At 54.9% G+C, this 282,368-nt stretch overlaps 4 protein-coding genes, 1 long non-coding RNA gene and 2 pseudogenes across 6 annotated transcripts; 3 read left to right on the top strand and 4 right to left on the bottom strand.

Annotated features, from left to right (window-relative positions):
* Positions 1 to 43,516: 43,516 nt before the first annotated feature.
* Positions 43,517 to 64,069, bottom strand: RIOK1 (RIO kinase 1). The gene is made up of 17 exons (XM_004599187.2): positions 63,886 to 64,069; positions 61,854 to 62,028; positions 60,179 to 60,269; positions 58,731 to 58,800; positions 56,844 to 56,886; positions 54,733 to 54,825; positions 53,737 to 53,849; positions 53,573 to 53,653; positions 52,504 to 52,590; positions 51,025 to 51,162; positions 50,695 to 50,798; positions 50,420 to 50,526; positions 48,117 to 48,182; positions 47,353 to 47,472; positions 46,101 to 46,154; positions 45,535 to 45,687; positions 43,517 to 44,055 (listed from the first exon to the last, which is right to left on the bottom strand). The coding sequence occupies exons 1-17, from the start codon at positions 63,954 to 63,956 to the stop codon at positions 43,945 to 43,947; spliced, it is 1,677 nt and encodes a 558-aa protein (XP_004599244.2). The 5' UTR covers positions 63,957 to 64,069; the 3' UTR covers positions 43,517 to 43,944.
* CAGE1 (cancer antigen 1) lies at positions 63,955 to 102,798 on the top strand. Its single transcript, XM_058670494.1, has 13 exons — positions 63,955 to 64,426; positions 66,132 to 66,304; positions 67,656 to 67,749; positions 73,569 to 74,245; positions 78,568 to 79,599; positions 85,412 to 85,555; positions 89,112 to 89,222; positions 90,128 to 90,208; positions 90,389 to 90,496; positions 93,571 to 93,675; positions 94,890 to 94,960; positions 98,229 to 98,297; positions 102,561 to 102,798. The coding sequence occupies exons 1-13, from the start codon at positions 63,955 to 63,957 to the stop codon at positions 102,757 to 102,759; spliced, it is 3,336 nt and encodes a 1,111-aa protein (XP_058526477.1). The 3' UTR covers positions 102,760 to 102,798.
* Positions 102,799 to 110,827: 8,029 nt separating this feature from the next.
* On the top strand, positions 110,828 to 133,030 carry SSR1 (signal sequence receptor subunit 1). The gene is made up of 8 exons (XM_058668499.1): positions 110,828 to 111,010; positions 112,947 to 113,059; positions 116,451 to 116,538; positions 118,542 to 118,804; positions 121,150 to 121,226; positions 122,330 to 122,408; positions 123,590 to 123,683; positions 132,762 to 133,030. Exons 1-8 carry the CDS (start codon positions 110,935 to 110,937, stop codon positions 132,827 to 132,829), a joined length of 858 nt encoding a protein of 285 aa, XP_058524482.1. The 5' UTR covers positions 110,828 to 110,934; the 3' UTR covers positions 132,830 to 133,030.
* Positions 133,031 to 145,387: 12,357 nt separating this feature from the next.
* On the bottom strand, positions 145,388 to 155,793 carry LOC101529655 (biogenesis of lysosome-related organelles complex 1 subunit 6-like; annotated as a pseudogene).
* Positions 146,945 to 147,080, top strand: LOC118758303 (U1 spliceosomal RNA; annotated as a pseudogene).
* A 9,301-nt stretch (positions 155,794 to 165,094) lies between the features above and the next one.
* RREB1 (ras responsive element binding protein 1) lies at positions 165,095 to 212,640 on the bottom strand. 2 transcript variants are annotated; one of them, XM_058668488.1, is made up of 11 exons: positions 212,574 to 212,640; positions 211,920 to 212,132; positions 207,816 to 207,905; positions 206,935 to 207,098; positions 191,882 to 192,026; positions 191,340 to 191,476; positions 180,784 to 180,973; positions 177,094 to 179,971; positions 170,345 to 170,509; positions 166,159 to 166,887; positions 165,095 to 165,539 (listed from the first exon to the last, which is right to left on the bottom strand). In XM_058668488.1, exons 2-11 carry the CDS (start codon positions 212,088 to 212,090, stop codon positions 165,145 to 165,147), a joined length of 5,064 nt encoding a protein of 1,687 aa, XP_058524471.1. In that variant the 5' UTR covers positions 212,091 to 212,132; positions 212,574 to 212,640; the 3' UTR covers positions 165,095 to 165,144. The 2 variants fall into 2 exon arrangements, with proteins under 2 accessions (XP_058524471.1, XP_004599251.2); XM_004599194.2 differs by lacking the exon at positions 170,345 to 170,509.
* Positions 212,641 to 262,493, bottom strand: LOC131481131 (uncharacterized). The gene is made up of 3 exons (XR_009246048.1): positions 261,758 to 262,493; positions 214,919 to 215,020; positions 212,641 to 212,689 (listed from the first exon to the last, which is right to left on the bottom strand). It is a non-coding gene; the product is annotated as an uncharacterized LOC131481131 (long non-coding RNA).
* Positions 262,494 to 282,368: the final 19,875 nt, after the last annotated feature.

Raw genomic sequence — 282,368 nt, 5'->3', positions numbered from 1 at the left:
TGCAGGGGCCCGAGCACTCGGGCCGTCCTCCGCTGCCCTCCCAGGTGCTGGAGCAGCACAGTCAGGACTCCAGCCGGTACCCACGCGGGATGCAGCAGTGGGCAGTGCCCGCTCCCTCTCGGTGCCAGCTCCCTCTCGGCCAGCTCCTCCAACTGATCAACAGCAGCCTGTTGTGTCTGTGCAGAGCCTTCTGCTACCATATGCGTTCAACTTCGCAGGCTATTTGGTTGAGTAGAAGTAAAAAATTCTTCAAACGGAATCCTCTATTTTAGACATAGATCATGTTCTTGGCATTTTCTCAGCTGCCCACCCTCCAGCTTCTGTCAGGGTATTCACGAGGTGGCAGGTGATGACCCAAGCACTGGGGACCAGGCCACTCAGCGGGAGACCCAGCTGGAGCTCCTGGCTCCTGGCCTGGGCCTCACCCAGTCCTAGCTGTCAATGGCCAATCTCCCACTGCCTCTGAGTGTGTGTGTCGCTCTCACATAAACGAAAACAAATAAACTTAAGAAACTAGAATAACCATGCAATCGGGAAAAATTTCAGTTCTGGATATATGCCCAAAAGAGTTGAAAGCAGGGAATCCAACAGACAGTTCTACACACCTAATATTCATGAGGAGCTAAGAGCTGAAAACCACCAAGTGTCCACCAAGACATGCACAAACCAACCAAATGTGACGTGCGCTACTGCTCAGTGCCAGGATTGTCCTCACAAAGGCCATTCCACACTCAGAGATGGACTAACCCTGAGGACACGATGCTCAATAGAGCAAGTCGGTCACCAAAGGCCAAGTACTGATCTCTCCCTACAGATGTGAGCTGCCCACCGACTCCCAGACACAGCAAGGAGCTGGAGCATGATCGGGGGTAAGGAGAAGGAAAGGGGTGGTTTGTGTTGAATGGGGACAGAGTTTCAGTGTGCGAAGCTGACAAACTCTGACTGGCGGAGAATGATGGGATGGTCACTCAACGCTAAGGAGGACCCCAGCGCCATGAGGCTGGCAGTTAATGGATAACACGGCGTAGTTCATACCAAGAGTCCCTTTCACATTCCAACGTCCAGAGCCCAATTGGGGAGCCACACCTCCTTCCCAACCGAATCCACCTGTGAAGGTCAGGTCCGTATTTCCGGAATTTCTTGGAGCTGGGCACGCCTTGCGATGCTTCCTCCCAGGAGCTGCCCGTTTGCGCTCACCTCCTCAACGAGAATCTGGAAGAATCCTCCCATGTACACATGTTCTACTTCATACTTGATCTCAGCATCCCTCTGAAAGTCAAGGTCATCTCCCCCTGTCCACTGCTAGGTGCTGACCTGTGTCACAGGCCCCATGACCTCAGCCTGTCCTTGCCCCACCCCCAGGGAGGCAGGTGCGTGCATCCCTGCACAGCACAGCACAGCAGTGATGTGAGAAGCCCAGGCTCTCTGCAGCCTCGGTGGGAGGGCAGGGCCCTGGTGAGCAATGGGTCTGCCAGCCACTAAAGAGGCTTCCCATGACTCACCCAAGCCACTGTATCCCCTCACACCCCTGCCGCCACCGCTATCACCACGCCCTCCCTGCTTGCCGCCATAGGAGCCAGGAGCTCTGTGCACCTGGAGCCAGCAGAGGCTCCGCAGTCGGTCAGCCGACCACGACCACGCTTCCAGCCTGGCCAAGGCTTCCTCCCGGGGTGTCTCCCCACCAAGACTCAAGGAAGCGACCCAGGCTATTTCTTTGTTTAAGAACAATGTGACAGTGACAGTGGGGTGGTGGCCTGGTGAAACAACATCCAGGAAGGCAGGCACCTGCAGACTGCTTTTCAGCCCCTCCTCCCATCCTTCTTGTTAGGTTCTGTTCAATGAATGAGGGAGGCGGAACAACAATCCCGTCCCAGCCGCAGGCCACACACGGCAGCCTGGAGCTCCCCAGCGCCCAGGGAGCACACACTCGAGAGGCCGTTACGTTTTCTCTTTCTTGGCGCTGCCACAAGTGCCTTTCTGTTCTTTCTGTAACAACAATAACAATTTTATATATATAATAAATATTATACATAATATATATTATATATAAGATAAATTATATTTTATATAATATCTTATATATTATACTATATATAAGATATAGCATATATCTTTGAAAGACAGAATTACAGAGAAAGGGGAAGACAAGAAAAGACAGAGAGATCTTCCATCTGTTGGTTCACTTCCCAGATGGCTTCAAGGGCCAGGGCAGGTCCCAGCCAAAGCCAGCAGCCTGGGACCCCATCTGGGTCTCCCACATGGTTGCAAAGGGCCCAAGTACTTGGGTCTTCTACTTTGCCAGGACAGTAGAAGGAAGCTGGATGGAAAGTAGAGTAGCCAGGACGTGAACTGTGAATGCCCGAGGTGCAGGAGGCAGTGGACTCAGCGTGCTGCCCCACACACTGGTCCATGATGGCTCACTCTGGATCTCTGATAAGTCAGGCCGGCGTAAGTTGTCAAGGCAGTGGCTGCAGGCTGTGACTGGGTGTTCCATTGCTCAGACTTCCACGTATACAAAAATAACGGGGGGAGCCCATTAAGCTACTGACTGCTTAAGTATACCCTGGCCATGTCGAAGATTCTGGAATAAGCTTTCTGGGGCTGCCACTGGTCCCTGGACCACACTTTGAACAGCAAGCAGCTAGACTGAGAAAGCCACTACAGACGACACTCAACCTGAACAATGCCTGGGAGACCCACCCATCCCTTCCTGCAGCTCCAGCTTTGCCATGGCCGAGTTATTCCCAAGTCTTTAATTATTCTGAATCTTCCAAGACTAATTTGCAAGGCACGCTAATGTTAGGACACCACAGCATGCTATCTGGGGATGAGAAGTCATGTTGGCATAGATGCCCGTGCCAACTAGGGAGATGGAATCATCTCTGATCCTGCTCACCAGGGATAATAGACGAGCTCCTTTCAAGAACAGGCCCAGCCATAATTGTTTGTTAGGCAACATTCCAATGCGATAGCTGAAGAAAATTAACAGGAGGTCATCCGGGGGTGAAAAGAAGATGTACCTTTCAAACCAACCATCCGATGTGTGTCAAGTACACAGTCCAGGCACCTTAAGGGATTTTACAACCCCTTGACAGTTCTCAACGCCAGATGCCTATCTTTCACCCCATCATGTTCTCCCTGTGGCCTGCAGTTGTCATGGCAACACTGATAACCCCTGGAACCCAGAATCCTTGAGGCAGAATCACTTTTGAGATCTTCCAAACCATCATGCCATCAACCGAGGGATGGCTGGGGCCCCGGAGCATGCTTCATGAATCTTGAAGTGCTGTGTGAAGTTAGACACAAGGCGTGTGACCCACGGGGCGCAGCCCCTGGGGGTGCAGCTGGGAGCACCTTCCACCTGTGCGGAGACAGCACTGACAGCCCCCAGGGGCGCAAGGGACTGGGGGGACAGCAGGGGCTCTTCCTGGCCCTGACATCCTCTTCAGATACACACACACACACACACACACACACACACAACTCTTGCTGTCTCCCCAGAGCCATCTCCTTTTCAGTCAATCCAGAGCCATTTGCTGCATTCCGCAGGGTTGTAAACCCGGAGCGCTCCTTCCCTCCCCCTTCTGGGTGTGGCTGTCTACTCACCAGCAGTGAGAACAAAGGTCTCCCCCCACCTCCAGAGCGGTGGGGAGGGGCAGGGGTGCCAGCTGCAGCCGTCAGTGCTGGGAGAGCACAGTCCTGGAGTCCTCCCCACAGCCCAGGCACATGCGGGGCAGGGACACCTGGCTCTCTCTGCTCTCCAGTGGGAACTGGGGCCAGCGCAATGACATCAGGGTTCCCCTTAGTGGGAAAGGAGTGTGGCAAGTCGTCTGGCTTCGCTCCCCTTGGCTTGGCTGCCTTTGTTGGTATTGTGGCCAAGCAGACACTCAGCCACCTCTAGGGTGCAATTCAAGCTCACAAAGTGCACACACACTGTACAGTCACCAGGACTGTTTCACCTTCCCAAGTTGACACTTTGCACCCATTCAACGGTCGCTGCCCAGTCCCCCTGCCCACAGCCCCCGCCTGCCACCCCCATCCTACTTCCTGGTGCTGCGTATTGACTCATACAGTTTATCTGTCCTCCTGTGACTGGCCTGCCCCACTCAGCTTCATGTCTGCAAGGGTCATCCGCATTGCAACGCGTCGGAGCTTCCGTTCTGGGGCCGGCACTGGGCCGCAGAGATGAACTGCCCTCACCGCTCTAGCTTCAAGCTCTCGCTGCTCCACTCCTGCTAACATGCGTGGGAAAGAGGCAGCTGATGGCCCCGGTGCTATGACACCTGCCACCCACACGGGAGACCGGAGTGGAATCCTGGCCTACTGGCTCTGGCTGAGCTCGGCCTCAGCAACCACAGCCACTTGAGGAACGAACTAGCAGAGGAAGATCTCTCAGTCTCTCTGTTACTCTGCCTTTCAAATAAATCGGATTAATTTTTTTAAAAAATAATTTCTTTCCTTTTTAAAATCTTGTAGTAAAATTTGTTTCCTTTTTAAAAACAACACAGAACTATTTTAACCTTTTAAAACTTTCTTAAAGATTTATTTATTTATTTATTTATTTATTTATTTGCAAAAGTTACAGCGAAGGAAAGACAGAGATCCTCCGTCAGTCAGCTGATTCACTCCCCAGATGGCTACAATGGCTGCATCTGGGCCAGGCTGAAGCCAGGAGCCTGAAACTTCATCCAGACCTTCTTCCAGGGCGCCACACTCCCGGGCCGGTGGCAGGAAGCTGGATGGGAGGTGAGACAGCTGGAACTCCAAGCAGTGCTCACATGGGATGCCAGGGTCACAGGTGGAGGCTTTAACCTTGATGCCAGAACTCTCTTCTATAGCACGGAATCTTGGCTGTCCTGAGACAGCCGCCCCCTGCGCCCCGACCCCTGCCCAGCTCATGCCATCTGAGGCTGGATGGCGCCAACTCCATGGCGTGTACACAGTACATTGTTCTTCCCCAGTCCATCTCAGACACTCGGCTTGATGATGGTGACCGCATGAGCACCACCCCCCGTCTCTGAGTGTTCTGACGCTGCGGCAGCAGGCCCCCAAGGCTGGCTCCATTCGGCAGTCACAGAGCGCCCCAGCTGCTCCCAGGAACACCTCAGGCCACAGGCCCCATTTTCCTGCCTGGTCCTGGGGTGCAAGCCCAGTGCAGTGACTCTTGTCTCCTTGTTGCTGCTGTTGCCTGGGTCCTGTGCCCTCATTGGTTCTCCTCATGAAAGGAGCCTGGTGCCTGGAGCCCTGACCCTGCCCAGACTTTGTGCCTGCCTGTGGTCTCCTCACATGGCCCTGGCCTCTAAGGGATCTTTCCAGCAGGTTGGCATGGCATAGCTGACCATGGACTTGATACTGTGTCCTCCCCAGCACTGCCAAGCCAGAGTAGCCGTGCCTGCTCCCCTCATGTGCACAGTGGACATTCTAAAACGTAGCTATGTAGTCTTTGTCCTCATTCTGCCATGCCACCCCTCAAATCCTGAAATCTGCAAAACGCAAAGTGTCTTTGGGAGCCCGCACTCTGGCCCAGCAGGTGGCTAAACCTCCATTGACGACACTAGCCTCCCTTATAAACACTCATTCAAGTCCCAGCTGCTCTGCTTTCTGTCCAGCTTCCGGCTAACGCATCTAGAAAAAGTGCAAGATGGCCCAAGCGCTTGGGCCCAGGCACACTTGGAGAAGACCAAGGCAGAGGGAAGGTGACCCTAGTGCTCGGACCACACCTGGGAAGACCAGTATGGAACTCGCCAAGTTCCGGGCCTCTGCCTGGCCCGGACTGGACAATGTGAACGTTCAGCATGATCCAGTGGATGAAAAATCTTTCTCTCCTCTCTCTCCCTTTTCTTCCTTTCAAATAAACGCAGCACACACGTCTTTTAGAAAAGAAAGAAAGAGCGGCAGGATCTTTTTAAGTTAAGAGTGATTGGCAGCTCTCAGTAAGCTCAGATCAAAGTTGCTGAGGAGGGCTGGCCCTTCCTGCCCTGGGAGAGGAAAGGCTGGGCTGCTCTCCAGGGCCGCAACCTTAGTCACGCCTGGGTAATAAAGCCTCCATAAAAACCAGGGCAGGGTGCTGAGGTTGTTTTTGCTCTGTATGTCATCAGACAAAAGTAATTGTAGTCATTCCACAATTTTAAGATGTATTTATTTATTTGAAGGGCAGAGTTACAGTGAGAGAAGAACTGAGACAGACAGATCTTCCGCGCACTGGCTGACTCCGTAGACGGCCACGACAGCCAGCGCTGGGCCAGGCTGAAGCCAGGAGTCCTCAGGTTTGTTCAGGTCTCCCAAGTGGTGGCAGGGGCCCAAACGCTTGGTTCTATCCTTTGCTGATATTCCCACGCCATTAGCAGGGAGTTGGATACAAAGTGGAACAGCCAGGACACAAACTGGCACCCATATGGGATGCTGGCATCACAGGAGCTGGCTTTACCTGCTAGGCCATGATACCAGCTCCTCTTCCACAATTTTAATACCCCCTACCATATGCCAAGCATTGTATGGACACAAACAGGTGAGACCCCTGCTCTCTGGCTACATGATACCAAGAGAACCAGCTGGAGTCAGTGTTGAGCATAATGTTGAAGGCATGGCTTGGGATGTCTGCATCCTAGCGGGAGTGCCTGGGCTCAAGTGCAGCTGCACTCCTGGTTCTACATTCTCACTAATGCCCACCCTTAGGTCCCTGCCACCCAGCGGGAGCCAGGATGGAGTCCTCCTCACTGTGGCCTGATCTGGCCTCTGATCCTGCAGGTATTGGCTTATGGGGAGCGAACCAACAGGTGGGAGATATTCTCTCTCTCTCCTCTTTCAAATAAATGGAATACAATAAGTAAATAATTGGAGGTCATCAGACCAAGGGGGTCTCAATGCCCAGGATTCCTGTGTGAGCAAGCCAACCCCCCACTCAGCATGAGCAGCAGGACCAATCAGAAACCGCAGCTAAACCTGGAACCAAGGATTTCCTACTGAGTTCACGCTCACCCTAGAAAAGCCTTCTCAGGTCCCTTCTGTGTGAAGCCCTCATCGCTTGCCCAGTGATGCCCTGTGTTTGTAAAGGGCTACTGCTCAAATGAAATTTGTGTTTATTTTGATTGTTAGAATATGTATGTATCTGAGAGGCCAAGTGACAGACAGAAGTAGAGAGAATGAGAGCTCCCTATCCACTGGTTCACGCTCCTCAATGGCCACATTAGCCAGGACTGGCCCAGGGCGCCGCCAGAGCCTGGAGCTCCCTCCGGATCTGCCGTACGGAGACAGGAACCCGACCAGCTGAGCCATCCTCGCTGCTCCCCAGGCACCTTAGCAGGGAGCTGGACTAGAAGCAGAGCTGCGAGACTAGAATGGTACCCAGGAGGGATACAGGCATTCACGAGGAGGCTAGCCCACTGTGGCAGCATCCATACCCAGCAGGGATACAGGCATTCACGAGGAGGCTAGCCCACTGTGGCAGCATCCTGGCTCCTCACATGAGATTTTTTTTTTAATTTTTTTTATAATGACTTTTTATTGTTTTTATTAATTACATTGTATTATGTGACACAGTTTCATAGGTACTTGGGTTCTCCCCACCCCTCCCCAAACCCTCCCACCATGGTGGATTCCTCCACCTTGTTGCATAACCACAGTTCAAGTTCAGTTGAGATTCCCCCATGGCAAGCGTATACCAAACATAGAGTCCAGCATCTTATTGTCCAGTCAAGTTCAACGGCTTCTTAGGGAGACCCTCTCTGGTCTGAAGACAGAGCCAGCAGAGTATCATCCTGATCAACTAAAAGCTCCAACATACCATCAGCAAAAAATTTACATCGTTATGGAATTAATTGACATAGTAATGAGTAACCAATATGTTAAAAATAAATGCGAGTTCTTAACCACCTTCTGTGACCACCTCATTGACATTTCAATTTTAGTTTATACACAACATATAACATACATAACATGTTATACATAACATCATATCATCCTAAATTAAGGCAAACACTCACATGAGCTTTTTAACACCCTACATGCCTCAGTTTCCCTTTGAAGATTGGGATCACATGTAAATGAACGAAGCTGTGACCTGCAGTAGCATGAGACCCTGAAGGGTGCACCTAGCCATGTGGGAGCGTGGCCCCAGAAGGCTGGATCGGAGGAGGTGGGGGAGGCCCCTCCGAGGGCTCCAAAGGTTGAGTCCCAAGTGGAAAAACTACAGGCAGAGCCAGTGGTGTGGAACAGGAACTAAAATACGTACAGTTCAGTCTGGACAGAGCAAGTGCGGGCATTTGGCCTGCAGGTTAAGGACCCCATCCCATCCCAAGGCACAGGTTCAAGTCCCAGCTTTGCCAAGTATGCCTTGGGAGGGGAGGCCACCGGTGAGGTCTCCAGCCTCTGGGTGGCCTGGAGCCCATGGAGCAGACGCAGATAAATACACAGGCTCCTGGCCATCGCCCCAGCCCTCACTGCTGTGAATGTTTGGGGAGTGTGCCAGAAGCTCAAATAAACGAGCGAAAGAGAGAGAGTGAAGCTTGTCAGAGAGCCTCACAGGTCACGTCTGACCTCATCAGCACGAATCCCTGCCCTTTGAAGCTCCACATCGGAAGGCAGCTCTGGGGAAGAATGCGCTCAGGGACCCCCACCCACGCGTGACGTCTGCTGGCTCGCAGACCGCCTCCAAAGGCTTCCTGCTCTCTGATAACCCTGACCTGGCCATCCCAGTCGCGCACGTAGCTGCCTCCTGTATAAACAGGCACAGCACCAACCCAAATTCACTCCAAACCACCCATGCAACTAACAGGTCCAGTAGGAAAAAAAAAAAAGTTCAGAAAAACTGCTTCACCTCCCCAGCCCGCTTGAGTTCCACTGTCCCCCCTGCCCTGTGCTCCGTCCCTGGTTTCTAATGGAACCCAAGCCCCCCAGTCTGTTCTGCACTCCCACACAAGCTGTCTACTCGGGCTTTCGCCTCAGCAGGTTCAGTTTAATCCAGGCTGCAGCTGGCAGCACGCGAAGGATTTGGAGGCCAGCAAGAGAGCCAGCAGCCACTGGCTGATCCTGAGCCTTGGCACCCAGCAGGGCTCCTCATCAGCGACTTCCACGACACTGCCTGGCGGCCTTGTGCAGGGGTCTTCCGTCTCCACGTGGACCCCTGCAAACTCCTCCCATGACAGAGCCTCGGCTGAGCTGCCGTGCTGTTCCTGCTGCCCAGAAAGCCATTCAACAGGATCTCCAACAGCATCGAAAGGGCAAGTGCCCGGCTCAGAGGCCGGGACGCCCCAGGCCTGGATCCCGTTCCCAGCTGCAGGCCTCCTGCTTGCTGCTATCGCAGATTCTGATCGCTCAGGGAGTCGGCTCCCTGACACCCAGGTGGACTAACTTGGTGGGGTTCTTGCCTTTTGGCTGCAACCCTAACCCATCCCCAACCATCACAGACAACTGGGGAGTAAACCAGTGGATGGCGGCTCTGGCCCTCAAATATCATCATCAAGCCAGCTTTTAATTAAGAAGCAAATCGAGGCCAGCAGCGTGGCTTAGTAGGTTATAAGCCTCCACCTGCAGTCCTGGCATCCCATACGGGCACCTGCTCACATCAAGTCCACTCCACTTTCCAATGCAGCTTCCAGTTTATGGCCTGGGAAATCAGGGAAGATGGTGCGTGGGCCCCTGCACCCACATGGGAGACCCAGAAGAAGTTCCTGGCTTCGGACTGGGTTGCAGCTGTTGGGGAGTGAATCTGAATGAAGAGCCTCTTGGTGTCTCTCCTCTTGGTAACTCTTCCCAACAAAAGTAAACAAAGCTTAAACAAACAAACAAAAACAGTAAATCAACCAAAGGACTCAAAGTGAAGTCTCCGGGGTCTTTTACTCAGACATGTTCTGAGAGACAAGAAGCCAGGGTCACACTTGGCTGCACATGCAGAGGGAAAAAAGAGAAAGCGTGATGCTGCAATGAGATTCAGATCTTAAGAGAAAGGAAATCGTGATGTTGCCAGCGTGGATGGATGCTGAGGACAGGAAGCTCCAGACAAAAGCATCCGTCCAGAAGGGCCAGTCCCGTGCAGGTGAGTCCCCTGGAGCGGGGAAGGGGTGGAGAACTGTGGCTTCCGGGGCTGGGGGAGGGAGTGGCCAGGAATCCTTGTTTGCTGGGCCTAGAGTGTGTGTCTCAGAAGATGAGAAATTCCCGCAGCTGGAGGCCACATGATGGAGAGCACTGCTGGCTGCCACTGGACGGCCAGCAGCCACCGCCAGTGCCCGGGAAAGCCCAGCCCCCAGCTGCCCACTGGACACCTCAGAGCTACGGGAGCACTGCTGGCTGCCACTGGACGGCCAGCAGCCACCGCCAGTGCCCGGGAAAGCCCAGCCCCCAGCTGCCCACTGGACACCTCAGAGCTACAGGAGCACTGCTGGCTGCCACTGGACGGCCAGCAGCCACCGCCAGTGCCCGGGAAAGCCCAGCCCCCAGCTGCCCACTGGACACCTCAGAGCTACAGGAGCACTGCTGGCTGCCACTGGACGGCCAGCAGCCACCGCCAGTGCCCGGGAAAGCCCAGCCCCCAGCTGCCCACTGGACACCTCAGAGCTACGGGAGCACTGCTGGCTGCCACTGGACGGCCAGCAGCCACCGCCAGTGCCCGGGAAAGCCCAGCCCCCAGCTGCCCACTGGACACCTCAGAGCTACGGGAGCACTGCTGGCTGCCACTGGACGGCCAGCAGCCACCGCCAGTGCCCAGAAAAGCCCAGCCCCCAGCTGCCCACTGGACACCTCAGAGCTACGGGAGCACTGCTGGCTGCCACTGGACGGCCAGCAGCCACCGCCAGTGCCCGGGAAAGCCCAGCCCCCAGCTGCCCACTGGACACCTCAGAGCTACGGGAGCACTGCTGGCTGCCACTGGACGGCCAGCAGCCACCGCCAGTGCCCGGGAAAGCCCAGCCCCCAGCTGCCCACTGGACACCTCAGAGCTACAGGAGCACTGCCCACTGGTCAGGCAACTCCTTTTCTTAGCACTTTTGCTCTGCAGCCTCACAGCTGTCTTTCTTGTCTTTCTTCTATTTCTTTGAGGTCCCTGAGGACCCCTCAACAAGACCATGGAAAATGGAATTAGAAGATCCATTTATTTTGATGCAAAGAGATTTTTTTAAATCCATGCAGTTTTTTTTTTTTTACAATGAATTCTCCCAGGGGACATATATATATATATATATATATATATATATATTTGATTATTTATTTAATATACTTAAATTATTCAGATATATTTATTTAAACATTGTTCTCTAAAATATTTAATAGGAAATGTATGTTTAATGTATGATTATTTAATTAAACAATTAAATATATAATATTCATTTGAAAGATGAGAGAGAAGAACAGAGATCTTCCCACCATTGGTTCACTCCCCAAGTGGCCACTGCACCATGGCCAGGCAGGCCGAGGCCAGGTACCAGGAGCTCCAGGGGTCTCCCATGCAGACAGCGCAGGGACCCAGGTACCTGAGTCACCTTGGCCTGCCATTTCCAGGGTGCTCATGAACAGGAAGGTGCAGTCAGGAGCTGGGGCTCGAACCCAGGAACTCCAGGTGGGCCAGAGATGGCCCATGCAACATCTCAGCCACTGCAAATGCCCGGTCCAGGGTGTGTTCCTCCAAGGCCTGGAGAGCCACCCCTTTTCAGAGTGACCTCAGGAAGGAGGCACCTCTGTCGCCCAGTCCCCAGAGGGTAATAGAAACTCAGCGTCCCTAACTAGCAGCTGGCAGACACAGCTGGCCCCTTGGATGCTCCCTCTGCAATGCCGGACTCCACTCACCCCCAGGCGCTCACCCGCTCCTCCCCCACGTTGGGAATCTGTTGGCCTGTGACTGCGTCCTGCACAAGCCTACACTTTTTAAAACAAACATTGAGATGATTGTGCCTGTTACCACGTGAAGGCAGAATCAAGCGGTGCTGGGGGAGGGGGCCGTCGCTAAAAAGGCAGAGGCAGGAAAGTTCTCATGAAAAGACCTGCTAGTGGGGAGAAGAAATCAGGCACCCAGCGAAGATGTTGCAAGGGGCACTGATGTGGCGTGGGAAGGGAATCCGGGTGTTTGGGGGGCACAGGGGCAGGAGTCAGGGGAGCTGTCACCCAGAAGCGGATGGGAGGAGCACCCAGTGTGGGAAACATCACAAAGCCAGCACTCCCTCCGCTTACTCCTGACCTCCATCCCTTCCCTGCATAACGCCTGCGATGAGGAGGCCGCTAGCAGCCCGGAGAAGTCACCAGAGAGTTCCAGAAGAATCTGGGAGCCAGCTTTATACCTCCCTGTGGTTATCCAATCCTCTGAAACTTCCTTCTTTGTTTTATGGCCCTAAGATGTACTGTTTTGTTTTGTTGGGTTTTTTTTTAAAGATTTATTCATTTTATTACAGCCAGATATACGCAGAGGAGGAGAGACAGAGAGGAAGATCTTCCATCCAATGATTCACTCCCCAAGTGAGCCGCAACGGGCCGGTGCTGCGCCGATCCGAAGCCGGGAACCTGGAACCTCTTCCGGGTCTCCCACGCGGGTGCAGTGTCCCAATGCCTTGGGCCATCCTCGACTGCTTTCCCAGGCCACAAGCAGGGAGCTGGATGGGAAGTGGAGCTGCCGGGATTAGAACCGGCGCCCATACGGGATCCCGGGGCTTTCAAGGCGAGGACTTTAGCCGCTAGGCCACGCCGCCGGGCCCTGTTTTGTTTTGTTTTTAAGATTCATTTATTTGAAAGAGTGTCGGAGAGACAGAGACCTCGCATCCCCCGACTCACTCCCCAAATGCCCACGACAGCTGGTGCTGGGTCAGGTTAATACAGAAGCCTGAAATCCACCTGGGCTCCCACGCGGGACCCACGGAGCAGGGCAGCATCCACTCCCTCCAGATGCACTAGCAGGAAGCTGCACTGGACACAAACTGGGGCTCTGAGACTGGATGCAGGTGTTCAAGAACTCACCTGTGTCTGCTTCTTGATGGCATGGATCTGTCCTGGGGGCCGGGGCCGTGACAGAGCACGTCAAGCCTCTGCCTGAGGCGCCGACATCCCAGAGCGGGGCTGGTTTGAGTCCCGGCTGCCCCCTTTCCAGTCCAGCTTCCTGATGATGTGCCTGGGAAACAGCAGAGTTCCTGGGCCCGTGCTGTTTTGTGGAAGACCCAGAAGCTCCTGGTTTCCAGCCTCACATGGAGCCAGCTCGGCTGTTGTAGACATTTTGAGGTGACCCAAAGAATGAAAGACCACTCTCTCTGTCTTTTCCTCTGTAATTCTACCCTCCCAATAAATATTTTAACAAAAATATTTGTAAAAACGCAAATCTGGCCAGTGGAAGATGGTGGCATAGGGTGCAGACACATTTGGGATGACGGAGAATCATTAGACAGGGTAAAGCACAGAGAACAGATTACAGGAAAATATGGAGTTCAGGCAGTCAACAGGGGGTACCTGGAGACCCCCTGGACACAGGGAACAGATTACAGGAAAAGACAGGGGTTAGGCAGGCAACAGGGGATACCTGGAGACCCCCTGCACACAGGCAAGAGACAATGACAGCAGAGCAGTGTTACAGGGAACAGAAAACCCACCAGCCACCGGTGAGTAGCGACCTGGACTCCTGCAGCAACCAGAGATCCAGCGGCAGCCAGGTGGGAGCTTGGGTCTGCACCGAGAGCTTGGGAGGCAAAGGCAGGCTGAGACTGGCCAATCCTGCTGAATAGTTTGGCCCAGCAATGAACAAACAGGGAGCAGTGCACTCTGTGGGACAGACTGTGGCTGATCGGAGTTCCCTGCACAGGGGTCAAACGCCGGAGGGGTCACATTTCCAGCTAGTCACGCCAGGCTGATCCCACGGGGAGGACAGCGCCAGCTTAACGTCCTGCAGGATCTGTGTGCGCCTCACACCCGAAGGCCAACAGCCCCGGGTCTCTGGCAGTGCCCTGCTGGGCACCATCTTGTACGTTTAGACAAGATCAGCGCCTCCGATAAACCAGTTATCTGGAGCAGCTGGCGTCTTCTTAACCCAGGACACTGACTGAACATAAATGTTGGCTTGTAGACCTGTAGGTAATACATCTTAGAAAACCGCACTAAGGAGAAAATCCACCAAACAGGACTGCAATGTCAAAAGTTAAAAGAAGAGACAGAGGCACAATGAATGTTACTGAAGACTCCCCGAAAAGGAGCAAAAACCTCTACCACCCACAGAGCTAACTGAGGAAGACACTGAGACAATGGAGGACACAGAATTCAGAAAACTCATTATAAAGCTTCTGACCAACAATGAGAAGCACATATACAGGAGTTCAAAAAATTTAAGGAATATGTCACACAGGAAATGAATCAAATGAAAGCTGACATTTCAGAACTCAACTAATAACACCTGCTGGCATGCATGTGGGGAGAAAGGCACCCTCCTTCACTGCTGGTGGGAGTGCAGGCTAGTACAACCACTATCAAAATCAGTATGGACAGTGCTTAGAGAATTGCAAATAAACCTGCCATATGACCCAGCTATCCCGCTCCTAGGAATACATCCAAAGGAAATGAAATCTGCATATGAGAAGGGGATCTGTAATCCTATATTTAAAGCAGAACAGTCTACAATAGCAAAGACATGGATTCAATCCAGATGCCTGTCCAAAGAGAAGTGGTTAAAGAAACTGTGGTACATCTTTCCATGGAATATTACTCAACCATTAAAAAGAATGAAATTATGCCATTTGCAACTAGATGGTCCCAACTAGAGACCATCATGCTCAGTGAAGTAAGTCAATCCCCAAAGGACAAACACCACATGTTCTCTCTAATATAAGGAAACCATCATGCAAATTGGAACGTATAGTGATGGAGTAACGGAGACTACCATATCCTGATGTGAAGACACAAAGCAACACACATCCCTACTTCCAAACAAAAGATGGACTCCAATGAAACTGTTGGATATATCTAGACGATGGGATGATGGACTGACATTGTCTGTACCAGCGATGTAGGGGCATACTTACATAACAGACTGATGGAATTGTAACTCCTTATGAAGAACCATACTATTGTAACAACAGGGGGAAAGTCAGTCAGGGTGGGATTGGGGGAAAGAAATCCCAAACTCCACTGAAATATACCATAAAATTCAAAATTTTAAAAAATTTTTAAAAGAAAAATGCAAATCTGTCCCAGCTAAGGCTTGGTGAGAGCTAGGAAAAGAAACCGTGCCTTCCTGTGCATTGCAAGCAAAGGATGCTTGTGTGGTCAGAGTTGGGATGTCTCTGTTGGAGAGGAAAGGTGCTAGCAGGCGGAGCAGGACAGGCCTTGCTTTTACTCTGTGGGCTACGGGGCAGGGGGACCCTGTTGGCTGTTTTGTTTGTGTGAGAGATTGAAACAGCTCCCACCCATTGCTTCCCACCCAAATGCCCATAATAACCAGGTCAGACCCAGAGACAGCACGGGGTGCCAGGAACTCCATGCAGGTCTCACGTGGGAGTGTCAGCACCCAGCTACTGGAGTGGTCACTGCTCCCAGAGGCCGGAATTGGAGGCCAGGGCCGGGGCTTGAATCCATACCTCGGATACGGAATGGGGACAGCCTGACTGCTCTGTTCAAACCTGTTCTTCACTGCCAGTTGTTGTTTTAAGATTTGTTTTTGCTTTTACTGGAAAGGTAGATTTACAGAGAGGAGATGCTCCAACAAGTCGTTCCCTCCGTGAATGGCTGCAGTGGTCAGAGCTGTGCCAGTCTGGAGCCAGGAGCTTCTTCACAGGGTCCAAGGACTTGGGCCATCCTACACTCAAGCCATAAGTGGGGAGCTGGCTCAGAAGTGGAGCAGCAGGGACTCAGACCACAGGCAAGGCCCACCTGCTACGTCACAGTGCCAGCCCCCACCCTGCAGGTGTTTAAGGACTAGATGAGCTTGATCCAAGGAAACAACTCCAACAGCCTCCTACTGCAGACAACGCTGAGGCAGACGAGAAAGCGGGGGAACCAATGCCCGGGTCAGAACGAGCAAAGCAGCGGAGGGAGGAGAGCGGGAGGATGGGATGCGCCAGTCCCCAGCAAGCCACTGAGTGTGAGTGACAAAAGGAAGGGGACACACAGAGACATGGAGACAGTTTGCACCGGAAGATGAAGGCCTGTTGGGGGTGATGGACAATTGAGACGTGACCTGTCCGAGCCAGGGAAGCCAATAGGAGTTCTAGAACGTGAACCTGGTCCCAATCTGCATTTCATTCTTTAGCTAGGCATGGGGAAGTCTATGGGAAACTGCTGGGTTAATAACTCAGTGTGCTGCCTCTCCCTTCCCCCTCTACGAACACCAAATAGAGCCCCAAATCCAGATTGAGACCAAAACCGTAAAACAACAAAAAGAAATGACATCCTAACTACATTCGTAAGTTCCTGGATGGGAGTGTGTAGGGTTGTGATTAAACCAGGGTTTCTCAAGCTCTGATCTCCTGGCGATGACATTAAAAGGCAGATTTGGGTCGTGGCCAGCACTGACATGCAGCGGCTTCAGCCACCATTTGTGATAACAGAATCCCAAACCAGAGCAAAGGTTCGATTCCCGGCTTTTCCACTTCCAGTCAGCTCCCCTGCTAATGTGCTTGGGAGGTGACAGCAAATGCCCTAAGCCCTGGACCCCTGTCACCCATGTGGGAGATCTGGGTGGAGTTAAGACCCCTGGTTCAGTCTGATTCAGCCCTGATCTCGGGAGTGAACCAGTGGACAGACCTGCCCCACCACCCTGCCTGCCAATAAGTAAATAAATACACGTTTTTATAAATCCTTTCTTCCCTGTTCTCTTTGGACCTTGCTTATCTGCTGCCCCCTTCTGCAGTTGCACGAATCGGCCCGCCCTGACGGCGTCTCCCCGCCCCTCCACCCCCGCCACAACACTTCCTGTCTTATTGGGCATTTGTTCTAACCCCCCCCCCCCGCGTCAACCTCCCCCAATTCACCAAGACATGCAATCATCATTGCCAAATTAACTCATCTTGGGGAAAAAGAGAGAGAGACAGCCCGGCAGCCCCGTGCTTTACCTGAACAGTCATTTTTGCCATTAGCTCTCTGCCTGCAGGCCAGGAGCTTTGTTGAAACCAGACTTGCTTCCTGGTCTGGTTAAGCATGATGTTGGGGTATTTTTCAAGCCCAGACTGAGCCCCTTGGCTCTGTGACTCTCTTAACAGAGAGTAGGATTAGCAGCAGCCAGGCAATGTTCAGCCCCAGACAAAGCTTGGAGAAGCAAGAGGTCTGGCAAGTCTCACGCAAGTGGCGCATTCACACGCGCACACACACACCATCATCATCATCATTGTAACACTGAGAGTGCCCAGTCCTCCAGGTCTTCCCCTGCCACCGCCGGCCACATGCAGAATTCGAGCCAGGTGGGCAGTGCGGGTCTTACAGAGTGGGATCCCCAGGAGTGGACGCCAGGGCTTCTGCTTGAATCTGGTCCAGACGGAAAGGCTGTCCTGCTAGGGGCCTGGGTGAAGCTCCTTTGGATGTTCTGAGATTTCTGTAATTGTTTCACGGGTCGATTGTTCTCTCGCAGACACAAACATGTACCTTTCCCTTTGTGGCCGTGCCCTGGGAGCAGCAGCATCCGCCCCAAGTGGCTGCAGCCAGGCCTGTCTGGCCCCTGCCCAAGCCCCCTGAACCTTTCACCCTGCAGTCCCCACTTCCAAGCCATTCTGGGCTTCCCTGGTGCCAGCAGGACACGCCCCCTCCTCAGCCTGTTGTGTGGGCATCAGGATGTGCCACGATCGGCTCTCCACCACCTGCACCCCAGATCATGGACTGACTCACACTGCCCAACACCTGAGACAGCCAGCTCCTCTCTCTCTCTCTCTCTCTCTCTCCCTCTCTCTCTCTCTCCAGACTGCTCATCATTTCCTCATTCAACAAACACCAGAGTGTACAAAATTTTTTACTCTATATATACTTTTCTCATAATGTCTATTTTCTGAAGTTTTTTTGCATCAGAAACATTTCTGTTACCAAAATCATCTCTCCTTTTAGCTCCATTTTGACATAAACATTTTGCAGTGCTCTATTTTAAAAAGAGAAAGATTTACTTATTTTTATTGGCAGATTTATAGAGAGGAAAGACAAAGCTTTTCTTTTTTAAAATATTTGTTTGTTTTTATTGCAAAGTCAGATATACAGAGAGGAGGAGAGACAGAGAAGAAGATCTTTCATCCGAAGATTCATTCCCCAAGTGACTGCAACGGCTGGAGCTGAGCCAATCCGATGCCGGGAACCAGGAACCTCTTCCGGGTCTCCCACGCGGGTGCAGGGTCCCAAGGTTCTGGGCCGTCCTTCACTGCCTTCCCAGGCCACAAGCAGGGAGCTGGATGGGAAGTGGGGCAGCCGGGATTAGAACCGGCGTCCATATGGTATCCCGGAGTGTTCAAGGCGAGGACTTTAGCCACTAGGCCACCGCCCCAGACCCAAGAAAGCTTTTTCATCTACTGGTTCACTTCCCAAATGACCACAACTGCCAGAGCTGAACTGATCCAAAGCCAGGAGCTAGGAGCTTTTCCCGGATCTCCCACTCAGATACATGGTCCCAAGGCCTTGGGCCATCCTCGATTACTTTCCCAGGTCACAAGCAGGGAGCTTGACGGGAAGTAGAGCAGCAGGGACTCGAATGCCAGCCATATGGGATGCTGGCACTTGCAGGCAGAGCCACCACACTAGCCCTGGGGGACTCTTGTGTCCATGGTCTTCTCTCCAGGCCAAGAAGCAGGCCACATAGCGGCACAGCTCAGGACAGCAGACACGGCATCCGCCGCTTGTAACCCAGGATGCGTAGAGGAACTTTGCTTACTCAGAAGCCGGCACCAGCACCCAGCAGGAGCCCCAGTGCTCATGCCAACTCACTCTGCTGCATGTCACCCCAGAGCCTAAATCCCCTATGGACCCAGGCGACAGCTCCTGGGAACACAGGCACGATTCTGTCTGCATTCGGCCGTGGCATAGGGTCCCTTGTTTTACTGGGTTTTGTTTGTTTTCTTACTTTTGCTCATGTTGCGTCTTGTTCCCAAGCTGGGAGAGGGTTTGTGTACGGGGACACACGATTCTGCTGAATGAACCTGCTGTTAGAATGCCTCACGGTTATCTGTCTGCCATCCCCCTAAAAGTTACACACACCAGACTAATGATCGCTTCCTACTCCCCGGGAATGCGGGAGCGATGAATTCCTATGTTCCCATTAGACGACTCGAAAAAATTTTTAAAGCTTAAAAAAAAAAAACTTGCAAGAAAAAGGAGACACGTTGTGCTTAGTAATAGCCCCTTCCTTCAAGGCGCACCTGCCGTCTGCTTTGACTCCAGCGAGAAAGGCTCCTGCAGCCACACCCAGACCCCAGGCGCCTTCCTGCTGGGCTCTCTGGCAGAAAATGCCGCTGAGCACGGACAAAATCTGCAAGGAGGTTAAAAACAATTGAGGAGATGCACAGGTTGGCACCCCACCCCTTTTCCTCTGGGGTGTGGCCAGGGTGCAGAGCGCCCAAAGGGAGTGGGCTGGAACTGGGTTGACCCTTTTCTTCTGGGCTGCCCCACTTTTCCTCCTCCCACCTCCCCTCCTCCTCAGTTTTCCTTATTTCCCACATGGTGGCCACCCTCTCTGCCTTCAAGATTGACGGGGAATAAGCTTTTACTTGCTTGAACGAGAGGGAAAGAGACAGAAGACAGATCGCTTGGAGAAAGCGCTTCCATCTGCCTGGTTCACCCCAGATTCCTGCGACAGCCGGAGCTGGCTCAGGCCTTAGTCAATAAGTGCCTGGAAGTCTAAGTGTGACAGGAGCCTAAACACTGAGCCATTACCAGCTGCCACCAAGGCTACATCAGCAGGGAGCTAGAATCAGCAACAGAGCTGCTACTCGGAAGCAGCAGTGACGCCTCCGCCCACGTCCCAGGCAGGGGCAGCCTGGGCGGGCCTGTGCGTGGACACACACATGCCCACTAAACCCGAGTAGCAAAAACTGACACACAGCAGTCAGGGAATGGCAGTCAACTCAGGGGGTGTGCATTGTCAATCAACCAATAAGCCAATCAACTTGCACCTCAGGCCAATCAGCTAGCAAGCTGTTTACAGAAGTAGATAGCTGGGTTTAGCTGCACTTGAAAGCTGGTACCATGCCAGGGCACTGTCCCCTTCCTGTCCTCTTTTAAACCATGACATCTGCTCACTGTCTTGGGGTGCTGTCACCCAGCTGCACCCCACCACAAAACCTGTGTTTAAATAAATATACATAGATCTTTAATAAGGATAGTAATAAAAAGAGAAGAGAGTATGTTCATGGAAGAATGGGACTGTTTCTATAGAATAGCATCCAGAGAACCAAAACCAGTAAGGTGGGTCCGGGGGTGACTCAAATGCCCTGGCTCCTGTCCTCAGCCTGCCTGAGCCACGGCCGCTGTGGCCGCGCTAGGGGAGGACGAGCAGGCTGTTCCTTGGAAGCGCGGCTCCAGGCCAGCAGAAGCTCTACAGAAAAATGCCCTTGCTTCCTCTTGCAATGGAAGGCTGCAGCCAGCCCAACAGGGTGCTGGGATTCAGAAGGCTGGTTGGAGCCAGATCGGACAGGTCTCCGGCTCCTTTCAACCCGAAATGCCCTCCAGAAATTTCTGAGGCCACTGGAGTCCCCAAGATGCCAGTTCCAGGGTCGAGGGTCCTCGTCACATGCAGGCATCTTCGCCCCTAGACACCAGGACCTGCTTCCCCTCCATGCCAGTCAGAGATCGATTGAAGACAACGATGGGCAAGGCCTGCGGACACTTGAAACCCTCCAACAGTGTCCAGGACGCGCTCAGGGGGAGGGGAGAGACCTGGGTTGGGAAGGCGGCTCCCAGACCAGACCCCAAGCATCTTACAGCCACTCCTTCCTGCTTGGCCCTGGGTGACTGCAGAGCCAAGGGTGAGGGGCTGGCCTCCAAGGAAGGCCACAAGGCCCAGACAGCTTTGCTATGTTCCAGGCCTGGGTTAGCAATGGCCTCTCAGCTCCAGCTAGGGAACTGCACAAAGCAGAGCAGGTCTGGGTAGCCAGCTCCTTGTCTGTCTTGATGTCACGGGCAGAGCCGGACCTCTGCTGGACGGCATCTGTTTCTGTTTATTTGCTTTTCTCTTGCAGGTGAGAGCCATCCTCCTCAGTACAGGTGCCTCTCGCTGTTCATTTTTATTTGCATGTGATTTCATTTGCATGCTATTTCATTTCTCCATTCCACTGCTGGTCACACTGATGTTGCTTCCCATTGGGGGACACACGTGTTCCCATGTGTGGCTCCGGAGTGCCTGGCCACCAGCACCTCCAGGCTTTCCCACAATGACAGGGTGTTCACATGGGTGTTGTCCGGAATCCCACATAGTGCTGGTCCAAGTTCCAGCTGCTGTCCTTCAAATCTAGCTCCCTGGGTCCGGCGGCGTGGCCTAGCGGCTAAAGTCCTCGCCTTGAACACGCCAGGATCCCATATGGACGCCGGTTCTAATCCCGGCAGCTCCACTTCTCATCCAGCTCCCTGCTTGTGGCCTGGGAAAGCAGTCGAGGATGGCCCAAAGCCTTGGGACCCTGCACCCGTGAGGGAGACCCAGAAGAGGTTCCTGGTTACTGGCTTCAGATTGGCGCAGCACCGGCCGTTGCAGCCACCTGGGGAGTGAATCATCAGATGGAAGATCTTTCTCTCTGTCTCTCCTCCTCTCTGTATATCTGACTTTATAACAAAATAAATAAATCTTAAAAAAAAAAAAAAAAGAAAAGAAAAATCTAGCTCCCTGAATTGGGAAAAGGTGCTGCGTGAGCAGGGGCCACCAGCCATGGACAGTTAGCGGGTACTTGTCAATAGTCACATGTGGATCAGAGGCTACGGTGTGGGACAGCCCAGGTCAGTCACCAGCAGGACAACTGACCTTGATGATGCCACACTACAGAGCAAGGGCCTGTGTGCTCAAGTGGAGCAGAACCCTTCAGCATGGTGGCACAGCAAGGTTAGTCTCTGCCTACAACACCAGCATCCCACACGGGCACTGGCTTGTGCCCCAGCTGCTGTACTTCCCATCCAGCTCCCTGCTCGGCCTGAGAAAGCACGGGAGGATGGTTCAGGTCCTCTGGCCCCTGCACATGTGTGGGAGACCCACAAGAAGCTCCTGGCTCCTGACTTTGGGTCAGCTCAGCTCCAGCTAGCGCAGCCACTTGGGGAGTGAACCAGCAGGTGAAAGATCTTTCTGTCTCTCATTCTCTCTGTAAATTTTCCTTTCCAATAAAAATAAATATATCTTTTAAAAAAACAAACTTTGTAAAATTGCCAAATACTCAGTGGCAATGAACCTTCTCAGAAAAACAGACAATTCTTAAAAAGATTTATTTCATTTTCATTACAAAGTCAGATGTATAGAGAGGAGGAGAGAGACAGAGAGGAAGATCTTCCATCTGATGATTCGCTCCCCAGGTGGCTGCAACGGCTGGAGCTGAGCCGATGTGAAGCCAGGAGCCAGGAACTCGTCCAGGTCTCCCACATGGGTGCAGGGTCCCAAGGCATTGGGCCGTCCTCGACTGCCTTCCCAGGCCACAAGCAGGGAGCTGGATGGGAAGTGGGGCAGGCAGGATTAGAACCAGAGCCCATTTGGGATCCCGGAGTGTTCAAGGCGAGGACTTTAGTTGCAAGGCCATTTTGCTGGGCCCAGAAAAACCATACATTTTGAAACCTCACGAATTTCATGCTAATTTTAGTTTACCATCATCCTGCTTTAGTAATGTTAGATGATGACCACCAACCGCCCGCCCGCTGGTGGAATAATATTGGCAAGTTGTTCAGAGTTGTAATGGAAGCTTTATTGGAAAATTTGCTCCTGGGCCCCCGTCGCGCAGAGGGGAAGGAACGGGGGTGAAAGGGGCAGCTGAGATGCGTGTGGAGGAGTTCTATACCCCTTAGACATGTGGGCAGTCAAAGGGGCTGTCTGTGCCCCAGCTATGTAAGGAATGTCCATTCAGGTGTGCCATTGGTCAACTGGAATCCCGCCAGGTCGGTGACGTAACTGGCTCCTGTGGCCCCTCCTGTTCCAGGCTGAAGCCTGGGAGACATGCCGGGTCCAGAGCAGACCAGCCCCTGGTCTCCAGTGTCCTGGACAGCCATCAAGTAATATTTACTCATTTTCTTAACAAGTAAATAGTCAGCCATGCGTCATAGCTATTACTAGTAAGCAGTCTTAGTGATAATTAGCAACGAAAATCTCTGTAAGAGAACATCTCATTAGCCATCAGAATCAAAAAGTGGGGGCCAAGGCTCTGGCTCAACAAGCTAGTCCTTCACTTCAAGCGTCAGCATCACAAACAGGCACCAGTTCCTGCCCTGGCTTCTCCACTTCCCATCCAGCTCCCTGCCTGTGGCCTGGGAAAGCAACAGAGGACGGCCAAAGCTTTGGGACCCTGCACCCACTTAGGAAAGCCGGAAGAAGCTCCTGGCTCCTGGCTTCAGATCAGCTTAGCTCCAGCCAGTGTGGCCGTTTGGGAAGTGAAGAAATGGATGGAAGATCTTTCTGTGTCTCCTTCTTTCTGTAAATCTGCCTTTTCAACAATAAATAATCTTTTTTAAAAAATGGACTCAGGATTTGAACTAGGAAGAGGATTGACAAGTAATTTGAGAGTGGATGATCTAGTCCTGAATTCAAATTCTGACTGTTTATTGGTGGTGCAACCTGGAGTAAGTCACATAACTTCCAAGGCTCCATGTCGTCTTTGAATCAGCCAGTATTAGCAGGCGGTGTGCAGAGGTCAGGCACACCAAGGCGAAACAAGCTGGAGGTGAATCCTCCCTTCTCTCCTTTGCTGCCTTGTGACCGTGCACAGCCCTCAGGCCCTCGGGTGCTCCATTCAGGGTTCAGGACAATTTAGGGCGATGCTTAAGCACTCACTAAATGGTCACCATCAATACTCTGGTTTGGCCAGGCATCACTGCTCTCCAATAAACACAGTTCCATCAGACTTCACGTGACCTAGCCTGGGACACCATATTGGCTGTAACAAGGACATTCAGCATCTTTGCTATTGTGGGAGACAATAGCCAGTTGAATCTCCTCTGAAGGAGCCAGGAGCAATTGATAAGGAGATGAATGAGCAGGATCCATCCTGGTTCACAGGCTGAGATGAAGAACCTGCTAGAGGAGCTAGCTGCGTTTTGGGGACTGTACCTTGCTGATGACATGTAAATGGCTCAAGCCCCTCCTCCCTGGAGGCCTACCTTCCTTTAAAAGTCTGGTGCTGTTGGTAAACTTCAGCTATTGACCACCAGTCTGACCACCAGTCTGACTTTCTAATAAAAATAAAATAAATATTAAAAAAGAATCTATTTGGGGTTTTTAAATTTTTATTGGAAAGGCATTTATACAGAGACAGGAGAAACAGAGAGGAAGATCTTCTGTCCGATGGTTCACTCCCCAAGTGGCCGTGACGGCTGGAGCTGAGCCGATCTGAAGCCAGGAACCTCTTCCAGGTCTCCCACGCAGGTGCAGGGTCCCAATGCCTTGGGCCGTCCTCGACTGCTTTCCCAGGCCACAAGCAGGGAGCTGGATGGGAAGTGGAGCTGCTGGGATTAGAACCAGCGCCCATATGGGATCCCAGTGTCTTCAAAGCGAGGACTTTAACCGCTACACTATCGCGCCGGGCCCAAGATCTTGTATTTGTTAGTTCACTCCCCAAGTGCTCGCAGTAGGGTTGAGGGGGGCAAAAGCCAAGAGCCAAAACCACATCCAGATAAGAATCATGGAAGAGTTTGTGCCGGGCTCGTGGAGAGGACAACCCCTTGCACCCCCCACCTGCCCTGTAGCTAGCTATTCTAACCCTCTCCTCCGCATCCAAACTTAGTCTAGCGTCAATCCTCTCGCCTTCCCTCCAACCCCAACCCCGCTCCCCGTTCCGTATGTCACGCCACACATTGCCTGCGCCACAGTTTCGCCCTGAGGTTTGTATTCGGAACTGTTTCATCCATGTGTGTATGTTTGTGTCTGATTCCAACACATAGAATCATTGTGCATCCCCGAATAAATTAATTGGAAGAGTTGCAAGAATATTCAATTTTCAAAGAAAAATAGGGGCTGCCTGCACTGCCAGCATCCCATATGGGTGCTGGGTCCAGTCCCAGATGCTCCACTTCCCAATCCAGTTCCCTGCTGAGGGGACTAGGAAAACAGCAGAGAACGGCCCCAAATGCTTTGGATCCTCAGGCTTCAGCCAGTGCCAGCCTTGGCTGCTGTGGCCATCCAGGGAGTGAAATAGAGGGTGGAGGATCTCTCTCTGTAACTAAACAAATAAATCTTTTTGAAACAGAAGAGAAAAATAATAGTCAATGAGCTATGTGGCCATTGTTGAGTTTCAGCATTGTTCATTACCAGCTCACCCACCAGACACAAGGGGCAGAAGTCTCCTGGGAGACGCTGCACGGGGCAGACATTTGCCACCCTGGGTCGTCTGCCTTCTTTACAGGTGCCTGGTTTCCAGCCTGGGACCATTTTGGTTCGGATTCACGCTACTGTGTGCACTGGGAGCAGAGGGCAACAGCCTCAGAAGGGCCCCTGCCCACCTGGGCGCACGGACTGTTCCTGCTCCTGGCTTAGGGTGGGCCTCGCCTTGGCTGTTGGGAGCCCCTGCAGAGAGGATCAATAGAGGGGAGACTCCTGCTGGATCCACCTCTCTACATGGAAACAAGCAACAGAGTTAAACACATAGAATGCAGCGTGAAGGGCGTTTAAGTCAGAGCAAAGGAAGGAGTCAGCGCCCTGCATGAGTCCTTCTGCGGTTCAGTATTTTCTATCTCCAAAACAAAAGTCAGGGGTCCAGTGCAGAAGCCTAGTGGCTAAAGTCCTCACCTTGAATGCACCAGGATCCAATATGGGTGCCAGTTCTAATCCTGGTAGTTCCACTTCCCATCCAGCTCCCTGCTTGTGGCCTGGGAAAGCCGTGGAGAATGGCCCAAAGCTTTGGGACCCTGCACCCATGTGGGAGACCTGGAGGAAGTTCCTGGCTCCTGGCTTTGGATCAGCACAGCAGAATAGGGTAAGGACACGTTTAAACGGACAGAGAAACATTTAATCAGGATGAAGCAGAGAGGACACATTTCAGGAAATACGGGAGGACAGAACAACAGCAGAGGGGTATCTGGGGACTGACAGACACAGGAAAGCAGCGGACACAACAGTGTGGTGTTGCAGTGACTGACACCCCAGCAGCATTCAGCTAACGGCGATCTGAACTCCACCAGCAGCCGGAACTCCACCAGCAACCAGGCGGGAAGGGACTTTCACTGGGAGCTCGGGAGGTGAACCCAGACAAAGACCTGTCCGTCCTGCTGGTCCGTTTGGTTTGACCAGGAGCAAAGACAGAGCAGCAGATCTCAGACGGGCAGTATGAGAACAGGGTGGATTTCACAGCCCAGTCAGCCCCCTAGAGCTGAATTGGGTGCCATTTTGCTTAAGGAGGCAAAGGCAAGGGAAAGGACTGAGCATACAATGAGCTGGGAGTGAACTCATTTCTGACTCAGTGAGCTGCAGCAACGTGGCATTCTACGGATTCCACCCAAGATAGATCCTGGTAGCCCTCAGACCCGATGGCCAGCAGATCAAGAACTCTAGCAGGGGCTTGTCAGGCCTCATTTTGTACATGGTAGCAAAAGCTTTAGGACTGCAGGGGACAACAGTGAACTGCGCATGTGCTGAGCTTGCGAAAACTCACTGAGTTCCGTGGATTGCACTGGTCCAGCAGGAAATACTGACTGTGGCATCGTACGGGTCAAAATAGGTCCGTGTGGCACCCAGACCTAACGTCCAACAGGTTCCGGCAAGATCAGCACCACCAACAACCTAGCTATATAGGACACCTGGTGTCTCCCTAATCCTGGGACCTGCTCCAACCGGAAGTTGCAGAAAGGTTGTAGAGACAACAGTGCAGCCGCAGCACGGTATCACAGGAGGTGGAGATTGGTGAGACAGGATTTGGGGCTACGGAGTTCTTTGTGGAAATCTAACATAAGAACCCAGACCTGGAACTCACTGGAGGGAGTGGCACAAGTGACTGCAAGCAAAGAGTTGTGTACCAACTGCAGTAAGTAAAAATGAACTCTAGCCTGTGTGTGACACAGCTTAGAAACCTGCCCCAAGGAGAAGACTGCTAACAAGAAGTACAATGACCAAGAGCAAGAGAAGAGACAAAGCCACAATGAATATTACCGAAAACTCCCCTGCAAAGGAGCAAAACCCTATGCCAACCTCAGAGTTAACTGAGGAAGACATCGAGAAAATGGGGGACACAGAATTCAGAAAACTCATTATAAAGCTTCTGATCAAAAATGAGAAGCACATACAAGACTTCAAAGAATTTAAGGAATATTTTACACAAGCAATAGCAGCAATAAAGCAAATCAAGGCTGATATATCAGAAATTAAGAACACAGTAGAGCAAATTAAAAGTACAGTGGAGAGTTTCCAAAATAGAATGAAGCAAGCAGAAGAAAGAATCTCAGAATTGGAAGGTATTTCCTGTCATCGGGGGAAGCAAACAGAAGGTTGGAAGCAGAGCTAGATCAGGCCAAAAAAAAAAATATTCAAGAATTGAAAGACACTCTTAAGAGGCCAAATATAAGAGTTATGGGAGTCCCAGAAGGTACAGAAAGAGAAACTGGGTTTACAAATATATTTAATGAAATAATAAAAGAAAACTTCCCTAATCTGGAGAAAGAATTGTGAAACAAGATCCAGGAGGGGCACAGAACTCCCAACAGGCTTGATCAAAAGTGATCTTCACCAAGACACATGATCGCCAAGCTCTCTTCAATTGAACATAAAGATCCTTAAATGAGCACGTGAAAAAATCTATTGACATATAAAGGAATGCCAATTAAGCTCACAGGAGATCTCTCACAGGAAACTCTATAGGCAAGAAGAGAATGAAGCAACATATTTCAGATTCTAAAAGAAAAAAAAATTGTCGGCCTAGGATAACATATCCAGCAAAGCTTTCTTTTGTCTTTGAAAATGAAATAAAATTCTTCCACAGTAAAGAAAAGCTAAAAGAATTTGCCTCTTCCAAACCTGCCCCACAAATGATACTTCAAGATGTTCTCTTGACAGAGAAGAGGAATAGCACCAAACAAAACCCAAAGGCAAATGGGAAGAACATCCCAGTAAAATGACAACAGAAGACTAAACCAATGAACAACCCATTCCTAAAATGACAGGACCAGAGTACCATCCATACATATTAACCCTGAATGTAAATGGCTTAAGCTCAATCAAACGTCATAGATTAGTAGACTGGATTAAAAAACAAAACCCATCTATTTATTGTCTAGAAGAGACACACTTCACCAACAAAAATCAGCAGAAACTGTATCGCATGGGTTTTGTTGTTTTCTGTTAATTTCCTCTCTTCAAAACACTTTCTTCTGATTAAATCATTCAATGACTCATAGATCATAAAGTAGCATCATTTTCTTCAAGAAGGTTCTTGATTTTCATTTCTTCAGCTACACGTTAGTCATTCAGTAGTATGTTATTTAACTTCATGGTGTTAATTTCTTTTTTCTTCCTGATGTTGATTTTGTTTTGTGACTTTTCATTTAAGGAGATGTATAGTAGCTGCGTAATGGAGATCGTCATATCTAGTAACATGTTATTTAACTTCATGGCATTGTAAATTTCTATTTTTCTTTCTATTGTTGATTTTGTATATGACTTTTCATTTGAGGGGATGTACGGTAGCTGTGAAATGGAGACTAACATATCCAGATGTGAGGATACAATGTAGTATGCATTTCTACTTCCAGACAAAGATGGACTTACAATGAAACTGCTTACTATATCTTGACAATAGGATGCTGGACTCTTCCATTGTCCATGCCCACAATGATGGACATATGACTGTGTATGAAGAACTATACTATAGTAATGATATAGAGAAACTAGGTAGGGGGGGAATTGGGGAGGGATAATGGAAATACCAGGAGCCTATGGAACTGTATCATAAAATGATAATAATAATAAAATGCAAAATGTGAGGGAAAAAAAGAAGAAAATTCAGAAGATGGATGGAACAGTGACAGGCTCTGACAGGTCTGTGGTTGGTCAGGCAGCAAATCCTCAAGCATCCTGGCTGTCCTTGCAGGACACTGACAGCGTGGCCTCCAAAACCCCTTGTCCCAAGGAGGCACTTGGGAGCAGGAGAGTGCTGGGGTCAAGCAGCCCAGGAAGCCCACCCCCACCTGCCAGTGCAAGGGGCAGCTCTGTGGGCATCCCTCCTCGGGCAAGAGGCAGCTCTATGGGTGCCCCTCTCCCCCAGGACAAGGAGCAGCTCTGTGGGCACCCCTCCTCGGGCAAGGGGCAGCTCTGTGGGCACCCCTCCTCAGGCAAGGGGCAGCTCTGTGGGCACCCCTCCTTCAGCAAGGGGCAGCTCTGTGGGTACCTCTCCACCTGCAGGTCTGCAGGTCCTGTCTGGTGAATGCCCACAGGCACTGGCCACCCACTTTCCTGAAGGCCTCCTGGGGTGCCGATGGGCCCCATACCTGGGTTCACAAGCCTGGGTGGCCTCTGGAAGCTGCTAACATTTACAGACGTGTCGTCTTGTGTCAGATGCCCCGCCTTCGGGAGACCGCAGTTCCAGCCAGCAGCACATGCACCCGCCTCCGCCTCACCTGCAAGCACTCTCCAAAACCCAAATGTGCCACTCAGACTCTCCCACCCTGGAGAAGGCTCCTGTGCCTGGGCCATGGCAGCCTACTGAGGCTGGGCAGCCCCTGCCTGGGCTTGGCCATAGAGCCAAGTGAAGCTCTAAACCCCAACCCTGGGTGGTCCTCTGTCCTCTGGCCCCGCCCCAGTAGGAGCCCTGAAGGGATGTTGTTCCCTCCCAGGACTGACTGGAGCAAGCCCAGGTGTCACAGAGACAGTCTTATCTCTGGGGATCTGTCACTCCAGAAAAAGGTGACCCCAGAAGACACGCACACATCCATCCCCAGCCCCGCTCCAGGTCCTCCTCAGGACCCAGCAAGGTCCAAGACATTTTACAGAAACGTCTGGATCCAGTCAAGTCCAGAATCACTTGTTGGGTTTTCCTGTAGTTCAATACACTTTGGTCCCTGGTGAAACCAGGCAGGACACAGCAGACATCAAACACACAGCTGGCCCTCTGCACCAACACTTCTGCGTCTGGGACGCCAACCAACTGCAGATCAGAAATACGGGGCGGAGGGGAAGCCAGAAAGCTTCAAACAACAGAACCAGAATTGGCTGTCACCACCCAGTGAGTGCAGGGCCTGCTGCCACTCGCAGTCCTTGTCACTCCTGGCACTGTTGTCTGGCCACACGCTGCCCCCACCGGTGCTAGTCACATTCTGTAGTGCCCACATGTTTCAGGTGTTCAAGGATGTAGACTTGCCTTGAGGTGTGCAGGCTGATGAGCAGGCCCTCTGTGGAGTGTGCCATCCACACGGGGCTGGGAACTCAACCCTGCCCCAGGGATGACTGCATAGGCTCAAACCCCGGACAGCACTGGGCCTTCAGGGTAACTAGCACGCTGGGGTCTCCGCTGACGTCCCTCACGGGCTCCACCTTCTGGAAGCACAGCCGCCTGTGCCTCCTAGTGGCTGCTAGGTGTGGGCCACAGCTCCACCCAAGCCTAGGGCAGTGCGCTCAGGCACCAGGCCCCAAGCAGGGAGTGGCTTCCTAGCAATGACAAGCTCCTGAGAGCAAGCCAGCTCCTGCCTCGGTCTTAAGCAAAGGGCTGGGTGGCCCCAAAAGAAAACTGTGAAGTCAATGAGTTTGGCTCCTGGACTCCCCCACCCGCTGCGCTTCCCACCACACCCGACAGGCACCCACTGCCCTCCGCTGAGCCCCTGACAACAGAGGGTGAATTTACCCCCCACCAAAGCCCTCACCGGCTCTCCAGGGCACAGCACTGGTGGTGAAGGTCACTCCCACGGTGACCCTCTTCGTAAATGTGCACTAAGACCACTTTGCCCCGAAGGTTAGGGTACTGCCAGGGACACCAGCAGCCCATGTGGTATGCCTGGGGTGACACTCCTGATCCCAGCTGCCTGCTAACGCACACTGAGCAGACTCACACACTTGGGCTTCTGCCAGCGAGGTGGGAGACTCAGTTGCTGTTCTAGATTCTGGGCTTGAGTCTGCCCAGGCCTGCCTGTTCCAAGCGTTAGGGGGAGTGAAGCAGCAAGGTGACCGGTCTGTCTTGTCTTTCTCTTTTAAAAGCTCTTTGCTGGGCTGGTGACTTGACGTCCTAGGCTAAGCCTCCGCCTGCGGTGCCAGCATCCCATATGAGTACTGGTTAAGTCCCAGCTGCCAGCTGCCTCAAGTCCACCCAGCCCCCTTATGGCCTGGGAAGGCAGTGGATGAGGGCTCAAGTCCTGGACCCCTGCACGCATGTGGAAGACCTGGAAGAAGCTCCTGATGGGCTCAGCTCTGGTCATTGTTGCCATCTTGGGCGTGAAGCAGCAAGTACAAGCTCGCTGTCTCTCCCTCTCAACCTCTGTAACCGTTTCACATAAATGGCACTGTGGGAAAGTAGGTTGGGCCGTCACCTGTGGCACTAACATCCCATGTCAGACACCAATTTCAATCCCAGCTGCTCTAATATTTAAACCTGAAACACAGATGGACTTTTATCAACTTCATGTGTGCCAAGACCTGTGCTGTATCCCACTTAGGCTGAATTGCAGTGCAACAGATGACAGTGTCTTCCAGCTGACAGAAGTCCCAGGACCCCAGGCTCCCAGTGACACCCTGCACATCATGACGGCGACCCCGACAGTCCCGAGGACCCGGGGCACATCGTGACAGTGATCCCAACAGTCCTGAGGGAGGACGCAGGACACATCGTGACGGTGACCCCGACAGTCCCGAGAACCCGGGGCACATCTTGACAGTGACCCCAACAGTCCCGAGGACCTGGGGCACATCGTGACAGTGACCCCAACAGTCCCAAGGACCCGGGGCACATCGTGACAGTGAGCCCGACAGTCCTGAGGACCTGGGGCACAGCTTCCCACACATCGTGACCACTGAATGGCCATGAAGAAGCTTCCAGAAAGTCTTAGTGTTAGTTACAAATGAAGTTTTCTTAGAACACTGGGATTGAGAGCCAGGGCATGCCTGCAGGTGCTGAGGGGAGCAGGGCTGTCCTCCGTGAGCAGGGTGCCTGAGGAGTGCGTCAGGTCACACTGGGAAGCTCAGCACTTCTTGTCTCCAGGGGAAGGCCCTTCCTCCCCTTTTACCATCCTGCATTGTCATGTACACCACTGTGTTTCAACCAACTGGAGCGCCAGCCCTCCCCTTCTGCTCTTCGGGAATATTATTCCTGAGTCTTGAATTTTGGAAACTGCGTGGAGGAGATTGGCTTAGAGAGAGCAGGGAGGGGGGAGGAGGGTGGTTCGTGCCTTCTCTAAGTAAGCTGCATCATCCAACTGTCTCCAGAATTCAGCATCTTCCAGCAGCCACACTGCAAGGGCACAGCACTCCCCTGTGGCTGCAGCCCACGTGTGGTGCACTGCCTCTCCACGTTACAGGTGAGCGAAACAGACACGCACAGTGGGTCCCTGCCAGTTAGCACGCCAGAACCCCCCTCCATACCAGGCCCATGTGTGATTTCAAAGTAAAGCACTTTTGATGAATTTCCAGATGTTATTTAATTCCTCTCCTCTGCCAGGAGGACCAAGCATGTGCCAGCTGTCTTCAGGGTCCGTGCAGTGTAGGGATAAACTTGGACACGCCCGCCCCTGCAGTGGGCAGCCCTGGCACTCCCACCTCTCTCAGCTCCGTCTAGAGGAGCACCAAGTATTGCAAGGCAAGGAGTGGATCTCCAGCCAGTCACCCAAAGAGGGATTCCTGGGAAAGTCGGCCATTTCGCATTCTCTACAAAGACCTGTTAGCAGCTGCAATTTCCACCTGGTCTCTGTTCAGAGGAACTTCTGCCATAAGCAAAGTGGCTCAGGTGGTCCTCGGCAGCAGTCAAGGACAGGATCTTGGCCCTGACACCTGCAGAGGCAGCGGGAAGCAGTCTGTTTACATCTCACGGAGAAGGAAAGGCTCCCGTCGGTGCTTCCGCCTGAGAATTTGCTTCCCAAGCAAGCAGAGATCTTGTTTTTCTTCTTATCCAGTTGAACACTGGAGAAGAGCTGGTAAGACTTGCAAAGACGAGGCTGCGACCGGGGGGGTGGGGTGTCATCAAGGGGTTCATTGTTTTTTGGCTGATAGTGAACAGCGTACAAGATCAAGCTGTAAACAAGAACACACTGGTCCCATCAGCCAGAGGAGGGGGTGACTGGCAGCAAGCTCTGCCCAGATCTGAGGGAGGTTACGGGGAGAGTGGGCGGGACTGGAGGACGTAAACATTCCCACTAAGTTGTCATCAGTGTTAATATGAGGAATGCACTAAGCCTCATCTTTGCTTAGGAGATACAACGCCCATCTGGTTTTTTTTTTTTTTTTATTGATTACATTGCATTATATGACACAGTTTCATAGGCTCTGGGGTTTCCCCAACCCCTACCATAACCTCCCCCCATGATGGATTCCTCCACCTTGTTGCAGTATCACAGCTCAAATCCAGTCATGATTCTTCCATTGCAAGCATGTACCATGCATAGAGTCCAGCATCTTATTGTCCAGATAAATTCAACAGTTTCTTGGGGAGACCATCTCTGGTCTGAAGGTAGAGCTGGCAGAATATCATCCCTATCGATTAAGAGCCCCAACATAACATCAACAGCAACTTACAACATTATGGAATTGACATGGTATTGAGTAACCAATATGTTAAAAAAAAAAGCAAGTTCTTAACCACATCTTACGACTCCTTCATTGACATTTCAATTTTAGTTTATATACAGAACCAGCTACTATACACCTTAAAATGGCTATAGGGTACTATTCAGCTGTCTCACGTCTATTTTCATTTTAGTATTTAGCAGTTTATAGTCACAACGCCCGTCTGAATGTTGGCCGAGCATTCCCCATGTTACAGGCACCATCGAGATGCTGGCAGACCAGATGGAGCAAAGAGCCATGCCCTGCGGAAGCTTGCACCAGCTCAGACACCTGACACACAGATGCGGGCGGTCTACTGCGTGAGCCCGTCTGCTAGGACAGATACAGCAAAGTGATGTGGACACCTGTGAAATGCAGTCCTGAAGCACTCAGTATGCACTGAGTTGTTATCTTAAAAAGAACGTCTAAGGCAGGGAGCCGGGGAGGGACACCCAGATCTTGCAGTCTCTGGTTCGCTGCTGCCCCCTGACTCATTTCTCTGAAGCATTGTGAGAACTTTGCAGCTGTTTTACCTAAGGAATTTGGAGGCAGTGAAAATGCTTACGTAAAGCAATCCCACGCTTCAAGACATTGTACTCCAAGGAACAATTTTTTTTAAATGTAACAATAATGTCACAATGACAGCCAATAAAATAAGAAAATTCCTTACTATTTATGCCTGTTTTAAAACTATCATTTTATTTTGATAATCTTTACATAGTTGATTAGGGCAGAAAGGGTCAAGGGTCAGGAAAGTGGGTAAGACCATTGTTTCTGAATCATTATTATTTTTTTTGTAGATCTGGGGTAAGGGGAAAGACAAAGGGAGAAGCCCCACCCAGCCTCCCACCCACCCCAGGGTCCCCGACGTGGGGCATGCTCCAAGGGCACTGCTCAAGCAGTTTTGAGAGTTCAGCAGTTCTGAATTGCTGCCAGTCTCGCCATTCCAAACATGATGAGATCTCTCCAGAATCCACTGGCTGACATAGTCCACCTCAGAGTCTCCGTTTGCCCAGATCTTCACTGCCAACACATGGCTGGGGCAGATGATCGGTTCTGTCCTCTGTCCTGTTGTGGTACCAGGTGTCCTCTGCAGGCTCCAATGGACTGCCATATCCTCTATGTGCACTTGGATTTGCTGTCCACTGCTCTGAGCCTCAGGAGGCTCGGCTTTGACACTTGCACTCCATGGTCAGACCGTGGAACCTGCACTTCTCTTCAAGGTTCTGAGAGCAGCAGTTCAATTGGAGGGATCCCCAAAGAAACATCATCTGAAGTGATCCCAGACCCGATTCATGTGTGTGTTTGCCAGTACAGGGTCTGGCACAGTCCATTGTCCCAATCAGCTCATGCACATGCCGGTGGTTGCAATTGCTGGGTCAGTTCTGCTTACAGCCCTGTCTTCCAAGCGAACCAATGGATGTTGCAGTCCAGCCTGATTCTGCCCAGCACACACTCAGCCTTCACACAAACCAGTGGGAGCTGCAGCCTAGTTGGGGTGACTCCCCATAACCCCCACCAGACCGGCCCCCTGCCCTGGTTCCCATGCTTGCCAGTATGTACAGCAGATTGGTCCAGTCTGTCCCACATCCCATTCAGCTCTCATACACGTTAATGGGCATCGAAGCCTAGTTCAACCCAACCAGCCCCACTATCCAGCCCACACACATGCTGGCGGGTGCTGTTCTGTCCAGCCACCCCTGCCCCTGTTCTGGTTTTCATGCTCTCCAGTGGGAGTGGTAACCCAAGAGGGAGGTGCCCACTATTTCCCTACTGGACCACTCCCACTTCCGGATCATGCACTTTTCAGGGAGTTCTGTGGTTTAACTTGACAGAATCAGCCCCCAGTGCCAGCCACTGCCAGTTGATGCTGCAGCTAAGCCCAACCAACCCTCACCCACTCTGATTTATGCTTGCACCAGTAGGAACAGTCAGCCCAGGCTGGTTTTTCCCTGATCTAGCGCACATGAGGCCCACAGGTGTTGTAGCCCTGGCTGGTCTGGTCTAGCCCTGACTGGTCCAACTCACGCTCTCTAGTGGGAGTGGTGAACCAGTAGGGGAGCCCTCCACATTCCCCCTACCAGCTTTACCCCTTCCCCCTGCCCCAGGTCTTGTGTGTGCTGGTTGGGTGCCGTGGTCCGATCTGGCATGGCCTGCCTCACTTCAGTTTTTGCCAGTGGGTGCCATAGCCTGGCCCGGTCCAGCCCACCCCCAATTCCAGCTGATGCTGGTGAGGGCACTCAGGCCAAGCCGTGATGTGTACTGGTATGTGTTGCAACCGGACCTGGCCCAACCCTACTCAATTCTGGTGCTCGGATTCACCAGCAGGTGATGTGAACTGGCCCTGCCTGGTTCATCCCCAACCTATGCCAAATGTATGCCGCTAGGTATTGTGCCCTGGCCTGGTCTGGGCTGTTTCCTATCATGGTTCTTGTGCTCACCTGCATGCACTGTGTCCTGACAGAGGATTTTCCCAGGCTCTTCCATCAGAACCATTCCCAATGCCAGATATTGCTCACATGGGTGGGTCCATGGGCCAGCCCTACTCAGTCCACTTCCTGATCTAGTAGGAACAATGGCCTTCAACCCATTCCGGTTATTATTGTTGGGTATTACAGCCCAGTTTAGCCTGGTCCACACACAGACACAGCTCATACCCAGCTCGTCAGGGGCAAAAACCTAGCCTAGCCCATCCTACACCTACCCTGGTCCTCATGAGCACCAGTAGGTGCTAGGATCTAGTCCAGTCCAGCGCAACCAGCCCCAGCCCACACTTGTGCTAAGGTATGCTGCAGCCATATCCAGACCAGAACACGGCTCCCATTCCAGTCCCGTGCTTACCAGTGGGAACCACAACCCAGCCAGGGCATCCCCTTAGCTCCCCAACCAGGCTTGTTATCAGCTTAGATCCTGCACGTGGCAGTGGTTGCTCTGACCCAGCTTGGCCTAGTGCCTCACCTGTCATGACCTTTGCCTTTGGATGCTGTAGCCTGGCCTGACCAAGTCTAAACTGAGTCCCACCACTCGCTGGTGGGTGCTGGAACCTGGCCCTGCTCTGTCTGCTCCCCTCCCCGGCTCATCCAATCTGGTGTATGTGACAACCTAGCTGAGCCTGACCTGTGCTCCACCCTGGTTTTTGCTCTTGCCAGTAAGGCAAGGTTGGCTCAGCTCTGACCAGCCGTCCCCCTCCAAAGCCAACCCACACATTAGCCAACAGTTGGAGTTACCTTGCTCAGGCTGTGCAATACCCAGGCCTGAAACATGCGCTCACCATCGGGAGCTGTGACCCTCAATAGGTTCTCCAAGTTCTCAGGTTCCTCTACTCGATCCAGTCCCCAACCCAGAGCTCACATGCTCCAGCAGGTGCTAGGTCCCTGCCTGGCATAGCCTGCCACTCCATCTTCACCTTTGCATGAGCTGGAGGATGTTGTGGCCCGGCCCACCTCACACCCTGTGGTAGGATGCACTTGAGGGTGCTGCAGTCTGGACCTGCCCAGTCTGTTTCTAGCCCCAAGACCCACTGAGTGTCAGTGGGTTCCACAGTCATTCCTAGCTCAGCCCATCACCACCTCAACTCTAATGTGACTCACCCCGCTCACTCAGTCAGGTACTGGTACCTAGCCCTGCCAGACAGGCCCCCATCCATAGCTTTGGTATGGACTGGTGTGTGGCAATCAGTGATGCTCTATGCTAACAGCCCATCTCAGGATTCCTAACTTGGCTGGTGAATCAGTCTGGCCCAAATAGATCTTATGGACTCTCCCCTCCAAACCATTATGTCTCAGTCCCCACATTTGCCAGCAAGTTCTGTGACCCTGTCATTGGGAGTCACACGGGATTCATCCCTCAGCTGCTCTCACATTGGCCTTATCCATGGATGTCCCTAGACAGCAATTACATACCCTAAAAACTCTAGAGCTCACTGCCAGGTGGCCAGCAGGCAGAGCCTGGCGCCCAATGGGCACACTGGCTGCCCAAAAGCTCAGGACTTGTTCACCACACAGCAGAATAGTCATGGCCTTGGTCCCAAGCATGGGGCTCAGCCTGGCTCGGGCACCCCCCACAGCCACCACGCTGCAGAGGGCTCCTTTTGCCCCAGTCCCACAGCTGATCACTGCCCAGCTCTTCCTGCCACAGGTGGAGGCAGGGTAGGGCCAGAGACCTGATTCCATTCCCAAGATTCCCTCATGGAGTACTCGCCATGGGGAGAGAAATCTCTCAGACCTCCCAAAAGATCAGGACTTGCCCATCGCGTGACCATGGCCTTAGTCCCAGGTATGGGGTCTGACCTGGCTCGGGACCCCCTCCCCTGCAGATGCCACACTGCGGGGGGCTCCTTTGTTCTCATTTTTCTCATTCGGGAAAAAAAAAAAACCTTTCAGCAGTTGATCCATCAGGGCCCAGGCTATGCTCCCAGCCAGCTGTTTTCCCAGTGCCCTCTGCAGATGCCCAGGCTCTGCGCCCACACCCAGTGCCCTCTGCAGATGCCCAGGCTCTGCTACCACACCCCAGTGCCCTCTGCAGGTATCCAGGCTCTGCTCCCACACCCAGTGCCCTCTGCAGGTGCCCAGGCTCTGCTCCCAAGCCCCAGTGCCCTCTGCAGGTGCCCAGGCTCTGCTCCCATGCCCTGGTGCCCTCTGCAGGCACTTCTGGGCACCTCACTTCACTTTTCCCAGCAGGCTATCAGGGCTCTGGTTCTATCTTTACAGACTAACGGGCTCAGGAGAACCAGGCCTGGTTCAGCCGCTGCCAATCCCCCACGAGCTCCCCAGCAACCTCTGCCACAAGGCCACAAAGGAGGTGCTGCTGTTGGCTGGCATCCCCTGCCCTCCCCCATTCTCCTCTCCTCCTGGTGGCTGTGGGAGCCAGGCATAGATCTCTCCAACCTTGTGATACAGCGTCAGAGGGCTTATCTCCCTGCTTCCCTAGTTTCCAAATACTCCCACAGTACTGTTTGGGAGTAATAGTTAAATGCCAGCATAATACAGCTCAACCTTGACTTCTGAGGGGTCCCTCTCCTCTCTTCACCTAAACTCTAGCTTTTCGGAGTTCTCCCTCAACACACTCGTGGCCCCGTGGTGCTGAGACAGCACTCCCTCTCCATGTTGCAGGGTTGGCACTCCCTTCCTTTCCTGACTCCCTTCTCAAATTCTTGAGTTTGAAGCTTGACACTCAAACTATGCGACCTTGCAGCCTTCAGAGCTCGCGTCAGCCACCCGCACCTTCTCCACCTCACAGGGCAGCCTCCGCACCGCACTGTGGCATGCTGACTTCAGGGTGTGGGCCCTGGAAGACCTCCCACAACGGCTCCCAACGGGAACTGAAGAGGTTACACCATCACCCAGATAAGCCTTCCGAACAAGCCTGCACAGCAGCACACTGTCTCTGTGTCTGGAGTTGGATGTGGCAGGAGCGAAGGGCTTCTGTGGCTGTAGCCGCCGCCCGGCAGAGGCGACACTAGAAATGCCGAGTCAAACTTTTGAGGCTCCGGGAAAAGCTGGCAACCGAACCCTTCACTGCCAAAAGCGGCTGTTTAAAACCTTCTCTCCGCTGCTCCTGTACCCATTTGTCTAAGCTTTCCTACCTGCTTCTTCCGCCACCCTTCTTCCCACAGTTCTTCCTGTACTCTCTGCTTCATTCCCCAGTCTCCTCGTCGCCCCCCAGTCTCCTCGTCGCCCCCGTCTTTCTTCGTCACCCCCAGTCTCGTCGCCCCTCCAGTCTCCTCGTCGCCCCCAGTCCTTCTTCGTCACCCCCAGTCTCGTCGCCGCCCCCAGTCTTTCTTCGTCGCCCCCCGTCTCGTCGCCCCCCGTCTTTCTTCGTCACCCCCAGTCTCGTCGCCCCTCCAGTCTCCTCGTCGCCCCCAGTCCTTCTTCGTCACCCCCAGTCTCGTCGCCGCCCCCAGTCTTTCTTCGTCGCCCCCCGTCTCCTCGTCGCCCCCCGTCTTTCTTCGTCACCCCCAGTCTCGTCGCCCCTCCAGTCTCCTCGTCGCCCCCAGTCCTTCTTCGTCACCCCCAGTCTCGTCGCCGCCCCCAGTCTTTCTTCGTCGCCCCCCGTCTCGTCGCCCCCCGTCTTTCTTCGTCACCCCCAGTCTCGTCGCCCCTCCAGTCTCCTCGTCGCCCCCAGTCCTTCTTCGTCACCCCCAGTCTCGTCGCCGCCCCCAGTCTTTCTTCGTCGCCCCCCGTCTCCTCGTCGCCCCCCGTCTCCTCGTCGCCCCCCGTCTTTCTTCGTCACCCCCAGTCTCGTCGCCCCTCCAGTCTCCTCGTCGCCCCCAGTCCTTCTTCGTCACCCCCAGTCTTTCTTCGTCGCCCCCGTCTGCTCGTCGCCCCCCGTCTCCTCGTCGCCCCCCGTCTTTCTTCGTCACCCCCAGTCTCGTCGCCCCCCAGTCTCCTCGTCGCCCCCAGTCCTTCTTCGTCACCCCCAGTCTCGTCGCCGCCCCCAGTCTTTCTTCGTCGCCCCCCGTCTCCTCGTCGCCCCCCGTCTTTCTTCGTCACCCCCAGTCTCGTCGCCCCTCCAGTCTCCTCGTCGCCCCCAGTCCTTCTTCGTCACCCCCAGTCTTTCTTCGTCGCCCCCGTCTGCTCGTCGCCCCCCGTCTCCTCGTCGCCCCCCGTCTTTCTTCGTCACCCCCAGTCTCGTCGCCCCCCGTCTCCTCGTCGCCCCCCGTCTTTCTTCGTCACCCCCAGTCTCGTCGCCCCTCCAGTCTCCTCGTCGACCCCAGTCCTGTCGCCCCCCCCAGTCTCGTCGCCGCCCCCAGTCTCGTCGTCGCCCCGTCTTTCTTCGTCACCCCCAGTCTCGTTGCCCCCCAGTCTCCTCGTCGCCCCCCGTCTTTCTTCGTCGCCCCGTCTTTCTTCGTCGCCGTCCTCTGTCCGTCTGTCTTCATCCAGCTTTTACCGGCTACCTTTATATCGCTCTCCACCAATCACTTCTCCCCGTGGGTCCACTTGGCGCTATCTGATAGGCCAGCAACCGCAGCGAGGGAACTAGCCTATCCTGTTGACCTGCTGGCGAGACCAGCTCCGCCTCCTGGCCCTGGGCCAGCCGCCATCTTGCGACGGGCCGCTGTCCATTCCCACACGTGGCAGCACACTGACCCCTCAAGCTGGCCAGGGCCCCCGCTTGCGGTGCGAAAAGCGAGAAAGCCCAAGCCAGTTCCCACCAGTGCAGTCAAGGTTCCCCGAATTCAAGGCCAGGGGCTTTCACACCACCTCAGCGGCCAGACACTCGGTTTCCTTAAAAACACTCAGACCCCCAAAGTGACAGGAAGACCCGGTACACTGCAGGGACGCATGCCAACCCAACCAGGGACAGCGCAATGAAGGTGCTCCCCGTGGCCGCAAGGATTGAACACCTCGTCAGAGGTCACTTCCGCTGCTCCTTCTATCTCTACCACACACAGCAACTTCAGAAAGTCAATTAATACCCACAGCAAGTGAGGTTTGGCCCGACTAGGTTGACAGACAAGTAAAAATTTAAAAACGTGGTCAGCTTTGGGAAATTAAAGCCATTTTTTAAGACACATCCGCTGGGGACTGGTCTTTCACATGCCTTTTTACGAGCATCAGAATGGGATAAGGCTCAAGGTGGGGAAACGCCACCTCAACACAGACCAACAGCAGCCACGCTCGGCGCCCAGCGCAGCTCTCAGGAGCTCCCGCGGCCCTGCCGACCCAGCAGCCACAGCCCCCAGCTCTTCACTCGAGACCACACGCCAGTGGCACAGCCTCCAGGCTCGGCTGGGCTGGGCTTCACACTAGGAAAGCAACGGCGGCAGCCAGCGGGAGGGCAACTGCGCTCCAGGGAAATCATTCCAGGATCCCCAAGCAGCTCTCAAAAACATCTGCACAATGAGTATTTGTAATGTGTATCTGGAGAAATGGAGAAAAAAAAAAAAAAAAAGATAGTAAACCCAAATACATCAGTGGACAAAATGACATCTCCAGCTTGGGCCCAGAAACCCAAACCTCATCTTTCCAAATGAGGAAGCGTTGTGGACTAAGGAGCTGATTAGCGCTCGTTGGGCTGGGCAGGAACGGAAACTAGGCTTGTGGCTAAAAACACCTGGACTGGTGGGACTCATCTGTCTCCAACATCCGGGCTAAACCAGGACTTGGGGGAAGAGCATATAAGGAGAGAAGGAGCAATGAAGAGACTTCCCGGAGACTTCTACCATCATGTCTCCTGTGGGTGCTTCATGCCCAGACCCTCTCCCTGTCCGCGTGACTGGCTCTGCTGGCTGGAGCAATCCATAACCTGTGTATAGCAGCACCTGCCAAGCAATCCAACCCAATAGGCAGCCTTGTCGGTACTCGGCCTCAGCCAGGCTCCACCAAGCCCCTGGACGAGAAGAAACATACAAGAGTCACCTGGCATTGCGGCCCAGAAGGAGCTCACAATGCCCACAGGTTCGGGGCCGTCGGCACAAAGCTTCTCAAGGGACAAGTCCCTGACTGCCCCAGGTCCACTTGTTCTGGAAGCCACTTCCTCCCACGCTCAACCCCGTCAGTAATACTCTGGGCCCAGAGCCAATTCCAAACTTAGCAACGGCACTGGATTTAGAAAGCCCCCGGGATCTGGGCCACTTAGTAGGAGCACTGCCCGTGCCAGGGCACCCAAGGAACTGCAGACCTGGAAGACAAATTCTCTAACGGATAAAGGATCCCCAAGCCTGACTGGGTCTAGTTTGCTAATTACACACGATGTCATCTGAGACACTAGTTTGTGCCTCACTGAAATTACACTTTCTACTCGTACGCTTACCATTTTAAGAGCTCAACTGATTCCCCTGGCAACCTAACATCACACAAGACTGAACAAGATTCAGTTGGAGTCGAACACCGCGGAGCTGTGTTCCTGAGCCCTGTGGCTAACACAACCACTTCCACCAAAGCATGTGGCTAAAGACATAAACACACACATCTCCTTCAGGTCTGTGCCCCGCTGCAATGCCAGCTTGCGCCAGCTCTCACCCCGTGCTGCCCACACTGCTGCCCGGCAGTGTGTGCCAACTCCACTCACCTCAGAGAAGCCAGAGCCCAGGAGACTCCTCTCTTCACCCACTTTCCTGGCACATCCGACCACTCCTCTCCTGCAGCTGCACTGCCACCAGACACAGGCATCGGCACGTCTCCCTCAGGGCAGGACCCTGAGCGTGGGCAGTCGGCCTGAGGCTCCCAGCCTTCCTCGAAGCCCTCTCTCACCCACAGTGCCCTAGCCTGGTCTCAGGCCCATCGGCCACTGCTGCCCACTCACGTTCAAGCCCTGTCACTCCAGGTGGTCTCTTTTGTCTTCATACAATTTATCACCCATGGCACAGTTTCTTGTTTAACATCTTATTAAAACACAGACTACCTACAGGTAACAATGCTTGTATTTTGTTTACTGTGGCATACACTTAAAATATCCAAATCTTGATGCATAACTAATTATCTTACGTATCTGAATGTGAATCAGCTTATTAGAAACTTGGAAAATTCCTTCTTCACCACAGAGGGTAAGAATGAATGTGACACAAACTGCTAAGTTAGGAGGCCTGGACCCCCAGATGTTAAGAGTCCTAAGTCCATGCTGATGCCACTGGAACCTCAGCTTCCTGCTAGTGTGGGTCTTGGGCAGCAGCAGTGACGGTGCAAGGGACAGGGCTCCAGCCATCCACGTGGACACGCACGCTGCAGCCCAGGCTGGTCAGCTGGTCAGCCTGGTCAGCCCAGGCTGACATTTTATGGGTACAGAAGAGTTCTATCTCTGCCTCCTGGAAAAATCTTTAAAAAGATAAAAAAAAATGTGCAATATGAGTCCATCACAAAAGACCACCTGTAAACCCAAGGGAGGTTCAATGAAGGAGCACACCAATGGCCGGCTGGACGCCCCCTAAAAGCAGAACTCCTGGCTCTGCCCATTACACAGAAAGCCAAGACCAGCTCCCAGGGTTGACTGGACCCACATACTCATAAAGGTTAGGATGCTACCACAATCCAACATTTAGCATGCTCCCAGAGATGATTCTGCAGAATAAAAACCATAAAAATAAGCACGTTAGTAGCTGAAGGAACTCCTTCGTCAACACCAAGTGACCGTGGACACAGTGCTCAGGACGCAATGGCTGGAGCACGGTCAGCAAGCCGCCTGCCACAGGCAGCTGCGTGTCCGGAGGCGGACGGGGGGACGGACAGCGCTTGCACACAGGCTGCAGGCTATCTGCCCTTCTTGGTTTTGGCCATCTTCTCCTTCCTCCTCTTTACATGTTTCGGAATTTTGTTTTTCCTTTTCTCTCTCTGGGCTTCCTTGACCACCTTTTTTCTTTCCTGTAATGAAGAAAGCAGACTTCATCATTCAGAACACGTATCGTGCCATTACTGCTAATAACATTATGTGCATGTTAAAAATGAAGACAACACTAAAAAGGAAAATGCCTGGGGCCTGGTGCATACCTGAGGTGCTGCGGCTTAGTTCACCTGCTGGTGAATGCAGAGGACAGGGGCAGGGCATCTCAGACTGGGCCACAGCACCCCTTGGCATACGTAAGACCCGAGGCTGGGTCTAGAGCCTGGCTTACCGGCCCTAGCTCTCCCCAGCAAGCGCCACAGCCTAGCCTAGCCTGGCCCATGCCACCCCAGCCCAGCATAGCCCAGCCAGGCCCACCCCCAGTCTGGCCTAACCCACCCCCAGCCTGGCCTAGCCCAGCCTGGCCCGGCCCGGCCCAGCCCACCCCCAGCCCGGCCCACCCACTCCCAGCCCTCAAGTGAACCCAGTCTGGTCTGTACTCTGTCCTGGCTCTCTCATGCCAGTGTGTGTGTGCAATGACCCTGCTCTGCTCCCCCGACTCAGCTTACACATGTGCCAACGGGTACTACTGCCCAGTCTGGTCTAGCCTGCTCCCAGCCCTGGGTCTCACACCCACCAGCAAGAGGTGTCCCTAGCAGAGGAATTCCCCTCCCAGGTTCACTGTCAGCCCTGGATCACATGTGTGCCACCGAATGCCGCTGCCCGGACTCACATGGTCAGCCCCAAGTCCTAGCGCTCCCTGGCGGGTACCGTAGCTGGACTGCACCCATTCTGGCTTTCAGCATTGTGTGCTATGGCCTAGCTTAGTGCGGCCCACCCTCCCAAGACCCAGCTCTTATGTGAACAAGTGGCGGCCACGCCTAGCCTGGTCTATTCCACACTCACCACTCTGGCTCTTGTGAGCACCAGTGTGCAACTGTCAAGGTTTACAGACTGAACCAAGATGGAGAAACACCAGCTGAGAGGCATCACTTTGTCTGAGCGGCAGTGTCTCCTATTTGCAGTTGTGGGGCCCATGATGGTAGAGTGCGTTAAACCAAGGCTTGTGGCACCAGTCTGAGTCCCAGCTACTCCACTCTTAAGCCCGCTCCCTGAAATGCCCTGGGAAAAGCAGTGCAAGAGGTACAATACTGCAGCGACAAGGAAGACCTCGACGAAGCCTGGTCCAGCCTTGATCATGTGGCAATCTGGCTGGCGAACCAGCAGACGCAAGATCTGTTTCTCCAACTTTGCCTTATAAATAAAATCTAAAAAAAGGGTTGTATCACGGACTATGGGAACACCGCATTGGGCCACAGTTTCTCCACGTTTTTCAGAATTTCATCATATGTCAACGCTAATCTTTGGTACGACATGTGACTGATGACCATTCTGAATCAATGTAGTAATTTATTATGCCCAAAGCCCATTCTTGAGGTAATACTTATCTACCACATTACCAGCTGTCACGATCCAGAGCCCCGAGTGAATCGGAGCAAAAGGCCCCGTCTCCACCCTACCTTCTTATCCATCTGCGGGTCCGCGGTGGGTTTCCTGCAGTGGGCGTGGTCTCCCTGCTCCTCGGAGTCCGTGTCGGAGCTCCCAGAGCTGCCGGCATCTTCCGAGTCCGAGCAAGCCTTTTCTGGAGCTTGGTTCTCAAGGAGTGCTGGCACCTGGAAACGATCAGCGGTTACATGCACTGATGCCAATGCTCAGATCTCAGCCCTGCAGATCTGCGTTGAAACGTGACAGCTTCAGTAACAGTAAGGTTCCCTTTTCATAATAAACAGATCTTTACAGAAGGATACTGAAAAAAGAGCGAAGCCTTTACCCACTGCCTGAATCAGAACAGCTTAGTCTCTGCACCTTACACACGTAAGGGACCACGGCACTGGGCTCACACCACTGCTTGCCCACAGTCCCAGCTGGCGGGAGATGGAGGCCACAGCGCCCTGGGACCCACACGGCCATCACCAAGAACACCACCAGGGCCGCCAGCACATAGAACACTTTTTGGGGACAGAAGAAGAAGAAAACACACCCACAGCTCTCAGGTGTTCTGCAAACAGGGCCACGGGTGCCGTACCTCCTGAACGCCCGAGAGATCCTTCTTCAGTCCAGTGACAGTCTGGTATAGAATCTTGAATCCAGAGGGAAGAAAAAAACAAGGGTCAACATAAAGCCAGACAATGGCAAACACACCGCACAACCAGGCAGAGGCGCTAGACCCCACCTTCCACGCCGCAGAGGGGGGCTAGACCCCACCTTCCACGCCACAGAGGGGGGCTAGACCCCACCATCCACGCCACAGAGGGGGGCTAGACCCCACCTTCCACGCCACAGAGGGGGGCTAGACCCCACCTTCCACGCCACAGAGGGGGGGCTAGACCCCACCTTCCACGCCACAGAGGGGGGCTAGACCCCACCTTCCACGCCACAGAGGGGGGCTAGACCCCACCTTCCACGCCACAGAGGGGGGCTAGACCCCACCTTCCACGCCACAGAGGGGGGCTAGACCCCACCTTCCACGCCACAGAGGGGGGCTAGACCCCACCTTCCACGCCACAGAGGGGGGGCTAGACCCCACCTTCCACGCCACAGAGGGGGGCTAGACCCCACCTTCCACGCCACAGAGGGGCTAGACCCCATCTTCCACACCGCAGAGGGGGGCTAGACCCCACCTTGCACATTGCAGGGGGGATAGACCCCACCTTCCACGCCACAGAGGGGGGCTAGACCCCACCTTCCACGCCACAGAGGGGCTAGACCCCATCTTCCACACCGCAGAGGGGGGCTAGACCCCACCTTGCACATCGCAGGGGGGATAGACCCCACCTTCCACGCCACGGGGGGGTTACATCCCACCTTCCATGCCGCAGAGGGGGGGCTACATCCCACCTTCCACGCTGCAGAGGGGGGGCTACAGCCCACCTCGGGAATGGGCACAGCCATGCCAAGATGGCCGGCACCCTCAGGCAGGCCAAGCCCACAGGCCCACTGACTTGGACACTTTTACTAGTAAGGCGTTTTAAATTTCACCAATAAAAATGTGGAGAAATACTTACCTCTCATTACATAAGGATCTGTGTAACTGCTTCCTGCCTTTGAGCACAATTTCCTGACACACGCATGTTAATGAAATAAACGTGTGTGTGGGTGACGACTCGAGCAGACACCGCTCTCCCGTGCTCTCTAACAACAGTCTGCTGTGCAGCGCCCCTACAAACACCAAGTCCTTCCCATCCTCAGTGCATGGAGACCCACTCGTGTCAAGGAACAGCCCGCAGCCCAGAGGCACACAGACGTGGGCAGTGCCCACGACACCCACAGCTCCTCACATTATCTTGCTGAGCATTCAAGGCCATGTCCTCTTCCTTCAATTTCATCATTACATCCACATCCCTTTCATAGTTTTTCACTTCGTTCAAGGTTCTAGGAATATATGCTCTCTTAAACACCTGCAAGGAAGCAGAGCCTGTTAGAGCCACCCTACGCACGTCTCCCGCTCCCCCCAGTGAGCGCCAGCCCAGTGAGCCAGGAGACGCCCCCGCCTCCACGTGTTGCCCAACAAGCTATGTGCACACTGCTCCCGTGTTTGGCGTGCTCAGTACCCCTAACAACCAAACACTAAGTGACTGATCCGATTTACAAAGGGAGACACAGAGGATCCCAGATTCTCCTTAGAATAACGCCCCCCTTCCATGTTTGCATTCATGAAAGCTTTTGCACAGGAATGAAGCGGACGGATCATCAGCAAGCCTGGCTCTGCCCAGAGGTGGTGGGAACGCCAGCCACCCAGCCTCTTGGCTGAAACAGGCCACCCCGTATCCATCAGTTAAGCACTGCCCTATGCAGGCTAAAAACGGGCCTTGCCTCTGATGTCTGGCCCCCAACAGGCTTTTCCCAAGTAGTCTCCATCCAGGACAAGGGCCAACAGGTTGTTCAATGCAACAATACAATGGAACGTAAAATATACAACTTACATAACGGATTCAGTCTCAAGGAAAATCAACAAAAACTCTTTAAGATCAAGCCTTTGGCAATGTTTGAAAAAAATCTGGTGAAAACTGTCATGAGGTTGAGAAGAAATTCTAAAGCTCACCTCTTCATCCACGTGGTCCTGGTTAGACCGCTCCTCCTTGGTCCTCTGAGATGCCACCTCCATGGCCTTTCAGAGAAAACAACAGATTCCACTCATGCACCCCGTCCTGGCCATGCCTACCCCACCTGGGTACACCTCGCCAGCCTGGTTAGCTACTCTCCCCTCCTGTCCCCTCCTTCACAGTAATTCTACTCTAATTTTAAGAGTGAATTGAAGGAAAACACAAGTTCAGGGACTCGAAGACGGAGTCCTGACTTCCGAGCAAGGCCGTGCGACACAGGTTAGGTGCCTCCATGGAAAGCTCTCCAATCAACAGCCGCTGCAACCAGGGTGACCATGAGCCACCCTGTCTGGCAAAACTGGCAACTCAACATCTAAGGACAGTAATGAGTTTGTTGTTTTAAGCTGATACACTAAAGGAACTGACACAATGGCTCAATTGGTTAATCCTCCCCTTGCAAGTGCTGGGATCCCATATGGGCACTGGTTCATGTCCCAGCTGCTCCACTTCCCACCCAAGTCACTGTTATGGGAAAGCAGCGGAGGTTGGCCCAAAGCCTTGGGACCCTGCACCTGCGTGGGAGACACAGCAGAAGCTCCTGGCTCCTGACTGGCTCAGCTCCAGCCATCACAGTCACTTGGGGAGTAAATCAGCGGACAGAAGATTTTTCTGTCTCTCCTCTCTGTATATCTGGATTTCCAATCAAGTAGATCTTTAAAAATAGCAACAGTAATTCAGCACAGTACGTCTGCTACTGTAGTCATGTAACATGGAACTGTATCTGCGAAAGGAATGACTTCTGCCGAAGGCTTCCTGAACTTAGCTTCAGGTTCACCAGGGAGCAGACAGCAGAGTCCCTGGGAGCTGAGCCCGACTTCCTGTTTCTGACCCAGTTTCTTGCTCAGCTAATGGGTACCACGGGAGGTGCCAGGCAACGCCGTGTTTGTGCTCCTGTCACTTATGTGGGGCACTCAAAATTGCATGTCAGTTTCCTGGCTCTGGGTTGGCCCAGTCCTGTGGGCATTTGGGGAGCAGGCCAGCAATCAAGGTCTCTCCGTGTCTCGCTTTCTGTCTTTCAAACAGAATGAAATCCATCAGCTGCAGCAGACATGCAAAGGTAGAAATGAAAGGCGTTCCAGGGAAAGGGGAGAGAGAAGGTCAGGAACCAGCCTCAAGACCTGGAGGGCCACGCGTGTCAAAGGGCAGAGGAGTGGGGGTTCCTACGTGGGAGAGCAGGACGGAGCTCCCAGTCACTCCACCTGACAATCGAACTTTTAAAGAACAAAAATAAATGTATATGAAAGTATGCAAGAGTAAAATGAAAAAACTGGAATGTGAGAAATCATCTCTCAGACGAGTTAACAGGCAGAATGCACAAAATCTATAAGGCAACAGTAAACATGGAACCACATCGCACACGCAGACACTCAGCAGGGACACAGAGCCAGGCTGCTCCTGCTCCCGGACAGACAGGCTGCTCCTGCTCCCAGCCACCTGCTCCCGGGCATCAGAAGGGGAGTCCTTGGGCACTGTCGCCAGGAACCTGACACAGTACCACTGCTACGGCGGAGCACAATGGGCCCTCGAAAACACAAATGAGAACTGCCGCCAGATCCTGCAATTTTATTCCTGGATATAGATTCAAACCAACTGAAAGCAGGGTCTCAAGGAGACATTTCTGCACCCATGTTCACAGTGGCACCTTCACACTAACCTGTGCTCGTCTGCGATGGAGCAGGATTAAGCCTTACAGAGCAAGGACATGCCTCTATGTGTTCCAATGAGATGAGTCTTCAAGGAGTCATGCCATGTGAACTAAGCCAGTCACCAAAAGACCAGCGCTGTGCGACCCCGCCCGAGAGCTCCACGGCATGCTACTTCTGCCAGGTGGGCCCACTGGGCAGAGGTCCAGTCTGGGAACATGAAATCATTTCAGAGCAGGGGACTTCACAGCAAGGTGAAGGTACTTCATGTTCCCGAACTGGACACTTCACATTCCAGGACGCAGAAAGGCCCCTGAGACACAAGGAAAATGAAATAATGACCAGAAAAACTGCGGACAAATTTCTTCCTAACCTTTGACCAACAGTACCAGTCTACACAACCCTTCCAAGCACTTCAAGTCAAGAGGCTCGGCTTTTACCACGGGCTATTTTGCCCGAGCTTTGGCTGTCCATCTGTGAAATCAGAAGGAACAGGCCTTGGGAGGCTGCCAGGAAGGACACACTGCACAAGCAGGTGCCTCGCAGGAGCCACGCCCACACCTGCCATCTGCTGCCTTACCCTCCTCGGCCGGCCTCACCTTTGCGAGGTAGGCGTCCATGTTGTCATGCGTAATGGACGGGTCTGTGACAAACTCGAAGAGCTCCCGCACGGTCATGACAGCGACGCTGTGCTTCAGGAAGAAATCTGGCAGGAGGAAACGCTGCTAACAGCTCTGAGATGGCTCTGACTACCACCACTTCCCACACAGCTCCAAAAGGGGCTTCAGCATCACTGCCATGGCAACCGAGCACCAAGGTGTCCCCCAGCAGCTCGGCACACACGCAGCTGTGCGAGCTCCCGCACTCTGCTCACCGTTGACATTGGCGCAGTCTTTTCTCAGGAACTCCAAGGCATGCGGGTGGTCGTGCTCCACGGACTGAGACACATCAATGAGGTACACACCCCCAGCATGGTACCTGTGGGCAGGGACGGAGGCCATGGACGCTACGGCAGTGCGAGGCCACCCAATGACTCCAACACCAGGTGGTCAACCCTGCGACGAGGGCACTCGAGGCAAAGGGTACATTTTCCAACGTCATCATGCAGAAGCTAACAACCTTCACTCTTGGGGCGACTGACTGCACTGCGGCTTTACTTATGAACGACTCGGGTGGCCCGAGGCCACGGCGCAGGCGTACTCACAGCATGTTGAATTCACTGAGATCGGCGTGCACGAGCCTGGCGTCCTGATACATCCTCCGCATGTACTCAATGACCTGCAGGTACAGCTCGCGGGCCTTGGACTCGGAGAGCTGCACGTTCTTCAAGAGCGGGGCCGGCCTGGACAAAGGGAGAAGGAGCTCAGCCAAAACGACCAGGAACAAGCTTCTTGCTTTACAGTACCCTGTTAAGAAGCACCTGCCCTGTTCCACACCTCGTCATACGGGGCACTCTCTCAGAACAGACACGCCATTCCACCAAGGTCACTACACACAGCACTTGAGCAGTGTTCAAAAAACAGAGCCAGGGCCCGGCAGCATGGCCTAGCGGCTAAAGTCCTCGCCTTGAATGCCCCGGGATCCCATGTGGGCGCCAGTTCTAATCCCGGCAGCTCCACTTCCCATCCAGCTCCCTGCTTGTGGTCTGGGAAAGCAGTCGAGGACGACCAATGCATTGGGACCCTGCACCCGCATGGGACACCCAGAGGAGGTTCCTGGTTCCCGGCTTCGGATCGGCGCACACCGGCCGTTGCGGCTCACTTGGGGAGTGAATCATCGGACGGAAGATCTTCCTCTCTGTCTCTCCTCCTCTATGTATATCTGACTTTGAAATAAAAATAAATCTTTAAAAAAAAAAAAAACAGAGCCAACTTCTGCTCCCTAATGCAGTGCAAACGGGAGAGGAGCTAGACCTCAAACAAGAGGCTGGCAGGGCCCGGGCACATGGCACCAGTGCCGCCAGGCAAAACCCACCTAGAGGGGCTTGGCGTGTGGGATTGCAGGGTGTCTGGGGGATGGCACAGGTGGGGGTATGCAGAGACCTGAGGGCCCACATCCAGGAGAGTGCATGTCACAACTGGGCTTACTCAGTGGCTAACACGGAGCGGTGGACAGCAGGCCCAAGTGCACGTGGAGGATATGGCAAGCCACTGGGGCCTGCAGAGGGCGTCGGTACCACAGCAAAGGAAGGAGATCAGAACAAATTGGACCACCACACCAACTGAGCAATCACAGCAAACGTCTGGGTGAATGGAGACTCTAAGGTCGATTATGTCACCCAAGGACCGCGGAAGGATCTCCTCATTCTCAGGCCGACAAGATGAACGGCATTTCGTAAGCAGAACCCTAGGGACGTGCTCCACATCGGGGACCCTGGGATGGCAGCCCTGGGTATGGGTGGCGGGGAGGCTGGGTGCAGCTTCGCCCTTGTCTCCCTGCTCTGCCCAGGTACGTGAAGAAAAAGAACAACTGGGAACAATGACCTCACCCGCTCTCCCACTCACCCCTACTCCTTCCCATCCTGATCAACTGTATTACAAATATATACAAATAAAAAAAACAATAGAAAAGGAAGACTGCCTGAAACCCATGACGAGAACATGGCTCCTGAGCATGACCGCCTCTGGACACGGTATCCCTGCCGTGTGGGCATGCAGCCATTAGAGCATCCATATATACTCACATGTCACCTTTACCAATGAAACCCATGACGAGAACATGGCTCCTGAGCATGACTGGCTCTGGACACGGTATCCCTGCTGTGTTGAGCCTGTGGAATTACAACAGACGAAGGGACCACTCAACAACCGAAAAGGCACCCAGGCGGTCACAGCAGCTACAGTTCACCTGCCATCAGGAAGTCACACCACGGCCTCGCAACTCTCACCAGATTTCACAAACTCAGGGACACCAACAATCGTAAATAGCAATTCCATGCACCATCAGGAATAAAAAACACCAGCAATTTCTATTTCTTAGTTTGAAACACCCGAGTCAATCCCAGTGATTTCAAACATTAGGTATGCATATAAATTATCGAGTTAATCAGCTTAAAAATACCGAATGAAAAAGCTGGTACACAAGCTCTAAGATGTCAGACTTTGACAAAGGTAGTACTTGCTTATGGTCCAACGGACAGCGCACATAACAAGAGTTTGGAAATTTGGCCTTTAGGGAACAGATCTTTACCTAATAAAAAGATGCCAGTGCAACAAAGATTGTACTAATGACCTAAACTGGTCCGAAATAAGCAACTCTAACAGACTGCAGCATTAATTAAAAAGTGACATTCTCACCACGTGATCATACCACCCCCTGCTTACAAGTTAGTAACGGTTCCTCCCTGCCCTGCATTCTGAATGTCTTCAAGTGCACCAGAAGACTCTGAATAACCCAGCCTCGCGGAGTAAGTCACAGAGCACACTGCAGTGGCTTCAGAGAACACAGAACGCAGGACCAGGAGTTTCTGTTCAATTTGTTTCTTTCCTCTACTTATCCCGGCAAATCTAACAGATTCCACGGCCCTGGAGGGCCGGGCACTGGACAGAGGCGTGCCGGCTCGGTGGCACGGAGGGCCGTGCACTGGGCACAGGCGTGCCGGCTCGGTGGCACGGAGGGCCGGGCACTGGACAGAAGCGTGCAGGCTCGGTGGCACGGAGGGCCGTGCACTGGGCACAGGCGTGCCGGCTCGGTGGCACGGAGAGTCAAGCTGTGTGCAGGGCACAGCATACACTCCTCCCTCCCCGACTCACCTGATTAAGTTCCTCATTTCTTTTTCTGCCCACGTTTTCACCATTTTTCGAGGATTTCCTTTACAATAGCCATGGCGAAATCTTGAACAAGACAAATACTGATTTCAATCACTCCGTGCCTGTTTAAATGTTCTGGGAACTAGAATCAGAACACCTCGGCTCACCTGAACTCCCCACTGACATACTTGTCCCGGTCCTTGAACACCAGAATGGAGGTCTTGTAGATTTTGATGGCTCTGCTCTCTCCTTCTGCTGTGCTGGCATGGTACACATTAGCCTAGGTCATGCCAAAAGCAAAGAAAATGAAGTCTGTGTTGACAACTACTGACAGTTTCATTTTAAAATCTTTTTTATTTCAACCTCAGAAGTGAACTGTCTTCTGCAGATGTGGATTAAAACATACAGTGTATCAAAACGCACAGTAACTACACTGTGAAAGCGCAGTAGCAGTCTCAACAACCTGTGACGGCGGGCCCAGACGTCACCACACACACGCCTGGGACGGCGGGCCCAGACGTCACCACACACGCCTGGGACGGCGGGCCCAGACGTCACCACACACACGCCTGGGACGGCGGGCCCAGACGTCACCACACACGCCTGGGAAGGTGAGCCCAGTCGACATCAGCACCACACTGCAGCCACCTTGGCCTGTGCGGTGCCCCCAAGCAGCGGGTCGTGTGCAGGATCATCATCTCCTCATACAGCTCCCACCGCCGGGCAACAGACAGGGACGTGCATAGGAGCCAACCTGGCTCTCACACCGCGACAAGGTTTAAAGACGTCCTCATACATAACACTTCCCACACAATCAGCTGTTGAATTAAATACCACTCCGTGTTTATCCTTCTCCAAAACCGTATATGAGGAGGAAAAACGTGCTTCACGGACTTGCAGAAATCAGCCCAGGCACCTCTGCTTCTGTTTCTAAATGAGGACTCAGACCCCTGAGGCTTACTGCTGGGCACTGTGCAGTGACTGCCTGAGCGGGGACAGTCACTTCCACGCCTGGGACGACTCTGCAAAGCCCCTCCCTGAGCGTGCAGACGTGTGGCTTTGTGCCCCTCCTCAAGGCACAGCTTAGCCACCAACTGCCTTCGTCTCACGCGGATCTGAAATATGGAAACCAACAAGAAATGACTCATGCAGAGGAAGCTCACCTCTTTCCCCGTGCTAATACAGCCGTTGATCTCTGAAATGACTCCTCTAGTCAACATCTTAAACAAGATCATCCTCGTTCTGGGATCCAAAACCTAACAAGAAGTGCAAGAAACATGAAATTCAAAAGGATGTCACCAAATCCTTCTCACCGGTCACAGTAATCTGAGGCACCTCGAGCATGTCCTCCTGCGTGATTAAGTAAAACCATTAATGTTTTCTGCTTTTTAGGATATTTATTTTACTTGAAAGAGTGACAGAGGGAGGAAAACACAAGTCCACCGGCTCCCTCCCCAGACAGGCAAAGAGGCCAGGGCTGGGCCAGGCTGAAGCCAGGAGCCAGACTCCACCTGGTCTCCCACACGGGCAGTCGGTGCTGGGACTGGAAGCCAGTACCCCATCATGGGATGGCAGGGCCGCAAGCAGAGCTTAGCCCATGGCACTACAATGCCGACCCCCAGTACCCCACCATGGGATTGCAGGGTTGCAAGCAGAGCTTAGCCCATGGCACTACAATGCCGACCCCCACACAAGAGGCTTCAGACTAGGGTCAGCATCCTGTGCTTCATGGCCAAGTCCAGGCCAAGCTATCTTCCCGACCACCTGCAGTGCACAGTGCACTCCCACCCATGAGTGCACAGGACACCAGCACTTGCTGTCACCTGACCACACCCATCAGCTCTAAGGTCTGTCCTTCATGAGGTAGGGAGGTTGCCCAGAGATCCCAGGTCCGAGATAACCACGCCAGGCAAGCGGGGCAGCACCTGCAGCCATGGCGTCACTGCTGGGACACCCACAGGATTCTGTTTTCTGCTGACGGGCACTCTGGCAGGCCCTGCCATCCATGTGGGCAGCCCCAGGACCCTGACTACAGCTGGTCCAGCCCTGGCTGTTGTGGGAAGTCAGACAGTGAACCTGTCTATTTTCAAACAGAAATGAAAAATAAGGCTTTGGAAAAAGGCGAGTGAATACCTTGGAATTTCTATTCCTTCCTTATAGCACAGGTAGTAAAGGAAGGAAACTGCCTGGACGAGACTGTTACGGAAACGTTGGTAGTTAAGACTGACACGCGGCGTGGGAAGGAGCAGCACCTCCAGCAGCTCAAGCCCAAACAGGAGAGAAATGACAACCATGACAGACACGGGTGTTTTTAACAGCACAGCTTAAGAGCTGGGTCTGTGGCTCCGCACTGCAGACACGCGTGCCGTCCGGGACTGTGCTCCGACCGCTCCTCGATTCTGCGCACTCACAGAGGACGACAGGCAGGACGGCTGGGGCTCCTGCTCCAGGGCCTCCGATGCTAACACGGAGCCAGCAGGCAGCAGTGACGGCTCAGGTAACGGCTTCCACCACCTGTGTGAAAGACCAGCCTGGACCCTGGCCAATCAGCAGAATCAATTTAAAGAAGACTCGAGGACTCACAGTTCCTGCCTTGGCTATTTTACGATTACTGAAATCAAGGCTGTCTCTTCTAAGCTAGACCATATTTTGTTTCCAGTCACAGAAACTGAGATAGAAGGTACAGATTGCAGACCTCCCCGACTGACTGCGGAGTCTTTCACTGCACCGACCGGAGATGCAGGTTTGTGGGCAGGCGGTGCCCGACAGGTGCTCACCAGCCCGAGCCCACCCATGTCTGAACGGGGCCGGGGCAGGGAGGGGACAGTGGGAACAGTGGCAGCAGCGCTCACAGCACACCACCCTTCCCAGGGCCGTCGGACCCTCAGTGACATCCCTCGAACCAGGGACATCTAGCAGCCAACCCCCAGACGGCAACACAAAGGAAAGGATTTCCAGCTGGGAATGTGACGGCACTCTCTCTCTCACGTTCAAACGCCCACAACTGCCTATGGTAAAAAGGTGTCCAAATCACCGCAGACCCTGTTCTGGGGTCCTCTCGGTCTCCCCAAGAAGAGGAAAGCCAGATGGCCTCCCAGGGCCAGAGCCAGCGCCACAGCAACGCCCGACAGTCTGTCCGTCTCCAGGTCACAAACCAAAAAAAGCAGCAATTTTGTTTACAGAATGTGGGCAGTAGGCAAGAAGAAGCAGAACATGCCCAGGCAGGGTGAAGCAAGGCTGCTTATCAACAGGCAGGACGCAGTCTCCACTGTACCTGCTCCACGGTCGCTCTGTCAGCCTTGTCTTTGATGCGGTACCTAGGCGGGAAAGGAAAAAACCAAAGCAGTTAACACAGGTTCTGAGACGATAAAGCGCTGTCTTCAGTGATGGATGTCATGACTGCAGATTCTTCACTCTGAGGCTTCCTGCGTCTCCCCTGAAGATGTAACTCCTGCTCAAGGGCAAATGGAGTATCTACGCAATTAGGAAAAAATGCCCCATATTTCAGAAACACGCAAAACAAAAGCTGGAAAACAGTGAACCACACAATAACGAGCAAGATTGCACAGCACCCAGCATCCAGAACCCAGCACGGCACCCAGCACAGCACCCAGCATCTAGCACCCAGCATCCAGCACCCAGCACGGCACCCAGCATCCAGCACCCAGCACAGCACCCAGCATCCAGCACCTAGCACAGCACCCAGCACGGCACCCAGCATCCAGCACAGCACCCAGCATGGCACCCAGCATCCAGCACAGCACCCAGCACGGCACCCAGCATGGCACCCAGCACCCAGCACGGCACCCAGCATCCAGCACCCAGCACAGCACCCAGCACGGCACCCAGCACAGCACCCAGAATCCAGCACCCAGCATCCAGCACAGCAACCAGCATCCAGCACCCAGCACGGCAACCAGCATCCAGCATCCAGCATCCAGCACCCAGCACAGCACCCAGCATCCAGCACGGCACCCAGAACAGCACTCAGCACCCAGCACGGCACCCAGCACAGCACCCAGCACAGCACACAGCACAGCTCAGAGCCGATCCGTCAGCAGGCTCTCACCACAGCACCCAGCACAGCACCCAGCACAGCACGCAGCACGGCATCCAGCCGACCCGTCAGCAGGCTCTCTCACCACAGCACCCAGCACAGCTCAGAGCCGACCCGTCAGCAGGCTCTCACACCACAGCACCCAGCACAGCTCAGAGCCGACCCGTTAGCAGGCTCTCACCACAGCCAGCTGCAGCTGCTGACACACACTCCAGGCTCAACCCAGCACACTGGTCCAAACCAATGAGGATTAAAACATGAAAACTCAAAAGGCACAACAGAGAAATAAACAAGATCATTCCTCAAAAACTTTGCGGGGCCCGCACCGTGGCCTAGCAGATAAAGTCCTTGCCTTGAATGTGCCGGGATCTCATATGGGCGCCGGTTCGAATCCCGGCAGCTGTGCTTCCCATCCAGCTCCCTGCCTGTGGCCTGGGAAAGCAGTTGAGGACGGCCCAGTGCCTTGAGACCCTGCACCCGTGTGGGAGACCTGCAAAGAAGTTCCTGGCTCCTGGCTTTGGATCGGCGCAGCACCGGCCATTGCGGTTACTTGGGGAATGAATCAACAGAGGGAAAATTTTCCTCTCTGTCTCTCTTCCTCTCTCTCTATATATCTGACTTTGCAATAAAACTAAACAAATCTTAAAAACAAACAAACAAACAAAAAACTAAAAAACTCTGCCAAAGCAGTGAGTCCGGATAACTTGGATTGTAAGCTCAGTTTTAAACTGCTAACTATATTATCTGTCATCTTCTACACTACATGAGTAATAAAGTTATTGACATAAGTTAGAGATCTTGAACAACTTTTCTTCAGATTTTAGAAAACACTTCACAGAAGGTAATAACTTTCAGAAGTCCACAGTAAGTTTTCAGTGTAACCTGGAATCCACAGTGATCCTCAGGACAGCGTATCTGCAAATTCACAAGGTGACTGCCCCAGCATGCACTTCTTACAGGCATTCAAAAGCAAGAGGATGTGAACTGCACGAGGCACGCTCCGGCCCCGTGAGCCTGAGCGACGCTGGGACAAGCAGACGGACGTGAACTGCACGAGGCACGCTCCGGCCCCATGACCCTGAGTGACGCTGGGACACTACTTACATGTCCGCTTCCTTCTGTCTTGACTTCTCAGTGACCCTGTTGATCACAGAGTCTGTGACGTGCAGTCGATCTGAAAACACAAACAACCCACAAGGTAAACAACACCTAACAAAACAGGGTCTTTCTGCAGACACAGCTCCCCCTCTGCCCAGCCTTCAAGATAAGCACCAAGCCCGTTTCCTTCCCCACAGGGGTTGTTGCTACCGTTACAATGCTGGAACATCTTAGCCACAGAATGCAGGCTACAGAAATCCCTCATTTACTGAGCCATAAAATGATGAAATCTTGTTATCAGCAGCACCATGGACAGAGCTGGGTCATGACGCGAAGCCAACTGGCCAAGCACAGAAGGACAAACATCAACCAGACTGTGACAGCTCAGTGGCTGAAAACTGAGCTGCACCCTGCATGCACTGGAATCCCATATGGATGCCAGGTCACGTCCAGGCTGCTCCACTTCCCATCCAGCTCCCTGCCTCTGGCCTGGAAAGGCAGCAGAGGACCTGCACGGGAGACCCAGGAGAAGCTCCTGGCTCCTGGGTTGGCTCAGCTCCGGCCGTTGTGGCCACTTGGGGAGGCAGTGAGGCAGCAGACAGAAGATCTTCCTCTCTGTGTCTCCTTCTCTCTATACAGCTGCCTTTCCAATAAAAATAAATCTTAAAAAAAAAATCTGACTTGCGTAGAATCTTAAAACTGACCTCACAAAACTTAAATATACAATGGTTGTTATTAATACCAGAGAGGGAGGCAGGGAGGAAGGGCTGGAGGTGCCCTGAAGGTGGGAGAGGTAACAGTGATGTTTGTTCTCAGGGCACGGCTTACTGCCTCAAAGAACAAGTATCCTAATACTACACAACGCATGCACGCAACGAAAGAGGACTAATGTTCAACATATTAACATGACTGCATGTTAACATTCTGAATAACTAACTGAGTAACTGCCTGGATTCCACACTTAATGCTACTTCAACCTGCAGGCCCAGGCAGCAGGAGGGACACGGAGAGCACTACCCCTCATTAAGGACCCCTCCTGGCCGCTCGCTGTGCAGGCTCACGGTGACCGGCCACTTTCAGATGAAGAGCAACCTGCATTCACCAGCTCTCTGAATGACCGACACCTCAGAAAGGCTCCAGTAAAATAAAACGCTAGTACTTCACATCCTGACCCAAGGCGACCCTACTGCAAACTCTAACAGCCACAGAGAGGACCAGAACGGATCTGGGTAACTTCACGCTCCTACAACAGGTGCAAAACACAGCACTAAAATACCAGTGACATTTGTCTTTCCCTCGACCACGTTTTCAAATCACTCATTTCTTCAAGACTTGTTATGAGACTGTAATAAACTTTCAACATATCCATTTCTTGCTCAAATGAAACTGTGTAACACTACCTGCTTTCCAGAGAATTTCCATAACCTACAGATGAAGCGTGTTTTATAACTCACCTAGATTAATTTTATTCTCAAATTTCCGTAAGACTTTGTCAGCTGGAGTAGACATTTTGGCTGAAGCGCAACTGGAGGTCTGTCGATTTGCCTAGAAGGAAGTCCTGGAGTGTCAGGCGCTCGGCATTACGGATTTGTCAACACGTTTTTACGGCACAAGGAAGGTGTCTGTGATGGTCAGGACCCTCCCTGTGACCTGCTTTCCCACTCTGCTGCAACTCATTCCCCCTTGCTGCAAGTAGGACCCTGCGTTTCTCTAATTTAGCCAGTTTATAGAGTCAAAACCTAAGCAAAACATTACACTGATTCTAAGAACTTCATTTTGGGCCCAGGAGCTCAGAAAAGGTAAAGATCAAATAGGAGGCTTAGCATTCAGGCTGGCACAAAGAAATTTTTTAGGAAAAAGTTCAGTTTCTATAAGAAACATTGGTGGCACAAATCGCAAGTGAGACTTTTATCACTAAAGTGCAATACCCAAAGATGGCTAACCGAGAGGCACGCAGGCTTCAACATTCCCCCGTCTTATAAGTGATGACACCCCGAAAACACACTGCTCTAATTCTTATCAACAAAACAATGCAAGAGTTACCAAAATAAGACCACGAGGAGTGTAAATTTCTTTGGTTATTTTAAAAAAAGCATGTATTCTGGCTCCTGAAGTGGCTGTCTGAACAGTCCGGTGCTTCCCTCCACAGCCTGCAGTAAGCTCGCGGCACCTGCTAACCCACAGCTCCGCACGCCCCTGGCTAGGGAGGACCTCAGGGTCAGAGACAGCCTCTAGGAGTGTGGGGGGAGCAGGGAGGCATAGCCCGCAATGCCAGCAACCCCTAGGGGAGTCAGCTCCCAGCTAATAGCCTGGAAGAAGCAGTGGAAGATGGCCCCAGGACCTGTGCCCAGCACCCACATGGGAGGGCACCAACAGCTCCAGGCTCCCGCCACTGGCCTGCCCTAGCCCTGGCCGCTGTGGCCATGCGGGAAGCGAACCAGCAGAGCAGGCCCAGGAGGGCTGAAGCACCCGCCTTCCTGCCACCCAGATGGGAGACCGGATCAGCCTGGGCCACGCCTGGCCTTTCCAAACACATGGGAAGTGAACTAGGAGCTCAAAGATGTGTGAGGGCGTGTGTGTCCTTCAAACAGAATGCCTTTCATAAATTTTTTCTTTCTGATTTAAAAGTAGGTTGTACATGGTCTGTTAACTTGTGTCTGCACATGGCAGACGACGGCAGATTATGAACACATTTACAACACACTTTGCGGCTGCGTCACTGTCTTGTGGTCAAGTTGTCAGCACGGCTCCTCCGCCGTGCCCAGCCCAGGAGACCACCCTAAAAGCTGGAGTACGGCACACTCCTGCAGGACCTGCTGGTCAGTGTCTGATTTCTCCAAGCTTTTATCACACTGCAGCTTGTCTTAGAAACTGACCAGCTCTCGCAATCTGCCAGCGATACAGCGCCTGCTTTTCCTAACAGAGCTCGTTTTTAAGGACACCTGAAGCAACGTTCTACATTCACTGCTTATGGATAAATTCCCTCTCACGAAGTTTTCAGATATTTGGAAAGGATGGATGGGGAATGAAAATCAATAAATGCTGGTGCTACAGAAAAACCTAAGCTTTCTATTACCCAGTTCTAGAACTGAAAGCGGATAGAGGCAGCCGGAACCACTGCCAAGATACCTGTGGGTTACGCCCTGCGCAGGCCCTGGACAGCCTGCCCGCTCCCTCATCCCAGTCCCAGGCCACATCCTCCTCCTCTTCCGTCTCACAGTCGCTCCTCTCCTCCGCGCTGTCTTCATAGTCTTCCAACAGAATACCACCATTCCCTTCAACTGTCCTCAAGTCCAGGACTGCACTAGAAACAAAGTTTGGGCACGGTTACACATGCCTATGTGGCTCAGGTATGCTAGCACAGAAACATATCAAAGTTTCCCTTACAACCCCCTCCCTATAAGCTCAAACAGCCTTCCTACCACTGTCCCCCATCATAGCTCTGTTCACTCTCCAGCCCGCTCCTAGCAGGGAGGAGCATACATGAGCATGCAGGGAGGAGTGAACCCAGGAGTGCAGGAGGAGTAAACCCGGGCGTGCAGGGAGGAGCGTACATGGGCGTGCAGGAGGAGTAAACCCAGGTGTGTGGGAGGAGCGTACATGGGCATGCAAGGAGGAGCGTACATGGGCGTGCAGGATGAGCGTACCCGGGTGTGCAGGAGTGTACATGGGTGTGCATAAGTGAACCCGGGCGTGCAGGAGCGTACATGGGAGTGCAGTAGTGTACATGAGCATGCAGGGAGGAGCGTACATGGGCGTGCAGGAGCAGTGTACCCAGGCGTGCAGGAGCAGTGTACCCAGGCGTGCAGGAGGAGTGCACCCAGGTTTCCTCACTGCTGCCTGCATAGCTCTGGGTTGTGCGACAGCTTTGGCTTCAGGAGACAAAGCTTGGGAGCGAGTTAAGGCAGCCTTGCCTTGAACTTCTAAGGGGGGGGGATGCTGCGGGTGGGCCAGGACCCCCTGGCCTCCCTGAGAAGCCACTAGGGCTCAATGCAGCACAGTACCAGCACCACGCCCACAGAAGGCAGTCGTGGGTTACTGCATCTGGCTAGCTCCAGAAGCCCGCACTGTGCATTTTGGGTTCCACAGGCCACTTCGCTGACAAGCCCCACTTTTACAGAGCAGTAAGCACATCAAACACCACCCCAGGTCAGTCCTCCAGCTTCCCTCAGAGACAGCAGGCACAGGGCGGGCACTGCGGCCAGCTGGCTAAAAGCTGTCGCTGGCTTCTGCTGTCCACCACCACGACTACACTCCATAAACCACATGGCGTCCTCTTGCTCAAATTCGCCCTGCAGCTTCCCTGGGGCCTAGGAGAGGTGCCTGTCCGCTCCCATCCTTCCCAACTCTGCTGCGGGGGCACTGGCACGGGAGCTCCCAGCTCCGCCCGGGGTCCTGGCACTTGGCCACTGTGACTACATCTGCCCGTCCCTTTGCTATACTCAAGGCTGGCGCCGCCTTCTTGCTTCATCCTTCCAGGATCACCCAGCTGTCTACACAAATCAGGAAAACCTGCCAAGCCAAAAACTAGGCATGAATTATTTTGTTTATTTTGTGGAGGCCAGCGCGATGGCTCAACTGGCTAATCCTTCCCCTTCAAGCACCGGAATCCCAAACGGGCACCATTCTTGTCCCAGTTACTCCTCTTTCCGCCTAGCTCCCTGCTTGTGGCCTGGGAAAGCAGTAGAGGCTGGCTCAAGTGCTTGGGACCCTGCACCCACGAAGGAGACTCAGAAGAAACTCCTGGCTCCGGGCTCCTGGTTTGGGTTCAGCAGCGGCCACTGCGGCCATTTAGCGGAGCGAGCCAGCAGATGGAACAGCTTTCTCTCTCCTTCTCTCAGTAAACTTGTCTTTACAGTAAAAACCTTCAATATAGGATTTCTCGCACCAAAATAAACCTTTAAGTTCCACTTTGCCACTTAATTTCCCTCCGTATTTCCACTGAAGTCCTTCTGTTTGACGGCGTGCCCTCTCTCCCACCGCGGGCACCAGGCCTGGCACCCTGACCCAGCCGGGGAGTTCCGCGAGCACCAGCCGAGGGCTCGGGCGCAGCAGCCGTTCCGGGGCGGCGAGGGCCGAGGCTGCAGGCGTCCCCCGAGCGGCACCTAGGGCACACACGAGCCGCGGAGGGCTCGAGCCGGGGCTCTCCACGGCCGCCTACCTGTCCGACGGCTCCGCGTCGTCGAACTGCCCGGGCACCACGCGGCTCATCAGCACCCGCCGGTAATCCATGGCCGGCGACGCCGCCAACACGCCTTCACGGGCGGCCGAGCCAAAGGCCTCCCCTCGGACCCCGCGGCCCGTGCTCCTGGAACCCCGCGCAGCACGGTGCGCCTGGAACCCCGCGCGGCACGGTGCGCTCGGACCCCGCGCTCCCCGCGGCCCGTGCGCCTGGAACCCCGCGCAGCACGGTGCGCCTGGAACCCCGCGCGGCACGGTGCGCTCGGACCCCGCGCTCCCCGCGGCCCGTGCGCCTGGAACCCCGCAAGCCCCGCGTCCTCGCGGCCGCCTCGGACCCCGCGTTCCCGGCCGCAGTTCTCCGGCCCGAAACCCCAGCGGGACCCCGGAAAGCCCGCCCCTTCCGCCGGCGCTCGCCACGGCCCGCCGCGCACCCGGAGGCCCGCCCTCCCGGACGGTGTGCAGGAGGGACAAACTCCGGCGGCCGAGCCTGCGCGCTCCTTCCGTTGGACGCGCGGCTGCCGGTGCGCGGGCGGTTGGGCCCCGGGCTGGCGTGGGGCTGGTTCTCTCCTCACCTCTCTGCCTCGGGGTCGGGGCGCCGGTGTGGGGTCTCCGGCGCGCGCCCCGAGCCCCGGGCGGGTTGATGGAAGGCGCCGTTGGAGGAGGGTGGAAGGCGTTCTTTGCCCACACCTTCCCTGTGGAGGAGCGAAGCGCCGAGTCGGAGTGGGGATCCTGGCAGAGAGAGCACTGCGCCCTCGAAAGTTGGTGCTTCAAAAAAAAAGTTTGTCGCAGCACCAAAGAAAATGTTCAAGAACAAAACTTTGGCGTTTTAGTTACTTAACTGCCGGGACACCTTCATTGGACACCTGCGTCAGCCAGCTTTAAATGTAATATCCAAGCACTTCAATGACTTAAAAAACAAAGCTACCAGAAACCTGGTAAGGACGTTAATGAAGGCTGGAAGCGGCGTGGAAGGAAACGTGGGTCGCTGAGATGCGGCGGAGTGGGGGCCGCGGACGGCTGCATCATTAGTGGGGTTGAAAGTGGGGTTCAGTGTGCCCTGGGCCTCTGGGGGCGCCTTTGGTCACCAACGGGCCTGCGGGTGATGGCAAGGCTGCTGGCGGACAGGTTTTACAGAGATGTGGGCAAACGGGAGCTGCAGACACCCTGGGCGCTGTGGGCAGGAGGGAGCTGCAGACACGCTGGGTGCTGTGGGCAGACTGGAGCTGCAGACACCCTGGGTGCTGTGGGCAGGGGTGCGTTGCAGACACCCTGGGTGCTGTGGGCAGGAGGGAGCTGCAGACACCCTGGGCGCTGTGGGCAGGGGGGCGTTGCAGACACCCTGGGCGCTGTGGGCAGGAGGGAGCTGCAGACACGCTGGGCGCTGTGGGCAGACTGGAGCTGCAGACACTCTGGGTGCTGTGGGCAGACTGGAGCTGCAGACACCCTGGGCGCTGTGGGCAGACGGGAGCTGCAGACACCCTGGGCGCTGTGGGCAGACAGGAGCAATCTGCAGCAATCACACACAGGGAGAGGTGGGCAGGAAACCTTTGAGCGAGGAACACCTGTCCCAACAGGGGACTGAGGTGGCAAGGAGGATGTGAACCCCAGAGCAGGGCAATTGTGGGTGGATAGGAGGGCGCCGGGCCTGGACGGCCTGGCAGAGGTGGACTCCTCTCCCAACAGCCCCGATAGGGACCCATGCGGTGATTGGGAAATGGACAGGACTGATGGCTGATGGAGGGGGAGGCAGACGAATGCCGAAACACCCCCAGAGTTTCAAAGTCAGGTGCCTGAAAGAACGGGTGGGCACGGAAAGGGACTTGATCAGAAAGACGCTGGTCAGGAAGTAGAGTGTTTGGTGGAAGCCGGTAGGCCTCTGCTAATCGTGTGACCAGAGACTGCATCACCCCCAAGTGCCCAGCTTTTCAGGTGGCTATTGGATGGTAACCACATGGAGAACTTCGTTTCTGTCCAAGCTGATGTTTGGTCCCAAACCCAAGTTAGCATGGCATAATCAGACTGAAATGTGGCATTTTGCTAACAACCTAATAAGTGACATTTTAGACTTTAGGGCCGGTGAACTTTGCCCTGGTGAGCGGAGGGAAGAGCAGGGATCTCTTTGTTTGCGTCTGGTAATTGCCATAGAATCTTGCTGTTTTAAAGAGGTCTTTCCATCATTGAGCAGTGAGGGACAAGCTCGGCCAGCAGTTTTGTTATCACCTTCAGATCCCCCGCCTCTGGAAGCAGACACCTCTGATGGAAAGTTAGCAAGCATGTCGGAATCGGATGTCCTCGGCATCGGAGATGCTCCCCAGCGCCTGACGGGCTCGGAGGAGCTGACGCCCTCGGGTTCTCCCATGTGTGTCCAGTCCGTCAGCAGCGTATCCGATTTGCCGCAGGTGCGCCTCCCATTCGAACTGCGATCGTCTTCCATCTGAAGGTGCCCCAGGGACCCGAGGCGTAGAATTCCCACAAGACACATGGGATGGGGAGGCTGGCGTGGGTCCTGGGCCTGGTTTGCCCAGTTCCCGCACTGGACCAAGAAAGGTAGAATTGTGTAGTGTTCTGGCTGCTCCATTCCCTAACCTCCTCGTGAGTGCCATGGTGCGGCCAGAGCAGGACCACAGAAGCTCAGCCCGAGGCGGCAGATGCACTCGAGGGGCCTGACCTCTGGCTTGGTGCACCTGCCGCTGGGCTGGCCTGCACGTGATGATCACCTGTGGCTCACAGCATCTGGCGTGCAAGTGACTCCCCTCTCATGAAGTATCCTAGTGTCTTTTCTCACAAAAGAAGAGCTTGTCACGTCCCATAAATGGGGACATTGTTCTCAGTGTTTGATGGCTAATAACAAGGGATTAAGGAGATGATCGGACTTTATCAAGTCACCGTATTATGAAATTGCATTTTTGTAGGTGAAAATCAGCAACTATTTACCAATTCATGGGATTTATCCTATCAACTAGCAAAGCCATTCTAAAGGGCTGCTTAGTGATAGGAAATAGAGTTAAAACATGTTTTTTTTTTAAAGATTTATTTTTACTTTTATTGGAAAGGCAGATATACAGAAAGGAGGAGAGAAAGAGAGAAAGATCTTCCATCTGATGGTTCACTCCCAAGCGGCCGCAATGGCTGAAGCTGAGCCAATCCGAAGCCAGGAGTCAGGAGCTCTTCCAGGTCTCCCACGTGGGTGAAGGGTCCTAAAGCTTTGGGCCGTCCTCAACTGCTTTCCCAGGCCACAAGCAGGGAGCTGGATGAGAAGCGGGGCTGACAGGATTGGAGCCAGTGCCCATATGGAATCCCGGTGCATGCAAGGCGAGGACTTTAACCACTATGCTAACACGCCGGGCCCTAAAATATGTTTTTTAAAAGTGATTGTTTTCATCCACTTGAGGGGCAGCTGACCAACCTTGCTTCCATGTCCTGGGTACTCCTGAAATGCCTGGCCGAGACGAGAACCTGGAGCTCCCCTGGGGTCCTGGTGTGCGTGTGGGTCATCTGCTGCCTCCTGGGTGTGTCACCAGGACCTGCACCAGAAGCTGAGCAGCCAGAGCTCCAACTGGCACTCCCCTGTGGGTGGAGATAGTGATTTGCTTGTTGTAAATGTGACTCAGCACTGTTTTACTAAACGCCAGTGGTGAGACACTGGAGAGCACATTCCGGCTCTGCAACAGTGGGTGTGCCTGTGCTTGGGAGAGGTACTTACGGTGTCGTCCTTAATTATTGATATTATTGCCTTTTTTATCCATACAGAATGAAGGAATCTCCATACATGGAGAAAGGGAAAATGAGTCTAAATTCCCATTGCATGAAGCTTTTTATAGCACCGTGCGTGACCTGCTGCATGGTAAGTGTTTGCCAGGATTTTCTCGTGTGTTCTGGGAGGCTAACGATGAGAGTGATGGCTCGGCACCACCGAGCACTTCATGCTCCACAGCACCTTAAATTCACGGACAAGCTTCTGCAACAGCGTTTTAAAACACATACTAGAGCTATTTTAAAGAAGTATGTCTTTATCTTTATGGGAGAAGGAGAGGCAGAGAGAAACACTTTGCATCTACTGGGTCACTCCCCAAGTGGCCACAGTGGCCAGAGCTGGACTGATCTGAAGCCAGGAGCTTTGTCCAGGTCTCCCACGAGGGTGCAGGGTCCCAAGGCGCTGGGCCGTCCTCGATTGCTTTGCCAGGCCACAGGCAGGGAGCTGGATGGGAAGTGGGGCTGCTGGGACACGAACTGGCACCCACATGGGATGCTGGTGCTTGCAGATGCAAGATTAGCCTGTTGAACCATTGTGCCAGGCGCTCGCAGGGCTGTTTGAACAAGGAGGCTGAGAATCACTTGCCGAAGGTCAAGGCTTTAGGCAAATGAGTTCTGTGTCACACAGCAGAATTTTATGCAATTTAGGTCTCTCAAAAGACATGTATTGATATAATCAAAAATATTTCATTCTAATCTTGATAGCTGAAAGTTCTTTAGGAGTTAATTCTATGAAGCAATTTAATCAAGTTGAGGACCAAGGAAGGGGTGATGCAAATTTCAATTTCTTTCATTTCTTTTGCACCCCCCTGTGTCCGTGGGCTAAGGGAACTGCACCCCCGTGTGTCCGTGGGCCAAACTGCACCCCCGTGTGTCCATGGGCCAAACTGCAACCCCTGTGTCCGTGGGCCGAGGGAACTGCACCCCCGTGTGTCCGTGGGCCAAACTGCAACCCCTGTGTCCGTGGGCCAAACTGCAACCCCTGTGTCCGTGGGCCGAGGGAACTGCACCCCCGTGTGTCCGTGGGCCGAACTGCAACCCCTGTGTCCGTGGGCTGAGGGAACTGCTTGCTGTTGAACTACACTGGTGCCTGGGTGTGGAAATGGCCACTTGATGTCACCTTGGAGACCCCGATGTGGGGAAGAATGTTGTAAGGGTGCTACTTGAATGGTCTTGATAGTTACGAAATGTCAACAGCTTCATTGCACCAAGGTTGAGAAAAGCTAGGATCTGTCGGCTGACCAAGTCTACTTGAGTGTGTCCACAGGCCTAGGCATTTGCTGCAAAGCCTGGAGAGTGGTTCGATCTCTCTGCTTTCCATCTTTTGCTGAGGTACTCGCTGTCCACTGTTGGCTTACATGAGCCCACACACATGCCCACAGGTGCCGCAGTCCTGCCTGGCCTGGCCTGACTACCCAAGTCAGCTCCCAGCCTCACCAGTGGGAGCAGTGGCCTGGCAGAGAGCCTCCAGACCCCCCAGACCCCCACATCCTGCATCTGAACTGCACCCTGGCCCAGCCTGGCCCACACCATGTGCCCACAGGAACTGCACCCTGGCCCAGCCTGGCCCACACCATGTGCCCCAGGAACTGCACCCTGGCCCAGCCTGGCCCACACCATGTGCCCACAGGAACTGCACCCTGGCCCAGCCTGGCCCACACCATGTGCCCACAGGAACTGCACCCTGGCCCAGCCTGGCCCACACCATGTGCCCCAGGAACTGCACCCTGGCCCAGCCTGGCCCACACCATGTGCCCCAGGAACTGCACCCTGGCCCAGCCTGGCCCACACCATGTGCCCACAGGAACTGCACCCTGGCCCAGCCTGGCCCACACCATGTGCCCACAGGAACTGCACCCTGGCCCAGCCTGGCCCACACCATGTGCCCCAGGAACTGCACCCTGGCCCAGCCTGGCCCTCTCCCAGACCCAGCTCTTGTGTCAGGTGAGTTTCATGGTCTTTCTTGGCTCGGCCCATCACCAGCCACAGCTCTTGTGCTGCAGTCCCACAAGGGAGAACCCAAGGATCTCCCATAGAATCCTTCTTCAGTGCAGGTTCTCTCTCATGCCAGTGGGTGGTACAGCCCAGCCTCATGGGGCCCACCCTGTACCCCAACACTCACAGGTAAGTGCTGCAGCAAATTCCTGCCAGGCGTGCCCCACAACCCCAGCTTTCATGTGCAGTAGCAGGTGGCAGGCGATGCTACTTAGCCCTGCCCACACATGGTGGGTTCCATGGCCTGACCCAGTCATGCCCTCTAGTGGCACCTGGATTTGGGCTCCCTGCTACAAGGCTTACAGTGTGCCCCCGCAGACAGGGATCACAACTCAGGCAGGCAGTTACACTCTGGCCCTCCTGCGACAGCTCTGGGTTGATCCTGGCTCCTGGCCTTGAGCCAGCCCAGCTCTAGCCGCTGTGGGCACTTGGAGAAGGAACAAGTGGATGGGGACTCTTTTTTTATTCTCTTCATTTTTTATTGGAAAAGCAGACTTACAGAGAGAAGGAGAGACAGAGAGAAATAACTTCTGTCCACTGGCTCGCTCCCCAAGTGGCCACAATGATGAGCTGAGCCAATCCAAAGCCAAGAGCTTCTTCCAGGTCTCCCCCATGGGTGCAGGATTCCACGGCTTTCGGTCTCCTCTGCTGCTTTCTCAGGGCACAAGCAGGGAGCTGGATTGGAAGTGGAGCAGCCGGGATTAGAACCAGCGCCCATATGAGATCCTGGCAGATGCAAGGTGAGGATTTAGCCACCAGGCTACCGTGCAGGGCCTCAAGGACTCAGTTCTCAGTTTTCTGTCTCCTTTGTCTCTCTCTTTCCCTCTGTTTCTCTCTTTCCCTTTCCCCCCTTCTCAGATAAATAGAACCTTTAAAAAGGATAAATCTGAAGAGCTGTGTAAGATTTCTATGGAAGAGAACTTTTAATATTTTCCTAGAGGATGCCAGTTCCCCACTAGTGTGTGAATGAGTGCTGCTTTGTTTATCCTGAGTTGATCCCAGCGCTGTCTTAGAAATGAGCACATTGAGAAAGCCCCAGATGTGTGGGGAGAATGGATGGTGTAGCCGGTCCTGCCCGAGGGGTTGCTGGGTTACACAGCTGCGGTGATGGCCCCAGCGCGTCGCAGGCGGAAGGGTGACAGAATGCCAGCTCCGTGGCTGCTGAACGCAGGAGACAAGGAAACCTTCCCTGCACCAAATGCAGAGGGGAATTCCATGTGGGTTAAGGCCACCGTGTGGATCAAAGATGTCACTTCTAAGTGTACAAAATGTCTTTATTAACAAGAAAGGGCAAGACTTCTTAGCACATGAAGAAGTACAAACCATGACCAACACGTATGGCAACATTAAACGCTACACAAATAGGCCAGTGCAGTGGCTCATCAGGCTTCTCCTCCGTCTGCAAGCACCTGTAGCCATCCCAGGAGTGTCAGTTTGTGTCCTAGCTGCTCCATTTCTGATTCAGTTCCCTGCTTATGGCATGGAAAAGCTGGTGGTGGGGGGAGTGTCCCAAAGCCTTGGGACCCTGCACCCACGGGGGAGACCTGGAAGAGGCTCCTGGCTCCTGGCTTCGGATTGGCACAGCCCCAGCTTTGTGGACACCTGGAGAGTGTACCAGGAGCTAGAAGACCTCTTATTCTTCCCTTTCCTCGCTCTGTAAAATCTGCCTTCCTAATAAAATGAATCTTAGAAAATGCATGTGAGGCTAACTATTTACTGGTGTAACAGCAAATTGTGGGAAGGAAATCACTGGATAAATGAAAGGGTGTTTGTTAGTCAGCTTACAGAAGGGGCCGTTGGGACCCGACGCCGTGGCCTAGCCGCTAAAGTCCTCTCCTTGAACGCGCTGGGATCCCATATGGACGCCGGTTCTAACCCCGGCTGCTCCACTTCCCATCCAGCTCCCTGCCTGTGGCCTGGGAAAGCAGTCGAGGACGGCCCAAAGCCTTGGGATCCTGCACCCATGTGGGAGACCTGGAGGAAGTTCCTGGCTCCTGGCTTTGGATCGGCACAGCACCGGCCATTGCGCTCACTTGGGGAGTGAATCATCGGATGGAAGATCTTCCTCTCTGTCTCTCCTCTCTATATATCTGACTTTGTAATAAAATAAATAAATCTTTAAAAAAAAGGGGGGGCGTTTCGTGCATGTCAGTGTGACTTGTTTTAGAGGGAGGCAGAGCAAAGGAGCTGGCTAGCCACTGGCTGAAGTGTGTTATATTGATATAGTCACAATTTTGTGTTCTAGTAAGTTGAAGATATTATCCAACAGTTCCATTTTTGGGTGTATATACTCATAGAGAAGACAAATACTCTTTTAAAAAATACTTATTTTTATTTAAACGGTGGATTTTACAGAGAGAAGACAGACATATCTTCATCTGCTTGTTCACCACCCAAGTGGCAGCAATGACCAGAGCTGAGTTGATCTGAAGCCAGGAGCCAAGAGCTCGTCCCAGTCTCCCAAGCAGGTGCAGGGGCCCAAAGACCTGAGCCATCCTCCACTGCTTTCCCAGGCCACAAGCAAGGAGCTGGATGGGAAGCAACACAGCCAGAACAAGAACTGGCCTATGGGACGGGCCCTACACCCACGTGGGGGCTCCTGGCTCCTGGCTTCAGCCTGCAGGGTGGCCTAAGTGCTGGGCCCTGCACCCACGTGGGGGCTCCTGGCTTCGTCCTGGCTACTGCTGGGCCCTGCAGCCTCAGGGGAGCTCCTGGCTCTTGTGGCAATTTAGGGGGGTGTGGTGAGCAGGTGGAGGTTCTCTTTTTCTTCCTCTCTGTGCTTGTAACTCTGACTTTCAAAGAAGTAAATCTTTAAAAAGTGATTTACTTGGAAGGTAGTTACACAGAGAAAGAGGAAGCTGAGTCACGGGTCCATTCCCCGAATGGCCACAGTGGCCGGAGTGAGCCAAGCTGATGTTAGGAGCCTGGAGCTCCGTTGGGTCTCCACGTGGGTTTTGGGACTCAGGTGCTTGTCCGGCCATCCTCTGCCTCCCCAGGTACACTAATGGGGCACTGGGGCAGAAGTGGAACACCCCTATGGGATGCCAGCAACGCGGGCTGGGGCTTAACCAGTCGCTCTGCGAGATTCGAGAGAAACAACCGCACTAGACACCCGTGAGGTCCCACAGACTTCCAGCTCAGGTAGCTCACTGTTTTAGTAATATTTACTGTTTTCTAGGAGGTTTGATTTGCGAGTCTCCCCCCCGAGACAAGAAGAAATAGAGCAGAAATGAAATGACTATTAGACTAATTTGACCCACTTTTTCCTGATTCTTCCCACCCTGGTCAACCCTGTAATCATCATCAAATAATTAATTTAATTAAAAAAGAAAGGGTGCATTCACGAGGCTGTAACACAGAGGCATCTCTGGGCGGGGGAGGGGATGGGTCATTCTATTAAGGTTCAGTTGGTTTTCATCTCGTGAATTTTTGGATAGTTTGTCCTATTGAGACAGTGCAGGGGAGCATCTAAAAGCAGTGTTTCAGACGTGGAGTTGTGCTGTAATTCAGCCACCTTAGTTAGTGACTGACCATTTTCATCAATGGTCAATAGATGATTGCATTCATAGTTCCCTTGCCTGTAAAATAGGGGGAATAACAGGACCAATCCCTTAGAATTATGAGCGTGAACAGCTTTTGTGTCCTGTTTTTGTAGTAATGAACACATCTAAAAAGCACAGTCCGAGGAGGGAAGTGGATCTGTCGTACTGCTGTTTCTCCTGAGCCGTGCGCACTGAGCCCTGTGGTAGTCTGTGGAGGACTTCCTTTCCTCCTGACCCGCTTTGCTGCATTTGCCAGCTGCGGAGCCATGCTGAAATTCATACAGCAAATAAGCATGGAATAATCCTTGCTTCTTAGAAGGCAGAGTTGATTTTGTAACTGTAACTAAACTCATTTCTCCTTTCTCATTTTAAGGCAGTTACCTTGGAGGCTGCTCCCAGAATGTGCAAATTCATCCCGTGCACACCAGCCATCTTCCCCTGGGGCCCCTCTGTGAGGCTCACTGGGCAGAGGTGTTTCGTGATAAAACAATAGCGCCTCAGCATCTGACAGAAGGCTTCTATGAGGTAGAGACGCCAGAGCCACAAAACCTGGGGTGTAGTTATGTAGAAGACATTTACATAAAGCAGGATGCATTGGAGCAAGAAGACCCCGAAGAAACTAGCATTTCAACAAAGAATGATGCATTTCTTAATGAATGTGCCAGACAATCTCCCAGCAGCCCAGCTCTCGTCTGCTGCGATGAAGAATCATGGAGCTTCACAGAACAGTCCCTGGCGGGTTGTGCTGCCAGGGAGTCGGCCCTCCGTCCGGCCCTGGGACAGTCTGTGCCGGGCTGTGCTGCCAGGGAGTCGGCCCTCCGTCCGGCCCTGGGACAGTCCGTGCCGGGCTGTGCTGCCAGGGAGTCGGCCCTCCGTCCGGCCCCGGGACAGTCCGTGCCGGGCTGTGCTGCCAGGGAGTCGGCCCTCCATCCAGTGCGACCACAGAGCTGCTTCTATGAGGATGGTGGTTATTGCGATGTTGAAGTCGCAGCTTATGGCACAGATCATTTTGGTCTGCATGATCTGAGAGTTAATGACAAAACGGAGGAGGTAAGACGGCTGATGGTCACTGATTTATGGGCTAAGAAAGGGTGTGTGGGTTTTTAGACAAATATCGTACATGGAAATGATCTGAGTCTTCAACATAGCGCTACATTCCAGTCAACACTTTGCTTCTTTGGCAAAAGTTTATCCTGAGATCTTAATTCAGAAATTGATTTTCCTGATTAAATCAAGTCCATATCTAGGGATTGGCTCAACCAAATAGCCACTTCTTTGTGAGGATGGGGACTCTGTCTTATTCCTCCTTGTGCCCCACACCATCTACATGGTGCCCTGAATTTAGCAGACTTTTGTGTTTGTTGATTCAACTGGTACTACTGGAGTTTATAGAAAAGGACGGCCAAGAAGAGGAAGGAGTGCTGATTACCCTGTAAGACAAGGAGACTGTAGGGTGCGCGAGAGCACGCCGAGCAGTCTAGGATGTACTGAGGGGCCTTCGCTGGCCAGCTTGGCGATGACAGTGCCCACTGTCTCAGCCCACTCTGAATCGAGACCCTGAGAGGAACAAATGGCCATCACCATCAAGTTCATCCAATAAACTGAACACCCACGTGCCAGCTTCCCCAACAACGTAAATGAATCCTAAGAGACATGCAGCCGACAACGGGACACACTTAGAAAGCTGCAAACATTCACCTTTTCCTGGCTTCCCTGCCCACGGATTCTTGAAAGTACACACATTAGAAATTCAAGAAATCTTGGCATTTGCCTCGTCACTGACTCAGCCAAGTGCACAGAGGGTGAGGAACACAGCCACACAGGGGCCATGCTCAGGCTCCCTGTCCTAGGAATCTGTGGGAAACCAGAGAGCTCGCGGGTACTGGGGGGCCAAGAGCCAGGGTGGAAGAACGGCGGAAGTGCGTGACCAGGCAAGAGCCCCTCCCTGTCGTGGGCCTTGAGAGGGGAGTGGTTACACAAAAGCGCAGCACCCCCTCTCAGGTGCCAGGGGGTGATGGGCGAGCATCCACTGAACCACAGATGGGCACAAAGCATTACAAAGATGGGGATGCGTGGCTTCCACGCTCATGACCCTGAACTAGTGCCTAAGACCATAACCAGAGGATGTTGACAAGCAAAGGATATTAGTTTTTTCTGCCACTGTAGAAACCATGCTGTTTTTTGATGTAACAATTCTGGGCACATGTGCTGAAACCCTAAGATCAGAGAGGGTATTAGCAGAGTGAAGTCCAGGTACTCTGAACCAAAACATCCAAGTTCCTTCTCAGTGTGTATTTGGTGAGAACAGTTCTGTTCATCTATCGGGCTTCACAGATGTTATGGAAGATACGGTTAAAGGATGTGTTTATCTTGCTGTAAAGATGTTTCAAATCCATGCATAAGAGGATATTCAGAAAGTTTAGACACCTTGCGTCTGGAAGCAGATGGCAGCTTAAAAAGAGAACTTTAAGGCTGCAGGTGCAGGCCGTGCTTGGGCGGACTGGAGCGCCTCAGACCACATCCTGCCTCTGCTCCCGAGCCAGCTTCCCGCTCATGTGCACCCTGGGAGACAACACATGGTGGCCCAAGGCTGTGGCTTCCTGACCCCAGATGGGACGCTCAGATGGCACTGCTGGCTCCCGACCCAGCGTCAGCATTGTGGTCATTTGGGCAGTGAACCAATGAATGGAAACTCTCTCTGCTTCCCTCTTTGAAATAAGAAAAAAGAAATAAATTACATTTAATAAAAGACAAAGAACTTTATTTCCCCATGCTGATGGGTGGAAAACAGCGTTTTAAAAAGTCAGTTTAGGGCTGGGCATTGCTTGAGACGCCTGGCCCCCAATATCGAGAGCGTCTGCTTTCCGTCCTAGCTTCTGGAAGGCAGCAGACCCGTGGCCCAGCTACCTGGCAGGCCTGAACGGGTCCCGGACTCCCCAGCCCTAGCGTTTGTGGATATTTGAGAAGTAAACGCAGATGGGGGAATCTTCTTTGTGACTGTCTGGGCCTCTAATCTGCTGAGTCAGGGTTTTCCAGGACTGCTCCATTCCGGCTGGAGTCAGTTTTTCAGCAGTGCTCCAAGCATCTTAGTAGGCAGGAGACCCTGTGCTCTGAGCTGGTTCTTGAGCAGATGAAAACATGGCTCTGAGAGTCGGGAAAGTGTCCAGTCGAGGAGAGACGTTACCCAGTCACACTGTGATGGCTCAGTGGCTCCATCCTCACCTTCCAAATGCCAGCATCCCACATGGGCACTGGTTGTGTCCTAGCTACCCCATTTCCCATCCAGCCCCATGCTTGTGCCCTGGGAAGGCAGCAGAGGATGGTCCAAAGTCTTGGAACTCTGCACTCACAGGGGCAACCCGGAAAAGGCTCCTGGCTCCTGGCTTTGGATCAGCTCAGCTCTGGCTGTTGTGACCATTTGGAAAGTGAACCAGTGGTTGGAAGATCTTTCTCTCTCCTTCTCTCCTTAAATATGATCTGCCTTTCCAATAAAAATAAATAATAAAACCTTTAAAACATGTGAATCTAAAGATGCAGCAGTGTTGTCAATAGAAATAGAGTGGGCATCCGTGGTGAGGATACTGCCCCAGCTGGGGCCCCTGGGGAAGGCTTCCCTGGAGAAGGCTTCCCTGGAGAAAGGGCCATTGAGTTGAGCTCTACAGGATGAGCAAGAGTTTAGGCAGCTATGGGGGAAGAGCATTCCATGTAGCACAAACATCTGGCAAACCTGCAACTGCAGGGAGCCTGGAAGCTACGAGGAGCTGCACCCACGCAGGTGTAGGGTCCCAGGGCTGTGGGCTGTCCTCTGCAGGGAGCTGGATGGGAAGTGGAGCAGCCGGGACATGAACTGGCATCCAGGTGGGATCCCAGTGCTTGGAGGTAGAGGATTAGCCTGTTAAGCTATCACACTGGCACCTAAGTGAGGAAATTTTTAAAAAGTCCTAATGCAGATAACATCTTGAAGTCCGTGAGAGTGATTGGTGCGTTTGTTTTAATTCATTTAAAGTCAAATAAAACTTCATCTATGTCCAGAAAAGATCTGCCCAGCCTCAGTGGTTGCAGCCATTTGGCAAGAGAAACAGCAAAAAGAAGGTTTCTGTCTCCTTATAAAATAAGTGAATTAAAAAAAAAGCTTTGCATGATAAATGATGACACTAAGTAAAGTTGAAATTTTCAGGTTTTTTCTCCTTAAGATTTATTTATTTATTTGAAAGCAGAGTTACACAGACAGAAGGAGAGACAGAAAAATCTCCTGTCTACTGGATCAGTCTTTAATGACCACAGTGGCTGGCCTTGCTGAAACCAGAAGCACAACACTCCATCCGGGTCTCCCGCGTGGGTGCAGGACCCGGTGCTCGGCCGTCCTCTGCCGCTTTCTCGGTGAATGGGCGGAGATCCGGCTCAGAAACAGAGAAGCCAGGACTTGAACCAGCACTCAGACACAAGATGCTGGCGTTGCAAGTGGCTTAACCCACTGTGTCACAGGATCAGCACCTAACTTTTCTTTCTTTAAAAGGTTTTATTTATGGGGCCCTCTCTATTTCTATTAATGGACCTAGTGGCTAAAGTCCTCACCTTGTACATGCCAGGATCCCATATGGGTGCCAGTTCGTATCCTGGCCTGCTTGTGGCCTGGGAAAGCAGTTGAGGACAGCCCAGGCCTTGGGACCCTGCACTCGCCTGGGAGACCCAGAAGAGGCTCCTGGTTCCTGGCTTTGCATCAGCTCAGTTCCAGCTATTGTGGCCACTTGGGGAGTGAATCAGTGGATGGAAGATCGTTCTCTCAGTCTCTGTAAATCTGCCTTTCCAATAAAAATAAAATAATTTTTTTAAAGAAAAGGTTTTATTTACTTATTTGAAAGGGAGCGTTAGCAAGAGGGAGAATCAGAGAATTGCCATCCATGGGTGTGCTGCCCTAGTGAAACAACAGCTGGGGCCAGGCCAGCCTGGAGCCAGGAGCCAGGAGCTCCACCTGGCCTTTGCAGGCAGCAGCAGGGCCCGAGCGCTTGGAGCATCTTCTGTTCCTTTCACAGGAGCATGAGCAGGGAGCTGCACGGGAAGTGAAGCAGCCAGGACTTGAACCTGCTCCGTATAGGATGCTGGCACTGCAGATGGCGGCTCAGCTGCACTGTAGCACTGGCCGCAGCTCCTTTCTTTCGTCACAGTGCACGCGATACAGTTCCTAACGTGCACTTGTGCTTTGCTGTGTACGCACTGAACAATTTCCAGGTATTACGTTTTCAGTTATTCCTCTTAAAGTAGTTATTGTGCTAGCTGGCAGCTGAGGAATTAGAGAGCCAGGACTGAAGGCCAGCTCAGCGTGATTACAAAGTCCGCAATCCTGTTGTATGTTTGTTTACTGTGACTTACAGGCTGAAGTTGCTTCAAAAGAAACGCAAAATCCTGAAGAGACACCCCAGACTCCGGCCCAGCCCCAGGAGAAGGCCACAGCGGAGGGCCTGGGGGGTGCACAGGCTGTGCCAGCCTGGCCCCTCGCGGGCATCTCCTGGAGTGGCGAGGACCGCAGGACGCCTGACACGGAGCAGAGCTCGGAGAGCCTGCAGCCCGCGGAGGAGGACATGGCGTTAAACGAAGTGTTAAAGAAGCTGAAACACACCAACAGAAGACAGCAGGTGCGCATCCAAGACCTGCAGTGCAGCAATCTGTATTTGGAGAAGAAGGTGAGAGAGCTGCAGGTGGAGATTGCTAAGCAGCAAGGGTTCGTGGACATCATCAACAAGCTAAAGGAGAACATCGAAGAATTAATCGAAGACAAATACAACCTAATCCTGGAGAAGAATGAGGCTAACAGGACACTGCAGAATCTGCAGGAGGTTTTAGCCAACACCCAGAGACATCTGCAGGAATCCAGGAAAGAGAGGGAAGTACTACGGCTCGAAGTCAAAAAGCTCAAGGTCAGTTATATCCGTCTACAGGAAAGGCACCTCACTGAAATGCAAGCAAAACACATCTCCGTAAACCAGGGCACACAGACAGACCAAGAGGAAGGAGCCCAGAAGCCGCCGCATCCCAGAGGAACGCCGGAGAAGGTTGGCTCCTCTGACCTGGACTTGTTGAAAAGGGAAAAAGAGACTCCAGAACGAGAGTTCTTCTATTTACAGGAGGAATTCCAGAAACATGAGGAGAAAAACCTGGAAGAGAGACAGAAATTGAAATCTAGACTTGAGAAATTGCTGACCCACGTTAAAAATGTGCAGTTGGTGTGTGGAAGTGAGAGGACTAAGAATCCAGCGCTCCAGCAGCAGGTGGAGGAAGTGCAAAGAGAAGATGCCGAAGCTGAGCAGCCAGTGGCAAGCAGCCAGGAGCAGAACCGCATCCCTGCGCTGCACATGGCTCAGCTGAAGGAGCAGCTGGAGGACGTGATGGAGGCGGACACCACCAAGGTATTGATGGGGAGTCTGTCGTGTAGGATACTTAACTGTAATTGTTCGCAGTAAGAGCTACTAATTGAAAAAGGAAGCAGACACAGAAGGGACGTGCAGCACTTGTCCGGAGGTGTATTGGTCAGGGGGCAACGGCAACCACCTGTGCTTCTTAGGTAATTAGCCTAGGTACTTCCAAGGCTACCTTTGAGAAAGGATTTTCTTTTTTCGTCTTTTTTTGGGGGGGGTTCAAAAAATTTAATTATTGTTATTATTTTTTATCTTTTTAAAAAATACCATTTGCATAGTCGGGAGAGATGCCTGCCCATGTTGGCCTCTGATTAGGATGGGGAAATTCAGGTACTGAGGAAGGTGGGTGTGTCCACAGAAGGGGAGGGGAAGGTGGGTGTGTCCACAGGGGAGGGGAAGATGGGTGTGTCCACAGGGGGAGGGGAAGGTAGGTGTGTCCACAGGGGGAGGGGAAGGTGGGTGTGTCCACAGAAGGGGAGGGGAAGGTGGGTGTGTCCACGGGGGAGGGGAAGGTGGGTGTGTCCACAGGGGGGAGGGGAAGTGGGTGTGTCCACAGGGGGGAGGGGAAGGTGGGTGTGTCCATGGGGGAGGGGAAGGTGGAGGTGTCCACGGGGGAGGGGAAGGTGGGAGTGTCCACAGGGGGAGGGGAAGGTGGGTGTGTCCACGGGGGAGGGGAAGGTGGGTGTGTCCACAGGGGAGGGGAAGTGGGTGTGTCCACAGGGGGAAGGGGAAGGTGGGTGTGTCCACGGGGGAGGGGAAGGTGGAGGTGCCCACGGGGGAGGGGAAGGTGGATGTGCCCACAGGGGGAGGGGAAGGTGGGTGTGTCCACGGGGGGAGGGGAAGGTGGGTGTGTCCACAGGGGAGGGGAAGGTGGGTGTGTCCACAGAAGGGGAGGGGAAGGTGGGTGTGTCCATGGGGGAGGGGAAGGTGGATGTGCCCACAGGGGAGGGGAAGATGGGTGTGTCCACAGGGGGAGGGGAAGGTGGGTGTGTCCACGGGGGAGGGGAAGGTGGGTGTGTCCACAGGGGGAGGGGAAGGTGGGTGTGTCCACGGGGGAGGGGAAGGTGGGTGTGTCCACAGAAGGGGAGGGGAAGGTGGGTGTGTCCACAGAAGGGGAGGGGAAGGTAGGTGTGCCCACGGGGGAGGGGAAGGTAGGTGTGCCCACGGGGGAGGGGAAGGTGGGTGTGTCCACGGGGGAGGGGAAGGTGGATGTGCCCACAGGGGGAGGGGAAGGTGGATGTGCCCACGGGGGAGGGGAAGGTGGAGGTGCCCACGGGGGAGGGGAAGGTGGAGGTGTCCACGGGGGAGGGGAAGGTGGAGGTGTCCATGGGGGAGGGGAAGGTGGGTGTGCCCACGGGGGAGGGGAAGGTGGGTGTGTCCACGGGGGAGGGGAAGGTGGGTGTGTCCACGGGGGAGGGGAAGGTGGGTGTGTCCACGGGGAGGGGAAGGTGGGTGTGTCCACAGGGGGAGGGGAAGGTGGGTGTGTCCACGGGGGAGGGGAAGGTGGGTGTGTCCACAGAAGGGGAGGGGAAGGTGGGTGTGTCCACAGAAGGGGAGGGGAAGGTGGGTGTGTCCACGGGGGAGGGGAAGGTGGGTGTGTCCACAGGGGAGGGAAAGGTGGGTGTGTCCACAGGGGAGGGGAAGGTGGGTGTGTCCATGGGGGAGGGGAAGGTGGAGGTGTCCATGGGGGAGGGGAAGGTGGAGGTGTCCACACAAGGGGAGGGGAAGGTGGGTGTGTCCACAGGGGAGGGGAAGGGACCTCTCCTTGCTGTCAAAGTGCATCAGCACTTGCGAATGGGTGACAGTCGTTGATGACACCTCCAAGACTCCAGTGCAGGGAAGAGTGTTCTGAGGATGCTACCCGAGTGATCTAGATCCAAGATGTTGTCAGCTTCATTGCACCAGAGCCGAGAAAATCTTTCCAACATCTACTGACCAAGTCCACCTTAGTGCATCCAGCAGGCCCAGGAACATGCTTGGACAGCAGAGTTGTCCAGTCTGTTCTGCTTTCCATCCTCTGATGAGACAGGTGACATTCTTTGCTGTCCTAAATGAGCTGGCTGTCATGTCCCCCATGTGTACCTGGACATGCTGTCCACCACACAGACCTCAACAGCTGTCACGTGGCCCAGTCCTGATTTATGCACTCCAAGGTCAGACCACACATCCTGTGCTTTTTCCCTATGACCAGGGTTTGAGTTCAGTGGTCTGGTTGGGGAGTGCCCCAGGAAACCTCACCAGGGATGACCTCAGGTTTAACTCTTATGTGTTCCAGCCAGGATAGGGTCAGATTGTCGCCTGCACCAGCCAGTGCACTTAGCAGTGGACGCAGCTGCCTGGTCAGCTCTACCCTAGCCCTAACCAACAGGTGCAACAGGCCTGGCATTTACACATGTCCATAGGTGCCACAGCCTAGTCAGTGCATCTTGGGGGTCTTCTGTCCAGCAGGTCCCAAGACCACCGAGAGGTAATGCTACATTGTTCTTCTGCCACAGAAACACTGGAGATAAACTGGTGGTGAAGGATGTCCATTTATTTTAAAGAAGTCACAAGCTTATATAGGATAGGAAGAGGGGGCGGGCAGAAGGGCGGTCCCAGCAGTACTTCTATCCAACAGCATTGTGACTGGCTAACAGATCCGTCTATCTCTCTGGACCCTCCAATGAAGTTAAAGGTCAGGAAGCACAGGGAGCTGTGTCTCAGGGCAAACCCTGTTCCCTGCTGAAAAGCAGGATGCATGTAACATTTGCCTTCCTAGAGTTGTTTACAAAGGAAGTCCTAGCACAGTTCATTAAAGAAGAGTCTGGGGTGCAGCCCATCGCTCTTGCTGCATGCCCAGTGTTGGGGTCATGTTGGGGTCTTTGATAGTTGAGACTCTTGTCGGAGGTTCTCCCAGGGACACAGTGTGCTGTGTGCCAACGGCCTCCCCTGTGGGCTAGGTGGGCAGAGATCCAGGGGCAATCTCCCACATGGGCAATCCCCACCAGGCCAGTGTGTGCTGCAGCCTAGTCTGTCCATCCCAATTCCTCGCCGGTGCTGCAGCTTGGTTCAGCCCGACCCGCGTCCAGATCTAGCCCACACATATGCCAACGAGTGCCTGGTCCTCCCCCAGCCCTGGCTCTCAGGCTCACCAGTGGGAGCTGCAGCCCAGCAGGGAATTATACACATTTCCTCCACCAGGCCTATTCCCAGCTTCGAATCTTTCACCCACCAGGTATACTGCAGTCCAACCTGACATGACTTCTACCAAGTCCTGGCACTTGAAAGCAGTTGCTTCAAACTAACCCAACCTACCCTGCCTTTGGACCAGCCTGTCCTTAGACCAGCCCACACCTGGACCAGCCTGCCCCTGGACCAGCCTGCCCCTAGACCAGCTTACCCCTGGACCAGCCTGCCCCTAGACCAGCCTGCCCCTAGACCAGCCCACCCCTGGACCAGCCTGCCCCTAGACCAGCCCACCCCTGGACCAGCCCGCCCCTGGACCAGCCTGCCCCTGGACCAGCCCGCCCCTGGACCAGCCTGCCCCTAGACCAGCTTACACCTGGATCAGCCCACACCTAGACTAGCTTGCCCCTGGACCAGCCCAACCTGTACCAGCTTGCCCCTAGATCAGCTTACCCCTGGACCAGCCTGCCTTTGGACCAGCCTGCGCCTAGACCAGCCCACCCCTGGACCAGCCTGCACCTAGACTAGCTTGCCCCTGGACCAGCCTGCCCCTAGACCAGCTTACCCCTGGATCAGTCTGCACCTAGACTAGCTTGCCCCTGGACCAGCCCACACCTGGACCAGCTTGCCCCTAGATCATCTTACCCCTGGACCAGCCTGCCCCTCGACCTGCTTACCCCTGGACCAGCCCATCTCTGGACTAACCTGTCCCCAGTTCCGACTCTCAAGCTCAACAGTGGAAGCAGCAGCCCGGCAAGGGGTCCCCAAAGCTCCTCTGCCAGACCCCTTTGAGCCTTGGATCTTATGCATGCCAGTGTATGCTGTGGTCCAGTGTGAGACAGCTAGCCCCAAGTCTCAGCATTCTGCAGCATGTGCTATAGCCTTGCTCAGCCCATCCTGAGCCAGTGGGTGGGGGTAGTTGGAGGGAGTTCCTTTCAGCCCAGCTCAGGTGTTCCACATGGGTGGGTGCCTTGCCCTCAGTTTCCCCTTCTAAACCGTTCTGTCTCAACAGGCTAGCTTACTGCAAGTGTAGTGGCCCTGTCCGTGGAAGACCCCGGAGTCCTTGCTCTACTGTCACACATGCCTCAGCCACTCCCACTCCAACATGTCCCCAGACCCCTTTTCCTGGGCCATCTGCAGCCCTCCACCCTCGCCTGGGAGCGGGGCAGGGGCTTGTCCTGGCCTAGCATCTACGCCTTCCCCATTTAACTTTAAAAAGGGGGGCAGTGTGATAGCGTAGGCCTAGGGTCCTCGCCTTGCCTACTCCAGGATCCCATATGGGCACCGGTTCATGTCCCAGCTGCTCCACTTGCCCTTCCAGCTCCCTGCCTGTGGCCTGGGAAAGCAGCAGAGGACAGCCCAAAGCCTTGGGACCCTGTACCAACATGGGAAAGCTGGAAGAAGCTCCTGGCTCCTAACTATGTATCGGCTCAGTTTTGACCATTGTGATTACTTGGGGAGTGAACCAGCAGACAGAAGATCTCTGTCTCTGTCTCTCTTCCTCTCTGTATATCTTGCTTTCCAATAAAAATAAATTAAAAAAAAAACAACAAATAAACAACTCTGCTGCTTAGTGGCATAATTAGCACAGAGTGGGCAGCCTGCCAGCCTGGGCTGCTTTTCTGCTGGCAGTGGGCACTCACTGAGGCTCCTGGTCCAGAGACCTTAACCTGAACAACTCCTGGCTAAAACAAAGACCTCAGTTGACTTACTTATGTATTTCTTATCAGAAAAGCAGATTTGTAGAGAGAAGGAAACACAGAGAGAAAGATCTTCTATCCACTGTTTCACTCCCCAAGTGGCTACAATGTTGGAGCTGAGCTGATGATCTGAAGCCAGGAACCCGGAGCCTCTTCTGGGTCTCCCACACTGGTGCCCATTGCAGATACCGGCACGTGCGAGGGGAGGATTTTAAACATTAGGCTACCATGGTGGGCCTAGCACCAGGATTTTTTGTGGGTGTCACTTCATATCCTGGCTGCTCCGCTTCCCATCCAGCTCCCTGCTTGTGACCTGGGAAAGCAGCAAATGATAGCCCAAGACCTTGGAACCTTGTACTCATGTGGGAGACCCTGAAGCTTCTGACTTCTGGCTTCAAATCAACTCAGCTCGGGACATTGCAGCCACTTGGGGAGTGAATCAATGGATGGAAGATCTTCCTTTCTGTCTTTCCTTCTCCCTGTAAATCTGCCTTTCCAATAAAAATACATAGGATTTTTTTTTTAATGGGTACAGTGGCGAAACCTGGGCAGACCAAAGCTAAGAGCGTGGAACCCCATTCCAGTCCCCTAAGTACCTGTTACTTTTCCCAACTTTCTCAACCAGTGTAGCTACAGAATGCTGTTACCACAACTGGCAGTTTCACCCGGTATGCCACATCAGCCCCAGGAAAATCTAACTTTTGTAATGAAAAAGTACGTTGAAAAATAAGTATTATTAAGTGAATTAGTAAACAAATGTTTGTAAGTATGGTGATTTTAATGCAGTAAATGTTGATAGAACCTTCTTGAAAGGCTCTTGAGTGGGAGAGGACAACAGGAAGCTATGTGGATCCCTGAGCGTAAGGAAGATCTGTCCCCGGCTCTCCTAGGAGGACACGTAGGTGTGCTTTGTTGTGACAAGTCTGAATTGTGTGTAGGATGCAGGAGTGATGTGTTCTCACGTGATCCTGCCTCACTCATCTGCCCAGGAGAGCCTGGATGCTCCAGACGCCAAGAGGACTCAGCTGGTCCCCCAAATCCACAGCCTGCTGGCTCTCATGTTGGGCCTTCTCACGTGTCAGGTAAGCCGGCTGTTTGTTTGAATGTCTTAAGTGGACGGGGAGGAAGTACCGGGTGTGGAATCAAGCCTGAGACACAGAAAAAGATCTGAAGAGAAGAACAAAGCGGACCACCAAACAGACCCCTAAAGCAAGCAGCTCTTCCCCCCTTCTCCCCCCCACTGCATCTTGTGCCTCGACACCTGATCCCTCCAAGTCTATGATAACATAGTAGGATCAGACAGCGAGACAGAATATGAAGATGTCACGTAATCCTTTCCCGTAGCACGCCTCGGTTATCCGCGTTAAAGCAGTGCAGGTGCTTTGGGGCAGCCCCATGAGGAGTGACGTTCAGATCAGATCTGCTTCAGCTTCCTGGCTGTGTTGCCAAGTGGCTTACGCTCTCTGGTCCCACAAGGGGGAAGTGGCGGCTGCCTGGGAAGGTCAGTGGAGCATGAGAAAGGGCACACAGCTGATAGGTCCGAGAGCCACACTGAGCAAGCAAAGGCTGCTGTGAGTCGGCGGAGTTGTTCTCTCGTTTGAGCCAAATTTTCTTGAGCACTAGCATTTAAAAAATAAAAAATTATTTTTTTGTGGGCAAGACAGTTTCATATTGTTTCCTTCATAAATCTGAGGTAAAAGGGGATTTTAAGGGAGAAGCCCCACCCGCCCCAGGTCCCTGATGTGGGGCACGCTCCGAGGCTCTTGCTCAGTTGGTTTTGATAGTTCAGCAGTTATGAATTGCAGTCAGTCTCACCACTCCAGGCACGATGAGAGGTCGTTAAAGAATCCACTGATTGACATTGTCCATCATAGAGTCTCCATTTGCCCAGTATTTCGCTGCCAACATATGGCTGAGGTGGTTGATTGACTTGTTCTGTCCTCTGTCTTTTCATGGTTAGGGTTCTGAGTCTGGCAGTTTGGTTGGGGAGCTCCCCAAAGAAACTTTGTCTGAGGTGTTCCCAGACCAGATTCTTGTATGTTCTAGCAAGCACAGGGCCCGGCACAGTCTATCACCCCGATCAGCTGGTGGTTGCAATTGCTGGGTTGGTTCTGTTTCCAGTCCTGTCTTCCACTGGAACCAATGGGTGTTGCAGTCCAGCCTGATTCTGCCCAGCACATACTCAGCCCTCACATAAACCAGTGGGAGCTGCAGCCTAGTCGGAGCGACCCATAATAACCCCCACCAGGCCTGCCCCCGTCCTGGTTTGCCAGTATGTGCAGCAGACCAGTCCAGTCTGTCCCACATCCCATTTGGCTCTTGTACATGTCAGTGGGTATTGAAGCTTAGTTCCATCTAACCAGCTCAGCTATGCAGCCCTCTCGGATGTTGTTGGGTGTCTCTGTCCAGCCGCCCCAGCCCGTCCTGGCCCTAGCACTTGCCCTGAAAGTTTCGTTTTAGAAAGTTTGAACGCAGGGCCGTATGGATGCTGACGGTCATTGTGTTCAGTGTCTGCCTCTTGCATTGTGGTGTCTGGCGAGTCGTGGCCGCTGTGCTTCTGTGGCAACGGTGTTCCTGTGTTACTCTGCAGTTACTGTGGCAATGGGGACTGAGCTTGACAGACCTGGGTGCGGTCCTGGTTTAGCCCAGCCTTGGCTACTGCAGGTGTTGGAGGAGTGAACTAACAGATGGACGATCTCTTTGTCTACTCTCTGCCTTTCAAATTCAATAAAAATAAATGCCTATTTAAAATCTGAATCTAAATGTGGAACAGGTTCTTCCTGACTGTTGCCATTTCCCTCGGCTGCTATCTTCAGCCGTTTGCTTTCTCGGCGTGTTGGCTTGGGTTTCAGGTATCTGCTCAGGCCTCCTTGCTGGCTGCGGCTTCCCTGTGAGACCTCTCAGATCATCACAGCCCATCACAGCACATGTTTCTTTGCTTATTCTGTATCTCCAAGCCTCACCGGAAATCTGACCCTCCCACATCCGAGACATGGTATAATTATATTCCAATACCTAATACAGGACTAAGGTCACAATAGGTAAGTATTGGGCTCGGCGCAGTAGCCTAGTGGCTAAAGTCTTCACCTTGTACATGCCAGGATCCCATATGGGCATGGGTTCATGTCCCTGCTGCTCCACTTCCCATCCAGCTCCCTGCTTGTGGCCTGGGAAAGCAGTGGAGGACGGCCCAAGTCCTTGGGACCCTGTACCTGTGTGGGAGACCCGGTGGAGGCTCGTGGCTCCAGGCTCCTGGTTTCGGATCGGCTCAGCTCTGGCTATTGTGGCTGCCTGGGGATTGAATCAGCAGATGGAAGATCTTTCTTTGTCTCTCTTTCTCTCTGTAAGTTTGTCTTTCCAATAAAAAAATGAATCTTTAAAAAAAATAAGACCCCATAAAAACAATAGGCAAATATTTGCTGGCTTGCTGAGCTGTCTTTAGGGGCACTGAAGTTTACAATGCCTGATTTTAGTGTATTACATCATGCAATCCTTAGACCATTCTTTAGATTCAGATTTTAAAAAATATTTCTTTTTATTGGAAAGGCAGATATACAGAGAGAAGAAAAGAAAGAAGGATCTTCCATCCACTGTTTAACCAAAGCCAGGAGCCAGGAGCTTCTTCTGGGTCTCCTATACAGGTACAGGGTCGCAGGCTTTGGGCCATCCTCTGCTGCTTTGCCAGGCCACAAGCAGGGAGCCAGATGGGAAGTGGAGCAGCTGGGACACGAATCAGTGCCCACATGGGATCCTGGCATGTGCAGGACAAGAATTTAGCCACTGAGCCATCACACCTGGTCCAGTTTTTGCTTTTGTTTGTTTGAGCATGGGAACCAAATCAAAGCCCACGGGGCAGGTGTGTGTGACCTAGCAGTTAGGCTGCTAGTCGGGGTGTCCTCATCCTGTGGGACACCTGTGTTCACATTCTGGGTCTCTTCCTGCTTCTGGCTCCCTGGTGCTTCACGCTCTGGGGTGCAGCAGCTGGTTGGGTCCCTGTCGCCCACATGGGAGACCTGGACTGGGTTCTCAGCTCTCAGCTGCTGCCCAGCCCCAGTCGTCACAGGGCTTGAGGAATGAACCATTGCGTGGGAGCTGCTTTGTTCCCCCCTCTCTCTCTCTTTGCTTTTCAGTATTTGAGTATCCTGTCTAAAATCTCACATGGTTAAGTGACGGAACCAAGATACGAGACCATGCTCTCTTGACCCCTAAATATACTGATACAAGTACCTCTGTTCTGGGTAGCTTTGAAACACCTGCAATTTGGTGTTGTTGGGATGTCTCCTTGTTTCATAGTCAGATAAAGCAATTTGTTTAACATTTGAATTTGTGCACTGGCTGGGCTAAGGTGTGGAGGGTATAAATATGTGAACGTGTAAGCCTGTATAGATCTTGCAGTTGCAGGTCACCTTGCCAGCAACTGCACTGTTAGGGCACCTGTGAGCCAACAGGAGCCCTTCCCTCATGGCCCTCGATTTGATGTCCTGGGAAGAACAGCTCGAGAGAGAGCCTGCCGTGGCCTCGGCCGCTCGGGTTTGGCCATGCGTTTTGCAGTGGAGGGTTATTTCACTTGCAGTTTCTCCCCCCCGCTTTAACATCGTGACAGTCTTTCAATCCGGTTTTCCAAACTACTTCCCTCAGGACTTCGTCAGTCCCCACGCTGACCGTTTGAGAGAGCGCGCGAGAGTGAGCGATGTGATGCTGCAGATACTGAGGAGCTTCCATCTTAAAAACAAAAGCTTGGATCAAGAGGTGCTGTACTCGTTCTTAATTCTAAAAATTCTGTACGTTATATGAAGAAATTTTTTTTAAAAAAAGAGCAACTCCTGAAAATCGGATTTTTTGTGAGAGTCAGATTTGCTTTATTGTGTTGCCCCTCGCTGAGCAGTCTGAGGGGTCACTTCAGTGGACACAGCTCAGGGAGAGGCCCACGGGCACAGTCCTGAAGGACACAGACTCGGCCCCAGGAGCCTGAGGGGTCACTTCAGTGGACACAGTGCAGGGAGAGGCCCACGGGCACAGTCCTGAAGGACAGAGACTCGGCCCCGGGAGCCTGAGGGGTCACTTCAGTGGACACAGCTCAGGGAGAGGCCCACGGGCACAGTCCTGAAGGACAGAGACTCGGCCCCAGGAGCCTGAGGGGTCACTTCAGTGGACACAGCTCAGGGAGAGGCCCACGGGCACAGTCCTGAAGGACAGAGACTCGGCCCCAGGAGCCTAGGGGTCACTGTGGCATTCTCTGCCAGGGAAAGTCATCCAGTGCTGAGTGTGCCTGGGAGTTTTCTTGGAGCTAATCACATTGGTCCCTCTGTGAGCATTGTACCAGACACTCCAGACCCCCAAAGGATGGGAGGTGCTTTGCATAAGCCATACACTTTGGGCCAGTGGGTAGGCCCAGTGAGCCATGGCGCTCAGGGAGTAGTGGAAGCCTGCCCACAATTGTAGTGTGCAGGTGTAGGTCCAAGGGCAGCCTTGGCGGGCCTGTCCGAGCCTGGGAGTGCCAGGTCTGCTGTGTGAATCCTCTTACCAAGCAGTGTATCTGCGGGAAACTCTGTGTCATTTGACAAGTCACGTGCTCAGTCGTTCAGTTTCATCATGAACTGGAGTGTAGCTTTTGTTTCTCCTCTGAAATGCAAAATGTTTTTTTTTTCCCGTAGCTACTGAAACATAAAGACAAAATCACCACCTTGAGAGAGATCATTGCTAACGAGAAGGCATTTCAAGATCATGCCTTTGAGGTGAGTTTCACATACAAATACAGTTTCAATTATTTATGTTCTTTTGGAAAATGTGTTGACATCCTGGCTCAAAGTTTCACTTCTGTGGTCCTGGCCATTACTCGTTGTTTGATTTTTAAAGCACTAATGTATTTACTCTGAGAAGTTGCAAGGAGTGAGCTCCGGTGTGTGCTATGTCAGGTCACGGACCTGGATCCCAGTGGGGCCGAGCGTGTCAGAGACCTGCCTGTCTTCCTGGGGACCACGCGGGAGAAGCACCACAGCCTCAACAAGGAGCTTGATTTCTTGGTAAGAAAGGCCTTCGTTAGCCTTTGCATCATTTTTATACACAGCCCTGTGTTGTGAGCAAGTGTAAGAAATAATTAACCTTCCAAAAATTGGCTTGTTTAAATAGTCCCACACGGCCATGGTATCAGAACGTCTCTCCCTCACTTTTGAGATCTTAAATATTGTCCATATGGTTCCTGCACTCGGATTTGTTTCAGACTGCACATGACAAGGTACGTCCTGTTTTCTGTAACAGCTGAGCACACTTACGTGGGCATGCATGCTTTCCTGGCAGTTGGTGTGACAGCCTCAACGAAGGTGACTTTGGAGCGGTCCAAAGACAAATTGGGAGGATGGGAGTATGTTCTGGTGTCTGCATAGTTACAGGTTCACAGTCCAGTTGGATCTCAGCGTGATGAGAAATATGTATTCACATTCTATTCTGAATTTATTATACACCTATTCATTCTTAAGGGGAAAGAAAAAAACTATGGATCAAAGATTTTCTCTTTTCCAATTCCTTAATTTTTTTCATTCAGTAAGTGATTATTGACTTCCCACAAGAGGTTAAGCAGTGCTACCGCCGTAAAGGTGGAAAGCCAAATTGAATTGAAGTCCTGCTTCTAAGAATTCTAGGAGAGAAAATGTTAAGTTTTGTTTTTAAGGAATAAGGTGAAGGTTTTAGAAGGGACATGCAGTGCTTGCAGCTAACAGAGGAGATGTTTACCAAAGTCTGGGGTTCCAGAGGAAAAAGAGGGGCCAGCATTGTGGGGAAGAAGCAGAGGTTTCTTGCGGGTCTCCCACATGGGTGCAGGAGCCCAAGCTCTAGGGCCATCCTCTCCTGCTTCCCCAGGCACATCAGCAGGGAGCTGGATGGGAAATGCAGCAGCCAGGCATATGGGATGCCAACACCGCAGTCAGAGGCTTAGCCTACAACTCAGCCCCAGCCCCAGCCCCAAAATGAATCTTAGAAATAAGTAAGAGGAGAAAGAGACGAGTCCCAAGTGTGTGAATAAGGGAGGACTTTGTGAAGGAGATGGATGTCGGAGACGAAGCGTTTGAGCAGAGAGCGTTCAGTCATCAGCACCTGCTGGGCTGCAGGCCCCAGTGATGGAATCACAGTGACAACAGTGAGAGCTGGGGTGAGAACCGTGAGGCAGAGGACAGCGTCAGATGAACCATGCGGTCTTCAGGAGGCACTTGGGCTCTGATGTGCCATCTGCATCTCAGAAAAAGCAAACAACTTATGAGGGAGGGTGCCTCCCTGCAGGATGGGAGCTGTTCGAGGCAGAAGATGGTGTGCATTTTCATCCAGTGGATAAAACAGGTCATCTCAACTAGCACTGTAATGGTTAGGAAACCTTTAGGTGCAAGACTGACAGGGACCTTGCGATAAGTGAGTCTCAGCCCCACGACAGGTGAGCCATGAGTCGGGGCAGGGGGAGCCTGCTGCCCCATGGGCCAAGCCAGTGGTGGACAGGAAGTGCTCACCCAGATGACACAGAGACGCACTGAGCGACAGTCTGGCGACAAATCCAGAAGGTGGGGAGTTGCGGTCATTGGAGTCAGCAGAAAGAAGGAGGGCAGGGGAAAGGCACTCACACATTCGACGATGACAGACTCAATGATGGAGCAAATGCAGTGTGTGAAACGCAGCAGGGCAGCTCTGGGAGGTGGAACTCGGCCTGGGTGTCAAATAGTAGTAAATCCTTCATTTCAGTGGGTACAGGATGGGCACCCACAGCAGCGGAAAGGCCAGCTTGGTATGCCTATGCCCCACAGTGCCAGGTGCCTGGGTGAGTCCTGCTCTCTGGCAGTGTGTGGCAGGTAGCAGCCAACAGCTGCCCAGATGGGAGACCCAAATGAAGTTCCTGGCTCCTGGATTTGGTTCAAGTCCCAGCTACGCTACTTCCAGTCCAGCTCCCTGTTAATGGCCTGAAAAAAGCAGTGAAAGATGGCCCAAGTGCTCGGGCCCGTGCACCCACGTGAAAGACCTAGAATGAGCTTCTGGCTTCATTCTGGCCACCCCTGGCTGTTGTAGCCCTTTGGGAGTGAATCAGTAGATAGATTCATTCTCTCTCTCCTTCTTCTTCTCTCTGTAACAATGCCTTTCAAATGAATAAAACAAATCTTTAAAAAATTGTTTTTCAGCCATGGTACTAGTGTTGTGGCACAGTGGCTACAAGTACAGGCCCTGGTTCAAGTTCTGGGTGCTACATTGCTAATCCAGCTCCCTGCTAATACAGCAGTAGAAGGTCAAGTAGTTGGGCTTCTGCCACTCATGTGGGAGACCCAAATAAAGTTCCTGGCTTTGACTTGGCCAAGCCCTGGCCATTGTAGCCATTTGGGATGTGGGCAAGCATGTGGAATCTCTCTCTCTCTTTCTCTCTACTCAATAAATGTCACCAAGAAGAGACAGAGAAATAGATCTTCCATCCACTAATTCGTACCCCAAATGGTCACACTGCTAGAGTTGAGCTGATCCACAGCCAGGAGCTTCTTCCGGGTCTCCCACATGACTTCAGAGGCCTAAGGACCTGGTTTACACACTGCTGCTTTCTCAGGCCATAAACAGGGAGTTGGATCAGAAGTGGAACTGCTGGGACAATAAACAGGGGTCCATATGGAATTCCTGTGCCGCAGATGGGGGCTTAACTTGCTAAGTGACCACACTGGCCCCAAATAAATAAAGCTTTAATAAAGGGGAAAAAAGGAAGAAAACTTGCAGGCATTTGCAGAAGGGAGACTGTTTGCCAAAAGGAATCATCAAGCTGAACAGGAGTGCTGTTTCATGGAGGATCACCTATGCCCTAGTGTGCGTTCCGCGTGGGAGGGAGGGAGTGGGGCTAGGGGCTGCTGAACATGTGTGTGCACTGACAGGTGTCCAGTTATTTGCAAAGCTGCTTCAAAACCCACCATAACGGTTCTTCATCTGTTGGAAGTGCAGTCTAACCAGGATCCGGCTCATACCATCTCAGGCTTTGTGTGTCTGACAACCCAGGTTAAAGGAATGTTAGCGTGGAATCAAGCTGACTGTTCTTTGTTCTTAGCAACCGGCAGTTTGGGGTTGGTATCTGTACTGTGTTTCTCCATAGATCACAAGATTAGGAAACCTTCTGGAGTCGAAAGAAGACCACTGCAGCAGACTCATGGAAGAAAATGACAAGTATCAAAGATATTTAGGCAACTTAATAAATAAGGTACAAACTTCCTTACCGAGTTATCTGCCTTTGAAGAACTATGCCGGGCATTACAATAAGAGAATTTTGAAATCAAAAAGATTCGGAGGGATGCCGAGGCGCTTTCCGTTGGCCTCGTGGTCACATGCGGACGGCCTCTGGGAGCCTGTTAGCCGGGCACGGGCAGGAACACGGTGTGTGCCCATCTCCCCACTCTGCTCCAGGCGATGCCGCTTTGCCATCAGAGTCATCACAAGCCTCGCCAAGCTGGTGCTTGGTTTTACAATTTGAAAGTTTTTGAAAAAATTATTTTCATCTAATTTAAATGAGAGAGACAGAAAGAAAAAGAGATCTTACATTCCCTGATTCACTCCCCAAATGCCTGCAGCAGCCAGCACTGAGCCAGACTGAAACCAAGGGCCAGGAACTCCATCTGGGTCTCCTACATGGTCGCAGAAACCCAATACTTGGACAACCTTTACGTCCTAAGATATGTGATAGCAGAAGTACCAGTGGAAGCAGAGTAGCTTTGATCTAAACAAGGGGTTCTGATAAAGGATGAGGCTATCCCAAGTGGGATTTAACTGCTGCGTCAAAGGCCCACCCCTAGATTATCTGTGTAAAATCTCACTGATGTAGTGGTCAACGCCGTGGCATAGTGGGCTAAGCTTACACCTGTAATGCCAGCATTCCATATGGGCACCTGTTCATGTCCCAGCTACTCCACTTCCAATCTAGCTTCCTACTTAGGACCTGAGAAAGCAGAGATGGATGGCTCAAGTCCATGGGCTCTGCACCCAGTTGGAAAACCTGGAGGAGGGTCCTGGCTCCTGGATTGATTCAGCTCTGGCCATGGCAACCATTTGAGGCGTGAGCCAGTGTATGGATGATTTCTGTGTCTCTGTCTCCTTCTCTCTGTAGTTCTTCATCTCCAAAGCAGCTTCCCTGACCACAACCACACAGAGTGCGTGCTGGTGGCCACACACCGCCTGTGTGGGAGACAACTGGCTGGCGGCCGGCTCACCATGGGCGTCTCCTCGGGCGCCTCTGCTTGTCTGCATGCTGAACAGGCATGCGTGCTGTTGCTCCATTGTTTCTCCTCCTCCTGTAAAACTTACACTGATGGTAGCCAAATAACAGAACTTGTACTTACAGTTCTTGTGAAAGCAAAACCTAGAGCTAAGTCACCGTCTGGAGTTCACCCCAGGAGAGTTGCCTGGACTGCTTATTTTCAGGTCACGTCGTACGAAGAGATCATCCAGTGTGCGGACCAGCGGCTGCAGAGCTCTCGCTCCCAGATCGCACTGTAAGAGAGCTCGCTGCGGAATCTCGGGGCCATTTTACCTCCTGGCTTCTAAGTTCATTTTATCAGACTCCTGCAAAAAGGGAGAATGTGCAGTTTTATAAATTGAGGGCATTCTTCATGAAGGCAGTTGTGTGTGGGCTGCTTAAAGAGTCAAAGAGCGGATTTTCCACTTCCTTTCTTAGAGCACCCTCTGATATTTAAGGAATGGTGAAGGAATTAAAAGCATCTAAAATGTTTAGAGAACATGGACATAGCAGCTAGGTTTTGTTCACAAAGTACAGAAATGCACAAATAACGACACATGCTTTGGGCAGGTGGGAGCACCCTGCGAGGTGCCCTTGCCCCCGCTCAGTGCCGCTCCGCTTCCCGTCCCACTTCCTGCTACCAGTGGCCACCAGGCTGGGGTTCCTGCCCCCGCTCTGGCCTGACACTGCTGGCTCCTGTGCCAGAGACCTGGGCTCAGACCAAACCAGCTGCAGCCATTGCAGCTGTCCGGGATGGAAACAGGCAAGTGGAGAGACTGGCGCTCTGGCTCCCACTCTGTGTCTACCTTTTCACATTAATAAGTCAATAGTATTTATTTATTGTTCTCCAGATGTATTCACAGGTTATTTTTCTATTCACATGCTTTGGATTTTGCTTTTTAATTTTAAAATACTTAAAATTGCAAAATACAATATATGTAAAACTGTGTCCATATTTGTGAGGTAGAATGGGATGTTTCAACACAGGTATACATTAGATAATGTCCAGTGAGGGTCAATATATCTAGAATGGGATGTTTCAACACAGGTATACATTAGATAATGTCCAGTGAGGGTCAATATATCTAGAATGGGATGTTTCAACACAGGCATACATTAGATAATGTCCAGTGAGGGTCAATATATCTAGAATGGGATGTTTCAACACAGGTATACATTAGAGAATGTCCAGTGAGGGTCAGTATATCTAGAATGGGATGTTTCAACACAGGTATACATTAGAGAATGTCCAGTGAGGGTCAATATATCTAGAATGGGATGTTTCAACACAGGTATACATTAGATAATGTCCAGTGAGGGTCAATATATCTAGAATGGGATGTTTCAACACAGGCATACATTAGAGAATGTCCAGTGAGGGTCAATATATCTAGAATGGGATGTTTCAACACAGGTATACATTAGAGAATGTCCAATGAGGGTCAATATATCTAGAATGGGATGTTTCAACACAGGTATACATTAGAGAATGTCCAGTGAGGGTCAATATATCTAGAATGGGATGTTTCAACACAGGCATACATTAGAGAATGTCCAGTGAGGGTCAGTATATCTAGAATGGGATGTTTCAACACAGGCATACATTAGATAATGTCCAGTGAGGGTCAATATATCTAGAATGGGATGTTTCAACACAGGCATACATTAGAGAATGTCCAGTGAGGGTCAATATATCTAGAATGGGATGTTTCACAATCCTATCCTCTGGGCTTTTTTGTTTTGTTTTGTTTTTAAGGGAACACACAGTATTTCTGCGAGTGTCACATAGAGAATCTTTAATTACTGGTTCACTTTCTAAATGCCAGGAATAGCCAAGCAGAGGCAGTCCAAAGTTGGGAGGCCAGAACTCCCACCTGGATGGCAGGGAGTCACACTCCCTTCCGGGGTGTGCGCCCGCAGGAAGGCAGGGTCAGAAGCATGCCAGGCGTGGTGCCAGGCGCAGTGCCAGGGCTTGGGATGAGGGTACCCCGAGCAGCGTCTTCACTGTGGCCTCAAACACCTGCCCCTCGTCATATTTACATGCTGGAGAGCCATCCGTACCGTGTCACCCAGAGCTTCTGACTGTTTTCTAACTGTAGTTAGTACCCATTAGTTAGCCTTCCATCCCAAGCTCTGGTAACCACTGTTATTTCTTTTAATTTCATGAGATCTCCTTTGTTTTAGACTCCACATGAAGTGAAATCAGGCAGTATTGACTTTTCTGTGCTTGGCTGATTTCAGTTACCATAGTGATAGCCCATTGCATCTATGCTGTTGTGAGTGGCAACACTTCATCTTCTGTGTGTGTGTGCCACAGCAACATTACATTTTTGTGCCCGAATAATATTGCATTATGATACAAACTATGTCTGTTTTCCCTTTCCTTCCTTTCCCCTCCCTTCTTTTCTCCCTTTCTGTCTGTCTTTTTCAGATATATTTACTTATTTTGAAAGAGTTACGGAGCGAGGGGAAGAGACAGACAGATCTTCCATCCGCTGATTCACTATAAATGGCTGCAAAAGTCAGTCCTGGGCCAAGCCAATTTATAAACCACCAGAGAATAGCATTGGTCGTTTATGTATTTACTACTGCCTATTTCTTTTTTTAAAAAAGATTTATTCGTTTTATTACAGCCAAATATACACAGAGGAGGAGAGACAGAGAGGAAGATCTTCTGTCCAATGATTCACTCCCCAAGTGAGCCGCAACGGGCCGATGCTGGGCCGATGCTGCGCCGATCCAAAGCCGGGAACCAGGAACCTCTTCCGGGTCTCCCACGTAGGTGCAGGGTCCCAATGCATTGGGCCGTCCTCGACTGCTTTCCCAGGCCACAAGCAGGGGGCTGGATGGGAAGTGGAGCTGCCGGGATTAGAACCGGTGCCCATATGGGATCCCGGGGCTTTCAAGGCGAGGACTTTAGCCGCTAGGCCACTCCACCAGGCCCACTACTGCCTATTTCTTTACCGCTAGAACAGCCTGTACAGAGAGTAAAATAGATAAAAACTTTGAGCAGCTCCAAAGAATTGAGCAGTGCCAGTGTAATAAACTGGCGTGTGCTGTGTAGAGTCCTAGACCACCATTTGCGCTTAAGCTGCTCAAATTTTCCAATGAACCTAGCAAAACTATTAGTGTAGAAAACTCCTGGGCCTGGCGGTGTGGCCTAGCGGCTAAAGTCCTCACCTTGAACGCCCCGGGATCCCATATGGGTGCTGGTTCTAATCCCAGCGGCTCCACTTCCCATCCAGCTCCCTGCCTGTGGCCTGGGAAAGCAGTCGAGGACGGCCCAAGGCTTTGGCACCCTGCACCCACATGGCTGACCCGGAAGAGGTTCCTGGTTCCTGGCTTGGGATCTGCACAGCACCGGCCATTGCGCTCACTTGGGGAGTGAATCATCGGACAGAGGATCTTCCTCTCTGTATAGCTTCCTCTCTGTCTCTCTGTATATCTGACTTTGCAATAAAAATAAATCTTACAAAAAAGAAAACTCCAGTCTAGTCATAAAATTCAACTCTTTCTTCCTTTAGCTTGGAAGAGAGAAATAAACATTTGGAAGATTTAGTGAGAAGACCCAGAGAAAGTGCCAGAAAACCAAGGTACGTTTTCTCTTCTTTTAAAAAGCAATGAGGTCTTCAAAGTATATGATATTTGTAAATAATGAATTTCCTCCTCATCTCAATTCACGATAAAAGGTTAAGTTCTATGAACGTGCTTGTTTTTGGGCTGACGTCAGGCAGGTGTGAGGTAAGTCTTGGAGCGGAGCCCTGCACTCGCAGTGGCCTCTGCAGGAGATGCCGCAGAGATCCTGAGCCGAGGCTGCTGCTCGATCTCATGTCTTACACCAGCAACACGAGCCTCCGAGTCCGGTGCCACAGGCTCTGTGCACAAGCCCTCTGCGGTGGGTGAACACAACAGGGTGATAAAATGCCTTTCTTTCTGATGCTGTTCCCTAGGGACCAATAGCCCAGTTCACGAAGAGAAGTATGTTTCCCGTGTACAGAATCACTTCAGACAATGCGTGCCCTGCCTTCTGGTCCTTGGCTGGCCTTAAAGCCCAGCAAGAGTGGAGAGGAGAGAAGTGGGGAGATCCTTTGTGGTGTCCCCCAGGGGATTCTGGTTCCTTGATGTAAAGCCTCACAGAGACTTTGAAGAACGTTCCCTAAAGGTGGGCAGGGTGGACATTTGGGACAGCCCATGTTGGAGTCCCAGCTTAGCTTCTGTGGCGCCAGATCCCTGCCCCAAGCTAGTGGGCCCAGATGGAGCAGATGGGTCCTGGCCTCAGCCCGGCCCAAACTGGGCTGTTGCTGGCATTTGCGAAAGGAACCAGTGAATGGGAAAATGAGGCTCCCTCTGCCCTTCAGATGCATTCAAATAGAGGGGTAGCAGCACTACCCTAACCTAAGAGAGCAACGCAGGCTGTGGTGGCAAGAGGCAGGGTCTTGGAGGTGTGGCTTTGCTTTCCAGGCTGGTCAGAGGATGGATGTGACAGTTACTTAGGAACCATGCATCCGGGGCTCTGCCCAAGGCTGAAGGATCCTAACATACAGGAGGAGAACACCGGATGGGTCAAGGGGCATCACGTGGCCACCTTGTGGAGAATTATAGCAGATTATCCGAGGGGAGAGCCAGACAGAGGTCCCTTGCACAGGCAGCTCCGAAGAGAGGGAATCCACGTAGCCGCGTGCCCAATGGGAGCCTGAAGCTGACCCCAGGGCAGGGCGTCCCCTGGGAGGACGGGGTGAGAAACCTGTCTTGTTGAGTTCAGTGAGAGGTGTTACTTCCTTGTTTATTGGTTTCCATTGATGTTTGGTGTGTCACAAATATTCAACTGATGCTCATTTAAACTGAGTCTGGATCGTCTATGCTTGTGGAAAGAAACTGTTGGATGTTTTTGTCAAACACTTGCATATAAATTCGCACGTGTTTCAGCCTTCTGCACGTCTCGGACAGGGCCTGTGTGTGGCCTTGGACTGGCCTTGAAGGCCTTGCGACGGACCAGAGAGGCTGTCAAGGCCCGTTTCCCAGGAGCAAACGCGGGACCTACAAGAGCCTTCAGCCCCCGGCTCGGCAGCCTCCAGTTGCCTGGCTGAGCCCAGACCACCTCTGGGTGTTCCCGAAATCGTGTTCCCAATGTCATTGCGAGTGGGACTGGTGGGAATCGTCTCAGGTGTCGCTTCTGCCTCTAGTCCGTCGCTTTCCAGGAAATTAATTATGTTTTCAAGTCGCAGTCACAACCTCACCCTGAAAAAGTTTGGGCAGAGGCCTGGCAATGGCTCAAATGGCTAATCCTTCCCTTGCAAGCACCAGAATCCCATATAGACATAGGGATGCTGGTTCATGTCCCGACTGCTCCACTTCCTGTCCGTCTCCATGCTTGTGGCCTGGAGAGCAGCTGAGGACAGCCCAAAGCCTTGGGACCCTGTCCCCACATGGCAGGCCTGGAGGGGCTTTAGATGGCTTTAGATCTGCTCAGCTCCAACAACGGGGGCCATTTGGGAAGAGAAAAAAGAGATGGAAGATGTTTATGTTAATCTGAGTTTCCAAGAGAAATAGAGAAGTATTTCCCAGACAGCCTGTGAGGGTGTCATATGGGATGGGGCGTGGCTCACTATGTTTATGTAAATGCAGTGAGAATGACCCAGATGTTATGGAAAACCCTTAATTCTGTAGGTCCTTGTAATTCTCTTAAACAGCTATTTCTCTTCGAGAGCAAAGGGGAAACATGCTAAAGACTGTTCACTGTGTTCATTAATTTAGTCCTTCTCTTCCTTTTCCATTATTTTCAATAGAAGATAGGAAATGTGCAGCACACCAAGATTTAAAAACATCATCTGAAGTCTGGGACGGTGCTAGGCCATCTTTTTTTTTTAATTTTTGTTAATTTGAGAAACAGGCATGCCTACACAGAGAGAGAGAGAGAGAGAGAAAGAGAGAGAGAGAGAGAGAAAGCATTGGCCTACAAGTGTGCATCTTCCGGTTCACTCCCCGGATACCCACAGCACCCATGACTAGAGGTGAGGTTAGGGGCCAACAACTCCATCCTGATGGCTCACATGGGCGCGGGGACTCATTCTGTTGAGCCACACTGCTGCCACCCAGGTCTCAGTTGGCAGAGATCTGGAATCCGGGGCTGGAGTCAGGGGTCAAGGCCAGCACGCCGATCGGGGATGCCGCTGGTTTACATGCCGTCCTGACTGCTGGGCCTAATGCCTGTGCCTGGAAGGCCATCTTGTTGTTGTTGTTTACTTAAGATTTATTCATTTTATTACAGCCAGATATACACAGAGGAGGAGAGACAGAGAGGAAGATCTTCCGTCCAATGATTCACTCCCCAAGTGAGCCGCAACGGGCCGATGCGCGCCGATCCGAAGCCGGGAACCTGGAACCTCCTCCGGGTCTCCCACGTGAGTGCAGGGTCCCAAAGCTTTGGGCCGTCCTCGACTGCTTTCCCAGGCCACAAGCAGGGAGCTGGATGGGAAGTGGAGCTGCTGGGATTAGAACCGGCGCCCATATGGGATCCCGGGGCGTTCAAGGCGAGGACTTTAGCCACTAGGCCACGCCACCGGGCCCTTAAGATTTATTTATTTGAAAGGCAGTGATACAGAGAGAGAGAAGGAGAGGAGGCAGAGAGGGGGAGGGGGGAGAGACAGAGAGGGGGAGAGGGGGAAGGAGGGAGAGAGAGACAGAGAGGGGGAGAGAGCCAGAGGGAGAGAGAGGGAAGGAGGGAGAGACAGAGAGCGGGAGGGAGAGAGAGAACTTCTGCCTGCTTACTCTCAAACAGCCACACTGGCCAAGCCTGGGCCAGGCTGAAGCCAGGAGACTGGAGCTTCCTGAGACTCCTGTGTGGACACAGGGCCCGTGTACTTGGGTCATCTTGCTGATCTCATGGGCACATTGCAGGGAGTGGGCTGGAAATGAAGCAGCTGGAACTTGTGCTCCAATGGGATGCTGGCACTACTCCACAGCAATGGCGCCCCAACCGGAAGGTCGTTCCTGTGTAATGTAACAGTACCGCAAGGTGAATTGTAAGTTCCTGAAGTTCCATGTCGGTAATGTGCGGCTTCCCCTCGCTCTGTTCTCAGGTGGGGTTTCTCTGCCCCTCTCATAGCTTGTCCTGTGGCGGGAAGTCTTTCCCTCTGAACCTTTGCTTGTATTGCTTCCCCTGACTCGCTTCCCACTGCCACTGCCTCACACCAAGCCCCATAACTTCCATCTGCCCTGTCATGGTCACCTCCAACCTCCACAGGGAGACCGGTGATTTTCTAACAGCCAGGTAGGAGTTCTGTCACACACACACACACACACACCCCCGCCCAAATGGTCCCTCATCAGGTTCAAGAGAATGTGGCCCGAGACGTCCTCTGTCTTGTACCCCAGCTCTTTAAGCTGGCCCGAGATGTCCTCTGTCTTGTACCCCAGCTCTTTAAGCTGGCTCGAGACGTCCTCTGTGCTCCAGCTGTTGCCTTCATTTCCTGTCACACAAGTACAGAGAGAAAGATCTTCCATCTGCTGGTCCACTCCCTAAGTGGCTGCAGTGGCTGGAGCTGAGCCCATCTGAGAGTTTCCTCCAGGTCTCCCATGCGGGTGTAGGGTCCCCTCTGCATCTCCCAGGGCGTGTCCACTGCTTTCCCAAGGCACAAGCAGGGAGCTGGATGGGAAGTGGAGCAGCCGGGACATGAACCAGTGCCCATATGGGATGCTAGTGCTTGCAGGTGCTGGATTAGCCAACTGAGCCACCATGCCAGGCCCTCAGTTGCAGTTTCCTAAACACACTTTTTAATTTCTGCACCTTTTTGTTACCAGTTGAACAGCTTTTCTTACCTACTCGTATAATCCTCAGCTCCTTTTTTCCCACTCAGAACCACGTGCCGGCATCGGCGCCGTCACTCTCCTGTCCCCCATTGCTCCCTCCATGGAGGGTACACTGTCCCCTTGGACAGCACAGCACCTGTGGCCCGTCCCGACTGTTCTCTGCTGCAAGTCTTGGACTTGACTTTGAATGTAGGAACGTCTCATTTTCATCTTGGTATCCCTAAGCTCTTGTGTCATGAAAGATAGCACAAGGAGTCTTCGAGATACTCATGGAAAATGCATGATGAAAAACCTTTGTATCTATATTAGTTTCCTGCCACTGTAATGTAAATATCTAAAACAGGCTGCTATTTTAGTTCCCATTTTGGAGGTTCGTGGTTCAAGGTCAGGAGGCCCCACTGGCCTGGTGTCAGTGAAGCCAGAGAATGGCACTTGCCGAGTGCACAGGGGAACAAGTCCCTGAGAGTCCAGGGGGCAGAGAGCACAGCCAGGCCCAGCTCAGCCTTTCCACCTCTGCCGAACACGTCTCCTGGCACCTGGGCACCTTCCACTGTGCCCACCTGGACACTATCACCAGTTGCTTGCTATGCCCTCAGTGGAATGTCACCACCTGTGAGGCAGGTCTTCATTCACATTCTTGCTTTATATTTTTCTATAATCTGACAGCTGGCAAGCAGATCCAGGAAGATGAAAATCTTCCAGCTTCGCTCCTCTTAGTGTTCCTTGGTAAGAGAAAGATTGAAACACAGACTTAGGGGGTGGCATTGTGGCACGGAGGGTTACACTGCCATCTGAGACATGCATTTCCAGCTTAAGTGTTGGTTTGAATGCCAGCTGTTCTGCTTCTAACCCAGCCCCTTGCTAATGCCCCTGGGAAGGCAACAGATTGTGGCCCACATGCCCTGCTGCCCACCCTGCTAACGCCCCCAGGGAGGCAGCAGATCATGGCCCACACGTCTGGGTCCTGCCGCCCACCCTGCTAACGCCCCTGGGGAGGCAGCAGGTCGTGGCCCACGTGCCTGGCTCCTGCCTGCACCTTCCAGACCTAACAGCTGTGGTCATTTGGAGAGTGAATCGGAGGAGAGGAACATCTCTCTTTTCCTCTATTTCTTCCTCTTTCAAATCAATAAACAAAAGCCCTACAAATGCCTAAGACCCAGTGTGAGCGTTATCCATGCGGCCCATCTACCTTTGTACATTCTTGTTACTCTTTTCACCATATGTGATCAAGGGTTGGCTCTGAAGGAGTTTCCGTGAATGAATGCTCATCTTCCCCACAGACTTAAAAACATTTTTCCTTTGCTTTATAGGTGTTAAATGGTTTTAAGGAAATATAAGTTTTTTGGATTTTACACTTGATCTTAGGCAACAGGCCGAGAAATGATGTTATTTGGATTTTTAAAAGACTGAAAATTAAACATTAATCATTCTTTTAAATACTTGTTATTTTTACTGGGTGAATTAACAGAGGGAGATACATATACACAAGGAGAGAGAAAGAGAGAGACTGTGCATGACCTTGTCTTGTCTGCTCTTCAGGTACCCACGGCAGCTTGGGCTGGCTCGGGTTGGCTTGGGCTGGCTGAGGCTGGCTTGGGCTGGCTCGGACTGGCTCGGCCTGGCTCGGCCTGGCTCGGACTGACTCTGGCTGGCTCGGGCTGGCTTGGGCTGGCTTGGGCTGGCTCGGACTGGCTCAGGCCGGAGCCCGGGGACTGGCGCTCAGGCAGGTTTCCCATCTGTGTGATGGGGCCGAAGCACGTGCACAGTCTGCTGCTGCTTCCACAGGTACAGCAAAAGGAAGCTAGATGGGAAATGGAGGAGCTGGGACTTGAACTTGGTAACTCAGCCTCTGTGCCACAAGGCCTGCTCCAGGAGGAGGCATATTACTAAGTATACTACCTAGATCAGTCCATACTAATGACGTGTTAAAACCATGGGAACAGGTTTTACATGCCAGAGAACTGCAACTACCTTGGATCTGTATTGTGAACAATCTGACATAAGCGTATCCTACCCTAACTGGCAAAGTGCTTTGTTCCCGCTTACTCTGGAATTCTCTCTCTCTGAATTGTATTTGGAAGACAGAATGATGACACAGAGAAAGGGAGATACAAGGCGAGGTCTTCTGTGTACTAGTTCACCCCCAGAATGTCCACAGCAGCCAGGGCAGGGCAGGCAAAAGCCGGAAACCAGGAGCAGAATCCAGGTATCCTACATGGGTGGCAGAAACCCAGACACGGGGGCTGCACTCTGCAGATTCCCAGACACACCAGCAGGAAGCGGGATGCGAGTGCAGGATAGCCAGGACTCCAACACGGCGGTCCCATGTGGGGTGCCAGTGTCCCAGGGAGGCGCTTAACCCACAACGCCTGCACCTGACTCACGGTTTCAGTGATGCGCTTCGACTTTTTGTTTCCCCTGCAGGACATCCTTTTTCTTTCCAGGCAGGCAGGCTCTTCCTCACACCATCAAAAGACACTGAAGTCCTCTGGAACACAAACACAGGTGGAAGCGGAGGCCTGGCCCCTCAGGTGCAAACCCTGGTCACGGCCGCTGTGACAGTGCTGAGTCAAAGCAGCGCGAGTTGTGACATGCAGCAGAAAGACAAATGACCCTTGCGCCGAATCCCACAGCCAGGCGGGTGTAACTGCTACCAGGTGGAAGGAAGACACTGTTTTACCTTACCAAAGTTAATTTGTACTCAAAGTAGTTAGCACAAGAACAAAATCTTCTTAGGCTCTATGTCTGGCACCAAAGGAAATGCTAAATACAAGGAAAGCTGTGGTTGCTGTTGAGGAATTCTGTAAGAAGAGGCTCGTCTGAATTTTGAAATAAATTGTGTTAATTTCTCAAAGAATTAGAGCATAACTTACCTCAACTTTTGAGAGACAAGCAGTGGGTTACTGCTACGCCAGGGTTTCAAATAAAGCACGGAGTGCTTCGAAAGTGACTCAGCTTCTCAGAGATCCTTATTCTCTAAGTCTCATGAGTCACAGGGAGGAAGGCAGTTTGGAGACAAGGGTGAATGCTGCAGTATGTGCAGGCGGCGGGCAGCGGGGCACGGGTTGTCCAAGCAGCACTGTGGGGACGGGGCACGGGTTGTCCAAGCAGCACTGTGGGGACGGGGCACGGGTTGTCCAAGCAGCACTGTGGGGACGGGGCACGGGTTGTCCAAGCAGCACTGTGGGGACGGGGCACGGGTTGTCCAAGCAGCACTGTGGGGACGGGGCACGGGTTGTCCAAGCAGCACTGTGGGGACGGGGCACGGGTTGTCCAAGCAGCACTGTGGGGAACGGGCACAGGCTGTCTGCAGGCAGCACTGCGGGGACGGGCACAGGCTGCAGGCAGCACTGTGGGAACGGGTACAGGCTGTCTGCAGCCAGCACTGCGGGGACGGGCACAGGCTGCAGCCAGCACTGCGGGAACAGGTACAGGCTGTCTGCAGGCAGCACTGCGGGGACGGGCACAGGCTGCAGGCAGCACTGCGGGGACGGGCACAGGCTGCAGGCAGCACTGTGGGAACAGGTACAGGCTGTCTGCAGGCAGCACTGCGGGGACGGGCACAGGCTGCAGCCAGCACTGCGGGAACAGGTACAGGCTGTCTGCAGGCAGCACTGCGGGGACGGGCACAGGCTGCAGGCAGCACTGCGGGGACGGGCACAGGCTGCAGGCAGCACTGCGGGAACAGGTACAGGCTGTCTGCAGGCAGCACTGCGGGGACAGGCACAGGCTGTAGGCAGCACTGCGGGGACGGGCACAGGCTGCAGGCAGCACTGTGGGAACAGGTACAGGCTGTCTGCAGCCAGCACTGTGTGGAGTGATGAACACGTCTCATGAGACGTTTGTGATCTTTCACCCACAGGCTGTCTGAGAACAAACGTGCCTCCCTCAGCACGACACTCAAGGACGCCGAATCTGCCCCAGTCTTTCTTGCAATAAACAGTAATGACTTTCACTAAGCCACGTGACAGGTTCTGTGTCAGATGCCACAGACCCGGAGAAAAATTAGGTGAAGAACATGGGTAGACATTACCTCCTGAGGGAGGTAGTTACCCAGGCTGTGCTAAGGCCATGCGTGGCCGTCCCCACCCACACGGACTCTGTGACAGTTTCCTCCCCTCTGCTGGCAGTGTGTCCCCCAGACAAAAGGGCAGGGAGAGCCTATGATGCTTGGGGAGACCCCAAACCATTCCTTCCCCAAACCACAGGCAGTGCCTAGAACACAGCCGTTCCAAACGGTCCAGGCCTGCTAAGAGATGGGAACCTGAGCCTGATGCGAATCTAAAGACTTGCACACAGAGCACTGATGTGGTCAGATGGGCATGTTTGAAAGACCATCCTAACAGTGACAAATGTGGCAGGCTGGCAGCGGGGGCAGCGGGGGTGCCGTGACACGTGGCAGGCTGGCGGTGGGCAGCAGGGATGCCGTGAAACATGCCAGGCTGGTGGAGGGCAGCAGGGGTGCCGTGAAACACATGCCAGGCTGGTGGAGGGCAGTGGGGGTGCCGTGACACACACGCCAGCCTGGTGGAGGGCAGCAGGGGTGCCGTGAAACACATGCCAGGCTGGCGGTGGGCAGCAGGGGTGCATGACACACATGGCAGCCTGGCGGTGGGCAGCAGGGGTGCTATGACACACATGGCAGGCTGGCGGTGGGCAGCAGGGGTGCTATGACACACATGGCAGGCTGGCGGTGGGCAGCAGGGGTGCTATGACACACATGGCAGGCTGGCGGAGGGCAGCAGGGGTGCTGTGACACACATGGCAGGCTGGCGGTGGGCAGCAGGGGTGCTGTGACACACATGGCAGGCTGGCGGTGGGCAGCAGGGGTGCTGTGACACACATGGCAGGCTGGCGGTGGGCAGCAGGGGTGCTGTGACACACATGGCAGGCTGGCGGTGGGCAGCAGGGGTGCTGTGACACACATGGCAGGCTGGCGGTGGGCAGCAGGGGTGCTGTGACACACATGGCAGGCTGGCGGTGGGCAGCAGGGGTGCTGTGACACACATGGCAGGCTGGCGGTGGGCAGCAGGGGTGCTGTTCTAGCAATGTGGGCATGCACCACATTGCATGCATCTTTCAAAGCAGAGCTGAAATGTCACCCGAACTGATGTTTGTTTGATCGGACTTTGTCAGGGCTCTGCCTGCAGCCTTCCCTCAGTTATAGTGTGGGCAAGACTGTGGAGCAGCAGAAAGAACACTTGGGGTCAAAATATGTAGGCTGGAGTTATTTTTCAGAAACTGGGTTCATAGTTAACTCTGTGCTTTTCAGGCACAGTAGCAGGGAGCGGGATCGGAAGCGGAGCAGCTGGGACAGGAAGCATGGCCCACGTGGGATGCTGATGCTGCAGGCAGCAGCTTTGCCAGCTATGCCACGGTGCCAAACCCCGGATCCCGACTTCTGTGACAAGTGACCTCCATAATACTTGTGCTGAGTGCTCATCTGCCTTGCCTCTGGGAACATTTTCTCTGAATAGTTTGCATGGCCTGCATGGGTTACTCCCGATTCTTCCCCGTTGTAACACGCACGCTCCTTTTCTCTGCTGCCGACGGGGGGCCACAGCCTCAATTCTTGTCTTCTGCTTCCCACTGCCATCAGCCCAGTTCCAGGGCAACCCCTGGACACCTGACCCCAACAGCAGGGTTGCCCACTAATCTCAGGACGTCCAGCTCTTTCCGTAACGCTTTGGTAAAGGGAGTGACCTTGAGGCCCCCTCACAAAACGGAAGCAGCTGTCAGAAAGCCTGTGGCAGACCTGCACCCAGGGCTGTGGGGAGAAGGCAGCCAGGCTGAGAAAGGGCAACCCAGAAAGTGCAGCTGTGGTCGGCTTAAGGACGCAGGCATTCACCTAGGAGGACAGGAGCCAGTACGGAACCATTCAGTTCTGCCCAGACAGAATATACCCAGAGGCCAGAGACAGAGCTAAGCAGAGGAAGGAGCTGAGAGGCACCACGGCAGCATGGAGGTGTATTGCTGTGTCCACGGGAGCCGGGAGGACAGCAGCGGACACTCCGCTGGAGAGCACAGTGGCCAGTTTGGAAGCCCAAGTCTTTGAGCAGAGGACAGGGTCCACGTGGTAAGTGGTGGAGGCCTCAGCGAGGCCACACGCCATGTGTCACTGTAGCTGGAGGACAGAGCCAGCGTCAGGGCAGGCAAGCAGTGGGTTTGTAGGAAGATCTTCCATCCTCTGGTTCACTCCCCAAGTGGCCACAATGACCAGAGCCGAGCCGCGAGGCCGGCCTGGAGGAAGGAGCGGGCAGCTGGGCGTCTTTATGGTCAGGGTGGGGGGTGACTCGCATGCGGTCAGCCAGCACCCCGGGGGCTGGGGAGAGAAGAGGAGCCCACACACCAGCCATGCAGACAAAGCCCAGAGCAGGCCCTGGTGCAGGGGCCGGCGGGGTCTGCGCAGACAGCTGCCACACCTTCATACCCACCCTTTCACTTGCTCATGCCCTGGCATGAACGCGCCTGCTGTGTGCATGCGCCTGCACTGGGGCTCCAGTGTTATAGGCTGTCGCCAAGCGGGGGCAGAGGTGCCGGGCAGCAGCCCTGGGAAGCTTCCCTGCCATGCCAAGTGGAGCTGCAGGGCCAGCAGCCTCTGCCTGCGGCGCTGGCATCCCCGATGGCCCAGGTCTGAGTCTCGCCTGCTCCACGTACAGTCCGGCTCCCTGCTAACACACCTGGGGTGACCAAGACACGACCCAAACACTTGGGCCCCTGCAGCTACGTCGGACGCGGATGGAGTTCCTGGCTCCTGGCTTTAGACCAGCCTGGCCACAGCCACTGGGGCCATCTGGGGAGTGAACCAGCAGACGGAACATTTCTTATCTGTGTAACTGCCTTTTATGTAGAATAAAAAAAAATGTTTTTTAGTCATTGGAAAGATACACAGAGAGGAGGAGAGAGAGAAGATCCTGTCCGCTGATCCATTCCCCAAGTGGCCACAATGGTTGGAGCTGAGCCGATCCAAAGTCAGGAGCCCAGAGGTTCTTCTGGGTCTCCCACGCAGGTGGATGCAGGGTCCCAAGGCTTTGGACCATCCTCGACTACCTTCCCAGGCCACAAGCAGGGAGCTGGAAGGAGAGTGGGGCTTCCAGGATAAACTGGCGCCCATATGGGATCCCAGTGCATGCAAGGTGAGGACTTTAGCTGCTAGGCTACCATGCTGGGCCCAGCATTTAAGTTTTTGCTTGCAAATAATAATAAGCATTTTTTGGGGGGTTTCTACTGAGTGTTTTCTGATCTCATTAGGTCTACAAACTAGAGTGCAAACTTATGGCGAAAATAATGTGACAGCAGCATGTCTTCTTGGATTTAACGACTACTTTCTGAGCTCCTGCTGGCAGTCAGGAGTGTGACCTCAAAGGCCTGAACCTCCCTGGAGCAGACGGAGGCAAACCAGTCCCCAAGCAATTCAGACAGGAGGCTGTGTTTGTGAGGAGGCAGCCCCCCCCCGCCCATTGGAGAGAGCCAGGGTTCACCTGCCCCAGCTTCCGGGAAGGTGCTGACAATGGCCGCCACCCACGTGGGACACCTGCAGAGTTCCCGGCTCCCGGCTCCTGCTGCAGGTGGTCTGGGCATCTGGGAATTCTTAACCTGTCATCTTCTCTTTGGAGCTCTCAGCCTCGCGGCCAATGAATACAACAAAAACATGCATTACATGCCAGGAGCCCAGGTCCACTTTGAATCTCGTAAACCGGAAAAGCCTTCCCATCTGTGTGAGGCTCCAGCCCCTCAGAGCAGGGTCGGCAGCCCTGGGGGCGACAGCACGGTGGTGGTGTGTACTGGACAAGCCCCCGGGGAGGCCTCCCTGCTGCCGCAGCACTGGCCGCCCTCCCCTGCCTGGTGACGACTGGGCATGGCCAGCAGCCAGCACAGCTCACGCAGAGCGTGGGTCTGCAGCCGGACTGCCCCTTGCTGGCCTTCACAAGTCCCAGGCAAGTTACCCGATGACGTGTGCTTCCTTGCGGCAAGTCATATCCCAGGTTGCAAAGACGAACTCACAGGCAAGGGGCCTTGACGGACAGGAGCACGCACAAGAGCTGTAGCTCACGGTCAGGGTCGGGCCACGCTGATGGACATTAGGGTCAGGGTTAGGATAAGGGTCATGGTCAGGGTCGGGCCACGCCGATCCGCCGGAAGCGCCGCCGGAACCCCGCTCTGCGCCTGCCCCGCCTATGCCCGGCGGACGGCTCTCGCGAGAACTCCGCTCACATGACCACGTGACTCCCGGCAGCCCCGCCGCTGCGCCCGGATCCGCCACGTCGACGTCGCGGGTGCGTGCGTGCGTGCTGCGTGCTGCGTGCACCGTGCTCCGTGCCGCGGCCCTCCCCGTCCGGAGCCCGGATGAGCCGTAACGCCATTACGGCGGGATCCGCTTAGCGTGTTCTCAAAGCTGGCCTGGGCACCGGACGGGCCGCCATGCGACTGCTCCGCCGCCTGCTGCTGCTGCTGCTGCTGCTCGTCCCCGCCGTGCTGCAGCGGGGTGGCCCGCCAGGTGAGGCTCGGCCGCCGGCCGCCGTCGGGTCCGGGCTGGAGCCGGCGGGGTGCCCGGCCTGCCCTGCCGGACCCTCCTGCCCTGCTGGCCCTCCTGCCCTCCTGGCCCTCCTGCCCTCCTGGCCCTGCCGGACCCTCCTGCCCTGCTGGCCCTGCCGGACCCTCGTCCCCTCCTGCCCTGCTGGCCCTCCTGCCCTCCTGGCCCTCGTGCCCTCCTGGCCCTGCCGGACCCTCCTGCACTCCTGGCCCTGCCAGACCCTCGTCCCCTCCTGGCCCTGCCGGACCCTCCTGCCCTGCTGGCCCTGCCGGACCCTCGTCCCCTCCTGCCCTGCCGGACCCTCCTGCCCTGCTGGCCCTGCCGGACCCTCGTCCCCTCCTGCCCTGCCGCCCCTCGTCCCCTCCTGCCCTGCCAGACCCTCGTCCCTTCCTGCCCTCCTGGCCCTGCCGGACCCTGCCGCCCCTCGTCCCCTCCTGTCCTCCTGCCCTCCTGTCCTCCTGTCCTCCTGTCCTGCCGGACCCTGCTGCCCCTCGTCCCCTCCTGCCCTGCCAGACGCTGCTGCCCCTCGTCCACTCCTGGTCCTGCTGCCCCTCCTGCCCTTCTCCCCTCCGGCCCGCACTCCCGCTGACGTGTCCCTGCCGCGGCCCCATTCATTCGCGCGCCCGGTTCCCGCTCCCCGGTGCTGACCTCCAGAACCCTTCCCCTGTCCCCCGTGGGTTCCCAGGGCGCACCCGTGGACACTCGCCTCACGCGTCTGACTTGCAAAGCTGGCTAGCCTGCGTTTCTCTACCAGTAATGGGCACATCTAGGAGTGCGAAGTGCAGTCAGTCTGATGCATAGAAAACCCACGTGGCAGAATGATCCAAAACCATCTGTGAACTCATTCGCCAAGTTTTAAAGACAGTCTGTTTTTCAAGGAGCCTTTTGAAAAAAATTTGGTTTAGTCGCGCTAGGCTGAACCCTCAAAGTCTTATTGCTTGAAGGGTCCACTCAGTTTATAAACAGAATTAAGTATTTTGTAATTTTTTTTTAATGAGGAATGATTGTTTCTTTGAATCAAATTTTGTCAGATTTTGTTTTGAGTTGAAAGCCACCATACTTTTCTGGCACAGAATTGTTCCCTGGTTAGCACCAAGACAGGGAAATGTTTTACTGCCTGACAGATGAACCAGCCGAGGAGGTGGGTGGTCCTCAGGTGCACATGGGCCTGGAAGCCCTTTGCGGAGTGCAGAACCCCACACAGCCCTGTCACGCCAGGGGAAGCTGCTGGCGGAGGTCCTAGCAGCCGGAGGAAACCAAGCCGGAAAGCCGCACGGTGCCAGGCGGTGCCCCGCGTGCCCCTGCACACCATTGCCACATCATCATTCTCTCTAGGAAGTGCTGGCGGGCCACCAAAGCTGAAGTGCTTGTAGGGTCTGGCTTGAGGTAGGCTCTGTGTAACCAGAGTGACTTATGTCCCTCGAAGAGTTATACATTCAAACATGTTTAAAGCCACCTACAAAGAGTTGAATGATTTTTCTACAAGTAATTCTGGTGGTTAGTGGTACAGCTCTACCGTGGATGTGGGCGTTGCCTAGAGGCGCATGCTGTGGGCAACCATGATGCCACATCTGCCCTGTACCTGGGCATTGCTGTGGGCTCCTAGGCTTAGCTTGTAATTTTATGTTGGTTTATGTGGTTGCGGGCACTGATTGCATTTAGGAGTTCGTTTTTAATTTCCTTAACAGAATTGCTTGAAGTTCCTTGTTTGGGCTTCCGGGCAGCTCTGTTTGCTGCATCTCCGGGTGGAATCGAGCAGTAGTTGCTGAAGCTGTTAGCAGAGTGATACAGTCTGCTTGGGTGCGATTTGGCGTTGTCTCGTGGAAGATGGGCTGCTCTGGGGAAAGTGCTTTGCCTGCATCTCACAGGGCATCAGTGTGTGTTGTACACCGTCTTTCAGGTTCCTTAGCCAAGGCTCAAGACCTGACGGAGGATGAGGAAACAGTGGAAGACTCGGTCATTGAAGATGAAGATGATGAGGCCGAAGTAGAGGAAGATGACCCCACAGATTTGGTTAGTGCCTTGTGGTGATGGGAGTGCCACGCGTCCACAGTTTATTACTGTTACTGTTGTCGTTGTTTTTGTAACTGAGAAGCAAAAATTGGGAGGCGCTGCCACCTGCTAGTTTTCCCCAGACACTTGGAGTCCTGTGTGCTGGCCAGGAGCTGGGAGCCCAATCCAGTCTCCTGCATGGGTGCCAGAAATCCAGCTGTGTGAGCCATCCACTGCCTGCCTCGCGGGGCCTGCGTTAGCCGGAAGGGGGTTAAGGACCTGAGCAGAGTGGCGTGCAGATGTCTCAACTGTCAGGACAAATGCCTACCCCAGGATTTATTACTGTCATAGGAAAAGTTGAAGTTCAAGTTCTCACGTGAAGAAGTGTGGTCCTGGAGCCACTGCTTTGGCCTACAAGGCTGATACCCCACCTGCATGCACCAGGATCCCACATGGGCCCCAGTTCGTACCCCAGTGCTCCACTGCCCGTCCAGCTCCCTGCCTGTGGCCTGGGAAAGCAGCAGAGGACAGCCGAAGTGCTTAGGCTCCTGTACCCACGTGGGAGACCCAGAAGAAGCTCCTGGCTCCTGACTTTGGATCGGCTTGGCTCTGGCCACTGCAGCCACTTGGGAAGTGAATCAGTGGGTTGAAGACCTTTTTTTCTGTCTTTCTGTAAATCTGCCTTTCCAATAAAAATATTTTTGTATTTGGAAGGCAGATTGATTTTACAAAGAAACAAGGAGATACAGAGGTCTTCCGTCTGCTGCTTTAGTCTCCAGGTGGCTGCAGTGGCCAGAGCTGAGCCACTTGGAAGCCCGGAGCCAGAAGTCTTTTCCAGGGTGCAGGGTCCCACGGCTTTGGGCCATCCTCCGCTGCCTTCCCAGGCCACAGGCAGGAAGCTGGACGGGAAGTGGAGCAGCCGGGACATGAACATGGTCCTGTCTGAGTTGGCAGTGCTGTATGACCAGCCCCTAACTTTTGGCTTTTCTGTCCCATTGTTCTTTTCCTCTCCAAAGCTGTGGGTTGGGGTAGAACTTTGCCATCTTTTCCTGAAAATATTATTCCTTCTTACACAGAAACAATGCATTTTTAAAATTCCCATTTCATTTGAAAGGCCAGAGAGATAAGAAATGGCAGGAGAGAACTCTGCCCTTGCTTCGCCACCCCCGGACACTTGCAGCAGCTGGGCTGGGCGCTCGCTCTGGCCCTCCCGTGTGGGTGGCGGGGACCCACCTGCTGGAGTTGTTACTGGCCTCTGCCACACTGCTGTTGGACGTGTGCCCGATGTGTGCCCCGTGCTTCTGTCTCTGCGATAGAAGTGATGGCGGCAGTGGGCACAGCTGGCCGGCCGTTTGGGCAGAGCCCAGTCCTGCTTCCTGCTAACGCACTGGGAAGGTGGCAGGTGGGGCTGCAGTGCTCGGGCCTCTGCCTCCAGGTGCTGATGGCATCAGCCTGGCCCAGCTCTAACCAGTGAGTCAGAATGTGGAAGATTTCCAGTTGTCACTTTGCTTTTCAAATAAATATTTTTTCATTTTAAAAAAGGACTATACTCAAAGTAGCTGCTGCATAGTTTCCAGTCTTTCTTGGCCTTCATATTTGGCAAGCTTTACCTTTCTGTAAGGGTGTATTTGCTTACTGAAGGCAGTGAGAGAGAGGGCCAGGCTGGGTTATCCCGGGGTGTGCGTGAGTGGGAGCTCAGGGCGAGGACCAGGCTCGGTTCTGTTACATGCACCACAGCAGACATTTTGGTCACTGGTATGATAATACAGCCCCGTGTCCAAATGTCCTGACCCGTATGGGATCGCACTATGTGGGTACCCTGGGGGGCCTCAGATTATATTTGTCCAAAATGAAATTCGTCGCATGTTTTCACAGGGCTCCAGAGCACTTGCCTTGTTAGTAATTCCAGGGTTTTTTGGTTTTGATTCCAGAACCCATTAATCACATCTTAGGTGTGAATTCCCTTATCTGTTTTTTCGGTTATATCCTTTCTTCATATTCCTGTAGCTTATAGTTCTGTAGCCTCCGCGACTCTGGCCTCTTCCTACTAATGAGTCTGTCTAAAAGTATAAACTAAATGAGACTGTGGAAGAGTCACTGAGCATGTTTTTTTTTTTCTAAAGATTTATTTTTATTGCAAAGTCAGATATAGAGAAAGAGGAGGAGAGACAGAGAGGAAGATCTTCCATCCGATGATTCACTCCCCAAGTGAGCCGCAACGGCCGGTGCGCACCGATCCCAAGCCGGGAACCAGGAACCTCTTCCGGGTCTCCCACGCGGGTGCAGGGTCCCAAAGCTTTGGGCCGTCCTCCACTGCTTTCCCAGGCCACAAACAGGGAGCTGGATGGGAAGTGGGGCAGGCAGGATTAGAACTGGCGCCCATATGGGATCCTGGCGCGTTCAAGGCGAGGACTTTAGCCGCTAGGCCACACCACCGGGCCCAAGCATGTTTTTTGAGTGAGTGCATTCTCTCAAGTGCGTCAGGAAGTGGAGGCATCTTGGTCTCTGCCGTGGCTTAAGACTCTGCCAGTGCTAGCATCCCTTGTCCGTCTGCTGGTTCTAGTCCAGTCCAGCTCCTGCTAACATCTGGAAAAGCAGCGGCGGATGGCCCAAGTACTGAGGTCCTGCCGCCTGCGCGGAGACCGCGGTGGCGTCCCTGAGCCAGCGCTGGCTCTTGGGACCTTTGGAGGAGCCAAGCACTTGCTTATGCAGTGATGGGACGAGCAGCAGGAACTCCATCTACTGGTTTACCCCCCATGTGGCTGCAGTAGCCAGGCTGGCTCAGGTCCGGGCTGGAAGCCTGGGCCCCAATTCGGGCTTCCCACGTGGTAGCAGGAGCCAGTTATTGGCCCAGAACCCACTGCCCCCCAGGGTGCAGAGCCGCGAGCCTTAGCCCAGCACTCTGGGTGGGATTGGGTGTTCATGGTTGTAGTCCGGCCTACATACCTAGCAGCCACCTCATGCTCGAGGGCTTTTATTCCAGCTTCAAAGCGTCAATGAAATCCGTGCCACTAATCCCAGCAAAGCCATGGGAAAGGAATAATCCTCTCAGTGTCTACTAAAATACTTACTTTAGATTTTATTTAGGAAACAGGAAGAACTCCTCGCCTCTGATTGGTTCCTCAAGTGCCAGTATGGCTGGGGCTGGGAGAGCCAGAACTGAAACGTGACAGGAGCTAGATTATCCCGGGGTGTGCGTGAGTGGGAGCTCAGGGCGAGGGCCAGGCTGGGTTATCCCGGGGTGTGCGTGAGTGGGAGCTCAGGGCGAGGACCAGGCTCGGTTCTGTTACATGCACCACAGCAGACATTTTGGTCACTGGTATGATAATACAGCTCGAAGTATATATATATTTTTAAATTTTTTTGTGTTTTTTTCTCTGTAATAATCCCTTTGCTGTGTTGTTTTTGTCAGACAGAAGATAAGGAAGAAGAGGATGTACCGGGTGAGCCTGAGGCTTCACCAAGTGCAGACACAACCATCTTGTTCGTGAAAGGAGAAGGTAACCCAGGGGTGTCGTCAGAAAGCTGCTCCTCGGAGCCAGGAATTGATCATGCTGCCATCCTGCCCACCTGTCCTTGATGATGGTACCATCCTGCCCACCTGTCCTTGATGATGGTACCATCCTGCCCACCTGTCCTTGGTGATGGTACCATCCTGCCCACCTGTCCTGGATCATGGTACCATCCTGCCCACCTGACCTTACACAGCAGATACTGTACAAACGGCATTTTTAAAATATCTTGATACATCTGATGCTCATGTCTGTAAGGGAGTGTTGCCGGCATTTCAGAACTACTCAGTTTAGCTAGAAATTGTGCTTTTTCATTTTTATTCTGTTTTTGATGTTCTTTGCATTGTTGGGATGCATGTTCATGTGGGCCTCCAGTTTGGGTGGGGGGAATCAAGGTGCGGAGGAAGGTGGCTGGGATAAATGGCTTCAGTCCTGTGGGGTTTTTCCTCTGTGACTGCAGAGGGCAAAAGGCGGGGGACCCGCTCCTTGGTCTCAGACCACATCAACACCTGGGGATGGGGGACAGTTATTTCGAGACCCTGTGTGGAAAAACTGTTCTGAGAGGGTTACTTGAGTGGTTTTGGTCGTTCTGAGAGATTGTCGCCTTTGTCACTCCAGGTTGAGAAAACTTTCCAAGGTCTGTTGGCTTAGCGCATCCACAGACCCAGGAACATGCTGCAAGGCTTGCAAGGAGAATTGTACAACTTGTTCTGCTTCCATCTTGTGATGAGGCACTTGAATTCCTTGCTGGCCTAGATGTGCTGGCTGTCATGTTTCCCATGTGCATCCGGGCATGCTGCCCGCTGCACTGCACAGATCAGCAACTGAGGAGGCCCATGCCAGCTCCCTGCACTCCAAGGTCGGACCACAAATCCCTTCGGCTGGGATTTGAGGCAGTGAACTAGTCGGGCAACTCCAAGAGATCTCCCTGGAGCGACCTCGGACTTGACTGTTGGGTGTGCCAGTTAGTGCAGGGTCAGGTTCACTCTGTCACCTGTACCAATAGATGCCTGATGAGTTCTGCCACAGCCCCATCTGTCACACGAGCTGAGGGATGCTGTGGCCGATCCCAGCCCATCCCACCACAGGTCTGGTGCTTACACTTACCAGCAAGTGGCCGACCCGGTTGGGGCGGCCCTCAGCAGCCCCGTCAGATTTGCCCCAGCCCTGGTTTTTGCCCTTGCCAGCCTGAGCTGCAGCCCAGCCAGGCCTAGCCCTCTTCCCAGTCGGCTCTTGTGCAAACCTCTGGGTGCTGTGGCTTGGCTCAGCCCAGCTTCCGGTCCTGACCCACATAGCCTAGCCAAGGACTAGCCCTCTTCCCAGTCGGCTCTTGTGCCAACTTCTGGGTGCTGTGGCTTGGCTCAGCCCAACCCAGCCTCCAGACCTGACCACACGTGTGCTGATGGGTGCTGTTGCTCTGAGCCTGGCCTGCCCCTAGCCCTGGTCCTCGTGCTCAACAGGGGAGCTTGCACCTTGTCTTGGCACTTGCCAGTAGGTACTACAGCCTGACCTGGCTGGCCTGCACTCACTTTGGCTCTGTGGTGTGCCAGCCTAGCAGGGGAGTCCCTCAGCTTCCTCTACCTACTCCAAGCCCTGGGTCTTACACACGCCAACAGATACTGCAGCCCAGACTGGCATGGCTCACCCCCAGGCTTGGCATTCACCAGGATTGCTGTAGTTGGCTCTGTCCATTCAGCCCCTAGTCCCAACTGGTGGGTGCAGCCGTCTAGCCTGGCCTTGTTAACTCCACTGTCATGCATTTCATTCGAGTTCACCCCCCTCAGTTTTAAATGCTGCTATATGGATGATGGGGGTGGGGGGTTCCCATCAAATACTTGCTAGGTAGTGGGTGACTAGGGTGCTTTTCCAGAAAGCGTTCTGAAACCAAGTCCATATGCACAGGAAAGGTTCCAGAATCCATTAGTCATGTCTGCTTGTCACTTTGTACTCTAGTGGTGGCCTGATTTTCCTATCTCCATTTTGTTTTTCAGATTTTCCAGCAAATAACATTGTGAAGTTCCTGGTGGGCTTCACCAACAAGGGCACAGAAGATTTTATTGTGGAGTCCCTGGATGCCTCCTTCCGGTACCCTCAGGACTACCAATTTTATATACAAAATTTCACAGCTCTGCCTCTGAACACGATAGTGCCACCGCAGAGACAAGCGACTTTTGAGTACTCCTTCATCCCTGCAGAGCCCATGGGTGGCCGACCCTTCGGGCTGGTCATCAACCTGAACTACAAGGATTTCAATGTAAGGCCTCCACACTCACTGTGGTTTATAGGGTTAGGTGGGTGGAGGCAGGGTGGGTGAACTGGTTCAAGTGCCTATTTTGTGCTTGAAGTCTCAGTAAGCAGGAGCAGTGAGGCAGAAATGAAGTCCAGTGGAGTGCTGGATGGAAACGGGCAGTGGCCTGTGAGGCGCTGCAGGCTGGTGAGGGGGCTTCAGAGGGAGGGAGTGCAGTCCACGTGGTGGAGCTGCTGAGGCTGGTGGGTGCGAAGCCGGCCAGGGGCCTCCTGCCGCCTGCGCTGTGCCCACTCGAGAGAGTTCTGACACAGGGTAGGACCAGATCCTTTCAGATAGCTTCAGTGGCAAGGGAGCCCAAGGCCGCCCCCGGGCAGAGCAGGGGAGCCCAACACTGCCCCCGGGCGGAGCCAAGCTGCGGCTCCTGGACCTGCTCTAGACCAGCCCTGGCCACTGTGGGCATTTGAAGAGTGAATCAGCATATGCAAGTTTTCCTTCTCTGTGTCACTCTCAAATGACAAGATAAATATTTTAAAAATCAGCTCAGGAGGCACAAGCTGGGAGGTGAAGGCCTGAGCGCGCCTGTAAAGTGGGTTAGATGGCGGCTACAACAGGATGGCGGGCGCCTGCAGACCCGCTCCTGGCTGCACAGTTCTCGTGTGCCTGTCAGTCACTGGCTGGTTACATACAAACTAAAAACTAACCAGCATCAGAGCTCATGAAATAAAACCAAACTATAAACCTTGCTGCTTTTATTGGAAAATCAGATATACAGAGAGGAAGGTCTTCCGTCCGCTGATTCATTCCCCAAGTGGCCACAGTGACTGGAGCTGAGCTGATCCGAAGCCAGGAGCCTGGAGCCTCTTCCAGGTCTCCCATGTGGGTGCAGGACTCCAAGGCTTTAGGCCGTCCTCGACTGCCTTCCCAGGCCCCAAGCAGGGAGCTGGATGGGGAGCAGGGCCGCCCGGGCATACAAAGCAAGGACCTTAGCCACTAGACTACCATGCTGGGCCCACTAAAATTTAATTTAATGAACAGGCATGTATGGTATACTTCGAAAAGATTACGGGAAAATAGAACTAAAAGATAATTTTAGGGGCTTAGCATTTAGCACAACAGCCTAGTGGATAAATCCTTGCCTTGAACGTGTTGGGATCCCATATGGGCATTGGTTCTAATCCCTGCGGCCCTGTCCCCCATCCAGCTCCCTGCTTGTGGCCTGAGAAAGCAGTGGAGGACGGCCCAAAGCCTTGGGACCCTGCACCCACGTGGGAGACCCGGAAGAAGCTCCCTGCTCATGGCGTGGGAAAAGCAGAAGATACTCTTGCGGTGCTTGAGCCCGGCTGCCCACACGGGAGACTAGGACAGAGCTCTGTGCTCCGGGCTTGCTCTGGCCCAGCCTTGGCCGTGGTCGCCTTTTAGGGGAACAAAGCAGTAGATGGAAATAGCTCTGCTTTCCCGCTCTAATTTCACTTTGCAGATTGAAAAAAGAAAGGCTTTTGTGTTAAGAAATTTTGAAAGATAATGTATATAAGGGTGGTTCAAAAAGTTTATGAAAAATGTGTCTGATGAACAAACTGTGCAGGAACTTCGCCAGTTTTTGTACCAAGGCAAACTTATCCTTTAATTCTGTTTTTCTGAAAAATATTTGAATGTGCTTCTGTGTAGTTTCAGTTCCATTCTGAATTTGGCTTTCATCGCTGTATTAGGAATCCTGGAATTGCAGCAGAAGAATTCAGGTTGAAGGGACTTAAAGTGAAACTCAGTAATTACAGTTGAGTTGTGTAGTGGCAGAAGGCCCGGCCTTCGTGTGCAGCACCGGGTACTGAGTGGCTGGGCACCCCCCGGGGGTTCTGGTGTGCTGGAAATTAAAAGCCAAGTTGAAGGGACAGAGTCGTTTGAAGATGACAATAGAAAAAAAAATAGTTTGATACTAAAAATATCAAATGATAGTTGGTTCTGATAATCAGCTGCCCGTTTACCACACTGACATTGATTTCCACCCCACTGTCACTTTGGAACGTGGCGTGTTACTGTGCGTCTCGGTGTTCTCTGACTTTGCGGGAAGCGGAGTCACTGGGGGAGACGGGTGAACCGTGTTTCCTTCCCCGTTCATCTTGCTTTGGCTCTGCTGTCCTGTCTTCACCCTCCCCTGCAGGGAAAGTGGGGTAACTCGGGCCAAGTTGGAGACAGTTGCTTTAGGTCCCTAAAGGAGAGGCTCACCTGTGGCCGGTGCAGGAAACGGAAAGCTGCACTGCTTCCGCTGTGCCAACAGCTGTCCTTCTTCTGGGAAGTCTTGCAAGCTTTCGTTCTGAATGCATTTCAGATTTCTTTATCTTTTCTTTTTGAAACAGGGCAATGTATTTCAAGATGCTGTCTTCAATCAAACAGTTACCGTTATTGAAAGAGAGGATGGATTAGATGGAGAGACGTAAGTGAAGCCACTGTGCTTAGGTCTTGATGCTGTAAGGTGGGGCCAGAGGCCTCGCTGCTGTCTCAGTGACAAGGGCAGGGATTACAAATGATCTGTGCTTTACACGAGTCTTGCAACTGAGTACCAAACCAGGAAGTGTGACTGAATCTGGCAGAAGATCTTTGTAATGGTTCTAGCTCTCCCTCTTCCTTCTGCCCCACACTTTAGCCAGCTTGGGTTTCCTGCCTCTGAAGTGCCATTGCAGCGTGTTTGTCTTGATGGTCAGCGCCTTGCTGTCGCTGCTGCCTGTGGCACCTGGTTGAAGTCCCGGCTGCTCCGCTTGGGGTCCATCTCCCTGCTGAAGCGCAGGGCAGGGCAGTGGCAGATGGCCCAGGCGCTCGGGCTCCTGTGTCCAGACGGGGTGGAGCTCCTGGCTCTTGGTTTTGGCGTGGTCAGCAGTGATCTTGGGGGGTGAGCTAGTGTCTCTCTCTAATTCTGCTTTTTAATAATACATTTTAAAAAAGATTTAACAGATAAAAGCACTGTAGTTATTTTAAACTGTGATCTTTGAATATATAGCATAAATTTTAATTTACTTTTTAAGATTTATTTATTTTTATTGTAAAGTCAGATATACAGAGAGGAGTAGAGACAGAGGAAGATCTTCCGTCTCATGATTCACTCCTCAAGTGGCCACAACAGCCGGAGCTGTGCCAATCCAAAGCCAGGAGCCAGGAGCTCTTCCGGGTCTCCCATGCGGTTCAGGGTCCCAAGGCTTTAGGCCGTCCTCGACTGCATTCCCAGGCCACAAGCAGGGAGCTGGATGGGAAGCAGGGCCACGGGGATTAGAACCAATGCCCATATGGGATCCTGGTCCGTTCAAGGCAAGGACTTTAGCCACTAGACCACGGCGCCGGGCCCAATTTTATTCATTTAAGATTACAGAATTGCTTGTTTTATTGTCTTCAGTGTTCTTAAATACAAATTATAGGAAAATGATAAAACTTACTGCTTGGGTCATAATTTGGAAAGTTCATATATGAAGTTTGATGTGTTAGAGTGATGTGCTGATTTCCGTGGCATTTCTTGGGAGTGAACGCCATCTGCGTGTGTCTCTGCAGAGTCTTCATGTACATGTTCCTCGCCGGCCTCGGGCTCCTGGTGCTTGTTGGTCTTCACCAGCTGCTGGAGTCCAGAAAGGTAATGCGGCTGAGCGCATCCCAGCAGCACTTGCAGAGGCGACGCGGTGCTTGGGGAAGCAGTCTCCTTCATGGCTTCTCCCTTGGGCTTGCCTGCCCCGGGCGCTGTGCTACTTCACATAGCCGCTGTGTGATGTGACCTGATTCAGCTTGTCATACACACAGAGGCGGGGTCTTTTGACGACACCAGGCGTGATGAGCATCTGGCCAGGTGCTTCTAGGGCAGCCAGGAGAAGGGCTTTACATTTGATAACTTTATAGCAAGCTGATTTTTTTAAGCTGATGATTTGGTATGGCTCCAGAATAATAGTATAAGAAGAGCTGGCCAGGGCAGCGTTCCGCACCGCTGGCTGCACCTTTGAGTCACGTTACTGTAGTTACACTGCAGTTGCTAACCCTCAGACTCAAAGATTTCAGTCCGTTTCTTTCATTTTATTTTATGGATGCTATCTGTCAGACATGATTTGCCCCAGTACTGAACTTAAAGCAATAATTTGTATTGGACAAATTCAGAGGTTTTTTTCATTTGAAAAATACAAAGGGTTTGTCTGTGTTCTGACGGCTTGTTTGATGACTAGGGTGAGAGTCCAATCCCTTTCCCTGGACTTTTCCCTGCCACCTCCCTGCCCTCTTGCCACTACCCAGCGAAGGCACCACTACCCAGCCAAGGCGCCACTACCCAGCCAAGGTGCCACTACCCAGCCAAGGCGCCACTACCCAGCCAAGGTGCCACTACCCAGCAAAGGCGCCGCTACCCAGCCAAGGCGCCACTACCCAGCAAAGGCGCCGCTACCCAGCCAAGGCGCCGCTACCCAGCGAAGACACCACTATCCAGCGAAGGCGCTGCTGCGGCTCCTCATTGGGGGAGAACGTGTCATTGTTACCAGTTTACATGCTGAGTAGAACTACATTGGTTCTTAAGTGCGTGAAGCTTAGTAATTCTGGGTTCAGAATCTAGTCAGTCGGCTGCATACCACACGTCACTGTTTCTTGCATGGATTCTTAGATGTTTGTTGCTTTCAGAATTTTAGAGCAGAAGTGAAGAATGGGATTGTGTCAGGTTTTCTTTCTGGCGGTTTTGCTTCACTGTGGACGGAAGGGTGTTCAGCTGGCTTGCTAGCTGGCTTGACAGTAAACGAGACACGGAGGCTTTGCTTGACATATGCTTTTGTCCTCCCTTAGCGTAAGAGGCCGATACAGAAAGTGGAAATGGGCACCTCAAGTCAGAACGATGTGGACATGAGTTGGATTCCGCAGGAAACCTTGAATCAGATCAGTAAGTACTGGAGGTTCTCTGAGGTGCAAAGGGAGTGAGTGTCTTAAGATTTAGCAGACAATGCTTGGTCAGTGCGGAATCCCCTATGACAGCTAGTAATGGGACAGAGTCCTTTGGAGTGTGGGGCTTGCTTCGACAGTGCCCCCCGCGCTGCAGTTTGGCTATTGCCGTGTGACTTCTCCATGTCCCTAACTTGTTTCCGTCTCTTCTCTCCTGTTCCTTCAGTGCAGAGTAGACGAGGTGAGGCACTTCGTGTGTTTGTGGGGTCTGCCAGCTTTCGGGGTGCTTGCAGAGCTGGGAGGACTCGTGTTCATGGGGTCTGTCAGCTTTCGGGGTGCTTGCAGAGCTGGGAGGACTCGTGTTCGTGGGGTCTGCCAGCTTTCGGGGGGCTTGCAGAGCTGGGAGGACTTGTGTTCGTGGGGTCTGCCAGCTTTCGGGGTGCTTGCAGAGCCGGGAGGACTTGTGTTTGTGGGGTCTGTCAGCTTTTGGGGTGCTTGCAGAGCTGGGAGGACTTGTGTTTGTGGGGTCTGCCAGCTTTCAGGGTGCTTGCAGAGCTGGGAGGACTTGTGTTCGTGGGGTCTGTCAGCTTTCGGGGTGCTTGCAGAGCTGGGAGGACTCGTGTTTGTGGGGTCTGCCAGCTTTCAGGGTGCTTGCAGAGCTGGGAGGACTTGTGTTCGTGGGATTTGTCAGCTTTCAGGGTGCTTGCAGAGCTGGGAGGACTTGTGTTCGTGGGATTTGTCAGCTTTCAGGGTGCTTGCAGAGCTGGGAGGACTTGTGTTCGTGGGGTCTGTCAGCTTTCAGGGTGCTTGCAGAGCTGGGAGGACTCGTGTTTGTGGGGTCTGCCAGCTTTCAGGGTGCTTGCAGAGCTGGGAGGACTTGGCAGGGTTAACAAGTAGAACAGATTTCCACCACTTGGTTTACTGTGAAAACTGAAAACTGCCCAGTTGAAGTTGAAGTAATCAACCTGCAGGAGTATTTCAGTTTTAGTACAGAGAGGATTATTGAGCTATTAATCTTACAGAGGAATGTAGAAGTTTTGTTCCAATTGATGAAGGACTTTGACAAGCAACTGTAATGAAAGCAACACAGCGTCACTATGAAACATTGACTAACGCAGAGGTGAAGCGCCGGCTCACGTCCTGGCTGCACTAACACTGTTTTCCATAACGACTTGATGTGGGTTTGTGTATTGTTCATATGGGATCAGCACGGATGGCGTCTGCTACCTACATCTACAGCTGGCGTTGTGCCTTGGAAATCTGTTCATGCTACTGACATGGTGTTGACTAGTAACCAGACAGCATTCTGAATAAATGTGCTAGGATAGATTAAACCTAGTCTGAGGATGTTTCTTTACAGTATTTTCCTCTGAGATTTAATGCAGTGAGAATTCCTTTACATGCATACACACGCACGTGCACATTTACGTTTGTGGGGTGATTTCTTTAAAGTGGGGTAGTTCGGTCTAAGGTGTGTGGAGTGTTTATGGGACGCTCCACTTCCCGCCATGTGAGCGTGGTATTCTCTCTGCTCCAGCCATCAGGTGTTTGTATCTGTCATGGCTACACAGACTGTCTCAGTATTTTTTATTTCAATACTTCAAGAATGAGGTTCTTTTTTTAAAAAAAAAGATTTATTTTATTTTATTACACAGTCAGATATACAGAGAGGAGGAGAGACAGAGAGGAAGATGCTCCATCCGATGATTCATTCCCCAAGTGACTGCAACGGCCGGTGCTGCGCTGATCCAAAGCCAGGAGCCAGGAACCTCTAGGTCTCCCATGCAGGTGCAGGGTCCCAAGGCTTTAGGCCTTCCTCGACTGCTTTCCCAGACCACAAGCGGGGAGCTGGATGGGAAGTGGAGCTGCCGGGATTAGAACCGGTGCCCATATGGGATCCCGGTGCGTTCAAGGCGAGGACTTTAACCACTAGGCCACTGCACCAGGCCCAGTTCCTTTTTTTTCTTTCAATTTGTATTTTAATTTTTGAATGTTATTGTACAATTCTGTATAATCTGTGATTCCCCTCCCCCCAGAATCCACCCCCACCTGACTGATTTTTCCCATATTGTCACAACAGTACATTTCTTCATAAGGAGTTAGAACTCCATCAGTCTGCTGTTCAAGTGTGCCCAGACGTTGCAGGTACAGACAGTGTCGGACAGTGCATCGTTCCATTGTCTAGATTGTTTGAAAGTAGGGATGTGTGTTGCTTTGTGTCTTCACATCAGGATATGGTAGTCTCCATTACTCCATCACTATACGTTCCAATTTGCATGATGGTTTCCTTATATTAGAGAGAACATGTGGTGTTTGTCCTTTGGGGATTGACTTATTTCACTGAGCATGATGGTCTCTAGTTGGGACCATCTAGTTGCAAATGATATAATTTCATTCTTTTAATGGCTGAGTAATATTCCATGGAGTAGATATACCACAGTTTCTTTAACCACCTCTCTTATAACAGGCATCTGGATTGTAACCATGTCTTTGCTATTGTAGATTGTGCTGCTGTAAACATAGGATTACAGATCCCCTTCTCATATGCAGATTTCATTTCCTTTGGATGTTTTCCTAGGAGCGGGATAGCTGGGTCATGTGGCAGGTTTATTTGCAATTCTCTAAGCACTCTCCATACTGATTTTGATAGTGGTTGTACTAGCCTGCATTCCCACCAGCAGTGAAGGAGGGTAGCTTTCTCCCCACATCCACGCCAGCAGGTGTTGTTAGTCGAGTCTTGAATGTAGGCCAGTCTCACTGGAGTTAGGTGGTATCTCAACATGGTTTTCATTTGTATCTCTGATGGCTAGGGAGCCTGAGCATCTTTTCATATGTCTGTTAGCCGTTTGAATCTGTTCTTTTAAAAAATGTCTCTTCATTTCTTTTGCCCATTTTTTCACAGGGTTGGTTGGTCGTTTTTTGCTGTCCCTGGGTTTCTGAAGCTGTTTGTAAATCCTGGATGTTAGTCCCCTATCACTTGTGTAGTGTCCAAAATTTTTCTCCCATTCTGTTGGTTGTTTCTTCACTTTGTTAATTGTTTCCTTTGCTGTACTGAAGCTTTAGTTTGATGTAGTCCCATTTGTTCATTTTGGTTTTGATTGCCTTTGCTTTGGGCATCTCTTCTAAGACGTCCTTCCCTGTTCCTATTTCTTGGAGAGTGCTTCCTGTGTTTTCCTTTAATAGTTTGAAGGTGTCTAGGTGTAGATTTAGGTCCTTGAATCGTTTAGAGCTGAGTTTTGTATAATGTGACAGGTGTGGGTCTTCTTAATTCTGCAAGCTGCTATCCAGTTGTCCCAACAGCATTTGTTGAAGAGACCAGGCTTTTTGCCTGGATTGTTTTCTTGTCAAAGATTAGTTAACTATACATGTGTGGGTTCCCTTCTGGTGTTTCTATTCTGTTCCACTGATCATCTTTTTCTCTGTTTCTGTACCAGTACCAAACTGTTTTGATGACCGCTGCTCTGTAGTATGTCTTGAGGTCTGGTTTTTATTCTTCAGGATAGCTTTGGCTATTCATAGTCTGGTGTTTCCAGATGAACTTTTGTATTATCTTTTCTGTTTCTGAGAAGAATGTGTTGCGATTTTGATTGGGATTGCGTTGAATCTGTATATTGCTTTTGGTGATATGGTCATTTTGATGATGTTGATCTTTCCAACCCAGGAACATGGTAAATTTCTCCATTTTTCAAGGTCTTCCTCTATTTCCTTTTTAAAATGTTTTATAGTTTTTATAGTTTTATAGTTTTCATCATAGAGGTCTTCTACATATTTAGTTAGCTTAATTCCTATGGATTTAAGATATTTTAAATTTCTTTCTCAGCCATGGAATTATTTATGTACACTATTTCCATTGACTTGCGTTCATTAGTTTTGTATCCTTCTACCCTGCCAAAGTCTCTTACAAGTTCCAGCAGTGTCTTGACTGAGTTTTTGGTTCTGCTCTGTAGAGAATCATGTCATATGAAAATAGGGATAATTTCAGTTTCCAGTATGGATTCCTTTGTTTGCTTTTTCTTGCCGAATAGCTCTGGCAAGGACTTCCAGTACCGTGTTGAAGTGTACTCGTGACAGTGGACATCCCTGTCTAGTTTCAGATTTTAGTGGGAAGGCTTCCAGTCTTTCCCCATTTAGAAAAATGCTGGCATTGGTTTTTTTGTAAATTGCTTCGATTGTGTTGTAGAATGTTCCTTCTATGCCTATCTTGCTTAGGGTTTTCAACATGAAGTGGTGTTGGATTTTATCAAATGCCTTCTCTGCATCTATTGAGAGGATCATATGGTTTTTATTTTTCAAATTGTTGATGTGATGTATCACATTTATTGATTTGTAAATGTTCAACCATCCCTGCATACCATGGATGAATCCCACCTGGTCCAGGGAATGATCTGCCTGGTGTGCTGTTGGATCCTGTCGGCTAGTATTTTGTTGAGGGTCTTTGCATCTGTGTTCATCAGGGATATTGATCTGTAGTTCTCTTTTTCTGTTGTTTCTCTATCTGGCTTTGGTATTAATGTGATAATGGCTTCATAAAGTTTGGAAGGATTGCCTCTCTGTGTTGTTTGGAAAAGCTTGTGGAGGATTGGAGTCAGTTCCGCTTGGAACGTTGGGTGGAATTCAGCAGTGGAGCCTCTGGTCCAGGACTTTCTTGGTTGGGAGGGCTTTAATTACTGTTTCAGTTTCAGTCCATGTTATAGGTCTATTTAGATTGCTAATTACTTCTTGATTCAATTTTGGTGGATTGTATCTGTTCAAAAATCTATCCCTCTCTTCTAGGTCTTCTGACTTGTACGCATGTAATAATGCTGTGTATATTTGAGGTATCTGTCGTTATGTTTCCTTTCTCATATCTGATGCTATTGATGTGTATTTTCTCCCTCCTTTTTTTGATTAGTTGGGCTAGTGGGGAGTCTTTTGTTTATTTTCCTTCACCTCCTGAGCTCACCATGTGAACCCAAGCTCCCACCTGGCTGTCACAAGGGCTGATCTGTGGCCGCCACTGGAGTCCAGATCACAGCTCAGCGGTGGCTGGTGGGTTTTCTGTTCCCTGTAATACCACTCCACCGTTGTCGCCTCTTCCCTGTGTCCACTGGGTCTCCAGGTAACCCGCTGTTACTGCCTGACCCCTGCCTTTTCTGTAACCTGCTCTCTGCTTTGCCCTAGTGATACTCTGTCATCTCAAACATGCCTGCACTCTATCAGTTTTTTCTTTTGTAAGATTTACTTATTTTTACTTGAAAGATTTACAGAGACAGGAAAGCAGAGACAGAGAGAGGTCTTACATCTGCTGTTTCAGCAAGAGCTAGGGCTGAAGCCAGGAGCCCAGAGCTTTTGCCAGGTCTCCCACATGGGTGCAGGGGCCCAAGGCCTTTGGCCATCCTCTGCCGGCTCCGCGGCCTTTTGGCAGGGAGTCAGCTCAAAAGTAGAGCTGCTGCGATCCAGGGTTGTGCCTATGGGGTGCTGGCCCCACAGGCTGAGACTTACCTGAGCCCGCAACTCTGGTCCCAAAGTTCAAATAATGCGTGTAAAATGGAGCCAGCATTGTGGTACCACGGGTTAAACTGCCACCTGCAATGCTGGCATCCCATGCAGGCTGCGGTTCGAGTCCCAGCTGCTCTGCTTTTAATCCAGCTCCCTGTTCAGTGTGCCTGGGGAAGCCGTGCACCATGAGGGAGTCCTGGACGGAGGGCCTGCCTTGGCCTGGCCACTATGGCCATTTTGGAAGAAAACCAACCGATGGGGCTCGGCGGCGTGGCCTAGCGGCTAAAGTCCTCGCCTTGAACGCCCCGGGATCCCATATGGGCGCCGGTTCTAATCCCGGCAGCTCCACTTCCCGTCCAGCTCCCTGCTTGTGGCCTGGGAAAGCGGTCGAGGAAGGCCCGATGCATTGGGACCCTGCACCCGCGTGGGAGACCCGGAGGAGGTTCCTGGTTCCCGGCTTTGGATCGGCGCAGCATCGGCCCGTTGTGGCTCACTTGGGGAATGAATCATTGGACGGAAGATCTTCCTCTCTGTCTCTCCTCCTCTGTGTATATCTGGCTGTAATAAAAATGAATAAATCTTTAAAAAAAAAAAAAAAGAAAACCAACCAATGGAATCTCCCTCCGTCTTTGTCTACCCTTCCTCCCCCTGCCCGCCTACTTCTGCCTACTTCTGCCCATCATCTCCCCAGCCTTTCAGATGAGATCAGTGTTACGGACATAGAAATAGAAAGTAGTGAGAGCATAGGGGCATCCTCCCTGTCCCAGGAGGAAATACGCACGGGGGGTTTATCTGAGCACATCCTAAAAGGCTCGATGAGAACGAGTCCTCAGCGTTGCTGTGCCCTGCTCAACCCACTGTTGTCTTACTACAGCACCACCCCGTGTGCTGGGGGTGTCCCCCTGTTGTCTTACTATAACACCACCACGTGTTCTGGGGGTGTCCCCCTGTTGTCTTACTACAGCACCACCCCGTGTGCTGGGGGTGTCCCCCTGTTGTCTTACTATAACACCACCACGTGTTCTGGGGGTGTCCCCCTGTTGTCTTACTATAACACCACCACGTGTGCTGGGGGTGTCCCCCTGTTGTCTTACTATAACACCACCACGTGTGCTGGGGGTGTCCCCCTGTTGTCTTACTATAACACCACCATGTGTTCTGGGGGTGTCCCCACTGGTGACTTAACTACTGTGCCAGATAGTCACCTTTCACTTTGTGTTTGGCTAAAGTTTGCATGAACTGGCGTGAGATCTGCAGCTGCGATTAGAGTGACGTTCTTTTACAGGTGCTGTGTGGCACGACAGGCACATGCAGAGGTACTTCCAGGCCATGCAGAGGGGCTGGCGTTAGGGCCCAGTGACTTAAGGCACCTTGTGGGGAGCAGCCGACCCGACACGGATGAGGGGCTTCAAGATGGCGGCTGGCCGAGGGCCAGGAGGCGGGACTTGTCCCTCCAGGAGGCAGGCAGGAAGTCACAAGGACAGGCCAGTTCTGCCTATCAGCCCCGTGGACCACGGGCAGAAATGATTGGTGGAAAAACGATATAAAAGTAGCCGGTAAAAGCTGGACTCCAGCAGACTGGAACTGATGGACTAAGACGGGGGACAGGGCACGACTGAAACGGATGGACAATAGAAGACTGGTGGGCGACGAGGAGACTGGGGAATGAAGCAGAGTACAGGAAGAAATGTGGGAAGAAGGGTGGCGGAAAACGGGAGGAAATGTGGCGGAAGAAGCGGGTGGGAAAGCTTAGACCAATGGGGACAGGCGCAGCGGAGAGAAGGTTTTAAACACAGCCACTTTGGGCAGTTTTTCCCGGACCTCCAAGAATATGACTCGGCGTTTTTCGTGTCGCCAGCACTTGAATCCCGCTCCTCCCTGCTAGTGTGCCTGGGCAGGAGGGTGGGGTGCAGTGGAGGATGGTTCAGAGTTTGGGGTTGGACCCCGGATGGGAGCCCTGGCTGCTGCGTGGCCCAGCTCCTGCTGCTGCTGCAGCCATTTGGGGAGTGAGCCAGCACTGGGGAGGCAGCCTCTCTCCCCACCTTTGTCTCTTTCTCTCTGCCTTTGAAAGAAACCTTTTCTAAAGTGTATGGCAAGATAGATAGAATAGTAATATGTGTTTTCTATGATTTTTTTAAAGAATGAAGTCTGATTCGTTGGTTTATTTCCCAGATGGTTGCAACAGCCAGGTCTGGGCTGAACCTGGGAACTCCAGCCTGGAGTGCCGTTCTCTGCTGCCTTCCAGGAAGGTTAGCTGGAAGTTGGATCAGAGTGGAGCAGCCAGGGCTGCAACTGCCACTTGGACATGGAATGTTGGCTTCCCACATGGTGTCTTAGCATGTTATACCGCAACACTAGCCCGACAGTTTGCTGTGATATACAGAGTTTTAAGTCATTTAAATGCATAATACAAGTATTTTTGTATCTGCCCATTAATTCAACATGTTTAAGGAATTATGTGTGTTTTTCCTCTACAGATTATATTTCATTCATACCATTTCTTCCTCCCCCTTTTTTTTAAGGATTCATTCATTTTTATTGAAAAGGCGGATAGATTTGTAGAGAGAAAAATAATCTGTTTGCTTGTTCACTCCTCACAAAATGACCGTAACAACCATAGCTGAGCCCATCCGAAGCCAGGAGCCAGGACCTTCTTCCAGGTCTCCCACGCGGGTGCAGGTTCCTAAGGCTTTGGGCTCTCCATGACTGCTTTCCCAGGCCACAGGCAGGAAGCTGGATGGGAAGTGGGGCCACCAAGATATGAACCAGTGCCCATATGGAATCCCGGCACAGGCAAGGCAAGGACTTTAGCCACTAGGCTACCACACTGGGCCCATCATTTTTTTTTTTTAAGGAGAACACTTCTTTTAATCTTTTAATCTTCAAACACTCATATAAAGTACTTGCTAAAACTTTTGAAATACATTGGATAACCTAACAATTTTCAGGGAGAAAAGATCTTTTAGGCTGATTTTTCTTATTTCATGGAAATGATTTATTATAAATTACTTCATAGCTGCTTTGCTATTGTGTCAAGTGTCTCAAGATAAGAGAGGAAGACAGTAGGCAAAGATAGTTCCAGCCTGTGGCTTTCGAGAGCCTGAGGAGTTGAGAACAGTTGCTTGTGTATTGCTGAATAGAGTCTACCGTGGGCGGTGAGCGGTGAGGAGCATGCCTGTGTGCGTGCGGTGGTGTAGTGTTAATCCCCGATGGCCTTCGCAGCTGCTCCTTCCAGGTAGAGGTAGGAGCTTGCCTGAAGTGATGCAAACTGCATGACTGCATCGTGAACACGAAATATCATTGTTTCGTCTTTAAAAGCAGCACTGTCACACCCTTTAAGGCATTTCTGGAAATGTCTGTTGGTGCATGTTGAGATGTGCTCAGCTGTCAAGTCTCGAGCAGCGTGGTAACCGGCCCCGAGTCCCCTTGGAGCCGGCCTCTTGAAGGGCTGTGCTGCAGGTGGTGGAGCCTGTAGCTCCCAGCCACTGTCCCTGCGTGTGAGTGTGTGCTCCCGGGAGAGGTGACGCTGAAGGAAGGTGCTCCCAAGTGCTCGGAGCACCCGCGTGCCACCAGCCAGCTCACCTGCTGTTCTCTCTTGCAGATAAGGCTTCGCCGAGAAGGCTGCCCAGGAAGCGGCTACAGAAGAGGTCTGCGGGCTCTGACGAGTGACACCCTGGTGCAGCTCCGTCAGCGCTTGCCCTGCCGCGCATGGCTCGGTGCGGACGCCGTGTCCCCGCAGAAGGCGCCTGCTCCTTACGCGTGGCCTGGGCAGGCAGTCTGGCGTTAATGCACTGCATTCATTTTTCTAAAGTAACAAATCTGGTTTTTTAAAAACCATTAAAATCTGTGTGTGCGTGTGCGTGTATGTGAGCAGTTGGTCTTAGCAGAATCATTGTGGAATGCCTGAAACATGCCTTCAGAATGCTAGGATGCACCTAACACTTCCTTTTTGACATTGTATGGTTTTTTCCCCTGCCAAACCTTTGGGAATAATATGCCCAATATGCTTATACTTGTCCTGCCTCGAGCTGTTTTCAAGGCAGTAATTTATTTCTTGCTTGGACTGGCTCCCGTGCCGGTCCTTGTCCGCATGGGACCCTGCGCTCTGAAGGCTTGAGCAGGCCCCGCTGCTCTGAGCAGGCGTTTCTGAAGGCATGAGCAGGCCCCGCTGCTCTGAGCAGGCGTTTCTGAAGGCTTGAGCAGGCCCCGCTGCTCTGAGCAGGCGTTTCTGAAGGCTTGAGCAGGCCCCGCTGCTCTGAGCAGGCGTTTCTGAAGGCATGAGCAGGCCCCGCTGCTCTGAGCAGGCGTTTCTGAAGGCATGAGCAGGCCCCGCTGCTCTGAGCAGGCGTTTCTGAAGGCTTGAGCAGGCCCCGCTGCTCTGAGCAGGCGTTTCTGAAGGCATGAGCAGGCCCCGCTGCTCTGAGCAGGCGTTTCTGAAGGCATGAGCAGGCCCCGCTGCTCTGAGCAGGCGTTTCTGAAGGCTTGAGCAGGCCCCGCTGCTCTGAGCAGGCGTTTCTGAAGGCTTGAGCAGGCCCCGCTGCTCTGAGCAGGCGTTTCTGAAGGCATGAGCAGGCCCCGCTGCTCTGAGCAGGCGTTTCTGAAGGCATGAGCAGGCCCCGCTGCTCTGAGCAGGCGTTTCTGAAGGCTTGAGCAGGCCCCGCTGCTCTGAGCAGGCGTTTCTGAAGGCATGAGCAGGCCCCGCTGCTCTGAGCAGGCGTTTGGCATTTTGCTGCTGCGTACGATAACGCACACCTTCCACAAACCTTCCGTAATGGATTCAAGGAATTCGGGGTTCTGTTCTACCAACAAAATTGTGTGAAACATAGAAATTGTGCCCACTTCAGTGTATAAAATCTAGTCACTTTTTTAACAAAGAAAACATGCATGCGGACTAATGGAGCTTGTTCTCATCGCTGTTCCTGACCGAGCGGTGCCTGGAGTGATGCAGACCTATGTGCTTGGCAGAGAAAGGAAAAGCTGCTCTGTGTTCCGTCCTGATGGAAGCCTGCCTTGGGAAAGGGAGCTGGGCTTACACACCCCGCGGAACAGCCGCTGCAGAAGCGAGTGTGTGCTCCTGGGACGTGGGCCGCTTCTGACCCCCAAAGGCCAGTCAAGGCAGATGTTCTGAAAGCAGTTGGCATTTGCTTTTTATTGAATCCGTGTAGGGGAAGAGATGTCGGCATCACTTTTTTCTTTGTTAAACTGAAAACCTCCCAAATTGTATGCTGTTCATTAGGACTTAGCACCTCTGAGAGTTATACTCACTCTAGGTGGAAAATTAAGTTTGGTGCTGTTGTCAAATTGGATTAAGGATAAAGTAAGAAAACAAAAGAGAGCGGTCACATTTTAAGCCACGTGCTCACACGTGTGTTTTATGAGGAAGTGGTCAGTGACATGTTAGTGGCTGTCACATCTCTGACCCCTGCGTCTTCCTGCTCTGCAGTATGCCCCCTCTCACACCAACCAAGCGAAAGACAAACGGAAAATGTTCGCAGGCTGTGCTAGTAACGGCCAGAGGCCAGGTCGGTGACGGGGACAGTCCCGTGTCATGGTCCATCGCTTGGCGAGCAGGAGCCGAGATGTGTTCCCTCCGTTGGCGCTGCTGCCCCGTGAATTTTCTATTTCTGTATAATACAAAGTATTTGGATTTTTAATCGGACTGCATGAGTAGTAGTTTATTTTTAAAGGCTCTGTGAGCTGTGAGTAACTGCGTGGGTTTTTGCTTCTGTCTTTAGTGTAACATAGACATTTCCAAGCGTATTCCAGACGTCTTTATGAACACGAACGTTTGCAGAACTGCTAGTGTCTGATCAGGGAGGCCTCCAGAGTGTGTGCCCCCGCTGGCTTCTGCAGACAGCTGCACACCGCACTCTGTGTCCACCCTTCCCAGACGAGCCCTCCGCTGGGGAGCCTGGAGCCCCACCTCAGAGACGTAGCGCTATGGCTTCTCATGCTTGATTTTTTAGTGTAGATTGGGGACAGTTGAGAACTCTGACCTCAGTTGCCACGGCCTCCCTTGGGGCGTAAGTGCTTAGCATAGACTAACTCCATCATGAATGGAATTGAATTCCACACATGGTTTGTTTAAGCACACTTAATAAGTAGCTTAATTTTTAAAATGTAAATATTTGGATGAAGTTTTTCTTTGTTTTGATATTAATTTGCTACACCAACCATGGCTTCATGAAACTTGGTTTCAGAATCTGCAGTGAGCTGAAGGGTCTTGTGTGTGAACCGTCACAGACCTGTGAGAAGACTGTTCCTGCGGCATGATGTGGCAGGTTCTGTACTGCGTCCCTCTGCTTGTCGCCCTTCCCAAAGCCACGTCTGGGCGGGAACGGAGGCTGGGGCTGCAGAGTTAGAGGGAGGTGGGAACTGGAAGGAAAAAAATGTCATTATAGTCACTTCCGACGGTGTGGCCGGGATAGAAGGGAGGGTGTGGCACCTACTGCCTCAGAGACGTCGGGCGCGGCTGCTCGGCTACCATCGGCTGTACCTGAGAGCTAGACGGTGGGGTGTGCAGAAGGCCAGGGGCTGCATTCCCCGGCTGGGGTGTGCCGGACACGTGGCCGTGGCGTCAGGGGAAGGGCTGGGTTACTGTCGCATCCTTCCTCACCGAGACTTGATAGGTTATGTCCTTGGTGTTTCTTTTCAGGTTTTATTTTTGTTCCAAAACTAGATGTTAGCCTGAATTTAAAACCTTCCCAGGTACGCTTGAGGCGGAAAGGAGAAATTTGCAGGTTACCATTTTCTGAAATAAAATCCTGTCCACAGTTCGGTGTGAGTGGCTGTTTGGGTTCACTGTTAGCACCTCCTCCTCAGAACGTGGGAACAAAGCAGAGCATTTGCAGAAGGAACTCCCCGAGCCCAAGTTCCTGGAGGACGGGCCGTCCCGGGTGTCCTCGGGGATTCCTCCTGCTTGGTTTGCCTGGACGCCTGGGGCTGCTTCCCCACGGAGGCTGCTGTTTGCCTTTCAGCCTCCGCGGTTTCTTGGGAGCCTGCTGCCTAGCTGGGCTGGCACTTGGCTCCCGCCCTCAGGAAGCAGGGGAGGACCCCCCTTATTGAACCTTTGGAAGGCTCGGTCCCTTGGTTTCCAGACTTGAGCGGTCAGCAGTCCGTGCCCTGAGGACTGGATGTGCCGTGTGGCATGCCAGGCTGCAGCACCTACTGCCTGCAGCGGGGGTGTGGGGCATGCAGCTCCAGGCCTGAGCTGCTGCGAGCTGGTCTTGTCGCTGTTTGAGGAGTTACCAGGGATTTGACATTTCATGTTCTGCTAGGTGATGTCGTTGCATCATCTTACTGTGAGCAGTGAGACAGCACGTTCTCTGAGGATGGTTCTGAGGGTGGTGAAAGGTCCATCTGCCTCCAAGAGGCGGAAGAGCCAGGGAATGCTGGGAGCTACTGCGCAGGTCAAGGTTCACGTCTGCTGCTTTCCTGTGAATTACCAGTGTATGGGGAAAGCACTTGAGGGAGAGAACTCAGGTTAGGTCTACAGATCATTCCACGGCGACTTGGATGTCTCCCGTGTGGTCCTCTCCTGAGCCTCCTGCAGGCCCTTGGGTGGCCCTCCATTGGGTGAGCCCGTCCCTGTGCTGGGCCCTGGGTGGCCCTCCATTGGGTGAGCCTGTCCCTGTGCTGGGCCCTGGGTGGCCCTCCATCAGTGGGTGAGCCTGTCCCCGTGCTGGGCCCTGGGTGGCCCTCCATCAGTGGGTGAGCCTGTCCCTGTGCTGGGCCCTGGGTGGCCCTCCATCGGTGGGTGAGCCTGTCCCTGTGCTGGGCCCTGGGTGGCCCTCCATCGGTGGGTGAGCCTGTCCCTGTGCTGGGCTCTGAGCTCAGCTTGTCTCACTGCCAGCTTCCGGTTCCCAGTTACTGCACACAAATCTGGTAGTAAATGTTGAAAGAATTTCTGGTCTCTTTTGTCTGCCCTTTCCCATGTGATCAGAATGGTCATGGATAACCCTGGCAGTTCTGTGGCATTCCAGAAGGGTGGGTGGGTGCTCTGCTGGCCTGCGAGTGTCTGCCGTGGCTGCTGACCATGGCCGCTCATGGCTCCCAGTGGGTTCTTGTGTCGGTTGAGAGATCTTAGGAGTGCCGTCCTGAGTCGTCTGAGTGTGCTGCTGGGGCCTCTGACTCGGCCCCTTTCCAGTGGCCCTCCTGTTAAAGCTGGTGGTTCACTTAGCAGGGGCTGCGGGGGCGGTTGATATGGGACTTCCTGGGTTCAAATCTAGCACCTCTGGTATTTGGAGATGAGTTATGTAAGGGTACTTTAAATAGTTGGAAACGGGAATCAGAAAAAAAAGTTTATTTTGGTGCAAAACAAGTTTTTTAAAGATTTATTTATTTATTGGAAAGTTAGATTTACAGAGAGAAAGATCTCCCATCTGCTGGTTCCCCAGGTGGCTGCAACAGCCAGAGCTGAGCCAGTCTGAAGCCAGGATCCCAGAGCCTCTTCTGGGTCTCCCACATGGGTGCAGGGTCCCAAGGCTTTGGACCATCCTTGACTGCTTTCCCAGGCCACAAGCAGAGGCTGGATGGGAAGTGGAGCAGCCGGGACACAAACTTACGGGATCCGGTGCTTATAAGGTGAGAGCTTTAGCCACTAGGCGTCTGCACGGGGCCTGTGCAGAGTCATTTGAAATCCGTGCCTCGGTGGCTCTGTGGGAAGTGGGAACTGCACTGACCTTGAATTTTTTGTTTTGCACCAAAATAACCTTTTGAATTCCACGTTCCCTGAACTTCTTGAAATGCAGGTTGGTAATGCCTCAGTTTTTTGAGCCTGCCTCCTGGGCTGGTTAGGAGGTCGCCTGCGCACAGCTTTGAGTGGTGCTCAACTGGGCTGCCAAGTGCTGTGGTGAGCTGGAATTCCTAACATGTAGAGGAGGAGCATGGAGCCCTGACTGGGTTTCTACTAATAGACTGGCCAAGAAGGGTTCTTTTTAAGCTCAAGGCCGAGTTACAAGACCTGTGAGACAGCTGACTGGATTTCCTGGTGAAGCTGAGTGGCGAGGCTGGCTTAGGGGATTCTGTAATGCGTGTGTTAGAGCCCGCGTGTCCAGTTCTTTCCGGACGGTTGAAAAGCTTGCGTGTTTTCCAGTGGAGCTCTTGGTTTTCACAGCATTTCTTTTATATATAAAAGATGTTTGTTTGTATGGAAGGTATACAGTAAGAGGGAGAACGTATCTTCCATTTCTCTGGTTTATTCCCCACGTGGCTGCAGCTGCCAACACCGGGCCAGGCCGAAGCCAGAAGCTTCATCCAAGTCTCCCAAGAGGGTGACAGGCTCAGACGCTTGAGCCACCTTCTGCTGTCCCCGGGGCCTTATCAGGACCTGCATAGAAGAGCGGCTGGACCTCGTGGAGGATGGCTTCACCTGCTGGAGTGTGGCGCCGGCTCCGGCTCGCAGCAGAATCTGTCGGCCCGAACACCCTCCCCTCCGCGCCCCAGAGCAAGTCAGAGCTGCTTCAGAGGCCGCAGTGGTCTCTCCTGGTCTGCTGCCGTCTCCAGCTTGGTTGGAATAAGGTGCGTGGATCTTCAACAGGCGCTGAGCGTGTGTACCTGTGTGCTGACTGCAACACTTGTGATTCGCTCGCTGTGTTTCTGCTTCCCAGCCCAGCGCCAGGCTGCATGTGTAAATGGCCTGGCCAAGCTCGCCCAGAGGACCCGTTGTCATCATCCACAGACAATGTGTCGTACCCTGGTGACCGCTCCCAAGCAGTTGGTTAGAGGTGGGTGCGTCTGATCCCTCAGCCTGCTCACCATTGTCACAGCCGACACAAAGTGGCCGCACCACGTGAGCCGCGAGCAGGGACGCTTGGGCTGCAGGTTAGCTGGTGACGGGCAGCACAGGGCATCGTTCCCTGACCACGGGCTTAGTGGACAGCCATCCTAGAAGTCTGCCTAGCTGAAGAGCCCCTGAGAGTTGCTGTGACCTGCCCACAGCTGACAGGCTGCCCCCAGATGAGCAGTGGAGGGCTAGACTTGTCCTGGTGCACTTGCTGTCACTGCCGGCTGCAGGCCACGTGGAGCTGCCGCCTGGGCAGTGCTGACTGTCGCCACGAGGACTTTGCCCACTGTCCTCTGTGCTGCGTCCTTGGCGCCCTCCTTCACCGTCGCCCTGGTCCTCAGCCTGCTGGGTGATGGCTGGGCCACCATGCTGGCGTCTCCACATCAGCCTGCCCTTGGGCCTACTCCTTTAGGGTCTTTTACGCCTCATTTGCCACAGGCTTCTTGGGTCTCGGGGTCCCAGCCTCCAAGCGTGGCTAGCCTATTGCCACTGCCCCTGGGTCACTGACATTTGTACGACCTGCCTGCATCCAGCAGTGGTCCTGGAATTGTTTGTTACCTAAAGGTGTTGATGACTTCAGGCAACATTCTCACCCTGGCTGGCCTTGGCTCACTTTGGCCTGAAGTCCACCCTGCAGCCCTAACCTGTCACCCTGCTGGGATCCATCAGTAGTACCCATCTCCTGTTAGTGTGGAGTTCGGTGTTTTGCACATGAGCATTTAATAAGTAGTTATTCATTTTAGCTCAGCGTTCTGCCCACTTCAGAATCTGACAACGGAACTTTGAAGAAATGTGGATTTTTCTCATTTGGGCAAAATACCTCTGAGAGTATTTTTGTATTTCTGAATTTACTGCAGAAGATCTTGGGCTCGCTATTTGAGTTGTCCAGTGCTTACACGATTATAGAGCGTCCCTGGCAGTGTAGTTTGTTCAGGTTCACTCAGGCTAAAACAGCTGCACGGTGAGCTCTCGTCTAATGGCTCCATCAGCATGTTTTGCCTCGCTCTGGGGACCGTTCAGTGGCGGTGGGGTTAGTCGCGGAGAGCTCGCAGTCGTAGGCCGCTTGCGCAAGTGTTCCTGCTCTGGGTCTCTGCAAATGGCACAGTTAAAGTTGGAGAAGCCCCAAGATGCGTGATGCTCCTTCCCCCGCTGCTGGACCTGGCCTGCGGTCCTGTCTGTGCCCGGGCTGTGCCTCGCAGGGGTGTGCGTGCACAGGAAGTGCTCCTGGCACAGCAGCGCATGCAGCTGCTTGGTCTGCCAGGTGACAAGTGCGAAGGGAATCTCACACAGTAAGAAAATGCAAGAAGAAAGCTCTTGATTATCCCTAAAGTTGGAGGAAAATGGTGCACACGTTTGCATGGGGCGTAGGTGGTCAGGTTGTGTTTCCTTGGCTGGGCACCCAGCGGGTCAGCGGGTCCCATGTGCCCGGCTCTTCAAGGTTGGATCCCGAGCCGTGGAGCTAACTGCTGTGAGGGGCAGTGCACACTGCAGAGTCCGCCTTTGCAAGTCCAGATCTGCCCTGAGAGAAGGCTTTGAAGAAGAAACGGGGATTACGACAGTAAGAACGCGCACTTGTCAAGTCTTCTCTGTATCACTGCGGTCGCTCAGGGTTCAGTTCAGGTCCACCTGAACCCTAAAACACCAAAATGCTAATGCAGAGTTGTGCTAAGAGAATGGTTGTTTTTTTTCTTTTTAGAATGTTTGTAATGTGCTTATATTTTACCCTGGAAGCAATAAATGCACATGTTCGGTTTATGGAGCCTCCTTGGGTGTGACGGTGTTGGAAGCAGCGCTTCTGCAGCACCCTGGCAAGAGCCGTCCCCCTGCTGTGGTGCTCCCCGGAGTTGGGCACTGTGCCCACAGCTGCTCCTGCCTTCTGCCGACCCTCAGCTCTAAGCCTGCCAATTCCTGGGGCTTCCACGGGCCTTGGAACTCCCCACCGCCACCTCCACCCCCGCCTTGTACATTGCAGCTTCCTCTGGCCAGGTTTGCTGTGGAGGGCCTTGGCAGCAGTCGCTCGGCCTGAGACTCCGCACTGCCAGCCCACTCGGGGGCATCGCACACCCGGCCTGTGGTCCTTGTCCTTACCACCTCATCCTGCCTTTTATGACCTGGCACCAAGAACCATGCAAGTGGCCAGATTGCCAAGCCCTGAGCAGTGTCTGCCACATGGTTGATATTTAACGTGAGTGATCTAACCCTCATGGCTACACAGCGGGGGTGGGGGGTTTCGGCCTTGTTCTTGAGTTAGATGTAGCACACAAATAGCAAGTGGGGGCTGTGAACTGTGGGCAGGTGTGTCCCGAGCACTGAAGTCCCAGGGGCGCAGGCCTGGAGGCAGGCTGCCCTGGTGCGCCTTGGAGCAGTGAGTGTGCTCTGTGTTGCAACAGCCTGGAAGTGTTTGCCAAAAGAGAAAGTGGAGAAGCTGGCAGCCAAGGACTCGGCTGAAACTCGGCTGTGGAACTGTGGTGTGGCTCTAGAAAAAGGTCCCAGTTGGAAGAGGTAGCTCAGGGGCTTGTTCACACGACAAGCCGTTCCTGGAAGAACCGAGGTGTAAGAACAGGCTCATGCAGTCACACCTGCCCACACAGGGCCACCAGGAGGCAAGGTGGCACAGAGCTGCCCGGGCAGCTCTCTTGGCGTAGGCCAGCAAGGTGGGAGAGTGTAGCGTGCCCGGGAAGCTCTTACAAGGCTATCACTGCATCTCTTTCTTTTCTTGAAATTCAGAGGTCTTTTTTATTAAATGCATAAAAAGTAGTTCACATTTTACAAGTTCAAAATCAGATATGAGTAGATAACTGATATATTAATAAACTGTATCCACTCAAAAACTCATGGATACTATCTATATTACATTCAGCGTCTGTTCACATGATACTTAATGCAAAGACAATACAGAATGGACTCCCACCATTTCAGTTCAGTCCTTGCTGATACAGATTGAAGACAGGCGATCTTTTCAACCAGGAGACAGGCCTCCCATGCAAACATACAGAAAGACTGTTAACGGATTCTAGTTCGGCCTCAAGCTATGTTTCTGTGTTTCTGAAGCTGAAGTTTTATATTCTAATTACCAAGATGACAGCACCTCTGATTTACAACTGATTTTATTTATTTATTTTTTTTGTTTGCTTATATTTATTTATTACTGTGTCATCAATCCCTCTTGGCCATATTTCTAGAATTTAACCCAACAAACATCGCCTTTAACAAGGTATTTGAACACTTCGATGAGCCATTTCTTCAGTCTCCATGATTCTCATTTTCCTCTCAGTGAAACAGAGATAAAGGGGTCTTTGGAAGAGTGAGCAGCAGATGACTGAGACACATGAGGGACTTGGATCAGTTCCCGCCAGTACACAACTGTCAGCACTCCTCGGAATACCTCGATCTCGTGGTGGGTGCTCTGGAACACCCGTTTAACACAAACCCTCCACCTTCGTGTGTCTATGCACTTGGCACACTGGCCAGTCTCACTTTTTCACAAATCTGTAAGCTCTTTTTCTGCCGGGCTTTCTTCCACCGAGGCTTCAGCCGAGTTTCAGCCGAGTCCTTGGCTGCCAGCTTCTCCACTTTCTCTTTTGGCAAACACTTCCAGGCTGTTGCAACACAGAGCACACTCACTGATTTTACAACTGATTTTAAAATAGTGGATGCTGACTTACATTCATTTTGACATCTTAAAAAGTCTTGAAAACTAAAATAATACATACAATCCTGCAAATAGATGTGCTTTGCCTTTCATTCGGTAAACATGATTTATTTTAACACAGGTTATAAAAGTTCAATTAATTAACCAGACTTCTATATTTATTTCTTGCCTGGTAAAGTTCAGTCCTAAATCTGAGAGTACTTCAAAAGCAGCTGTTCGCATGATTAATCCCAAGAGCAACCGGGGAGCTTCTAAACTCTCCCTGCTTACACATGTGAACCATGAGAGCCAGTAGACCCCAGCGGAGCCTCAGGGTGACCTGGGAAGCTCTTGGATCGCTAAGGGCTCCCCACCAGAACTGAGGGCCAAGAACCCGGGGGCTCCACACCAGAACTGAGGTTGGTTTTTGGAAGTTCCAGGTGAGAGTGCCATGCAGCCCGGTGTAGGAAACACTGCCTTAAACTGCCTTGCCGGTGTTTCTCATTTTGAACAAACGTCAGGATCATGGCGGGGCGCAGGCGTAAAAGACAGACACTGGTTTGCTTTGGCAGATTGAGCAAAGTGTCCAGGAACCATCAAGTCACACAAACCCTACAGTTGTTCCAAGCCCACTCTGAGAAACAATGCAGAGCCTGGGAGATACATTAGGAAAGAGTACGTTCAGAAATCTGGACATTGTGCTAACTCCAGGCAGTTTCAGCAAGTGTGGGAGGACAACACAGCTGCTTTTGTCATTTATTTCTGTTCCTAAATAGAAGGTCAAAGTTAAGTGACTTGTGATATCAACTCATTCATTAAAAGTGAAAAGCTCTTTCAAAGAAATTATTTCTCCCTTTAAACAAATCCATTCTTGGCACTCCGTTTAAATCTCATGTTTCTCCGTCGTTCGCCTGACATATCTGATCAGAGGTAGTTACTCCACCTCACCAAAAGTGTGACCTGAGTTACCAAAGACACACATTCTAATCATGTACTTTGAGACCAGAATTTTAAATAACATGAAAACCATGGCTAATACTCTTAAGTTTTAAACAATGAAACATGATATTTCTCTCAAATTTCAAAATATGATAGCCAGGAAATATTCTAGAAAACACTAAGGTATGATCCTACTGCTTCTGTGAAGCTACTTACTGATCTTCCACTGTTATCTATAAAGTGGCAGCTGGGACACGAGATTTAACCTTAAGAATTTTTGGGACCCGGCGGTATAGCCTAGTGTCTGAAGTCCTCACCTTCAACACACTGGGATCCCATATGGGTGCCAGTTCTAATCCCGGCAGCTCCACTTCCCATCCAGCTCCCTGCTTGTGGCCTGGGAAAGCAGTTGAGGACGGCCCAAAACCTTGGGACCCTGCACCTGTGTGAGAGACCCAGAAGAAGTTCCTGGTTCCCGGCTTGGGATTGGCGCAGCACCAACCATTGCGTTCACTTGGGAAGTGAACCATCGGACGGAAGATCTTCCTCTCTGTCTCTCCTCCTCTCTGTACATCTGACTTTGTAATAAAAATAAATTTTTTTTAAAAAAAAAAAAGGAATTTTTGAAAAACAAGAAACTAGGGCCCAGCACAGAAGCCTAGCAGCTGAAGCCCTGGTCTTGAATGTGCGCTGGGATCCCATATGGGCACCGGTTCTAATCCCGGTGGCGGCTCCACTTCCCATCCAGCTCCCTGCTTGTGGCCTGCAAAAGCAGCCGAGGATGGCCCAAAGCCCTGGGACCCCGCACCCGTGAAGGAGCCCCGGAAGCGGCTCCCGGCTCCTGGCTTTGCAGCACTTGGGGACTGAATCATCAGATGAGAGACCCTCCTCTCTGTCTCTCCTCCCTGTATATCCGACTTTCCAATCAAAATAAATAAATCTTAAAAAAAAAAAAAACCTGTCTAAGTCTGCGATGACTGTTACTAACATTGCGGACACGTAAGCACAGGTGAGTGTGTCATAGTCCCACCGTCTCCGCCAAGCTTTAGGAGCAGATGTAACCTACTTTGAACACGAAAGCTGCCAAGCGTCCGCACTACCAAGCATGGACTGTGATCAGTAGGCTCCGTTCAGCACCTGGCCACTCACCTTTCCCAGCTGAGCGGCTGTCATTTCCTGAACATGCACTTTGTGTTACTCTATCCACATAAGCTTCCCCACCTCTTTTCCAAGCGCATGTGCAACTGAACAATGGATATGTCTTCTTAAAGAAGCAATACAAATGCAACTGCCAAAAAACAGTGTACTGCAAGAAAGGCGAGTCATTTCAAACAATAAGGACACTTAAATCTCTGCACTCCAAAATAAGGCAAAAAGGGCTCGGCAGCGTGGCCTAGTGGCTAAGGTCCTCGCCTTGATCCCATGTGGCCGCTGGTTCTAATCCCGGCAGCTCCACTTCCTCTCTGTCTCTCCTCCTCTCAGTATATCTGACTTTGTAATGAAAATAAAATAAATCTTTAAAAAAAAATAAGGCAAAAATAAAAGAAATCTGCGCTCAAAAAGCGGAAAAAAATCATGCTATTTTTTAAAATGAATACTAATTTTTAACGATTTAGAACGATTCAGAGAATTTTTAAATTAGGTAAACATAAGTTGAAAAAAACAGTACATGTTAATATCCAAATCAAACCAAGTGGCGTTCCATCCGCTGTTCCAGAAGGCTGGCTGGACGGCTGAAAGGGCCGTGGGGGACAGCAGTCCTGGCGGAAGGGTTTCGGACCACGACCGTGGTATGAGGCACTCCCTCGTCACCCCGGCCGTCGGACACCCCGAGAGCACAGGACAGCGCCTGGCAGACACACGGACACAGCTTTCATGTCCTTTTAGCTGGTTTGGCAGCTAACTGCGTTTCTCTTCCGGATTCCTTCTCCCGCCGCCGCTTCCTTTCCAACTCTGCCTATTCTGTAGTTTTAACTTCGACGTCTTCTCACGAAGCGTCAACATCTCTTTCCTTACGTCCACCAACTTGGCATGGCAACGTGTGGCCTCAGTGAACGAAGCATTCGTGTCCAACAGAGAATGGCCTTCTTTAAATTTTGAAATCTCTTGTTCCAGGGTGTCTAATAAGACAGCTTGGTTTTGTGTGAGTTCCTGGAGGGCTTGTTTTGATCTCTGCAGGTCTAGCACGTAGTGGGAAAGCAGTCCTGCGGCCAGCTCTGTCTCCTTCACTCAAGCCCTCTAGGAACCCTCCATCTGGAGAAGCGTCACTCAAACCCGGCATCAATTCCCTGGCCTCCAGGCTGCCGGGCGGCCCTGTCAGGCCCCAGGCCTGGGGATGCTCATGTCTCTCCCTCTGGGAACAGGCCGGCAGCAGTCCTGAGGGATTCAGACGCGAGCAGGGAACCCAGCGCCTTCAGCTCCCGACCCGAACATCACTGCATTTCTTGTAGGGGAAGAAGCGTGCTGGGAAGGCTCAGTGTTAAGTAGTCCTCTGCAAGAACTCTCCAAGTGGGAGGACAGTGCCCTTCGTGGTCCCTTTGCAGGTGTGTGTTTGGTGCCCTCTGGTGGCAGCGCCGCGACTGAACAAGCCATTCGCTGGGCAGAAAGCCGGAAAGCCAAGGCGCCTGGAAGGTGGCGATGAGTTCAGAGATGTGGAGGAAATGATCTTAGTGATTGGAATGGTTGGTGTCAAAGGGCGGGAAGCTCCGTTGAAGATTTATTTAAAAGGCAGAGTTACACAGAGCTTGTCTGCTGCTCACTCCCCAGAAGGCCACAAGCGACAGGGCTGGATCCACCTGGCCTTGCAATGGGTGGCGCTGGCCTCAGCTCTCGAGCATCGAGCCATCGTGTGTTGTCCTTCTAGGCCCATCGGCAGGGAGCAGCCATCATTGGAACTGGTGCTGTGTGTATGGCAAGCCGGCATTGCAGGCGGCAGCTCAACGTGCAGCTCCTTAACCACACTGCTGGCCACCAGCTCATCCACAGCTCTGTGTGCTCCTGGAGGGACACATCAGTCAAGTGTGCAGTTGTTGGACATAATATGATTGTCAATGACACCACCACCACCATTTTTTAAAAGATTTTATTTATTTTTATTGGAAAGCCAGATATACAGAGAGGAGGAAAGACAGAGAGGAAGATCTTCCGTCCAATGATTCACTCCGCAAGTGAGCGCAATGGCTGGACCTGAGCCAATGCAAAGCCAGGAGCTTCTTCCAGGTCTCCCACGCGGGTGCAGGGTCCCAAGGCTTTGGGCCGTCCTCAACTGCTCTCCCAGGTCACAAGCAGGGAGCTGGATGGGAAGCAGGGCTGCCGGGATTAGAACCAGCAACCACATGGGATCCCACCACATGCAAGGCGAGGACTTCAACCACTATGCCATCACGCCGGGGCCTCACCACCATTTTTTAAGCATTTTTTAAAGAGACAGGAAGGTACCTGGCAGGGGAGATACCCAGGGCGAGGCTCGTCCGTTGCACTTGGGATGTGCTGACCCCTGCGATGTCTCCAAACGTGGGACAACTGCATAACTTGTGGCAGTGGGGGGCTACGTTCACACTCCTCTGAAACAACAACAAACCAACAGGGAGAAAGAACTTGCATCCTCGGCTTCATTGCTGTAGTGGCTGCAGCTGCCAGGGTTGGCTGAGCCAGGAGCCAGGACAAATGTGTGTGGTTGTTCCACACGGTGACAGGAGCCGGGCACTCGGGCCCTCTGGCTGGCTCTGCCCTCTGTGATTAGTCCTGGACTCTGGTACTAAGCTAAGAGCCGAGGACCCTTCGGCGGTCACCTCGCTGCTCCCAGCCTCTCCCTCCATCCCTAAAGTGGAACTGATGGCAACCGGAGCATCTCCCGAGCCCAGCGACGTGCGACAGCCCTTGCTGAATGCCCAGGGTCCTTTGGCTTCGAAGGTGCTGATCCTTGGCCCCATCTGTGCACAAAACGTTCTAATCCAGGCAGCCCCGCTTCCCATCCAGCTCCTGCCTGTGGCCTGGGAGAGCAGAGGATGGCCCGAAGCCCTGGGAGCTGCGCCCACAGGGAGACCTGGAAGAAGCTTCTAGCTCCGGCCGTTGGGGGCCATGTGGGGAGTGAGCCAGAGGATCACTTCTCTGTAAATCTGCCTTTCAAACCAAAACGGAAGGAAGGAAGAAATATAGAAGACAGACACCGGTTCTGGGCACAGAGCCGAGCCCAAGCCTGGCCCCTCGCCGCCCGTGCGGGTCACTGCCCATGCCACAGCAGTGTTCAGCTCTCAGCCAGGCAACAGCAGCCCTTGTCCCTGTTTCAAAGGGGTGCTCTCAGCTCCCCTACTTGGTGAGCTCAAGTGCACCAGTGGCCCGCTGTGGGACTCCTGCGCCACGCTCCCCCGCTGAGCAGCGCATGCCACGGCCGGCCAGTCCTCGAGGCCAGCCCTTCGGCCCGGTTCTGCTCGGCTGAACCTGTTAGGCAAACAGACCTGCGTGTCTGCAGAGACTGTCACTCCTTCCTTGGTCAGAGCCATCTGTCATCAAGCTGAGGTGAAGGGCGACGGCCATGTCAACCTACAGAGTAACCCGTGCCTTCCCGGGGCCGCCTGTCACCTTGGCACAGTCTTACACTGAACGCATTCAAGGGCCCGAGTGAGGAGAGGGACTGTTCTTCCCGGCTGCATTCCTCCAGCAGCTGCCTCCTGGCCAAGCGGACTGCAGATTCAAGGGGGACGGGGTGCCAGGCCTGGTTCTGGCTCTCACTCCTCGGCCCCGCCCCACCTCCCAGTCCCCCCAGTCACTGCACACCATCCCCCGGATGGGCTGGGGCACCACCGGCCCGAGCCGCTGTGCCCTGCTTGCACACACGTGGCAGAAGGCACGCACCACAGCAGTGGCAAGCTCGTGCCCAGAGAAGTCGTCGGCACGACCCCTCGTGTGTGGGACTCCTGACACTCCAGTGGTTGGGGGGGGGGGAAGCCGTAATCTCTGTTGAGTGTGCATCCTTTAAGATTTATTTAGTTTTACTTGAAAGGCAGATTCAGAGAGGGAGAAAACTTCGATGCACTGATGAACTGAGCTGATCTGAAGCCAGGAGCTTCCCCTGGGTCCCCCAAGTGCATGAGAGACTCAAAGACTTGGCCCTTCTTCATTGCTTCCCGAGCGTGCTGGATCGGAAATGGAGCAGCCGGGACATGCGCTGGCACCCATAAAGCACGCTGGTGCTTGCAGGTGGAGGACTAGCCTGTTGAGCCACGGCACCACCCGGGACTGCCCTGAGTCATCACAGGTCCAGACCCCCACTCACAGGGGAGGGGAGGGAGTTGAGGTGTCGGGGAAGCAGCTGGCTGCAGGTAACCCAGCCAATGAGAGTACCAGCTGGACACAGGCAGCCGTGCCCCGGGAGTCGCCCTGTGCTGGCCAGCCTGGTCCCGGAGCGTCTCCAGGGAGCAGCTGCCCCCGGCAGCCCTAACCTTAGAATCTGTCCCGATGGCACCCCGGTGCAGGCCCCCTCTGACTGCTAAAGCCAGCGGCTGCCACGTGGCTGCTGCCTCGCTGCTGTGGCCACTGTAAAATGGCAGCCAGGTCATGTCACAAACCCTGCTGCGGCCTCCGCCTGCCCTGGAACCCTCGCCTAACGTGGCACTCCTTTGCACTTGGGCTGCCACTCGGCTGCTTGCTACTGCACAGCCCAGGCCTTGGTGCCCTCTCCCCGTGCAGGACGCACGCACCCTGGCGCTGGCCCTCCACCCAGCTTAGGAGATAGCCCTTGAAGCTGACAGAATGTCAGACTTGGCAGGGAAGTCGCAATGGAGTGTAGGCAAGTGCCCTGGCCGGCTCGCTGACCTGGGCTACCTGACAAGCTCGTGTGCGCGTGCGCCCTCTTCTGGGCTGTTTCAGAGACTGCAGACTTTGTCACTAGGCACTGCAGGTCCTGCTACGAACCAAATCCCAGCCGTCGGCGTTAGGAAATGGAGCACTGCAGGTCAGACCTGCTCATTGTCTCCAAAATGGCTTTTCCCACCTTCCTTTCCTCTGGAATATTCACTCTGTCTCTCACCGCACTGGTATTTTTGTCTTTAAAGATTTATTCTGGGCCCAGCATGGTAGACTAGCAGCTCAAGTCCTCACCTTGCATGCACTGGGATCCCATATGGGCGCCGGTTCTAATCCCGGCTGCTCCACTTCCCATCCAGCTCCCTGCTTGTGGCCTGGGAAGGTAGTCGAGGATGGTCCAAAGCCTTGGGACCCTGCATCCACCTGCGTGGGAGACCCAGAAGAACCTCTGGGCTCCTGACTTTGAATCGGCTCAGCTCCGGCCATTGTGGCCACTTGGGGAATGGATCAGCGGACAGAAGATCTTCTCTGTCTCTCCTCCTCTCTGTGTATCTTTCCAATGATTAAAAAACATTTTTTTTATTCTACATAAAAGGCAGTTACACAGATAAGAAATGTTCTGTCTGCTGGTTCACTCCCCAGATGGCCCCAGTGGCTGTGGCCAGGCTGGTCTAAAGCCAGGAGCCAGGAACTCCATCCGCGTCCGACGTAGCTGCAGTGGCCCAAGTGTTTGGGTCGTGTCTTGGTCACCCCAGGTGTGTTAGCAGGGAGCCGGACTGTATGTGGAGCAGGCGAGACTCAGACCTGGGCCATCGGGGATGCCAGCGCCGCAGGCAGAGGCTGCTGGCCCTGCAGCTCCACTTGGCATGGCAGGGAAGCTTCCCAGGGCTGCTGCCTGGCGTCTCTGCCCCCGCTTGGCGACAGCCTATAACACTGGAGCCCCAGTGCAGGCGCATGCACACAGCAGGCGCGTTCATGCCAGGGCATGAGCAAGTGAAAGGGTGGCTGTGAAGGTGTGGCAGCTGTCTGCGCAGACCCCGCCGGCCCCTGCACCAGGGCCTGCTCTGGGCTTTGTCTGCATGGCTGGTGTGTGGGCTCCTCTTCTCTCCCCAGCCCTGGGGTGCTGGCTGACCGCATGCAAGTCACGCTCCTTCCTCCAGGCCGGCCTCGTGGCATGCAAGTGAGGCCAGGGTCTCAGCCGAGCCGGAGGGTGCCCCTGTGCCCCTGCCCCCTACTGTGGGGAGCCTGCCCCTGTGCCCTCTGTCCCCTACTGTGGGGAGCCTGCCCCTGTGCCCCTGTCCCCTACTGTGGGGAGCCTGCCCCTGTGCCCTGTCCCCTACTGTGGGGAGCCTGCCCCTGTGCCCTGTCCCCTACTGTGGGGAGCCTGCCCCTGTGCCCTGCCCCCTACTGCGGGGAGCCTGCCCCTGTGCCCTCTGTCCCCTACTGTGGGGAGCCTGCCCCTGTGCCCTCTGTCCCCTACTGTGGGGAGCCTGCCCCTGTGCCCTGTCCCCTACTGTGGGGAGCCTGCCCCTGTGCCCCTGTCCCCTACTGTGGGGAGCCTGCCCCTGTGCCCCTGTCCCCTACTGTGGGGAGCCTGCCCCTGTGCCCTGTCCCCTACTGTGGGGAGCCTGCCCCTGTGCCCTGCCCCCTACTGCGGGGAGCCTGCCCCTGTGCCCTCTGTCCCCTACTGTGGGGAGCCTGCCCCTGTGCCCTCTGTCCCCTACTGTGGGGAGCCTGCCCCTGTGCCCTGTCCCCTACTGTGGGGAGCCTGCCCCTGTGCCCCTGTACCCTACTGTGGGGAGCCTGCCCCTGTGCCCCTGTCCCCTACTGTGGGGAGCCTGCCCCTGTGCCCTCTGTCCCCTACTGTGGGGAGCCTGCCCCTGTGCCCTCTGTCCCCTACTGTGGGGAGCCTGTCCCTGTGCCCTGTCCCCTACTGTGAGGAACCTGTTCCTGTGCCCCTGTCCCCTACTGTGAGGAACCTGTTCCTGTGTGTGTCCCCAGCCTTCCGAGTGAGGGGCTGAGCCCGTGTCCCAACCCTGCGCACTGGGGCTGAGCCCGCGTCCCCACCGATGCACTTGGGGCCTGGGGGCCTGGCGCCCCTCTCAGGAAGTGCCTGTCTTCCTTTGCTCTTTCAGACAGAGGCGGAGAGAGACGCCCTGCCAGCCACCTCAGACCCCCGCAGCGGCCGGGGTGTGACGACAGCACCAGGTGCCAGGAGCCGATGGCAGGGGGTGGGAGGACATGGCGTGGACAAGGATGGCAATAAATGCCCTGGAAATGGCCCAGGTGCCTTCCTGCCTTCCTAACCCAGACGGAGGGGAGGCCGGTCCTCCAGCGGCGGGCCGGGTGTGGGCCACTGCAGCAGGAAGTGCGAGTCAGGCTGGGAACGGTCTGTCTTTCTGAAAACAGACTCTGTATCTGGAAGGTAGAACAGAGGCCGCCCTCCCATCAGCTGGCTCACTCCCCACAGGGTCACACCTGCTCCTGAGTGGGTGACAGCGAGCCAGACCCTCAGCCCCCGTGCTGTGGCCCGGCGGGCCTGGCAGTTAGCAGGAGCGAGACCAGCAGGCAGAGCCGGGCCTTGGCATGCCGCTCACCCTGTGGTGGGCACGCACCGCACCCTGGCTTGGACATTCCCGGGGTGGGTTGTAGGAGTGGAGACGCCCCCCAGCCCCAGCAGAGCCCAGGCCTCATGGAGAGCACTGCTGAGACCCCCTGAGCAGCAGGGTGCTGGACCCTGGGGTGCCAGGCCGCTCCAGGGGACCCCACAGGGCGGCCAGGAGGAAGCCCTGCCTCCTGTCCCCCCTGCCCCCCAGCATCCTCTCCATGGGGGACGGTGTAGCAAGGGCTGGATGTGTATTCTCAAGAAAGGGTGGGAGGCACAACTCTCAAAGGCAACTTTCGAAGATTTGTATGTTTACAAAAATTACTTATTTGAAGGGCAAAGTTAACAGGGAGAAAGAGCTTCCAGCTGTCGGTTCACAGCCCAGATGGCTGCAGTGGCCAGGGCTGGCTGAAGCCGGGAGCCTGGCGCTCCTTCCAGATCGCCCACCTGGGTGGCAGGCAGCAAAGCCCTGGAGCTTCTTCCTCTGGGTGGCAGGTCCGTCGCTGCGGCGCGTGCTCGTGCGGGATTCCAAGGCCAGGTGCCCCCTTAGCCCACTGCTGCACAGTATTGGGCGCAGCGTCTGGCTCTTTTTGTTTCCAGATTTACTTTTTACAGAGAGGGGTCCTCCACCTGCTGGTTCACTCCCCAAGTAGCAGGTAGCAAGTGGAGCTGAGCCAATCAGCAGCCAGGAGCTTCTTCCGGGTCTCCCGCACGTGTGCAGGGGCCCAAGCACATGGGCCGTCTTTTTTCCCAGGTGCATCAGAGGGACTCTTAAGTGGAGCCGAAATGGATGTCATGGTCACAGCCAGAGGCTTAGCCTGTTATGCCACAATGCCTGCCCCAGCGTTTGACTCTGGACGGAATAAGCAAAACTACTCCCTGTTCAGAGCAATAAGGGAGTGGGTGGGGCCCCAAGAACTGGCTCCCATCCCATAACCTGGCAGACTGAAGCTGTCCAGCCAGGCCCCTCACGAGGGTGGAGGGGCAGCCGATCTGCACGCGCCTCCCACCCCATCCTCCTCAGCACCCACTCTCAGGCTGGGACAGCTCGTTCAGTGAGCGGAGTACCCTGGCCGGCGGCAGGCCTTGGAGCCCGCAGGCAGCCCACTGAGGGGCCAGCTTGCTGCTGCAGCAGAGCCTGGGAGGCCGGGAGGTCCTGCCTGTCCTCCCGGGACACACGCATCGCGCTCCTGGCTCCTGGCTCCTGGCTTCAGCCCCACTGGTTGTTGTAGACCCTGGGGAGTGAGCCAGTGGATGGAGACCTCCCCCTCACCCACACCAATGCAAGACGAAGCCACCTTAGCCAAGCACTCAAGCCCCAAGGTGGTTTCATGCTAAGCCGGGGGGAGTTCCCGACTTTCCAAACAAAACAAAACATTTCTTGTTCCTCCAAACTCCACAAAGACATTTTTGTAACAAAATGTGCAGAAAAGGCGGTGTAGCTAACAAGCCCTTTACACGCCCAATGTGCCATCGTAGGTGCCCGACAGATTTGTTGATTGGAGTTGCAAGTCACCAGTCGCAGCCCTGGGACCCTGTTCCTGGCATTCTGTGACACCATAAACGCTGGCCCCGTGCTGTCAGTGACGGCCCACAGCCACACCCCGTGTCTGGCACAGGGCCTGGGTATGTGGCCCTCAGCTCCGTGCAGCCCAGGAGACCCCAGGAGGAAGGCAGCCTGCTTGTCAGCACAGACAGAACGCTCATGGGGCCAGCACGTGGCAGAGCAGCATCAAGTCCCAGCTGCTCCGCTTCCCGTCCAGCTCCCCGCTGACTCTCCTGGGAAGGCGGCAGATGGCCAAGGGCCTGGGCCCCTGCGCCCACGTGGGAGACCCAGAGGACGCTCCTGGCTCCTGGCTCAGCCCTCACCTGGCGACTTGGCGAACCAGGTGGGAAGTCTCTCTCCCTCTTTCTCTCATTTTGCCTCTCAAACACATAAAGTCTTACAAACACCAAACCAGTCAGGGTATGAGTCTGCCAGGGCAGCCACAGTCCTGCAACAGAGACCCTGAGCGCCCCGAGGCTCAGGGTGCCCGCAGGCCGGGGCGGTCCTGGGCCTCAGTGCATAGCTGGCGGATGCTGCCTTCTGCCCTCGCCTGGTGGGCTCTGCCCTCTGGGGGGGTGTGCCTTCCCTGAACTCATCTCTGAACATGTCTGTCGGACCCAGTGAGGGCCTCCCCTGAAGATCTCATTTTCCTCTTTTAAAGATGTTGTTTTTATTGGAAAGGCAGATCTACAGCGTGAAGGAGAGAGAGCTTTTCCATCCGCTGGTTCACTCCCCATGTGGCAGCAACAGCCAGAGCTGATCCGAAGCCAAGAGCTTCTTCCGGGTCTCCCATGTGGGGGCAGGGCCCCAAGGTTTTGGGCTATCCTCTGCTGATGGGAAGTGGGGCAGCCAGGAAACAACCCAGCACCCGTACAGGATCCTGACACTTGGAAAATAAGGATTTAGCCACTGAGCCATCGTGCCGGGCCCAAGAATCCAATTCATCCACCCTGCATCAGCGGAGCGCTTCTTGCGAGGGCAGACCCCTGGTGTGGCCCAAGAAGCGCCCCCCATGCCAGGTGGGAATGCGCTCCCGTAGGGCGGCTATTCCAGGAATCACCAGCAGAGGGCCCTCTGCTCCCCTCCGCATCGCCCACTGCCCAGCCGCCCTTTGGCACAGGAGACATGCGCCCGGTGTCGGCCGTGCTGCTGAGAGAGTGCTTGTGTGGACACGGTCCAAGAGGCCAGGCCAGCTCTGGACCCTGGCATCAGCTCTGGTCACCCCCTCGGAATGGCCCCGCTGTCACTGCCCAGCCCTGGGAAGGAAAGCCTGAACACATCGTGGTCCGGAGGGCCTGCTGAGGGGGCGTGGCCGACGTGTCCTGTCTGTCCAATGGGCACTCTGAATAATGATCTGAACTGTACAAAAACAGTGACCTTGAACCCTGGGAGCTCTTGGGCCCCTGATCTCGTAGCCATACCCCAAGCCCCACTCCAGGCACCCTTAGGTGCTGTCGGGAGCTTTCCAGATGCCCAGCGGGTGGAGCACCCTGGCCGGGCCATAGTACGACACACAGGGGTGACCTGCTGCTGTGGTCCCAGCGTGCGCCGGATAGAGCCCCGAGTGTCCCCTCTGCGGGGCCCAGCCCTGCCCGCTGCCTGCATTTGAGGCCAGCGACCTCAGCGTGTGCCGGATGGAGCCCCGAGTGTCCCCTCTGCGGGGCCCAGCCCTGCCCGTGGACTGCATTTGAGGCCAGCGCATCCAAGATCTGCTACTTTCTCTTTCGCTATATGCCTTTAAAGTAAACAAATGAATAGACACAACCTTTTAAAATATGCTTTTTTAAAGATTTTTTTTTTGGAAGGCAGAGTTCGAGATAGAGAAGGAAAGACAAGGGGGCGCTCTTCCATCTGCTGGGTCACTCCCCAAGTGGCCGCAGTGGCCACAGCCAGACCGAGAGGGAAGCTTCCTGCAGGCCTCCCACGCGGATGCAGGGTCCCAAGGCTGGGGGCCCTTGTCCCCTGCTTTTGCAGGCCACTAAACAAGAAGCACCAGCCTGGAGGTACCAGTACTGCTCCTGTGACCCCTGCCATGAGCTTGGTGTGTTTGGCCCTTGCAGGCACCTGTGCCTCTGTTGTTGCTTGCTGCCAGACCAGCCCTGCCACCCGCCTGCTCCCCTGAGACCTGGAGCCCTTCTGGGCTGCTTTGCCGCATCCCTGCTCTGCTGGGGCTCCAGGCTCGGAGGAGACCCACCGCTTGGAGCCGGGCCACCGTCCTGATGATGCCCCTGCCTCCCTCCTCTGGGAGCTTGGTGTCTGGTGCTCCTTCCTCCCGCACCTTGGCAATGACCTTCCGCTGGCCTGCAGTGCCCTCTGCCACCATCTCGACCCAGGCCTCCCCTGTGCCGCCATGCGCCTGGCTTTCCCTCCAATCTCCTCTGGCCCCCGGCCCCTGCAGGGTGTGTGTGTGTGTGTGTGTGTGTGTCTGCTCTGGCCCCCGGCCCCTGCAGGGTGTGTGTGTGTGTGTGTGTGTGTGTGTGTGTATGTCTGCTCTGGCCCCCGGCCCCTGTAGTGTGTGTGTGTGTGTGTGTGTGTGTGTCTGCTCTGGCCCCTGGCCCCTGTAGTGTGTGTGTGTGTGTGTGTGTGTGTGTGTGTGTGTGTGTCTGCTCTGGCCCCCGGCCCCTGCAGCGTGTGTGTGTGTGTGTGTGTGTGTGTGTGTGTGTCTGCTCTGGCCCCTGCAGGTTGCGTGTGGCCTCAGCACTTCGCCAGCTTCTGCTGCAGGTGCGTTAGCAAGTGAGCAGCCGGGACGTGAAGCAGCACTCCTGTGCGATGCTTGGCACACTGTGCCCCAGCGCCAGCCCTGGAGCCTCTCTGAGGGTGGAGCTAGCTCAAGGGGAGCAGAGGGGGAGCCGGGCCAACCCCGGAAGTTGCCGGCGTGTCTGCATCAGGCTCTGCACGTAGAGCTGTTTGGGCTCCTGCTGTGTAGGGCGACCCAGGCTCGTGTTTGTAGGTGGTCTGAGTTGAATATTTTTTTTTTAAACAGAGTATTTCAACAGCATAGTTACACACAGAGACCTTTCATTGGCTGGTTCACTCCCCAGAATGGCTGGCATCAGCTGGAGCTGGGCCAAGCCGTAACCTGAAGCCGGGAGCTCCTTCCGGGTCTCCAACATGGCTGGCAGGGGCCCTAGGACTTGGACCATCTGCTGCCGCCTTCCAGGCACCTTAGCAGGGAGCTGGATCCAGATGCAGCAGCCATGGTTTGAGCCAAGGCACATACAAGATGTTGGCATAGCTGGCGTTAGCTAACTTGCCATGCCCCTTCCCAGCACAGTGGGATCTAAGCCCCTGACGTGCAGATCAAAATGTAACTTGGTGGGCTCCCACTGTCTCACAGTGCCGCTGAGGAGGTAGGGAGGCAGGCCAGGCCTCCACCTCTGAGCCTGCTGCAGCCCTCCGGGAACTTCCACACCTTAGCTTGCTCAAGTCTTCCAAGCTCCCAGCACTCCCCGACTCACTCCCTCCTCTGTGAGGGACCGCAGCTGGGACATGCCGCCGCCACTCTGCTCTGCCCCGGGACCTGGTGCCCTTTGGGGCTCTGCCTGCCCAGGCCGCTGGCCGCTCAGGTTCTCCCAGGCGTGCTTCCGTGACCCCAGCCTGAGCCGTGCTCCGTCCTCTTTGCTGCGGGCCTGGAGGGGCAGAGTGAGTTGCCTGAATGCCCGTGGAGAAGCACGGGGCTGAGGTGACTGGCTGCTTGGCAAATATTTGCAGGGGCACACAAAGGAACGGACACGCCTGGCCGCGGGCCTCCCACTCGCAGCTCCACCCCCTCAGCTGGCCTGGCCTCCTCTAAGAGCTCATTTCTCACCTGCTGGCCTCCACTGCCCTGCAGCAAGGTCACTGCCAAGCTCTCCTGCTGGAAGCCCATCTGCAAACGCTGGTCTTGCTCCCCTGCCCTCGCCGTAGCAGGGACAGGAGTGCCTGGCTGGGTTCCCATTTCACCTCCCCCCACAACCGCCATCTCCCCTGCTGAGCCAGTCCAGTGGGACCTAAACCCTGACAATCAGGATGTGCTGTAACGCAGAGGGAGGGGAGAGAGACAGGTGGAAATGATCCAGAACAATCTTTTTTGAATTTATTTTTTCTTTTTAAACGTTTATTTATTTTTATTGGGTTTAGTCACTGAGCCATCACACCAGCCCTGATCCAAGGATGCAGTGAGGTGGACTGTGGGAGCTCTTGCTGGAGCGGCTCCTGCGGGGTCTGCGTGTCCAGAGCTGGCTGAGGGGGTGGCAGAGGAGCTCGGCAGCTGAGCGACAGGTGCTTGGGCCCTTGCACCCACGTGGGAGACCCGCTTCCGCTGCAGCATTCCTGACCCTTGTGGCCACTTAGGGAGGAGACCAGCAGGTGGAGAACCTCTCAGGCCCTGTCGCAACTCTGAATTTCAAGTTATGAACAGCAGCAGAGGGGTGGCAGAGCAGGTACACGGATCCGCATGGGTATGAGCTCCCAGGAGCCTTCAGAGGGCACGGCGAGGGCCTTGGCAGGGGCAGGGCCACCCCACACCAGCCCCTGGAAGAGCTTTCTCTCTCATCTCTCCAACCCTAACTCTGTCTTTCAAATACAAATGGATAAATCTTAAGAAAGAAAGGTAAAAGCAAGAGAGGCTGAGATCTCCTGGGTCACTCCCTAAATGGCCACGACAGGTTGAAGACAGGAGCGAGAACTGCCCCTTTCTCTCACGCGTGGGTGGCAGGCTCCAAGTTCCGTGGCCATCTGGTATTGCTTCTCCCAGGCCATGAGCAGGGAGCCGGCGTGGGATGGAGGAGACAGGACTTGAACTGGCAGCCCTGTGGGATGCCCGTGTCCCAGCGCCAGCCCCTAAACCCTATTCCTTTATGAATTCCCCAGTGTCCTGCAAGCCTCTTGCCTCCTGCCCTCACCGCCTGTGCCCTTGGTCTCTGCGGCAGCATTTGCTCTGGTGGGCACTGACCTCCAACAAGAGCCGTCAACAGGTGGCGGTGTGATGCACCCAGTGGCTCTGTCTGCAGGTGCCGGCATCCGGTGTAGATGTTGGCGCACATCCTGGCTGCTCTACTTCCCATAGCCCCATGCTATTTCCCGAAAAAGCCATGGAGGATGGTCCAGGTACTTGGGATTTTGTAGCTGTGTGGGAGACCTGGAGGAAGCTCCTGACTTCAGATCGGCCACTGTGGTCATTTGGGGGAAATGAGCCAGTGGATGAAGATCTTTCTCTCTCTTTCTGTAAATCTGCCTTTCCAATAAAAGCACTTTTTAAAAAGAAAAAGCCGAGTGGTGAGCTGGCTGGGCAGGCCAAATCAACATTGAATCCTAGCTCCCAGAACTTGGGGAGGACGTGGACCAAAGCCTACAAGAGGACACCGCTGTGGGCCAAAGTCCTGCCAGGAAGCATTGCAGGGCTGGCCGCGTGCAGTGCAGCCAACAGGGAGTGTGGCTGAGCAACCCGTGACTGCAGCTTCTCCAGGGCGCAGCTCTGAGCAGGCCCGGAGAGGGAGCTGGGAGCCCTGGGCCAGCCTCTCCGTGCCTGGGGAGCCACGCCTCCCCGTGCCAGGGGGGCCACGCCTCTCCATGCCAGGGGAGCCATACCTCTTCATGCCCGGGGGCAGCGTCGCCTCTCCAAGGCCGGGGAGCCACGCCTCTCCTTGCCTGGGGAGCCACGCCTCTCCACACCCAGGGAGCCACGCCTCTCCGTGCCCGGGGGCATCCTCACCTCTCCGTGCCCGGGGAGCCATGCATCCACTTCGGGGAAGGCACATCTCCGTGGTTCTTTGCTGTCTGCCCCACAGCAGTACCAGGTGTCTCACTTCTCCATTTGGCTGTGGCTTCCTTCTCCTGGAGTAAAACGGGGAATAAGTGACCGCTGCTTCCTTATTTAGGACGCTGCTTTGGCAGGCCAGACTTGGAGGGAACCGCCTCGTTGTTGGTCAAGTGCAGCCTTCAATTATAAGTTTAAAATAAACCCAGTCCTCGTCCCCGGGCGTCGCTGGCGGCGGAGAGGGGAGGCCCGGGGCACTCCCAGCTTGGGCACAGTGTCTAGCAGGGGCAGCCGGCCTAGGGTGGCACCCAGCTCAGGTCCAGCAGCCTCGGCGCCTGGGGGTGCAGCCCCAATGTGGGGACATGGGAGAAGGCTTGCTGTTTTTGGAGAGGCCGACATCGAATCTCCTGTCTGCTCAGTCACTTCCCCCCAATGCCCCACCCCGACCTTGCTGGCAGAGCTGAGCTGATCCGAAGTCAGGAGCTCCGGCTCTCTTCTGGGTCTCCCACGTGGGTGCAGCATCCCAAGGTTTTGGGCCGTCCTCAACTGCTTTCCCAGGCCACAAGTGGGGAGCTGGAGGCAGCCCCGCACCCGGCAGAGGTCACGTTGTCGGCTCAGCCCCGCCCTGGACCCTGTGGGAGCGACACGCTGAGCTGTGCCCCGCCCCCTGCCCTACACCCGACAGAGGGGGCGGCACAAGGCTGGCAGGGCCCTCTCCGGCGGGGGGAGGGTATTATCAAGGCTACCACAGGCTCCCTGGGGCCGGTGGTCTCCCACAAGCCCCGCCTCTGGCGAGTGCCACCAGATACCAGGGTAGGACCAAGGGTGCCCTCCCACCCCACAGGGCATTTAGCACAGCTGTGTGCAGCAGCAGCTCCACTCCTTGCCCTTCGCTGGCCCAGGCCTTCAGGCAGGGTCTCTGTGGTTTAGCACACCAGGGCTGCCTCGGCCTGCAGAGACAAGAGTGGAATGGGCTTAGCAGCAGCTGGGGAGGGGGCCTGCAAGTGCGTGTCCATCTGGGAAAGAGAATTCTGGAGCGGGGACGTGGAGGCAGGGTTAGAGCGTGCCTCAGGGGCTGGCACTGTGGCATAGCTACTCAAGCGGCACCTACAGCATGGCATCTCAAATGGGCATTGCATGTCCCTGCTGGTGTGCCTGCGGGGTTAGCAGGAGACGGCCTGTGAAGGACATCGGAGGCCAAGGATGGAGCTCCTGCCTCCTGGCTTTGACCTGGGCCATGAGGCAATCCAGGTTATGAACCCGCGGATGGAAGAGCTTTTCCTACTTGTAACTCTGCCTTTTAAATCTTTTCTTTTTAAAAAAGACTTATAAGTATTACACACACATAAGCATATGTCATCTTAACTTCAGCTTGGTGGCAAGACCTTAACAATTCTTTAAAACTATTTCTGGGCTCCAGTGCTGTGGCCTAGCAGCTAAAGTCCTTGCTGTGTACGTTCTGGGACCCCATATGGACGCCGGTTCGAATCCCGGCAGCTCTGCTTCCCATCCAGCTCCCTGCGTATGGCCTGGGAGAGTAGTCGAGGACGGCACAAAGCCTTGGGACCCTGCACTCATGTGGGAGATCCAGAAGAGGCTCCAGGCTTGTGGCTTCAGATCAGTTCAGCTCTGGCTGTTATAGCCACCTGGGGAGTGAATCAGCAGATGGAAGATCTTCCTCTCTGTCTCTCCTCCTCTCTGTGAATCTTTTTTTTTCCTTTTTTTTTTTTTTTAAGATTTATTTATTTTCACTACAAAGCCAGATATACAGAGAGGAGGAGAGACAGAGAGGAAGATCTTCCGTCCAATGATTCACTCCCCAAGTGAGCGCAACGGCTGGTGCGCGCCGATCCAATGCCAGGAGCCTGCAACTTCCAGGTCTCCCACGCGGGTGCAGGGTCCCAGTGCTCTGGGCTGTCCTCGACTGCTTTTCCAGGCCACAAGCAGGGACCTGCATGGGAAGCAGAGCTACCAGGATTAGAACCGGCGCCCATATGGGATCCTGGGGCTTTCAAGGCGAGGACTTTAGCCGCTAGGCCATGCCATCGGGTCCGTGAATCTTCCTTTCCAATAAAAATAAGTAGATGTTCAATGCCCCACCCCCATTTCTGATGTTGTGCAGGCCGGACCCCCAGGTCCCGTGCCAGAGCTGGTTGGGGTCTCAATTCCAATCGCGATCATCTTCCTGCTTGTGCGCCTGCCAGCATCAGGTTAAAAAACAAGTTCGGGGGGGAGTGCCGTGAGGCATTGGGACAGGCCTGCACCTGCAGTGCCAGCTTCTGACGGGGTGCCAGTCTGATACCAGCTGTTCTGTTTCTGATTCAGCTCCCTGCCTGTGGCCTGGGCTCGCGGTGAAAGATGGCTCAAGTCCTTGGGCCCCTGCACCCATGTGGGGGTCCTGGGAGAAGCACCAGGCTTCCGGCTTCACATCAGCTCAGCTCTGGCCATGATGGTCATTTGGGAAGTGGAAATTCTCTGTGTCTCTCTCTCTCTAAAACACGGCCTTTAAAATAAAGACAAATCTTAAAAAGAAAAAAAAAAACGCTCAAGGGGTCGGTGTTTGGCACAGCAGTGAAACAGTGGTACACCAGCTGCTGTGGGTACCGGCCCTGCCTGCCAGCGTACCGGGTAGGCAGCGCATGGCTCATGCGCTCAGGTGCCTGTTGGCCAGCTGGGAGCCTGTGTGAGCTTCCAGCCTGATCCAGCCCGGCTGTGCTTTTCTGGAGAGTGAACCAGCAGATGGGCCATCTGTCTCTGTCTTGCTGCCTTATAAAATGGGAATAAATGGCCAGGCTTGTCTGCTGTGCCTGCAGTGTTGGCTGGCCAAGCCTCGGGCAGTGAAGACCATCTCAGCCAGACACCGTGGAATAGCAGGGTGCTTGTGTCCAGAGCCGGCCTCGCCTCCGCAGACGGCAGTGCAGGTAAGGCTCGTGGCCGCACTGAGGTCCCTCCCACCACCCAGCACACCACGGCGGTGCACCCATTCGACAGGGTGTCCCCTGTGCGGCCACGGCACGCCACGCCCTGTGGACACACTTCTCATGTGGGATGTAAGTTCCAACGGTGGCAGATGACAGCACACAGACCGGGTGGGGAAGAGATGCTGTGTGACCCATGGAGGGGACAGGTAAGTCGGCAGGGCAGGGCCGGGACCAGGAAGGCCATGAGCAGGTGTGTGGGCAGGGATGTGTGTGCAGAGCCAGCGGGAGCGGCAGATGAGCAAGGGATGGGACTGGCACGGGAGTGCCTGGAGGGGATGCTGGAGGGACGAGGGGATGCGGAGGCCCCTAAAGGTCACGGTGACACAGGCCAAAAGAGGGTCTTGCACCTTCTGACCCCCCAGTGTGGGTTCTGACCTACACTCTCCATGCCCACACTCGCAGCTTCTGCTCGCTGCGTCCGACACTGGGCTGCGGCTGATGACCAGGCCAGGCCGGGCGCTCGCTGCAGGGGAAGCCCAGTGCAGGCCGGGGCCCTGCTGGGGCTCGTGGAGTGCCCTCGCCTGGGGCTCCAGGCCAGGCCGGGCGCTCGCTGCAGGGGAAGCCCAGTGCAGGCCGGGGCTCCAGGGCAGGCTCGGGCTGCAGCCCCAGCAATGGTCGTGGCCTTCCAGGACAACCCCGACCAGCGCAGCCATGCACGTCCCGAGGGGCAGGGCACCGTGGACGAGGTGTGTTCGCAGCCCCGTGGAGCTCGGACCCTCACATCCCACCCACGTGGCCATGGACTGGGGACAAGACGATGGCGAACTGTACATTTTTAAAATATAACATTTATTGCTCAGACGGTTTCATACAGAACAGCTTTCTTTTCATTTTGAATCTCGAAGTTTCTATACAACTGAATACAAAGAGTACCAAAACCGAGCGGGGGATTCTCTGTTCATGTGGCATAAACCAGTTTTGTACATAACGTGTAGCAGCAGTTCTTAATTTCCCTTTAGAAAAATATGAATTCTACATTTATTGTTTCCTGTTTAATGCACGGGCTGAAATCATATAGGATCAACTTCTTTCTTGGAGAGAGGACAGCAGGGGACACACGCGTGACGCCTCTGAGGCGGCCCGTGGCCACCCGCCCCAGCGCCCTGCTCGGCCTGGCCGCCGCAGCCAGGCGCTTCCTGTAGTGATGAACTCTCGGCACTGTGTCCACTCATTGAAGAGAACAAAGGAGAAAAAACTTGCACCTCAAAAACTTTTCAGAAGATCCACATATATATATCTTATATATATATATATATAATTTTTTAAAAGCCCTGAGAGAAGGAGAGAGAGAATCAAACAAAATGTATAGAAAACAAGCAGAACAAGCTATGATTCACCCAGAGTTTTTTTTTAAAAACAAATCACAAATTTCACAGTTTAATATTGGGGGAGGGGACAGGAACAACACACAAATAATCCATCTCTCCACCTTGCTAAGAACGTGGCAAGCGCTCCCTGACTGCGAGGGCCGGGGGAGCCGAGCAGAGCTGGCTCGGGGCGGGCGGCCTCCCCGCGGGGCCGCGCCTGGGGCCGCCGAGACAGCGCAAGGAACCCCAATGGTGACCACATAACAACTGTAGTAATAATAATGAAGAAAGAACAAACCCATATGGCAAGTAGGAACTGCTCTGAACAAAACAGACCGAGGGACCGCTGCTTGCGACTGGCACCCAGATGCCCCAGGGCAGCCAGCAGAGCCCCTTGCCGACGCTGGTTTGCTGTCTCCCTACGACCCCCTTACAGGACCTCAGCCTGGTTGTTCACGGCCCAGACGGCTCTTCGCATTACCTCAAGGGGCTGCACCTTCCACAGAGTCGGGGTGCTAGGCTCCCAGCTCCCCGACAGGCAAGCAGGGAAGGCGGCTGCTGCCCTGTGCTGCAGTAGGATCTACCTCGCCTGCAGGGGCGGCTGGGGGAGGGCTGGGTTCAGGTTGGGGTTCTGGAGAGGAGACAGGGCCCAGGGCAGGGAGGGGTGCTCTGGGAGCCCGGCCTGCCTCCTGGCAGTTCGACCCTCGCACGCACGCACGCACGCTCCATCAGCAGTAGTAGTGAATGGGTGCCTTGCCCCTGGGCAGCCCGGGGCCCTGGCTCAGGAGCACCCGCCCCACCGCCTGGCTGGCCGGGCTGGGGCTGGCACCTGCAGTCAGGGACGGAAGGCTTGTGAGTACAGTAGAGCTGCCGCCACCCGAGCTGTGGGCGGCGGCTGCAGGCACGCAGGATGGGGACCTGGGGCAGCGCAGGTCTCCCAGGACAAATATTGCCCACTTGTTTCTGCTGACTGCAGAGACCAGCAAACTGACGAACTAATAATAATAATAATAATAATATAATAATAATAATACATACATACACCAATGGGGGAGGGGGGAGAGAGGGAGGGAAGCCACACCCAGGACAGGCTGGCCCGACCTCCCTGCGCTGGTGGCTGGAAGGCGGCCCGCAGGAAGAACTGGCACCGCAAGGAAAGCCTAAGATCCCTTTGCCCGCTCAGGGCCAGGGGCCGCGCTGGGCTGCAGCTGCACCTGCCCAGGGCAGCCCACAGAAGGGCCCAGAGCAGCTCCTCCACCTTCCCTCTGGGCACTCGTGTGGCTTTCTTCCAGTTATGGGATCTGGGTACCCGTGGGTGCCAGCTCCTCCTTCCACGCCAGCTCCCGGCACCCGGGGAGGGAGGGATGCTCAGACTCACCAGGAAAGAAGAGACTTGCTCACACACACCGATCCGAAGGGTCACGTTAATGCTTAAAGTAAATCCTCTCCAGACAGTTCATTACAATGCTGGGTTTGCTTTGTTCAAAAGTCGGTTTGGGAGAATACAACGCCCACGCGAACGGTGGGCCCCTAAGTAGCTAAGGCACTGGGTGGGCTATGGCACGGCGCCTGGGGACCGCAGGGCAGCCACCAGCCCGGGGCGCTTTGCTCTGCTGGCTTGTGGGGGTGTGCAGCGGGGCGCGCAGCGGTCACTCGGCGCCCAGCACGGGCTGGGCCGGCCTCCTGCCTCGCGGCTCCAGGAACTCCTGCACCAAAGACTCGGGGCTCTCGGGGCTGGGCTCCCCCGGGGATGCCCCCTGCTCCTTGGTGGGCCCCCGGCCCGCCTTCTCCTCCCTGCGGCCGCAGTCCTTGCGGCTGCGGGTGACGGCTGCATGGTTGCTGGCAGGGGCCGGCTCGGCCTCGCTCTCGGAGACGGGGTTGGTGCCACTGTGGCTGGAGCCGTCCTCGCTGTCTTCCTCCCTGTCACTGTCTCTGGCCTGGTGCTTGGCGTGCCCGGCTTTTTGGTGGATCCGCTGGTGCCGAACCAGGCTGTGCTTCAAGGTGAAGGTTCGCTCACACGTCTGACACTTGTAGGGCCGCTCGCCTGGGCAAAGGGAGACAGGCACGTGTGCGCGTTGCCTCTCCCCTCCTAAAGGCCATGGAAGCCATGACCACTGCGCCACACCTGCCTTCTTGGTGCCCAGCTGCTCCCAACTGGCAGACTGGGGCCCCGTAGCCCGGGGGGCTCTCCATGCTGCCTGGGCCAGCGTGTCTGGGGGCTCCAGAACAGCCCAGGGCCCCTCGCTGTGGGAACAGCAGCACCTGAGCCGCTGGCCGAGGGTCCCCATGGGCCCCTGCTGCTGGTCCCGCCCCGGCCAGTGGCAGCGCCCTCAGCCAAGGGCCACGCACAATACCAGCGTGCAGGAGAGGGAGTGTGGCCCACGAGTGTGTGCAGCCTGGTGTGTGTACACAGGAAGGGGGTGTGTGGAGGCACGGGCTGTGTGTGCGCGCACAGGGGGCAGGCGTGGGGAGGCACTCGCTGAGCCGAGGCAGAGGCTGCCCGAGCTTTCTGGAAGAAGAGGATGTTTTGGCCACACGGCGCCTGCTTGGGCGCTTCAATGCCCACGGTGGGCAGAGCTCTCCCGAGTGGGCCGTGCCTGCTTGGCAGATGCGCCCTACCGCAGCCCGCCCCGCCCGCAGCACGTAGCACCCGGGGTACTTACCGGTGTGGGAGCGCATGTGGCGGGTGAGGTCCTGCAGCGACCAGAAGCGCTTGTTGCACACGCTGCACACCTTCTTCCGCTTGTCCGCCTTGCTGGCCGCGCTCTTGGGCGAGTCCGTCTTTGGGCTCTTCTCTGGGGGTTTCTGCTCGGCCGCTGCCTCCCCGTCGGAGGGGCCCTCGGTCTCCTCGCTCTGCTTCTCGGCCTCCCCCGTGCCTGGGGCCGGCTCGGCGGAGGTGGGGGTCTCGCTGGCCGCGGGCTTCTCGTCCAGCTCCGGGGTGGCGGGCGACTCTTCCCCGTCCGGGCCCGGGGCGTCCGTCTCGTCCCGGTGCGCCTTGCGGTGGCGGCTCAGGGTGCCCAGGAACTTGAAGCTTTTGCCGCAGGTGTCGCACGCGTACTTGTGGTCGTGCGGGGCGCAGCCCGCAGCGCCCGCCTCGCCCTCGGCCAGCTTGAAGTCCATCAGCTTGCTGGCCAAGTCCAGGTCCAGGCTCTTGTTGCTGACCGTGTCTTCCTCTGGGCCCTCGGCCTCCCCGGCGCTCTCCTCCGGGCCTCGCTCATCCTCCGGCCCCCGGCGCTCCTCGGTCCCCAGGCAGGTGGGGTCTGCCGGGGGCGCATCTGGGGTCGCGGCTTCCTCCGATGGCGGTGGATGCGGTGGTGGCGGCTCCCTGTCCCGGGAGGTGAGGTCCAACACCTCGCCTGCTGGGGCCGGCGTCTCCACGTCGGACTGGCTGTCTGTGTGGGCAAGCACAGCGGGCACTGGGTTCAGACGGGTCCGTCTGCAGTCTCAACTCCACGCCCAGGCCCTCCCGCCCAGGTTCCCGCAGCCATGGGCTGAACCAGCACCGCATGCCCGCTGGAGAATCTGGCAGGTTCCATGGCCCGCCCCCGAGGAGGTGTGAGTGGCTGAGGCAGCAGACACAGGGGTTGGAGACGGGGAGGTTGAGGAAGCCAAGTGACGTGTCCAGTGCAGGGGTGATACGGACATGCAGCCCACGCAGGCCCGCCCTCCTGGAGTCCAGGTCATGTCCAGGTAAGGAGGTGGGAGGCAGACACAGGCAGCCGGCACAGGCGCACAGAGGGGTGGAGCTCTGAGCCGAGCAGCAGGTGTACGTGCAGACCGGGGTGCCTGGGTTATCCATTCCCGCAGACCCTGCCTGTTGGCCAGCCGCCATCTGGGCCCTGGCAACAGGAGCTGCGGGAAGCCCACCAGCTTCTCGGGGCTCCAAGGGGTGGCTGGCGGCAGCACCGCCAAGCCCCCTTGCAAGGGGGTCGGAGGACCTCACGCTGCCAACTGGGAGCTCTGTGCCCACAGCTCCAGCTCTGCGGAGTCTGCACCCCATGGAGGTCCATGGAGGCGGCCCCCAGGGCCACGTGGGTCATCATTTCCTGACTGCCTTACAGGATGGTGTGGCAGGCTCCCCCGTCAACAGAGCCATGCTCGGCTCTTCTGATGGTTTTCTGGGTGATTCCCTCAAAAACATTTACTCATTGGTTATTACTTCCTCACTGTCAATTTACCCTGGGCTCTGTGACTAAACACATGGGTTATTTTAACGCAGAACCTATCTAAATCAAGAATGAGTTCTGAAGCCAAGAGCACAGAAATACTGACCTGCAGCAGTTCCCTTAGAGGCGGGCAGTGCCAGGCTAAGTTGTGCCCGGGGAAGGCCAGCTCTGGACACAGTGCCCACGGGTGTGCTGCACCGGACACCCACTAGGAGGTGTGCTCCAGCAGGACAGCCCCTGCCCTCCCGCCCCAACGCGCTTCTGCTACTAAACAGCCAGCGAGTGAGGCCAGCTCCCAAAGGCAGAAAGCCCAGTGGGTAGCTTCACAGGCAATCTTCCCTTCCCCTGAAGATTGACTTCCTTATCTGCAAGGCACAGTTACTGAGATGCCCCACTCCTCCTTCACTCCCTGATAGCTGCAGTTGCCAGGACCGGACCAGACCAGTCCATCCGGGCCTTGCAAGGCAGCAGCCTGACTGCAGGGAAGCCTGGTGGCTGATAAACCCGCCACCTATCCTACCCGGTGATGCCCGTCGGCTCGACAGCACAAAGTGGCTGCTTCCTGTCACCATCCGATGCGATGACCAACCTGAGGCAGTGGGCTGACGGGCAGGGCGGCTGCGCCCAAGAGGCCGCTCCTGACACACTCAGGTTTAGAAAACATCCACGTATCTTAGCTAACGGTCCCATGTAGGGCCAGTGGTCCTGGCTGCTCTGCTTCCAACCCATCTCCCTGAGATGGTGCCAGTGAAGGCAGCAGAGGACGACCCAGGTGGGAGACCTGGCCCAGCTCTAACCATTGTGGCCACTGGGGCTTGAGCCGGTGGGAGGAAGATCTCCTATGTCTCCTTTCTCTGTTATGACTCTGTCTTTCAAACACAAGTAAGTGTTTAAAATGTTTCAGTATTCATTAAGCTGTCCACTGCGGCATTTCTTTGGGGAAGGGAGAACTTGGGTGCCCTCATGTCACTGCTTGGGAGGCCGGCTGTGGGCATCCCGGGGGAGCGAGCCCCTGGCCCAGCCTGGCGGCTGTGGGCATCCCGGGGGAGCGAGCCCCTGGCTGTGGGCATCTCCGAAGAATGTCAGTGGGCAGAAGCGCTGCAGGTTCCTGGTTCCCTGCCTTTGCGATGAGAATAAACTACCAGAAAATGCACTTTAAGTACATGACTCTAGAGACCCTGCAAGAACATCCCTTGTCATTTACTGCTCTTTTCCCGCCGTGAAAGGGTCTCCCTCATGTGGCCTCTTCCCTTTTCTGCCCCCCAGATACAGACAGGAAAAAAAGAGAATGTGGAAATGGATCTCATCCACCTCCTTACCCTAATCAATCAACTAGGTAAAAATCATCAAAAATAAAAATAATTGAAAAAAGAAAAAGAAAGGATCACCCTCCAATCCTCCCTTCTGACCCGGGCGAGGCTGCCCAGCTCCGAGGGCTCCCGGCCTGCTGCCCTGCTGCCCTCGTGTCCTGGGGCTGGGCCTCTGTTCTCACTGGACCGCAGCCAAGCCACCTTGGTTGGGCTCACGCTTGCTTCCAGTGAAGCCCAGAGGCTTTGTCCCTTTCCAGAAAACGTGCACAGCTCTGGGGCAGGGCTGAGGTGGGGAGTGCTTTGATGGGATTGGGAAAAACAAGCCCAGACAACTACAAAATGAACCATGGGGGCACATGGCAGGCCAGCGCTCGCTGTTGACTCCCATGCTGGGTGCCCCATCATGGCTCCACACGTCACTAAGGCACTCCCAGTCGCCAGCTGCTTTCCCTCCCGCAGCCCGCTCCAGCCAAGGTCTCACTGGACTAAGCGGTACAATTAAACATGGATGCTGCTGGCTCACGGACCCCAAGTCACAGCAGGACCCCACGGGCACTCGTGACCATACCATCCTGGCTCACAGGAGCTAGGGGAAGGAGCCAGCAGAGAGGCCTGCTTGGGCGTACCCACACGGAGTTCAAGGGCAGAGAGCGCGGGCTAGCTCCCTCTCCTGCAAGTGCCACCCCTTCAGATGAGCATGGCTGTTCCCTGTGACTTGGCTAAGGACAAGGTGGCTGACTGCAAGGAAAAGGGACTGGGAAGCCCTTCCCACTGTCCACTCCCCTGTGTCCCTGTGCAGGTCCTGGAGAAGCAGTGAGCAGTCACAACCCTGGAAAAGCACAGGAGGCTGGAGGGGTGGGCCGGGGCTCTCTGCTCAGCTCTGAGTTGCAGGGAAATGCCAGGCTTTCAAAACCTGCAAAGAACATCCCACACCTGCAGCGTAGGCCCCCTGCCCCCACAAACAGGGCATCCCGCACCCGCAGTGATGTCCGTCACCCCAACATCTACAGCAGCCCATTTCTGGTTCCATTTTGGGACTGGTGGTGGCAGATGGGGGTAGCGGGAGGCCAGAGAAGGAAGGGGCGGCAGCTGTTAATGGTGCTGTGGGGACCTGGGGCAGAAGCAGGGGTCAGTGCAGGAGGGACGCAGGTCAGGGTGGTGAGTAGGACATGCAGGGAGTGCCTTCCAACAGGGACGGTCCCCCAGCGCGCTGGCCGCCTCTGCCACAGCTCCCGGTGCCTCGGGCTGCCAGTGGAGCGCCCTCCCGTGCAGCCCGCCTCCCCGCCCGCTGCGCTTCCTCCTGGCTGTCCGGCTAGGCTCACGGGGCGGCCTGTGCGCCCCTGCTTGGGGCTCTTCATCGGCCAAGGCACTACCTGTGCTATCACGGGCGCCACCATCACTCTCTCTGGACTGGGGAGTAAGCCCGTTTCTTCTCAGGGAGCAGGTGGTAACTCCGTGTTTGCGCAACTGGTGGCGTTCACAGTTAGATTTGGTAGAAAAGAAGGCATCGCATTTTTGACAGGGGAAGGGTTTCTGACCTGAAGCAGGAGAAAAAATATATATATATATTTATCTGGCTTCCTATTGCACAAGGAAGCAAAGTTGCTCTTGCTTAACTCCGCTGGGACTGTTGACATTCGCGCCTCCCCCACCCCAGCCCTTTACAGAAAATTAACACTGGACACACAAACTGGACACACACACAGAGCAAAACCCAGCAATAAGTCATGATTTCTTCTCCCCTCGAGTACAACTTCAAAATACTCAAGAATTACTGAAATCGAGGACGCACATTGACAGGGGAACAATGGCACCTCAACAGAGTGTGTCCAGACCCCGTCTCCATCCCGAGACGTCGCCTTCAATGACTCCTCCCTGGCCAGGGACATGGAGGCCACGCACCGTGCAGTCGCTCGCACGAGGAAGAAGACACAGGCTCCCCAGACTGACCCATCCCTGGGTGATCTTCCTGGGCCCGTTCGAGGCCACCGCACCTCTGGCTGGGCAGGTGCCCAGGGCCCTCTCCCCGGGCACCGGAGCTCGCCATTCTGACTGCCCCAGCTCTCCGCGGTGACCTTTGCCCAAGGCTGCTGGCATCCTGGCTGGCAGGAGACAATCGGTCTCCTGCCATCAAAGGGTCCTTGTTCCCTTGGCTCTCAGCTCTGACTTGGTGTCTAAATAAGTGAGCAACATGTCACTGGGGTGGCAAAAGGATGTGTACACGACTCCACAGCTGTGCATGGGGAGAGAAAATGCTGACAACGGCCATCCTGGCCCGCCCTCCCCTTTCCCGCACTGCCCAGCTCCACGCGTGGGCTGTCAGCCTTGTGAGTTTGCTGCTGTGACCTGCCCAACGCTGCAGGATGCAGGGGCAGCTCCAGCGCGGGTGGGGCCGCCTAGAGCACAGATTGAAGGGGGCAGGGAGGGTCCAGGCGGGAGGGGAGTGGCGTGGGGAGGGCACGGAGGGCAGAGAGGTGGGTGTTGCATGTGCTGCTGGTTTCCCTTCTCCACTCCCAGCTCTGCATTACGGGGCTCGAGGCAATGAAGGCAGCAACATGGCCACAGCCCAGGCCCAGGCTTTGCCCTCACCAGCTGAGGGATGCCACAATCCAACCAGTTCAGTCACCGGGCACAGCTCCCTGCAGATGCAAGCGAGCAGGGGTGCTGCAAACTCCCGCCAGCACTGGTGGGCTGCAGCGCAGCCACTTCCAGGGGAGGCTGCCCAGCAACGGCAAAGGTGTGACTAGGAACTGTGCTGCTGGGGGAATGCCACTTTCCTGGGACGCTGCTTCCGGTGGCACACAGTTGTCACAGAGAGGGAAGCCTGGAACCCTGGCACACGCATGGGAGCATGCCAGAGTGTTCCTGGACAAGTGGGATGGAGGGCATTGTTGGGCATACAAAAAAAATTTGAAATCATCCTTTATTCACAATATGCACTTTCCATGAAAAAACTATTTTAAAAGATTTGCCAGGAGCCAGGAGCCGCCTCTGGGTCTCCCATGCAGGTGAAGAATCCTAAGGCTTTGGACCGTCCTCTATTGCTTTCCCAGGCCACAAGCAGGGAGCTGGATGGGAAGTGGAGTGGCCAGGATATGAAGTGGTGCGTGTATGGGATGTCTGTGCTTACAGGCAGAGGATTAGCCAGGTGAGCCACTGCACCAGTCCCTCATGAAGTTCTTCATGCCAAAACACATCTCCAACAAGTGTCGCACCAAAATAAATTCTTTTCAGTGCTGCTTCCCGTGAAGTTTTGGAAGTACCCTCAGCCTTTTGAGGAACACCATAGGTACAAAAGTGGAGGATTGGGACTGGCGTGGTGCAGCTGGTTAAGCTGCTGCTGGCAATGCTGGCAATCCCTGTGGGCACTGCTCTGCTTCTGATCCCGCTCCCTGCTGATGGTCTGAGAAGGGCAGTAGAGTGGCTCAAGTGCTTGGGACCCTGCACCCACATGGGAGACCTGGAGGAGGCTCCTGGCTCCTGGTTTGGGCTGCCCTAACCTTGGCTGCTGTGCACATCTGGGGAGTGAACCAGCGGAGGAAAATCAATTTTCCCCCTTCTCCTTCTCTGTAACTCTGCCTTTCAATTAAACCTGTTTTTTGAAATGAGGGTCCCCAAAAAGTTTAAAGACAATGGAATTGAGAGCTCTTAACACACAATTTCTGAAATTCATGCATGGTTCTTTCATGGCACGCATTCCCATAGACTTTCTGAACATCTTTCTTACATATCGATTTTGACTTTTCTGCATCCATGTAAACTTATCTTTGAATTCCATTTTCCCTGAGTTTCTGGAAGACCCCTTGTTCTGGCAGGCAGGACACGAACCTTTCCAGTGATGTCCTAGCAATGCTGATGGTGATTACTTGGCAGGAGCCCCTGACGGGGTCTGAGAGGGACCTGGGCCCGAGGCACACTCCGAGCCCCCGCCTTGCTGCTCTTCCCTCAGCCAGCCTGAGAGCTGAAGAGAGGCCTGGTACGCGGGTTGGCAGGTTCTGCCCACCCTGGGAACACATGGCGGGGAGAGGCCTTGATTTCAGACACCAAGTACAAGGAAACAGCTGGGAGTGGCTCTGCCCGCTTCCACAGGACCGCACGGCCCAACCCCTCGTGACTTGAGCCCTCGTGGCAAAGGCGCCTTTCTTCTGTCTGCCTGCCGGCAAGTCCTGAGAGCTGGGGAAGGCGTCCAGCTGCCACTGGACAAAGCTGACAGGAAGCAAGAGGCTCCAGCCAGCTGCTCCCCACAGCCGGCGTGAGCACCGGGCAGAGCCTGAGCCCTGAGCTGGGAGGAAAGGCGTCCAACGCCCCGAGAGGGAACAGGGAACCATGGACTGGCAGAGGGATCTCAGACGGCACACCACTGGGGCAAAGAGAAGGAAGAAGAGAACGGGGACAGATGCCGAAACGAGCTGGCTGCGTCTGCTGGCGAGGGCAGAGGCAGAAACAGAGCACCCTTGTCTCCTCAGGTGGCGACAAAGCCAAGGAACCAGGAAGCTCTCCGCCACGGGAAGTTTCTGGCCAGGAGGGAGAGAGCCGAAGCCGGCAGGGGGCAGAAGGCAGGTGCCTGTAGGGCCCACGCCAGCTTCCTTCTCCAGCGGTTCCCAGAATGAGGTGCAGGCAGGACAAGGAAGTGGTTGAAGATCTTTGCTGGTAGGCACCCCTGCTCAGATGCCCAATAGCTGGCTGGAGGGGAATACACACCAGCAAGGTCGAGGCAGAGCCCGACAGGGACACTGCTCCAGCAGGCCGGCCAGCGAGCAGGCAAGGTGGCACGCTGCTGCTCCGTGACACCTTCCCGGACTGGAGGCTGCAGCAGCACACAGGCCCCTTCTTGAGGGTGTGCCTGGAATGCAGGGGGCACTTCTGGGGGCATGTCCCAGCTCCCAAGGCTGGCAGCACTGCCACCCAGTGACTGGTCATGTTTTCACAAGGCACCCCACACAGGGTGAGCCCGTGGGAGGTGGGGCAGGCCTCAGCGGGCAGCTCCTCAAGAACGAAGCCCTGCCTCACACCATGTTCCCAACTCTACACGAGGGGCGTGAGGGGGCCAGTGGGCCATGTGCACTGACCATATGGCAGCTGGAAGTGGGAACTTGGCCCTGGCTACGTCTTCCTCATGAGGGTGGCCGAGGAGGTTTGACCTCCTAACTTGAATTCCTCCTGGCAGGCATGGATAGGCCTACCTGGAAGACGCGCTTTGAACAGCCTCCCAGGAACACGGGATTTGAATACCAGTGACCAAGCTCAAAAGGGAGGCTGGCGGCGGGGCAGAGGGGTCAACCACTTTGTAGGAGTGCCAGTTTGCATTCTGGCTGCTCCACTTCCAATCCAGGTCCCTGCCAATGCACTTTGGAAAGTGGCCGACGATGGCCCAAGTGCCTGGGCCACAGCCAGCTGAGGGAGCACCCTGCATGGAGTTTGGGCTTCTGGCTTCACCCAGCACAGGATGCCCAAAGCCATTTGGGAAGTAAGGCAGGCTATGGAGATCTCTCGGCTGTAACTTTGACTTTCAAATGAATAAATCAATCCTTGAAACCAACAAAAACCAGGCTGGATTCTCTGTAAGAGACTGGGGCTAACTCCAGGCTTCCGAAGGAGAGCACACGCCCAGCACGAAGGGCTCGAGCACAGGCCAGCACAGGGGCTCGGCCGCAAGCAAGGGCAGGCAGCCAAGACCATCTGCCTCCTGAGAATGTCTCTGTGGGTCCTGCAGGTGACAGCGTGTCCTCGGAGGAGGACAGCAAAGGCAGCCATCTCCAGAGGACGTGTTTTCCTATGAGTGGCAGTTCTCATGGGAACGAAGCCTTGGCCATGCTTAGGTTCTCTCGAAGGAAAGAATACGATGGCCCAAATCAGGAGAAGTCCTGCCCTGGGGAGGTGAGTTCCCCTGGCCTGCATCATGCTGCGTGTCGCTGGGGGCTCGTGTAGCCTGGCACTGACTGCAAGCTTGCTTCCCCTTTGCGGGGCTCTCCTGGCAAGGCACAGGATGGCCACTCCCTCCACAGTGCCAGCTCACCCAGGAAGCCCCAGGTGCCCAGGGCCTCCCTGAGTTTCTGCTCTTACCCAACACACACCCTGCTCTCACCACCTTGCCTGCTGACAGTGGTCTAAGCCTCCTCACTGCCTAGGGTTGCCACTGCTCAGTGACACTTGTTAGGAGTTCACAAGCAATGTACGGAAAAAGGTGGTGGTTTGAATCCCAGCTGCTCCACTTCTATTCCTGCTCCCTGCTAATGTGCCAGGGAAAGCAGAGGATGGGCCGAGAGCTTGAGTCCTGCACCCACGTGGGAGACCCGGACAGAGTTTCAGGCTTCTGCTTTGGGCCCGGCCCAGCCCCGACTGCCTTGGTCATTTGAGGAGTGAATCAGTGGATGGAAGATCTCTGTTTCCCAACCACCTGTCTGACACTTTCAAGTAAAATATTTAAAATAGGATAACATTTTAAAAGTAAAACATAACTATCATTTACATTAAAATGTAACTGGTGCCCTGTATGAGAGGGCTCCCAAAAAGTCAAAGAGCGGCATTAGAAGATGGATTTATTTTGGTACACAAACAAGCAGAAATCCATGCTTAAAAATTTTCATTTTATTTGCAGGGCAGAGAGAGAGAGCGATCCTCCACCTGCTGGTTCACTCTTCTGAATTCTTGCAACAACCTAGGCTGGGCCAGGCACAACAGGAGCCAGGGCTTCATCCCGATCCCACAAGGGCAGCAGGGCCTACGCTCTGGGGTCAGCCTGGCTGCCCTCCAAGGCACACGTCAGCGGCCAGCCGGATGGGAAGCAGAACCAGTACCTGGCCCTCTGCAGGGAAGGGGGTGGGCTCCCCGTGTCACGCAGCACCCTGACTCCGCACTAAACACTTGCCTTCCCACTATCCCCCGAGTGTCCTCTTTGTTTTACCTGCCAAGTTTGTACCACGCAGTAGGAGCCACTTGGCCAAGACTAGGTCTTTCTACTTACTAATCCTTGGTTCAAACGACTGAACCCCATGGTTACGGGGCCAGCGTGGTGGTGTGGGGAGTAACGGCCCGGCCCATGATGCCTGCCTGAGTCCCCCGAGTCCCGGCTTGCGTCCAGGCTGCTCCGCTTCAGGCCCGAGGTCCTGGGCCCCTGCCACCCAGGAGGAGACCCAGAAGAAACTCCTGGTTCCCGCCTTGCCCACCCTGGCCACAGCGGCCATCCGGGCTGTGAATCAGCTCACAAAAAAATCTCTTTCCCTAACTCTGATTTTCCAATAAACAAATGAAACCTTACCAAAAAAAAAAGTGAGATGGAACAGTGTAGGGTCTTTGGATATTAGAAGTGCCTGGTGTGAAAAGTGTGTTCTACCCCCTAAACTTCCCTTCAAAACTCAACTCACGGGGCCCGGCGGCGTGGCCTAGCGGCTAAAGTCCTCGCCTTGAAAGCCCCGGGATCCCATATGGGCGCCGGTTCTAATCCCAGCAGCTCCACTTCCCATCCAACTCCCTGCTTGTGGCCTGGGAAAGCAGTTGAGGACGGCCCAATGCATTGGGACACTGCACCCGCGTGGGAGACCTGGAAGAGGTTCCTGGTTCCTGGCTTCGGATCGACACAGCACCGGCCCGTTGCGGCTCACTTGGGGAGTGAATCATCGGATGGAAGATCTTCCTCTCTGTCTCTCCTCCTCTGTGTATATCTGACTTTGTAATAAAATAAATAAATCTTTAAAAAAAAAAAAACTCAACTCATAGAGGACATGCTTGAGAACTCCTTGAGCTTTCTCCAGCCCATGGGTTATCCTGGGGGGCTCTCTTTGGTCAACACAAGTGATTCTACCAGCCCTGGCACTGGTTCTCAGCAAGCCCTGCGTGGTGGATGGACAAAGGCGATGTCCAGTCTGCAGCAGCCCCCTTCCCGGAGCCTCTGGGGGGAGGTCTGTGCAGGGCCAGGTCACCGCACACACGTTCTCCTAGCACGAGCAGTCGGCTCCTCCATCCCAGCCCTGTATCACAGAGCCTGGCTTCCCTGCCCCTGCCCTCCACCAGTATGGTGTCAAGGGCTTGGCTCCCCGGGGCTCAGGGATCCACAGAGCACTCGAGGAGACCCGAGCTGCGGAGCAGGGCTGGAGGCCAGCGCCCCATGGGGGAGCCCGCTTACCGGTATGTGTGAGCATGTGCCGCTGCAGGGAGCTGGCCCAGGGGAAGACGCGGGGGCAGTGTGGGCAGGTGATCTTCTGTAGGCAGCTGGCATGCGAGTTCCGCTTGGCCCTCAGCAGCTTGTCCTCGGTGGTGCGGCTCTGCTCCTCCTCGCTGGGCCCCTGGAGGTCTGGGGGGCTGCTGGCTGCTGCCTCCCCAGCATCGTCCTCTGTGCTCTGAAGGAAGGGACTGAACTGGTTCGTGTCAGTGGTGGCCAGCATCTTCTCGATGCTAGCGAACTCGCCGCTGGAATCCAGGTCCACCCCGCCGCCGGCCTGGGCTCGGGGCCTCGCCCCCCTCTTCCGGCCCTTCTTCTTGGAGGAACCCGCTGCCTCTTGTGCCAAGGGTGACGATGCCTCCGGGCTGCTAGCTGCAGGTGGCGGGTCCCCAGCTTCTCTGGGACTCGCGCTCTCAGTGGAGGTGGTGGGGTCCGGGGTGACCTTGGGCACGGAGCCTGCAGAGCTGTCCACGGCCACTGCCACGCCAGTGCCTGGGACCGGGTCGGAGCCCACGGGGCCAGGTTCTGCCATCTTGGCTCTCAGCAGGGTTGGGGCGGAGGACACGGAGGAGATGATCTGCGCGATGGAGGCCAGTGGGGGCAGCTCTTCTGTGACAGGGGGCTTTGGCAGGAGCAGCGGGGGCTTGGGCCGCAGGGGCCGCAGCAAGGCGGCGCCGCCCAGGAGGGCTGGGTTGCTCAGGAGCGTGGGGCTGCCCACAAGGGCCGACGAGTAGACCGGCACGGTGAGCTGCACCGAGGCCTGCACCGGCTGCGCGTGCGGCTCCAGGGTGCTCGCTGACACTGCCGGGTTCTCCAGGGTCCCCGGCTGCGGGGCGCACAGCGGGGCAGGGCAGGGCGAGCACTGTTCCACGCTCGGGGCCTCCTGCTCCGGCCTCTTGGCCTCGTCCTTGGCTGCCTTCCTGGGGTTCTTGCGGATGGATAAGTCGATGGGCTCCACGGGGCCATCGTAGGTGGCCAGGGAGGACGAGCACAGGAAGGACATGTTCTCCTGCTTGACCTGCACCAGGGCCAGGCCCTTCTGAGAGAAGTCCAGGGGCTCGTTGAAGTCCATGGCGAAGCTGCCCACGGGCTCCAGCTTGATGGAGACGCGCGAAGGCGCGGGCTGGCTGGGGCCCCCGTGCAGGTAGCCGTTCTGCGGCTCCAGGAAGGCGGCCAGGGGCTTGCGCTCGCCGGCCTCCTGGCCTGGCGCCGAGGCCTCTGCGGCCGCGGCCTCAGCAGGGCCCAGGCCGCCGTCCACCGCCAGCACGTAGCTCTCAATGTCGTGTTCCGGCACGTGCAGGTGCTGCTTGAGGATGTGGTGCACGCAGTTGCGCTTGGCGGCGAAGGCGGCGCTGCACTCCTTGCACTCGAAGGGCTTGCGGCCCTTGGGGCAGCCGCCCAGGCCGCGGCCGCAGTGCGTGCGCATGTGGATGCGCAGGGCGCGGTAGTGCTTGAGGTCCTCGCCGCACAGCCGGCACACCGTGTCGGGCGCGCAGAAGGCGTCCACCAGCTCGGCCGCGCTGCTGTTCACGTACTCGATGTTCCTCTCGATGTCCTTGCGGGTGGCCTTGAGGTGCTTCTTGCGCAGGTGCCGCTCGCAGTTGGCCTTGACGGTGAAGGGGTAGTGGCAGATCTTGCAGATGTAGGGCCGCTCGCCGCTGTGTGTGCGCAGATGGCGGATGAGCGCGGCCTTGTCGGCGGCGATGTAGTCACAGATGTTGCACTGGTAGGGGGAGATGCCCAGGTGAGAGCGCACGTGGGCGCGCAGCACGCCGGAGAAGCTGAACACCTGGTTGCAGAAGCGGCAGGGGTAGAGCACTTTGCGCATGGCGGGCGCCTTCTTGCCGCCGGGCCCCGTCATGATGGCCTTGAGGTCCCCATCGGTGAGCTCCTGCTTGATCTTGGCCTCCACGCGGAGGGGCAGCAGGGCCTCCATGAGGCTGTCTTGTGCCAGCTGCGTCTTCATCTCGGGCTGCCTGGGCAGCTCCAGCTGCGGCTGCTGCAGGAAGAGCTGTGCGGCTGCGTGGGGCTGTGCCCCCGCCTTGGCCTGCAGCAGGTGGGCGTGGGCGGCCGCCTCCACCGTGCCCTGGAGGAGCTTGAGCGGCGGCGGCGGGAGGCTGGGGCTCAAGCAGCCGGGGGAGGCCTGCTGGGCGTTGAGGAGCGGCGGGGGTGTGGAGGCAGCCACCACAGTCCTCGGGGTGACCAGGGGTTTTGGCTTCAGCGGGGGCATGTGCTTGAAGATGGCCTGCAGGGGTGCAGCCGGGGCCTTGGCCAGCGGCGGGAGACTGATCTGGGGCGGGGCCGAGGCCGCCATCTTCAGGATCTGCTCGATGTCGGCTAGCTCGATGGCCGACTCCCCCGAGATGGGCTTGACCACGATGCTGTTGTCGGGCTGGATGATGAAGCCCTTCTGGAAGGGCTGCAGAGACAGGTGCTTCAGGCCCTCCTTGGCGGCCGGCAGCAGCGTGAGGGGGGCGCCCAGGGACGTAGCTTCGAACGGGGACAGGCTCAGCACCCGGGTGCCGGCGGGCTCCTGAGGTAGCGGGCACCTTAGCACCTGCAGCTGGATCGCCTGGTTGTCGTCGGGCACGGGCTCCTCTGCGGGCACAGGCTGAACATCTTTGGTGTGCTGCAGGCCGAACAGGGCCAGGAAGACCTTCTGGTCCAGGGCGTCGTCGGGCAGGGACCTGGCCAAGGGCTTCTCGCGCCCCGCGTCTGTGGCCACGTGGGTTTGTTTGTGTAGGGTCAGCGAAGAGAACATGGGGAAGGCCTTGTCACAGGTGTCACAGACGAAGCGGTGCTGCTCGCTGATGCACCTTCGCAGGTTTGTCTCACACCAGGCCTGTGCAGGACCCACGGGCAAAGAGCAAAGGAGAGGCGTGAGGACTCGCGTGTGGTCCCCAGAGGGGACCCAGAGGGGGTGGGGCAAGGGCTGGCTGCTGGGGGTGCCCGGAGCAGCCTCTGGGTCACCCGGGGCCGGACAGGGCTGGACGGGACGGCCAGGGATCCCTTGGCAGGGCACGAGTCCGGCCAAGCAGCAGGCCCGCTGACATGGAAAACACAGGTGCCAGGGAAGCTGCTTCAGAGACCTGGGCACGTGGCATGCGCGTGTGTAACAAGCGAGCCACTGGAGCTAGGAGCCTGGGCACCTGACCAATCCCCTATGGACCATCTCCTAGCTAACCACTGTTCAACAATGGAAGCAAAAAAACCCCAAAGCGAACCACAGCCAAACCACTTCAAAGTCATCTTGGCACTGATCTGTCAGCAAAGAACAAAACAAAGCGGGGCTGCCAGTCCCACTGCGCCATAACCGCTGGGCTGCCAGTCCCACTCCGCCATGACCGCTGGGCTGCCAGTCCCACTCCGCCATGACCGCTGGGCTGCCAGTCCCACTCCGCCATGACCGCTGGGCTGCCAGTCCCACTGCGCCATGACCGCTGGGCTGCCGATCCTCGAAAAGACGAAACAGCTATACCCAGTGCTATGTAGAGCGGCTGGGCAGCATGGCCAAGACCTCACCGTTCCCAATCCCAGAGCCAGTGTAGAGCAGTCACACAAGCTGTTAGCAAATGCAGCCCCCGAAATGAGGGCACCACCCAAAGGAGACCACAGTCAGCCGGCAGGGTATTAGTGGGGGGCTGCTGGGCATACCTGAGAGATGCGGGGGAACTTCCTGCAGGAGAAGTCGGTGAACCCCAAGTCGTGGAAGCCAGCGGGGATCGAGGGGTTGCTCTGGATGAAGGGTCGCCCCATGGCGTCACGTGGCAACTGCCTGTGCACTAGCGCGTTGTGGCGCAGCAGCCCGCGGTGTGTGCGGAAGGTGACGCAGCAGATGTCACATCTGGAGGAGGGACAGGGTGCCCGGAAGCAGCTCGGTTAGTTCCCCCTGCTCTGTTAGCCTTGGAGAATCGCTGGTGTGGTTGCTTTCATCCTCACTGAACAAAGTGTAAGGTAGCCAGAGTCTAGTCTGTCTTTGAGAAATTACAATCTATCGCCTCTGTGCAGACAGCACGGGCGGGAGACCCGGAGCCTGGGCGTTGCGGGGAGCCAGGCGGGAGAAAGCGGGCCGGCTTGGGGTGGCGCGTGAGGCTGAGGCCTGCGGGCTCCTCCCGGCCCCACGAGCTCAGCCCTCGGCACTCAGCCTGAGCGCCTCCACTCGCCTGGAATCTGACAGAATGTTCCCGAGTTCTCCAGGAAGAGTCAGTGGCAAGTGGCGACTGTAGGATTCTAAGACCGTGACCGGTAGCACCTGCTAAACAAAACCGGGCTCCCATGCAAGTGGGTGAAACAACCCGTATGTCAGAGATGAAAACACTGAGGTTCCGTGACTGGCGCCCACCAGCTGCAGAAACGAGCACAGAACACAGGCCCCGGGTTTTTCCTCCCACTCTGACACACCACCATGCAGTACGGCAAGCTCCTGCCCACCTCCCATCAAGTGCCAGTTCAGGTCCTGGTTCAGCTCCACTTCCAATCCAGCTCCCTCCTAATGCAGCTGGAGAGGCAGTGGAAGACGGCTCAAGTGCCTGGCCCCTGCCACCCACGTGCAGGACGTCTGGATGGAGTTCCAGGCTCCTGACTTGGACCTGGCACAGCCCTGGCCATCCTGGGAGTGAGCCAGCGGATGAAAGCTTGCTTTCCTAGCTCAATCTGTAATTCTGCCTTTCAAACAACTCATCAACCTTTAAAAACAGAAAGGAAGAGCAAAGCAGGCCAGCTGTGCTTCACCTGGTCCTCACTTCACAGTGCTGCGGACCTGACCATAGGAGCCGTGCAGTGAGCATCCTGGCTCCTATTGAGGTCCACCTCTGCATCTTGGCCGAGACCCCCAGGGAAGGTCACACCCAAACTGTGTAGTTGCCAACAGCCAGCAAACTTGTACCAGGTACCATCTGCAGGAGAGCCAAGTGTGCCGTCCCTTTGCCCAGTCCCAGCGTCACGGTGCTGGTGGCAGGAGAGCCACACGTGCCAGCCCTTTGTCCAGTCCCAGCATCACGGTGCTGGCGGCAGATGTGCCCCGTGAGACAGTGCCATGCGCTGTGCCATCCTGTGCACTGACATGTGCAAGTGTGTACCTGACACACGTGAACCATCCAAGGCGTGCCTGCCATCCCCACAGGCTCAGGCACCTCTCTGCAGACTCACAGTTAACAGACTCGTCCACAGAGCGCCCGCCATCCTTCCTGCTGACGGACACATAGCGCCGGGCAGGACGCTTGGCACCCAGCCATGTATGGTCAAGGTTCTGAGGTGGGCTCTCCCCCATCCTCCCCCTGGAGCTGTTGCTCGTCCCCTGCTAATCCCTCAGCCAGGTCCTGGAGGTCAGACCCAAGGAACGAATCCTTGCCAAAGGCTCCCAACAGCCAGGTCATCAACCATGAGGCAGTGTGGCCCAGCTGGGACAGGGCCAGCCTTGGAGCTGCGCATGCCCAGGGGACAGTGACTTGCCTCTGTCCCATCCTGGCCTGCAGACAGCTCCTCTTCTTGTACCTCCCTGACCTCGGTTCTCCCTGGCTCAAATCCGGCCGCACATCCCATCACCTTGCCTCTAGTGGGTCCCCAGAGATGCCCGAATGGGGCGAGTTCAACTCTGACCAGATATTTCACAGTATTAAGAAACCATTGGTAACGTCTTGGCATGCTTCCTGCCCCACTAGGAGCCTCCAGGAAGGGGGTGGGATTGGCTGAGGTCTGCAGGGACCATCACGTCCCAGCCTCCACTTCACACATGTGGAGGGCAAGTGGGGCCCATGGGTGTTACGGGAACTGGAAGTGGTTCAGGGGTGCTTTAGGGCATGGCAGCTGTCTGTGCCAGCCCTGGGAGGTGAGGCTCCCGCCTGCACCCAGGGCACCCGAGGCCCACAGCCCTCCCCCTCCCTAGCTACATGCACACCGTGCAGCAGTGCTGTGTGGTCCCGCTGCACTGGCGCCAAGCACATCCGAGCACACTCATTTCAGACGACAGCCCAGCTAGAGGTAGCAGGAAGAGCCGCAGCTGCAGGGTTCAGCACCTTTCTCCCTGTGCACAGGGTGAAGGAGTGGAGGGTTCTTTCAGTAATTCACACTCGCACAGCTAGTGACACAGCTGCGGTGTGCACATGAACTAAGGTCGTCCTCGGCAGGCAGTGCAGTACGCGGAGTACGCGCACCCCTGCCTGCCTCCCGGCGTCCTCCGCAAGCCCTCCAAGTGCCGCGTAGCTGCTAGATCTGCAGAGCGGCGGGCACTTGGGCCCACCCAACACACCAGAGTCCCAGCAGCAGCCCAGAGCACAACTCTAGCCCTTCAAGCCTATTGTTATTATTGTCACTATTTACTGAAGTACAGTTTTTAATCTTTCAATTATAAATAAGTGCTTTTCAATTACTTCCACTGGTAAGGTGGCCCACAGAAAGTTTGGAGCCCGTGTCCCGACCCCTGTGCCTTCCCTTGCCATGCACAGCCAGTGCAGGAGGGGGAGCCGAGAGTGGCAGCTTGCTCAGCGTGCAGACTGGGCAGTCTGCTTTTATGGCTGTTAAGTTCAAGCTAGGCATGCAGCTGCGAACAGTGAACACTGATTTTTTTTTTTTTGCTTTGTTTTAGTTAAAAAAAAAAAGGGAAAGAAAAAATCCAGGATTGTACTTGCAGCTTGCAAAAGCTAGGTTCTTGGAGTCTGAACCCAGGACTCAAAGGAGCTGTGCTGAGGCTGGCTTCCGTAGTAACAGAGAGGTGGCAGCGGTTCGGCAGTGCTCCACGAGCTGTGGGCTAAGCGGCTGCTCCACTTCCGGCTCAGACCCCACTAATGCCCTCTGGGAAAGCAGGGAGGATGGCTCACGTACTGGGCTCTATAGAGCTTGGCTCCTGGCTTCGGCCTGGCCGAGCCTTGGTGGTTGTGGCCATTTCGGGGGGTAAGCCAGCAGATGGAAGATCAATCTCTCATTCTGCCTTTTAAATAGATCTTTTTTAAAAATGGAGTTGAAGTATTTGTATATATACATTACCACACATCTATTTGCACATGGAAGACCATGTGCCAGGTGCATCCCAAAGTATCAAAACAGAACTCCGGGGCTAGGACGGCAAGGCTGTGTTTGTTTCTCCTGCATCCCGAAGCTCGTCCCGCACATGCCGTACCTTCAGGAGCTGTGTCCTACAGCCCTCTCATCAGCTGAGGACTCACGAGTTGGGGCGCCCCTTAGCGCAGAGCGGGGACCAACAACTGGACCTCTCTGGGAACCATCAAATGTAACTACAGCAGGCCTGTGCTGCACGGACCACAAACTCAGGGAGCGGGCAGCTGGGACTGCTGTCTCCCGCCTGTAGAGCTAAGGAGGCCCTCATCTTCTGTCTCTGCTGAACAATGGTCCGCAGAGCACTCCCCACACCGAGATGGACTGGAACCAGGCAAGGACTGAGCGTGCACTTCAAAGGGACACGTCCTCTTCATTCTCATGCAACTGCACACAGCCCTTGCTGGCTCCTGTGCCATCTGTGGACCCAACGGGCAAAAGCCGCCCTCTCTGGGAAGCCCCCGTTCTGCCTCACTCCCTCACCACCTTCTCCCGCCATCACACTTCAAGCAGGCACAGCCCCGCACGGCCAACCTCCTCGGGTCATGGCCAGGGCAGTCCTGTGTCACTTGTGGAGCGAGGAGCAGGCCTGCATCTCCCAGACACGCTGTTGGCAGGTGGCAGACCACATCAAAGACCAAGTCTGGTGGGCACTCACCTAGACCTTACATGACACTAGCATGGCAGACCAGCACCCAGGCCCAGTGCCCGGACCCCAGCCAGCACTCCTCTGGCTGTGAGATCTGCAAGGACAGCGAAGGCCACTGCAGATCTGCCCACGTGCTGTGCCACCCGCACACCCTGCCTGAGCTTGTCCGCTGGGGCCCCAGTGGTGCCCCATGGCTCTCCCCTCACCCCTGTGTTGGGGGGTAGCTTGGCTCTGCCAGGAACCATCAAGGGTGCAATTGTGAAGCATTTATAGATGGGGCTGGACCGCATAGTCACAGGAGGGAGGGCTGGAGGCCAGTTTCATTTGGCAAGAGGCTGGGACAGCGTGCCCGAGGGAGGCTGTATGGCCTAGAGGGTGCCTCTGCATTGTCCAGCACTAGGGGTGGCTCTGCATCAGCGATGTGGCAGACCCTTCCAAATGGAAACTGAAGCTGTCAGTAAGAGACGTGTTTGCCGGAAAGTGAGAGAAACCACGGACCCTCTTGATCATACTACAACAGGTGGCTCCACAGGCACAGTTTGAGGTAAGCCAGTGGCGACCAGAGCGGCAGTCCTCGGCCTGCCATCCGCCGTGGGAGGGCTGCTCAGTGTTCACACTCACTGGAAGCGGTTCTGTGCCCCAAGGCCGGGAGCAGGTGCCAGCACCACCCCAGAAACCCATGTTCTCCCACATGGCAGCCCACATTTCCTGAATGGGAAATCCTAGGTTAGGGCCAGTGCAGTAGCTCAACAGGTGAATCCTCTGCCTGTAGTGCTGGCAACCTATACGGGTGCTGGTTTATGTCCTGGTTGCTCCATTTCCCATCCAGTCCCTGCTTATGGCCTGAAGACGTAGCAGAGGAGGATGGCTCAACTCCTCGGGCTCCTGTATCTACACGGGAGACTCAAAGGAGGCTCCTGGCTTTGGATAGGCTCAGGTTTGGCCATTGTGGTCATTTGGGGAGTGAACCAGTAGATGGAAGATATTTCTCTCTATAAATCTGTCTTCAAATAAAAATAAATAAATGAATAAGTAAGTAAATAAATCCTGGTTCAAAAGTCTGGAACAGATGTAATTCCTCCCCAGCTTCCTCACGTGGGACACATCCCTGGCCTAGAACTCTAGGATGCTGTCTCCCTGGGCTGGGGTCTCCTGATGGCAGAGGACAGCTGCTCACAGCCTTCCTCCTCCCTCTCTGCTCCCTGTGCAGCTGTCCTGGGCAGATGGCATTGGTGGCAGAAAGGGGCTGCCTCCCAGCAGCACGAGGAGGCCCCGGTGTGCCAAACCCCAGAGAGCGACCCAGAAGTCATCATGGCATTGGTGGCGGGCAAGGGGCCTCTGGCAGACACAGGCCTTGTAGGAAACCCCCGGAGCCAGTCCTTCCCATCTGTGTCTCTCTCTCTCTCTCTCTCTCTCTCTCTCTCTCTCTCTCTCTCTCTCTCTCTCTCTCACACACACACACACACACACACACACACACACGTTGCTGGATCCCCGGCACAGTGGCTCTCGCCTACAGCAGGCTGGCTAGGCTTAGCCATACGTGCTCAGGCACAGACGCAGCCCTGGCCCTCGCTGGGCTGTGCGCGAGCAGGCAGAGGCAGAGGGGCCAGCCAGGCCTAACAGGTCAGTGTGGCCTGCCAGCTCTGGCCTCGTCCTCCTTTCCGTCGACGCAGCTCCACGACACCCTTGCACCCCGCTCAGAGCCGCCCATGGTCTGGGTGAGGCCAAAGCGTGAGGCTGTTTGTTCACAGGAAGCATGGAGACAATGCATCCTCCTTCTTTCGCTTACACAGGCTTAGGAACCTGCTCTGCCCCTCCTAACCCTGGGCTGGGGTGGAGGTGCACGTGGCCAACATGCCACCATTCTGCTCAGTGAGTGGCAGTGCAGAACCTATGTCGGGATGGGTCCCAGCAGGACCGACTGTCACCTTCCAAGATGCTAGCCTGGACCCAGAGGCAGCCATCGCTAACTGGGGCGTCTCTGATGCGCAGCCCGGGACGCAGGGACGAGCGGAGCCTTTGGCCGCCCCCTCCCCATGCTGGGGCTCAGCCCCTTTGGAATCCGCTGCCCTGGAGACTCCGACAACCAAGGCTTAAGGGAACAGCCTGAATTGCAGTGGCCCGCTCATTCTGCTACTCGGGTTTGGTCCACCACTGTAGCAGGCAGACTGCTGTCCCCTATCAACATAAAAGGCCATGCCAGCATAGCTCCAGGAGCCTGCCAGTCCAACAGCAGCCAGGTGTTTTTTGTGAGCGCTCTGAGCAAAGCGAGGCACAGCTCTGCCATGCAGGTGCTCCCCTGGCCGTGCAAGACCCGCCTCTCAGCACAGTCCCACGGCGGGCCCACACCAGCCTGTCCCAGGCGAGCTAGAGGCTGGCCTTCCCACAACTGAAGGACCCGCTCCTGGCATGTCTCAGCTAAGTCACAGGCCTCGGGAGCAGTCCTGGACTTCCACCCCCCATCTCTGCTTCCCCAGGTTGGCCACAGTGAACCCTGTAGGTCGACACTGGCTCAACACCGGTTACAGTCTGAGGGGCTGGGCCCCCTCGCTCTCACTCGGCTCTGAATCTGTTTTCCAGATGGGGAAACCGAGCCCCTATGGCCCGAGGTCACAGAGACGCCAGGCAGCGGGCTGGGCCACAGCCAGCTGGCTTGACAAGGCTCGGCTACACAGGGCACTGAGGGCAGCTGCTGGCAGACGGCCAGGCTGCGGGCACGGCCCTCGGCGCATCCGCAGACCCTGGCTCAACAAGGAGTGTGCTGCTCCTGGCTGCGGCAGCCTCCCGCCCCTTTCCCTTCCAGCCAGCCCACTCCAGGAGGAGACTGGCATTCCTTTTTCAAAGGGATTTCATGCTTCATTTTTCCCGGCCCTGCCTCCAGGGGCCAAAAGGAGTAAGGCAGACAGCTTCTCCTGCCGGCGCCCGCTCGCCTCAGACATTCCTCTGTGGCCCAGCCTGGGGACTGACTGCCACAGCTGCACGGCTCACGCCCACTGTGAGCAGCAGTGACGGCCGGCCCCACAGCAGGGCTCTGGCAGGCTCAACACCCTGCCCCTCTAACAAGCCAGCCTGGGGCAGCCTGGGGACGTGGGCATGGGCGGGTCCCATCCATCCTACCTGGGATGAGGGGGAAGGACAGGACAGCTGAGTAGGGAGTCCGGCAGGTGGCCTCATCTTAACTCCTGGCACAGATCTGCAGGCGTACCTTCAGTGACGACCAAAGCCAGTGTCGCCACCTCCCAGCAAAGCACCAGCAAACCCAGGGAAAACCTAAGAATATCAGCCAGCCCCACTGTGGGATGACAGGTGGACAGCCCCTGCTCACCCACTGGGGGAATAACAGGTGGACACACCCTCCTGGCCCACCATGGGATGACAGGTGGACAGCCCCTGCTCACCCACTGGGGGAATAACAGGTGGACACACCCTCCTGGCCCACCATGGGATAACAGGTGGACAGCCCCTGCTCACCCACTGGGGGAATAACAGGTGGACACACCCTCCTGGCCCACCATGGGATGACAGGTGGACACCCCCTCGCAGCCCACTGGGGGGGTGACAGGTGGACACCCCCTGCAGGCCAGCTCAGTGGGCCCTGCAGTGGACCTCTGGGCCAGTTCACACTGCACATGGCTGCAGGTGTGACACGGGAGCCAGCTTTGCCTCCACATTCCTAGATCTCCCATGTGAAGATCCAATCAACTACTCAGGGTAAAAATGCACCTGTGATTAACATCCCGCCCCACCCACATGTCATCACTCCCCAAACAATACTGGGTGACAACCAGCTCTGCTCCAGTTTCCAGCTTCCTGCTAACACACCCTGGGAGGCACAGGGTGGCGGCTCAAGTGGCTGGGTCCCTGACACCCACATGGCAGATCCAGGAAAAGTTCCTATGTCTTGGCTCCCCTGGCCCTGCCCTGGTGGTTGGGCACATTCAAGAAGCGGGCCCACAAAGAGGATGTCTTCTGTTTCAAATACAACGAACATCTGGCGTATGGCACTTGAGCGCCCAAGGGTCTGGCATGCACAGGGATACGACGTCCTGTGGGCACCAAGAGCGTCTGGGTATGAATGTCATTCAGCCGCTACACGGACTCCACTTTGATTATACTGGCAGGATCGACAAAGCACTGTTCCTTTTGCTGGCTTCCATTTTCCCTCCCTCCTTCTTTCCTTCCCTTTCAAGCTTTATCTCTTTAATAAAGGCAGATTTGCAGACAGAAGGAGAGGCAAAGATCTTCGTTTTCTCCTTCTGTCTGCAAATCTGCCTTCCAATTTTTTTTTTAAAGATTTTTTATTATTATTGGAAAGCCGGATATACGGAGAGGAGGAGAGACAGAGAGGAAGATCTTCCATCCGGTGTTTCACTCCCCAAGTGAGCCGCAACGGGACGGTGCACGCCAATCCGAAGCCAGGAACCAGGAACCTCTTCCGGGTCTCCCACGCGGGTGCAGGGTCCCAAAGCATTGGGCCGTCCTCGACTGCTTTCCCAGGCCAAAAGCAGGGCTTTCTCATCTCCACCTGCCTCTTTTTTCTTCTAAGGAGCTATGCTTCACAAATACAGAACCCAGAAGAACCGGGAGAGAGGCCCAGCGCCTCTGCGAGCCAGGAAGGGTGCTCACGCAGCAGAGGGAAAGGCCAACAGGTGTTTGGAGTTAAGAACTGGCTGTCCATGGGCCCTGCGGCATGGCCTAGTGGCTAAAAGTCCTCGCCTTGAAAGCCCCGGGATCCCATATGGGCGCCGGTTCTAATCCCGGCAGCTCCACTTCCCATCCAGCTCCCTGCTTGTGGCCTGGGAAAGCAGTCGAGGACGGCCCAATGCATTGGGACACTGCACCCGCGTGGGAGACCCGGAAGAGGTTCCTGGTTCCCGGCTTCGGATCAGCGCGCACCGTCCCGTTGCGGCTCACTTGGGGAGTGAATCATTGGATGGAAGATCTTCCTCTCTGTCTCTCCTCCTCTGTGTATATCTGGCTGTAATAAAATGAATAAAATCTTTAAAAAAAAAAAAAAAAAAAAAAAGAACTGGCTGTCCAAACTGACAGCATCTCCCTGCAGCTCTGCTGCCTCTGGGGTTTGAACATGGGCTGTTGCCCACTTTGTTTCTGGGTGAACAGGTGGTCTCTACCAGGAGCCCGTGTCACAGTCCTCCACTGGCCAGCTTCCTCCAGGAGCAGGCTTTTATGGGGGACGGCAGAGCAGCGAGGAGCATGGGCTCACCCACCTTCTGTGACCAGATCCCTCTGCTTCCTGACACCCAGCCTGCCCCACAAGAGCGCCCAGGCAGAGGCCTACTGGCTCGTCCCGTGCACAGGATGCAAGTGCACCTGCTGAACCCTTAAGATGCCTTAGTTAATTGAAATGTATAGCTGTTGCAAGGAGAGGCGGCGGACCCAAGTCAGCACCTACCACCCACAGACCATCCTCAGCTGCGCCTCCCACCAGCAAAGGGCATCCCCACGAGCCGGCGACGGAGGCCCCCGTCCTGCCCTGCCCTGCTCTGCCCGCTGGACGTGCAGGACTCATCTGCCACCAGGTCACCCATGACATCCTGCCTGTCCAGGGTGACCGCCTCTGTCCAGGCGGAGGACACCAGGGCCCTCTCCCTGGGGCAGCTGCTCAGCCAGGACCTCTGAGAGGGACACCTCATCTCCCCAGGTGGCACCCGGGTCCTAGCCTTCCTCACACACAGAGCGGACGGGGAGCAGGGTCGGGCCTGCAGCCTGACTCCCAGGCCATCGGGCCATGTCTTGAGAGCACGCAGCCCTGAGAGTGCATCTCCACCACTTCTGTGTGGCACCCCCTCGCCCATCCCTCCTGCCAGTAAAGATAAGGACGTCTGATCTGGTTTGAAGGCACCACATCATTGGCACCCCACCCCCACCCGACTGTCTCCAGCTCAGCTGGTGCCCAAGCTGGCCTCAGCTGTGTGTGCTGTCCATCATGGCTACTCCAAGCTCCCCCGTGGCTTGCTTCCTTTTCAATGTCTATTCACCATTCATTCAGACAGCATGTGCGCGAGCTATCTCCCATCTACTGCCAAAGAACCTTTGCAGGTCTCCCATGCGGGTGGTGAGGACCGTGCACTGGCAGGCAGCTGGGGCCAGGAGCAGAGCCGGGCCTCGAGCCAGGCCATGTGATGAGGCACACGGCGCTCCAGCTGCAGCTCATGGGCTGGGCCACGTGTCTGCTCCACTCGCTCATTCAAGAACCCAGGACTTTCTGCCGGATGAATATTGAAAAGGAAGGGGGAGTCCTCCTTCGTCCCCCACGATTCTGCCCGGAAAGGTGAGAGCTGTAGCAGTAGCTCTCTCCCCGGAACCTCACAGGCTCCACGTGCAGCCATGGGCCCTGCACTGAGGTCCGGCTCCGCTGGTGCCTGGGAGGTACAGTGCCCAGGAGCCCGTCTGAATCACAGGTTTGTATGCAGCCACCAATCACCTGCAGACTGGCAGTGGCAGGAACAGAAGGCGCTTCACAGAGCAGCGTGTCCAGTCCCCTTACCTTAGCGGGTTATCCGAATGCGTCTCCATGTGGCTCTCCAGCCCGTACTTGCACACAAACTCCTTGAAACACACTGGGCAGTGGAAGAGCTCATCGGCTGTCCCGGCCACGTCGCCCGACTGGCCGTCCTCCAGCATCTGGGACAAAGGGAAACAGGGTCAGAAGGTGGCCTCCAGAGGGCTCGGCCTCAGAAGCCAGACCAATGCCAAGGGAGGAGGCGACCCAGGGTTGGGGTCGCAGCTGGCCTCTCGCAGACACCATTCACACAGGGCACCTACACCCACTAGGTGTGATGGATTAAAAAAAAAGAGTCCCCAGGGATAACAAGTTCCCCAAAGTGCCCGAAAACAGGGTGAGACCTCTAGGGCATCCGGGGGCTCAGCAGTGGGTGCTGCCAAGGAGGTACACAGGGACTCAGACATGTCACAAAGCCCATGTAGGAACGCACAGCTTAAGAGCTTACGGTGGACGTGAGCCATGTCCCCCACGACAAGGCCTACCCGGGCCAGGACTGGAGGTGGGGTCGGGCAGGGAGGAGAGACCTTTTTAGCCGGGGCCGTGTCCTCTCTCTCCGACTCGGTGTCATGACTCAGTTTCCTCTTGGAGGACAGCCGCCTGCGCTTCAGAGGGGACGGCGGAGCTGCGGCTGCCGAGCCGTTGGGGTCCTTCTCATGAATCTTCATGTGTCTGCAAGGGCACACACACACACACACACACACACACACACACATGAGCAAGACGGAACCAAAGCCCATCTCTGAGCACTCAGGAGACACAAAGCACGGCTGACCCAAGACCTCCGCCTTCGAAAGCTTCCTAAGCCTCTCAAGTCCTTGCCCATTAGACTGCCTCCGCTCTGCCACTGGATGGGGAATGACAGTCGCCAACTGCACTGGCAGGAAAGAGCCAGCGAACGAGCTAGCAGCCCGTTCTACCTCTTTGGACAAAAGGTACAATTTCAGGACATCCTGACTGTTGCCTGGCTCACGGAGCAAGCAACAGCCACAGTTACTGATGTGCCCCGCCGCCATCCCTGACACGTGCTGATGGAAGCAGTGCTTGAGCCCTATGGCGCGTACCAGTCCGCCACAGTACTGTGACATCTACAGAGCTGGGGGGTTACAGGTGCCAGTGGGGAGACTGCGGGAATGTGCCCCTCCAAAATATCTCACAGGTGAGCCAAACCACACAGCCCCATCTTACCGCCAACTGCAGCCACCCTGCCCCCAGGCAACACGGAGATGTTACTGCTTCATTTCACCAGTGTCACTCTTTGTGGACTGTGCCAAAAGGGGGGAAGCCAGCCATTGCTGTTTAAGAATAACTACTTAATACAAGGCCCCTCTCACTGCTGACTGAGAGGCAGTGCCATGGAGAGAGCTGGTACCCATTTGGGGTGCTAGCAATTAGACAGCGACTTCACATCAGCCGAGCAGTAACAGCACCATTCCCTAGGGGCCGATCTGCTGGTGTACTCTCTCCACCCTCACCCCTATTCGCCCAAACAGTCTCTCAGCGCTACATAATAGGTTCTGCATCACCAGCTGTGATCCCACAGCTGTCACCTGGACCCAGAAGCGTCCCTCTGGCTGAAGTGGCCTGAGGTGAGATAGCCCGCATCAAGCTCTAACCACACTCCATCCGGGGAGAGCCAAGGGCCAGATCCAGGCTAACGCCCCCTCGGGGTCTGCACAGGGCAGCAGGCACTGAACACAACACCCACTGGGCCAGTGGCGGCCTTGAGTTGCACACCTGGGGAACCCACAACAGTGATCCACAGCAGCTGGCCCCTGCTTAGGACTGCCGGTCAGCCACCAGGTGGACAGCCAGGCCCTGAAGCTGGCAGTGTCAGCCAGCCACTTCTTCCCAAGTGCTCCCAGGACGCAAGGCGCAGTCACTGTGCCAAGCTGGCCTCTTCCCTCAGGAAGAGGGGTCGCCCTCTCTGGCTGGCCCCTCTCACTTCCAGGGACTCGGGGCTCAGCACACCAGAGGGAGCTGCCAGCTTGGACAGCCACCCACCCCTCAGTGGCCAGGCTGTGGACACTGCCCCTGCTCATCCATGTTCCACCAGCAAAACCGCCATGCCTGAGGTGGGATCAAAACACCTTCCGGCTCTGAACATCAACGGCTCAACTGGGGCAGTCAGGATCAGTGGACACTGCTGGCCACGTGGCACCTCCCGAAATGGCACACGGGGGCTGGTGCCTCCCCCCTTCTCCTTGCCACACACCCCACCCCTAATGCCAACTGCAACTCTGGCAGGTCACGCTAGTTGCCAACTAGCCTCAACATACTTTCTCTGGCTTGTAGGAAATGCTGAATAGAGGAGCGAGAACCTGCGTGTGCCCCAAGACCTCGGGCAAACGTGGCTGGTGACAACATGGCACCCCAGTGTGGCTGTGCCGTGTGACGCCAACAGCACGCCCAGCTCATCCCAACTGCTGACACACCAGGTCCCCCGTTCTGCACTTGGAACGGCTGAGGGATCTATCTTCCAGGTTTTACACAACAGGGCACTCGGTGCTTTGTGGCACTAGTGAGGACAAGCAACCACCTTTCCCTTTTTCTAACCATAACACTAAGCCACCACCCATGACACCGGCATCCTGCATGAGCGACTGCTTCCAGTCCCAACTGCTCCACTTGCTAAACAGCTCCCTGCTAGTGCACCTGGGAAAGCAGTAGAGGATGGCCAAGCACCTAGGCCCCTTCCTGAACCCACAGGGGAGACCCAAACAGGGTCCCAGCCTGACGCAGCCCTGGCTGTTTCAGGGAATGGGCCGAGGATGGAAGATCTCACCTTCTCTCTAACTCTGGTTTGCATATTAGAAGCGAGGGGGAGCGGGGGGGGGGGGCGGGCAAAAACTGGGATTTTTTTTTTTTGGGAAGGCAGCTCTACAAAGATTTTTCATGTGTTGGTGTACTTGCTAAGCAGCTGCAACAGCCAGAGCTGAGCTGATTAACAGCCAGGAGCCAGGAGCTTTTTCTGAATCTCTCGTGTGAGTGCAGGTTCCCAAGGACTTGGGCCATCTTTCTCTGCTTTTCAAGCAGGAAGCTGGAGTGAAGCCAGGACACAAACTGGAACCCATAGGGAATGCCGGCATACAAAACGGAGGATTAGCTTGCTGAGACACTGCCCCTCCTCCCCCAATTTTCCTTTCTTGAACCTGGAGGTTGGGTAGGCGGATGAAACGTCCTTCAGCTTAACTGTAGCCTGCACCCAGCTCATGTCGCATTTTCCGAGCAATCCTGGATCTCCTTTTCAGGTGAGATGCAGACGCTCTCACAGCTCCCAACATCCAGCCTGGATTTCCTGTGGGCTTTGTAACAGAGCAGCCGAGTCCCTGCATCAATGGAGTGATGCCATGACAGGAGTGTCACTGTGCTGAGCACCTGGCCCTGCCAACCCAAGGCAACAGGCTCAGGCAGCTTCTGGCAGGATGCTCACTGCTATGTCCCTCAACTGCAGCCCTGCTGGCTTTTCCTGTCCGACAAACCTTCCTGAAAACCCAAGAGGAATGAATACGATTAAGAGGCGTCAGCCACCTACATTTCCAACCAATGAAAAGCACATCTCCGGCACACACCTGAGAGAAGCTGAGTGAGGGTGCAGCCTGAGGCCACAGTGTCAAGTTCTGTGCAAGCGTGAAGGTGCAGAGGGCCGGTAGAGGCAAGGGCAGTGGAGCACTCCCAGGGACGCCCTTCCTGCTAGCACAAAGGCACCTTCGAGTAATCCGGGTGTTATTCAGGTTCAGTGTGGAGGAAGGCTTGTTTATGTGCGAGCAGCTCTGCTGATCTGAGGGCCAGGCCCAAGCATGTGGCACAAGCCCACGTTCTGCAAGGCTGCTCACGGGGCGCCTCGGCCTTGTGGCTCTCAGTCAGGTCCTCTGACCCAGGCAATGTGGCTAGCAGGCCCTAGCCCTGACCAGCTGGAAGCACAGGCCACCTGCCCGTCATCCACGCTGGACGCTCCCTGCACAACCGCAGAGAAGTGCTTGCATAGTGCTGACCGTCACTGGGCACACCGAGGAGCCAGCAGGAGATGGTGCTGGGGCTTACTACACGATCTCGGCCCAAAGCAGTGTGTGCCACGACTCATCCTCACAATACACACACACACACACACACACACACACACTGCAGCGAGCTCGCCTGTGTCCACAGGTGCCACGGCTTGTTCTCCGGGGCGAACGCTTGTGTCCACAGCTCACTAGCCCAAGTTTGTGCTCGACCAGGTTCTTGTGCCGCAGTGTCCCTGCAGTGGCTGGAAGGCTCGGACAATGTGCTGCCTTGTCCAATGGTAAACCTTCTCTGAATTCTTGGTAGAAATTCTTTCTCAGGTGATGGACTGAGGTGCAGGCAGGAGGCCCAAAGGAGATTTTCTGTTTGCTTGTTTTTAATGTTTATTTATTTATTTGAAAGAAGAAAAGCAAAGACCTTAAGTAATGGAGAGTTTTCTTTTGCTTCACTCCCCAAGGCCACAAGAGCCCGGCCGAGCCAAGTCAAGCCTGGTAGTAGATGTGCAATCTGAGTTTTCCAGGTATGTGGCAGCAAAGGTGGGACTTGATCCTGGTGCTGGGATGTGGACTGGAAGGTCTACTGCGGTGCATGTGTGAGCTCGGCAGGGCCCGAGAATCCCTTTGGGGTGAGCAGGCTGCCGTAGCCCTCTCCGTTCTTTGGCTGGGACAGAGCCTGCAGCTGCCGACAGTCCACTGAGGGACCTCGAGGCCTCATGGGCCGATGGTGCCTGGGCTGCCGAGGTCCTCTCCTCCACCTTTCTGGTGCAAGAGGCTCGGTGTGTGCACCCTGGCTGCCCACATCAGTTTGGCCCATCCTGTGGGCACTCTCGCTGAGCGAAAGGTCTGCACAAGCTACAGTAACTTCTCCTATACCTGTGGCGTCCCATGCCCATGAGGCTGCATGGTACGTCTCTGCATGTGCCACCTGGGCTCAGAGGCATGGAACTGGGCTCTCTAGCCCAGAGCTGGGCCTGCTCTGTGTGGGCACAGGACTCGCCTCCCATGACTCAGGGTGGCTACCTTGCAGCAAGGGGCTCACCCTCTCCTGGTGCAACTCCCTGCCTTCCTTCAGTCTGCCTCCTGCTGGGCCCTGGCCGAGGAGGGGCCCTGGCATGTCCAGTCTCAGGTGACCCCGGCCCCACCACCAGGGCCCTTTGTACGAGGCCTCAGGAGCCTGGAGGCAGCTCTCAGTAGAGTGCTGCGCTGTGGCATGGCAACATGACATGGTCCTGTGAGGAGACGTGTGACAACTGAGGTCCTGCATACCCTACTCGCCACTCTGTAGCTTTCCCCAAAGAACAGGAGGGCCCGGCGCAGTGGCCTAGTGGCTAAAAGTCCTCACCTTGAAAGCCCCGGGATCCCAAATGGGCGCTGGTTCTAATCCCGGCAGCTCCACTTCCCATCCAGCTCCCTGCTTGTGGCCTGGGAAAGCAGTCGAGGACGGCCCAATGCATTGGGACACTGCACCCACGTGGGAGACCCGGAGGAGGTTCCAGGTTCCCGGCTTTGGATCGACACAGCATCGACCTGTTGCGCATCGACCCATTGGGGAGTGAATCATCAGACGGAAGATCTTCCTCTCTGTCTCTCCTCCTCTGTGTATATCTGGCTGTAATAAAAATGAATAAATCTTTAAAAAAAGAAAAAAGAGAAGAACAGGAAACAGAGGGGCCAAGCCATTCAAGGCAGGCTGCTACCATGCCCAGGAACACAGTGAGGGGCATGGGACATCCTGGCATCTGGTTTAGGTGCCAGAGAGCAGTCGACGTGAAGGGGCAGGGAACCAAGATGGGACAAGGAACAATGCCAGTGGTGCCCATGTGTGATGGTGTGGCTGCAGCACGAGTGCCCCTGGGCTGCTGCTGCTGCATGCGAGCGCGTGTGTACACACACACACAGGCGGAGATCTCTGGGCTGTGTCGCGTGGTGGTGCTGGGTGGGGCAGGAGCAGGTCTCACTGCTCACCACCCCAGGACGAAGCAAGGCTCTGGCAGTGATGGGCGCCTCTGATGTGTGCTAGCACTGGCTTGCTCACTTGCTGGGCCCAAACAGGTCCCACAGGTTGGATCTCTAGACAGATGGGAGGAAGAGAGGCGCGGAGCGGCTCCTGTGGGGCAGCCAGGCAGCTGGCTTCCTTGCCGGTATCAGTGTGTGGTCCTGCAGCACGGCCTCCTGTGCCCAGCATGGCTGCTGTGCTGCAGCTCACCTGCACGGGGTCCCACTGCCCGTCCTCAGGCCCCTGCCCCAGCTCTGCACCCCTCAGCCCACTGCCAGCAAACGTGGCCCCTTCCTTGCTGTGACTGGGCAGACAACAGGCTCCAGATGCTGCCGCTATCCCCAGGTTTGCCTGGAAAGGTCTTGGGAGAGGTTTGAATGCCACTGCCTGCCCTGCCCTCTGCCCACACACAAGGCCGCCGAGGTCATACAGGCAGGCGCCCTGGTGGCCCAAGGTCAAAATTCTCTCCGCTAGCAGTCAGTGCCTGTCTGACGTAGCAGGAGGACAGAGGGCGTGGCCAGTGCTGCAGACTCCCATGGTGGGCCCGCTCCTTCTCCAGCAGAACTGATTTTGAACTGGTCCCAAAGCAAGAAGCTGAACAGAAAGTAGCCATGAGCCACAGTTTTCCAATGGGGGGCAGGGCAGTGTGGTGGTGTAGCTTGTAATCCAGCTCCCTGCTTGTGCACCTGGGAAGGCAGGAAACAAAGTCTTCACACAGCCCCGGCTAAGGAGACACAGACTCTAATCCTGCCCCCGAGCCCTGCACCCGTGGACGGCCTGGCAAAGGGCACCAGGCAGCAGGGGTTACAGATGGCGCTGGCTGAGTCTGTGCTGCCTTGTTCCACTGCAGAGAGGGAGCAGTTGCAGCAGGCAGCTAGGGGGTCCTCAGGCTCACCAGGACCCTCATGGAGGGTCGCAGGGCCCCAAGGGGAAAGCAGTGACTGCTCCCTGCCCTTGGAAGCCCCAGCGCCCCACCTCTGGGTCGGGCATCCAGTGCAGCTGGGTGTGGCAAGGGCTGGCTAAGCCAGAGCCTCTACGAGCAGCCTGCTAGAATCCGAGCTTCCGCGGCCCCCTTCGTCACGGGGCAGCTCACACGCCTGCGCTGTCTTCGGGCACGGAGACCAGGCCTCCCATGCTGAGCGGAGGCCTCCTCATGTCGACCTTTTAGACAAGAGGTGCTCGGAGGACGCACCCTCACCCTGGCTCTTCAGGGAATAATGGAGAACAGGGAAAGCCTGCAGCCCCACCCCCGGCTGGAGGTCCTGATGTGACCTTAAACACGGCACATAACCTACAGCTCTCTTCATAGCTTCAAGTTCTAGGACAGTCTACCAAACACACAGCAATATGTGAGAGTAACTTGCTATTTCCCCAGGCAACCGTTCTAGAGACAGGATTTGTTCTGGGTGAGGTATGTTTCGATCTTCTCTCACAAGAATGCCTTCCAGGCTCCGCGTCTGGTGCGTTCTGGAACAAAGCTTGCAAATGGCAAAGCCCAATGCCCTTTTTCCTACACGGAGCAGTCCCAGAGGGCAGGCTCCGGCTCAGCTTCCCGAGTTTGTTTTGCAAGAGGAGCAGCACACGATCTAAATGTTCAACGTGAGAGAAGATGATAAAAGTTCTGGGCGGCTGAGGCTGGAGCCAAGGGGATGTTTCGTGACAGCAGCCCATTGTTCTGCTCGGAACGGGCCGTGGGGAGGAAGCTCTGCGGTGAAGACCCTCCGACCTCCAGACACGAGGGCCCACATGCACACGGAGAACCTGTCCTAGAGCAGGCAACAAACTGAGAAAGGGTCTTCTGTCCCTCTCAAAATGAGTTCAAACAAGCCTCACCCTCCCTGAGCAGGTCGGCTCCCGAGGTACCGTGCAGAAACTTTGCTAGAATTTGAGAAAGGGCAGTCAGGGGCTCCAAGACCACCGCTGTCTGCTTATTCAGCTCACGGACAGCCCCTCTTACAGAACCAAGATGAGGGAGACTCTGCAAACGGACGGGGACCCTTGCTGACAAGGTACTGACGCCCACGCGCAAGGAAACCAGCAGCCAGAGGAAGCGAGGGGTGGTTCCCATGCCCTCCATGCCGGCAGTGGGGAGGAGTCCAGAGCCATGGGCACAGGTGCACAGTAGAGCCCCCTCCCCAGGGCCCTCAGAGTATGTGGGAGCAGCAGTGATCTAGCAGCATGCAGAGCAGAGAGGCCCCCAGCCTGCACCCCACAGGGCGGACTTGGAAAACCGCAGCTTGCAGCCACCTCAGGAGAAACTGGCCCAGTTGAGGGGTCCTGGTGCCCATGTCGCTGACAAGGCGGGGCGGACACTGCCGAGTGCTATGAGCCCAGGCAGAGGTTAGCAGGGCAGTGGTCCTCGACTGCTCAGCTCTGACCAGGTCTGGGGTGCTGGCCGGCGAGCTCCAGGGCACTCCTCCGGCTCAGCAGATGCCAGGATCAGAGTGCCAGTCTTCAGCGCCCGACAAGCACTCCGCACGGCCCGCCTTCCTCGCACACCATTACCTCGGTGTCCAGACCTCCCTGGGACCGCCACCCCCTTGCTTGTCCCAGGGCCACTTTTAGCCCTGATGCTCACTGTGGGAACCCGGGTTCGGGAACACATCCATCGGGCAGCCAAATCTCCCTCCGCGCTCTGGCATGTTTTTGTAGGCATGTTAGAATTTTTATCATTTTCTTTCCTAAAGTACAGTTTGCCAACAAATAAAGGAGGCAATAACTTCACTGTGACTGATGATCAAAGACTGAATTACTGTTAACCCTTTAACTGCGACTGTTTGTGGAGAAGACAATGTACATACAATTCAATATTCCAAGTAATGTTTGCGACTGAAATGGCGGCTGTCTGACAGGAAGAAGCAAGCCAACCCACAAGCCAGCACCTCTCCCTTTTCTGGCCTTCCACGGCACAACGTTCAGTATGAACCCCAGCAGCCTCTAGTTACACTCAGAGTGTATGAGGTATACCCGGCTTTCACAGATGGAACAACTGGGAAACAGAGCAGGGAACTTGAGGGCCACTCGCTCCCCCTGGACTGCCTCCACAGTGCCAGCCTTGAGACCCGGAGGGCTAAACCAGTGCCTGTGACACCGAGAGCCTGCAGGGAAGCACCAGGGAGACTCCCGGCTCTTCCTCTCCTGATCCCTGCTAATGTGCCTGGGACGTGGCTGATGACGGCCCAGGCACTTGGGCCCCTGCCACTCACATGGGGCACAGGGAGGGCATTTCAGGCTCCTGGTTCTGGCCTGGTCCAGCCCAGCTGCTGCAGCCATTTGGGGAGTAAACCAGCAGATGGAAGATCTCTCCCTCTCTCTCCCCCTCTGTCACTCTGCCTTTCAACTAAGCAAACAAATATTATAAAAACAAAAAGACGACCACTGCAACGCTTTCATCTCTAACAATACAGACTTAGGAGCCTTCAGAACCTTGCCACAGCCATGATTTCATTTGACCCCAAGTTCTGAACAAGGCACTATCAAGCTATTTCATGAACATAAAAAAAAAAAAAAGAAAAAGAAAAATTAGCAGCTTCCTAAAGTTCTGAAGATTTAGGACCAGAACTCAGCCCCCCACAATAGTTCTCTCTTGTGAAGCGACATACTTTGCAATATACAAAATCAGCAAAAAGTCAAACAGAATTGCAGAGAAACATTAAGGCTGATCACGTGGTGCAAGGGTTAAGCGCTGCCTGGGAGGCCTTGTCCAGAACACCGGATGCACTCTGCTTCTGCCCAGCTTCCCGCTCAGGCACCAGACGGACGACCAAGAACTCGGGGCCCAGCACTCAGTCTGAGACCTGGCTGGTGCTCCTGGCTCCTGGCTTCGCCTGGCCTCGCCTCGGCTCTTGCAGGTCCCTGGGGAGTGAACTGGTGCCTCTGTGTGTCTGTCTCTGTCTGATCCTCTTCCTTACAGTGCTTCCTGGGAAGCACTGCAGAATAGCCCCAAGATCTATGCTCCCAAATGGTTAGGGTCGCTTCTAGATCCACCCGTGTGTGCCCACAAACGGCACACAGGAATACAACTGGGAAGCCCACCCCCAAAGCTCTTCTGCACTCATCACAGACGGCGGATAAGCGTGTAAGGTGATTGCAAGTGTGCAACACTGGAAACATGGAGCAGAATATGGGCACACAGAGGAGCAGCACCCAGACCCACGGGAGGTGTGGGCCCTGCAGCTGGACAGTTGGGACCGCCCCTCTGCACTGCTGCTTTGGGGGAAAGCGGACGCACCAACCCCAATGCCAGAGTTCAACAAGGAAACAAGAGGTCCAGGCAAGGCGCTGCTATAAACCCAGCGGGCCTGGCTGCACACTGGCCGGCACGCCCCTCCACTCAGCAACAGGACACACACACTGCCCAGGACATGCCATATGCTAGGCGACAGCACACGCCTCAGTAAACGGGCAAGCCTTACAGCCAGGCAGGCCATGTTCTCCAACAGCCGCCCAATGGCATTTGCGAACAAGAGCAGGAAGAGACGAGGGGAGGTGAAAATCCACGGAAACCGAGCAGTCAGTTCCCTAAAGAGCCAGTGGCCGATTAAACCTCAGAGAAGGCAGAAAATATGCTGAACCAGTGAGAAAGAAAACACAACCTTGAAGGAGCCCCGGGCTGCAGCTCAGAGTGAGACGTGCAGCCACCCAGGAGGGAAGCAGGTTTCCAAACAGCAGGCAGGGAAGAGCAGGGCCAACCTGCCAGCCGCAGCAAGGGAGACAGGGAACAGAGAAACACCAACACAACCACAACAGCTCTTTGGAAGTTTCAGGAAGACTGACAAATCTTCGCCAAGATGGCAGGGGGCAGCAGGGGTGGACCCCGATGACTCAGATGGCGAGAAGGCTCGAGTGCTGAGCACTGGGAACAGAGCGGTGCCAAGCCAGAACGTCACTCGGACGAGGCGGGCACCGGCTGCCGAGCCTTACCCCTGAGGAGGAAAGAATGCTCCCAAACTTACAGGGGCTGACACGGTGTGAGATACCCACCAGCCAGCAGCCCTGACGGAGCGCTGCTGAGCTCGCCCGACTGCAGAGCGAGGCACTGGAGGACAGGGACCTCGGCCCCCTTTACGAAATGTGAAACACCCACAAGGATCAATCTATCTATTCCATTTGGCTGGATGGACTAAACATGCACTTGCATTTTTTAAGCGATTTATTTCATTGATTGAACTTAGCCAGCCCAGGCACGTCGGCAGGGAGCTGGATGGAAGGCAGTACAGCCGGGATACATCAAAAGATGGGCTCCTGTGCATGCTGGAGAGACGTCACTGTGCTTGGAGCGGCGAGATGGGCAGCGATTCAGAACTGTTGAGCTATCGAAACCACTTGAGCAGTGTCCTCAGAGCATGCCCGAGTCGGGGACCCTGGGGTGGGTGGAAGGCTGGGTGTGGCTTCTCTGTCTTTCCCCTTTCCCCAGATAGAGGAAGGAAAAAAGAGAATGTGGAAACAATGGTCTTACCCACTTTCCTGTAGCCCTTGACCCTTTGAGCCCTAATCAACTATGTAAAGATCATAAAAAAAAAAAAAAAGATTGGCTCCTGCACAATTTTTATGTTTATTAAATTTTTTTTTAGAAAAAGAAATTTAATTGAGTCTTAAGAGAGAAAAAATACCCAACTGTCAAGTGGCTATTATGGAAGACAGCATAGAAATTCCTCAAAATAGTAAAAGCAGCACTACTGGATAACAGGGCACTCCCTGCTCCTGGGCGTTTATAAAGAGAATCAAGTTAGGCACTCGGGGCTGGCACGTAGCACAGAGGTAGAGCCACGGCCTGCAGTGCCCACAGCTCCCACGTGCGACAGTTCAATTCCCGGATGATCTACTTCCCCCTTAGCTCTCTGCTGATGTCCCCTGGTGAGAAGTGGAAATCTGCCCAGGGCTTGGGCCCCTGCACACCCAGGGGAGGCCTGGAAGAAGCCCCTGGCTCCTGGCTTCGGGCTGGCCCACCCCTGGTCACTGTGGCCGTCTAGGGAATGAACCAGCAGATGAAAGACCTCTCTGCCAGTCTGTCTTCCCCTCTTTCTGCAATTCTGCCTTTCAAAGAAATTTAAAATAAATAATCTCCTGTTTGCCAACAGATGAATAAAGAACATGAGATACAAAACAGCACAGAAAAAGACACAAGGAATCTATAGCACCACATCTCTTAAACTCAAAAAAACGGTTTATGAGAAAACACTCAAGAAACTAGCCATACAAAGGAACTTCCTGAAACCGATGGGAGGCATTTATGAAAAATTCCCAAGTTACATCATATTTAATGGGGGTAAGGAAGGCTCTCCACTAAGGGCAGAAATGACACCAGCACATTCACAACCTTCGCTGCTAGCCAGGTTCAGAGGGCAGGAGAAAGCTCCATGGCCTCTAGGCTGGAAAGGGAAAAAATTTGCAACTTCTCTGCTTGCAGCTGCCAGGGTGCTGTAGCTAATGTTAGGTTAATTAAGGCACAGGAAACACAAACGCATAAGCTTAAAAGCTGAACATACTCAAGGCTTCTGAAAACCAAGCATTCACAGGGAATATATATTGCACAAAATAGGTACGGATTTCAAAATGTTTGTGCCAAACGGGAAAAAAACTATCTTGATTCAATTTTCTACAAATATTTTGAAGTGTCCTTGTGTATATCTACACGCTGAACAATGAACAGTTGCAAAGAGGAAATTCCACTTATTAACGAGATCGGAGAGCCACACTGCTCGGGGACTGCTGCCGAATACCCCGCCTATGAGCCTGCCAGCTGCCCTTCTGCAGAAGCCAAGCTGATCCTAACTGAGGCAGCGGCGGGGACAGGGCCCAACAAACCAGCACAACCGTGCAAAGGATCGCAACTGAAGGGTGCAAACTTCTTCATTTCAGAACGTACCCCAAAGTAATCAATACAACAGGGTACTGTCTTTGGAGGGAAGGGCATCCTTCCACCCCTAGTCCACTGGCTTCAACAAGGGTGGCCATGGGGAAGACTTTCCGCAAAGAGGGTCAAAGATCCCTTCCTTGCATGACAGAGAGACAAGAGCTCAAAATGGACCCTCAAGTGTGAAACTAAGGAGGCCCCTCACGCTACCAAGGCTGGCTTTGGAGAACAGCTTGCTTGGCGGTTCCTTAAAAGGCCGAACATGAACCGAGTGATCACACGACCCCTTCAGAATGCTGTGCGGCGGCAGCACTGCTCATGGCTGAATGACGAAACAACCAGGAGGTCTGGACTAACGAAGGAAACAAGGCACACGGTATCCACAATGACCCAAAGAAGATGAAAGCCACTGAACTTCACCCACTTTTAATGAGTGAAGTGAATGGTATGTGGATCATATCAACAAAACGTGACAAAAATTAACAACAACAAAAGCCACCACACCATGTAGGCTCGTGTGACTTGGTGGGGTCTGTAAGCGTGGCTTGCACGGGTGTCTCTCCAGCCACGGGCACAGTCCAGGATGGGCACGCCCCTCATCCTGAACGCCTGGCATGTCTCAGAGCTCAGAAGCAGCCAGTGCTGGGGGTCAACATGACCTGGGGCTCTGCTGCAGGACCAGGTGGGGGAGTGTCCCTCTGTGGGTAGCAGCACTACCTCTCGGTCCAGACTTGGACAAGAGTGACAATGTGAGGACACAGAGCTGCTGGGGACGCGAGGGCAGAGGGAGATTTGAGCTGAGGAAAACCCGGGCCGACAAAGCCCAAGCAGACGTGACCGCCGGATGCAGCAGCCTGACACACTCGTGGCAGGAAATGGGCAGAGCAGAAGGGCAAGGCAATGTATTACAATCCTTGAAAAGATCCGTACCTTTCATGAGCCATGCTCTACTTCATTCTAGGAGTCGAGCCTGAGAAATCTACAGGGTTTAAATTATCGCAGCAGTGCTTCGAAATGCAGTCATACCAGGGACAGAGAGGAGCCTTCCACAGGACCACCCAAACGTAGACACTCCCGTAAGCCACAGCCCACAACACCAGCATTCCACTGACTGCTGGCTTGCCTCCTGCTCCACTTCTAATCCAGCTCCCTGCTAATGTGCCTGGGAAAGCCTTTGCACCAAGAAACAAGAGACAGATGGAGTTCACGGCTCCTGGTTTGGGCTTGGTCCAGCCAAGCCCCAGTCATTGCCATCTGGGAAGTGAAACAATGAACTGTCCTGTCTCTTTTACATATGAACAGATTTTTAAAACACAATCTCATTTATAGCTGAGGGAACTCACGTACAAAGGAATAAAGTTTACAGTGTCCTCTGAGAGCTGGATTCAGACGGGCAAACTTCAAGTCCACCTACCACCACATCAGGTTGCCCGAGGCACACATCGGGAGTGCACAAAATGGCTCAGGGTGGGATAAACCGGATTGTTTCACTTCACTGCTGATCCATCACCAAGCTAACCAATTTCATGATCTGGGCATGCGCTGCACGTCCTGGACACCAGGGTCCTCTGTGCTGACCCGGAGCGGAAGCACGCCAATCGCTGAGTGCTGGCACAGCCATGGCAGCGGCACGCGTTCTTCCATGACTGTGGTGGTGTCACCGCAGAGCCAGACGCACGGTGAGCGACAGTAGTAGTGCCGGCTGTGCCTCTGCTAGGAGATCCACCACGCTGACAGTGGACGTGCTGCTGTGTGAAGACTGTGTGACCGTGTGCTGGCCAAGGCAGCCAGCAGCCTAACCAGGGTGGTGCTCCTCAAGGCAGCGGTCCAGCAACCGCCCCGACCCTCCAGGATGCTCACCCCACACCGTGACTTCCAGAGCATGTCCCCACGGTTAATAGCCAAGTGCTGCTGAGTGACAGCTCCCATCTGGGAAACATATCTAAAATCATCACTCAACTTTATCAAAGAAGACAGAGGCTGGGAAGGAGTCAAAGAAAATACAAGTGGTTCCTTCTTTCCTCTCGAAACTAGCAAGCGGCAGGGCCAGGCTAAGCTGCTGGCCGAGATGTAGACTTCCCACACAGGCATGGTCTGCACCCTGGCTGCTCCACTTCCACTCCAGCTCCCTGCTCATGAGGCCCTGGGCTCCCAAACCTACAGAAGACACCTCCTCGCTTCGGCCATGCCCAGCCCTAGCAATGAGGCCATCTGGGGAGTGAACCAGCAGACGAAAGCTCAATCTAACTCCACCTTTCACATACGATAAAACTTTACTTTAAAAGAAAAGCACTTTAAACAATTCTCTCCGTCCTAAGCCCTCTAGCATACGTGCGTTCTCTGTGAATATTTCCCCTGGCACCCTGCCATGCTCACCCCACTGTGCTTTTTCTTCATTTTATCCTCTCTTACCTTGAGGCTCCAGGCCACTTACAGTTTACTAAAGGCCCGGATACTGCTTTCATGGTGGGGCATGAAAACAAAGTCCTCAAAGAATGGGGGTCCCATCTGGCACAGAGCAGCCCCGAGGGGCCACCTACCCAGCCCAGATCCTCAGACGCCCTGGACACGGCACACATGAACAAGTAAAGGCACCCCCAGCTTGGCTGCAGGGTACAGACTCCAGAACTCATGAGAACTCTGGACCTTGAGGCAAGTCCTCCAAGGCTGGCAGGGCCCCTCTGGGTGCCAGGCAGACGCTGGGGCAAGGGGCACGGCACCCACCTGTGCATGTTCCCGTTGGTGGTGAAAGACTGGCCACACACGGTACATTTATACGGCCTCTCGCCAGAGTGCACCAGCATGTGGCGGTCCAGGGAGCTGGCTGAGCTCAGCGACTTCCCACAGATGCTGCACGCGTGGTCGGCTCCTCCGGTGTCCGTGTTGTGCTGCGAGAGGCAAGGAGAGCTGTGCTCAGGGAAAAGGGCCGGCCCCAGCCGTTAGCACACGCGGGCCTGCAGCTTCTTCCAGAGCAGGGCAGCTTCCTGTGAATTTAAGCTATCTTCCCAAACGGCCCCACATCTACGAGGAGCACAGGCAAGCATCGTCTTTCCCCACTACCCAGCCCCACACGACGGCAAGGCCCGCAGGGGACAGTGGTCTCTGGAGCACACAGATCGGCTGCCCACCCCGAGGGGAAGGACATGCTACAATCCAACACAGGAAATGGGGTCCCTGCCTCAGGAGCCAGCATCTCTTCCCCAGGTTTGATGACTCAGGCCTGCTAATGGGGAAAAGAGAAGTGAAACCCGTCCGGGGCAGAGGGCTTGGGCCTCTGACACGTGGCAAGGAGACTCCTCATGGCAGGCTGCGTGTTCCCACCACAGTCAAGGACAGGGGCTGACAGCTAGGGAAGGGCATCTGGCTCACGCTGGTGAGCAGCTCACAACGCAGGCTTCTCATGCAGGTATCCAGCGAACCAGATGCACACGAGGTTCTGCAAAGTCCTTCTGTACTGACCCGGGATTGCAGAACGGCAGAGCTGCTCTCTAAGATGGTTAGAATACTGCTCGTAAGTGGGCACAGCACAGTGCACCTGCTGACGCCCAAGCTCCTTGCCCTGTGCTCATGTGGAATAACTTAGGAACACAGACATAGTGGCCAACCTGACGGATGTGCATGGTCAACTGGTGCTGAGTGGTGCAGATCTTCTCACACAGGGGGCAGCTGTAGGAAGACTTCTCCTCTTTCGTTTCCTAAGGAGATGAAAAAGGAACATGAACCTGCGATCACAGAGAAGAAATGTCTTCTATTTCTGCAACAAGCACCTGTGACTCAACAGTTGAGGGCCCCAGGCTAGAGCCCATCCAGGTATGATGACACCCAGGTTCCTCATGGGTAAGATGGCAAACCTAACAGTGCCCAACCTACTGGCTGTGTGCAGACTCTGCTGTAGGCATTGAACTGGCACACGGTGTAAAACAAGTGCCCAGCAAGCAGGGTTTTAGTGGGCAGGAACCAGATAATTCAGTCCTGGTGACTGTGCCAAGCTAAGTGGCGACCTTATGGCGGCCCAGCTCAGACAGGGACACACTGCTCCCCAGTCCAACTCCGGCTCTGGGGTCTGCCTTCTACCAGGTCTGAGAGACCCACAAACACACAAAAGACAACAATGTTTTCATAAAAGAAAAAAACAGAATCCCAGCCTACTCACACGAGAGGCGCTCTGTAGCAGGCACCCAGTGGGCATGAGCCCAACATGGGTCCTTTGTTCGCGACTAGCACCTGCTCATAAACGAGAGTAGGTAATCGGGGCAGGTATTGAGCTCAGGCAACACGCCGTGCCCCACAGGGAGCACCTGGACTCAGTCCTGGCTCTCATCCCTGATTCCAGCTTCCTACTGCTGTGGCCCCTGGGAGGAAGCAGCCATTACTTGTGGGACCAGCTCTTGCCACAAACATGTCAATCCGATGGGGAGTGAATCAACGGATGGATGATCTTCCTCTCTGCCTCTCCTCTCTGTATATCTGACTTTGCAATAAAAATAAATACATCTTAAAAAAATAAAAAACAAACAACAACAAAAAAGAAAGAAAGAAAGATAGATAGATCGATTTTCTGTCTGCTGGTCTATATCCCAATTGACTGCAACAGCCGGAGCTGAGCCAATCTGAAGCCAAGAACCAGGAACTTCCTCTGGGTCTCCCACGTGTATTCAGGGTCCCAAGACCTTGGGCTGTCCTCGACTGCTTTCCCAGGCCACAAGCAGGGAGTTGGGTAGGAAGTGGAGCAGCAGGGACATGAACCAGTGCCCATATGGGATCCTGGCACATGCAAGGTGAGGATTTAGCCACTAGGCTATTGGCGTTGGGCCCCCAACACTATCCTGGATGAACCAGGACCAGTCCACTCCTCCAGGAGGTGGGTCAAAGTGTGCTTCCTCCAAGCAACCTGCTGCTTCCTACCAGAGGGCAGGCCAGCCTCCTTCCCAGCCTGTTACAGCTCCTTCATCCCAGCCCCTCCCGGAGACCTGGCTGTCCCTGCCCCCTCAGCCACATGGGATCTAGGCTCAGTCACCTTTCCCGAGAGCTCTGACACTCAGGCCAGTGGGCTCCATGTGGGAGCTCAATCCCCTGGGAAAGCTTTCTGAAACACCCATTTCTAGACCGGGTCCTGCACAGGCTCACCAGAAATAATGTAGTGGTGGTTAGAGGGTGTGAACCCCAGAAATCTGTCACAAAGTCCTTAGGAGATGCTGCTGCTCAGGTTTTGGGGCCACACAAGCCCTGGAGTTCCTGGAGGTTCCTTCTGGTCCACCCCACGAAGGCACCGAGGAGCTCAGAGGACATCAGCTCCCAGCTGGGGGCCTGGGGGCTGCAGCTCCCTTCCTGTCTGCAGCCAGCCTTCCATGGTGCCCTGGATGAGCTAGCATCCCTTCTCCTGGTGTATAATACCGAGTACTCAGCACTTACTCTGCTAAGAGTCTGTGGGTTTTCCCCACGGTCATGGCTACGGATCCTGTTTTCTGGATGAGGAAAAGAGACTAGGCAAGAGACTAGTCCAGCATCAAAGAACAGTTCCGTTAGCCGACTCAGGACTAAAACTCAGTCCAGGTGCCTGAGAGCCCAATAACCTAAACCACGATGCTATATAAAGTGCAACCCAAAAAAAGCATTAACCCCAAGGCACACAAAGGAAACATGCTTGTGGCTGCTCATGAGAGATGATGAAAATAACCCCCGCGAAGACCATACAAACAAATGGCACCGGAACCACATGGGAGGAGTAAAAGCATGGCGAGGTTCGCTTTGTGGCTGCCTGCCCTCCCTCATCTGTGGGACCAGCTCGGAGAAGCAGGCTGGCCACACATCTGCTTACTCTGCAACTTTAGAAAACAAAGACTGGGCCACCCCAGGGAGAGCTGAAAGAGGATCTCCAGTGCTGCCCTGTGACCCACACACTTGGCATCCATGGGGGTGAAGGGCAGCGGGACGAGGGGTCAGGCCACCTGGGTCCAGCTCCAGGACCCTGGGCAGGAAAGGGCAGCACCGGGCCCCCGCACGGGTATTGGAGCAGCAGCGAGACACACTCCACCGCTGGCCGGGCTACAAGGTCAAGGGCCAAGTCCAATCCCTGGGGCATGTGGTTGAACTATCCAATTAGCAACAATATACAGTAAAAATAAAACCTTCTTAAGGAGAGATCCACTCACGGTCACAGGTCTGGTTTGTAAAGAGAACCACAGAAGTCAAGCAAAGCTCCGTGGTGAGTTCTGAACCAGTTACTTGGCTGTGCAGGTGGAAGCAGCGCACTTCCTGAGCTAATGAGATAAGCAACGAGCCCGTGGGGGCCCAGCAGCAGCCGCTGGCCCTGGCCAAGCCGGCTGGCAGCTGAGGAAGGTCTCCCCACTGCACCGAGTCTCCTAGATGAGTCAAGCATTTATCAGGTGCCCTCCGACTCACACCCCCAGCTGGACTCCCGGCTCTCGGGGCAGGAAGGATGGCTGAGTAGAGGGCTCTGGGCCCTCAGGGAAGGATGGCTGAGCAGTGGCCCAGGTACAGTCGGTTGGTTTCCTTGCCCCAAGAGTGGCAGCCCGCATCTGGGAGGCAGGCACGGGAGATGCTTGTCCTGGCCTGGGACCCACTGCATGCCATCCAGGCCAGGCTCTTCCTCTCGCCCACTCCTTCCTGGCCGAGAGGGGCAGGAACGCACAAGGACCTCATCTCTGTCCCGCAGCCAGGCGTTGCCAGCCGAGGCCAGTCGGCGCTGGGCAGGCAGCAGGGAAGGGCAGATGGAGACAGATGGACAGGCACACAAGACAGTGGAAGTAAACCTTTTCTTCCCACAGCTAGCGCTCCTCCTCGACTCGGGCCACAGCCACACAGGGCACCCCAAGAGGCATGTGCAGAGAGGGGAGAAAAACAGAGAGAAAGGCGTCAGTGTTCCGAACCCAGGCCATCTCAGGATGCTGCCAGGCTCCCGACCTTGAGCAAGATGAGGTGAAGTGTGCCCCCCACGGCAGGCAGGGAGCAGGGCCGGGAAGGCCGGCTGTTCCCATGACCCTCAGCAGGCTCTAAGGACTGCTCAGAAATCAACAAAGCTGAGCTCACATGGCCGTATTGGGGCACTCTCAGTGGGCTCACCAAGAGCAAACAGTCACCTCACCCAAGTCCAATTCATTGCTTTCTTGGCTGACCCTCCCAGGCCCCAGGGAGAGCTTCCCAAAGACCTCTGCCTGGCTGAGAGTTGAGTGAGCCCAGAAGTCAGTCACCCAGGACTTAAACACGAGGGATTCAACAGAAGCAGAAGAGCCAGGATGCTCGGCCAGAGAGCACAACGTTTCCACACAGTGCCCCATTCTGCCACAGCTGGGGAGGCGCCATCTCATCCACTGCCAGTCCTCACCCCTGCGAGCATTCTTGCACTTCCCCCTGGTCCCAGCCCCACTGGGCACTGCAGATCACCAAGGGGCATCTTCCGTGGGATTATCCAAAGTTCCATGCTGCTCTCCCAGCACAGGCAGTTCTTGTTCACTACCTAACCCGAAGACGTTAAAAATAAACAAATACATAAATAACCGAGGAGGCCGCTTTGACATCGCAGCCCGATGAACGAAGGCACAAGCCCACTGAAGCAGGCTTGTGCTCAAACCACACCAGTGAGCAGTGTGAACGCGCTCCTGCAGAGGGGAGCACACGTAGGACGGGCACATCCGTCCCTGCGGTGCGTGGGGCCTGACCCTCCCACCCCCACTCCCCGGCGTGCATACCTGGTTCCTTCTGCCAATGCGATTTAGTCCCGGAGGCTTGGCAGGGGACTTGAGGCCCTGGGGGCCGGCGCCATTCTCGGCGACCTTCCCCATGCCCATCACGGCAGGCATCATGGTGTTGACAGAAGATAGATCTGAACCCTCCAGGCCGGCGGGTGGACTTGACGTCATGGGGACGGGGGTTTACACTTCGGAGAAGACTCTGTCACAGTTCTGGAAAGTGGACACAGCAATCAGTCAGGCTGTGGGCTCGGTCAGCCCTGCTCACTCTGCTTCCGTGGTGTGAGCCCAGAACATCCAGGCTTTCACCAAATCAGGTGCTGGCGCCCGAAGGCTCACTGCCCCCCAACCCTGCTTCCTGTGTTATCTGAGGTCAGGCTTCCTGCCTTCCCTCACATCCACGAAGGAGCTGCTGGGGAGCCAGCAGCTGCCCGTGCTACCTGTGCCAGCCACTGCTGTATGCATATCCCAGACTTCAGGATGCATAGTGAGTGACTGTGGGCTGTCCGCAGCCACCACTGCAGTCAACGACTCGATGCGAAGCCCTGCCTTTCAAAGGGGCCTCTGCCAGGGCTCCAAAAGCATAAACCCCACTCCTGCAATGCTCCAAGCAGGCCAGGGGTCTGCGCCCAGCGGTCCCCGAGTGGCCCTTACCTCCATCTTCTGCCTCTAACGGCACTTGGCGACCGCTCTCTGCTGCAGCTGTGGTCCAATGCAGGAGTGGGTCTGCACGTGTCCCTCTCTGCTGCCCCCCGTACTGCAGGTGGACACTGCAAGGGACAGGGGGACCAGACTCAGCGAAGTGAGCACTGACCCACCAGCTGGTGGGCACTGACGAGGGGCATGGGGGCTGAGACGTGCTCTGTAGCCATCTGACGTGGCCGGCCCACACAGCCCAGAGTATGCACCCCTCGTCACCACAGTACGTAGATCCCCGCCAGGCCCCGAGACCCACCTCACCTTCCACCCCAAAACCGCCTAGACACAAGCTGGGCAAGGAAGTCACCGAGGGCTGGAGGCCAGCTGGTGCTGGGTGGACCCTAAGTGAGAATGACACAGGCTCCTGCCAGTTACCTGTAACCCACTCAAGTGCCTGCCTGCTCCTACCACGTATCTGACAACATGCACTCACCACATTCTGGAACGTGCCACCCTTTTCCAGAAAACCCTGCCCCAGCCTTGGTGCCTCCAGTTCACAGGCAGGGATGCTGGAAGGCTCGCCTGCAGTGGGCTGCACCCCCCGCATCTCCCCTGGGAGTCCGCAGGAGCCTGCTGCCTCAGCCCACTGCAAGCAGGGCCAACGAGAAGCCCGCAGGCATAGGGCTTCCCTGCCTGGCTCAGTGCACAGCCCCATCGCTGCCACTCACAGTGCTCACAAATCCATCTTGCACATGGGGCGTCGGTAAATCCACAGGCCCACAACAGCGGCAGCAAAGAGAGCCTCTCAGCTATGAAGGAACACCTCCTGTTGACCGGGGCAGGTGCCAAAGCACTGCTCAATGGTGCCACCTTCAGCACAGCAGGAAAGGCCAGGGCCTGCTCATGAGCTCAGAGGTCCCGAGCTAAAATCCCACCCAAGGGGGTAAGGAGAGTCTGTCTATGCAACTATGCATTGGATGTGTCCTCCAAGAAGTCCCACCTTGCAAACTCAATAGGCCCAAATGATGTGTTTATGGGGCTCGGGGTGAGGGCCTCCTGCTGGCCCGAGGAGAGGGACCTGAACAGGAGCTATGTGACCACAATGTGGCCGAGCAGGGCCTCCTCAGGTGCCAGGGCTAAGCTCCTAGGGAGCAGGCAACACGACTGAGCCATCCCTGAACAGACGTGGCTACAAACCCTGCCTCCCACCTAGCACATCTATCCAGAAAGTTCCCCACACTAGCTGCCCACTTAATAATTATTAGACTGTGCCTTAAACTCCCTGTTTCCAGCTGTCTCTCTCAGATGGTATCTCCCCAGGTGGAAAAAGATGCACTCTCAAGCACATGTATATTTTAGTGTGTATGCACACCCAAGAAACAGCATGCAGTTCTTCCTAATCATGAATGATGCATAAGTGGATACATGTACTCCTTGTCAGGATATCTCTCCCGTAATAGCAATGTACAGATGATGATAAAAATCAACTCTTCTATCAGCAAAAGGAAAAAAAATCTTCCTAATAATTACAGTTTCAAAGACGATCTTCCTTCTGTCCTACGACATCTAGGAAAGAAAAAGTTTACAGAATTTACTCAAATTGGGCCCAGTGCTGCGGCCTAGTGCCTAAAGTCCTCGCCTTGAATGCGCTGGGATCCCATATGGGTGCCAGTTCTAATCCTGGCAGCCCCACTTCCCATCCAGGTTGCTGCCTGTGGCCTGAAAAAGCAGTCAAGGATGGCCCAAAGCCTTGGGACCCTGGCCCCGCGTGCGAGACCTGGAGGAAGCTCCTGGCTTCAGATCGGCTTGGCTGCTGCTATTGCAACCATTTAGGGAGTGAACCAGCAGATGGAAGATCTGTCTCTCCTTCTCTGTAAATCTGATCTGCATTTCCAATAAAAATAAATAAATCTCTTAAAAAAGTCACAGCTGCAGGCTCGTTTACACAGTGTGTTTTCTTTACGGGTACTCCACATCCCCCATCTTCATTGCCACTTCCTCTCCCTCCTCCTGGCCCCTGTGCTGACAGGGGACAGACCTTCACCGTGCCCATCTGACATGTCCCCTCCATCCAGCTTTGAGAGGGCACGGGGGACCACAAAATGCGCACAGGCCACAGTGTGACCGGTACTCCCCGGCGCTCCGCTGCCCACCCCTCCCCGCCCCCAGTCTGCATTCGTGGGTCAGGGAGATGCAGCTTCCTGTTGGACACACACAGCTGCCCAGCTCACACCTGGGACCCTGTGCTCAGGAACTCGGGAGTCACTTGGCGCCCAAGCCTCAGGAGGACCCAGGGAAGGGAGGGGACAATGGCAGTGCAGTGCAGGGAGGGCCAGGGAAGACGGGGAGGGGTCACTGACCTGTGTTCTCCGTCTTACTGAGGGGCTGACTCTGGCTGAGCCCAACCGTGTGCGTGCTCACTCCTCAAAGCCACCACTACTGGCCTAGAGAGTCGCAGCAACCTGCAACAAACAACGGGTGACATTGAAGTGGGGTGAAGACCGAAGATGATCCTGGCTTGTAATTCCTCCACTTAGTTACCTGACACACCCTGTAGGCTGACAGCACACAGAGCTGTCCCCTCGCAGTGCCCAGGGCCGAGCACCCAGGCACAGCTGTCCCCTCGCAGCGCCCAGGCAGTAGTGGCTGGGGCTGGGCACCCTGTATGGACACACAGAAGCCCCCCTATGCTCCCACTGTGCTGCTGGCTCCCAGTACAGCTGCTAGTCTCACAGGGCCAGTGGGATGGCAGACACAGAACAGGGCAGCCCCCAGGATCCCAGTTTCCCAACAGCAGGCAGCACCCGGAGCCACTGGAAGACACCAAGAGGTGACACCTGTTGGCATCGGCTTGGAGCTGCCCAGGGTCTCTGAGGACTGCACTGGGCGGGGGCCGTGCCCAGGCATCCACAAGGCCAGTGACAGCTGGAAGGCGGCCCCTCCCGGGGCCACAGCACCTCAGACCCACGCTCAAGACTCCACTGGAGCAAACCCCAGCTCTGACAACCAACTGCCCAGGGATCTTGCTCGGCGCACACCTGGAGAAGGGCTGCCCAAGTGTGGGTGAACTCCAGGCCACGGGGGCTGGTGCGGGAGCTCCCACAGCCCGTCTGGGAGCAATTCCTTAGAGTTCCTAGGACTCCGGCGCTGCCCAAAACAGGCCCATGCTCTACCCAACAGCCGCCTGCAGCAGGGTGGGCCAGGTTCAAGGTAACCCAAGAGGGACAGCCAGGGAGGACTCCTCATTGCACCTGTCACATAACCAAGCTTCTCCTAAGGACAAACCACACACATTTTTATCAAAATCTATACCCATCAAGGATATGCACAACGAATCAAGCACTTTAAAAAAAAAAAAGTTTAGATAGAGGCCAGTGTTGTGGCATAGTGGGATAAGCTGCTGCATGGGCACAGTCCGAGTCTGGGCTGACCCACTTTCTATCCAGCTCCTTGCTATCTGCTTGGGAAAAGCAGCAGAATGACAGCCTGAGCACTTGGGATCTTGCACTCATGGCAGACATGGGACAAACTCCCGGCTCCCCGGCTATGGCCCGGCCCACATACAGCCGTTGCAGCCATTTGGGTGTCTCTGAATGGCTGGGGCTGTGCCATGCTGAAGCCAGGAACCAGGAACTATCCAAGTACATCCCATGCGGGAGGAGGCGCACAAGCACTCAGCTCAGCTGCTGCTGCCTTTCTCAGGCACGTTAGCAGGAGCTGACCTAGAAGCCGAGCAACCAGGACCCAAACCAGCTTTCCCACAACGGATGCTGGCGTTTCGGGCAGAGGCTTACCTCCACTGCACCACAGCAGCAGTCCCTAGAAAAAGGCATGTTAGGCGACTGGCCCAGTGGCTAGTACACCACGTGGGCCACCCACCTCTCTTATCCCAGCCTCCTGCTAACGCACACCCTGGGGAGCAGCACGTGGGGGCTGCTGTGGCTGGTGCCTTGCCACCCACACGGAGCCAGATGGAGCTCCCAGCTCCTAGCCGTGCCTACTGAGGAATGAGCTGATGGAGTGAAGATATTCTCTCTTGCCGCTTCCAAGTAAAACAAGACATAGCTGAAAAGCGATTTTAAAGACACCTCTCAGAGCAACAGGGCCAGAGACCTGACCTTGGGGTCCCCACCGTGTGACCCTGGGCACTGAACTTGAACACTGAGGTGCCTGCAGGAAGGACAGTGCCCCTGCTGGCTTGGGGGCTCCATCACTCCTACTGAGAATGGACCCTGAGGGGCAGGACACCTGATGAGCCGCTGGGAAGGTGACTCGTGCAGGTGAGCAAGGAAGCCAGGGCCTTGGGGAGGTGCAAAGCCCAAGGAGGCTGGGCCCTTCTGCAGAGGGCAGAGGTTGCTCTGGGGCAAGGAGGGTCAGGAGAATGCCAGCCCCCAGTACCAGAGGAGATAAGGCACAATGCTGTGCAAAGGCAGGGAACTTTAAGGTAGCTGTCTCCAGGTCCAACCAAGATAGCAACCCAGAGATAAAGGGGCCCACAGGCCAGCTACTAACACCCTCAGGGGGTGTAGGCTGGGCAGGTGTGGAGGAGGAGGAGGGATTCAAAGAATGGGGGCCCCTTGGCCCTCACAGCAGTTGAGTGTCCAACTGTTGAGGTGTAGCTACCAACGCCTGCCCTGTGACAGCCCGGCCAGCCCGTTGATGCCATGTGAAGACAGGCTAAGAAAGTGTCCCAGCAACACGGGCCCTGAAACAGCCTCTGTTCCCAGAGAGCTGAGCAGTTAGCCAGGACATCTTTTGCAGGACCCACTGGCTGAGTCACGGCTGGGCTGCACCAAGCCAGAGCGGCCCTCAGCCCCAGCACAGCGTCTCTGCTGACTAGGGTGGCCTTGCCGGTGCTCCAGGGTGCAGTCAGCTGGGACAACGGCTCCGCGTTCCAGGAAGTGGACGTGTTTCTTGGCCTGGGGTGCAGGCGAGTCACCCACCCCACCTGGCTCCGACTGGCACAGGCTTTGGGAAAGCAGAGCCGTGGAGCCTCACATTGTGGGCATCATCAGGCATTCCTAACAGCCCCTGCCAGGGCTGGGTCTCCTCCTACGGGTGAGCAGGAACTGCTGAGAAGCTGGGCAGGTCGTGGGAGCTCTGAGAACCCTGCTACTCCACGCTCTGGCCTTGGTTCACCTTCTGGACCTGCTGCTCCCAGCCCTGGGGAGTTCCCTGTCTGCGTGGCCCCTTCCCTGGGAATAGCAGCCTGCACTTCTCCCCATTGGCCCAGGAAACATGCCCGGTCACCACAGCCCACAGCCTCTGGGCCTCTCACCCCGTCCATCCTTAACTTTCCTAACAGTTACAAGAGTGCAGCTGCCCTGCACACACAGATTGAGTCGGCATCTCTGAGCTCCTGGGGGATCCCGTTTCCACGCCAGCCTCTTCTGTACAGAACGTGTGACTCCTGGCACGCAGCACGGGAGAGCATAGACGTGCTGCTGTGGCCACGTTCTCTGAGTCATCCCTGCCCTCCCAGATGCTTGGCGCCTGGCCTTCCAGCCTGGCCCGTGTCTGGGCAGGAAGGAGGTGGGGCGAGCTCTGCACTCCCTTGAACAGCAGGGCAGCACTGGAACATGTGCAGACACAGCCAGGGCTGTGAGAAGGGCTGGGGGCGGGGGACGTACCGTCTTCACCCTCGTGACACAACAGGGAGGCCGGGAGGCAAGTCTCTAGGCTTGGCCCGAGACCCCAGGCAGCCCAGGCCTGTCTTGGGGTTGGAGGAAGCCTGTACAAGAGGATGGGGGCAGAACCAGGGCCCCAGGGATGAATTCGGCCGGCAGAAGAGCTCTGACTGTCCAGGGCCGACCTGCACAGGACGGCTAGCCGGGGGAACCTGCCAAGGCAGCCCTACCAGCAGACAGATGTTCCTGAACTCACTCACTGTCCATTACTGTCCAAGGACCTGCTCTGAACCCCATGGCTCAGATGCAGAAACTAGAGGCTGATGTACCAGCTTGCACACTCTGGTCAGGACCCTCAGGGGTCTCCCTGGTGACCCCTCAGTGTCCCCAGCCCAGAACTGCTAGGGATGGCACTAGCCAGGAGGAACACCCATTCAATATTCCAGGTCCAGTGCCACCCCGTGGAAGCCCCATGGCTTCCAGCTACGGCCTGACAAATAGCAGGTGCCCGGGTCTCATCCCAGACCGCTCTGCACAAACCCTCCCAAGCCAGAAGAACCAGCTCGTTAAATGGTGGGGACACCAAGCCAAGGGTATTCTAGAACCTTCCTTCCAGGGGGAACAAGGAAGCTGGTGGAACGAGACTCCAATTCAGGCTTTGTTCACCACGGACAAACTAACCAAGGAGAATGGGAAGTCACCCAGCTTTCCTGGGAACAGGGGCGCTTCCGGTGTCAGTTTCGGGCAGGGCAGGCAGCATACGGCAGATCCTTCAACGTGACACAGCTGCCATACTGCTCCCCTCCAACAAGGCCCCGGTGTAGACGCTGTGGGCAGGGCCCCCACACGCAGGCCTTCTCGGCCCTGGACACACCCTTTCCCCACTCGCCTCTCTGATTCTCCTAGGCAGGGAGGTGGTTCCGAGGGAGGGCAGCCCCACGGCTTCCAGCCTGACAAACAGCTCAGGAAGTGGCCCCCAGGGACACAGGCGGTGAGGTTTTTGGGGATTGCTGCAGCAGCAGCCGTGGGGTGGGGGGGGCAGGGAGCACAGGGAGCAACTTCTCTTATAGATAAAAACATCACCTGCCCATCATCACCATTGTGTGAGGGTCAGGCCGGAGCCAGCTGACCCCTACACCTCGCTGCCGCCACCACCACACGGCCTCTTTGTTTCTTCAGAGGAAGGAAGCCGAGCAGAGGCCCGGCTACAGGCGTGGCTGCTGGCGCCCAGGGCCGCTGCAGAAGCTAAGTCCACACCCTGCAGTGCTGCTCCAGGGAAGCATCCCGCTGCCAGGGCCAATGGCTGCCAGGCTCGCGAGGCCACCTGCCAGCCGTTGGTCACACAGGGCCCTGCTCCCCCCGGGCGGCCCTTGGTGCCGGGCTGTGGGAAGAGCAGGCCTCGGGCTGCCGTGCACAGGCAGGCCAGCTGTGCTTCCATGCTGTTTTCCTGTTTGGCCCTCTGCACTGGGCATTTCATCACCTTCTTGCCCAACAGCAGAAGCCTGCAGCTTTCTCGTCTGGCCAGGGCAGCTGCGGGGGGTGGGGGGACAAGGGGCAAGCAGCAGGGGCCAAGCATGTGCCCAACTGAGCAGCCCCCACAGCACCCTCCTGCCCAGTAACTGGCATCAGATACCAGTGGCACACACTCCGAGCCACGAACGTGCCGGATTGCACTCGACCCTCCGCAGGCCCCTTCAAGGCACTGCCTAGCTTATCTACTGGCTATCACGTGATTGGAGTGGGCAGAGCCAGGTGGCCAGCCTGGGCAATGGATGACTCCAAGCCCACCACACAGGAAGGAAGACTTCTGAATGCCCAGACAGGACCAGGAAACCCAGGGTGCTTCAAGAGTTGGAGACAGAACCCTGGGGTTGGCAGAGGGCACTTGTCCGGGGGGGCCATGTAGCCCAGAGTGGGGTACAGCTGGGCAGGAGGGCGCAGCAAGCCACCCCAAGACTGCAGATTCTTGCAAGCAGAGCTTGGAGCAGTGTTCACCATCCGTCCCTCAGATGGAAGGAGGCTTGATAAGGCAATGACCTTCCGCCCTGAGGGGGTGGACCAGGCCTGATGGTCTTGACCTCCAGGTTCTGCAGAAACGCACACCAGGAAGGCACCTCTCGCTGTGTACGCACAGCCTGTCCCCAGTGTAGGCACCTGGCTCTCCGAGAAAGTGATGCTGTTATTCATATCTGCTCTCCTTACCTTTCTACACAGAAAGCCAAGGAGCTCCTGCTGAAATACTGCAGGCAGTACAGCACCCTCCTGCACCAAGCACCCTCCTCCCAGCACTTCACCGACCAACCCCATCCTCATCCTGGCCTGCTCCCAGGCCCGCCCACAGGCAGGACAGTTCAAGAAGGAAATAGAATCTGTCTTATGGCCAAGCCCACTGGCGCCCTCCGGTGCTGCAGGAGGCTGGGAAGCAGCGCACAGACCGCGGCGTACATGTGCTTTATTCAAGGCAAGGACGTGGCTCTCCTTGCCCCAACACCAGCTTTCTCTCCAGCACAGCAAAGAACCGCCACGGGATTGTCCCAGCTGCTGTCTGAGTGGAGTCAGCCTCTGCAGGCAGGCGCACTGCCACCTTCGGGGAGAAGCTGCGGAGAGCTGGGCAGCCGTTTGCAGAGGGCTTGAGGCAACATCCTGTGAGTCTTTCACAGGCACCCAGGTCACGGGCTGGCCTGCCTGACCTGCCCGGGCATGGCATGTGGCAGAGGCAGGACTCTCGGGCAGCAGTATGCCAGCCCAGCACCCTGGCGTGGCTGGGTGACCTTCAGCAGGGGCCTCAGGGCCCCAGAATGCAGGCTGATGCTCCTGAGAAAACCCAAATGACGGTGTGGATGGCCAGAGTGGCGTTGGCCATCCCCTGCCAGCTCAGAGGCGGCAGAAGGCAGAGGAAGAGGATCCTCCGGCCTTCCTCACCCAGGGGCAAAGACGCCAGCTGTGGGAAGAACTCACCGCAGGGAATCAGACATGACCACCTGTCAGCTGAGTGTCCCTCCCCCAGCAACCTGACAACAGCAGCACCACATCTCCACAGTAAAACAAAGCCTCCAAGATGCCCCTGCCTGGCCACGCATGTGCTGCCAGCCACCCAGCCAGAAACACGGGGAGACGCAGATGGGCCACAGGGTGGGCTGGCAGAGGCTGTGCCTCCTGAGCCGGACAGGGGGCACTGCCTCACAGGGGGTGCTTGGTTCATAGCCCTTGCCCTGCCAGGGCCTTGGGGGGTCCTCGCTGTGTCCCCAAGGTACAGGTGCTCACTTGCCTCAGACTGAACTCCCGCGAGGCCCTGCTCGGGCTGGTAAATGTGGGTAACGGCGTAATGGTCCTCCTGCCGGCCTCTGTATGCCCCTCCAAGTGTCACAGGCTCAGGGAGACCAGCCGGAAGGGGGACAGAAATCCCAGGGGGCACGGCTCCCTGACCTCCAACTGCCCCAAAGCCGGACTGGGAGCCCAGCCAGGGCCACATGCCCTCAGAGAGGCAAAGAGGTACACCCTGCTGCTTGGGGCTGCTAGGTGAGGCCTCCCCAGGCCTAGGAGGGCCACAGCTTCCACCCGGTCCAACAGGACCACGCGTCTCAACAGGGAAGATCCTGTAGGGTGCAGATTTGGGTGTCCAGGGGAGCGCCCGTGTCACATAAGCTGCGGGTGACGTGGCAGGCACAGCGCACAGGACGGGCCCCCAGCAGAGCCAGTGCTGCCCAGGAAGGATGTCCCTGCTCTTCCGCTGTATCTTGCCTCAGCAGCTCGCAGGATGCAGCCCCCTCCCCCAGGCTCACTCTTATCTCCCGCTGAGCACACCAGCTCAGGGGCTGGAGTTCCTGCTGCCTGCCCAGAGGGGCAGTGTGCCTGTCTCCAGGGTGGACCTCTGGAGCCTGGCACCAGGCTGCAGCACCACCAGCCCGGCACCCACGTCAACTCCTTCTGCAGCATCCTTCTTACGGCCGGGGCGGAACAGGCCGCTGCTCCCTGCAGAGCTGACTTTAGGGCTCGCTCACGCGTGGCTTGCTGCCTGCAAGCACAATCTTCAACACAGTCCAGAAACTTCAGAAGTCAGTTATGGCAAACGCTGCCTGCACGCCACACAGCTCAAAGTAGCCCTGGGGTCTGGGACAACAGACCGCACCCCTCACTGTACACACGGATGCGGGACCCCTTGGCTACAGTGGGAGGCCGTCTCCGACCCCCCAGATGTCTCCCCTCTGTAGGATGCTGGGGGAGCTGACTGCCTGGTGAGAACCACGTGTGTGCCACTGACAGGGTGGGACCCCAGCCCGACTTTCCACCACACACCACCACAAAACCAACAGAGGACAAACTTGCAGGCCCCAGCCCCCCAGCTAGAGGGCTGAGCAGGGGGAGGGCAGAGTGACGCCAGCAGGGATGGGGGTGGGAGTGCAGAAGCAGGTGGCAGGTGGTGCCCATAAGGACTGCCCTTCCAACACTCCAGAACAGAGTTCGGGTCACGTGGGACACCTGTGAGCATGGCCAGGTGAGACCCAGAGCAGCCAGCCACCCTGCCAGTCAGGGGCCTGTGGGAGAAGAGGAGCTGGGAGCCGAGGGCCCCACTGGCCAAATAATTACCCTTCAGCACCCTCCATTTCCTCCCAGCCATGAAGACAAAGGACACAGAAGCCCTGCTAAACCACGGCATCTGCCGTGCCTGCTGAGTGTGCCCAGAGAAAGCCTGTCCAGAGCCCTGGGAGATGCTGTGCTGCATGTGGCCAAGAGAACGCAACCCACTACACCACAGCTAGCACACGCACTCCTACCCACCCCATGTCACACTCAACCAGGGGCTCAGCTCAACCCAGCAGCTGGCATGCAAGTCAAGAGGGCAGGTTCAGTGACCAATTTAGGATCCTAAACGAACACCACAACCATAGTTTAACACACTTGGCAGAGATTTGAACAAGGGGCGATTAGAGGCACACAACTCAGGGCAGGCATGGAGATGCGCAGGGGAGGGGGCCTGAGAGGAGCCAGGAGGACCTAGACTGCTGTGCTGGGCAAAGCAGTGGGCGACAAGGCTGTCCCCGAGAGGAAGTTCTCTGCCACACTGCAAAGCATACATGAAGGAGGAAACACACAGGTGGGAAAGGCAGGAGAGGGGTCTCCAGGGCATGGGAAGAGGAGCCGGCTGCGGCTGCAGACAACATCTTAACACACTCGGTCAGTTCAGACTTCACCCAGGAAACTGGCCCACCTGGGGCACTCCAGGGAAGGTCCTCACAGAGGCCCATTTGGGAGGCCAGCCTTGTGGCACAGCTCGGAAGCCACTGGCTGCACCGGCAGCATCCCATATGGGCAGCCCTGCTTCTTATCCAGCTCCCAAGTCCTTGGGCCCCTGCGCCCACGTGGGAGACCTGGGTCTCGGCTTTGGCTTGGCCCGGTGCTGGCCATAGCAGCCACCTGTGGAGTAGACCAGTGGGTACAGGATCTCTTCTCTGACTTTCAAATCAACAAACAAATCTTAAAAAAAATTCACTTTACAGATCACAAGCACATACTGCGCCAAACCCACGACACTTGGGAGAATGCCAACGACCCTTCGTGGCACCCGTCACGCGAGGTCCACACAGACGGCATGCACGCCGCATGGACGTGACCCTGCACAAACTGCGGTCCCCATCACACAGTGCCTGAGAATTGGGACTTTGTCAATGTCCCTCAAGTCTCATTAAGCGGTGACACGGAGCCAAGGGCACTGGAAAGTCCAGATTTCTTCGAGCCCTCTCAGGCTTCTGCATTACAGCCCGTCATTTGCTTCCTTCTGAGGCTTTTAAACCCTAAAGCGCAATGTGAGATAACCCAGTCACGGCCTGACCTGCAGGCATAGGAGCGCAGCAACTGCCCAGGTTTATGAGTGTGTGGCTCCCGTGAAATGCCCATGAAGCCAGCTGGAGACTGGCATCTCCTGAAGCGAGCAGCCTGAGTCATCCCCACCCGGCTCCATCCACCCGGAACCTGCTGGGGCCTGGGCCCACCCCAAACACGGCCAAGTGTTCACAAAGTTAGCTTGAGGCTTAGGACCAAGTTGTGCACCCCAAGTTGTGCTCCTCGTACTGCCAGTATATACTTAGAAGTCCAGGACAGGCTATTGGAAACGAGCCACTGTCACGGGAATGCGGTGATTGCCCTGAGGCAGCTCGGTCTCTGCCACTGAGGTGGGACATCTGGATGGAGTTCCAAGCTCCTAGAATCAGCCTGGCCCAGCCCTGGTTATTTTTATTTTTAAAATTTTTTTAAAGATTTATTTATTTGTATAGGAAAGTCAGATTTACACAGTGAAGGAGAGACAAGAGAGAAAGATCTTCACTTTGCTGGTTCACTCTCCAAGTGGCCACAACGGTTGGTGCTGAACCAGTGTGGAGCCAGGAGCTTCTTCCAGGTCTCCCACGTGGGTGCAGGGTCCCAAGGGTTCTGGGTCGACCTCATCTGCTTTCCCAGGCCACAGGCAGGGAGCTGGATGGGAAGCGGGGCTGCCGGGACACAAACCGGCATTCATATAGGATCCCAGGGATCGCAAGGCGAAGATTCAGCCACTAGGCTACCATGCCAGGTGCCCAGCCCTGGTTATTACAGACATTTGGGGAGTGAGCCAAGGAATACATACATGTTTTCTCTTAATAAAAGTACAACTGAATTTCACTTTAAGTTTCTATGCACAATTATTTAAAAATACATACAAAATAGACAATAAGTATCAACCCTTCCTGGGCGCTCTCCTCCAATGGATGCATTTTTGGTCAGTAGCTAAGTGCTTAGCTTGGCTCACATCATTTCAAACCCCCACTGAGGACAGACGACCTAAGAGGACATGATCACGCCCATGGCCACCTTGGCAGACACATTCAGGCAGTATTCTTGAAATCATCAAGTAAAATTCATGTGACGTCCATTTTTGGGCAAAGACTACACAGGTTTGTGGTCCTCGAGCACTGGGAGGACTTCAGTAGGGGCTGGGGAGCGTGGGCCAGACTCCCCTCCTTTGGACCAACATGGGCTGCAGGCAGGCCCTGGCTGCACAGAGCCCCGCTGGAACTCTCGCCAGGGTCACAGAATCCAGGGTGGTCTCGGGGAGCATGTTTGCTTTGCAATTAACAAAAGCTAATGGTGGCTTTTGTGAGCCTCTTAAATGGAAGCCAAGAATTTAAACCAAGTTCCCTGGGTGTGTGTGTACACACACACACACACACACACACACACACACACGGCAGTTCTGCTTGCTTAAATTGCAATGCATAAATAGGCTATAAAAGGAAGAATTATATCAGCCATAAAATCCAAGTCACAGCCAGGGGAGTGGGGCAAGTAGATATTCAAAGAGGTGTGGGGCGGGAGCTGGCACAGTCCTTGGTTTCCCTACAGATGAAAACTAACCAACTTTTTCTGGCCTTTAAGCTGTCATTGAGTTGAATAAAAAGAAAATGCTTAAAATCTACTCAAGGCCTTCAAGTAGATTTTGAGGACAAAAACACCTGTTGATGACCTCGGGAGCATCTACTGACCCACCACTAGCCACCAGAGGTGCTCCAGAGGGAACACAACTCCAACAGCTGGGAGATTCAAGCGCCGCCTGAGGCGTCCCACAACTTCCAGATGGCAGCAGCCTACCTTTGGAGTATGCGCAGATGGAGGGGCATGGAGAAGCGGCACCGGCTGGAAGAAGCTGTTCACTCCCACAGGGCAAGGCATCATTGGGGGGTGGTGGGGGGGCCTGGGCAGCCAGGGTTGGGTCTGGGGCAGCAGTGGGTGTGGGTTCAGTGGAGGCTGCAAAGATGATGTCATTTTTAAGAAAACCTGTTAGAACACGGTGAGAGACGGGCAGGGAAGGAAAGCTGAGCAGTTGGGGACAGAGGGGCGGGGAGGGGAAGGCGCACCAGAACAACTCTCCGAGATGTATGCGCCCAAAGGCGCTGCCGACACACAGGGGAGAAGGGGACAGAGACAGTGTCGCTGGGGGCGGGCAGGAGAAAGGCAGGAAAGCCACGGTCCCGTGTGATGCCAATGGAACCCTCTTCTGAGAAGGGCGGGGCCTGAGCTGGCAGAGTCCAGAAGAATCCAGGGCCATGGGGATGGCTGTCAGGAAGGAGGGGGACGCACAGGACAGAAACCAGAGACAGAGGCATCCCCTTTGGGATAAGCTGGATGTAGGTGGCCTTAATCTTGAGCGCACAGCAGGTGACTGGGTGCTGTGCTGCCAGCAGGGAGAGGCAGAGAATGGGGGACCCGAGACAGGCAGCCCCCTGAAGCCCAGAGGCGAGGCTCAGGAGACCTGGGGAGCTGAGGCACTTCTGACCACATGATCTCAAGGTGCTCTTGAGCAGCCCAAGCCCAGCGCAGCTGCCAAGTGGCACTCTGGGAGCCCCTCCACCTGCTGGGGGTGCCTGCTGTGGAAGCTCTCTGTGCTGCTTCAGAGGGCTGCATCTCACATTCCAGCTCTGAGAGGCACGCCCGCTCCTTCGCTTGCAACACGGCGCCGGCTCCCCTCAAGCAGCACACAAGTGGATTCCATATACAGGCAGCCCAGGGCACCGTGGAGAGGAGCGTTTCCCAACAGCCAACCCCAAGTGGCCTTCACGCTGGCTTTATAGACAGCACCTTCTCAGTGGAAGCCAGCCCGGGCCCAGGGCTCCACACCAGGGCGAGCCCCCCATGCCCAGGCCCCTTCTCAGAAAGGTAAGTGGGTCCCAGCAAGCCTGCCTCCAGCTGCTCTTTTTTGGGTCATTTCTTTCTTCTTTTGTTTAGATCTGACTCAGGATTGACTTCAATTACCTACAAGCCGGCTGCAGTACCTAAGCAAATTAAACCATTTCAAGCCGGGAAGGAAGTGGACAGAGCTTTGAAGCAACGTATGCAAATAGTCTCCACCCTCTCCCCTCCGCCTCACCCTGCTCTCTTCAATCTGTGAAACGAAAGCAGGCAACTGTTTCCTCAAAGGAAAATCCTAGGTTCTCAGGGTTGGACATGGAAAAACCCATAGTTAAACCCTTAGCTTGCAGAAAACTAAAAACTTCAGCTGTTCTGGAATGAAAAGCCGCATCCAGAACTCCGCAGGGCCGAGCAGCTGCTCCAGCCAGCATGAAACCCGAAAGGGGGCGATGCTATCTTTATCCGTCTCCACCTGGAGTCGGGGCCAGCCCCAGCCCGGCAGAGCTGCCAAGGAGCCGTCTCAGATCTAGTCTGCTGAGCACAGGAGACAAAGGCCAGTGAGGCCTACCCAGCAGCCACGCACGCTGGGCCCACCTGCAAAGGGAGAAAGCAGTTAATCATTACAGATTGTAAAGGGATGCCAGAGAGCAAGCAGCCCTCGAAGTGAGGAAGTCATGTCCATCAACTCCACATTCGGACCACAGCAGCGGCCTCCGCCTGCCCTGACTGCACTGCCCAGGTGATAGGAAAGGACTCCGGGGCAAGCTTCTGGGGAGGACAACTGTTGCTGCATTACACCAAAGTCCAGCTCACAGGAAAGGCCTGCAGGCCACCTGGTGGGAGCAGGCCTGGGACAAGCTGCTCTGGGAGGCCTGACAGCAGGCCTGGGACGAGCTGTGTAGGCCTGGGAGCAGGCCTGGGATGAACTGCTCTAAGTCTGGGAGCAGGGCTGGGATGAGCTGCTCTGGGAGGCCTGGAGCAGGGCTGGGATGAGCTGCTCTGGGAGGCCTGACAGCAGGCCTGGGACGAGCTGTGTAGGCCTGACAGCAGGCCTGGGATGAGCTGCTCGGGGAGGCCTGACAGCAGGCCTGGGACGAGCTGCTGTAGGCCTGGAGCAGGCCTGGGATGAGCTGTGTAGGCCTGGGAGCAGGCCTGGGATGAGCTGCTCTGGGAGGTTTGCAAGCAGGGCTGAGATGAGCTGCTCTAGGTCTGGGAGCAGAGCTGGGATGAGCTGCTCTGGGAGGCCTGACAGCAGGGCTGGGATGAGCTGCTCTGGGAGGCCTGGGAGCAGGCCTGGGATGAGCTTTTCTGGGAGGCCTGGGAGCAGGGCTGGGACGAGCTGCTGTAGGCTTGGAGCAGGCCTGGGATGAGCTGCTCTGGGAGGCCTGGGAGCAGGCCTGGGATGAGCTGCTCTGGGAGGCCTGGGAGCAGGCCTGGGATGAGCTGCTCTGGGAGGCCTGGAAGCAGGGCTGGGATGAGCTGCTCTAGGTCCGGGAGCAGGGCTGGGATGAGCTGCTCTGGGAGGCCTGGGAGCAGGCCTGGGACGAGCTGCTCTGGGAGGTTTGCAAGCAGGGCTGGGATGAGCTGCTGCAGGGCTGGGAGCAGGGCTGGGATGAGCTGCTGCAGGGCTGGGATGAGCGGCTTGAGAGGCCTGGGAGCAGGGTTTCTTACAAGCCAGATGCTTGCATGGGGTTTAGCTGCACAGAAGGTTCTGGTGTGAGTGACCTCCTGACTGTGAGCAACTACTTCTCACTGGTATCTTCATTGACCTCTAAACAACCTGTTCTATATCCTTCAGGTTTTTCTTTTTCTTTTCCTTTTTTTAAGATGTATCTATTTATTTGAGAGTCAAGCTAGAGAGAGAGATGTGGGGAGGGGCTCTCCCAGCAGCTGGGTCCACTCTCCACGAGGCCACACAGCCAGAACTGGGGCCACACCGAAACCAAGAGCTTCGCCTGGGCCTCCCACGTGGGTAGTAGGGGCCATTCTCGCTGTCCCCCACGCCAGGCTATCAGCAGGGAGCTGAATCCCAAGCAGAGCAGCTGAGACTTGAACCAGTACTCACGGGGAACGCAGGCTCACAGGCGGCGGCTCATGCCACCTTGCCAGCCCCTAGCATTTCTTGAATTGCTGGAGCACAGCCACCTAGGCCACACTCCTCCAGGCCTGGCCAACACTGTCACCAGCCCACCACGTGTGACCCTCCAAGGATGGAAGGGCCTGCTGAAGATGCTGTCCTGAAATGTGAACCGGCGCCAGCAGAGCGCACTTCCTGTGTTTGCACTCGGGCAGCTCTGGAACCTCTGTGCCCCGAGTGCTCGCCTGCCTACCTGACACGATGGGGACCAGACCTGCCTTCCAGGCACAGAGGGGAGAGGGGACGTGTTCCGGGGCTCAGGTGCTGCAGTCTCGCCAGCGCATTGGAACAGCGACCTTGCTGTGGCCGAGGCTTCAGACTGAGCCCTCCCTGCTTCAGTGACCCACTGCCTGGGGAGCGCCTGTCCCGGTACCCCACCCACGGTGGTCAGGCAGCTCCCACGGCCTTGGTGAAGCCCATCTCCTGCGCAGGCGGCTGTGCGTCCTTCTGGCTGATGGCAGGTGGCGGGCACCAGGGCACCCTGGATTCCTGGCCACTGTGTGGAAGGCAGCTACGCTACAGAGCCGCCAGATGTCCAGAGCACCATATGCCAACAGGCACCGATGTCTCAAGGGGCGAGAGGCTGACTTCAACACTAGCTTGGCTGTGCAGCGCAACCAGCAGGATCTGACCTCAATAGCACCGACAGCAGGAATACCCACAGCATCACTCAGTCCAATCAGACATTTAATAAAATCAGCCCGATGCCTAGCGCATTCACTTCTCACTTCTACTCATGGAACTAAATGAAAAAACATTTACAGACTTATTTGAAATTAAGCTACAGAGAGGCAGGGGGAAGGGAAGGGAAGGGAAGGGAAGGGCAGAGATCGGTCTTCCACCCCTGGTTCACTCTTAAAATGAGCACAACGGCCAGGGCTGGGCAGGCTGAAGCCAGCAGCTTCTTGCAGGGCTCCCAGAGGGTGCCAGGGCGTCAAGCATTTGGACCATCCTCAGCTGCTTCTCCTTACTGTTAGCAGGGAGACTCAAATCAGCGCCCATGTGGAAAGGCGGGAGTTCTACCCACTGTGCCATAATGCTGGCCTCTAAATGAAAAAATTCTAACCACTCATTTTGGGTCTTTTTGTCACCAAACAGAAACTCTTCACTTTTGGGCTCAGTGCAGTAGCCTAGTGACTAAAGTCCTCACCTTGCATGCACCAGGATCCCATTTGGGTGCTGGATTGTGTCCCAGCTGCTCCACTTGCCTCCCTGCTTGTGGCCTGGGAAAGCAGTAGAGGACGGCCCAAAGCCTTGGGACCCTGCACCCAGGTGGAGACCCGGAAGAAGCTCCTGGGTTCAGATCAGCTCAGCTCCAGCCGTTGCAGCCACTTGGGGAGTGAACCAGCAGACAAAAGATGTTTCTATCCCTCCTCTTTGTAAATCTGCCTTTCCAATAAAAAATAAATGAATCTTAAAAAAAAAACTTCACTGCAAGATGATGTTAATAAGCACCTACTGTGTACAAAGTGACATATTTAAGGTGTACTGATAATGTGGAGGTGGTTAGTCACCAGCACCCACAGTGTTCGTGCCAGACTGAGTCCTGGCTGCTCCGCTTCCAGCCTCGCTCCCTGCTCATGCGCCTGAGTCGCTGCCAAGCACACGGGAGCCTGGGATGGCGCTCCTGGCTCCTGGTTTCATCCTGTCCCAGCCCTGGCTGTTGTGGCCATTTGGGAGGCGAAGCGTCAATGCAAGATCTCTTGCACGATATGCTCCCTGTCTGTCCCTCTGCCTCTGGAATAAGTCAGTGGATGCACTGCAGGTTTGGGCCAGAAGCCTAAGGAACAAAGCACATACACAATGTCTATCTCCTACGGCTCCCAGGGGCAGAGCATGGGCAAAATATTTCAATCTCATTTACTTAATCACATGCAAATTGATAACCTAGTTCTCCCAAGTCAGAGAAGCATCAGCCTTTAGTCACAAACTGTTTCTGTTTGTTTAAATCAGCTTCCTGTGAACATAGGAACATTTCGCAATTTCGCACCCAAGGTCATGAGCTGTCCACAGCATACTTTACCAGAATGTAGCCTAAGACAAAGCCCTGATACACACACACCACAAGATACCCTGTCCTACAGAAAGCTGCTGCCACAGCACCTCAACATGTGAAGGCCAGTGGAAGACGTAAGGATCACACAAGCTAAGACAGAATGGAGACGGCCTCTGGGCCAGAAAAGCCCTGAGCCCTCAGCCTGTCCAGGAAGGGCCGGGGACAGGCAGGGAGCGAGGCTGTACTTGGCTTCACTGAGGCTGGGCCAGGCTGCAGGCAGGAGGCTGTGGACTCCATTGCACAAGGGCAAAGGGCCTCAAGACTGGCCAGCTTCCACTGCTTTTCCAGGCATTAGCAGGGAGCTGGAGCGGAAGCAGAGCAGCTGGGACTCCAGCAGATGCCCATATGGCATGCTGGCAACTCGGGCAGAGCTAAACTCGCCGCACCCCGGAGGGCCTTTTGGTTTCAAAGCCGCATACTTAACAATGTCGAGGAGATGCCCAAGTCTCCACAGAGCCTCCGAGAGCACTGTTTCTTTGCTTTTCCTGAGGAGCTAACCCCAGGGAACATCCTCCCGGGACACCACAGATAACAGGAAGACTGCAACCAGATTATCAGTTTTTTTACCACCAGACGCCTGGCCAAAGAAAACACGGCGCCACCTCTCACTGCTTCTCAGCAAGATGATTCAGATCAGAAAGCCCGTGTGTGCACCGCAGAAGCACGCCAGGCTCCGAAAAAGCACGAGCCAGCTGTCCCATGCCATGAGTTGTGTTGTGTTCAAGCAGTCAGTCCACTTCTGGGGGTTTCTGCATGGGACACTCTAGATGGCCCAAACCTCCTTCCCGTTGTGATGTCAGGCCTCGACACATGGTCCACACGCAGTGACTGATTTTCAAGGGTTTAACCAGATGAGCTCTCTGTCCCCCGGCCCAGGCTGGTTGGGCTGCCTGCTGGGAGGTGTCCCGGGCTACTGCAGTGCGCAGAGCACCTTGCGAGCCTCCGTCCATTTCAGGGCCTTCACGTGCGGTGTCCCCTGTGTGATACCTACACGGAGGCCGGGGTCATGACCATGACCACCCCAGCTGCCCACTCTGAACCGGTGCTGCTTTGTGGACCACGTGACTGTGGGCATCCCTTGGATAAAGGCAGGAATTTCCTTGAAATCTCAAACTCTGAGACCAGACCAGCAGTCAAGTAAGCTTTCACCCTCCAACAACTTTAATCCATTGACGGAATTCGTCTCTGTTCCCCGCTTGTAAATAATGCAAGCTCTGGTAAAGCAGCCTTAGCCGGCCGTCACAGCCGACTAGCTGATGGCATTCACCTGTGAAGGCGGGAGAGTTTTTAAATAATGAACCAATGTCGTGTCCCTGACGTCTCCCCCGGTGCTCCACGGGGACGGGTGGCGATGAAGGCAAGCCGCTTCCTGCCAGCCCTGCACAGCCGCCAGGGGCACAGCTGAGCTCCCCGTGCCTTTGATTCAAGGGGGCTGAGCCTTGGGCTGCAGCAGCTGTTCTAGGACGTGCCTGAATGCCTTCCTCCCCGGCACTCCAGCTCCACCACCCCAACCTCTCCCAACAGCTGTGCCCCAGACCCCGCCCACCCAGGGCACAGCACCAGCAAGCACACCAACCGAGGCCCTACACAGGGCGCTGCACGCGGGTCGCTTCCACTGGTTGTTTGCAAGGCCCAGGAGACAAAGCCTTCCGCCCCAGGCAGCATCCCTCCTGCAATGAGCACGCAGCCCTGGCTGCTGGTTTTCGGGGAGGTCCTGGCCCCCGACATCCAGAAAGCCAACTCCCATTCCACACGGGGCCGAAAGCGCCCACACCGGAGAGTCCTTCCCACGTGGGTGTAATAGTTGGGAGACAGTCTCCTGGATACTCACAAAGCACATTTGCAAAGAATTACATTTTCGGAAGGAATTCTCTTTTGTCAAAGCAAAAGCAGCAATCATGCTTGAATCGAGGACAGGAAACTTTCTATTAATCTTATTCACACATTCATCATGCATTACACAGAAATAAAGACACTAAATGCTAGGAGAAGCTACTCTGTGGGCCTGGTGTGATGGCTCATTTGGCTAATCCTCCCTGTGTGCACTGGGCACCAGTTCGTGTCCCAGGTGCTCCACTTCCCACCCAGCTCTCTGGCCTGGGAACCCGACAGAGGACGGGACAAAGTCTTGGAAATCTGCACCCATGTGGAAGACCTGCAAGAAGCTCCTGACTCCTAGCTTTGGATTGGCTCAACCACTGTAGCCATCTGGAGAGTGAACCAATGGATGCCTCTCCTTCTCTCTAAATCTGCCTTTTTAAAATAAAAATAAACAAATCTAAAAAAAAAAGTTAATACGCAAGTGTTTAAAATGCATCTGTGGATCTGAGTAATAAAACTGGGCCCAACAATGCTCTATAACCTTGCAGATAAAAATCAAAACGTTAGACAACTATCAGGAGGCACTGGGAACTGGGTGGGCAGGGGATGGGTTTGAACCCTGGGATTTCCATGCAGATGTCCATCCCTGCTGCCAAAGACTCCAGTGTGCACCAGGGAGTGCTCGAGCGTTCTAGCCCGCCCATGGAGCTGCCGGGAGCAACATCACAGCAACACAAAGAATCAACAACTTCTGCTACGTCCCATGTCCCGTCCAAGTTAGGCTTACTATTCATGGTCCCCCCCCAAAAGAGCCATGCAGACACCTCTCCAGAGGTCTGTTCCACGCTGGCCAGAACCACGAACTGCGGAAGAATGCTGAGCACAAACAAAAACCAATGCAAAACACTCGCAGCCTCCCCCATCCCTACCGCGTCCACACCTGGATGAGCCCCTCCCCCGATGGGTGGCAGCTGACCTGCGTGCCGGGCGCATCAACATCCATGACATGTTCACACACCCTTTTACCCAGAAATGCGAAAGGACTATTCACATGAGCAACATGAACCGCGTGGTGGGGAGGGTCTTCGGACATCACTTGAAACTGTTGATTAATAACTTTTCTTTCCCCAAAATCAATTTGGGCAAAACAAATAATATTTTAGATTACATTTGAGTACCTCTAGAACATTAACTCACAAAGCAGCCGCACATGCACGCAGCACTGAGCCTGTGTGTGTAGGGGGTATTCCCAAATGGAGCCTCTATAGAAGGCTCCTGGGTCTAGGCCATCCCAAGGTGCCTTTCCAACTTCCCCATGCCCTTAACACACGGTGAATTGGCATGTGATTAATCGACCCTTTGGGAGAATGACTCAGGATCACCACAATGAACAGTCTGACACAGGCTGCCTTTGGAAACTCGGGGAAACATCCTTCCTACTCGCCGCCTTTGCTCCCGTGTCACGGAGCCTCTGTCGGCCACGCGTGCCTTCAGTGGAAGTGCTCCGAGTACCATGAATGCACGCGGCGATCCTGTCGGGTGCCCCCCGGCCCACGGCCTGTCTCACCCCATGGCCATCAGCGCAGCAGCCATGCAGCCTGGGACGCTTGTGTCTCCTTCTCGGGGTTTCCTTCCATCCCCAGCCCCGCTGCTGTCTGATCTGCTGCCGGGAAAGCGGGAGGCTGCAAGCGGCCAGGCTGCCACCACAGCAAGACCGGGGTGCTGAAGTGTGGGCCGGACAGAGGTGAGCTGCTCCGAGGAGCTCCTCACACGTCTGCGACTGCAGACAGCTGTATTCCACATGCGCTGCTCACCCCTGCCCCCAGCACGCACACACACACACACTGCCCACCAGCTGAAGGTGCTGGGTGCACAGAAGCGAGGAGTGCTGCCCAGTCCCTCGCTGTTGCCATGCCGCTAAGCGGCAGTGCCCTCTGTCTAACTCGCAGCATTATCAGCCAAGCACTGTTAATAATTTGGAATGAATTCGCATAGCTTAACAAATTAAGGTCCCTCTCCCTACGCTCCCCCGTCCGTGTTGGAACGTGTTGGTGCTTCCGAGGAAGTTTTAGCTCCTGAGCCACCTGTGCCCCTTGCAACAATTCAACTGCAGGAGCTGAAGGCACGCCAGACGCCAGACGTCCCAGGGAGCCCTCACTCAGGAAGAACACTGTCCTTGTGTCCCACTGCGTTAGCAGCTTCTCAAACAAAGAGGCTTGCCGAGGCAGACAGAGAGGGGCTTATCAGCTTAGGACCAGGGGAGGGTGGCACACTTCGCTGCCACACAGAGTTCCCTCCCTCTGAGGCGGCTAAGGAAGTGCCGTCTCCCCAGCGCTTTGTCACGACTCATCCCCACACGTGGCCAGCTAGGAAAGGAAGTGAGCCTGAGGAGGAAGGGGAAGGAGGAAGGAAAAGCAGAGCCTTCTTCCTGGAGGCGTGGAGAGCCCTGGCTGCGCAGCCGAGGGATTCCAAGGCCGAGAAACCCTGTCTCCTTGCGCCTGCTATGGGCTCCGGGGACTGTGGCATGGTGGGTCCTCGTGACGCGAAGGGGAAGTGAAGGCCCAGCAGAGGTGGCTTCTCCAGGGTACCCCGAGACCCACGTTCCAGGGTAGGGACCCCTCACCAGGCCAAAGGGCGCTGCCCTGAGCCAGCAAGGGAGCAGCTAGGAGCCAGGGACCATAAGCCACAAAGCAGGTGTGTGGGTTCAGCCAGTAAGGACAGACGCACATGGAGAACTCCATCCTCCTCCCAAGGCCCTCTGGACACCGGGCACACCAGGGTCAGGGCTGTGCTCCAAGCAGGGTGAGGCTGGAACAAACAGCGCTCTCGCCTCTGCCTCCCCCTCAGAGAGCAGACAGCCACAAGACACCAGAAATAGCCAGAGGCGGCTTCCCAGAGCCCGCCCGCCCGAGGGATGTGTGCATTAGGAGCAGGCCCCTCGCGACGTGTGTTACCCTGAGCCCGGCCGTGACTATATATGGTATGTTTATGGAGCGAACAGACACAAACACAATGCAGAACTTGCCACAGCCCTCTGCGAGACATCCCCCGTGTCGGAACTCAGCAAGGATGCTCCATGGAGCCGCAGGGCCCTCCGCGCGGGCACTTCCTCCTGCCTCCCCACCTCCCACAGGCCTGGCTCAGCAGGCCCACAGACCTGGAGCTGTGGCTGAATGGGGCCCACGCTACGCACGAGGCCGTGGGCCCGCGTGCCATGGACTGCTTGGGCAGATCCTAGAGGAGGGCTGCGGGACACACTGCAGCAGCGTGGGGGTAGTGGTCTGAAGACGGCTTACAGTCCTGGGCGAGGTGTTGTGGCAGGGAGGGGGAAGAGCAGGCAGGGCTTCCTCAGTGCGCTTTAACAGCCTTGCCCAACCTGTTCTGCGGTATGTTCTGTTAACTCCTTTCTGGCACACAGACACAAAACAGCAACCTCTTCTTCCCTCTTCTCACCCTCATAGCCGGGGGTGGGGGGGGGGGCATTCGAGGCAGGCTGAGACCCCGGAAAGGCCCAAGCGGGAGACTTCAGCCATCAGCTCACTCGGAACTCCCAGAATCACAGAATCGGTGCCCAAGCTGAGGATGAGCCAGGTCCAGCACTGGCAGGCCCTGGAGGGTGAGGCGCACCAGGCACTTACAGGTTAATGACAGCCTGTAGACCAGAATGCTACCTGCCTAGCAACACAGCATCACACGGACACACACACAGGAAAAGCAGTTGCCAGCAGAGCTGAGGGAGTTGCAGGTGCGGGCAGAAGGGAAGCACCAGCACGCGGCCATCCCGTCAGCCCTAAGAGTGAGCAGAGACTCAGAAAAGCACTCCTGGGAGGAAGCCCCCCGTGCACAAGGGCTCGCCTTCCCGGGTCCTGTCTACGGCTCCTCACGCCTCACCCTGCCCCGCACTGCGCTTCAGGTGGCGGGGACTTCCCGGTCACGAAAACACTCTTCTCGGACACGGAGAAGAGAAGCAGTGCCCGTGAACACGTTAGCAGAGACGAAGGCCGGGTGTCAGCACAGAGACACGCTTCCAGGAACCGCAGGATCCCCAGCCGTCCAGCACAGCAAGGCCCAGCTGGCTGTGGGCGACGGCTTGGGGTGCTGCGAACCGAGCTACCGTGAGCCAAGCTGTGAGGGGGTGATTCACAACACACAGGCAGCCACTGGGAACATGGGATACTCCACCAGGTTAGTCAGTAGGGAGATTAAAAACACCTATGCGTATAAAAGGGACAGCATCGATGCATACAAATTTAAATGTGCGAAACCAAACAGGAGGGAACATTCTAGCATGAATGCCTTCGCGTGTGCAGAAGACACCTCTCCAAGGGAGAGATGACTAAGTTGGTTTTCTATAAGTACTCTGGAATTCCACGTTGTATAGCTGCTTCTGAGAGCCTTCTTACATTCTTTCTTTAAAAAATCAATTTTCCTGTTACGGTATAATGGACAAAACCCACCTGTGTCTACAACACAGATGGGATGTTCTGATATATATTTCTAGATTGCAAAATGGTGAAACCAAGCCCATTTCACAGAGCAGCTCACAGACCCAGCACGCCCCTGGCCGGGAGCTACCTAACATCAACCAAAGACAACTCAGTGTTAACGAAGAAACTGCAAACGCAGAGAAAATCACTCCACGCAGGAAAGAACCCCACACGGTTTCAAAGTGCCATGTTGCTTTGAGACTTGTCAAAATAAGCACGCACCCTAACACAAGCAGCATGCAAACAAAAAAAAAAATCTCTCTCTTTGATCAAGTGAGGTACGTGTGCTCCCCCGGGCTTTCGGGACCAGCAGTTGGAGCACACCAGTCTTATTGCTGAAACTCACATTTGGGTCAAGGAAACCCCAGTGTGGACAAAATGGTGGTATTTAAAGCAAAAATCTGGCTTACGCAAAAAAAAAAGAAAAAAAAAAAGGCCGCCGCGAGCACACTGGTGGCAGGCTGAGTGGGCAGCCCAGGGCAGCTGTGCCTCCCACTTGTCCTACAACAAATGGGGCATTCAGAGGCGCCGCGGGCAGGGGCTGTCCGGGGGCTGTGCAGTGAGCACCCGGGCCGGCGAGCGGCTGGCCTGCCCTCGTCCCACAGGCTGGCATTCAGTTGGAGCAGAGGCTGGCGCTCCAGCAGATAGAGGCCCCAGAGCCTCGCAGCCTCTTCTCCCAGGCGCTGGGCGGGCCGATAGGCACTGAGCTGCGAGATAACACTGCTGCCCAGAGCGGGCACGGCGGCGGGCGCCTCCCCAGCCCCTCCCGGGCCCCGTGCCCTCCCCAGCTCCGTGCAGACGCTGCAAACGCTGCCAGCCTGCGGCAAGCAAGCAGGCATCCATGGGGAGGCTTCCTGGCTTCTACCCAAGTTTTCAGACCTTTTACTTCCAAAAAGCATCCCATGGGTCACCGTCTCCACTGGCCGCACCCAACACGGGGTAAGGCTGTGAGATCCTAACCCAACTGGAGCCCTTGCAGTGCCCAGCCTCAACCCAGACCTGCTATCTCCTGGGATGGGGCCTGCTGAGGGTAAGATGGAGCGACTGGTCCCCCGGGCCCCTTGCAGAGAAGGGCTACTGCAGGAAGTAAGGCCCGCACCAGGGCAGGGCCCCCTCAGGGCCGAGCAGGCACCGCAGGCCGCATCAGGCCATCGGCAGCTCCTGGGCCACCACCTGTTGCCCTCCCAGGCCAGCTCCTACAAGTCAGCAAACTGCACGCAGAACGGGCTGTTTTCAGGAACACACTGATGCCAGAGGCTCAGGCGTGAGGTCGCACCCACAGGCGCAGGGCAAGAACACCCTGCTGTCCAGAGAGCGCCAGCTCCTTAAGGTTCCAGAAGGTTCCAGGAGGTGCCTCCGTTCTCGGAAGGCAGCTCACTTACGAAAGTTGAAGGCGGAAAGGGCCCGAAGCGCACGGCCTTCCCGGCTCCGCCAAGGGCTCTCCTCCCTTCCTCACACAGGGCTTCTGCACAGCACCAGCTGCTGGCTGTTCCCCCTCAGGAGACGCCGGCAGGGCCGCAGACCACCTCAGGGTCGCTTCAGAACGGGGTGAGGGGGGCTTGTTTACAGTACAGTTTTTCTAATCTCTAAGAACTAGTTAGATGTCTCTTTCTCTCTTTCTTAAGCCCTGTGGGGACGTGGTAGTGGACCACGCCGTGAGCCAGCGGCAGTGGACCAGAAGCCGCCGCGCGCCTCAAGGTCTCCCCAAGGGACCTTGGCCGGCTGGACGGCCGCCGCCGCAAGCCCCGCCCCGCGCCGCCCCGCCGGCCAATCGGCGCCCGTCCTCCTGACTGACGGCCGCACCGGCCGCTCACGGGGCGCACAGGCGGAGGCGCGGTGGGCGAGGCGAGGGCCGCCCCTCCGCAGGCAGCAGCGGGCACCCAGAGGCCCTGGAGAGGCGCCTTCGGCTGCTGCAGCTTGCCCGGGCCCCGAAGCGGCTGTGAGGGAAGGCGGAGTGGGCAGGGGGCAGCTCCACACGGGTCACGAGGGCGGGGCCACTGCGGCCGACCCCGCACCCAGCACCCAGCTCCCAGCACCCAGCTCCCAGCTCCCCGCACCCAGCACCCAGCTCCCAGCACCCAGCTCCCAGCTCCCAGCACCCAGCTCCCAGCTCCCCGCACCCAGCACCCAGCTCCCAGCACCCAGCTCCCAGCTCCCAGCTCCCAGCACCCAGCTCCCAGCACCCAGCACCCAGCTCCCAGCACCCAGCTCCCAGCTCCCCGCACCCAGCACCCAGCTCCCCGCACCCAGCGGGGAGGCCTCCTCCAGGGCCCCAGGAATGCACCTGCCAGCCGCAGCTGCCACAGCCCCAGGGGCAGGCAGAGCTACGAGCTCACTGGCAGCAGTTCTCAAAGCTAGCGTGTCCTTCCCACTAAAAATAAGCAGGAATCTCATTCCTGTCACCCGACGTGACACAGACAGGTGAAAAGCGGACGCCACCACACGCCGAGGCGCACATGTCGAATCTCCGGCCACTGTGTCACGCAAGCACTTGGTTTCTGGGCTGCTGTGCTAACTCAGAAAAAAAATCTGAAGGATCAGAGGGCAATCCCGAGGGCCCGTTGAGCAATGTGAGGAAAGAACAGAACGGAAATACCTATATTGACAAGAGGGAGCTAGAGAGTTCCTCAGGTACCTATAGGCTGCTTCTCTCTCTCTCTCTCTCTCTCTCTCTCTCTCTCTCTCTCTCTCTCTCTCTTTTTGCCTAGACTTTGGGAGCCCTTCATTTTCCTAAAGGGCAGCACTGAATAAAGCTGAGTTTTTTTTTTTTAACATTGCAATGCCAGTGAAGAAAAAAAGCTGTGTTTTCAAACCACTCGCCTGGCCACCCACACACATGAACAGACCAGTTAGTCCCTGCACCTAAAACTGCTCCACAAAGCAGCCCTGCGGGAGGGAGTTACAAAAGCAGAGGCTGATGGTGTGAGAACGGTACCTTCCTCCTAAACTCTCACTTATTTTTAAAAATTTGACATCTAAGTGACCTTGGACTGTCATTTTCGTGTGTGTCCAGCAGTACAGTCTCTTTGCTAACCATTCAGCACACTGCAAGCCCAGATAAAAGTGGTTAATGTTTACTGAAACCTGCACATGAACTGTGCTCAACCCGATAGGAGTGCAAAGGCGAAGTTGTGTTAACAGCATCCCTGTACAATAAAAACACGGGGACCAACCAGGAACAGTCATTCTAATGGGAGCCTAAAACTGCTCACTGATGAAATTCAGATTGCCAAAGTCTAGGGAGTTAGGCCAGTATACACCATCCAGGAGAAGATACTATTCATCCATTTTATCTATTTGCAAGTTTTTCGACACAACTTTGCCTCCATGATTGCACAGGTTTTTGTTTTAAGCAGAACTAAAGCTGAAGCCTGCTGCGTTGTCCTGTTTTCCCCGAAGGCCCATCTGAACAGCTGAGACCCTATCAGGCCGCAAGAAACACAGCCTCAACCGTGAGCCTGAGTCGCCTGTCGCCTTCACTCCTGAGCGACAGTCACCTTCAGTTAACCAGAGCTTTAACTGTCCCGAGCATGTGGTACTGACCCCGAGCACACGGCTTCACCAGCAGAACGGACTGAGATTTCTCACTGCCACGCTGGTGTCCCTCCCACGTCTATACTATCCCGTCCCTCGGCTGACCTCAGTGAAAAGAACATGGCAACTTACACACACACATCCACCGCCACAGGCCACAGCCGGAAAGGGATGCTCTCGGATGCCGAAGGCCGACTTTCTCTCTCCCCCTCCCCCTTTGCTGAAAGGGCAGCAATAGAACCAGTCACCTTGGAAACAAACATCACCCAGTGTTTGCAGAACAAACAATGGTACCTTTTCAGCCGGTACCAGGCAGGCAGGGCAAGGGGCGGCCAGGCATTTCTGAGCCGACCAGGAGCGCTCACGTACTGCATTCATTCAGTGCACCCAAAAGGAATTTGATCCTAAACACGGAGGGCGCACCAGTGTGGCTAGAGAACCACGCGTGAACACGGGCGTGAACTCAAGTGCAGTCCCGCTTTTCATTAACTTAGGGATTCTTTCATCTGGTCCACGAGCTGCACTTTTGTCATTGAAGCTTCTTCGGTAACTGGGAAGAAGTTGCTAAAAACAAAAAGTTTCATCTAATTCTTCCCTTGAAATATCATCATGCCATGTTCCTTTTAAAATGCCACGATGTGTTGCTTTTTCAAATGCCCACATCAGTGGGTGCGAACGTTTGGGAATTCTGGTACTGCTCCAGCAAGCGAGGGTGCTGTCAATGCAGGGCCCTTCTTAAACACGGCTGTGCAGACAGAGGAGTCTGTACCGACCCTGCATAACGAGAACTGCTTTCTGACCTTGGAGACCAATAATTTTTAAACTTTCTTTCCTGCAGACCTAGGGGAGCTAGTCATTTTGGGGTAACTCGCATCTTGGAGTGGGGCTGGAGTTCTGTTGGTGCTGTTTTTAGAAAAGCTCAACTGGGTAGCTAATTAAAAATCTATAGGTGTTCAGATAAAATACTCCAAGTAAGTAACAGCTTCCTTCTTAGGTTGGGTGTGTGCCCAAGTTTCCCTTCCCACCAATTAAGAGATGGCCGGGCTGACTGGATTATTTGGACAAGACAGTGATGCGGGTTAAATGCCACAGTCCCTGGCTTTTCTATCACCTCTAGACCAGGGGACACAGGCCTAATTAACATGGACCAACATGCGGCTTCAACTGGAAAAGCGCCTGTCCTTTCTCTCTCTTTTCCTCAAAGATTTAGGTCTTTAACATCCTTGAGTCAAAGTGCACAAAGGGTGTATAATGCCATCCGACTGAGGTGGAAAAGTCTAATTAACTAATGCTTTTTCGCAGCGACAGTAAATCAGTTAGCATTCTTCATCTTCCTGACCAGGCGTGAGCCAGGAGGGCTATTTGCAAAGGAGCTGCGTGGTTAGCCTGGGCACCTGTGGAAATGAAGAGGCTCTCTGGGAAAGATGCCTGCGGGCAGCGGAGCAGGGCCAGTCCCAGGCTGCTCCCGGGCAGGGGCGGCAGAGGCCGGCAGAGGAAGAGGAGGAGCCAGGCAGCCGGCAGGGACTCTCATCTCCCCTGCTCTCCTCCCAGCACCGCGGCGCCTTCCCCGCCCTCCTGCACCACTGCACCCTTCCAAGTACTTTTTCTAGTAGAGCAAACAGAAATTACTACCTGGAGTAGTTTGTGCAAATGACTCCCAACAGTTGAGCCAGTTAGGCTAGTTTCAAGCTGTCAGTAAAACAACTGTCTCCGTGATTCGACTGCTTGGTTTGCTTTCTTTGCCTGTGTTTGCAGCACCCAGATGTCCCCGAATATCACCTCCTCACACTACAAACCACTCATGTATCAGATGCTTTCCCTGGATGCCGAAACCTGAAGCGGAGGGGAAAGCAGTCAACAGCCCCACAACTGCTGAGCCACGGCTGGTGTGTGCTGCGGCAGTGCAAGCCTGTGCCCGCAGCTCCTCCACCCTCTCCTCTGGATTCCAGCTCCCCAGGGAGGAGCGGGCCCTGGGTTCCTCCCTGGCCTGCCTCTTCCTCCTCACTGGCCTGCCCCGGGGGAAGCCCAGGGCCAGGACTGCCCACCTCCTGAGTCAGCTCTGAGCTGGGGGGAAGGAAGTCCCAGTGCTGGGCCACTCCCAGTCCTAGATGAAGGATCCAGGGAACCGCCAGGCCCAGGATGATGCCCCCGTACAGCGCGGCTTCCTCCATCTTCTCACCAGGGCAGAGGGGCGAGAGGAAGTGGGGGGAGGGGCCAGGGGCACTGCCCCGGCCTCATCTTCCACCCTCCTCACCAGTTTGGCCCAGTTTCAGTTTCACTGACCCTCTGGCAGAAAAGGAATGAGGGGCCAAGGCGTACACACACAGCCTCTTCCAGCCTCTTCCAGAGCTCTTGGAATCCTCAGCCTTCCAAGCTCGATCTGTTTATAGACTATCACTAGCATGCTGTATTTATTGTCTTTAGATTTTGTTTTATTTTTGCTATTTACCTAGCTGACAGGAATGCAGGCCCAGGAGGACCACTGAATAGGGTGGGGAGGGTCGGGGTGGGGGAAGGTGGGTGGGACAAACGCTTATTAAGGTGTTCTAAAAACCACCTTTTCCCAAGTTCACAGAGAAAAAAAATCCCTCATGCTGCCCTGGCCCATTTTCAGAATAACCCAGCATCCCAAGTTGTCACAGCGACCTGAAAATGGAGCGGGGGAGCGAGGAATTTCAGTGAAGTGAACTGGTCTTCAAAGCTAAAATCATGAAGCCTCACCGCTCCTGAGGAGAACCCTAAGAACCTATCTAAACATGAAGGCAAAGAGAAGGCGTCCAGGGGCTCACATCACAGCCCCACTAGAACTGGGATTTGTGTGTCTGTCTGCAAGGTCTGCAGTACCCCCACTAAAAACCTCTGTGAGGTCAGGGCCCCGTCAAAGTCACCATCCTCTTGGACCCGGACACTGGAACCTCACGCAGGTGCGGGAGACCAGGTCTGCCCTGCCCAGGTGTCCTGGCTCTTGCCTGGTCTGCTTTAGGAAACACCTCGCCCTGTCCGCGTTCAGAGAAAACCCAAAGCATGGGGCTCCCCTTGCCCCACTCCTGACCAATGCCACTTATTACTCACTTACCCTGTTCCTCTCGGCAACTGCTCCAGATTCCTCGCAGCCCACAAGACAAGGCTACACAAGCGTAAACTAGAGGTCACAGTGGATGCTCTGAAGGGCCTGCCTGCCACGGACGAGCCCTGCGCTCAGCCAGCTCGGGAAGTTGTGAAGGGATCCTAGGGTGCCCCCCGGCAGACAGCACCTGGACCCCAGGATGAGGCACCTGCCTGGCCCCCCACAACCAGGGCCGCAAAGCAGCTGCTATCCAAAGTCGCACAGGGCCACAGGGGGGCCTCAGGAAGCTGCCAGTAGTCCCAGTTGAAAAGGGAAAGCCAAGCCACAGAGAACAGGGAGGTGAGGCTCCGAGGCAGCTTGAACCCTTCAGCCAGTCTTGGCTGCAGTCCTGCCTGAAGGCAGCTTAGGGTTTTTGCTTTAAATCAAAAGACAATAGCTTTTGTCTTCACCAAGGTTTCTGTTTGCTTTAACGATTGAGAGAATGCTGCCTGGGGCATCCTTGTATAACCTAAGAAACACTCTACCCATTTGAGAGCTGGAAAAACCAAGGAACAAAAGCATAATCAAGGCTGGGCTTGGGTGCCAGCTAACAAATCCAGTTCTCTCCCTCCTGGATGGCAGCAGACGAATTCAAAGGACCCTAGACGTCCCCCGTCTGACAAGCTGGCTGACTGCAGCTTTGGAATGATTCTGGAACAGGTGAGAAGGGACACAACATCTAACTGGTCCCCAGTTCCGGAGGTGGAAAATCCCACGTGTGGCTCAGGTGAGCATGCTGTCGCTGCTCTCAGCCCTTGGAGCTCTGTGCGTACAGGCCCTCTTGCCAGGGGTGGGGCCCGAAGGGAGGGAGCTATTTCCAGAGACCACTTTGGCATCCACTAAAATTAAAGCCGAAAACATCGCTGGCCTGGACTGTTTCTTGGGATTTTTTTTTCTTTTTACACTTGAAGACATCGTTGTTTTAGAATGCCCAAGTAACATGTCATTGGTGGAAGCAAGGGTCCCCTAAACACACCACCACAGGTAAGGAACATGCAAGATGGAGAAAAGCTGCCCCAAGCTGCTCGGTGTGTTTCTCCTGGGGAACTCTCCCTGGTTGGGACACTGTGATGGCAGGTCACACGCAGTCCAGAACACCAGCATGCGGGGGTCACTTCAGCACTAGCCTTTTAAAACCCATCCGGTTCTGACGACCCACCTGTATCCTCAATTAGCTTGTCACCTCACAGAGGAAGATACCTCCCCTCCTTTGCTTGGTGAGTATCCAAGGCCGTCAAGTCACACATCAGCCTCTGACCCCGACCCTAAAAGGGCCAACACCCAAAGGATGGCATTCTCACAGCCAACAGTGCTGCAATACACCACAAAGATGCATTCTGTCAAAATTAAATGTTAATAGCCACAGTAAGAAGTCTACCCAGAAGGGAGCTTTTTATTGTCTGCAGATGCAATGAGCCCTGTTTTGTAACAGGTTCAATGGTTATCTCCAACTTGTGGGATTAAGTAACTTTGGGGGTTGTTTTTCCAACTTCAGATTCTTTTCGCCCTCTTCCTGGCTTATTTAGAATTTGCCTACAACAAATATGAGGCACATATGCAAGAATGAAAATAATGCAAACTCAGTGGGAAAAATCATTTTGAAGCCTTGGGCCTATTTCCTTCGTAATCCCAAGTCCCAAGGACGACAGGCTGTTTGGACTTTCACCCTACCCCTTCCTGTGCAGTGACCAAGATTTTCTAAGGAGAAGAGCTGCTTAAACAGTAGTGTGGCTCTTGCTTGGATTATGGATAGAACCCGTTCACATCCTCGCAGGAACGTGTGGCTGCCCCACACCAATGCTTGGCGGGGTGTGCCGACATCCAGGAGGAGCTGACACGCAGCCTGGGGCTCCACACCCAGTCCTACCCTGCTACCTCTCCAGGCCTTCTTCACCTATAAATTAAGGCAGGAAAAGTGTGTGTGGGGGGAACGCACCACAATCCCAGCAGGGCCCTCTTAGTGTGATGCGCTGTTATTGTCAGCAGAGATAATGCAAAGCCCTCACCACTTGGATGAATTTAAATTGATTTCCCTGCTGTATCACCTGACAGACGGGAATGCCAACTCATCAAACATTAGCCAGACCTGTTGCCTTCTGAAAACTTTCAATGTCTAGTTGAGTTTTTGGCTTTGCTCATTTCTATGGCAACCCTGCCCAAAACGAAGGCAGAGGCGAGGGGCTCCAGCACAGCAGGACTAATTGAACGTTTCCATGGCACCGGGGCCAGGCAGGCACACACAGGTCTCACACCACGCTCTGCAGTCCCGTCACACACGTCCGACGGCTCCCGCTGCACAGGTGTGAAAACAGGGCTGCAGTGTGCCCACGGGCGAGTTGCCCTGCTGCTCCAACCCTGGGGACAACCGCCCCCCCCCACCAACACTGCCTGAACACTGGACAAAGTCCCAGGGAAGCATGTGGGAGCAAAACGCCAAGACACAAGCAGGTCTTGCGTAGCTTTCCTGCTAGCCTGAAGATGACACGGCCGACTTTTCCAGAGCACATGCCAAACACTTGGTGCACGCCTGATCAACACGAGAGCCCTCTCTTGTTGCTGTAAAACGCAAACAGCATCAGGGAGCAAATGAATCCTGGAGGACGCCAGCTTCATCAGCCCCCAGATGAGAAGTTTTCATTTATAAACAACAACAAAAAAAAACAGTATTTGTCCCGGGTTCTCTCACCTGCTGGATTGACCTTGGCCAAATTAAGTCTCTCTACACCTCAGGTTTCTCATCTATAAAATGGACGCTAATGGAACTTGGGGATGAAGTCCCTTCCGCTTTTGAAGGGCCCTGGCTGCGCAGGAGCACCTCCCCAGGCACCATCTGCTCAGTGGGGACCACCCGGAGGGCGCAGACAGGGGCACCAAAGCCAGCCTGGAGCCAGTGGGTGCTAGCTGGGGAAGAGCGCCGTGCTCTGGGCAGGGCCTGCCCCGGATGGAGCAGGATCTGACGCAGGTGGCTCTGAAATGGCAAAGGCGAGGGCTGCCGTCAGCGGTGCGGGCACCGGGCCGGCCCTGGCTCGCACCTCCAGGTTCACCAGAGGCCCAAGGGAGCCCAGCAGAGGGACACACAGGGATTTCCTACGACTTTGCAAGTCAGAGGACCGAGTGTTGCCTGCAGAGGATCATGATGATCTGAGAGAATTATCAGTCAAAGGAATACTTCCAGACTGGCTCCTGTCCTCCGCTGGGGCAGGCAGGGCAGCCCCTCCTCCGCACAAGGTGGGGGGATGGGCTCAGGTACCCAGAAAATTAACCCCCAGGAGGCTCCCCCTCTGGGAAGGCAAGCCAAACCTGAGCCGTCAAGGAGGTGAACAGAGCTGCCTCCCAAAGTACAGACCCTAACTCCTGGCCCCCCACGGCTGTCTCCCAGCCTCTGGCTCCTCGGCAGAGAAACTGACAACTCCCCAACCACTTACAGAAGACAAAGCTCGAGTTCTGCCCGGCCCCACCCAGCCCCACCTAACCATCCAACCCTATCATCTTCCAACCCCAAATTACACCCGGAGCGCCTGCTGGACCTCAGCCCTGCCGGTGCTTTTCCTGGAAGCACTGACCCAGTCCCCAGCACCTCCCTGCGCTGGGCCCCCCACCCCTGCTGGGGAACTTGGCTCAGGGCCCACAGGGTACCGTGGGCTCCCGTCACTAGGTGCACTGCCCGAAGAACCCCAATGCCGCCAGCCCTGAAGAGACTCAAACATGGCAGTTACTCCATGAGTCAAGCTACCCTAATGAAGTGCTGCCGGGGTGCTGTGCAGCGGGTCTCGGTCATTGTTACGGAGTCTCACTTTGGGAGTCCCCAGAAGATGACTCAAGTTCCTGGGTTGCTGCCTTCCCAGGGGGAGTCAGGTCCAGCTCCTGGCTCCTGGCTCGGGCATTTGTGTGTGGGGGAATTGGCAGGCGAGAGTTACATCTGTTTGTCTCCACCTTTCTAGTACAGGACAACAGACCTTTACATTTAAAATGATAATAATGTTACGATCCCGGTGCCGGTGCTGTGGCTCCAGAGCTAATCCTCCACCTGCAAGCAGCAGCATCCCAAATGGGTACCGATGCGGGTCCTGGTTGCTCCACTTCCCTTCCGGCTTCCTGCTTGCAGCCTGGGAGGCCAGCAGAAGATGGAGCAAGGTCTCGCAACCTGCAGCCACAGGGGTGGGGGTAGCCAGAAGAGGCTCCTGGCTTTGGATGGGCGTGGCTCTGGCCATCCCAGCCCCTGGGGAGTAAACCAGCGGACAGATCTGTCTCTCCTCTCTGTAAATGTGCTTTTCCACCAAAATTAATCTTTTTTTAAAAAAATAATGTTATACTGTCATCTAAGCCAACTGGGAAGAATCCAAATTTCTCAGGGGCGGGAACTTTGCAGGTACGGAGTGAAGATCATCTACAAGTGACACCTAAGAGGGGGCAGTGGCCGGTGAGGCTCCCTGGTGGCCAGCGGCTACACTTCATCACACTGTGTGCTGGCCCCAGTCACACCTGGGAGAAGAGCTCCCAGAGCCCCGCCCTAGCCCCCCGCCTGGCCTTCAGAGCCCGCTGCAGCTTGCTGGCCCGGGGCTTCCTCCTGCACAGGTCCAGCTCTGATGACCAGAACACGTTAAGGAAGGGTTGCTGACAGCTTGTCAAAATGCTAAACCACAAGCAATGTCAGAGGATGCAAACCAGTGCATTGTCTGACAGGCGGCATCGGCACGGGGCCTCCCCGTGCCTCCCCAGGCTCGCTGGGGACTTAGCGACCCTCCCCGAGGACAGAGGGCTCTGCCAACAAGTTAACACGATGCCACTGCCATAATTACTAACCCACTAATTGACCTTGGGACCTACTCCCTGCCTTCACGTCCACTTTTTTTTTTCTTTCAAGAGTTAGTTATTTGGCAGGCAGTTACCGAGCTTGAGGAAGACAGAGAGAGAGATCTTTCATTTGCTGGTCCATTCTCCTAAATGGCTGCCACACCGGCAAAGACCCTAGAACTTCATCCAGGTGTCCCAGGTGACTGCAGGGCCCCGGGTACGTGGGCCACCACCCGCTCCTTCCTGGACACATTAGCAGGGCACTGGATGGGAAGAGGAGCGGCCTGGACACCTGCCACCCCCTGCTCCCTTCCCTTCCTGGATGCCTCATCTGTAGTGAGGGAGGGGTACGTCTGAGTGAACCCCCAGACTTAAACTACCCCAAATTGTGTCCATCACAAGCCGGTGATGGGGAGGAGAAAACCACCGCCTTCTACTCCCAGTACTCCTGAGGGAAAAGAACCATACCCCTCTCCTGTAACAAGTGCATTCCTCAAGGAGCTCACCATTGAGGAAGTTCAAACACGGTCCAAGGGGACGGCTGCTGTTTGCTCCCACCTTCCAACGGCCATTTCACAGTGCACAGTCTCAGAGTCCACACTGTGCTCCGCCCAGCTGCTCTGAAGGGACCACAGGTGGGCCTGCGGCTCGCAGCAGCCACAGCCTGCCCCAGCCCATGGCCCCACACCCTGGGCACACCCCACTTCTCACTGTGTCCCGGCCCCAGACCAGCCCGGAGCGTCTGTCACCTCTTCCCCACATGGCCACCCTGTGCAGGGAAGGACATCGCCTCTGGGCAGGTGGCTCCTCAGCACATCCCCACTGGGACAGGGCCAGGAATTCCCTCAGCCCTGCGCGTCCACAACCTACCAGAAGCTGGGCAGGGACAGAGGTAGGTAGAGTCCCCGAGGCGGTGGGCACCAGACGACAACACCCTCCCTCCCCCGGAGGAGAAAACAGGCACATAATGCTGAAGTGACTGAGCCACACAGCACATACAGAGGGCTGGGGTGCCTGCCACCGAGCAGTCCTGCTTCCCCAGGGGCTCATCACAAACCAGATCCCCAGGACTGTGACCCCCACAAAAGGAATGAGGCACACTGCAGACCTCCCTCCCACCCCCAGAGACACGGGCCAGCCTCCTCCGCTTCCAACACACATCCTGGAGGCTACCTCCCCTCCTTCTTCCAGGGCCAGGGTTGGGGGTGCCAGGGACCTCAGCACTGCGGGACCTACAGCGTCACAATCTCCCCCATGCCTGTTCTGAGGCAGAACCTCAAGTCTGCCTGTTCAAGAAGTTGTGAAGACATCAGAGTTGGACCAGTGCTAACCACACAACCGCCCAGACACGAACGGCCACATGGGATACCCCCTCCTAGGGTGCACACCTGGCGCCCCAGCATTCACTCGTACCCACGGTGAGGTGCCTTGGCTGGAGCCCCTGCCTCTGTCTGAGGCACTGTGGAAGGTAGCCGATGGGCCAGGTGGTTGTGCCAGCTACAGGGGAGCCCTACGGCTGAGTTCCCAGCTAGATGCCAGCAACCTGGGGCTGGGCGCCCGGGGTTACCCACGGTGTGCGGGTGCTGCTGGGCTCCCACCAGGCTCCCAAGTGTCCCAGTGCAGGAGCTTGGGCAGGACGCCCCGGTTCACACACAGGCAGCAAGAGACCTGACGAAGGTGCAGCCACCCTGTAAGGAGTCATTCCAATATCCCTTCTTGGACCCGGCGCCACTCCTTCTTCCTCACAGCTCATGAAGTTCGCACCGGCCTAGCTAGCCACCAATCGGATGTAACCTGGCATTCCACCTGAATCCCATCCCACCCTCCCCAACACCGCCCACTCACCAATCATCCCTAGGCATTCACCTGCAGGCGCCAATCCCCTGGGGGCCTGCCCTCAATCCCTCCCAATCCCCGCCCCCTGCACCTGGCAGACAAACAGGCCCCCCAGGTGCGGCCCGCTCTCTGGTCTCTCTGGTCTCTCCCTCTCTCTTTCCTCTCTCTCCTCTCTCCCCTTCTTTCCTGATCTTCACCACCTCTACCCTGTTCCTGCCCCATTGGAATAAACCTCCTAAGATACCTTGTTGCGTCTGGGAATTTCAGCTCACGGTAAAGAACCAGGTTGTGGGAATTAGCTGCGCGTAATAATATCGTAATATCCTATGAACTAGAACTCTACAATCTTTTAAATAACTAACACACCCTGCCTCCCTGATACAAAGCATGGGGCAGGGTGCTTCTGGCCTGTATCAACTCACCAAAACACACAACGCTTTCTGAATCTGAGATTTTTGTCTGCTATGAAAAAAAACAAAAAAAAGTGAACGAATGCAGGGGCCTGTCGCGATAGCATAGTGGCTAAAGTCCTCGGAATCCCATATGGGCCCTGGTTCTAACCTCGGCTGCTCCGCTTCCCATCCAGCTCCCTGCTTGTGGCCTGGGAAAGCAGTCAAGGACGGCCCAAAGCCTTGGGACATTGCAGCCGTGTGAGAAGACCCAGAAGTAGTTCCTGGCTCCTGGCTTCAGATGGGCTCAGCTCCAGCCACTGCCATCACCTGGGGAATGACTCACTGGACAGAAGATCTTCCTCTCTGTCTCTCCTCCTCTCTGCATATCTGACTTTCCAGTAAAAATAAATAAATCTTAAAAAAAAAAAGTAAATGAACGAATGCACACGCAGGCATTCATTAAGTTCCACGGACTGCTTGGGGTAGGGAGTGCTTGGCCATCAGCAGAGGCGGCCCAGGGTCGGTCACTGGTTAGGGCCTGGCAAAGGAGGGCCCACAGAGCAGGCCCCCTGCCATCCGGGCACCCACAGACATGTGGGTTCTGCTTGTCGTGAACTCTGGTTGACTGGTTGGGTCAAATGGTACTGTGACTCTAGGACTGCAGTGCGGTTCTGGACAATCTTGCCAGCAGTCACGGGTCCTACCTGGCTCCTGGCTCCCCGAGAAGCCCAGCAGACGAAGCACCCCAAAGCCAAGCAGGCAACGCCCTCCCTCATCTGAAAACCACCTACCAGGAACCGGTAGCATCAGGAAGCTGAAGGGAAAGAAGGAAGAGGAGGAGGAGCGGGAAGGAGGAAGCCACAGGCTCCTTCCCAAAGGTGAGCAGCCACGCCTTCTGTCTCACCCAGGTTACGTAAGTGCTACCCGTGTCCCTTCCAAGCCAGACTACAGCAGGGAGAGGAGGAAGCTCCCAACTCCTCAAAGTGCATGGTGTGGTCCTGGATCCTGATGCCCCCCTAGCCCGGCCCCAGTGTCACACACAGCCGCCCCAGAGGCCAGGCGTGAGCGCGCCCCGCCCCCTTAAGGCCCTCAGACCCGCCTTAGCTCATCAGGTCACCCCGCCAGCCTCCCCAAACTGCAAAACTCCTCACACCCCTGACAACTCCAGGCAGCCAGCCTCTCCACACACAGGGCTGCCCTCACTTCTCTGGACATGCCCCTCTCGGCGACAAGAGGGCCCAAGCAGTCTGCCCTCTCACCAGCATCTACCAAACAACACTTCCCCAGGAGGCCTGTCTTGACCTGCCTCCCAGCATCCTCCGCTGGAAGCCCTTCTCTGACCTGCCTCCCAGCGTGCTCCGCTCTGCCCACAGCCAGCCTCACTCCGCTGCCTGGGCTCGTGTCACGCTTCACTTTCAGACCTGACATGGACAAAAATAACACGCTGGTGGTTAGGCCTGCCTCTCCCAACACAAATATGTCCTCGAGGGAGCCAGCCTCTGCCCCTTTCTCTTTCCAGTAGAAGAGGGCTTATCACAGCCTCTTCACACAGTTGTCTCTCAAGTAAAAAAGCCACAGGAGGCTGGCGAGTTCAGTGACATAAAACTGTTGCTCCACAGGAGCCCGAATCTGGTACTGTCTCCCCAGGGGAAGGGCCCAGCCACCCGGACAACAGGTGGCCCATGATTTAAATACACGTCAGATCCAGAGATGTGCCAGTTAAGCCTCCTCCCAATTACACGTCGTTGAACACTTTAAGTAGAATGATTTACCCAGAGACTTCACGAACCAAGTCTCGGGAGACCATTTTGAGATGTTCACTTAGCAGTTTCACAAAATCATCCCCCAAAACAACCATTAAAAAATCCTAAAATGAAAGATAAAATGGCTTTTAAAAATGTATTCTAGTTCCCCCCCCCTCATTAAATTCTCCACTGACTCACAGGTCATACAGCAGCATTATCTTCTTCAAGGTTCTTGATTTTTTTTTTCATTTCTTCAACAACACATTAGTCATACAGTAGCATATTATTTAACTTCATGGTGTTGTAAATGTTCTATTTTTCTTCCTGTTGTTGATTTTGTTTTGTGGCTTTTCATTTAAGGGGATGTACAGTAACTGTAATGGAAACCATCATATCCAGATGTGAAGATACAATGCAGTATGCATCTCTACTTCCAGACAAAGATGGACTCCCAATGAAACTGTTAACTTGACAACAGGATGCTGGACTCTGCCATTGTCCAGGCCTGCAATGCCAGGATACACTTAAATAGCGGAATTATGAGCTTATAACCATTTATGAAGGAGTATACTATTGTAATGACATAAAGGAATCACTGTGGGGGAGGGGATTAGACAAGAGGGTTAGGGAAATCCCAGGGCCTATGGAACTGCATCATAAAATGATACATTTTTTAAAATTTACATTTTTCCAGGGGTTGGAGTGAGGCTTGATAGACTAACCATCTGTAAGTGCCAGCATTCCATTTGGGCACCAGCTTCTGTCCCAGTGGCCCCACTTCCCATCTAGCTCCCTGCTTGTGGCCTGGAAAAACAGTAGAGGATGGCCCAAGTGCTTGGGCCCTGCACCCACGCGGGAGACCCAGAAGAAGCTCCTGGCTTATGCTGTGGCCATTTGGAGAGTGAATGAGCAGATACAAGATCTTTCTCTCTCTCCTTCTGTAAATCTGCCTTTCCAGTAAAAATAAGATCTATTCTAACACATACAGGCATGTGTTAGAAATAAAGCTAAGTTAGAATGACATGTCAGATCAGAAAACCTCTGCCGGGTCTGAGCCAAAACTCCCGGTGTCGTGGCACAGCACGATAAACCAACGCCTGCAATGCCAGCACCCACAGCAGAGTCCTGGTTCAAGTCCCAGCTGCCCTGCCCATGTGCCCTGCCCTGCGGCAGCAAAGGGTGGCCCAAGGACTCACACCCCTGTTGCCAACCAGACGAGTCCCCAGGTCCTGACCATAACCAGGCTGAGCCAGGCAGCGCGTGGACCAGCGCTCTCCCCACCTTCTCCCTCAGTCACTCTGCCTTCCACATAAACACCATGCTCCAAGTACATGCAGTCTCAGGATGAGAGCAGGGTCCTAAGGGATTTCACCACGCACGGCTTTTCTTGCAATGCGCCGCCTGAAAAGGAAACCCAATCACGTGGATCCCTTGTCTTTGAAACACCCACACCTTCTTCCGGGTGTCACCCCTGCTTCTGAGACGTGTGTACCTCTGTCAACAAGACAGTTCACAAAAGATGCTATGCTAAGATGATTCTGCACACTCACACAAGTGCTTTGGGTTTTTGCGTTTTTTTAATAATAAAGGAAGCTCCTCTAAGACAATTTTTATAAATAGAATCTCTCATCAGCTTTTATCAAGTATGAGCCGTGCACGTGCGTGTGCGCACACAAAGCAAGATCTATAACCTGTGGTTTTCTGGTTTGGCATTTGTTTTAAATCCAAGGAGTAATGGAAAAAAAAAAAAGAGAGAGAGAAGCTAAATTATACACAGACCAACACTCCCATTAACTCATACCACTAATGAAACAAAACTCTAACTAAGCAGAGAAAATGGGCCCACACATTGGAGCTCTGAAACCATCCTGCGCTTTGATCTGCGTGCCCATCTCTCCTATTTAATGTAAACTTCAAACCGAGAGCCATGAAAAGTGGTGATAATTAGGAAAGGCCCCGTGTGACAGCTTTCAGCGCAGCCGGGCAGTAACAAAGACCTCTTCCCCCCTCTTGAAATCAAGCTGAGCCAACTCTTAGCTTAGAATCGCTGTGACTCCAAAGTCTTTCCCACCAATGGGCACCTCACACCCAATGCCTCCGTGGAGATGGTGCTCAAGAGACAAGCTGCCCTTGCCGAACTGGCTGCTCATGGCTGTTCTCCAAGCACTCCGCTTCTGTGTTAAGAAATCAACACAACGGCTGTGGAGTCAGCAACTGCTGTGCCTGGGGGGCATGAGGGGAGAACCTGTTAGCAGCGGGGGGCCCTGTGCCAGGACAGAGGACAGGCACGCGGGACGTGGCAGAATGAACAATCCACGATACAGCAGAAAGAAATGACTCAGAACGGCATCGGAGCAGAAGCCAAGGGGCAAGAGCGGGAGCAGAAATTCACTCCATTTGGAGGGAGATGACAAAGCTCCCTGTATGCCAGGCGGGGGCCGGGGGTGGCGGGAGGGAGCTTCCATGGACAAAAGACGCTTCTGAACAGGCAAGCACCATGCACAGCGTTGGTGCCGGAGGCCCAGGGGCAGGCGAGCAGCACTCGGTCACACATTTCCTACCCGCAGTGACCAGGTGTTTGCTAGGAGCCACCAGGCTGGCCGCTGTTGCCGTCAGACCAGGAGAAGGCTTCTGGCTCATTTCCACATGCCCATGGCAAAGGCAGCTTGCAGAGGGGCCTGTGCTGTGGCACAGCGGATGAAGATGCTACTCGGGGTTCTCACTCCTACTCTGAGCCACCACGGAGGAGCTTCACGCCCCTGGCCGTGGCTTGGCCTAGCTCTTGTGGTCATCTGGAGCGTGAACCGAACAATGGAGGCTCTCTCTCTCCTCTCCCTACCTTTCAAATGAGTGAAAATACACAATTTTTTTCTAAAGGGCTCCTCATCTGTTCGACCCTGCATCCAGCAACACTAGCCCAGCAGACTGAGTCATTTCGAGAAGGTGGCTGTCCAGCCACAGGCCCCGACCGCCTTCAGGATGGTGAACACCTGCAATAGGAACGCTGTGAGAGTCACATACCTCTACGAGGTAAGCAGGGAGCCAGGGGTGCGCCCTCTTGGGGTGCAGGACCAGGACCAAACAAGAAGGCTGAGAGATCAGGCCTGTCCCACTCCCCATCCCAGGGCTCAGCACAAGAGCTTGCTGCTGGCTTCCTGCAATTCCTGATGTCCAAACAACAGGGGCGCACCTGGGCCCCTTGCAGGCTGCGGTCACCACCTGGCTCCTGGAGCCCGGGGTCCCACTCTGCGCAGCGATGACAGACAGCCGGGCCTGGAAGGGAAGTGGGAGGAGGCGGGCAGAGGTTTGTTCCCTGCTGGGCATCTCTGCTGTGTCTGCAGCAGGGCCAGCAGCTCCGTCTTCCCCACTGGCAAACGCCGTCAGACATTACCAAACACGTGCTGGGGCTTGGGGACAGAGTTAGGGTGCTCAGAGCCCCCAGGTCTCCAACTGCCTCTCCCCCCTGGGGAACCTTGCTCTCAGCTATGGGCACCGCCAACACCAAGTGCTGCATCTGCCCAGCTCCAACACACAGTCCCGGGCAGAGCTGCCCTGTGACACTGCAGGTGTGCAGGAGTCTGAGCGGGAGCTCCTGAGCGGACAGCCACCAAGCTTTGTTTCTGGGGTCAAAAGTGACAGCACGCGCTTCCATAGATTGACTTCGTACCACATCTACTTCATCCTGACCGTAATCCCACCAGGTAGCAGGCGTCGCAACAGGCAGGCAGAGTCGACCAGGTGCTGTGGAAGGCACGGTGCCGGCACACCCTCAGACGTCCCCACAGAAAGGACCATTGAAAAGCATCTGCTGCACACTGTGGCAAGGGGCAAACTCACAGCCAGGGGACAGGCCACCCTATTCACAGCTAGGCCCCCTGGCCGGGCTCACTCCAAAGGCAGGAAGGCTGGGTCCCGGGCTGGCTTTCTCACCAACACCCCAAAGCCCCACTGCCCCCCGCTGCTCTGAACAGCTCGTGCACCTTGCTCCGGGCCTTCCTGAAGAGCAGGGGGAATTAACTTAGCCCAACAGGTACAGCTGAACGAAAGAAGGGTTTCCTTTTTCTTTTTGAAGTGATTAGTCTACCAGCTGTCCCCAGCACCTTGCGCTCTCCCTAGCCGGCAGTCTGCAGAGGGGGGAATGCCAAGCAAGCTAAGGGAAAAACAAATAGAGCATTTAAAAGCTTTATCTAATTACCCCCACTGAGACTTTTTCTCTTCAGTCTGGCTGTCTGACAAAGCCAGTAAGGGTTTTCATTCTCGGGGCCAGCCTTCCCCACCCCCCAGCCCACAGGTGAATCGGCCAGGAGCGTGGGGGGGGGCCCAGTCCCAGGACCTCACAGCTTTTCAAACTCCGTGAGCCTCACTGGCTAGATCAGTCTCCCCCCTCTCCGCCTGCTTTTGTCTTCGGGCACCTCTTCCGAGACAGCCACCTTTGCTGACGCCCCGGCGGGCACCGCCTGCCCAAGGCCCAGGGCATCCTGCAGTTTTTAGGCCAAACTGGGCCAGTGTCCGCAGGAGAAGCACCCCCGCCGCCCTGCCCCCAAACACATACACCTTTATCTTTCGCCTTGGCAGCAAGGCAAACATGAGCACACCCTTCTTCTATGGCAGAGGGGAAATTAAAAACAAGTGATGCATTTCGGAAGGCACACCGCCTGCTCCCCTCTGGGCTTCCAGGGTACACTTCTTACCTCTGATTCACCAGCCCCCGCCCCCTCCTCCGCCCCCAGGCGTGGGAATCACTCCTTGACCTCTGCTTTTTTTCAAGAGGGCCACGGAGTTCTACTTTAAAGAAAAAAAAATCACTTGCTAAATCTGTGAGGAAACTCATTCACCAACGTGTAAGTTATGATGCTTGGGTGCTAAAAAAAAAAAAAGAAAAGAAAAGAAAAAAAATTCAGGTGTGGCCTGTTCAGTAGGTCAGAGGTCCACACGTGACCCCACAGGGGACCGCCACTCAGCCTCCAAGGTCATCTCAGAGACATACTTGCAGGTGCACCTGAAATGCTTTTCCCCTCCCAAAGATACCGTGAGCCCCAAGCAATTCTTTTCGGAAAGGTGTGTATGAACTAGGCTCAATAAACTGCGGGGAAGGCAGCTGGGAGGAGGGGGTTAACCCACGGACGTCTGTGGGCGCCATACTGCACCTGCAAGTCACCGTGTGCAGTCCATAAACCCGCTGAAACCAGAACCTTACTAATCAGTGGCATAAACTGATATTACACCATGTGTACCTCAGAGGGTCAAGCCGACAAGAAGCTGGCCCAGATAAACTGCCACCTGACACCACGGGTCGGCAAAGACCCTTACGAGACAGACAGATGATTTCAACATAATCGCATAAGCAAAGCAAACGTCTAACAATCTACCTCCTTAGGTCAAAGGGCACCGGGGATTCTGAAAATTAATTAAGCCCAGTAAATAACGTAAACCAGGGAGGGGACTCTGAAAACGCTCCGGTTAATTTTAGCATCCTTCTGTTTAGCTGCTTAGCAACACTTATCCAATGACCCTCTAAGCACCACCTACTTTTCAGAAGGATAATGAATAGAAACATCAAAAGGATTCACCTCTTTCTAGACAGCATATTTAACCCATTTTTGGTAGAAAACAAATGAATTAACTACACTATGCAAAACTCTAAAAAAACACGGGGGGGGGTAGTTTAGGAAAAAACAAAACACATTTGACCAAGCAAGAATTTCCTTAGCTGAAAGTAGTTTAAGTGATGCTCACGACAGACCAAGAGCAGCAAGCAAAGCTCGCCCCAGTGACCTAGGAAGTGTACCTGCATACGGCTTCAAAACTCTAGGGCAAAAGTGGAAGCCAGCCAGGGTAGACGTTGGCAGCTAGCTGGTGCCCAGGGTACGGCGGGCACACCTGGGAACAGCTGCTGTGGAGCTGTGGGGCTGTGGAAGGGGGCAGCTTCTCCTCCAACTGCCCTCTGCCTGCCTGAGAAGCCCAGTCCAGAAGGGACGTCCACCGGCAGGGCCAGGCACCTCCCCCACCAGCCGACTCAGGGGATCTCTGGTGCAAAATACACCAAATCCTCTTTAAAAACAAAACGCCCTAAAACACAACAGGCCAAGCAGTTTTAAGAACAGTGAGAAGGTACAAGTCCACTCACCTAAAGGCAGTGCCAGCCTCGCAAATAACTCAGACACCCCTTTCTCCCTTTCTTTTGTAAAAGGAGGGAAGGTATTTTCTTCACACATTTAAAAATGTGATTAAAGCCATTCAAATGTTTAATTCATCAGGGTAACCAAAGCTCAAAAAAGCACATCAAAGCAGGCAGGGCCCGGCAGGTACCAGAGCAGAGGCGCTCCCCAAAGGGCAAAGGGAAAAAAAAGTAACAACATCCCCTTAAAAAAAAAAAAAAAAGGTCTACTTTCGCTGTCAATTATTTGAGGAGTACTCCCAACCCATCCTTAAGATGTTCTGTGAACTCTTGGAGAAAGTACAGAACTGTTAAAAAAAAAAAAGGAGAAAATCACACAAAAGGTATTTTTGTTAAGACCTCGGCCCCTACCTCAGACTTGGAGTTAAACTCTGCCTTGGAAACCATCCCTGCCTTCTGCCCAGAGAACCCAGCCTATAGGATGCTCTCGTACACGGGTTTCAAGCAAGCCAGCCAACAAAACAAAAAACACAAACAAACAAGAAATCCTCTTCCGTGTACTTTTCTTCCTCCTACACCTTCCACTCCGAACCGGCTTCTTTCAGAATCCACGAGAACGCACACTGGGGAACTCCACCTACACGCTAGCCTGGGGGGACCTTCCCAACGCAGGGATGCTTCTGCGAAAACGCAGCTCCCTACACTGCCAGCCACGCAGGCAGGCCTCCTCTTCACTGGGGTTTGCAACGGCCACGCTTCCAAGAAGAGGAACGAGGCTTCCTATTCCTGCTGTTGAAAAAAAAAAGCCAGCCACGAGCAACTTGTGCAGAACTCTGCGGGGCGGTGCTCTTCCCTTCTCCCCGCGGCTCCCTCTGCACCACCGTGGGCACCTCCCGGACAGCCGCAGCATCTCCGAGCCCTGGGCAGGCAGGACCCCCTCTGGGGCGCCCCGAACGCGCGCCGCCGCCGCTGGCTCCGGAGCCGTGTAGAATTTCGTAATGGAATGTGAACTGCTCGTCCGGATCTGGGCTCACGTTCTATCTCCTAACCAGTAAGAAGCGAGGGAGGGCAAATGTGCTGAGCAAGGAGAAATAACTTTTTTTTTTCCTCCTCTTTTTTAGAACCCATCACCGATGCCCGCGGCCCGGCGAGTTGCGCGCCGCTCCTGTCAAGCGCTGCCCGCCCCAGACCCCCAAGGCACCCCCCTAGACCCCAACTCTGCGTCCGAGCGCTGCACTCACGCGTGCCCGGAGTGGGGGTGCAGGTGGGGGAGGAGCCGGTCCTCGACGCGCCCCAGGGCCCCGTCCGGAGTGGGGGGGGAGGAAAAGAAAACCTCTCCGCTTCCCAGGGAGGGGGCCGGCGGCGACGGGAAGGACCTCCCCTGCTCCTTAGCAACCATTAAGGTCGCAGTCTCCTAAGAGACCGCGAGCGGGGAGGGGGCGCGGGGGGCCGGCCCGAAGCTGGGGTTGGCCCGGCGGCGGAGCATCGCCCCCTCCCCACCCCGCCTCCCCACTAGCCTTGCTGGACCCGGGCAGACGGGGAAGCGAGGGGAAACCCCAGAACTCGGAGAGACAGAGTGAGAGAGAGAGAGAAAGAGAGAGAGAGAAAAAATTGGTCCAGCGGCCGGCGGACAAAAGTTTCCGAGCGCGCTCCACAGCTGGGCGGCGGAGAGGGCCCCGGCGGCGGCCGGCCCCGCCTCGGATGCTCCCGGCCTCCTTCCTGTGCCCGTGACGGTGCCGGCGCCCTGCCCCCCGCGATGCCGGCGCTCTCCACGCCGGGGGCTCCCACGACACACACACCCCGAGCCCAAGGACGAGGCGACCACACGCGCCCGCCGCGGCCCCCCCACATCCCGCACCCAGCGCTCTGTGGCGCACGGTGCAACGTGCCGGGGGGGGGGGACAGAGGTCGGCGTGACCCCCCCCACTCACATCGCGAGCCCAGGAGCGCGGGGGGCCGAATCCGCGGGCCCCACCACCCCCAGCCCCCGCCTCCGGGCCGGCGCCGTCCTCCAGGGAGGATCAAAGTCCGCAGAGCCAAAGGAGGGCCCGGCGGATGCTCCCACCGGGCAGCCCCCCGCGCCGGCACCCCAAGCGGGGCACCCCCGCCCGCTCGCCCTTCTCCCTCCCAGATACCTTGCGGCGGCGGTGGTGAGCGAACGGGCGCCGTCATCTCCCTGCTTCCCGGCCCGAGAGGGACTCGAAAGTATGTAGGAGAAAAGTTTCCCCTCCCACATGGGGAGGGAGGGGGAGGGAGGATGTCGGGGGAAGAGAGGGCGGAAGATGGAGAGCAAGGGCTGGGAAGATGTTGCTGGCCCCCGGGGTGCGTGCACCATCCGAGTCCCGGGCGGTGCTGGTTAAAAATAAACTCGGCGGCGCGGGCCGGGCCGGATTCCTGCGCTCGGACGGCTAAGATGGATGCGCATCAGGTCCCCGCGGTGGCGGGGCGCTGCGCGGCTCGCGCTGGGAGCTGGTGGGCAGAGCCGGCAGCTCGGGAAGAGGGGGGAAAAGCAGCGGAGGAAGGGGAGGAGGAGCGGCCGCAGCAGCCGGCGCGCAGCCCGAGGGGAGAGAGGGCTGCCCGGCTCGCTCATCACCAGCCAGCCCCTCTCCGCCCCGAGCGCACGCTGCGCGCGCGGGCCGTGGGGTGTACACGCGGATCCTCGTTACCTCAGGGAGCACGCCGAACAAATTTCCGAAAAAGAAAGGGAAAGAGAGAGACGACGCGCTCTGCACACTTGGGCCTTTCCCCATCCCTAAAAAAGTTCTCATTAAAAAAAGAAGAAAAAGTCGGTCTCCGGCTGTAGCTCCGACGCATCTCGTCGGCTTGCCACCCCAAGTCCCCCAGCCCCCACCCCGCGCCAGCCGAACCCCCGGGGCGCGCGTACTTACGGCGGAGCAGAGGGCACGCCGGGCTCGCAGGCATGGTGCGGGGCGGCGTTGTTTGTACGGGGGCGAAAGGGGCGGGCGGGGACCCGCGGACTTGGCTGGGAGGCGAGGAAGAGGAGAGATGCAAACTTGTTCCGGAAAAGGAATCAAAATGGCGTTTCTGGATGTGCAAAGTTCATCAACTCCGCAGTCACTTCCCCTCCTCCTCCTCCTCCTCCTCCTCCTCTCCCTCAGAGAGGGCGGTGGGCGAGGAGCTGGCGACCCCGGCGCGCCCCCAGCCCGTCGTCCCGGCCCCCCGCCCCGCGTCCTCGCCCGCACGCTCCGAAGCTGGCTCTCCCCCTCTCACCCTGATAAGTAGACACATCACGTGTTGCTCCTGCGAGAGTCTCCTGGGGACGTGTTACAGAGCGGCGGCGGCTCCGCGGGCGGGGGAGGGGTGGGGCGGAGGAGGACCCGGGTACCCGCCGGGCTCCCCCGCCGCCCCCGCCCCAGCAGCGCGGCGGCCGCGATGCCCATCCCAGAGCCGATGGAGATGAGGTGTCCCCCTCCCTCAGACAGACGCCCCGCCACGCCGCAGCCCACCCAGCTTCGCCTTGCGCCCTCGGGGGCGCCCGGGGCCGGGGACAGGATTTCGGTGGCCGCGGCTGTGCGCAACCCCCCTGGCCACCTTCTCGGGCCACCGCCCCCCACCCCACTGCAGCCCTCATCACTTCACTCGGGGTTTGTTTCACTCTTGGAGGAAGGTGCCTCGGAGGCCCTGCTGTGTGTTTGGGGGTGTGAGGGTTGTTGGGACGGTGGGAGGGGGGGTGTCCCAGGCTGGCGCCGGCCCCCCGCGAGCCAGGGGGCGGACGGGGGTCGCCGCGGGCCCGCGCCGTTGTCGCGGCACGGGGTCCACGCGCCGCATCCAGGTGGGGCGCATCGAGAGAGGATGAGGCCCCCACCCGGAGCCGTTTGCTCCTTCCCTGCTGCTGGGATGGGGGGTGAGGGATCACTGCCCCACAGCGCGCCCCGCCTGTCAGCTGAACGCCGACGCGACCCTGGTCGCCGTCCCTCGGCCTGCACCCGACCGCAGACAGGATGCTTCCTCCGCGAAGCCGGCCGGGTCTGTCTGCCTGCCAGGGGCCCGGGGCAGGCCGAGGCGCCCCAGCACCGTCGCCGCCGCGTCCCCCCAACCCCACTAGGGAACTGGCTGATGCTGGACGTAGCCTCCCGGCCCTTGGGGAAGCCACATACAATATCTCCTTCTCTCAGAGGGCTCCTGTTTCAAGGCTGAGGAGCTGGGCGGCAGGGGTGGGGGAAGGGGGCTGGGCCCAAGTTATCACCCCCAGCCCAGAGAAGCCAGGCCTGGGGGGTAGGGTGGGGGTCCTGCTTCCTCCCATGGAGGGAGCTGATGTCTTTCCAACTGTTCTGAAAGGCGGCCTTTGGAAACATCTGAGAGATAAGGGTGATTGTGGTTGCTGAAAACAAACACCACACTCAAGCCAAATTCTAAGCATATGGCCGAGCTGATGTGGGCCCAAGGCACCCTTCTGCCTTGACTGTGACCTTTGACTCGGGCCACACCCCACTCTGGGTGGGGTGAGAGACCGTTGGCCACCCTACCAGGTTGTAAGCTCCATCCATCACCAAGCCTTTCCTTTATAAGAGGCGTGCCATCCAGCCAGCCACCCCCCACCCCAGTGCCCACAATACTCTGGGTTTATGTCTGGCCAGTCAGGAGCCAGCAACTCCATCCAGGGCTCCCACCTGGTTGGAGCAGTCCCCTGGCAGGTGTCCCAGGTTGGAGGCCAAGAGGCGCTGTCTCCCAGCACCCTGGGTGGGTGGTCAGGTGCCCACTCCTGTCATGGGCCCTGCCGTGAACCTCACAGGTGGGGGCTGGCCGAGAAGGAGCTCTCCAACACTGGGAGCAGCAGGAGCATTCCGGAGCGCTGAGGTTAGGAGCCTGCACCAGCACCCAAGGGGAACTGGCAGCTGGCTGCTCCGCTGTCTCCTTGTGAAGTTTTCATAACCTGTTCCGTTTCCCAGGGCTGGCTGTTGACTGAGAAAAACTTACTGCAGGGACACATTAGCAGGTGCATTTTTTGAAACCTCTCCCTGTCCCGGAATAAAAGCTCTAATGCTGTGTTTTGTGGATTTTGTGGTAGAGAGCTGTACCCAGCAGTGCTAGCTCACACAGGTGTCACCGCACAGGTCTGTCTCAGCTGGAATTGTCTCAGTTGGGATTTTACTTGTCATTTAGCTTATTCTTGATGCTATCCTCAACTGTCCAAAGTTACACGATTTTTCATAACAGCATCACCTTTATAATGCCGTTTAGAAGACACAACTATAAGAAAAAATTTAGAAAGAGTTTTTTTTTTCTTTAAAGAAAAGTGAACTGTGGGACCAGCATTGTGGCCCAGTGAATTGAGCTACCACCCATGTTGCAGGCTGCTCCACTCCCAACCCAACCCCCTGCTAGCGCTCCTGGGAAAACAGCAGGCCCAAGTGCATCCTCCGGGGAGACCCAGATGGAGTTCCAGGCTCCTGGCTTCAGCCAGGCCTGCACCAGCTGTTGCAGCAATGCGGGGGGTAAGCCAGCAGGGGGAAGATATTCTAACTCTGTGTTTCAAATAAATCAATAAATTTTTTTTTCAGGTTGGACTCTAATGATGCTAAGCCTGCATCTCATCTCTAGCTAACAGGTCGACTTGGAAGCCAACGCACAGCCACTCAGATTTTCCAAACAGCATCCATCCAACAGATACTGATGTGACCATCTAAAACGTCAAAGCGGCTGTGCTGTGTGAAGCCCCATGAGACACCACTTCCGACTCACGCAGCTGGCAGTGCTCCCAAGGAGAGAAGGCCAGAGAGTAACAGAGTCCGGTCCTCTGCTGCCAGTGCTGCCAGCTCGCACAGCGGCTGGGCATGTCCTCCTCAGGCAGTGCCCATCTGAGGTTCCCACACAAGGAGACGCAAGAGATAATCACACAGAACATGCTCCTATCGGCGTTCAGACACAGTAGCCAAAAAGTGCAAATCGCCCAGATGTGCACTGTGTTGGGGGGGCAGCGCAGCCACACTCGGACTGTCACTCAGTCATGGAAAGGTACAAAGGGCTGACAGCATTACTGGTTTGTGTAGAACCTTCAAAACATGCTAAGGACATATATAAGACCTCAAAGGGTATCTATGTAAAAATCCGCAGTAGGCGATTGGATGGTGACAGAAAGTAAGCTAATGGCTGCCTGGGGTGGGGGGACGGGAAGGGAGCAGGGAACCAATGACTAATGTGGTAAGGGGTTTCTTTCGGGGGTGGCAAAAATGATCTGAAATTGATAGTAGCAAGGTTTCATAACTAAAAAAAAGAAATCCACTGGGGACCAGCATTGCAGGGACCAAGTAGAGTCACCATCTGTAGGGCCACAGTTCCCTTTGCATGCCAGTTCTTGCCCCAGCTGCCCCAGCTCTGTTCTGGCTCAGTGTTAACGGGCTGGAAGTAACACCCCATGTGTCTCCCACATGGGTTCTGGGGCTCCTGGCTGGGCCTTCTGGGGGGGACCCGGGGTGGTAGATTGTTCTGCTGTGCTGTCTCACTGCCCAAGAGGAAAGGAAAAAGCTCTGTGGTGGATGTGGCAGTCAGAGAAGGCTTCTGGGAGGAGATGACACCATGCCCGTGTCACACACAGTGTGGGTGTCCCGGCAAGCCAAGAGGGCCTGTGAGAACAGGGTCAGGTCTGAACTCCATGGGCCTCCCTCTGCAGCTGTAGCAGGGCACGGAGCTGCAGCTCTACTGGGGGGGGGGGGGTGGCGGGGGCCCAGTAAGAGATCTCTGCCCCTTGCAGCTGCTCTGGACTGAATCCTAGGGGGAGGCCATGCCAGGGCCTTGCTCGTGGTGCTGGGGTGTGGCCTCAAGACAACACAGGGAGGCCAGGGACGAATGGCCAGAGCTGCCACGCATGTGAGGGTAAAGATGTGCCAAGTCGCTGATGCGAGAGATAGAGAGGGGTGTGCTGGGAGGAGAGAGGCCGCAGAATCGGCAGAGCTCGACCAACTGAACTGCAGGAGAAGGCGACAGTTGCTCGATGGATGTGAGGCTGTGGTGCCCGCAGCAGTGTAGGGGCCGGGCGGGATCCACAAGCTTGGCCCTTTGGCTGGCAGAGACTTCAAGTCTCTGATCCCTGATCCTGGCTCTGGGGAACCGGCTGGAGCAAGGGGGTGGGGGTGGCAGTGAGGATCCTCTCACAGCTCCGAACAAAGAGCAGAAACATCTTGGGGCAGGACAATGGACAATGAGAGCTGGCAGCTGAGCCCAGGGTGACACCTGCCCTGAGGGGGAATACGGGGCAGGAAGAATCAGGCAGGAGGCAGACAACAGGGTTAAGACGGACAGCAGGCAAAGGGTTACGGAGTGGCTAGCGAGAAGAGGAAGTGCTTAGCTCAGAGCACAGGTGCTAAGGGCGGGCGAGGTGAGAACACAGCAGCACACAGGCGCTGTCCTGTCCCAGGCCTCGTCTGGGCAGGTGCTCTGATGCACTCCGTGTTACAGCCAGCAGGACTGAGGCGGCCAGGGTGCTCAGGGCCCGCCATCCAGCCTGCGAGCCGAATGAACGGACGGGCACACCAGAAGTGTGATCCCAGAAGCTCACATTGCTTCCCTGTGGCTCATGGTTGTTCTGAGCCAGTGGAGAAATAGTTTACTAATTAAAAAAAAATGCCTAATTATCTCAATGAATTGCGATAAAATGTTCTTGATTGGACTCCTGTGGAAGGGCCATGTGCTTCTACAGGACATGATTGAACTGGGAAAGTGAATAAATGTAGTTTCAGAATTGCTTGGTTTGTTTGATAAGGACCCCTCATCCACAAGGCCATTAAGTAGAGACACCATCTCCCAGTATTATGGAATAATCCTTTTAAAAAAATTTCTATTAATTTTCATGATATGCTTTTGTGGGTATAGAGACTTCCCCCTCCACCTCCATATGGAATAAACAATAGATACATGATAAAATAAATAATAATAATAAATACTTGAGGAGTCGATCCTGATGCTGCAGCTGGCTATTTTGTGGCCTGGATTCCCGTATATAACAAAGCCAAGGGTAGAGATGGCTCTAACAGAATGCCCGCTAGGGATATCTCTGCCAGTGGTTCTTGGGCAGTTCTCATCCCCTGAGGTTGATGGGAACTGGCTGAGACATCTGGGTCTGTCACACGCTAGATAACAGAGCATCCAGGCCGCGCTGCTGCCTGACACACTATGGTGACATGCAAGGATTGAGGTCCCAGGCAAGGGTCAGCAGGCCGAGGTTGAACACAGCACCTTCGCAGGGCCCTGGGCGCCATCTCTGCAGGTGTCAGCATCCTGGGAAGGAGTTTGGAGTGGGAAAGCCACCCAGACACGTTATGTCAGGGCAAAGGAATGCAGAGGAAGGGAGGGAGGGAGGCAGTGCAGGTACACGGCTCAGCAAACCTCCGTGTGTGTGTGTGTGTGTGTGTGTGTGTCCCCGTGCCACAGCAGCAAGGAGAGGGAGATGGGCTTTGGGGAGAAAAGTGAGATCCTTCCAATTCTGAGGGACGGAAGGCTACGAGAATAGAAGGAACATCCTGCGAAAACGTTGGTGGGAAAAGGCAAGTTGTGGGAGCTGCTATCTGACGGCCTTGACCACCGGCAGCACCAGGGCAGCACACCGGGGGAGGGAGATGGCGGGGAAACATGGGCTGCCTCAGCTGCTTCCCAGTGCCATGGACCAGCAGAGGAGAGAGCCCTCGGGACGGATGGCTGAGAGCTGGACCTGCACGTGAGCCAACGGGCATGCTAGTCGGATCAGCTCACTCCAGCTGTGTGCCCATCTGGGAAGTGAACCAGCGGATGGAAGATCTTTCTCTCTGTCAATCTGACTTTCCAATAAAAAGAAATACATCTGTGAAAAAGTCACACGCTCCAGAAGCTGTTACTGGTGCTGGTGTAGGCCTGAGCAGGTGGGAACAGAGCAGAGAAAATGATGCCAGAAGGTGGCTGAAGTGATGAGAGCCGGGAGAGGCCGAGGGCACACCAAGCTGGGAGAGGAGGCAGGTGTGAGGAGGAGTAGACAGCCAGAGGCACAGGGAGAGGGGCCAAGGAGCCTGAGGGACAGGACCCAGGGACCCCCTGAGCACGGGGAGAGGGGCCAAGGAGCCAGGGACAGGACCCAGGGACCCCCTGAGCACGGGGAGAGGGGCCAAGGAGCCAGGGACAGGACCCAGGGACCCCCTGAGCACGGGGAGAGGGGCCAAGGAGCCAGGGACAGGACCCAGGGACCCCCTGAGCATGGAGTTGAGACCTTGGTCCCAGAATTGTGAGAATACGGCAAGTATGAGTCAAAGACCACATGGAGCCTGTCCCTGCCGACAAGGAGGGGATGGCGTCTACTGTGCACATCAGATAGTGAAGGGGTGAGTGTCTGGTGCAAGGGTGAAGATGTTGCTTGGATTGCCAGCATTGCCGTATCACAGGGCCTGGGTTCAAGACCCAGCTCCGCCTCCAGCTTCCTGCTCCTGGTATTCTGGAGGCACGGGGGATGGCTCAAGAAACTGGCTCCTTGACACTCCTAGGGAAAGTTGATGAATGCCAATCACTTAGGCCAGCACTGGCCTGTTGAAGACAAATGAGCAGACCAGGAGATGGAGGGTCTCTTCAAAAAAAAAAGCAGGAATTGAGGGGCTGGAATGGTGGTTCCCAGGCTAATCCTCCAACTGCAAGCGCCAGCATCCCATATGGGCACCAGTTTGTGTCCTGACTGCTTTATTTCCAGTACAGTTCCATGCTTGTGGCCGGGGAACTGAGGGCCCAGCATGGTAGCCTAGTGGCTAAAGTTCTCGCCTTGCTTGTGCTGAGTTTCCATATGGGTGCTAGTTCGTATCCCAGCTGCTGCCTGGGAAGGCAGTGGAGGACGGCCCAAAGCCTTGGGACCCTGCACCTTCATGGGAGACCCGGAATAAAGCTCCTAGCTCCTGGCTTTGGATCAGCTCAGCTCCAGCCATTGTGGCCACTTGGGGAGTGAACCAGCAGATGGAAGAGCTTTCTCTTTGTCTCTTCTCTCTGTAAATCTGTTTTTCCAATAAAAGTAAATAAAATCTTAAAGAAAAAACGTGAAACTGAAAGTGACGCATGAAGATGAGACAAGGCAGGTGCGAGCAGATGGTGGGGCTGAGCTGTAGCCCCCCACATTCATGTCGGAAAATCCAATCCCACGCCCCGCACCTCCCACCCCGCTCCCAGGACCTCAGAATGTGGCTGCGCAGGTAGTTGGAGCAAAGGCTTTTCAAGCTGTGATTACAGCAGAACAAAGTCACAGGCTTATCCAATCAGACCTTATCAGAGGGAGCTGTCAGGGCACAAACACGCTGGGAAGACGGAGCAGACGGGGAGGCATGGGCGTGCCCATCAAGGAGAAAGGCTGCTAGGGTCGGAGGGTGTGTCCCTTGCCAGAATTCCAGCTGCAATGGAATCCCAAGGTGATGTGTTGATGGTGTTTGGAGGTAGGGCCTGGGGCGAGCCAGGAAGTTTAGATGGAGACCAGGGCTGGGGGCCAGGGCTCTGCTCAGGCTCTTAAGACGACAAGGGCCCGAGCTAGCTCGCTAGCTGGCTTGCTCCGTCCCACCCTGCGCTGATTGTGGCGTGACGCAGCAGGATGGCCCGCACCAGACGCCACACACATGTGCCAGCTAAGTAAACCGCCTGTGATGGGTGGCTGTCACAGCACGGGTCAGTCCTGGCTGCGGGAGAGGGGGACCAACTGTGGCAACAGGGTCTCAGACGTCCAGTCCCCGCAAGAACTGGGAGGGAAAAACCGCCTCTTGTTGAAGCCGCCCAGCGCCTGGGGTGCTCATTACAGGAGGGCGAGGGTGGGCGCTGGAGAGGGAGGAGGAGGGATGGGAGGCGGACGGAGACACATTGGCGCATGCCTCGCTGTCCTCGCAGTCCGGGAACTGGGAGAACCAGTCCCGCCAAGGAAGTGCGATCTCACAAGTTTCTGCCAGCTGCGTTTCTCAGAATCAGGGCATCCATGGCCTCAAGGGCACTTGTCCTGGCTTCCCTTTGCAGGTCAGCAGGCTCCCAGCTCAGTCTCTGCAAAGCACACAGAGGTGGCCCGGGCAGGAAGGGGTGGGAGTCAGCCCTAAAGAGCTGGGGGAACAGTTTGCTTTAGCTGCGGCAGGTGAGGCAGAAGGCTGGGCGGCGGGTGCTGGATGTTTGGAATTTCAAAACCTCCCTAGTAATGCAGCCAATTTAGACTGGCTCGCTCTACAGCTCTACAAGCAGTACTTGCGCTGCTACGAACACCTAGTACAAGTACTGCTGCTCGGAGAGGGTTACTACCCTAGCTAAGGTCATTTAGGAATGCGTGTTTTCTAGTGATTAAGGAGTTTTCCCTTAAATGTTGAGCATTTAAAGTGGAATTTAAAAATATAATATGTTGGGGCATAGTGGTGTAGCAAGTTAATCCTGCTCCTGCAAGCACCAGCATCCCCCATGGTTCTAGTCCCAGCTGCTCCACTTACACTCCAGCTCCCTGGCTGATAGCTCGGGAATGCCGCGGAGGGGTGCTCAGGTCTGGCCCCCCGCAAGCCATGTGCGAGAGCTGGAAGAAGCGCCTGGCTTCAGCTCAGCTCAGCTCTGGTTGTTGCAGCCATTTGGGAGGAGGTATCTCTCGTTCTTTCTCTGTAAAAACCTGCCTTTCAAATAAAAATGAATCTTAATAGCATACCGTGTGTGCCATGTCTCACATCTTCTCCCTTTTCTGAAAACCTGAAACATCTAGGATTGTAGATGATATTTTCTAAATGATTTTTATACTGGGGCCCCCCATATAGTCCCATCCTCACGATCCTGCTTGTGTCTGGAGCAGGTGTTGCTGAGCCGCTGGCTGGGATGCCCACCTCCCCATCAGAGCGGCTGGGCCATCCTGGGAGGCAGGGGGTGGCAGCTCAGGCACCCGGCTCGCTGCCAGCCATGACGGAGACCTGCATTGGGTTTGGGCTTCCTGCTACGGCCTGGTCCCGCTTTGACCGTGGTAGGCGTTCGAGGAGCGAAACAGTAGGTGGAGAACTCTGTCTTCAAATTGGGTCATTAATTTGGTAATCAGTTACCTAATTTTTAAAAGATACCGTTCCTGTTTGAAGTGTGTAACAGCTGTTTGCTCACACTCACTAGGCCTTCACAGCAAGTTCCAGGTGGACGCTTTGCTCCGTCACCATCTGGCGGCCCCTTGCCATGTCTAACTGCTAACAGCAGCCTCCTTTGCTGTTGCTCCTCGCTGCTCTGTGGTCCGCAGGCGTGACGGAGCTGGACAAGCACGATGGCTAGAACCGCGGCCTGGGGTGTGTGAGGACCAGCGACCCCTTTCACTGTCCACAAAGTCCTTCCTGTTGAGTTGCGGCTGGGCTTTGGACTGGGAAGTTGTTGGTGTGATGCTAAACTACAGAAGGCACTCAAAAACACACATACTCCACAAACAAGGGAGGATTCAAAAGCTCTCTTAGAGGCCGTGTGGCTGACCTCACCTGCGGTACCGGCAGCCCGTCTGGGTGCCGGTTCTAGTCTTGGCTGCTCCACTTTTGACCCGGCTCCCTGGTGGCTGGCAGCAGAGGATGGCCCAAGTGCTAGGGCCCCTGCACTCACACAGGAGACCCAGAAGCAGCTCCCAGCTTTGCATCAGCCCGGCTCTGCCTTCGGGAGAGTGAATCAGCAGTTGGAAGATTCTCTCTCTCTCTGTAACTCTTTCAAGTAAAGTAAATCATTCTGAACAAGAGGACGAGCTGTTGTAAGCCAGCCTTGCCCCTTAGAATGTTTAAGTGCCCGACTCTAGGGACACAGGTGGCACTCGGCCTCCCCGTGTCCCTAGGCAGCAGCGCCCCGAGCACTGCTCTGCTTGCCGTGGGTGAACAGGCGTTCCCTGACTGGTACTTGTACTTGGCCAGAGGTCTTCACTCATGCGCCGGGATGCGACGGAACAGCAGCAGCACCTTGGCAGCAGGCAGGTTGAGGAGCAGCTGTGTGTTCTCCCGAGGAAGCGCTCGGGCCAGGGTGAAGGAGACTCCCACACAGGGCAGGGAAGGGTGGCAACCGCACCCCATGGTCTACACTGCTGTGCTGGCTCCGTCCACACTGCCTGAGTGCTCACCAGTCCTCCTGACCCCAGACACCTTCCCCGTGCTTCCCAGGTTCAAAGCAGCAGACCAGCTTTTCGGCTCAGAAATGTGAGAGCACCCGGGCGTCCCTTGCCAGCTGTCAACGTGGGAAATACCAGTGAGGCTGAAGCCATCTCCCTGTCATTTCCAGAGAAGTCCACCTGGGGCCTGCGTGTCCCGTCGCACTAGAAAACAGGGTGCTACAGGGACTCTGGCTCGTCTCTGGTTTCTAGAAGGCGATGGATCTACTCACTGGGGGTGCCCTGTTGTCCGGACCCTTCTTACCAGCTCAGCAAGGCGAAGAACGCTGAGTGACACAAAGTGGAAAGGAGGCCTTCATGTGACCAAGGAGGCTGCACAGCCTTGTCCTTCCCCTCAGCCATTGCCTGATCCGAGGCTGCTCCAGCGGGTCACTCAGGCCTGATTCGGGTGCAGGCCTTAACACCAGGTGTCATGACAACCTTAAAAGTTATAACTCTAATCCCGTTTCCTCCCGAAGGTCGCGGGTCAAGCCCTAATCCCACGTGGCCAGTGTCCTAGCAAAGGGAAAGCTAGCCACACACAGAGGGAGGGGAGGCGCCAGGAGAGATGCCAGCCTGTCGCTACCTTGCAGCTTGGGCCTCCAGCGTCCAGGCCTGTGACAGAATTCACTTCAACCATCTAAGTGCCCCAGTCCACGTCCTTTGTCACAGAACCCTGCCAACTAACACAGCTTCTGAAGTGAAAACCTAGCTGGCCAAGGGTTAGGGACTGTTCTGCAAACTGGAACCGTTTTATCAGAACTCTAAGCCGGGGGAAGCATGCTCCATGGTTGGACGAATAGTCTAGAAGACTTGAAAGGCTCAGATCAGTATCGCACGATATCACAAAGCCCAGTGTGATGGCCCACATGGGCGCTGGTTCGAGTCTTGGCTACTCCACTTTCCAGCTCCCTGCCGTGGCCTGGGAAAGTAGCCGAGGTTGGCCCAAAGCCTTGGGACCCTTCACCCGTGTGGGAGACCTAGAAGAGCTCCTGGCTCCTGGCTTCGGATTAGCTCAGCTATGGCCTTTGTGGCCATTTGTGGGAGTGAGCCAGCAGACAGAAGGTCTTTCTGTCTCTCCTTTTCTCTATAAATCTGCCTTTCCAATAAAAATAAATAAATCTTTTTAAAATGCAAATTTGTGATAATGTTCATTGTAATGGCGGTTGGAAGCAACCTATTTAAGAATATTAAATTAGCAACTAAAGCTATCAGACATCCATGAAACAAAATATTTTCTATTTATTAAGATGAGTCTGGAGAATTTTTTTTTTCTCCAACATTATTTTTATTTATTTGAAAGGCAGAGTTACTGAGAGGGAGAGAGGGAGATCTTCCAACTGCGGGTTCACTCCCCAAATGGTTGGAGACAAATACATAATCTAATTTTTATGGATAAACACATATTTTCACATATATATATTAAAAATGTGTAGACATCAAATATTTTTTAAGATTTATATATTTGGAGCCCAGCATGATAGCCTAGCTGCCAAAGCCCTCACCTTGCACATGTCAGGATCCCATATGGGCACCAGTTCTAATCCTGGCAGCCCCGCTTCCCATCCAGCTCCCTGCCTGTGGCCTGGGAAGGCAGACGAGAACGGGCCAAAGCCTTGGGACCCTGCACCCACATTGGAGACCCAGAAGAAGCTCCTGGCTTCTGGCCTCGGATCAGTGCAGCACCGGCCATTATGGTCACTTGGGGAGTGAACCACTGGACAGAAGAGCTTCCTCTCTGTCTTTCCCTCTTTCTATATATATATCTGACTTTGCAATAAAAATAAATAAATCTTAAAAAACATTACACATTGAAAGGCAGAGAGAGAGCAAGAAGGAGAGGCGCACACAGATCCGTTCCATCCAGGAGCTCACTGCCCAACGGCCTCAGTGGCCACGGCGGGGCCAGGCCAGCCAGGCCAGGAGCTGTGGGTGAGTTCCACGGCTGGGTCGCAGGGATCCAAGGTCAGAGGCCGTCTCCGGCTGTCTTCCGAGGCACACCAGTGGAGAGCTGGATCGGAAGTGGAGCAGCCGGGACTCGGATCGATATCCGTATGGGATGATCGGACATCAAATATTAAACAGTGCTCATTTTGAGACTATAAATGTTATCATTTGCTATCCTGATTCTCTTCATTTCCTGATTATTCTATAATTAACATGCAGTAAGTTTGTTACAAGGAAAAAGTCATCACATTCAATAGAGTTTTTTTTTTTCTTTTCTGTATCTGTGAAACCCAAGAACCAGGAATGGGTGTCTGGCGCAGCGGTCACGTCACTGCTGGGGACAGCTCGGATGCAGATCTCAGTGCTGTGCTTTCTGTCCGACTTCCTGCTGGCTCACTTCCTGGAATGTAACAGGTGGCGGCTCCAGGACCTGGATTCTTGCCATCCCATATAGGAGCCCGGGATGCAGCTTCAGAACGAATCAGTGGATGGAACATATCTTCCAATCTCCCTCCCTTCCAAATAAAGATGGAAATACTGGGCCAGTGTGGTAGGTAAAGCTTGCCTGTGTTCCATATGGGCAGTTCAAGTCCCAGCTGCTCCATTTCTGATCCAGCTCCCTTCTGCTGTGCCTGGGAGGGCAATGGAGGATGGCCCAAGTCTTTGCCCTGCCTCCACGTGGGAGCCTGGAAAGACACCCCAGGCTCCTGGCTTCAGACTGGCCCAGCTTTGAAAGTTGTGGCTATTTGGGGAATGAGGAAGTGCATGAAACATTTCTCTGTCTCTTCTTCTCTCTGTAAATCTGCCTTTCAAATAAGAATAAAGAAGTCTTTTTAAAAGCCTAATAAAATGTGAATAAATAAATCAGTAAATAATAAAAAGCCGAAAGGATCTGATATGTCATTATTTGGGGAATTTGACAGGCAATACTGCTAATACAAAACCTAAGACACGTCCCTGCTCCAGAGCAAATCCCTTCCACTTCCCAACAAGCCTCGCTGACACCGCAGAGGCTGCTTCCGCATGTGTCCCACATGGAACCTTGGCCATAGATCGATGACCCTGGCTCTGTCACTTATGAAATCGCTAAGACAGGTGTCCAGTTGTAGGAAACATGCACTCCACCCAGAAAACAGATGCAACTCTCCCCCAGAACCTGACCCCAGCTAGGCTGACAACACTGTCTCTCTTATTATTTCCCTTCAGATTTGATGCTTGACACTTGGGTTGTGCCAGGTGGCTTGAGCCTCTGCTTGCAAAGCTAGCATCTCCTAGCAGAGCACTGGTTCTAGTTCCGCCCGCTCTGCTTGCTGTGCCGCTCCCTGCTGGCGCACAGTCCAGGGCTCAGGTCCCTGCCTCCACCGGGCAGACCTGGCGGAGCTCCTGGCCTCCAGCTTCGGCCATTTGGGGAGTGAACCAACAGATGGGAGATCTGTCTCTCCCCCTCTCGCTCTCTTGCTCTGTCTTTGAAATAAATACATATATTTTTAAATTAGATGCTTACAAGTTGAAAACAAACACACTTGTCTTACTCCAATAAAAGAATTAAGGTTGCATCAAATTCCCTCTGTAACTTTTTTAGAAAAGAGAAAAGGATTGTGCCATTTGAAGCAACGATTTCTGAACTACTACAGAACACTCACTCGTCTGAACCGTCCGGGTCTGTGCAGCTGGGCTTTTGCCTGTGTGCACATCTGTATGCCCACAACGTAGTCATGAAAAAGCTTCTCTTGACATTTCTCAATGCTATTAAAATTACAGACAAGATGAAGCAGCTATAGCCAAAATGCTGAGTTACGAGTATTCTTTAGTCATTAAAACGGTGTTATTTTCTAGAACGGTGTAAACCCGAGTTGGTTTTGTCCCGTGATGAAAAAGCCCCAGTTCCAACTCTCGCGATGAGATTTGGTTCATTTCCACATGCTCACTTCAGCAGAGAACTGGGAGATCACAGCAGCCAGCACTGTAGCTCAAGGGACATGGCCAGGCCTGGCACCCGGGTTCTCACAGCCCGTATTCTTCCTCGTGTCTTACAGAGCAACACCCTTGGGCCCTCATCCAAGGCGGGAGCTACACGCAGCTCTTTTGTTGGGAAGTGCCAGCGGGCCCTGGAGGAGAGGTGCAGGGCTTGTGGAGTTCACCCTCGCACTGCAGAAAACCCAGAATGCACATGTCGCTTACACCGGAGCCCACCACCAGTGCCACAGTCGACTGGCACTGGGCTCAGACAGAACAAGTGCCCAATGCAAGTTACAGACGGCATTTCTGATCAGTAATCAGTCAATGCAGTTGGAGCTACTGGGGGTGGGAGATCCATACTGAGTCTTAATTTCACACTAACGGCCAGCCGTACTCCAAAGGGATTGAAGACTATAAAACACGAAGGGATGGAAATCCGTAAGACAGGCAGCTGGACACTCTACATAATCTCTGGGGCTGCAGAGGAGTTTTGCATTTTGAGACTGATCTGTTTATTTATTTGAAAGGCAGAGAGAGAGAGAGAGAGATTGTCCATTTACTGCTTTACTCTGCAATTGGCCACAATAGCTGGGTCTGGGCCAGGCAGCCAGAGCCAGGGACTCCATCTTAGTCTTCCACGGGGGTGGCTGACGCCATCCTCTGTTGCTTTGCAGGCACATTAGCGGGAAGTGGGATCAGAAGCGGAGCAGCTTGAACTTACACAACCTCTCTGCTGGACCAACTTCACCTGCTGGGCCAATAGGCCTCCCCCATTTTCCAAAGGGGTTTTCGAGGGGAAAGGAATACAGAGAGGAGATCTGTGTACTTGTTTTTGTTTTTGCGTAACAATTTTAAATTTAAGTCCATAAAAATTATAAGCCGAATTGAAATGGAAATTGCAAACCAGAAAAAAGCACTTACAAGCAGAGTTAGTGAAGAGCCCCGACTGGGTGTAAGTACTTTGCACAAGGTTATCTTCTCATAAATCCACCCAGGAGATGCAATTGGCTCCACTTTTAAAATAAAGAAACGGAGACTTGAGTAACTTGCCCAGTGCATCGCTATAAAGTGGAGTGACAGAGATAGAAACACGATTTCTGTGAGTTCTTTTACCCTGATTGTTCCACTCTCCTGACTCCCAGCCGGCCATCTGAACGGCCGTCTGAACACGCCTGCAGCCAAGCAGGCAGTCGGAAGGAGCCGTGGACATGAGATGACATACCAATAGGTGCACAAGTTTCCAGAGCTCAAACCGACAGTGAATTCATACATGCCACCAAGATGCTTTTTTTCTTTCCCATGTCCAACTGGCAAAAAACATTTTTAAATTTCAATATCTCATTTGAAAAAACTTGGGGAAAACCAAGACTGCTGACACCAAGTTGCGGAAGTGACGCTGGTATCCACTCTATCCTGAACAGCAACTTGGAAATGCAAAGGGTTGCACCTTGCCAGTCGGTACTCCATCTGTGACATCAAGGATTCTAGAACCTCTGGATTTATCTATCTATCTACTCGTTTATTTGAAAGGTATAATTATAAAGAAAGAGGGAGGAAGGGACAGAGATGTTTCACCCACTGGTTCACTTCCCAAATGCCTTCTACAGCCAGGCTAGACTCCGTCGAGGCCAGGGGCTCCATTGGGCCTTCCACGTGGGTCTGGGGGCCCAAGCTCTTGGGCCATCTTCTGCCGCTTTTGCAGGCATTGGCAGGGAGCGGGGGATGGGAAGTGAAACAGCTGGGATTTGAACCTCTGCCCACATGGGATGCCAACATCTTGTCTGCTTTGCCATAAAACCAGCCCCATTAAAAACTTTTCTTTTTAGTTTTAATTTAAATTTTAGTTTTAATTTTTTATGATATTTGCATCATTGATCAGGGTGGGAAGGGTTGAAGGTTAAGGAAAAGTGGGTGTAATCATGGTTTCCAATTTTTCTATTTCTTCTTCCTGTATCTGGAGTAAAAGGGGGAACATAGGGGGAGAAGCCATACCCAGCCTCCCAATTGCCCCGTACCCAGTGATGGGGAGGGGCCAGCCGATATCAACCTACGGTCCCCGATATGGCTCATGATCCAAGGGTTCTGCCCCGGCGGTTTCACTAGTTTTGAAATGCTGTTAATTTTGCCAATCCAAGGGTGAGGAACCCCTTCCAATAGCCATTGATTGACATAGTCAAACTTAGAGTCTCCATTCGCCCAGATATTTGCTGTCAATGCTTGGTTAGGGTAGCTGTCCAATTTGCTCTGTCCTCCTTCTTCTGCTATGGTACCAGGTGTCCTCTGCAGGCCCTAATGGACTGCCATATCCTCCATGTGCATCTGGGCATGCTGCCCACTGCTCTGTCTTTTCCACTGAGGAGGCCCAGTTCTGACACATGCACTTCATGGTCAGTCCTGGATGTGAGACCCTGGGCCCCCAACCACCCCCACCTGTGCTAGCACCAGCCCCTGCAAGCCCTCACATCAAACTCCAGAAGTGTGCCCCTACAAGCCAGTGCTCCACAAGCCAGTGTACTTCCCGCAGCGACTATCTGAACAGGGCCCCGCAGGACCTCCCAACCCCGGAGCTCATGGACCTGGCATCCACCACTCAGGCAGGCCCAAGGACCTGGGCCACGTGACCCGGGCCCCACCGGACTGCCTGCCCTGGGGCTCAAGGACCCGCACCCACCACTCAGGCAGGCCCAAAGACCACCTGGGCCCCACTGGACAACGTGCCCCTGGGAAAACCAGCCCCTTTTTAAAATAAAAGACAGTTATTTATCTGAAGGGCAGTTACTGACATAAAGGGAGAGGGGAAGGGGGAGAGAGAGTGGGAGAAGGAGAGAGATAAAGTCGAATCCAAAGATCTGATTTAAAATTGGACAATTTAAACATGGTTTATATGCTCTGATTTTCACTGTACAAGAAGCCCATGCCAGACACAAAAACAAGGTGTGAATTTTGGGAATACAAAGGAACTGATGGTTAGGCCAGTGACAGGATAGAACACGCCCTCCAGACCCACTCCAGGCGAAATAAGCCAATCGCCTTTCTGTATCCAAATCCATAGGAAAGCTTGCCAAGATGTCACATAGGAAAGGACAGTAATGACGTCCCTCTGCAGGACAGACTGGTCCTTAACGGCTTTCTCTTTGAACAGCACCTGCTGTAATTTGGAAATACCATTGTTCAAATCCTAGGCATCTTCCGAGATTACAACTTCCAATTTAAAAACTTTAAAAAGAACTGAAATACACTTTCCCAACAGATAAAGAGGAGGCATTTCAAACAGCAACTGATACTCTGCTTCCAGTGCAAAGCTAGAGGGGTTCCTTTTAAAATCAGCATCAAAGTCCCTGGTAAGAATGTGTGGACATATGCAGGATGGCTCTGCACGTCTATTTAAATATTGGAAAGGACTCACTAATATAAGCACAAACTAGAGATTATATCCTTGTGTAGCTAAAACAAAACAAAACAACCCAGAATAACAGGAAACCATATCAAAGCATAATTTAAGGGTGATAGCCACCATTTTTTAAAAGATGCATTTGTTTTTATTGCAAAGGCAGATTTATAGACGGAGAAGTAGAGACAGTATCCACCGCTTCACTCCCCAAATGGCCACAAGGCCCATCCAAAGGCAGGAGCCAGGAATTTCCTCTGGGTCTCCCACAAGGTGCAGGGGCCCAAGCACTCACGTGATCCACTGCTGAATTCCCAGGTCAGTATCAGGGCACTGGATTGAAAGTGGAGCAGCTGGGATTGAAACATCCAACAATCAAGAACCAGAATAGGTTGAAGGCCAGTCAGGAAAGGCCACTGTTCCTGTCAGGACAGGAGGTGAACTGAGTAGGGCTGGCTCATGGACCCCCTGGTATGCGCAAAATCTGGCACTGGGAGGGGTTCTGATGGAGGAGCCTGGGCAACTCCTTTGGCAGGACACAGACCCTGCAGGTGAGCGCAAGAGGCATGATAGGGAACAGCTCCAATCAGGCCAAGGAAAGCTACCCACCAGCATACATTTGGCATAGGTTGGGGGCCGACCAGGCTGAACCAGTTCACATCACCCACTGGTGAATCCAAGCACTAGAACAGTGTGGGTCAGGCCAGGTATGGTCGCAACACATACCAGTACACATTACAGCTGGGATAGGGTACACACTGGGCTGGGCTAGACGGTAACCCTCACCAGCTGGAATTGGGGGTGGGCCAGGCCGGGCCAGGGTACAGCACCCACTGGCAAATGCCGAGGTGAGACAGGCCATGCCAGACTGGGCCGCAGTGCTAGTAGGAACCAGGGAGGGAGGGGGTAAAGCTCGTAGGGGGAATGTGGAAGGTCTCCCTACTGGAACACCTTGCCCACTGGAGAGCATGAGTTGGGATGGGGGCAGACCAGACCAGGCAGGACTACAACACTTGTGGGCCTCATGCGAGCCAGATCAGGGAAGAGGCCAGGCTTGGTTGACTGTCCCTACTGGTGCAAACATAAAGCAGAGTGGGTGAGGGTTGGTTGGGCTTTGCTGCAGCATCAGATAGCAAACACTGGCACCAGTGGCTAATCTGTCAAGTTAAACTACAGAACCATCCGGAAAGTGCATGATCCGGGAGTGGGAGTGGCCTAGGAGGGAAATAGTGGGCACCTCCCTCATGGGTTACCACTCCCACTGGAGAGCATGAAAACCAGGACTGGGGCAGGAGTGCCTAGACAGAACAGCACCTGCCAGCATGTGTGTGGGCTTGATAGTGGAGCTGGTTGGGTTAAACTAGGCTTCGAAGCCCATTGACATGAATGAGAGCTGAATGGGATGTGGGACAGACTGGACTAGTCTGCTGTACATACTGGTCAAGCATGGGAACCAGGATGGGGGCGGGCCTGGTGGGGGTTTTTCTGGGTCGCTCCGATTAGACTGCAGCTCCCATTGGTTTATGTGAGGGCCGAGTGTGTGCTGGGCAGAATCAGGCTGGACTGCAACACTCACTGGTTCCAGTGGAAGAAAGGGCTGGAGACAGAACTGACCCAGCAATTGCAACCACCAGCTGATCGGGGCGATGGACTGTACTGGGCCCTGTACTTGCTAGTACACACAAGGATACGGTCTGGGAACACCTCAGACAAAGTTTCTTTGGGGATCCCCCCCAATCAAACTGCCAGACTCAGAACCCCAACCATGAAGAAAAGTGCAGGTTCCACAATCTGCCATGGAGTACAAATACCAGAGCTGAGTCTCCTCAGAGGCGTACACGGAGCAGTGGACAGCACAATCAGGTGTGCCTGGAGGATATGGCAGTCCATCGGAACCTGCAGAGGACACGTGGGACCACAAAAGAGGACAGAACTAATCAATCAACTGCCCCAGCCATGTGTTGGCAGTGAAAAACTGGGCAAATGGAGACTCTGAGGTGGACTATGTCAATCGGTGGATTCTGCAGCGACTTCATCATGTTTGGAATGGCGAGATGGGCAGCAATTCAGAACTGCTGAACTATCAAAACCACTTGAGCAAGACCCTCGGAGCGTGCCCCACATCGGGGACCTGGGATGGGTGGGAGGCTGGGTGGGGCTTCTCCCTTTATCTCCCCTTTACCCCAGATACAGGAAAAAAGAGAATGTGGAAATAATAGTCTTACCCACTTTCTTGTAGCCCTTGACCCTTTGTGCCCTAATTAACCATGCAAAGATTGTCAAAGATAAAGAAATTTAAAAAAAAAACCAGAAAGAAAGTGGAGCAGCTGGACTTGCACTGGCACACACATATGGAATGCCGGCACTGCAACGGGAGGATGAGCTTGTTGAGCCGCTGTATCGAAAACCCAAACACTGTTCCAACATTTTCCTAGGGGTTTGCATCCAGGATGTAGCAGAACTGGGCTCAGACCTACGACTATTGATCTCCAAGGCTACTCTTTTCAATAGTTTGTGTGCATTATCGGGACACACTCATGAACACACACATACACTCACACACATACACACATTTCCTGTGGGAAAGCAACAAGTGCCGCAACACAATTTAATAAACCTCATTTCAAAGCAAGAAGTGCAAAAAAGCTTGTGTGCGACCAACACAAGGAAACAGAGCGAGCCTAGACATGCAAATGAGACGGGAGAAGAAGAAAGATTGAAATAGAAAGACTACACTTTATTTTTAAATGTGCATGCTAACTTGATTTATACGCTTCACGCAGCTCCAATCAATATGACCCTACCTGGGTAAAATCTTCTACCTGAGAGAAACAAATGTGTGAGAATAGTAAGCACAAGTTTGCTGGGGGAAAAAACTACAGGAAGAAGAGGTACTAAGATTACAGTTATTAAAGAAATCTATAATTAAAAGAGTAAGTAGATTGTAAGTGAACTCAATGAGATACCACGTCATGCTCCGTAGGATACCTCTCAGCAAAAATTCAGGCCTGAGTGTCGGCAAGGTGGAAGGTGGAAACCCAGGCCGTGCTGGAAGGTGCGACAGCTGAGGGGACAGTCAGCGTTCCTCTACGAATTCAAAATAGACTTGCCATGTGCTTCAGCAGCCCCGCCTCTGGGTGCCTGG

This window comes from Ochotona princeps, chromosome 1 (assembly GCF_030435755.1).
Source record: "Ochotona princeps isolate mOchPri1 chromosome 1, mOchPri1.hap1, whole genome shotgun sequence".
Taxonomy (NCBI): domain Eukaryota; kingdom Metazoa; phylum Chordata; class Mammalia; order Lagomorpha; family Ochotonidae; genus Ochotona; species Ochotona princeps.
Note: the sequence above shows the minus strand (reverse complement) of the source record. Positions and strands in the feature narration are given on the sequence as shown.

Coding starts and splice junctions, on each gene's coding strand:
- SSR1 (XM_058668499.1), top strand. CDS start 110,935: ATGCGACTGCTCCGCCGCCTGCTGCTGCTGCTGCTGCTGCTCGTCCCC. Junction 116,539..118,541: donor CTTGTTCGTGAAAGGAGAAG/GTAACCCAGGGG, acceptor TTTGTTTTTCAG/ATTTTCCAGCAAATAACATT. Junction 123,684..132,761: donor GGAAACCTTGAATCAGATCA/GTAAGTACTGGA, acceptor TCTCTCTTGCAG/ATAAGGCTTCGCCGAGAAGG.
- CAGE1 (XM_058670494.1), top strand. CDS start 63,955: ATGGCCGGCGACGCCGCCAACACGCCTTCACGGGCGGCCGAGCCAAAG. Junction 94,961..98,228: donor TCTCGCTCCCAGATCGCACT/GTAAGAGAGCTC, acceptor TTCTTCCTTTAG/CTTGGAAGAGAGAAATAAAC. Junction 98,298..102,560: donor GAAAGTGCCAGAAAACCAAG/GTACGTTTTCTC, acceptor TTTCCCACTCAG/AACCACGTGCCGGCATCGGC.
- RREB1 (XM_058668488.1), bottom strand. CDS start 212,090: ATGACGTCAAGTCCACCCGCCGGCCTGGAGGGTTCAGATCTATCTTCT. Junction 207,099..207,815: donor TGACCATGCACATCCGTCAG/GTTGGCCACTAT, acceptor TGCCTCTCGCAG/CACAACACGGACACCGGAGG. Junction 179,972..180,783: donor AGTTCCCCCGCATCTCTCAG/GTATGCCCAGCA, acceptor GGTCCTGCACAG/GCCTGGTGTGAGACAAACCT.
- RIOK1 (XM_004599187.2), bottom strand. CDS start 63,956: ATGGATTACCGGCGGGTGCTGATGAGCCGCGTGGTGCCCGGGCAGTTC. Junction 53,654..53,736: donor TATGTCAGTGGGGAGTTCAG/GTGAGCCGAGGT, acceptor GTCTTGTTCAAG/ATTTCGCCATGGCTATTGTA. Junction 48,183..50,419: donor TGGACGCCTACCTCGCAAAG/GTGAGGCCGGCC, acceptor TTTCTCTGAAAG/GCCATGGAGGTGGCATCTCA.